This window comes from Spermophilus citellus, assembly GCF_964194105.1.
Source record: "Spermophilus citellus genome assembly, chromosome: 5".
Taxonomy (NCBI): domain Eukaryota; kingdom Metazoa; phylum Chordata; class Mammalia; order Rodentia; family Sciuridae; genus Spermophilus; species Spermophilus citellus.
In genome coordinates this window covers 96690240-96978597 of record NC_138186.1, presented here as the reverse complement: position 1 = coordinate 96978597, position 288358 = coordinate 96690240, and the positions used below count along the sequence as shown (strand labels likewise).

At 35.9% G+C, this 288358-nt stretch overlaps 5 protein-coding genes and 1 pseudogene across 20 annotated transcripts; 3 read left to right on the top strand and 3 right to left on the bottom strand.

Annotated features, from left to right (window-relative positions):
• Positions 1-62858: 62858 nt before the first annotated feature.
• Positions 62859-80503, top strand: AKIRIN2 (akirin 2; the record flags this gene model as incomplete). The annotated part of the gene is made up of 5 exons (XM_081295529.1): positions 62859-63093; positions 76922-77065; positions 78623-78772; positions 79810-79881; positions 80147-80503. 5 exons carry the CDS (start codon positions 62859-62861, stop codon positions 80155-80157), a joined length of 612 nt encoding a protein of 203 aa, XP_081151655.1. The 3' UTR covers positions 80158-80503.
• ORC3 (origin recognition complex subunit 3) lies at positions 71376-141734 on the bottom strand. 13 transcript variants are annotated; one of them, XM_081295518.1, is made up of 20 exons: positions 141604-141734; positions 138146-138200; positions 131235-131332; positions 128736-128880; positions 125826-125930; positions 124715-124866; positions 123363-123496; positions 120845-121004; positions 119193-119306; positions 115560-115693; positions 115038-115101; positions 104951-105067; positions 104025-104104; positions 96143-96276; positions 93175-93254; positions 91983-92083; positions 87733-87874; positions 86790-86906; positions 85668-85747; positions 71376-74343 (listed from the first exon to the last, which is right to left on the bottom strand). In XM_081295518.1, the coding sequence occupies exons 1-20, from the start codon at positions 141625-141627 to the stop codon at positions 74178-74180; spliced, it is 2202 nt and encodes a 733-aa protein (XP_081151644.1). In that variant the 5' UTR covers positions 141628-141734; the 3' UTR covers positions 71376-74177. The 13 variants fall into 13 exon arrangements, 10 of the variants coding, with proteins under 10 accessions (XP_081151644.1, XP_081151646.1, XP_081151647.1 ...); XM_081295520.1 differs by having other exon boundaries at positions 93175-93251; XM_081295521.1 differs by having other exon boundaries at positions 123363-123493.
• On the top strand, positions 136297-137146 carry LOC308648750 (zinc finger MYND domain-containing protein 19-like; annotated as a pseudogene). The gene has a single exon. The product of its transcript is annotated as a zinc finger MYND domain-containing protein 19-like (transcript).
• A 50-nt stretch (positions 141735-141784) lies between the features above and the next one.
• RARS2 (arginyl-tRNA synthetase 2, mitochondrial) lies at positions 141785-224193 on the top strand. 2 transcript variants are annotated; one of them, XM_081296571.1, is made up of 21 exons: positions 141785-141846; positions 158818-158891; positions 164145-164247; positions 165658-165741; positions 168397-168494; positions 174692-174747; positions 177823-177906; positions 181418-181494; positions 188878-189036; positions 190176-190282; positions 195884-195979; positions 198710-198770; positions 200325-200401; positions 200858-200982; positions 201551-201618; positions 201701-201810; positions 202279-202374; positions 203223-203297; positions 206554-206617; positions 207273-207344; positions 224125-224193. In XM_081296571.1, the coding sequence occupies exons 1-21, from the start codon at positions 141811-141813 to the stop codon at positions 224161-224163; spliced, it is 1761 nt and encodes a 586-aa protein (XP_081152697.1). In that variant the 5' UTR covers positions 141785-141810; the 3' UTR covers positions 224164-224193. The 2 variants fall into 2 exon arrangements, with proteins under 2 accessions (XP_081152697.1, XP_081152698.1); XM_081296572.1 differs by lacking the exon at positions 224125-224193 and adding an exon at positions 208215-208379.
• Positions 208929-241702, bottom strand: SLC35A1 (solute carrier family 35 member A1). Of its 2 annotated transcripts, XM_081296573.1 has the most exons (8): positions 241427-241702; positions 235109-235286; positions 218874-219033; positions 218547-218699; positions 214845-214911; positions 212738-212914; positions 212164-212298; positions 208934-209773 (listed from the first exon to the last, which is right to left on the bottom strand). In XM_081296573.1, the coding sequence occupies exons 1-8, from the start codon at positions 241440-241442 to the stop codon at positions 209646-209648; spliced, it is 1014 nt and encodes a 337-aa protein (XP_081152699.1). In that variant the 5' UTR covers positions 241443-241702; the 3' UTR covers positions 208934-209645. The 2 variants fall into 2 exon arrangements, with proteins under 2 accessions (XP_081152700.1, XP_081152699.1); XM_081296574.1 differs by lacking the exons at positions 235109-235286; positions 241427-241702 and adding an exon at positions 224149-224282 and having other exon boundaries at positions 208929-209773.
• A 6456-nt stretch (positions 241703-248158) lies between these two features.
• Positions 248159-287638, bottom strand: CFAP206 (cilia and flagella associated protein 206). Its single transcript, XM_081296570.1, has 13 exons — positions 287604-287638; positions 285641-285753; positions 284597-284680; positions 278133-278223; positions 275694-275882; positions 274914-275072; positions 273290-273498; positions 267029-267148; positions 265728-265926; positions 264999-265139; positions 261853-262046; positions 252283-252426; positions 248159-248558 (listed from the first exon to the last, which is right to left on the bottom strand). The coding sequence occupies exons 2-13, from the start codon at positions 285746-285748 to the stop codon at positions 248328-248330; spliced, it is 1869 nt and encodes a 622-aa protein (XP_081152696.1). The 5' UTR covers positions 285749-285753; positions 287604-287638; the 3' UTR covers positions 248159-248327.
• Positions 287639-288358: the final 720 nt, after the last annotated feature.

Genomic DNA, 288358 nt, shown 5'->3' with positions numbered 1-288358 from the left:
GAAGTCTTCTCTTTCTGTGGGGTTAAATTTCAATATTAGAACACACAGAGAAAAATATATAAGGAATTCATTTTTGATGGTCCCTTAAGAAGGCTCCATTTGGAGAGCATTGGACTCCCTCAGTAAATTCTACAGGGATTTTTTTTTCTCCATTGTTGAAACAGATTGTTGTCTCTCCAGTTGAGCATCAAATAGAATAACTGACATACATTTTGGGTTGTTAAAAATTAAGTGTCTTCAGCAATAGAGTCACACTCAGTTTGGTGAGATTTTCACTCTATGAGAAGTCCTTGGGTACTGATCAGGGCTGGAGAATGGCTTATCCACATGTCTCAACTCACATTTACTCAGGGACATATGCTCATTGAGTGGAATAGTGGGTGGACTCTCCCACACTCTTCAAAGAATATTTCTTTTTCTTTTTGCAGAGTATTTAATTTGCCCAATTAAATGCATATATGATGCAGAATAAGTGCCATTTTGAATTAAATGAGGAATAATCTAAATAGATACAGTGGGAATACATTTTCACAGTGCAATCGTCCAGATGTGCAAGGATATAATTTTCTTTGTGTATGACTGAAATTAAAAATTTTGCTCCCAGGATCCCATTTTTTCCTCTGATAGAAAATTTAGTTGTGCCAATTCTAGGCACTCAAGTCTCTTTCATCTTAAAGATGTCGTCTCATAAGGAGACTTTTCTTTTCTTTTACTTTTTTCTTTTACTTTTCTTTCTCCTCTTCTTTCCAGAATAATCTAAATTTTAGGGGGACTACATATCATTCTAGTGTCAAGGGAAGTACATTATCCAAGCAAGAGACATGGCTCCATGTATCATATCTGTTCTCACCGGCCTTCCTAAGGCTTGTTTCATCAAATCTCAGGCAGCAGCCTGTCTCCACTGTGGTGGTAGCTGAAGTCAAGCTTAGGTAATCTATCCTGTTAGCTGTTTTGATGCTCCAGGTCTACCTGGAGATTTGGTGCTCTCTCGTGCACTGTCTCTCCAGAGCACTACTGAACCTTCACTACTCAGCCACATCTCTCCTCCTGTTCTTTTCTGGTCTATTCTCTCAAGACCTCTACCCTGGGGTCCTCTTGCTCTACACCATAGTGACCCTCTGACAGAAACATCCATTCTTGCTGAGAGCCATTGACAAGTAGGAATGACGCATCGAAATTTCCTTGCCAGCGTACCCCATGTTGCTTAGAGGAAGGACTGGTGGAAATGGACTTGCCTTGGACATTCGCTGTGACGTTGCATGTATGCTTTAGTAAGGTGACCTTGCTCAAGGACCAGGGCGGATCCGGGTTTAGAGCTGATCAGGTTTTAGGGAGTATCCTGTCCTTGGGTTTAGGGCAGTTCCAGGTTTAAGGTATACCCTGCCGGGGGAATAGGGCGTATCCTGCTGCCTCAGGCACACCCGATCCTTGAGTTCCCGTTGAGTTCTCATGGGATTCAGAAAGTATTTGGGATTCAAAGCCTGGTGGAGTACGTGAATTTTGCGGCAGAACGTGTATTTTTCCCCAGAACGTGTTTGTAGAGGGCCGGTGTGAGTTCGGGAATAAAGAATTGCTGTTTGAATCTACAAAGCTGTGAGTGGCTCGTGATTCTGTGCCCAGCCAGACTGCGGCACATTCTTACTTCTAAACCTCATTCTCTTAGTTATAAGCCTTATTTTGTGCCCACTGATGCATAAAAAAAATAATTCTCATATCTGTTCTAGCCCCACGGAATAAAGGATACTCTATGTGTGGGAGAGGGTGAGAAAGTCAACTTTGTCATATCCTCTTCATCTAAATCAATTGTACTTTCTTTTATTTTCTATTGTGACCTCTTGAAATGGCTCAGGGCAGCCCAGAGCTCCAGATGGATTGAGGAACTTCCACACTTCTCTGAATTTTCTAGTCATGTCCAACCAGAAACTTTATCTTGGGGGAGACAGGGCATAGGGTACAAACACCATACTAACATCTCAACTCTAAATCTCTTCTTCAAATGTTCTGAGCTCCTCCAGCTATTCCAAAGGAGGGTCCTAAATCTTCCTTGTCTGGAAAGGAGCATCTGACATCATTATGCATGTTTCCTTACATCAAGCGTAAATGGTATGCCTTAAATCATAGTGGAGAAGGGGGAATGTTCTTCCCCCAAACCTTGGCTCCTGAAAACTGAAAGCTCTTTGGTTTTCAGGCCGTTGTATCTGTTACAAAATCTTTGTCAAATTTGGGGAATTTTCAGAAATCATTTCATTGAGTATTTTTTCTGCTCTTTTCTCTTTCTCCTTTCCTTCTGGAATTCCCATTATGCTTATATTGACACCACTTGATCCTGTTCCCCAGGTATCTACAGCTGTATTCAGTTTTCTTCATTCTTTTTATTTTTAAATTCTGTTCATCCAACAGGATGACTTCAATTGACCTATCTTAACATTTGCTAATTCTTTTTTCCACCTATTTGAATCTGTGGTTAAACTCCTCTAGCAAATTTTTCATCAGTAATAATAATTTTAAAATTTAAAGAATTTATATTAGGTACTTTTTTATAATGGCTATCTTTATTGATATTTACATGATGAGACATTCTTCTCCTACTTTTCCTTAGTTCTTTGAACATATTTAAAATTAACTGATTTTAAAATAACTGTCTCTAGTAAATTAATTGATGTTTTTTTTAAAAGAGAGAGTGAGAGAGGGAGAGAGAGAGAGAGAGAGAATTTTAATATATTTATTTTTTTAGTTATCGGCAGACACAACATCTTTGTTTTTTTGTATGTGGTGTTGAGGATCGAACCCGGGCTGTGCGCATGCCAGGTGAGCACGCTACCGCTTGAGACACATCCCCAGCCCTAATTGATATTTTTTAAAATAACTATCTAGTAAATCCAACATCTGAGTATCCTCAGGGAGAGTTTCTATTGATTTTTTTTTTCCCTATGTGCAGCCATACTTTCTTCTTTCCTTGAAAGTCTAAAAATTATTGTTGAAAACATATAAAATATAAACAAGGTCCTTCTCCTCTCTGAGAGGACTCCCTCTCTCCCTCAAGAATGTCTCCCTTTCCCCTTTTTCTAATCCTGTTAATAAGCTTTGTCATTTTTTCTGGGACAATTACCCTGCCCTGTTCTCCTCTGTCCTTTTCCCATGTTTCTGCCATAGCAGAGTTGGATCTTAAAAAATTTCTACTTCTCACAAATCTTAATAAAATTGATGTTCCAAAGATGATTACAGAAAATAAATAAATAAATAAAATACAACAAAATAGAAAAGTGTGGCAACTGTGGAAATTAAATTCTTCCCCTAACTCAGGCTTTGTTCCTGCTGTTGGTTATTGCTTGTTTAGTGACTCTTCTGAACAAATTTATAAAAATATGCACTCTTTTTCAAATGTAACTGCTGAAGTTTCTGCTTAATTAGCTTAGTGGTCATCTAGTAATTGGACAGAGATTTCCTATTCTTTGCTGAGAGAGTCTTGGTGCATGTTGGAACATGCCTTCAATATTTAGCCAGATGTGTAACAATTTTGCTTTAGCCTTCCTTCTATGTAGAGCCTCAAGGTCAGCCAGAGGTGAGAGTTTAGGTTTGTTTTTTTTTGTTTTTTGTTTTTTTTGGTCTTTCCTGAGCATACATACTTTGGCACACACAGAACACTACACACATGCATTTGGCCTTATACATTTCCAAGACTATGTCAAAGCTTTTCAAAGTCCCTATAGACTTATCATTCCCAGTTTTTCCTTTTAAGCTTTTGGTTAGCCTACTGTTTGCTCCAACTGTTTGTTATCCACCACCTCAGGCAGCCATAAAGTTAAACAATTACCTCTAAATATTTTCAATAAACACCCGTCTCAGGGAAAAAAGTTCTTTTGCTGTAGCACTGGGTGAGCTCCAAGTTAGATTAAATAAAAACAGTCTTGTAAATAGATCTTCTAGAGAACCACTAGACAGGTCAGATAAATACATTTCTCTGGGAATGAGGCTTTTTTTTTATTGGTTGTTCACAACATTACAAAGCTCTTGACATATCATATTTCATACATTAGATTGAAGTGGGTTATGAACCCCCAATTTTACCCCAAATGCAGATTGCAGAATCACGTCGGTTACACATCCACAATTTTACATAATGCCCTATTAGTAATTGTTGTATTCTGCTACCTTTCCTATCCCCTACTATCCCCCCTCCCTTCCCCTCCCATCTTCTCTCTCTACCCCATCTACTGTAATTCATTTCTCTCCTTGTTTGTGCACTTTCGATTCAACAAGAAGCTCAGCGTTTACTTTGTGCCAAGAACAGGAATATGTGATGATAAATAAAGCAGATTCTGTCATCAGGAGACTCATAGTGTAGGGGGAAGATAGTTACAGAATAATAATAGGTGTGGTTAGGATGACGAAAGTGGAATCACAGAATTATGAGATCATACAACGAAAGACCAGAGCTATTCTGAAAAATTGGAAAATGTATCTCTGAGGATGTGAAATCTATAATGAGATCTAAGGAGTGGGGTATAGCTCAGTGGCAGAGCATTTGCCTACCATGTGGGAAGCCCTAGGTTCAATGCCCAGCACCTCAGAAATAAAATAAAATGAGAGCTAAAGGACAGGGCAGGATGACAGGAAGTCTAGGCACAGGAAACAGACATAGGAATGCTAGAGATCCAGGAAAAACAGAATCTATTCAAGAACTCGTGGCAGTTTAGTGTGGCCATAAAACAGAAACTGGTGGAGAAAGGGAGACAGCAGATAAAAGACATGACAGGAGGGTCTTGTTAGTTCAGAATCGTTTGTTTAGGTAGATCAAATTTCCCAAAGAACACCACTCTATTATATGTAAACATTCTTCTAGCACATCATTCAGAGGTTGACCCATAACAGCACATGAAGGATTCTACTTTCTGGTTGATTCTTTAATGAAGAATTGCGTGCCTTCTTCAATAGAGCCAAAGTCTCTGAGAAGGTGGTGCTAGGATGGCCAGATAAAAGGTTCATGAGCAAACTGGTAAAAACACGCCAAAATATAAAACTTGAAAGAGAGAAAGGGAGACAAGAACAAACCACCCCTGGGGGCAACTAGACATCTGAAGTTATTCCAAGGCTGTTTCTAACCAGACTGTCTTCTCTGGTCAGGTATTTTATAATGTTACATCCATCATCTTCATGACAACCCTTTGAGGTGGTACATTTCCTTCTTTAATATACAAAAAATTAAGGCTCAGAAACACAAATGATGTCATTCATTTAACAAGTACTCACTGAGTTTCTACTAGATGCCAATTTGTCTGTGCATCCAACCTCAGGGAGCTTAATTCAAGAAGGACGTGTTCAGGTTCACACAGCTGATCAACTGAAACCAGGACTCTTCCACCCAAAAATGACTAGACTCTCGTCTTCTATTGCAGCACACGAAATAAGAAAGGGCCATTTATTTTCTTAAATTAATATGAAAGAACCTTAAATGGTTCACTTAAACTGATTTATGTTTTAACATTGATTCAAGTAACCTTTCCATTTTTTTGCTGGTAAAGACAACCAGTCTCTTGATTCTTGCTCTGGTTAAAACCGTGAGAAAGTTGTCTAATGAGGGGCCAGATTACCTCCTTCCTGAGGTAGTTAGAACCATCAGGACCCATGAAGACAGAAGAATGAACTAATGTCAGCTCTGACTCCATTCTCCTTCTTCCATCTCTCTCATCTCCTTGTCTATTTGGAGTCTTCAGAAAGCAGACCTCCAAACCCAACCCCTATCTATCTTGCAGGGACATTAAAGATTCCCTGGAGCCTTGCTCATTATTCAGCTGTGTTTGCGATAGTGTCCTACTTCCAGATGCTTAACTGCAGTCTCAAAAGGACAAGGCAAGGATATTTATCTTTCTTGGTCTTTTGGGATTCCTCTCATTTGCAGTCTGCTGCCACCCCAACACTCCGAATTAGGGAAATGTAAAATGTTACCACATATCATACATCCAAGGAGGGTCCAATCAGAGACTCCCACAGAACTGCTCTTCTGGGTTTTTCATTTGAAGACACTGAGCAAATGAAAGGGGAAGGCTTCAGGAGGAGAAAGAGAGGGTAGGGCTGCCCTACAGCTTTTGCTCTTGAAATATTTTTCTAGATTGTATCTAGGGTGGGGGAGAAGAGACTGAAAGAGAGAAACGCAATACTGGGGGTTTTGTTGCTTTGTACTTTTCTACATTCTCAAAAACACTGCCCCAACACAACACATTTAGAACAGATTTCATCCATGGGACTTATCTGTCCACGTTTAACAAGTTGGAATTCTTTATAGGTCTTTTAAATATCCTCACTTTTAAGATCTTTGAAGCCTAAGATCATCATTCTATTTGTATTATTCTATTATTATTTGTAAAATCTGTAGTAAACTGCTTTGCCAGAAAGAATATTTTCCTGAGGAGGTACTCTCTTAAAACACAAACAGATTCATGCAGCATCCAGCAAGTCCAGAGGGAGCAGCTTCTGTCTACCCTGTGCTGTGTGCATTGTCTTGATTTCAGCTCTCATAACATCCTCACTGTCCCTTTGTGACCCTCTCACCAAGGAGACTCATATCTGGTGAAATTCATCCAGGCTGCAGTCTCATATAGACAACTATAACTGGAGAAAACAAGAGATTAATGGTTGCAACTAAGAGAACATTAGCTTCAAAATTATAAAACGCACAACTTCAGAGTTGTCTACTCATACATAACCCAAAGTGCTGACTTTCTGGGATCATCAAAAGAAGACACATAATTTTTTTTTCCTGGTAGATGTTGGAAAGAATTCAACATTTTATTAAAATTTGGGCATCAAAACAAATTTTACAGTTATGACTCTACAATATATGTAATTTTCAAAAGTTGTTTCACTTTCAGAGGTTATAATATATCATAAAGTCCCCTGGATCTTGCCTTGACCTTGAAAATATGGTACAACCCATTTCTGTCACCTCTCCATCTTCACTGCCACTGCTCCTTCTGGATATAGTCTTCTCTTGCCTTGGATTCCGCTGCAGCTTCTTCATTGGATTTCTCATTTCCCCCTCTCCAACCCATTCTCTATGCACTTGCCAAAGCTAAAACATCCCTTCTGGGTGTCTTTACCTTGATCCACACCCTACTGGCTTCTCTTTGAATACGAGATAAAATGTGAAATCTCTGAGGCCCTACAGAGCCAGGCCTCTGCCTGTTTATCCAGCCCATATCTCCTTTGCTAACTGAATTCCAACATGCTGTTCTTCTGCTCTTGAAATTACACATTTTTTCCTAACTCAAAGATTTTGCATATGCCATCCTTTCACCTAGGAAGGGTCTTCCCCTATGCTTCATCTGATTAACCCTGATTCATTTATCCGTTCTCGGTTTAGATACCTTTCTTCAGAAAGGCCTCCTCACTCACCCTAATCTAAATTATATCCCTCTTCTATCTCTCTCCTAACATTCACTTTCCAAATTTATACGTTTATTTGTGTTTATCTGTCCCCTCCACTACAACAAATGTCCATGCATGCAGGACATTGATGCCTTGGTTCCCACTGTTTCCAGTATCCAGAACAATACCTAGCACAAGGCTATATGCAAAACAGATAATTAGTCAATGAATGGATAGATGAATATTTGTGGAAGGGAATCACAACCCCCAAAATATCCCTCAGCCTGTCTGCAGAAGCCTTCTCATAGACAACCATGAAACTTACCAAAAATATAATACAGCTCCTCTTAGAAAAATTGCACTTTTTGGGGACTGGGAATTCTATTCATCTCTCTGCTGTTTCCAATGAATCAACTCTTCAGAGGCCCTTAACTGATTCTGCCACCAGCCGCTTCCTGCCTCCCCTTCTCCTCCCCTGGTCAACTTATTCTCTCATCAGAAGAAAGAGAGATCTTTTAAAAAATCATTACCTTAAGCTGATGACCTAAGGCCCTTCATTTTCTTTTCTTTCCAATCCTTGGACCTGTAAGCCACACAGGTCCACCCTTGCCCTTTGAAGCTATGTCAAGCAATAGCTATTCACTGGATGCACCCTGGGGCAAGCTCTGTTCCCATATTTACTTACTTTTTTTTTTTTTTTTTTTTTGGTACCAGGTATTGAAGCCAGGGGCACTTAACCACTAAGCCACATCTCCAGCACTTTTTATTTTTTTATTTAGAGACAGTTTTATTTAGAAACTTAGTTTCTTAGGGTCTCAATAAGTTGCTGAGACTGGCTTTGAACTTGCAATCCTCCTGCCTCAGCCTCCTGAGCCACTGAGATTACAGGTATGTGCCACTGTGCCTGACTCCCACACTTACTCTTGATTCTCCATTCCATCCTAGTGTCCTCCCAGTTCTTGATGGTCAGCCTCAAACCTTACAGTTCTTACTTCACTCCCAGGGCTTGAATTCAGAGACTAAAGAAATGGTCCAGTGTGGCCTTCTCCCCTCCTGAGAGCAGAGCTTGCATTCATCCAGTAGATCTCCTCACTTTGCTGTTTGGAATATATCTTACCCCAGCAACGGCCCCTGGCCAGTACTCAGTTCCAGTTTGGTCAAGATTCCCCATAGGAAAGGAGGTCAGAGATATCTGGTCTTTGCCCCCTCTGAAGCCCTATCTCTCTCTGGTCCTCCCGGGATTCCATTTAGCCTCTCGGGTCCTTAGTTCTGAATACTCTGCCCACCCCACCCAACCAATCACTTAGTTAATCTGGTAACTAACCCTAATTCTTCTGTCATGTTCGTTTCTCAGATCTCTCCTACAGTCTTTCCTCCCTCCCTACCAACTCACCATGACTTGTTCACACTCAATAGACAAACTCTCCAGAAAGTTGGAAAAAGGACAGACTCAGATCTAAATCTCATTCCTGTCAGTAACTGTGTGGCCTTGAGCAAGTAACTTTATATCTTAAAGTCTCATTTAAAAAAAAATCTACAAAATGGGAATAATATCACATTATATTTAGCTGCTGGCACAGATGAGCCACATTGTAGGCATTCAAAAAATGTGGAACAAAGGACATAAAGAAAGAATTGTATTTACGACTTGCTGGGACAGGGTACTTTGACTATAACAAAGAAATGAAAGTTGTGTCTTTGTGTACATAATTCCTGAACATGCTGAGAAGAAACCATGAGAGCAGCAGTGGAGGGAGATATGTGGGTAGGAAAGTTTATGCTTAAAGCCTTAAACAATGAGTAAAATTTAACAACAGGATGAGGAAAGGAAGCTTCCCAAGAAGTGCAACATGAGTGAAAGCCTGAGCACAGGACAGCCTTGGGTCCTTGGAGAGACAGAGCTGGAGAGTGAACAGGCCATGAGAAGGACAAGCAGAGAAGAAACTGAAAAGAGGAAGGAGGGCCAGATCAGGACAACATGACCAAAAAGGAACCCCAGTTTCCCCTGATTTCTTGCCTGGTCTCAAGTGCTTTGGGTCTCCCCTTCTGTGTAAGTGATCACCTTGGGATGTGTCATCTCTAAGTATTTGTTTATCTGCAACTCAATTAACCCAGCCCAGGGAGTGACATACCTTATCCAACTAATTAGTGTTTGTAAAATCCAAATGCCAACTAAAATAATTGTTATGAGGATGTTGCTGAAGATCCTGCAGTCACCTCAGCTGAGCCCCACTGGTGACAGAGGGAGGGACCTCCCTGTCTGCTCCCTGACCCTGCGTCACTTGGCTCCTTCCTTAAACGTTTGCTGACATCACATGGAGATAACTGTGAAATGTTTCCACTGAATCCACATCTGTGGAGGAAGTTCTTAAAATCAAGTCTCTTGTATAAAGTGGCCAGGTTACTAAAAAAAAAAAAAAAAAAAAATTAGGGTGGTGAAGATAAATTTCTTTATGCTTATTTCCCTCCCTCTCTGGACTTCAGTATCTCTGACTAGTTATAATAGTAATGCCAATATTAATTCCAGATAAATAATGTAACAATATTACCAATGCTGATTAGTTGCTGTGTGTGTCAGGCATTTTACCTATGTCATCCTATGTATTCATCACAACAATCCTATGGAGTAGATTCTATTATTATCCCCACTTGATAAATGGGGAAACTGAGGCATGGAGATAAAATAAGTAATTTGCCCAAAGTCGCACAATAATAAATGGTAGAGCTAGAATTAAATCAGGTAATCTGCCTCCAAAACCCAGGCTCTTAACTTACCTGCCACGCTAGCTGTGTAATAAATGTCAGGATCCTAATGTAACAAATGGAAAAATTGAGTTCTGAAACACAGTAGACAATTGTCTTCAGGTCACTGAACAAGTGAATCAGTGGCAAAGTCAGAACGTTCTGGAATCCTGGATCTTTCTTGGTTCAATTTTCCATCAACAAATCTGTATAAAGATATTCCTTTCTTTATCATCTCTATTCCATTTTTAATGGTTCTCAAGGCAATGCAATTTGAGCAAGTAGAAAGAAAAATCCATTTCAAAAGTTGCCCCCTGGATAAATTCCATTTCCTAAAGCTCAGAATTTCTAAGGAAAAGAGAAATTAGCCAATGACAACCTTCTGCCATGCCAAAGAGTGATCCTAGGTCTAGATCCAAGGTCATGATCTAAGGTCTAGAGAGATGGACAAATCCACCCTCTTGCTTGGGAGGTCAGGGAGCACTACTATCACGGGTCAAACCACAGGCCCCTGGGCTTTTTTCAGTGCCCAAGATTACAACATACAAAGATATTTTTAAATTGTTACTTTAAACCCTTGAAGCTTCATGGGTTCTACTTAAAGGACTCTTTAACCAGCCTCATTCTTCCTTCTTAAACAGAGGAAAAAGGAGGGTTTGGGGAACAAAAGCAAGCTCTGCATAAAAGAGCTACCTAGAGAGCTGGTAACTGGCTCACAGGGGCTTGTACACATCTCCACGTTGTAATTCTATGGAGTTTTGTCTAGTTTCTGATTTAAGGGCTTGCTGGTAGCTCAGATGTTGACAGTTAATCATGATACTGTTTTAGAAAAAGAAAAAAAAAATACAGGTTGGCTTGATTGCCCTCCAGAAACATACACAGCTGTAAAATTGTAAAGATCTTGCTGTGGTGGTCTCACCTCTAAAAGGTATTGGTCCTCACACAGGCTCTGGGAGAGCCCCCTGAGTACCAGATCTACATTCAAAAATGACACACTGCAGGACAGGGACATAAAGCAGCTGGTTCTAGTGCCTCTAGCACTAGAGGCAGCCAAAATTGAAGTAATAATAGAAATTTCATGTGGCCTGTTAAATCTGTCAAAAATAGTCCAAAAGTTTTCCTACTGCAGCCAACCAGAAGCCCTATTCAGAGCCAAAGCCAACAACTGGAAACAAAGTTGCCAAACCCTTATTTCCCACTCTGTGTTGTATTATTTTGTGTTTTTCATTTTTCCCTTGGCATTTTGAACTTAGATGTCAGCTCTGGTTGATACAAAAGCATGAAGATTTCCTGCTTTGGGGAGTTCAGACGTAATGCCATTGAAGACAGTGGCCATCTGCAGGGAAAGGGGTATGCTGTGCAAAGCAGTTCTTTCCATGTATGAATAAGTGAGAAATTTTCAGGAGTATGAAATAATCATTGTTAGCTAAGTTTTCAGTCCATGTACAATCTGGCTCATAAATTGAACATATACTGATGGCATTCATTTTACTACGTGCTTGGCACTGCAAAGGGGCAGCCTTGTTTTTGTTAAAATCCTTTTCAGCAAAGAACAACTCTGGAAATTCATTAAGTGGAATACCAGGCCTTTAAAAGAACTGTCATAAGAAGTTGGCTAATGGAGAGCCCTTCCTCTAAAAAACTAAGATGTGTCTTTCACAAATAGGAAACTAAAGTTTAGCTTCCCTCAGGTAATTTTTTGTGATAAGAAAAGAAGTATCCAGGGCTCAAGTGGTGGCGCTCTGCGAGGCATGCGTGCGGCCCGGGTTCGATCCTCAGCACCACATACCAACAAAGATGTTGTGTCTGCCGAAAACTTAAATAAATATTTTTAAAAAAAAAAGAAAAGAAGTATCCATTCAAACAAATAAATCATCAGAGTCAATAGTAGCAATGTAAGCATGAATTTGCTTAATTTGGTTTTTTTTTAAGAGAGAGTGAGAGAGAGAGAGAGAGAATTTTTTAATATTTATTTTTTAGTTTTTGGCGGACACAACATCTTTGTTTGTATGTGGTGCTGAGGATCAAACTCGGACCGCTCGCATGCCAGGCGAGCGCGTTACCCCTGGAGCCACATCCCCAGCCCTAATTTTGGTTTTACTTAAGGTTTTCCATTCTAACTCAGAGAGTGTTGGGCCCCTAGAAAGTAGATTTAAAAAAAAAAAAAAAAAACTATTGAAGTGGATGACTTCATCAATGTTAAATCAAGCATATTATTATAGGATATAATTAATAATGGCATGAGTTAAATGAATAAGACAAACAGAAATAGCAAAAAAAAAAAAAAAAAATACCAGCACGGTAAGGATAGCTCATTCCTAAAGAAAAAGATCATCTCTAATTTGAAGAGACTCATGGGCTCACTTTTCTTAGCTCATCATACATACGCAATGTTTGACTGCCCTGTTCATTAATCAGCCCTTATGAGATCCCTATGAGATAAGTGGGTGACGAATATTGTTAGCTCTATGTGGCAGAAAAGGGCAGACCAAATGTGGAAATTAAATGACTCCCCTAAAGTCACCCAGAAGCCATGGAGGAACTGAGATCAGAACCCACACCCTTCTGCTTTCTGTGTAACCACGGGGTGAAGCTGAGCTCCACCCCTACACCCCGTCGCCCCCGCCCCCGTCTTTTAGAATGGTCCTCCCTGGACTCACTGCAGAAAGATCCTCTCCCTGGGAGCCTGGTGGAGAGAGTTTCCCATCCCCTCGGAAAGTAAAAACTTCAAACATCATTAAACTTCAGTTTATTTTTGAAGTGCCTTTCTCAGTAGGCAGATTAATGATAAGCAATTTGAGAAGGAGCTTGATTTTAAGGGGAAAAAAGGGGGGGATTAAAAGGGCAATTGCAATGGGCTTTTCCAGATTAAGAGGATCTGAAACATTTCTGTTCAGCAAGCTTGGAATATAGTTCAAATATAGTTCATGTGCTTATCTCCAAATTTCATTTTTTAAAGTAGCTCAGACATAAATTCCCACTCAACTCGATCAAAATCCTCTCCTGCTTTGAGAGACAGAACAACAATCAGCCCCCTTGTTCATTTTAGCCAAGTCAGTGTTCTTAATCAGCATTAAAAACATCGGGAGCCAAAGGGTGGTTTTTTAATAAAAAGTGGTTTGATGAGAATCCAGGCAAGTGGCCGCATTCTCAGCCCAGAAAAACATGAGTCAACTCTTCAAATATGCAAACAGGCCCAAGAACAGTGGCCAATTCCAACAGTCAGTATTTCTTCAAGCCTCAAGTCCTCTATTGTAGACAATTCCACCTCATCTCCCCACCTCAGCATTCCACATTTCCCACTCTTGTTTGGATCGAATTTTCAGTGCCCTTTTTCCCTCCAAAAAATATGTCACTGGGCTTTACTTTCTCTTCTTTTCCCTCTCTCAATGATTTGACCCTAAAACCATTAGGGGAACAGCAAGGTACCTGGGCCTAGTAGGGTACCTGGGGCTACTGGTGCCAGCTTGGATGTCCTATTCGACAGAATAGGAAGGGAGTCTGTCCACATAGGAGGGCTGCTCATTGTAGGGTTTCAGAACCTGGGCAGGGTTAACAGTGTTCCTGTGGGGACAGCTTGGCCTAGGGTGGCAGAATTAGAGTGGAGTGAGGAGTGTGTCCCCATGGAAGGGAGCCAGATGTAAAGGATCAGAGTTCAAGCAGAGTGGGAGAATGTCCTCCCGTGGGTAAGAGGACAGAAATGGAATTGAAGACTGGCTACATAAAGGAGATTAATCAAACAAGTAACTTACTAAAGATAAGTAAAGGCAGGTTTCTCGCTGTTGGAGAAGGGAGTTGAATATATTGAAATAGAGAGGCCCCGAATGAACCCTATACTTAATGGACTGAAATTGGTGGTATCCAAGCAAATTCATGGCTTTCAATGTACATACAAATATAGAAGTAAATGTGTATATACAAACATACACAATGTGGAAGGTAGAATAATAGATCCTCAAAGATGTCCACGTTCCAATCCCCAAAACCTGTGAATATTTTGCTTTACATGGCAAAGAGGACTTTACAACAGTCATTAAATTAAGGATATTGAGATGGGAAGATTATCCTAGACTATCCCAATGTAGTCATTAGGATCCTCACAGGAGAGAGGCAGGAGGGCCAGAGTCAGAGAAGGTTATATGACAAAGGTATGGGCGGGGGGATGGATGGATAGAAAAATATTGATTCAAAGATGTTATGCTGCAAACTGAAAATGAAGGAAGAGGCCTAATACATTAATTAGTAACGTATGGTTTTCATTAGTATAATGAAATACCCAAGATAGGCTATTTTATAAGGAAAAGAGGTTTATTTAGCTCACAATTCTGAAAGTACAAGGTTCCTGGGGCCTCATCTGGTGATTTAACCTCTGTTCTATCGGTTTAAAGAGATATTACAATTAAAGGTCATTTGTGATTGAAATAGAACTTTTTCCTATGAAAAAAATGTTGTGAAATTTAAATGGGATCTGAGTAGTAGATGATAGTGATTTATCAATGTTCATTTCCTAATTTTGATGGTTGTGTTGTGGATATATAAGAGAGTAACTTTTTAGGGAATTGTGGAACATTGGATTTGCTAATTATCCTCAGGGTTCAAGAAAAAAAAAATTCTTCTACTTATAACTTTTCTATAAATTGGAAATTATTTCAAAAAAAATTTAAGTGCATATCATTTGGTCTTAATTTCCTTTTCTTATACTCTAAGTCTTCTCCTTTCTACTGTTGCTTTGTTTCTCCTTGTAGAATAGGCATTTCTCAGTTTGTCAGGAGTCAGAGCATCTTCAGGCCAGGCGCCTTAATCAGAAGATGACCTGAGTCTGGAGAATAGAGTCTGGCAGGAGTTGTCACAGTGCTGATTGAATCCCAGGTGGTGTGAGATGGTGAGGAGAAGTGTGAGAAAGTGATGTTGAAAAGCATTCAGAATGTTCTTGCCTCGGTTTTTAAAAAATGCCCTCTGATCTGATTAAAATACCCAAGTCCGTTGTGAAGTGTCAAGAAGAAAAGTTGAGTGTCTTCTGCTAGCATGTTTTTTTGTTTTAAGATCATTTTAATCTCTCCAAGGCTGTCAGAAAAAAAAAAAAAAGCAGAACAACCTTTTTGAGATACTCAGCCTGAAAGGATAAGGGTCTTAGACTATTACTCTTTCTAAATCCCAGCCCTTCTTTTCTTTAGCCTTTCTCAGCAGATCAATTCCATTTCACTGTGCATTTATGTGTACTTATCCAAGCCTAAGTGCTATTTCAGGCTTCAGATCAATCTGGTAGGGTGCAAAATACTGTTTGAGTAGAAATTAGACTGGCCCATGTCCAAGAGGTCCAAAAAACTTATGCCACTCATTAAAATACAGAATTGCCTTGTCAAAAAAAAAAAAAAAGCTATCAAAATAATTTAGAGACTGCCAAGAAAATATAAATATGGACTCAATATTAGAAATTAGGAAATTATTTTTTATTGTGTTAGATGTGCTTCTGATTGATTGTACAGGAGAATGCCTTTAATTTGTAGATATGTAGATGGAAGCATTTCAGTATGAATATCATGACATTTGTAACTTCCTTTAAAATGGTTCAAAATACACATACACACACACACACACTTACATATAAATCCAAGAGGCTAAAATGGAAAAATGTTAACAATTGTTGAACCTAGATGGTATATAAATGTGTTAGTTTTCCATTACCATAACAAATATCTGAGATAATTAACTTTTAAAAAGAAAAGGCTTATTTTGGCTCAGACTTTTGGAGGTCTGAGTCCATGATGGGTTGGTGCTGTTGCTTTGGGCCTGTGGTGAGGCAGCATACCTTGGTCGGGGCAGGAGGGGGATGTGCATGGTAAAGCAAAATCTATTCACCTCCTGGCCAGGAAACAAAAAAGAGAGGAAGGGGCTGGGATCCCACCATCCCTTTCAAGGGCATGTTCACAGTGACCTAACAGCCCCCCACTAGGCCCTACCTCTTAAAGGTTCCATTACCTCCCAATAGTACTACTCTGGGAAACAAGCCTTTAACATGAGCCTTTGGAGGTCATATTCAAACCACATTAGGATATGAGTATTCATTGTACCGATTTCAATGGACTTCTAAAATTGTTGGATGCATTTATCTTTTATATTTTGATACCCATTCTTCTTCTCAGAAATCTGCCTTTAAAAAACACTTCTTTGGGCCAGGAACTGTGACACATGCCTGTAATCCCAGCAGCTCAGGAGGCTGAGACAGGAGGATCCTGAGTTCAAAGCCAGCCTCAGCAACAGTGAGACACTAAGCAACTCAGTGATACCCTGTCTCTAAATAAACACAATATAGGGCTGGGGATGTGTCTCAGTGGTCGAATGCCCCTGAGTTCAATCCCTGGTACCCCCACCCCACACACACAAAAACCCACTTCTTTGGGAACTGTGGATGATATCCCATACTACATACATTTGGGGATACATTTAGTGGTTAAAGATACTCAGGTTCTGGAGGTGAGATTCAAAATCATTACACATCTACTTTTAAATTTAAGATGTAACAGCCAAGCACAGTGGCACATGCCAGTAATTCTAGCTCTTTGGGGGGCTGAGGCAGGAAACCAGATGACCTTGTCTCAATATATAAAAAATAAAAAGGGCCATGGGATGTCTCAGTGGTAGAGTCTCCCTGGGTTTAATCCAAGTACAAAAAGAAAAGAAAAGGAAAAAGCTAGATGGGGTTGTTTCCCATCTCTCTCTTGCCCCCTTTATAAAATAAACTTCTCATTTCTAAGCGATATAGATTATGCTACCCAGAAGACCTCAGTTCCTTTCACAGGGGTCTTTGCTCTTTCCCCTGGATGCAATCCTTGAACAGATGAACATGCACAAAGATCCTACTTTCCATTCAAGGCCCACAATTGTCACTTGCTGACTCCTTCAGGCACAATTAGTTGCTTGGTTCTCTGAGTTCACAATATTTAGTTTATACCTCTGTAACAACCATTTTCACTTTGGTAACTAACACATTTGCTCATCTGTCATCTCCGTAGGCTCTGAACTCTTTAAAAGGAGGAGCTATGCACTATTTGTCTTACACAGTGACTAACACATAGCAAGTGCTCAATAAAAGCTTGTGAGTGAAAGAATGAATGTGTGAATTAATAAATACCTTTGAGTTGGGGTCTAGGCAAGACCTAATGACTTACAAAACAATGGGAGCTATCAGCATTTTTAATACCTCCCTTCAGATCCTGATACTTAAGTCTTAAGATTCTGATTTATAGCTGCATGGAGGCATTAAACAGCAGCCACAAGATTAAAACCAAAGAACCTTAGAGGTATTTAAAGCTTAGATCTTTTTCCTAACAAATTTCACCTTTTTTCACAGCTTGAAAATTAGAATTATAATGGCCATGCAGAATATCTATGTAAACACTTCCAAGGGATAATAAAAGCCACAAAATATCCACAGGGCACATATGGACACTCCAGACAGTTGGGGGTGGTGACCAGGAAAAAAAATGCTAAACTCAGAAAAATCCATCTGGAAAGGGAAATGTTTTTTAAAATCAAATGTCAGCCAACATTTATGCCAGTGTCTATTCTAAGAGCTTTAGGTATGTTATCACACTGAGACCTCGCGACAGCATCAGCAAAAGTCTATTATCTTGTCCTTTTTATAGATGTAGAGACTGAGAACTGGGGCAGTGAGCTCACTTCCCCAAGAGTCACTCTGATCCAAGATGGTCTTGGTTGGAGGTAGTGGCACATGCATCCCGGGAGGCAGAGGCAGGAGGATTGCAAGTTCAAAGCCAGCCTCAGCAACTTAGTGAGGCCATAAGCAATTTAGCAAGACCCTGTCTCAAAAGAAAAAATAAAAAGGGCTGGGGATGTGGCTTAGTGGTTAAGTGTCCCTGGGTACAGTCCCAGGTATCCCCCAACCCCCCCCAAAAAAAAGATGGTCTTGCCCCTGAGCCTGGGCCCTGCATTATAGTGAATATCATGATTGCCAAGTACAGACCAGCAAAGCTCATCAGATAGAGCTACATGTTATGAGCCATCCACTCAACCCACTCAAGGTCTAGAAAAGAAAGCTCAAGTGGTTTATACACGATCCCAGCAGGCCCTGGTTGCCATCCCTGCTATTATGCCTTCTCAGCTGCCACAGGGCCTCTTCTCTTACCTTCCTGCAGTTACAGCCTCTGCACATCGTGCTTATTTATCATACAACATCTCCAGTTTGGTTGGGGGCAGTTAGGGAAATTAGTCAGTGTTTCTTAGCATATCAGTGTGCTTGTCCCACCCAGATAATTATATTTAATATGCTCAGGCTAAGTTAATATGCTGATGATAACTATAGTGAATGAGATATAAAGCTAAAGAAAGAATGAGTGAATTATAGAAAGAAAAAAAAGGAAAGGAAGGAAGGGAGGAAGGTAGAGAGAAAGGAAGGGAAGGACAAGAAAAGAAATCGGAGAAATGTTTTAAGGCCATTTCCCTACTCACTAAGGTTCAGTTTTTTCACAACATGAAACAGAAGAGAAGTGCCTGCTGGAGATGTGTGTTATTAAATGTTAATTTTCTAGTGACCAAACCACTGGACGTTCTTGCCTGAGTAAAACATATCTACTCTGTGCTTCTCTGTGGACACAGAGCTTTAATCAAAGACACATAATGAAACACATTTTTAGTTGACTTAGAAAAGCGAACCAGAGGGGAGGGAGCAGATGAACTGAAATGATTTTAAAAAAAAACTCTTAATCTTTCTGATTTTATTATCAAATTCATTTATCATTTAAATCATTGTCACAAGATTTTAGGTGATTCAGACTTATCATTCAATTTGAAATTAAATAGAACATAAGCATGAATTCCAGATTTGTCCAGACTGGAATACGGGATAACTAACCAGCAATTTACAGTTTTATTCTTTACCCTCCATTCTTTCAGGCAACAGTCAGGCAGGGTACTAACATGTCTCACCAATCCGTTTAACAAAGAAAACAGTAATTTGTACTGTCAGCTGCTCTGTGAAACAAATACCCTTCTGTCTTCTCTCCTCTCCTAGGGTGGAGGTGATCTCCTCCCTCAAGAGGCCTCCTGCATGCTCCCCAGAGAGAAGAGGTTTCTGAGGACACACCTCTTTCAAACATCTTTAAAATCCCAGTTCTTCCTTTTGAGTTTGATGGGCTATTTAAATGAGACATGTAAAATGTTCATGTGTCCAAGCCAAATAAATCCAGATTCTCGGTCTCTTTCTTCAGAACCCATTTGCTTTTCCTGATGGAGAGGTCTGCCAGGATTTTATCTCAGCTTTGTTGCTGCAGTGCCAGGCAACCCAATCAACATTAGCAATAGAACCATCATCATTTGAGGGCCTCGAGGCTGACCATATTACCTGAGTTAGCACGCATGGATCACCTTCTTAGAAACAGTAAAACAGAGCAAGGAGAGCGGGGGAAAGGGAAGGTACTGGGGAATTAGATTGAGCAAACTGTTATGTGCATGTATGAATGTGGCATAATGAACCCCACTATTATGTATAATTATAATGCACAAATTTAAAAAAAAAAAACAGTAAAAACTGGAATTTTTGTCTGATTAGGGCAATTCTGTCTTTACAGGTTGGAGAGAGAAAGGAGAGGAGTTGATATGTATTTGATTTTTCCTTTGGGGCAGAAAGTAGCCCTCTAATATGCTGCCTAGGCTATTTTGCTGGGAGTGTTTCTGCTGTTTTCCTTTAATTTTAATGTGCAGTTATTTTGATTCTTTATGAGAAACCATCAGAAAGAACTTCCTTGTCCAGGAGAAGGGGACAGAGGGGCAGGTCCTGTTCCAACCTCTACTTATTTCTCTCACTTCTCCTACCCTGGGCCTGTCATGGATTCAGCACTGATCATACTCCTTCTTCCACACCCAAAGAAATCTGTAACAGAAGACTTCTGAGAATATCAAAAGCCTTCTGGGCATAAGAATCAAGGTCTATCTAGGGCTTTCACTCACCCTGAAAAAGCTACCTAAATTGAGAACATTCTAGAAACTAAGACCAAGGACAAGATGATACTTTGTAATATGAAAGGAAATATGGCTTCTCATTTTTAGTGGAAAAATTAAAGCAAGATTTGCTCAAGTTCTGCCGGTGAATGCTAAAGGGAGCCTCACATTGTGAGCTCCATCATTCCCCAAAGAATAAGAAAGTGAAGTTAGTCAATCCCAAAAAAACAAATGCCAAATGTTTTCTCTGATATAAGGAGGCTGATTCAGCTAATCCCAAAAAAACAAATGCCAAATGTTTTTCTCTGATATAAGGAGGCTGATTCATAGTGGGGTAGGGAGGGGGCATGGGAGGAGTAAAGGAACTCTAGATAGGGCAGAGGAGTGGGAGGGGAAGGGAGGGAACATGGGATTAGAAATGATGGTGGAATGTGATGGACATCATTATCCAAAGTACATGTATGAAGAAATGAATTGGTGAGAGTATACTTTGTATACAACCAAAGATATGAAAAATTGTGCTTTATATGTGTAATAAAATTTGCAATGCATTCCACTGTCATATATAAATTTTAAAAAATTAATTTAAAAAAAGAAAGCAGAAGCAGAACAAAACAAAAGATTCCTATGCTTCAGAGGCCTTTCTCAACATAGAATGTCTGATGCATAGTGAACTGAGGTTATCTTCATTAGAGTTGCACAGAACTGGGGTAGCCAGCAAATGTTCTGACTACCAAAGAATCTGGAGATAGTTTTGAACTCCAAAGTGCCCTCCCTTGTTTAATTCTTAGGAAAAGATATTGACACTATAGCACAGAGTATTGTCTTTGTTGCTATGAGGACTTTAGAAAGAGAGATGAGTAATATAGTCTTGTTTTTGGAGTTTATCTTCTAGTTGGAAGGTGTGTGTGTGTGTGTGTGTGTGTGTGTGTGTGTAAAATGCAAAGAATAAATCAAGAAAATGTTGGGGCTCTCAAAAACCTGTTATGGGAGTAGTGTCTGTGGTATTTTGAAAATTTTATTTAATACTTATTTTTTTAGTTTTCAGCAGACACAACATCTTTGTTTGTATGTGGTGCTGAGGATCGAACCTGGGCTGCACGCATGCCAAGCGAGCGTACTACCGCTTGAGCCACATCCCCAGCCCTGAAAATTTTATTAATGAATAGACTAAAGATACAAATGATTATAAGACATACTCTCTTGATCTGAAGGAGCTTCCAGTCTAGTGAGAAAGCTAGATAAACTGAACACAGTGAACAAGACAGGAGTCATAAGAGATGGAACACTGAGAAAACAGAATAACTAGCTCTGCTCAGGAAATTCCAGGACACTTCCACATTTGAACTGGGTCACCAAATGTGGTAGTTTTCAAATATATCACAAATTCTGGACACTCCTGCTTTCAACTTCCGTCCCTTCAAGTGTGGGCTGGGCTTAGTCACTTATCTCCTAATGACACTAATAGAATATTGTAGAAGTAACAACAGTGTGTGTTAGTTCCAAGACTTATCAATAGCATTGTGGCTTCCTCCTTACTCTCTTCCTTGATTATTCATTCTAAGGGAAGCCAGCTGCCCTGTTCTGTGAACTCTCAAGAAGCTCCTTGAAGAGAACCATGTGGCAGTTATTGAGGAACCCAGGTCTCCTGCCAACAGCCATGTGTGTAGCCATCTTGGAAGTGACTCCTCTAGTTTCATCTTCTGATGTCTGCAAGCCAGCCAACATCTTGACTGCAACTGCATGAGAGACCTTGAACCAGAACCACACAGCATAGCCACTCCAGACTCCCTGACTATGAGATGATAAAGGTTTATTGTTGGTTTTGGTCATTTTTTCGAACAATTTGTTATGCGGCAGTAGATTTCTGATACACAAACTGATGAGTATCAGTTTGCCATTTTGGCAGGAGGGAAGGATCTAACTAAAGAACTTTTAGTTAGAACTAAAAGTGAATGGTTAAGTGTAACTGGAGTGCAAGATATGTAGTTGTGGTGCCTAAGCTTTTACTGTATTGGTGATTGCCCTCAGGCTTCTTAAAAGTGGAATATTTTTAAATAAATAAATATTATTGAATCTGGTTTCCCATGGCATTCAGAAAAAAAAAAAAAATTCCTTGACATGGCCTAAAAGCTAATTCTCTAACTTGCCTTGAGCCACAGTGCCCCTAGGATGCTACACCTAAATCAAACTGGTTTTCTTCTGATCCTTTGTTCCCACCAGGAATTTTGTGCACAGTGTCTTCTGCCTAAAGTGATCTTCTCTTCACCTTTCTTCCAACTGTTTCCTTCTCTTGCAGGGTTCAGCCTGACTGTACTTCCAAGGAGACCCCCTCCAGGAAGACCCCTTTCCTGGCTGGCACATGTATTTGTTGTTGTTTTGCAGCCTTTGTGTGTTTCCTCCACAGGAGGAATTACTCTGCAAAGTTATATTAGGTGCCTGTTTGCATGTTGTTGTCTGTCTTCCCCTCCAAAGAGTACCTTCCATTATGGCAGGGGCCACATTGGACTTGTTTATGGTAGCATCTCCTATTCTTGGCATGGTGCCTGGCATACAGTAGGTACTCAATAAATATTTATTGTGACTCTTTGCTCTTTCCTCCTCTGTAGTAAAACGGTTATAGTATTCCCATTTTAAGTCTATTTGCCTTTGTTATCCCCATCTCAGAGAGAAGAAAATGAGGTGAAATTCTACAACAAGTACTGAAAATCTGGTCTGTTCAGTCTTGTGGAACTTTATATTTTATATTATTTGATGATCGCCTCTTTCATGTTTGAATAATAATTTGTTTATAGGATAGAGAAAGCATTAGGAAACACCCTGTCCAGCTCATAGAACACATCTCCCTTCCCTGCCTCCACTCTCAGAAAACTTTTTAATGAAAAAATATTTAAAATATACTGAACAATAGAAAGAAGAGTACAGTGAACATCCATTTCCAATAAATCAGGATATTATCTTAGGTAACACAATACCGTTATCACATCTAACAAAATTTCAGTCATTCCTATTAGCATCTAATATCCAGTTTCCTCTTTGAATTTATTTTATATCTGGTTTGTTAAAATCAGGAACCAAACAAGAAATACACATTGCATCTTGGTATAAGGATCTCATGTCTCTTCAAATATAAAACAGTCTCTTTCTTTCTCCTTCCTTTTTATATGACTTTGATTGGTTGAGAAGTATGGATCAGATGCCTTATAGAATGTCCCAACTGCTAGATTTGTGTGATTGTTTCCTTCTGGAACTGCTTCATGTGTTCTTTGATTCTCTATATTTTTTATAAACTAAAATGTGGATATAAAAGTTTGATTAGATGTAGATAAAACATTTTGGCAGCAATACTTCACAGATAAAGGCCTATACTTCATATTACTTCATATCAAGTGATATATAATTTATTCTAGTGTCTCATTATTAATGATACCCAAACTGGTCACTGGGCTTGGGTGGTGACCCCCAGATTTCACCATTGTAAAATTCTGCTTTTCCCCTTGTGAATGGCAAGGCACCTAAGGAGTGATCTTTTGGTGTCATGCAAATATACAATGGACTTTGTCCCCATTTTGCAGGATACCCAAAGTCTGGAAGCATGTCAAGTGTGGGAATGCAGGTAGGGCGAGGGACAGCAGAGCCCAGGCTTCCTTGTGGTACTGTTCACTTCTTTGTCCATTCCAGCTGTGCCATGCTGGCCATGAGGCCTACATGTGCTCAGCAAGTGATCACTTGGACTTGACCTATATCAATAGATTCACAGTAGGAAGAGGCATGGGATACAAGAAACTTTATTAAAAACAACTTTCCTTTTAATACCACTGGAAGGTTATATGTTAGGAAATTTAAAGGGACCCAAGACTTAAAGATACAATGCTCAGGGAAAAACACAGTAGACTAAATTGTACATAAACTATGATTAAAATAAAACACAATATAATTCAGGGGGAAAAAACAGAAAATACATCTGTTAATGACATTTGTGATGGGAAAATGAGAATTTTTCAATTTTCTGTAATACAGTATTGTTGTGTTACTTTACAATAAAATAATACATTTGTAAATAAAGAAGTAAAAGACAAGTAAGATGATATGTGAAGAAAAACAATCATGAATAACAATGTGAACCAAAAGCATGAGAGATGAAACGAATTCAAATTTTGTAACTCAATACTTTTTACATTGATGTTTGTAAGGCAAATTAAAAATGTCATCACATTCCATCCATGAGTCCTTCGGCATACATCACTGAAATGTGAAAAAAGATCATTTTTCTACAGAGCTAAAATAAGATTGTCTAACTGAACAAAATTATGGTGAACTTTTCACTATCACCTATTTTTTTTTCCTTCCTTCCTTCCTTCCTTCCTTCCTTCCTTTCTTTCTTTCTTTCTTTCTTTTTGGCACTGGGGATTAAACCCTGGGGAGCTTTACCACTGAGCCACATTCCCAGCCCTATTTTTATATTTTATTTAGAAACAGTGTCCCATGGAGTTGCTTAGAGCCTCGGTAAATTGCTGAGACTGGCTTTAAACTCATGAGCCTCTGCCTCACAAGCTTCTGGGATTATAGGCACACACCACTATGCTGGACTATCACCTAATATTTAGCCCACATTCAAAGTTTCTTCCAATTATTCCTCTAATGTCTTTTATACCTGGTTTTCTAAAATGAGATCTAAACCAGAGAAATGGGTTTTCAAATGATCAAACAAAAAACTTGAAAATAGTATATTACTTTAGATACAGACTGGTTTTTTTTAAATTTCTATCTTACCCAAAAAGATATATTGAAAAAGAAATAATTGTTTGCTGTCATTGCAGTAAATGGATGTCTCATGAATTTGCAAGCTCTCTCAGTTCTAAAATTTACAATCACTGCTAACATTTACACCCTCACAGTTCTCAAATCCTCTTTAGCAAGAAATAAATCTTAAAATCTTAATAAGTTTTAACGTACTTATTCATCAATTGAACGCCAGGGGTGAATCTTGCCAGTGACCCAGAAGCAAAAGCAGAATCAGGTCCTCAGAAGCCAGTATCGTCTCAGCAGAAGAAGCAAAGCTAAGCAGGTGCAGTGGAACATACCTGTAATCCCAACTACACCTGAGACAGAGGCAGAATAGTCACAAGTTTGAGGCAAGCCTCTGCAATTTAGCAAGACCCTGCCAAAATAAAAAATAGTAAAGGCTGGGGATGTGGCTCAGTGGTGCAACATCACTAGGTAGATGGCAATAGGATGTTATAATGACACTTTAAAGTTTCCACTTGGAGTCTGTTAATTTTTCCAAAAGCACAAAGAAGTATACATTTTTTTAACTGTTCCCTATCCAGATATGGAAATTTACAAGTAAAAGAGGATAAACCAAGACATGAAATCATATATCTTTCATCCTTCTGTACCCCACAGATTCAGGTTTTTTTTTTTAAATAATAAGCAGCTATTTTATTTTTCTTCTAAATACTTCATATGAGTGGCAAAAATAAGAAATTTATGTTTTTTTGTTTTCATTTATTATTTTTATTTGGACAACATATATACATATGTACAAGATACCTACTGTCAGAATCCTCTTTTATAATTTCATTTGGTTTACAAAAACAGGATAGCAAAATAATTTAGGTAGAAATTCATGTTTTAAATTAAACTTTCATTAAATACTAGAACATGTGTTATTTGAAAGAAGCAAGGAAATTTGTTCATAATTTCTTGTTTGTTTTGGTCTAAATATTGATCATTTGCTTGATCAATAAAATTGAAATATGTCATAATAATAGCTCCCCTTTATACTGAATCTTAAATCTAAGACCATAAAAATTTTTATAAGTATTATCTACTTGCAAATAATAATGATCATTTTAAGAGCAGAAAAACTAAGAGGAGAAAATCACCTGCATACCCAAAATTACATGTGTCAAGAATAAAATCAATGGGGCTGGGGATGTGGCTCAAGCCGTAGCGCTCGCCTGGCACGTGTGCGGCCCGGGTTCGATCCTCAGCACCACATACAAACAAAGATGTTGTGTCCGCCGAAAACTAAAAAATAAATATTAAAAATTCTCTCTCTCTCTCTCTCTCTAAAAAAAAAGAATAAAATCAAGAGTAAAATTTGGCCTAATCAAATTTTACTCTTTGACTTGATCAAAGTTCAAATATTGACAAATGGTCTTATTCTGAGACCCACAGTATTGCCCAAGAACATTTTGGATCCTCTAACACAAAAGCAATGAGTTCTGACTAGATATGTAGATTATTATTTTTTCTGTAACTTTATCACTCAGATATGAATCAATGGCATGGTTTATATGTGTGTTTATTATATCTTTTACTTTTTAGTAATTAGGCACACTTAAGGGACAGAAGAGTCTGGGTAATCAGTAACCCAGGAGAAATAGATATTGATAATTTATTATTCTTTTTTCATAAAGGTTATACATATTTGTTGTTGAAATTCTGAAAACCCAGAAAAACCACACACACATACACACACAAAAGCAAATACAAATTACCTGTCCTTCCCTCTTCTAAATCTAGTTACCAGTATCAATTTTTATTTGCCTTACTAAACTTCTTGTCATGCACATGCTGCCCAGCTGTCATCTGGAATCTCCCTGGCCCTAAAGATGAAGACAAATTTGGCTCAAATCTATTTCCTGCATGTGAAAAGTCCTATAACTTTTTAAACCTTTCTGCAATTTCCTTTGAGCCTGGAAGCAGGTAGGAAGGAGGGAAATTTGAAGAGAACTATCACATGACCCCTCTAACTCTGAATTCTAGTTTTTTGTCTCTGCTAATTCCTGTTCTCTGCTCAGGCAGCCCCTCTGTGGTTTATAAACACACACACACTAAATGGGAGGCCCTTCTGGGCCAGACTTTACTGAAATTTTGAGATCTAAGAAGATGAGAGAGTGGTAGGGGTTTACTTCACTGCAATACACAGGACTTTCAATTATTTAATGTTTCTATTCTTAAACTCTATTAGCTTTTAACAATGTGAAGGTCAGCCACATGCCATTTTCCCGGGCTGTTTCTGCATCTTTACTGACCTGCCCTGAATCCACTCTACAGCTCTATTCCAAAAAACAACTCTTTCCATTTTATAATACTATTCAGTTTTATCTATATATCTAATCTAGAGTCTCAGGACAGAGAGCCTAGATTAAGATCCTGTGTTATGTCTTTAGGCAAATAAACTCTCAAAGCCTCAGCTTTCTCATTTGTAAAGTATTGATAGACCCTCTTTGTAGGCAAGTATTTAGTCATCAACTGGCACATTTAACAAACACAAACTACTTTCACTCTTGAAAGACTATTTCCTCTGGCTGTATGAAGCCTGGAGAACCTATACTGACCTCTCCAGCTCCCCTTCCCAGTGCCCAGAAGACTTACCTAAAGGAAGGATAAGACTTGGAGATAAAGAATACTTCTGATACTGGCACACCCCTCAGCAGCAATGTAATCAGGGACGGTCATGGGGCAGGCTGTGTAGATGATTTCTCAAGAAGCTAACACTGAGATGGAGTTTGTGGTGAAAAGGTTTCTTAAAAATCAATAACTGGGGGCTGGGGATGTGGCTCAATTGGTAGCGCACTCGCCTAGAGTGTGTGAGGCACTGGGTTCGGTTCTCAGCACCACATAAATGTGAAATAAAGATACTGTGTCCACCTAAAAACTAAAGAAATAAATATTTAAATTAAAAAAAAATAAATCAATATATGTGGAAGGAAGCAAAATAGGGCTGAAACAATCAGTCATCCTGGTTTGCATGGAAGGGTTTCCTGGGTTGGAAACATTCAGTGCTAAAATTGGGAAAGTCCTGGGTAAACACAGACAGTGGTCACCCCAGCTGAGGCAGATGGTGAAATGTGATATAGCCTCCTCAAAGCTCCAGCTAAGGGGCTGGGATTGTGGCTCAGCGGTAGAACACTCGCCTAGCACAGTGGGACCCGAGTTCGATCTTCAGCAACACATAAAAATAAAGGCATTGTGTTGTGTCCATCTACAAAAAAGATTCTCTCTCTCTCTCTCTCTCTCTCTCTCTCTCTCTCTCTCTCTCAAAACAAAATAAAATAAAAAGCTCCAGCTAACCAGGCAGGGAGCTCTACTAAGGCTGTTACCCACCTGAACTATCCTATGTTGAGCTGAGATGACTGGGCCTTTATACCTTGCCTATGTCACCCAATGCAGGCTGCCCTGGAAAGACCATAACCGTGAATCAAACAGCTGAGGCAGACCCTAAAGGAGTTGACAGATGGAGGCATGGAGGCAGCTGAGCAGAAGGGTTTTTGAAGGAGGAATGTGGACAGTTCATCTCTGTGTCTATTGCAAACACAATCTTGTGCCTCAGTTTCCTTATCTGCAAAATGAGGGCAATGGTAAATGCATAGTATGGTTTTGAGGATTAAATGAGTCAATATTTATAAAACAATTAGAGTAAGCAGTAAACCCTAATAATTAATATTTTACCAGATCAAGTGAACTGCTGGTATTTACTGTCAGATCTGAAATTCTTGGTCTTTGGTCTCCTTCATCAAATCACCACAGTAGTGTTCACTGTCACCTCAATCTGGTTGTAATGCACATGACTAGTCTGAAGACTAGTTTAAACTAACAGTATTTGACCACATATTTGTTAATTGGTTATAGCCCAGAAACTGGGCTGGTGGGGGCCATTTTCCATTAACTTTTTACTCTGATTTTTTAATGAGCTAGGAGACCTTCTCAACTTCCCATGCTACAATGTTTCTACTAGTAGACAATGGAAAAGATGAAGTGTCAAGAAAAGTGACATAAAAATCAGTACAGAAGGAAGAAATTCTAAGTTAAAAGTAGCTTTCCTGTGCATATGCACGCGCGCACACACAAATTTAAGTATGAGAATTTGGAAGCAAGAGAGGAAACCATAAATGGAAGAATGACTAAGGATCAGTTTTAGCCTGGGTAGCTTTGGGATTATGAAGCTGATGATATAAAAGATCTTCACCCTGACTTCCCTTTCCTCCAAAATAAACGCTGACGTATAATCCCATCAGTTGACCACTGGCTTGCTTGTTCCTCCATTCTGAAGAAGCTAAAGCTGCTAAAAGTCATATGAATCACTTTATGAGCAAGAGCAGGAAATAGCACTCAGTTAAATTTTGGAGTATGGGATATTGTTAGTATGCAAATACTTCCCTGCCCCATGAGCTGGACACAAATTACTTTTTATAGTAGCCCTTGGCTTTTCATTTACCTAGGAGGGAGTATGACGTAGCAGGGTTCCACACCCTCTTTTACCTGCATGATGTCCCTATGTGTCATCCAAACAGATGCTACTTAGAACAAGAGAATGGGTTATTTACTACCTCATCTCATCCAAAGAACTCAAACAAGTAAACAAACCAAAAAAAAAAAAAAGCCAATTTTAGATACCATTTTAAAAAAACATCTAGATCTCTTTCAGCTTGTTCTGTTGAATTCCAAGCATTATCTGTCTAGGTTCCTTTGCCCAAACTATTGGCACAAAAGGTGCAATTTTATCCTCGAAGCAGGGTGTTCCTCGGGCACTGAGCCAGTATAGTTGGCTCATTCACTTCCTTTGCTGCTGAGTTTCTTCAGGGCTTTCTGCACATCAGAGGCTGATTACACAATAATTCAAGAGGCGAATATAAGCATTGCTTCTACTCTGACATTGGCTGCTCACCTCTTTCTGACCAAAACTGGTTTACTTCACCAAGGAAGCCACAGAATTTCCTTTATCTGAGTTCCTTTCTAATTTTGTAATTACCACATTGGAGGTCTAAAGTACAAAGAAAGACTTCCTGCCCCCTCTGCAGGAAAAAATAACTGGGACTTTTGCAGTTTCTACTGGGGAACCAGGGCTGTCATGCATTGCTGCTTTTATAGTTTGTTTTTGGGTTTGTTTGATTTTTGTTTGTTTGTTTTGCAGTGCTGGGAATGAAACCCAGGGTCTTGCACATGTTAAGTATGTGCTCTACTACTGAGCTACACCCCAGCCTTTATTTTTTGTTTGATTTCTACTATTCATGCTGCTGAGCTTTTTTTGGCTCAGGTGGCCCAACTGAGCTCTGTCCCCTGGACAGGCATATACATGTATTTCTTTAGTGAAGGTGTTGGTGTATATGACTGACACTTTCTCATCTGCCTGGTTCTTCTCAAGGACCACAGCATGCATTTCCTCTTCTAAAATTTTTGATCTGAGGCTCCTGGCCCAGGCCTGGGATGCCCACTCTGCCTCCTTCTCCAGGAATCACACAGAGGACCTTGATCTCAGATCCTAGCCATCTACACAAACCATTCCCAGGTATCCTGAAGGTCACATTCTTTTGTACCATGAAGAGACGCTAAGCTAGACTGCCTGTCCTTACAGGCATCTCCACAGAGACTTGGGTCTCTAACCCCAACAGTAATGGGCCAAGGGGGAACAGTTACATGCGGAATTTACATGCAGAATTATAGTACAGAAAGGCTTCCAGAAACCAGAGAGAGGAGAGTCAGGTTCAGCCCTCCCCTTTCCATCATGTGACCTGGAGATCCTCTTACCTACTGGAGGGGGACCTGGCCTAGGTTTCTCATTCAAGGACACAGGAAATAAAATGAGTAGGCTGGTGTTTGAGCAATTGATTCACTCACCTTTTTAGAATGCAAAGGACTCAAGATTAAGTTTTAGTCTTTCCATACACTTTGTACTCTATCCTTCCACTCTGCTGATAAAAATGGGGAAAATGAAAAAGAAAGCACAATATCTGGGGGAAATCTTTTATGTGCTCAGACTCAAATTTTATTTTGTGCACAGTAACCAAAATTGAATCTTATCTCAGAACTACTTGAGCTTTATAATTAATGCATGTTTAAAGTTTGATTATACAAGTAACAATGGAGTTTTTATATCCCCCAAAAATAATTGGATAGATTTAGTATCTTTTCTCCTCACTATCTCTTTCATTCAGTTTCCATTTTCAATATAACCACCACTACCATGATCCTGCAATCTATTTCATATACATAAAAATGTGTTGGTTTATTTCATACACAGTTAAATATTTCAAATTAGTATATATATCCCTTTGGATGTTTTGAACAATTGTTTGTCAGAAGATGAAAAGGGGGTATACCCTGCGTCACAGTGCTGGAAGCAGATACTGATGGAGGGACCACCTTCTCCCTAAAAGCCCAATTATCCCTTGCATCCATTCTGAGTCATATGTCTCCTCTGTATCTCTTGCTATCTATCCTCACATAGCTTCCTTTCCTACCCCAGCCTCAAATTATCTCTCCTTTCTCCTCTAGGATTCCATTAGAGATAGGAGGAGCAAACTGAGAATCCCAAGATGCTTCTTCAACAACCTAATCTCCCCAGAATGCATCTTTGACTTGAAATCCAACTTAAGTGCTTACTGCTCCCTTGAAATGTCTCTTCCCTGTAAATCCTTTTGGGCCACTTTGGCAGCTTGTGAAATTTCTCCCTCAGAACATTCCTAGATGTCCCTGTCATTTCCACCAGTCATCCCTTTCTTTGTCCTTTGATGAATTTTGAAAAAGATATAGAAGTTTTGCTACTCAGGAGCAAACTGTGTTTCCCAAAGGAACCATAATACAGATCCAAAAACAATGGAAATCTTGTCTCTAAAGACCTCTGAGGCATATCTGGTAATATTTTCTAGAGGAGAGATGTTTGAATGCTATTTGCAGAACTCAATCTGCGGGAATAATATTGCTTTATGATCTTTTATGAACCATAAGCTAGAATTGTTAAAATAACTACAGGTGGACAGATGCCAAATGGCAAAGCAGGGTGGAAAGTAGTGGTAAGAAGGGATTTTTACTGCTCCATTTACTCACAGAAAAACTCCACCCAATAATCTCTGCAAAGCAAGACTATAATATATTGAATCCTCTGTTGATCTCTAAAATCTTGGGCTTCTGAGTTAGGGTGAGTAAAATGTCCTGATTAAAGTCATTAAAATAAACACTGGTACAAGTGCCTAGGGAAAACTGGCAATGGTACCGCTGAGAAAGTCCCTAATTGTTCCATTTTCCTAAGACTCCATGCTTATGCTGACATTCTGGATCTTCTTGCTATAGAAGTTACCTGTATGAATACCCTGGGGTGTAGAGGAAGAAGATATGTGTAAGGAAACATTTTGGCAAAGACAGGCTGCATCAGCATAGATTTCACAGGACAAACTGACTGTGTTAAGCTATACTTCTCTACTTGTTGAAAAAATTAAGCTATACTTCTCTACTTGTTGAAAAATACCATATGACAACAACTGTGGAATCTTGAAAATAAAAATAAGGCTTCAAAAGTCTATTAGCTTGATTCTAAACTGTTCCCACCCCGAGGACACAGATAGGACAAGACTTGAATGATGAACTGGTTGAGTGAAGTCTATTTGCAGATATCTATTTGCATGAGTTGATTTGCATCAGGGGAGAAGGGAGGAGAGCCTCCTCCCTTGGAGAAAGAATCAGGAAATGGAAAAGGCAGACAGCATCCTATTTGATCCCTCAGCTCTGTCCAATGTCTGAGACCTAAAAAGAGATGGGCTTTATGCAATCACTAAAGGAAGCCTAGGCCCATTTGTCCTACAGGTATCTTTATAAAGATACCTGTAGGACAAATGGGCCTAGGCTGAGGCACTGTGGGCCCAGGGGTGAGAGAGGATTTAAACACTGGGAGGCAATGGTGTCAATCTCATCATGCTTGGCACTGACCTAGGTACTGAGCCAACACCCAGCAAATGGATTCTTAGGTCACAGCCAATAGCACAGGAAGCAATAGAGAGGAACATGAGAACTGTTTCTGAGCACATAAGAGACAACTCTGGGGATTCTGGGAGAGACTTTGGCATTATGTAGACAGGAGAAAGAGCCAGTAAAACTTAGGATTTGTTATTAATGTGACCCTACTTACAACATTAGGCTGGTGAACAAGAAAAATAAATCAATTCTAAGTCCTTCAACCGAATATTAAATCATGAAAATAGGCATATTACTCAAGATTTTTAGTTGTAGACAACATAATCCATTCTCACTAGTTTAAAAATAAATGAATGTATTAAAGGGTGCTAGTATGTAGACTGTCTACAATTGATAGAGATTCATGCTCTAAGGCTATTTGGCAAGATGTTATATCCAAACCTTGCTGTTGGAAGGTTGGAGCTTCACCTGCACCAGCCCTGTGGCTATACCAATAACTACCCACCCCAACCCCTGCAAAGGATACCAACATTGCCAATTATGTGCCTGTGGCAAGTTTCACAGCTTCACCAGAAAACAGACTCTGCTTGACACCTGCTTTATTTTCCATGTCGCAGTCCTGCATGGCTGCATCTGAGCGGAAACTAGGTCACACGTTTGTACCCTGGTTGCAAAAAAGACCCAAACAAAGTTCTCGTTTTACCCTGAGAAGGCAGGACTCACAGGTTCCCTTCATTTGGGAAGGACTTCCAAGAGATGATGAGTGACTATGAATATAACAAATATCTACTGGGATGGCTATGAAATAATCAGGCAACCCAACACTTGCACTACAAGAGACAAGTGTTTTAACTCCTTGCTGGTCAAGGAGACTTATAATTGGGACAGAAAATAGACCAAAAAAGGACTCCTCTGTAATAAAATAAAGTCTTCAGGTAGCACTCAATATATAAATTGCTTTTCCCCATCCTGAACACAAAGAGAGATATTCTTTGTGTCTCTCTAACCTCAGTCTTCCAGGGTGTACCCAGGATCCTGGCAACAGTTATTAGCACTGGGGAAAGACACATCCCCACCTTGTCATGGATTTGGGAAAATGTAGACAGAAAAAAAAATAAGGAAAACAACCTATTTGTTAAAGTGTGTGTACCACAAAACAAAAGATCTTCATACCAGACTTTAAATAAATGCAGATAGACAGAATGAGAACTCTCCCTAATCAGGAGGTCACATCAGTTGGGAGTGCCCGGGACCAGCAAAAAAGTAGATCTGCACAGAGCACAGAATCAAAGCTAAGAGGGGGAAAACGTGGATCTGAATGAGGACAGCAACTTTTCCCTAGCCAAAATCATCAAAAACAGACATGCCCAATAGATTTTATCCTAGATACCAGATCTATGGATTAGTTGTGGCTACTTTCATTACCTTGCTGAGGACTACCAAGAAAACAAGTCCTTATGTAAACCCTTTTTCACATGATTGATACTTATAATTCTATGTTCCATTTTTCCCCTTATTTATTGAATCATAAACATCTTTTCATGTTGTTTAATCTTTTCATCTTGTGTGTGTGTTGTAGTGAGGTGGTTTGGGTTTTTAATCCACAGGGGGGCCTACCACTGAGCTATGAATGCTCCCAGTTTTTTTTTGTTGTTTTTTTTTTTTTTAAATTTTAAGATATGGTCTCACTAATTTGCTGAGGCTGACCTTGAACTTGTGATCCTCCTGTCTCAGCCTTTCAAGGCAGTGGAGTTACAGGTGTGAGCTGGATAATTAGTGGAGAGAATGCAGAAAGTCATTCATCCTGTTTTGGGTTTTGAGATAAGACTTCAGTTTCCAAAAACATCATAAGAGTAGAAAGTTTTTCCACCCCGGAATATATTCAGTATGGATTGGGAAGTGTCTCAGGAAGAACAGGGAAGTTTGGAATGGAATTCCACTTAGGTTGAATAAGAAGAGGGTTAGTTGAAAGGCGGAGGTTATTATGGGGTTACAGTAAGCCAGTGCAGGAGATAAAGCTGCTAGACATTATGGAACAAAGAAGTCCGCCCCTCCACTTTCTCCCCCTCTTTTTTTTCTCCTCTTTCCTCTGTTTTTTTAAGGTGCATGGTTCTCTCTGTCTCTGGCATCTGTCTGCTCCATCCTTGTGCTTTTGTTCACAGACTGACTTTTTCTGCTGATTCATGGTTTCTCAGCTTCCCCTCTCCTGGGCTAGCAAGAGGTTTTGGCCTGCTGTGACAAGCCAGCTGGGCATGACCTTGCAGCTTGGCTGCTCACATTTAAATGACTCAGCCTCTTTGTCCCTATTCCAAATTCCTGGGAGAAAATGTGATCAACTGAGCTAAGGTCAGATGCCTACCCTTAGGTCAGTCACTGAGACTGTTAGGGCACAGTCACACAGTATGAAATACTGTTCCTCCTGGGGTTGGGAGGGTCTCTGAGGTGGAATGTGGCTAGAGAAGATGGAATGTTTGGCATCTTTGAGGCAGATATAAGGCTGAGAGAAGCTTGCCAATTGTGATAAAAAAGAGCATGGGGTTTGGAGTAAAAAAAAAAAAAAAAACTGCCATTTTTTTGACATGATACTGTAGACATCATTCCTAATCTCTCAAAGACTCATTTCCTCATATATAACCAGAGAGAGTTGAACAAGATGATCTCCCAATTCTCAGAGTCTATGATTGTTTTCATCTTGAGAATCTCATAATATAAGGAATGACCAACTTTAATATCAACAATTTGGCAGTTTTTATATAAACAATCATTCAAAAAATGATCTTTGCAATAAGTCCAGTGGAGTATTATCCCCAACCTTATCATTACTGTAAGCATTTTTGGAAGGCTTGTTAGATGAGCTAGCAATGCTTGAGTCCCCAGTTAGGCATTCAGCAAATATTTCTTGCTTTGGGGGGAATCCTAACAGAAAAGGAAAATAGACCAAGTACTGAAAGACTTTGCCTGTCCAGGTATTAGAGGCTTGACAAAGTAAGATGGTGAATAACTGCTTCAGTTTTTTGTTTTTTTTTTTTAAGAGAGAGTGAGAGAGGAGAGAGAGAGAGAGAATTTTTAATATTTATTTTTTTTAGTTCTCGACGGACACAACATCTTTGTTGGTATGTGGTGCTGAGGATCGAACCCGGGCCACACGCATGCCAGGCGAGCGCGCTACCGCCTGAGCCACATCCCCAGCCACTGCTTCAGTTCTAGTAGAAAATTCACTCAATGATCATGTTGCTGGTGAACAATATTCCAAAATCACTGTTGGTAAACTGCCTGCTGCAAATGAAGATAAAAGACTATGTTAATTGGAATTGCTTTCTGCTTGTGCCAAATTAATACAGCTATCCTGTAGTATGTGAAATTGAGGAAATCTTGTAAAGTTGCCTACGTAGCAAGATTAATATTGCCCCTATTGAAATCCATTGAACATTTAGCATGATCCTATCAAGAAAAGAAGTATTCAAAGGAAAACACTTAAAAATAATAATAATTCCAGTGGGAATTTCAATTCCCCCAACCAATTTGAGTTTCTTAAAAAGAAAAAAAAAAGCCGTGAGGATCCACACAAACATGATTAACAGCAAATGTGTTTTGGAATTAAACCAGCCACCTCCAATTTTCCCAGTTTTGCCTCCAATTCTTCCCATATCAACCCCTCACTGGACTATACTCCTCAACTCCTATCATTTACCTGCCTCCTCTTTTCATATTTATATATAAACATGTATTATTTCTATATTTGAGCAGAAGTGTTCAACTCAAGTTAATAGATTTTTCTATAGTAGAAGGGGAGGGTGCTTGGAGTTGTGAGAGCCAAATTCTTCAAGTAGGTTAGTTCTAATGTATTCTGTAGTGGAGCTGGTTTTTCTCTTGTCCACCCCTCAAGAACTCCTAATAACCCCAGGCCCTGGGCAGGGCAGCCTGTGTTGCCACCTTCTATGCTTGTGTGCCACTGGGAAAATGCTGGAAATTTTTTTAAAAAATATTTATTTATTCTTTTAGTTTTTGGCGGACACAACATCTTTGTTTGTATGTGGTGCTGAGGATCGAACCCAGGCCGCACGCATGCCAGGCGAGCGCGCTACCGCTTGAGCCACATCCCCAGCCCAATGCTGGAATTTTTGTTGACCCTCTTTAATTTTAAAATATCAAATATTTCCCTTTAATATATGAAATCTATATTCTTTCTCACCCTCCAAAATAGAATGCCTTGTTACTTTTTTTCTGATTATGAAAACAATCCATACTTTTTAAAAAAATTTCAAACAATCCCTAGAAGAAAACTAAATGCTCAATGAATACCTGAAAAGATTCTGATCTTCACTAATAGTCAAATAAATGCAAATTAACACAAAAAATGTGAAGTGGTAATTTGTGGGGGGAGAGGGAATTAGATTGGCAATTATAAAAAAAAATAAAGATCATTGCAAGAAATGGAAATGGATACAGTAGGAAGTGAAAACTTTTCATAATTCCCAGAAACCACAGTTATCAGTTTGATATCTTCCAGATATATATCTACACAAAGGCAAATATATATATATATGTATGTATAATACTGCAAATATTGTGTGTATAGTATATAACAATTTGGTCATACTATCCACTATTTTTTTTAACTGTATGGATCTTAGGTACATCTTACATATGGATCCTTCTCATCCCTTTTAATATTCCCTCTGCATTCTTTGCACCAAAATCTCCACCCTCCACCAAAGGACATTTATGATATTAAAAGTTTTTCTTAAATACTAAAAATATTGCAATAAACACTCATGTACATATATGCTTTATGTGTTCTAATGTTTCCTTAGGATAAATTCTTATAAGTAAAATTGTTAGGTTAAAGTTTATGCACATTTAAAATATCAAAACATGATGCCTAATAATGCACCAGAGAAGTCATATCATTTTATATTCTCAGAGTTTCTTGCAATTATCTTTATTTTTTTATGATTGCCAATCTAGTTCCCTCTCCCCCCACAAATTAACACTTCACATTTTTGTGTTAATTTGCATTTCTTTGACTATTAGTGAAGATCAGAATCTTTTCAGGTATTCATTGGGCATTTGGTTTTCTTCTAGGAATTGTTTGAACCTGTGTGTCTCTACTGCTCCTCTCTGTTTCAGGCCCCAACCCCTGTACATACACACCTTTGATCCTGAGAGTATCTGGGCCAAGTACAGGACAGGAACCTGGTAAGTAAATTCCCTCTCCTGGGACTTTGGATTTCAGAACAAGGTCTGTGCTCTGTTGCATTTAAATTAGAAAATCATGCAGAACCCTGCTGGGTCAGCCATTTTTGGGCACCCACATCATAAAGAAGAGAAAGTAGGGATTCCACCTCTTGGGTCCTCTTCTTCCTCCTGGGAGAAGTCTTTTCTACTGTCCTTTAATAAAGCTTCTACTTTCCACTCTAAACTTGTCTCATCGTGCTTCTCTGGTGTTATACTTCAGCATTGGGGAAGCAAGGACTCGTCACTGATCAATAGCGGTAACAGATTGTAGGTTCACCATCTTGGAGGTTCCCCACCGAGATCTACACCCAGACTACCTGTCACTCAAATGGCTCTCCAGCCTGTTACTTCTCAATTGGACTTCTATCATGGGTCACTTGATAGACCCGATTTTTAAAAAGGGGGACTCCAAAACTGCTTGCTCAACACTGTCCCCTTTTGTTATGCTCGAATTTGGGACCCCCAAAAGACCACCAGAGACCAAGATTGATGTAAGCAGCAAAGAGGTGTTTATTGAGAGCTAGCTTGGTCCTCTGCGCGCACACAGAAACTGGTGATGCTGAGAGGTCCTGAGCCCAGGGTTTGCAGCAGTTTTATACACTCTTTGGGGAAGGCAGGGACTTCACATACATCATAGCATCTCTTAGCAAATCATCACACACTGTGGGAAAATCATAAAACAATTCTTTTTTTTATTGGTTGTTCAAAACATTACATAGTTCTTGATATATCATATTTCACACTTTGATTTAAGTGGGTTATGAACTCCCATTTTTACCCCGTATACAGATTGCAGAGTCACATCAGTTACACTTCCACTGATTTACATATTGACATACTCATGTCTGTTGTATTCTGCTGCCATTCCTATCCTCTACTATCCGCCCTCCCCACCCCTCCCCTCCCCTCCCCTCTTCTCTCTCTACCCCCTCTACTGTAATTCATTTCTCCCCCTTGTATTATTTTTCCCTTTCCCCTCACTTCCTCTTGTATGTAATTTTGTATAACCCTAAGGGTCTCCTTCCATTTCCAAGCAATTTCCTTTCTCTCTCCCTGTCCCTCCCACCTCTCATCCCTGTTTAATGTTAGTCATCTTCTCATGCTCTTCTTCCCTACTCTGTTCTTAGTTATTCTCCTTATATCAAAGAAGACATTTGGCATTTGTTTTTTAGGGATTGGCTAGCTTCACTTAGCATAATCTGCTCTAATGCCATCCATTTCCCTCCAAATTCTATAATTTTGTCATTTTTTAATGCAGAGTAATACTCCATTGTGTATAAATGCCACATTTTTTTTATCCATTCATCTATTGAAGGGCATCTAGGTTGCTTCCACAGTCTTGCTATTGTGAATTGTACTGCTATGAACACCGATGTAGCAGTGTCCTTGTAGCATGCTGTTTTTAGGTCTTTAGGGAATAGACACAGAAGGGGAATAGCTGGATCAAATGGTGTTTCCATTCCCAGCTTTCCAAGAAATCTCCATACTGCTTTCCAAATTGGTTGCACCAATTTGCAGTCCCACCAACAATGTACAAGTGTACCCTTTTCCCCACATCCTCGCCAGCACTTGTTGTTGTTGGACTTCATAATGGCTGCCAATCTTACTGGAGTGAGATGATATCTTAGGGTGGTTTTGATTTGCATTTCTCTGACTGCTAGAGATGGTGAGCATTTTTTCATGTACTTGTTGATTGATTGTATGTCCTCCTCTGAGAAGTGTCTGTTTAGGTCCTTGGCCCATTTGTTGATTGGGTTATTTGTTATCTTATTGTCTAATTTTTTGAGTTCTTTATATACTCTGGATATTAGGGCTGTATCTGAAGTGTGAGGAGTAAAGATTGGTTCCCATGATGTAGTCTCCCTATTTACCTCTCTTATTGTTTCTTTTGCTGAGAAAAAACTTTTTAGTTTGAGCAAGTCCCATTTGTTGATTCTAGATATTAATTCTTGTGCTATGAGTGTCCTATTGAGGAATTTGGAGCCCGACCCCACAGTATGTAGGTCGTAGCCAACTTTTTCTTCTATCAGATGCCTTGTCTCTGATTTGATATCAAGCTCCTTGATCCATTTTGAGTTAACTTTTGTGCATGGCGAGAGAAAGGGATTCAGTTTCATTTTGTTGCATATGGATTTCCAGTTTTCCCAGCACCATTTGTTGAAGATGCTATCCTTCCTCCATTGCATGCTTTTAGCCCCTTTATCAAATATAAGAAAGTTGTAGTTTTGTGGGTTGGTTTCTGTGTCCTCTATTCTGTACCATTGGTCCACCCGCCTGTTTTGGTACCAATACCATGCTGTTTTTGTTACTATTGCTCTGTAGTATAGTTTGAAGTCTGGTATCGCTATACCACCTGATTCACACTTCCTGCTTAGCATTGTTTTTGCTATTCTGGGTCTTTTATTTTTCCATATGAATTTCATGATTGCTTTCTCTATTTCTACAAGAAATGCCATTGGGATTTTGATTGGCATTGCATTAAACCTATAGAGAACTTTTGGTAATATCGCCATTTTGATGATGTTAGTTCTGCCTATCCATGAACAGGGTATATTTTTCCATCTTCTAAGATCTGTTTCTACTTCTCTCTTTAGGGTTCTGTACTTTTCATTGTATAAGTCTTTCACCTCTTTTGTTAGGTTGATTCCCAAGTATTTTATTATTTTTGAGGATATTGTGAATGGAGTGGTTGTCCTCATTTCCATTTCAGAGGGTTTGTCGCTGATATACAGGAATGCCTTTGATTTATGCGTGTTGATTTTATATCCTGCCACTTTGCTGAATTCATTTATTAGCTCTAATAGTTTCTTTGTAGACCCTTTTGGGTCTGCTAGGTATAGAATCATGTCATCTGCAAATAGTGATAATTTAAGTTCTTCTTTTCCTATTTTTATGCCTTTAATTTCTTTCGTCTGTCTAATTGCTCTGGCCAGTGTTTCGAGAACTATGTTGAACAGAAGTGGTGAGAGAGGGCATCCCTGTCTTGTTCCAGATTTTAGAGGGAATGCCTTCAATTTTTCTCCATTCAGAATGATGCTAGCCTGAGGCTTAGCGTAGATTGCTTTTACAATGTTGAGGTATGTTCCTGTTATCCCTATTTTTTCAAGAGTTTTGAACAAAAAGGGATGCTGTACTTTGTCGAATGTTTTTTCCGCATCTATCGAGATGATCATATGGTTCTTATTTTTAAGTCTATTGATGTGGTGAATAACATTTATTGATTTCCGTATATTGAACCAGCCTTGCATCCCAGGGATGAATCCTACTTGATCATGGTGTACAATTTTTTTGATATGATTTTGTATCCGATTCGCCAGAATTTTATTGAGGATTTTTGCGTCTAGGTTCATTAGAGATATAGGTCTGTAGTTTTCTTTCTTTGAAGTGTCTTTGTCTGGTTTAGGAATCAGGGTGATGTTGGCCTCGTAGAATGAATTTGGAAGTTCTCCCTCTTTTTCTATTTCCTGAAATAGCTTGAAAAGTATTGGTATTAGTTCCTCTTTAAAGGTTTTGTAAAACTCTGCTGTATACCCATCCGTTCCTGGGCTTTTCTTAGTTGGTAATCTTTTGATGGTTTCTTCTATTTCCTCAATTGATATTGGTCTGTTTAGGTTGTCTATATCCTCCTGTCTCAATGTGGGCAGATCATATGACTTAAGAAATTTATCGATGCCTTCACTATCTTCTATTTTATTGGAGTATAAGGATTCAAAATAATTTCTGATTATCTTCTGTATTTCTGAAGTGTCTGTTGTGATATTGCCTTTTTCATCCTGTATGCTAGTAATTTGAGTTCTCTCTCTTCTTCTCTTCTTTAGCATGGCTAAGGGTCTGTCGATCTTATTTATTTTTTCAAAGAAACAACTTTTAGTTTTGTCAATTTTTTCAATTGTTTCTTTTGTTTCGATTTCATTAATTTCCGCTCTGATTTTAATTATTTCTTGCCTTCTACTTCTTTTGCTGTTGTTTTGCTCTTCTTTTTCTAGGATTTTGAGATGAAGTATGAGATCATTTATTTGTTGGTTTTTTCTTTTTTTAAGGAATGAACTCCATGCAATGAATTTTCCTCTTAGAACTGCTTTCAATGTGTCCCATAGATTCCGATATGTTGTGTCTGTGTTTTCATTTATCTCTAAGAATTTTTTAATTTCCTCCTTAATGTCTTCTATAACCCATTGATCATTCAGTAACCTATTGTTCATTCTCCAAGTGATGCATGATTTTTCCTTCCTTCTTTTATCGTTGATTTTCAGTTTCATTCCATTATGGTCAGATAAGATGCATGGTATTATCTCTACTCCTTTATATTGTCTAAGAGTTGCCCTGTGACATAATATATGATCTATTTTTGAGAAGGATCCATGTGCTGCTGAGAAAAAAGTGTAACTGCTTGATGTTGGGTGGTATATTCTATATATGTCAATTAAGTCTAGGTTGTTAATTGTGTTATTGAGTTCTATAGTTTTCTGATTCAACTTTTGTTTGGAAGATCTGTCTAGTGGTGAGAGAGGTGTGTTGAAGTCTCCCATGATGATTGTATGGTGGTCTATTAGACTCTTGAACTTAAGAAGAGTTTGTTTGATGAACATAGCTGCACCATTGTTTGGGGCATATATATTTATGATTGTTATGTCTTGTTGGTGTATGGTTCCCTTGAGCAGTATGTAGTGTCCCTCTTTATCCCTTTTGATTAACTTTGGCTTGAAATCTATTTTATTTGATATGAGTATGGACACTCCTGCTTGTTTCTGAAGTCCATATGAGTGATATGATTTTTCCCAACCTTTCACCTTCAGTCTATGTATGTCTTTTCCTATCAAATGTGTCTCCTGTAGGCAGCATATTGTTTGGTCATGTTTTGTGATCCATTCTACTAGCCTGTGTCTCTTAATTGGTGAGTTTAAGCCATTAATATTTAGGGTTATTATTGAGATATGGGTTATCCTTCCAGCCATATTTGTTTATTTATGTTACTGAATATGGTTTGTTTTCCTCTTTGATTATTTCCCCCCCTTTACTGTCCTACCTCCCACTGTTGGTTTTCATTGTTATTTTCCATTTCCTCTTCCTGTAATGTTTTGCTGAGGATTTTTTGGAGAGATGGTTTTCTAGCTTCAAATTCTTTTAACTTTTGTTTATTGTGGAAGGTTTTAATTTCATCTTCCATCTTGAAGCTTAATTTTGCTGGATACACAATTCTTGGTTGGAACCCATTTTCTTTCAGTGTTTGAAATATGTTATTCCAGGATCTTCTAGCTTTCAAAGTCTGTGTTGAGAGATCAGCTGTTATCCTGATTGGTTTACCCCTAAATGTAATCTGCTTCCTTTCTCTTGTAGCTTTTAAAATTCTCTCCTTATTCTGTATGTTGGGCATCTTCATTATAATGTGTCTAGGTGTGGATCTCTTATGATTATGCACATTCGGCGTCCTGTAGGCTTCTAGGATTTGGGATTCTGTCTCGTTCTTCAAGTCTGGGAAGTTTTCTCGAATTATTTCATTGAATAGATTGCTCATTCCTTTGGTTTGGAGCTCTGTGCCTTCCTGTATCCCAATGACTCTTAAGTTTGGTCTTTTAATGTTATCCCATATTTCTTGGATGTTCTGCTCATGGTTTCTTAACAGTCTTGCTGAGCTGTCTATGTTCTTTTCAAGTTGAAATACTTTATCTTCATTGTCTGATGTTCTATCTTCTAAGTGTTCTACTCTTAGTATTCTGAATTGAGTTTTTAAGTTGGTTTATTGATTCCTGCCTTTCTAGGATGTCTGTTTGTTTGTTTTTTATAACCTCTATCTCCCTGTATACTTGATCTCTTGCTTTCTGGATTTGTTTATGTATTTCATTGTTGAAGAGATCTTTCATTGTCTGATTTTGCTGTCTAATGTCTTCCTTGAGACTCCAGATCATCTGAAGCATGTATCTCCTGAATTCTTTATCTGACATTCCATCTGCTGCAGATATTACCTCTTCTAACGTTGAGTTGACCTGCATTGCTTGTGGTCCTTTCTTTCCTTGTCTCTTCATACTGTTCGCGTTTCTTTCTGCTTACTGAGACTGTTGTGTTATTGAATTTTCCCCCTATATATTTGTATTACTCTTGTATAGTTGCAAAGTCTCCCGTGCAGGTGCAGGCAGGGGCTCTGCTCCTCCTCCAATTGGGGCACTGTGCCTACCACATCAGCAGGCCGCTGGGCCTGTTCTGCTGGTTGGTAGCAGGTGCGCCTACCTTGCAGGCGCATGGGGCAGCTCTGCCACTCCCAGGTTGCTGGGCCTGACCTGCTGGTGGCTTGCAGGTCCGCCTACCTTGCAGGCACGGGGGGAGGGCACACACCTATTTGTATTTAGACAGTTACGCGAAATGGAGGACGTAATGCTTGGGATGAAAGTTGGGGGGAAGGGGAAGGTAGGTGCTCTTGAAAAGAAAGAAGGAGAGGGAGATAGATAGCATAGAGGAGAATGGAAAGAGCAGTAAAACTTGGAAGGGGAGAGAGAGAGGGAAAAGGGAGAGAAAAATTAAAATGAAATAGGAAATAAAATTAGGTCTTAGAGATCCATTTTGTTCTCTTCCCGTAGGCAAAGCTGTGCCCTCCGGGCTGAGTTTTGCCCTCAATGTGTCAACAGCAATCCCTGTAAGGCAGTTACTGGGAGTCTCTCAATCCTGTTGGTCCAGAGCCGTTTCACTTCTACGGCCCCTCCTCCCCTTCCTCCTGCCAGCCAGCCAGGTCCTGCTCACCGGAGGCAGTTCCCCAAGGATTTGGTTACACTTTCAGCCCCACCGAGTGCTCTATTTCCCTAACTACTGAGCACTCTCGCTGTCATTCATCTAAGCCCCAGTGCTGTGGAGCTGTGGTCTGGGAGTCAATTGTTTAATTTTTCCGGACCCCTTTGGTGGGCACACCTTCGGAATCTGGCAGCTAAGACCATTGGTGTCGCTGCTGGTGGTAATAGGAGTTGGGGGTCGAGGATCCCCTCTACTTCCCTCAGCCCCTACAGTCACAACCACACTACTGGCGGTAGGAGGAGTTGGGGGTCTGGAGTGTCCTCTGTTTCCCTCCGCCCCTACCGTCACACCTCTCAGTTCGCGGTTGGGGGATTTGGGGGTGGGGAGTCTTCTCTGCTTCCCTCTGCCCCTACAGTCACGCCCTCGTCACTGGCAGTAGGGGAATTGGGGGTAGAGAGTCCTTTGGCCCTTACGGTCACGCCCACGGAGAGATTTTGAAGTTTCCCGGTTGTTTGTATCTGGTGTGGGTGGGAGTCACACACCTGCTAAAGTAGATTCCGCTGGGAAGGAATCTCTTTGGCCGAACTTTGGTGACTTCCCCTCTCTGCTATGGCGGGCCCCTGGCTCCTTGCCGGAGTGTCCGAAGGGAGGGGTGGAACTGGCTTGTCTCTGGTCTGACACAATCTCTGGTTTTAGTTCCCAGTTCGCTATTTTGTAAGGGGTTGGTTAGATTCTCGGGGGGGGGGGGGAGCCGTTCGCCGGGTGGGCGGGGCTGTTAGTAGAGCCGGGAGGGCACGGGGTATCTGCTGGGCCAGGCGGCGACACTTCTCGCTGCGCCGGGCCGCCGGGGGCTGCCTGTAGAGCCGGGCAGCTGCGGCCACGTGGCTAAGATCCGGGTGGGCGGGGTGGCCGTTCGCTGAGCGAGAACGGGGCCTCCCGGGACGGCTGGATGGCAGGTGCCATCTCCCGTTTCGGGCGGGCCGCGCCGCTTGGGGCCACCGGCCGTTTTCTGAAGCGGCTGGTGGCCGTGGGATTGTACCTCTGCACCCGCCGGGGGGCCGCCTGTAGAGCCAGGCAGCTGCGGCCGCGTGGCTACAAGCTTGGCAGGCACGGTGGCCGTTCGCAGAGCGAGAGCAGGGCCTCCCCGGGACGGCGGGATGGCGGGTGCCGTCTGCGGGTTCGGGCAGGCTGCACCGCTCTGGGCCGCCGGCCGCTTGCAGAAGCGGCTGGTGGCTGCGGGACTGGACCTCCGCGCCCGCGTTGCCGGCCAAGATCCACTTGTCTGGGACAAACTGACACTTCTAATAAACCTACCAATTCCCAGCAGGTCCCCTCTTAACGGAATTTTGCTAGAAGTTCCTCAGTAGGTAGACTGCTGCTGTTCCAATGGGTCTTTCTGATCCCGTTAATGTGGAGACATTGGAATCGCTGCTTCCTCGCCGGCGGCCATGTTGGATCCACCCCCATAAAACAATTCTAAAACATGATTAGCACATTCACTGGCAGGAACAAGTTGGGTAGGGGTGATTGGTTAGTACAAGAGAGGGATTCATTTGAACAGAGTGGTTTAAGCCATGAGGGGTGTTCGTGCTGAACTACATGGTTTCCCAACATGTTATCAAACACCATAAACTACTGGGAGGGTCATCTGGCATCCCAGGTATTTTCCCTGTCTCATGCTGATTGGTGGCTGCTAGGGGGTTGCTATGGGTCCCCACCTAGCCTGACTGAGTCAGGGACACCTGGCCCAGCAGATCTCTCCTGTTATTTGTAGATAAACAACTCAGCAGGGTGGGTATGTGCCTAGGAGTGTTCTGTGGGTCTTTCCAAGGACAAGGGTCACGCCCCCTTCCTTGGACAGGCTTTGCTCTGAGGTAGAGGCTGGTTTTTCACTTTCAGCTGGAAAAAGCCAGAATGGTCATTGCCCCCTTTCCTTACAGAAGTAAGGAGTTCCCAAAATTAGAGGGGGGAATTAAGCCAGATTTACAGATAGGTAGTTAGTGTAGTTAGGTAAATCGGGTCTAATATCCAGTAAAATCAAGAATGAAGGCCATTGTTGGGAATGGAGTCCCGGAAAGAAGAGGAAAGAGGGAATTGAAAATGTCCCCAAGGCCCCGGAGCCCATCCCAAGGAAATGTTAATGAAGCAGTTTTCAGCAAACAAGGAGATGCTAATCCTAAAGCCCAACCAGCCCAGATTACTCCTTTGCCCCACCTGTCCCCCACCCTTTGGGCCTTCCCACCTACATTCCACCACTGCAAGATAACTTTCAGCTGGGAAAGCTGAAAGTAGACCTTAGCTACAAAAGAGGGAAGACCTCGGATTCCACCTCTTGAGTCTCCTTCTTCCTCCGGGGAGAAGTCTTTTCTACTGTCCTTTAATAAAGCTTCTACTTTCCACTCTAAAAGAAGAAGAAGAAGAAGAAGAAGAAGAAGAAGAAGAAGAAGAAGAAGAAGAAGAAGAAGAAGAAGAAGAAGAAGAAGAAGAAGAAGAGGAAGTAGATGTATAGAGAGGAAAGAAGTAGACATACCTTGGAAGCAGAAGAGATGAATCCCTGTGGCCTTGATCACTGAAGAGAAACCAGCCTCTACCTCAGAGCAAAGCCTGTCCAAGGAAGGGGGTGTGACCCTTGTCCTTGGAAAGACTCACAGAGCACTCCTAGGCACATACCCACCCTGCTGAGTTGTTTATCTACAAATAACCTGAGAGAACTGCAGCACCAGGTGCCCTTGACTCAGGCTAGGTGAGGACCCCTGGCAACCCCCTAGCAGCCACCAATCAGCATGAGTCAGGGAAAATACCTGGGATGCCAGATGACCCTCCCAGTAGTTTATGGTGTTTGATAACATGTTGGGAAACCATGTAGTTCAGCACAAACACCCCTCATGGCTTAAACCACTCGGTTCAAATGAATCCCCCTCTTGTACTAACCGATCACCCCTACCCAACTTGTTCCTGCCAGTGAATGTGCTAATCATGTTTTAGAATTGTTTTATGATTTTCCTGCAGTGTGTGATGATTTGCTAAGAGAGCTATGATATATGTGAAGTCCCTGCCTTCCCCAAAGAGTGTAAAAAACTGCTGCAAACAGAGGACCTAGCTAGCTCACAATAAACACCTCTTTGCTGCTTACATCGATTTTGGTCTCTGGTGGTCTTTTGGGGGTCCCGAAATCAAGCATAACACTGACTATCCGCCAGACCTGTGAGAAAGCTCTGTATCTTGAAATTAGTTTGATTGAATTTCTGTTAAGATAAAGTAACATCACAAATTATTCTCCATGAGAATATTGACATGTGTGTTGGTGAGAGCAGGGGACAGGGGGATAGATTTGAAAGAATACTGGGATCTTAATTTTCTTCTGTCCTGGTTCCTAAACCCAAAGGAGTTATAAGAAATCTATGGGGCTGGGGTTGTGGCTCAGTGGTATAGCGTTTGCCTAGCATATATGAGACCCTGGGTTCGATTCTCAGCACCACATGAAAATAAATAAAAATAAAGTCCATCAACAACTAAAAAAAAGAAAGGAAGGAAGGAAGGAAGGAAGGAAGGAAGGAAGGAAGGAAGGAAGGAAGGAAAGGAAGGAAGGAAGGAAGAAATCCATGGCTCCCAAGCTTGGAAGGAATCTGAACAAAAGGTGCACAATGGGCCAAGTGTGACTTTGCTCCACTAGTCCTTTGGTTTATTTTTTGAGGATTCCTCATCCAGGCAGACACTCACCCCTGCCACACAATCTCTGCAAGTCCTATCTCAGTATTGACCACTTTACCATAGTAACTGTTCCCTTTATTGAGCACTTACTGTGTACCTGCTAAGTGCTTTGCATACAAGAAATTATTGAACCAAATGTATATCATTGCTTAACTTAGCAAAAGAGGAAATGATAGCTTACGGAGGTTTAGTAAATTTCCCCCAAAACACTTAGCTAAGAAAGTGGTGGAACAGGATTTTGATTTCCACTGTCTAAATCTGCTGTACCTTCTGCTCCCCTGGCTGGCCTGGCTTAGCTGTTACAACACAGAACTAAGGATTCTGTGATTTCTGGAGAAGATCTGTGGTCTCCAAGATCATGATTCCAGGCCTCTTCTGACTGCCACCTTCAAATCTTTGTCCTTCTCAGAACAACAGACCATTCATAGCCCCAAAGCTGGCAGCCTTTTGGCTAAGTACAAGGAGTCCTCACTGCCCTTCCCCACATGAGGTGTATGCTGAGAACTTTTGCTGAATAAGTGAACTCTGAGGGCTACACAGGCTGCATCCTGAAGATGGGTTGGGGTCAGTCACCAAAGTTGTCCTCAGTCACCTCCCAACACTAGGCTGGTCCCTGAGACACAGGCTTCCCACTCCTTCCAGGTCTGTCTCTTTTATAAAAATGGGACAAAGGGCACTCATTTGCTCTTTCTATTAGCCCTAATAGTTAGATACTGTAAACATCTCCATTTCACACATAAGAGAAATGGAGACCTAGATTAGCTGATATACTCAAGGTCTCATAGTGAGAAGTACCCCAGATTCCAATCCAAATGTCAGAGATGGCTTTGAATAGTTAATGAAAGCTGAGATTTGCTCCTCACAAAAAGTCACACATTTACAATTTTATATAGTTTCAGGGTTTCATCCTAAGGAATCCCTCTAGCACAGGTCAAGGGCTTTGTATTACAGGGATCTGAAAAGTCTGTTGTTCACAGGGACAAAGCAAGGAATGTTGAAGTGTGATGGAGCAGTAAGCCATGGAGAGTGCTTTTCTTTCCCAAAAGCATGCTGATGAAAACAACCAACCAAAGCAAATCCCCTCTGCAGGGCCAAGAAAACTCACTTGGGGCTGAACTGGATCTCAATACAATCCATAGCAACATCTGCTAGATGGTAGCACTGCTCCTTATTTGCTGTAGATGACATTCCCCATGCTCCTAATATTTAAGAAAAGGTGTGTTGAACTGCTCTCCCAGTTCAGGGTGGATCTAGAGCTGATTCCATTCCAACTCTCCTCTTATAGGGTCTAGAGAAGCTGCCTGCTAGCCTCCTGCCACCCCTCCATCCAGGACCAGGACCCCAGCCTCCCATCTTTGGATTAAAACTGTCTGGAGATGTTCTGAAGGTGCAGCTGTTCAGATTGGATGAATCAATGGCACACCTCATGAGGATGGAGAGGGACTAGCTGACTCTCAGGGAGTTGATGCAGTTTCCAGTTCCTGCCTGGCTCCAAGGCATTGGAAGTTGCCCTGCTATGACTGAGAAGGGCCTAGTTTCTGTCTTCCTGGCCCCTTCAGCCCAGCTGTCTCTTTTCTGATTCCCTCTTATCTTTGTTCTTGCCCATGCCCACCCTTAGATGATAGGAATATGTTTCTAGTCCTTAGACAGCTTCCCCATCCCAGTACTGCCGATATTTTTTTTTCTCAGTGGCACTTGCTTTATTTTCTTATTACTGCTTCAAAACAACTAGCATTATTTCCTTAATAGGTTTAGGCTTTCGGGAAATACAAAAGCTAAACACCCGTTTCTCATTTCCACTAACATCTCTCCCCTGAAGCAATGAAGCTCCAGGATTACTCAGTGGAATAGAAGAAGATAAGGAGGAGAAGGGTGAAATGTGGGGAGAAAAAAGTTGCCACTAATAAATACTTTTTTACCACATATTTTCCATCTTAAGATCCCTTTAAACTTTTTTTAAAAAAGTAGAAAGTAGCTTTTATTATTTTTTGACACATTATAATTGTATATAGTCACAAATACACAGTGATGTCACAATACATGTAATCAGTGTGGAATGATGGAATAAAGCTAATATACCCACCTTCTCAAACAGTTCTCATTTATTTCTCCATATAACTTAAACTTTGTTTACAACAAAGATAATCCCAAAGAGCTTGTTTATGTGGATTTTATATATATATATATATGTGTGTGTGTGTGTGTGTGTGTGTTTATTGTTTTAGAAATTAAAATGGGCAAATGTTTAAAATGTTTATTAATTCATTAAAAATAATAAAGACATCGTGTGCTAATATAAATCATGTAGTTTTTTATTTTGAAAAGCTGTATTTCCCAAAACAAACAAAAAAGGAGTCAGTGAAAATAATGGCATTTTTTGTGTTTCTGTAAATCTTTTTAATATTTGACACAAGAGAAGGCAGCTGGATTCTCATAATTACTTCTGTAATCAGTATGTTGTGACATCACGTGCCATGTAACTTCTGGAGACTTCCCTGTATAGTTGGGAGTAAACAAGAGTGAAGGAAACAACATCTTAGTGTTTGATGAAACTACCTTTCCTGGAGGACTGCCTGAAAGGACCACACTTTAGAGAACTGTTGTTTTAGATTATGAAGTACAGTCAGTGTTAATCCTGGGAGGAAATATACATGGCCATCATCTAAAAGAGACAGAAGACACAGGGCTTAAGGGCACTAGTTTTTGTTTTTGTTTTTTCCTAAGTTTAAATCCCCGCTCCTCAACTTTCCAGAGTTGGGAAGGTTACTGAAACTTTCTAAAATTCAGATCTTGTACCAACAAGCAGAGAATAGTAGCTATTTTACTGTGTTACTCAGAATATAATGAAATACTTTCTGAACTTCATTAGTTTTAACTTTTGCCAAGTCCATGTTAGATCCAATCCTATCCTATCCTACTATTTTCTTTGCATCTCCCCAGATCTTTCTTTTTTTGGGGGGGGGGTGATGAGGGGATTGAACCCAGGGGTGCTTAACTTCTGAACTATATCGAACTATATCCCCAGTTCTTTTTATTTATTTTGAGACAAGATCTTGCTAAGTCACTGAGGTTGCACTCAAAACTTACCATCCTTCTGTCTCAGCCTCCTGAGTCAATGGGATCACAGGTGTGTACCACCACATCCAGTGCTCTTTTTAAAGTTAAATGTTTCAAAAGGAAACTTTATCTATTATAAATGGAAAATTACTTGTCCTAATTAAGGTACAATAAAAAATTTAAAAGAAAACTTAAAAGAACAAAACCCTGTTGCAAAGAGAAGTAAATCAATGTTAGAAAACCATTCAAGAACTGCACCTAAGGGAGACTGTCTACCAGATATAATCAGAAGGGGTCACGAGACTGGAAGAAGGAATAACTTTCTCACTATGTTATGCCCAGGCACCACTAACCCATTTCCTGTATTACTGCACACTTAGGAGACACTGAGATTATGCATGCACTTAGCTCAATGCCTGATACATGATGAGGACTCTACAATGTAGCTTTTGTCATCTTTTCTAATTTTTCCTTTTCTTTTCCCACAGGGGAAAATTACTCACCTAAATTACTCACCTAAGCCCATAGTCATTTGGTGGAGAACTATGACTGCATTGAATGTTTTATGTCCCCAGCAGGACCTCTGAACTGGGCTCTGCCACTTAGAACTACATGATCTCTCTGTGCCTCAGTGTTCTCATCAGTAATATGGTGATACAATAGTAGCTAATTCACAAGGTAAGAATAAATGGCTTAGAACCTAGTTTGTATTAGCTTAATAGTATTCTTTCTTTTTCACCATGCTGGGTATGACAACAGTAGTCAACAACAAGTAGGTTAGCGAGAAAAGTTTTTAATCAAACTATCGAGGTCAAGAAACAGTTCCTTTCACCCCATCCAGTGATTAACCTGGATCTTTGTAAATAAAACAAAGATGAATTACTAATAAAAAGGGAAAATACAGAATACAAGATGACATTTAAAAATTGTTAAATTCAATAGACATATATTTCAATAGATCTAATCAGAAGGGAAAACATAAATTATAAAATTGTATACTCATTGCTTATTTTTTTTAATTGGTTGTTCACAACATTACAAAGCTTACTCATTGCTTATTGAAAGCCTGAGTGCAGGGAATTAATAAAGTCTTGCTTCACTACTTTTTTGTTGTTCTGCATTTATGACGAAACAAAAAGGAATGAAATAGCAATTCTCCATATTAAATGCAAGTGTGCACACTTGAAACGTATTTTAATATCTCAAATTTTTCATGTTACAACTGAGCTTGCTTTTTACTTGTTAATTTATCCAATCTAGATTGGATAGGTGACAGAATTACTAACAGGAGATCATGCACATCTAAACAGCTGTTATGTTTTACTAACATTCTAATAGAGAAACCAGTAACAACAGAGGTAGGAGGATAAGAAAGGAAGAAAAGAAATTAATTTCTGCAAGATTCAGATATTCATTTTCAACTTTTATCTAAAACACAGCATGTGATATTATACATTCCACATTCATTTTCAATCCTTTAACAGTAGCCAGTACCAAAATTGATCTATAGCTAAATTTGAATTATCTTTGATAAGCAAATTAACAAGTGGAATTCTGGATTTTACAGGGTTCCAGTTGACAAATTTGACCTTAAAAATTTGTACATTATTTTTTTTTAAAGAGAGAGTGAGAGAGGAGAGAGAGAGAGAGAATTTTTAATATTTATTTTTTAGTTCTCGGCGGACACAACATCTTTGTTGGTATGTGGTGCTGAGGATCGAACCCAGGCCGCACGCATGCCAGGCGAGCGCGCTACCGCTTGAGCCACATCCCCAGCCCAAAAAATTGTACATTATTCTACTGCTACTGTGAAGTTCATTTCACATGTGACTTACCCATTCTAGTTCAACACCTGAACCATATCTGTTCAACAGGACTAGTCTGCTGGTGATGCCCTTTCATGTATGACTGTCAAATTTCTATTAAGTGTCTAAACTATCATTGTGGATTTATCTGTGTATTTGGGAACAAATCCACACAGATTACATTTTGAATACCATTAATACAGAGCACAGTACTGGAATGATGAGCTGCATAATTTTAGCTGGGTGGCAAGTGACACTTCAGGTTTTATCAAGACTATTTCCAATTCTGAAGAAAGTAGCTGTCTGCCATTCAAACATTTGCATCTTAGGTGAGAAATTTTTGAAAGGAAAACATCCTTTGCAATAAAGGTAATATTACAAGGCTTATCGAAAATGAGGGAAAATACAGAATACAAAGGAAACTGGTTCAGAATTAGTTCTTTCCTCTCAACCTGCAAAGCCATGGCCTTCTGTTCATGCCTACCGACTTGTACAATATTTTTTTTTTTCACTCACCTGTGAGTGCCTGCCAGAAGGGGTAGGCCCAGGTAGAGTTTATCTGTAACTGGAGCACCTACCACAGAGGTGTCCAGAGAAGTGGGTATATAATAAATACTCAACATATATTTATTAGGTGAGCCATTTCTAAGAAGCTTAGCTTTCTTAAATCTTTGTTTGAGCACTGTGGAAAGATAGCCATGAGGGAAAGAAGGAACTGTTCAGCAGTTACTACTTCCCTGAGTTATAATTTCTTAAGACGTAAACACAACATTCAGTTGTATTGTCTCCTTTGAAACCCATTCTGAACTCTACTCTTGCAGGGTAGAATATTTATAGACAGAAATTCACTGGGCACAGTACACACACCTGCAATTCCAGCTCAGGAGGCTGAGGCAGGAGAATCTTAAATTCAAGGCCAGCTTCAGCAACTTAGTGAGAGACTCTGTCTCAAATAAAAAATAAAAAGGGCTGAGGATATAGCTCAGTGGTAACATGCCTTTGGGTTAAATCCTCAGTAGCCCCCCACCAAAACAAAATCCACCAGATATTGTCATTGACCCAGGTAAACATTTTTAGATTTTTCTGGACTCCTTTCCTTTATTCTACTTTCTTTCTAACACAGGGGGCATCTTAGTATCACTGAGACCTCAGGGAGGACTTGGCATACACACCTGAGGACCATGGCAGAGTGTCATTAGCACATCTACCAAGGAAATGCTACCTAAGGAAACTAGAATATAACTTCTTAAATTAAATATAGTATGAATCACCTGGGGGATCTAGTTAAACTACAGCTTTGGATTCAGCAGCTCCACATGCCACTACCAGGTGGTGCCAATGCTTATGTTCCATGGGCCACATTTTGAAGAACAAGAAATAAAGAGGAATGAAAAGAACCTGAATTTCTGTCTATTTAAATACTTGTTAGCAAAACAAGTAAAGGATGTGGTTAATATAATTTAGCAATTGTTCTTGTATTGACTTGTAAATAAGTGCTAGCTGTCTGTAGACACAGTAAAAAACTATTTAGGAAACTAATAAAGGTCATATGGACTATATGTCATCCCACAAAACTCGATAGGAACTCATAATTGACTAAGACAGAAACATGTCTTTTAAAGCATGGTACTCAAATACCAGGTTCCATGGAGGAACAAAACACAGCGAAGCAGTCATAGGTGACATTCTTTTGTGGTGTCTGGAACATATATTGAGATTTTCCTTTATGGACTACTTGTTCCCTTATGCTTTGTGAAATTTAAATTTATCCATCTCTTTTCTTTCAAGTTTCTTTGTTGTCCAAATCAATAGTGTGGAACACACATTTGGAATTTTATAAACTTAGGTAATAGTCACAACTCTGACCCATTTTAGACTATGTGACCTCAAGCATGACCCACAAGTTCAGTAGTAAAATGGGATTGACACTACTATCTTATAGGATTTTTATTAGGATATACTAAGAACGTAACTGGGTCATGGATGAATCTCTATAATTAATGATTTTAATTCCCCCCAAATATTACCACCTTGGTTCTAACCCACCTATGTAAGTGAAATGTAAAGAGACACACTCTATAACCCAACTTGACTGATTTGGAACCTAGGTGTTCTCTGAGTTTGTACTCTAAAGTTATTTGTGTGCATATCTCCTCCACCAGACCATAAGCTTCCTTGAAATGGAAAAGTGTCTTTTTTCCTCCTGCTAGGCTTTGTGTTGCAAAACAGGATTTTAGACATAGTAGAGTACTCCATACATAGTTGTTCTAACAAGGAAGACCACCCTAAGAGTTTAAAATGGTTTTTGTGTGTACCACAACCTCATCTTTCATGTTACTATTCATATACCAAAATAAGCTGCCAACACACTAGCTTAACTAACCTGACTACTTTTGTAATTTAAAGGTAGAGTGTATTTTAGGAGTCAGAAATCAAACTGTAATCCTGATGTTAAGAGAAAATTCAAACAAAATTCACTTTTGTTCCAAAAGTGTCCTGTTTGTGTCAAAAGCATCCTGATCTTTGGATTAACCATGATCAAAATAATAAAGAAGAATTTCTAATTAGAATTGGAATGACAGCTGGTGAATGGCTGGGAGTACCATTTTTGACAGTTTCAGTCTGAACCCTCATTCCTCTTTGTGAAGACATTTATGGGAAGAAGTCTTTGAAACAATGCAATAGAAGATAATGAGGAACCACCCTAGAAATGCAATCAGAAGTGAGAGTTAAGTTTATTACCCAGGAGTAAGACAAGTAGATGTCACAGTAGCAATCTACTTGGGAGTATAGGCACAGAGGGATGTGTGTGGAAGGGGACAGATGGCTCAGAAAATAGACCACAGCAGCCAAAATTGGCCACTGGCAGTCTGATGGACAAGAAAGTCCTCCTGAGATTCTTCCACTACTTCAGGCTTGGGATAATTTTGGAGTTCTTAGCATGAAAAATGACAGCATCATTTACTACAGGTTTGCTATACTAGGCACTATGGTGAGATGTACTGGTTTTGATGGTAATTGGTATGGCTTCTTTTCCCCCACAAAAAAAAATCCACATTATTATGATAAATGGAATTTTGAAAAAGAACCTTCAGGCAAATGTAAGGTAGAAAGTAAGCTTCTTTGAAGGTCAGAAGTATATCTTGTTCCCACAGACCCACTCCATGTCCCACTGCTCAAAGACAAATGCTGTAAGTATTTGCAGTAAGTATCTCCTTTAAGTCTAAGATGGGCACAAGTTCTTGGACTTAACTGGCCACCAAGAATAATTGCAGGAAACAAGTTTCAGATGAAATCAAGCAGTTTCTTGGGCACCCAGTGAAGTCCTACCTAGTCTTACACAGGCCTGGAGGGTTGCAAGTGACCAACAATTGGTCCCAGGGTAATGCTTGTTATCAGTTGGTAGGGTTGGAAAGCTCCTGGGGCTTCTTCCTCCATTTCCTTCACTCTGCACACCTGCTGGCCCTTATAACAATGTAGGAAGAAGCCCCACACTGGGGAAGTGTAGGCATCATCTCTCTCCAAAAGTCTCATCAGAGAAGGTTCAAGGTGACATCATGGAAGCACAGGATCAAAGGCACAAGAGGGAACGAGAGCCTGACACAGACAGTGACACCAACTCTGAGTCGGGCCTGGACATAATCAGGACAATGGAACTGACACCTGCAGCAGAAGGTGTGAAGGCATTCTAGAACTAAATGATTGAATGGGGGCTAGGGGCAACCTTCAGGGCTTAAGATGCCACCAATGGCAAGATGGTGTGTTAAACTTTTCATCAAATTTTTGCTGTTTATTTTATGCCTGGCACTTTGCAGTGAATAGAAAATGAATGGTCCAAACTATTTCATATAAATTAACTTTCCAAACACCTAAAACTTTTGATTCCCTTGATCTTATATATGATCAATGTGATAATTTCCAATATATTTGTTAGATACTTGATGTGCTGCACTCCAAACCTAGTCTGTACTTTTCTCGATACACCATCTTGGGGTCACCATCTTGTGTTCCTTATTTGAAATTGACAGATAAAATGCAAGACACTGAGTAAACTTTGAATTTCAGCCCAACACAGTATGTGTGACATACTATACTATCAAATTATTCCTTGTTTATCTGAAATTCAAATTTAACTGGGCATCTTATTTTTACTTGTTAAATCTGGCAACCCTACCATTATTAAACAGTGATAATTGAGTTGCAGTTGAGATATGGTAGCAATATTTGTCCTGACAGATGTCTCAAGGCTGTTGTGCTTCTGGAATCCTGTAGTTATTTTTTAGTCACTTTCCTTGGTATCCAAAAATTGTATTGCTTGTTGAAGCTAGTGTGTTTTCAATTACTGTTTCCTTTTCCTTCTATTTGATACTTCTAATGGATTTGGGCTGGGAAATAAGATCCTTAAACACTACTGATTTTCTGTAAAGAGTAGTTTCTGAGCAAGGCTTCAGGTACTTGAGGGTACACACTTAAGTATGCAAATTTTAAAGCAAGAACTTCTTAAAAATCTTGGTGTGTCCAGAGACTAATCAGTGGCTTCTTTCAAAGTCCCCTAAATTAAGTGAATCTCAGCTTATTTGCTGGAGTGCATTGTTCTCTTATATAAGGAGAAATCAGTCTCTGATGTAGAAGAGATTAAAACTATACAGGAGAATTTTCACTTATGTTTTTTACCCTTGTATAGGATTCTAGATGTTGTTCCTGAAAATTTTTAGAAAGAATGAGGCAGATTCTGATCCAGCTTGATCATAGGTAACCTTGCCTTGAGTCTCGGGACTGCACAAACAAGGTGACCTCTTGAAATCACTAGCAGAACACAGATGGTCTTTGACTTATGATGGTTCAAGTCACAAGTTTTAAACTTTAAAAAGGTGGTGTAAAAATTATATGCATTCAGTACAAATTGTTCTCTGAATTTTGATTGTTGACTTTCCCCCCAACTAGTGATATGCAATAGAATACTAGCCAGCCACACATCAGGAGGGAAAACAAATGATACTCTACAGTGTACTGTATGGCAAGCTATGATGTTAGGTAGGTTAGAATGTATTAAATACATGTTCTACTTAAGATATTTTTACCTTATGGTGAGTTTATTATGATGTAGTCCCACCGTAAATCAAGGAACATCTGTATACAGTTCTGATTACTCTATGATCTAACAATCAACTCAAAACAATGAATACATCCAAAATGATGAAAACAAAAATTAACCAGCATCACATCTATAACATAAAATTCTGTATATTCCAAATATGATGCTTAGAAGAAATTTAGGCCAGACGGCAAATCATATGCAGAAGGATTTACAATGTCTATTCTTCTCTAACTGTACTCATTTACACAATCATTAAACAAAATTTTCTGTCCTAGGCAATCTTGTTTTGAATATAGATTTTTAAGTGGTTCCTGAATTAGATTGCTGTTCCTATTACTGAACCTATAATTACTCAAACTCAGCATGAAAAGTCAGCAAACACCTCTCTGTATCTTATGTATTTCGTTAATCCTTGTCATCATAAAAATTGTTTAAAAATGATTTATGGTGGGAAGAGGATCTTTAGGCTTAGGATGATAATACTTGGTGCTACTCAGCTATGTTTACTTTTATAGGCTTTAGTCAAAGAAGAATTAATCAGAATCAGATACTGGGGAATATCTTGGGAGATTTAAGAAAAGTCTAATACCAAGCAAAGATCAGTGTCTAGGTAAAACAGTTTGATTTTCTTTGGAGACTTTTGATAGTGTATGAAACAGAAAAATACCCGATGGTGGCAAAACTCTTCTAAATATTTCAAGTCTTTAAAACTTTCCTTTTACTCACAACAAGAGCAATTCTGATCTGTGTAGGTCACCAATAACTGCACTATATATTTAGATTCATGTGACCTGATTTAATTTACTAATGTGTGAAATGTAGTTTTCTTTTCCCCCTTCATCCACAAATAAAAATCCACTTATAAGTTGTTAAAAACTAGTTTTCAAATATTTTTATTTTCAATTTTAACCTAAGAAATATTTTTGTAGGTTTTATTTATCCTCTAACAGCTTTCTTATACTCCTAAAAGCGTAGCTATAATGTTTTAGTAGACACACACACACACACACACACACACACACACACACAAATATTTTTGGTACTGGGGATTGAACCCAGGGTGCTCTAGCACTGAGCTGCGTCCCCAATTCTGCTATATCCCCTATTCTTTTTTTTTTTTTTTTTTTTTTTTTAATATTGAGAAGGGTCTAGCTAAGTTGCCCAGGCTGGTCTCAAATTTGTAATCCTCCTGCCTCAGCCTCCCACCTCACTGGTATTACAGGCATACACCACCAGGCCTGATATAGTAGATACCTACCTTAAATGATAAGGATAATGGGGGCTAGCTATTAAGAGGAAGATGTAGCCAAAAAAAAATGCTGAAGAAATATTTAGTGGATATTTACTGAAGTTTACAAAGTTTTATGCTATTGGTAGGAGCAAACAGTGGTGGGAGAGGCAGATCCATCAACAGAGAATAATTTGGCAATGTGGTGAGGATAATAATGAAGATATTGAGATAAGTGTGTCTTTATGAATCTATAAAACCAACTCTGGAGGAGTTAATGCCTAGGCTGGATGTAAAGGCTAAGCAGTCAGGCAGTAAGTGTGGAACAGATAGTCTGAGCAAAGAGAAAGAAGTCAGGGAAGGGTCCATCTTGTACTCTTATTTTGTGAAGTAGCCTGTATAGTTCTTGGTAGAAGGAGAGGTGCCCCAGCCCTGTCAGTGTTAAATCTTGACAGCCTTTTGCAGATCTGCTGTGCAGTAGTGATCCCACAAACAGCTATTATGACTAAACTGTCAAGTTTTCCAGATATCCCCATCAGCATTAAATGCACTTTTTCTTCATTTCCTAGGCAGTCTAGTGTATTTCAAATGATAATCACAGTCCCCCTAAATTAGCTTCCACAGCTGCCATAACAAAGAACTACAAACTGGTTGAGTTAAACTACAGAAATTTACTGGCTCCCAGTTCTGGAGAATAGAATTCTAAAACCATGGTATCATCAGGGTTGGTTCCTCCTGAGGGCTGTGAGGAAGAATCCATTCCATGTCTCTCTCTTGGTTCTAATGGCTTGCTGACAGCCTTTGGCTTTTGGTTGTAAATGTATCACTCTGATCTCTGCCTTCATGTTCATATGGCATTCTGCCTGTCTTTTCCCACATTTCCCCTTTGTCCACATTTAAAAGGATAACAGTCATATGGACTAAGGATCCATTCAACTCCAGTATGACCTCATCTTAAGTAACTACTTTTGAAATAATCCTGTTTCCAAAGTTACATTCAACACAGTTCAATTTATAACACCCACCCCCAATCTATTTTTTTTTTTTTTGATACTGGGGATTGAACCAAGTTTGATACTGGGGATTGATACTGGGGATTGAACTCAATTTTCCATTGAGCTACATCCCTCATTCATTTAATTATTTTATATTGAGACACAGTGTTGTGTGTCTCACTATGTTGCTCAGGCTGACCTCAAACTTCTGATCCTCCTGTCTCAGCCTCTGGAGTTGTTGAAATTACAAGTCTGTGCCACTACACTTGGCTTTTCTAATGTAAATTCTATCATGTAAAGTCAAATCCTAATTTCAGAAAATACTTAGATAAACAAATATTTTCTACTCATCTTTAAAATATGTATATTCTATTAATTTCACAGTATCATGGGTTTTATGAGTGTTTAGTAAAAGTTTACTTAATAGATGTCTTAGTTATTATTTCATTAAATGCTGGTCTTTGTAAAGACTTTTTTTTCAAACAGTATTATATCCTAAATTAAAATTATCGTGGCTTAGTTGTTGACACAGTGTGATCAAAACTTCTCATGGCTGAGATATTTATTGGACAATTCTATAAAATGAGAATATATTCAATTACTGTTCAAAACTGGTTACAAAGTGTACAAAATGGCTACAAAACATCTGTTGATTACTGAACAAAGGACAAGAGTAAATGAGCATTGGAAGTCAGTATTTGTTATTTATAATCATTTGATAATATGGCATTCACATAGTTTCGTATAGACTGCTGACAGAGACCATGGTAGAGGTCAATACAGTTTCTACATAAACCACTTTTTAAATTAATGCTGAACTCAATTCTTAGTTTAGGTACTTGATTAAAAATACAATTTTAAGAAATATCTTTCCCCTCTGCTTACACAATAGGTCCAATATCAATTACCTAGGCATATCCTTATGTATTCGGATATATATTATTTACTGTGCACAAGATATACACCAAATTTAACAGAGTTAATGCATTTACGGGTATCCCTTGCTTTTTACCCAGAGGAAATAATTTGGCTCTGTACTTTGTTCAAATTCTATTCATTTACAGAAACAAAGCTGGCTTTGCAGAATTAAATGTGTCGGCAAGCAGCTACCTGAGAAGGGCAAAGCACAGAGTTCAGTCAAGGATAATGTAATCTGACACTAACTTGTTCTGTCTCATAATTTCAAATAGATGTTATAATCTGCATCATTTTCTGTCACTTCGATGTGACAAGTTTTGTTTTGGGCACTTTTGATACTGAAAGTAATCTCTCTTGAACTACTAGGTTGGCTGTTTTGTATGTCTCCCTTGTTAAATCACTGTGGGAGCAACTATGCCCGGAGTCTTACAGGTATCTTAAGTGACTTAACTAGATTTCCTACTGGTTAGCTTCCCTTTCCCTCTCGCCGTCTCAGAGCCTTTTCTTTTTTCTCTTTAGCTCAGTTCCTTTTACTCTTTGGCTGTGTAGGGGATTTAAATTCCAACCCGGAACTCGGAATCGCTCTTCTTGCCCGACGGGAGTCGTAGTTTCTGTGACTCCTCCCTTACCATCTTTCACGCCGATTCCTCCCCATAGAGTAAAACCACAACTCCCAGAATGCATCGTCGAGTGGACCCGCCTCTATGCGCAGGCGCCCTGAGGCCGCAGGATTTGAATCGGCGGCGTTGTTATTGACGCCATATTGGGGCCGGCGGCGGGTGGAAGAGTCGTACGGTGGAGGGGGAAGCGGTTGGACGTGTTCGTTTGAGCTCCTGCTGCCGCAGCCACCTCGCAATCCCTCCCCATCGGCCGCCGTTCGGAAGCTTCAGAACGTAGTAGGGTCGACTGGAAACCGCGTTCCAGCCTCACACCCCTCTGGGCTGGTATCTACTTCTGAAGGGAGCCGGTCTCGGCGCAGGAGCGCCTCTGGCGCGGCGCAAAGCTCGAACGGACGGCTGGGGCAGCCGGAGCCTCTTCCCGGGGAGCGGTGCCTGAGGAGGCGGAAGAGCCCCCCTGACGCGGCTGGCGTGCGTGCCGCCACCGCCCCTCGCGTTCTCGCCCGGACCGGCCCTGGCCACTGCCCCTGCCGCGGAGGCAGCGGCGGCGGCGGCGGCACCTCTTTACTCGGCCGGCGCTCCAACACCCACCTGGCTCCTCCCGATCGCGTCGGCTAGGCTCTCTTAGAGTCCCCGGTCTTCCCCCCCTTCCCTCACCCTCCCCCTTCCCGACCCCACCCGAGCCGGGCGCCTCCGCTGCCTCCGGCCATGGCGTGCGGAGCCACTCTGAAAAGGACTCTGGATTTCGACCCGCTGCTGAGCCCGGCTTCCCCGAAGCGGAGGCGATGTACGCCATTGTCGGCGCCCACCTCGGCCGCTGCTTCCCCGTCGTCCGCGGCTGCAGCCACCGCCGCCTCTTTCTCGGCTGCGGCCGCCTCGCCGCAGAAGTATCTCCGAATGGAACCGTCCCCCTTCGGCGATGTCTCCTCCCGCCTCACCACAGGTGGGACTGGGCCGGGTGGCTGCCAGGGTGGGCTTGGGGGCGCATGATGAAGCGGGTGGGGTGGGTGCTGGACTGTGGCCCTCGTTCTTAACTAAGTCGGGCGACCACATAGATTTCTTTTAATTAGCCCCCAGAGGTATGGAGGCACAATAGACATGGCCTGATGTTAAGGGAGGGTAGTCGGGAGGTTGAGTGGGTAGGGGCCGTGTCGTGCCGGTATTGTGGAGAAGAGGAAGATCCTTTTCTTTGGGCGGAATCACTGGAATTGAGTGTTTCCGTAGAAAGTAGCTACCCAGCGGAAACGATCAGAGAGGTCGATATTACTCATAAGTCAGGCGAGAGAAAGGTCACATTTCACCCGAATCTCGATGTCTGTTGGCCTGAATCAATTGGTTGCAGCTATTAACTCTGGGACTGGGTGGTTTGAGGCGAGACGGCAGCCCCTCCTCCAGTTCAGACATGGCTGATTTTAGTATAGAGGGGGTGGGGGGTGGGGATGGATGTCACTGGGGCGAGATCTAGGCCTGTCATTAATCACCCACAAGAACGCCACTTTGGCTGAGTCAAGACCTGTTTCCCTAGCAGGGTCAACAACAAAGAAAATGCTCTTCCCGAGTACTGTAATGTGATCATACTGGGTCTAGACCTTGGGAAATCTTGAACTTTTAGTGAAATACAAATTGTATTGAAAATTGGGGCTGAGTAGTTGCTTTTCCTTAGAAATGCCTTAATTTCTACTCAAAAAGTATGTTTAGAAAATAACTTAGCCTTAAAAATGAAAATAAAAACCTAAGATTCCAGGGACTCCAGATTTATTTGCTTTTCATCTTGAAACATTTCCTGAAAGTGACTAGGAGGAATGCCTTTGGCTGCTTTTTACAGCAAGTGTATGACCAGGGTTTTTTTTTTTTTTTTTTTTTTTTTTTTTTGTACTTTGAATTCTTGTGTGCCCCTGGCACAGTCGTAGGATAGGCTTTTGTGGACTTGAAGTGTAAATCCGTTTCCTTTGTGTGTAGCATTCAAAGGTTTTGTGTGTGAGCCTGTGGTAATATCACCCTTAGACAAAGCCTTTTCTTGGCTTGATTTTAAATGTCTTGTTATCATTAGCTTTAAAAAAAAAAGATGGAAATTATATTATCTCTATATTTTGCAACTTGTATTTGGAATTGACTCTGCTAAGTGGGTTTTCTTAATGTCACTTTTTAAGATACCCTTTCCCAAATCCATGGAGAAACCTCAAATACCTAGATTACAATTTTTGCAATTAAATATTTGATCTGACTTTATGCTCTTTTAGAGTTGTAGCCAGTTTTAAAAGGAATTCACAGAATTTTATTTAATGAGGATACCTAAACTGTCTTTTATGTGAAGGCATTCACATAGGCATTGTTAGGCATTACTTAAAAACAAGAGAACCACCGTTGACAAGAATGAGTTCCTTGTTGACATTTTGATTGTCTTTAGTGAAATATCTTGAAAATTGAAACATCATGGTATCTATACTTAACTACTAATAAAGCCATTTCAAAGTAGCTGGAATAAACCAGCAATAAATTTAACTGGAGGTAGTGGATTAATACAGCCTTAGGTTTGTGAGTTAAAAAATAACTAAATGCTGTTTAGTCCAGCGTATAAACACCAGGGAGCTATATAACATGTTCCCTCACTTTAATGGGAACTTAGAATTGTGATCCTTTTGCAAATTAGTCATTTCAGTGATATATTTGTAGCATTGATTAATACATTGGGCTCCTCATTATCTCAAATTTCAAATGAGTGAGCTGCAATAGTAAAAATCAGAATAATTGCCATTGTTAAAGCCAGCTGATTCAAATTCACATTCAATTTCTGAAATGTTCTTATATTTTAATTTTCAAGGTGTTTTTTGACATCAGTGTTGGAAGTTTATTCATACCCTGGAGCCTAAAATCACATCCTAATTGATTTTTATTGAGTTTGCTAAAAATTATTTAGCTATTTCAGCTAATTGGAATATTAACTTAAAATGTTGACTGGAGAAAAAGTTAAATTTGCTGAAGTTCTGATTTGCTAAATGTTAATTTTTTACTGTAATTTACGACACTGAAAAAAGGTGTCTTTTATGACCAGTTTGGGATATGCTTCTGTCTTGTTTTGTAATAATGTCATAATGGGAACTGTAGTATTATTCAGGTGTCCCTGAGCTTTCCCAGTTTTCCTGTTTCCAAACTTGAAAATAATTTTTTTCCAAGCACCCAACTTTTAGATTTTTATTTTAACAGTGGTGATTCCTAAAAAAAAAAAAAAAAAAAAAAAAAAAAAAAAAAAAACAAAAAACTTTATATGAGTGAATGCCCATCTTTAGCTGAAATAAGTAGAACTAGGATTGGAAGTAGACAAGGCTTACTAAATTCAGATTGACAGATTGCTAGAATTGTTTTCTTTTCACTTCAGTTGAGTTCAGTGTAATTTATTTAGAACTAGAGAACACATATATAGTATACAGTTTATCATCGTTCTCCTATGGATACTTCCATACCAGTTATTTCTCATGGTGAAGCTTAAGTTATGATATGGGTTATTAGTAGTTTCAGGAACTGGGACATCTGCTTTAAACCCTAGTTATTATTCTGGTTATTATTTTAGTCATTCCAGGAAGGTGATTCCAAGTTTGACTTAATGACTGTTTTTATTTAAGTCAATATTTTTCAAACTGTTGAAATTTAATAACTGGGAAAAAAGAATAGTGGAGCTGAAGGAAGTCAAGCTTGCTTTCTTATCCTCAAGACTTAGAGCTTTTATTATCTTAATTAACACTGTGGGGTTTTTTAGGAGCCCCTTACAGCATGTCTCAAACCTGTTTTGGGGGACACCTGAGTTTACTAATTCAGAAGTACAGTCTAGGACAGGATCAACAAACTGGCTTTGCTTTTGTATTAGCTTGGGAACTAAGAACATTTTTAATATTTTTTAAATAGTTGGAAAATTATTTTGTGATGCAGAAAGTGATAAAAATCAAATAGTGTCTATAAATAAAAATTTTATTAGACACAGCTATGCTCGTTATTTTATGAAGTTCTGTTCATTGCAGATGATAATGGCAGGATAGAGTAGTGACATTATTTTGCCCTAGAGCTTTGAATTTATTGACCGATCCTTTACAGGAAAAGTTTGTGTACTCTGGTTTAGGGTGTTAGCAGTGAGGCTTATAATACTCCTGAGTGTGTAAAGGAAAAAGAGGATGATGAGTGAAGATGGGTAGGGGGAGAGAAGCATTAAATATGGTTGCAGAAGTGAATGCCTCCCAAAACTTTCACTTCTGTTGAGTTCAGTGTAATTTAAATAAATTTAGAACTAGACAAGTTAGTTGAAAAGAAATTCAAAGTGTTCTATCCTTTTCTATTGGTTTTTGAAACATCTATATTATTATCATTTAGCCAAGATTGTCATGACATTCTCAAGAAGTTATTTTCATAAAACCAAAATATTATGCAACATTACAAGAGACTGTCAGTCAAATCCAACACATTGTTTTCATAATTGTGCAGTGAATTAATGGTCTGGTGAAGAGAGCCTTCTGTAGATGTGTCAACTTCTTTCTCAGTTTGTTAGGCACATTAATACACATTGTTTATGGCTTGGTACCATTGCTCTAGTTTGTCTTAGGAATTGAGTTGGATGAAGAGTTAAATTCTTTTGTGAGAACTCATTGTATTTGCTGGAAACTTGCCATTAAAAATGGAAACTACAGCTTGTGAATGGGGAAGAGTTTACAGGAACATAGATTGTTCACTAGACATTGATTGCTTGCCTGCAAACAGAGACACCAGCTGGTTTAAATGAAATATAAATGGTTCTAGGCAAACAAATGAGATGTCTGTTGGAGGAGACAACATCTCACTTCAGATGTCATTTATTTGAGCCAGAAGTGTTTTTTTTTTTTTTAATGTGGTTATTTAGACAGCAGTTAACTTCTAATTTCTTAGTGGATTTGACAAATAAGTGTTTTTAATGATCTTTGTATTATGGATTTTTAAACCTAATATTTTATTTATGACTATATATGTAACTACAGTTATTTCATAGTTATATAAATTAGGCCTTTAAGAATCCAAGTTGGAATTGGGCTGTAGTGCAGCAGTACAGCAAGCTAGCATGCATGAAAACAATGACATGGTTTTTATCCTCAATACTGCAAAGTAGAAGAAAAAAAGAATCCTTTATGACCATTAAACAGTATAGTTATATTCATTTTGGGGGGGAGATGGAAGGTAGAAAAATGAAGCCAAACTTGAGCACAGAAAGATGTAAGCTACATACAACTAGTTCAGAGGTTAGGTCCCTCTTTAGGTATGGATGCTATCAGCTCAGAACTACAGAAACATAATCTGAGATGTAACGGAGAATAACTTCTTGTTATTGAATGGCTTTATAGGAAAAATAGGCTAAATATACTGAATATTACTCATACGTCTTTCCTACTAAGTGTTGAGATGTAGGGATAAAAACACTTTAGTTTTGAAAGACTGAAAATAAAGAGATTAAGGGGAAGTGTTCAGTTTTGAGTATTTTTGCTATCTAAAAGAGAAGTTTTCTCCTACAAGAATGCAGAGTAATAGCATGAGTTGAGTTTGCACCTTTTGGATAGTTGATTCATGAAAATAGTAATGGCATTGGGGGTGGGTATTTAAAGTCCCTTATAACTGAATTTGGTAATTAGCAATTTGTGATTCTTGGAGCCCTTACCATTAACATTGTGCCTAATACAGATGACTCACAGAATGTTCTCTGTGCATATGTGAATTTCTTGCCTTTGAGAAGATAACCTACTTTTTAAAAAGTATGAATGGGAAACACTTATTTAAATCTGTATGTACCAGCCTGGCATTTGTAGATATAACTAATTATAAATAGTGTAAAAATGGCTTCAGAGTTATTCTTATCTGTCATAATGTTTATCACAAATAAAACTTCAAAATGTTGAATTTTTTGAGTTATTCAGACCTTGGCATTTCCTAAGGCTCTTTGAGGTGCTAAAGTTTGGGGAGGGGGGTTCAGTTTTGCGCATTAGTTCTGTATCACTTTTTTCTTTTTAGAACTTTTTCTTTTTTTTAAGCACTTGAAATATACTTGTCAGTATTTTTTCTAGATGGTAAACATAAGACTGCCTGCATTCCAATATTATAAATAGTTTACAAAAATTTTACTATTATCATAGATTTGCTCATTTAAAGAAACACTTTCAAAACTTTACAGAATTTTGAGGAGAAAACATTTTGTAATGAAGTTCTAAGATATTTTATTTCTAAAACAATTGAAAAAGATGAAATGGTATTGCAACTACATTAAGCAGGGAATCCTTGAGATAATTTAAAATTCTAGTGTATGTTCCTTTGTTAATTTTGATATTTATTTTAGGATTGTTGTCAGATTTTTACAGTAAAATAGACTTTGTAATCTTGGGAAGGTGGAATTTTTAAGAGTGTGGTAGTGGTTGTGCTTTTGACCTTCTAGCCCTAGAAAAGCAGCATAGAATAAATATACTTCTAGTTTTGTAGTATAGCTTACTTCTATCTTTTCCTTTAAAAGTTGAGTAAGTCAGTTTTTTATCTGAGATGTCATGGGCAAATCATACTGAGATATACCAGTGCTTTGGAACATTGTGATTTTATCAAAATTCTTTTCATTAGAATTTGGGATTTGATTTAATTATATTCCTAGGTCTCATGTACTTCATTTTTTTCCCACTGTATTTAAAAATCTAAATTTCTCCTCTAATAAGTCACTTTTTCAAGTTCATCAGAATCCCTTTTGTGATCTAAATTCTGGGTAATCAAAGAACTATGTCTCTTGGGGCTGATAAATTGGCCATTATTGATGAATTCCATCCATAGGCTGGCTAAGCTTGAATAAAAAGTAACAAAGATTTTTTTTTTTTAAAGGTGTTAAAGCTTGTTTATATTCTGACCTTGGCATTCATTTTCATTTTTGTTAAGGTTTATTCTTACAAAACTCCCTCCCAAAAAAGTCAAACGGAAGGGGAGAAAGGGACTTAGAAGAGTTAGTTTTTGTTTTTGTGTTTAAAATAAGATGGTGTTATTAAACTGACTTAGCAACTGAAGAATAGAATATGAAGTGGGATTTGAAGAAAGTCTATTTATCAAACATTACTGTTCCTGAAATTGCTTTTTAATTGTTAATAGGGGATTGTTCTTAATGCTAAGATATAATTTTCTGGAAGAACTTTTATGATTTTTTTAAAAAACTGGTGCATTATGGTGGTACATAATGGTGGGATCTGTTGTTAGTACGTGTGCAAATATAACAATATAATTTTGCCAGTATTATTCCTGAGTATTTCCCCTTTCCTACTCCCTCTCCATGGTCCCTATCCTATACTGATTTCCTTTTGATTTTCATGAAGTCCCCTCTCCCCACCTTTCTTTTCCTTTTTCTTCTCTACCTCTGGAAGTACTTTTCTCAGTGTTAAAATTGGTTTAAAAGTATGGGAGATTTTAGTTGCTATGCCAGGATTGGGGAATCTGATGCTCATTGTAACAGCCTCCAGTGGCCCAAGGTAGATAATAGTACATTATCAGAGGCTGGCATTATAACGCCTTGTACATGTGTGGCAATGCTGACCTCATTTAGAATAATTCTTTTTTTTTTTTTTTTTTTTAATATTCTTTTTTTTTTTTATTGATTATTTATCGCATTACATAGTTCATGATATATCATCTTTCATACATTAGACTCAAATTGTGCTTTGAACTCCCATTTTCACCCCAAATAAACATTTAAAACAATAAGACATTCTCATAGGAGTTAAATACCTGTCGTAAGAGAAGATAGTATAGAGCCACTTTAGCCATCCCTTAATATAAATTTAAATTTCTGGATGTAAAATGAAGATTTCTTACCTGTTTTGCTATAGCCAGTGATCATTGTTTCAGGGCTCTAGATGGAAATTATGCTCTATTATGTTTACTACCTTCTTGATAAGCAAACTCTTTGAAGTTTCAGGGTGTGAAAGAATTACTACTAGTTGTTACCCCTCTGTTCTGATATCTGCTTTTTAAAAATCAGTTTCCTCATTGTAATATATTGTAATTTTAGGTGCTTATGGAATAATGTAGTATTACACTATTATACTGTAGTTTTACAGTACTAGAGAGCAATAGATATTAACAGCTTGTGTCCTGAAGTCAGAACCTTATCGACACTAACTTTTTAGAAACGACATTGAAGCAGAGCCTCATTTTTCTCATAAAAATATACACACCTGCCTCATTGAGTGAGGAAGTAGTCAAAATAGAGCAACCTCAAATGGAACTTTTAACATTGTCCCACAATACCACATTTCAGTTAAATAACCTTGTCCTTAATAGAGGCCATCAAATTTTTAAGTTTCCCAATACCTATACTCTGACATTTGTGCCTATCCTATTTTTATTTTAGTATCATTGAAGGTTAAAGGAAATGATGAAAGCCCTTTACACATTAAGGGAAGGATTCCCCCCTCTCCAAAGGAACTTTATCCTCTTTATTATTATTATTTTTTTCTCAACTGGATCTTTGCTTTTGAAATGAAATTTCTCAGGCCTCCCGTTGGAAAATAAGTAAAACATCATCTTCCTCCTGCTGTCTTCCAGATTCCTCCACTTTAAAACCAAATTAAAAGAGCTTTCAAGTCACCTGCTTCTATTTCTTTGGTAATCAACTCCTAATGTATTTGTGCTTCAGACAGCTCTTGTCAAGTCACCAGTGAATTCCATGGCACTTAGTTCTCTTGTTGGACCTTTCTTTTAATAGTATTCACCCTGTTGACATGCTCCTTTTTTTTCTTCTGTGATCACATTGTTTTCTTCCACCTCTCTGGCTGCTCTTTCTGTCTTCATCTGGCCATTAAATTTAGGAGTTCTTTAGTTTCAGGTTCAGTTCCATGCCTATCTTAATAGCTCCCTTGACACACATGATGCACAATAATTTATACCTTTAGTTCAGAGCATTTCTTTTTAGTTGTAGCCATGGGGAATTTGGACCTTTTATTGTCAGATTTTCCCAGTAGCCCCCCCCCTCCCACCCGAAATCAGAATTTTTGTAAAATCTGTTGACTTTTGTCAATACTAGGGATCAGACCCTGGCCTTATACATGGTAGTTAAGCACTCAACGACTAAGCCACATCCCCAGCCCACAAATCTGTTGACTTTTAAAAGCTTACAAGTAATTTATAAAGTACATGGGATAAACAAAAGATGCCAGTGGGATTCTAATCAATTCCAACACAAGTTATAATAGAAAAGTAAACACGTTTGTTCATCACCAAATGATAGTGATTGAATTTTAGAAAGAAAGTATGTTAGGAGAGATGACAGAAGCAGAATATATAGTGTCGTAGTAAATCTCAGTAGGTCTATTCAATTTAAATTAATTTGCAGATTTTCCTAGGTATGTCTAACTTAGAACTTACAAAACCATTCAGGTGAGGGTGATAAAATGAATTTAGTTCATTGGCTTAGGTATTTTTGTAATTATTCCAGCTGTCAATGCTTTCCTTCCCCTCTCCATTCACTAGTAAGAACTACCTTGTTTTTTTAAAGTCACATTAAAAGAGTTACTTTAAACAAGGACTAGACACTAAAGTACCCATACATAGTTCCAGACAAGTAATATAAATCAGTGATGGAAACTAGGTGGGTATTAGCAAATTCCAGTCTTGCTATGGACCAGCAGCTCTGCCCATCAGAATCTACATTTTAAGAAGATTACCCAATATGGCCATAAATTCACACCTGTTTTTTTTTTTTTATAGTATTCAAGTTAAACAGGGCTTGATTTGGTCTGCAAGTCACCCATTTATAAATTCTGGTCTCCAGGTATACTCAATTTTGGTGGGTGTCAGGGCAGGCTGGATAGTGCCCTAGCAAGTCATGATAGGAAGTGGGTTTGTACTTCAGCTTGATTGTGCTGCTCTAGTCTCAAAGAATTTGTTCTCTGTCTTTTCAGACTGGCTGAGGTTCTAAATTTACATTATATATTTTACTTTACAAGGTGTTCATTTTCTTAGAGTAGGAAGAAAAATTATAATCACTACAAGGTCACGGTATATTATTTCATTGATACTAAATAGCCAGTGATAATTTATTTGACATAAGTGATTGGACTTGTCAGAATCCTATAGATAAATCTGTTACTTTCCTTCATGCCTCAGGTGGGGTAGTAGGGTAAGAGCTGGACCTCTTGCTTCTGAACCAAATGGAACCAAATGTTTTCTGTAGCATGCAAACTTTGGGTTTTGAATTTTGGATGGTTCAATTTCCTTTCTTTTCCCTGTTCACAGACTTAAAATTTCTTAGCTTGTAAGCTATTTGAGAAGATACCTGTAAGTAGTAAGATTCATGCTAATTTAGATAGCGGTTAAAATTTTAGCTGTACATTGACTATGTGATGTTAGAATTTGGTTCCAGATCCAAGAATATAAGAATTGCTTTAGTTTCTAAACAGATGTTCCTGGGAAAATAGCTGGTTTTTGAAGGTGTATCTCCATAGTAACCTCCATTTGTATATGTTTTAATTTACAAAGTGGACACGACAATGTATAATATGCATTTCAAAACTACAGATTTGTTCTATTACTGTATTTGAAACAATTTCTTAGTTTTTGGTCTTAATATGGCTACTGTAGATTTTCTGAACTTAATTGTGTACAGATTTTTCTTATCATTTGTATCCCTATTTAGAAATGACAAACTTTCAGGACCTTTTTTTTAGTTTTTTTTTTTTTTTTTAATGTTCTGTTTTTGAGGAGGGGCCTAGATGCCCATTTTTACCCCAAAGATACTTCCTAGAGAAATAAATGCCAATCAAAGTGATATAAAAGGTTATCTCATACATATAAACTTCAAACTGCTCATGAAACATTAATGTTTGAGCTAGTAATTTCAGTGGGAAATTAAAGCTTTATGGGTCTGGAGCACAATTGAATTTCACATACTTTTTTTTTTTTTTTTTAATTCATGGATCCTAGAAAGGTATTTGTCACTTCTCTCTTTCCCAATTTGTGGTACTCCTTTAAACATATTTTTAGTTGGTTCTCTGTCCAAGTTCCTTGCCTTGAACAGTCCCATCTTGATACTGTTTTTCTTATTCTCATCAATTCAGCTGTTCAATTTTTTTTTTAATCCCATAACTACTTTCTCATGTTTGATTGTCAAATCTTATTCATTGTATCCAGGGATTTTAAGGCATCAGTGGAAACTAAAAAGAGGCTTTTGGGGGGTGAGAGTGTACCAGGGGTTGAACTCAGAGGCACACAACCACTGAGCCACATCCCCAGCCCTGTTTTGTACTTTATATCTAGTTACAGGTCTCACTGAGTTGATTGGGGCCTTGCTGTTGCTGAGGCTGGCTTTTGAACTCCTGCCTCAGCTGCCGAGACTATAGATTTGTGTCACTGTGCCCACCTGAGGCCCCACCTCCATCACCTAAATTAAAATATATATATATTGCAAAGGAATAAGTGCTGACTCATTGATATGACTTACCTATTAAGGAGGGGACTTTTATTAGCAATCTTAGCAGCATTTACTAGATTGATGGATGAAAATCCCAGAGTCAGAATTTGCTGCTCTTTTACTTAATAGTTTATGATAAAAGAGTAAGGTTTTTGAGATTTTAGCAGCTGATAATGCAAATGAAGCTTTGCCTTTTTTAAAATGGACTGTGTGTTGGCAACACAGTGTCAAATGTTGCATATTCTTAGAATATAATACTTAGAGTATGTAAATGTGCATAAACTTGCTAGTTTGATAAGAGATGGCTTGAGAGAACTTTTGGAGTGATGGATCTAAATAGCTTAAGTAGACAAGTATGGAAGGCATTCATCAAGCTGGTCTAGTAGCACCTTATGTCAAATATCTAGGTTTGGCCTATCAATATGAGTTGTAAAATACTGAATCTGGGAACATTTCTTGAGTTAATCATCTTTAAAACAGTTTAAACCTTTGAACTGTGAGCTTGAGGCTTGTAGTTAGCTGTTTGTGACTTGTGCTACTGAGATCTTGGCCAAGTTAAAATGGACAATTTTTCTGCATAACACTGTAGATCACGTTACCAGTATTAGAACATTTGAGGGCACAGTGTGGCTTAGATGACATAGTTGCATCATATTAGATGTGAAAAGCAGTACAGGCAGGCAGTAGCATTCAAAGTTCTTCAGCTCTTTAACTAACAGTATCAAGTGTTGGCAAGGATGTAGAGCAGCTGGAACTCTTAATACAGTTAAGGTGGTAGGAATGCAAAGTGGTAAAATCACTCTGGAAAACATTTTGGTAGTTTCTTACAAACTAAAACTATTTGCTTATGAAGTCAATCCCATTCCTAGGTATTTACCTAAGAAAAATTAAAATATGTTCACCCTAAGACTGGTACGTGAATATTCATAATAGCCCTAAATTGAAAAGAATCCAAATGTCCTTTAATGGAATAAATTAGTACATACGTGTATACACCACAAAATAAAAAGAAATTACTGATTCATTCAACATAAATGAATCTCAAACATATGAACTTAATACAATGTAAAATCTATGTAAATAGTTGTTAGGTTATGTTTTTTATTTTTTATTTTTTTAAAGAGAGTGAGACAGAATTTTTTAATATTTATTTTTTAGTTTTCAGGGGGCACAACATCTTTGTATGTGGTGCTGAGGATCGAACCCGGGCCGCACACATGCCAGGCGAGTGCGCTACCGCTTGAGCTACATCCCCAGCCCCCGGTTATGTTTTTTTAGAGAATAATGACAAGGAAAATGTACTACCTGTACAGCTTTATTTTTTAAAAATACTTTGCTCTCTGGTTGTTTAAATCTACAAATACAGAAGCCATGGTTACAGAGGGCCAGCTATAATAACAAGTTGAGTGTTGGCAAATGGTGGTTGTGTGTGTGTGGGGGGGGGAGGGGGTGAGATTAACTGCAAAGGAGGAGCCTGAGAAAACTTTTGGAGTGATGAAGGTTGTGATGGTTCCAAGACTGTATGTACTTTGTCTGAACTCAATCATACATTTAAATTGGTGAATTCTGTCATTTGTAAATTATACCTTAAAATTCTTGTTAGTGATGTCAGTTAAGTATCAGGTGATGTGGAGGTTTACAAAGCTAAATTTCAAAAAAATTTACTGTATCGTAATCCTGGGTTTGTTGCAGACATTCTTTCCATATTTTTTAGTTGTGCTTTCAGTGATTTGGGTGTGAAGCCAGCAGCAAAGGAAGACTGAAGTAATCTGAGAATGGCTGTGTAATAATCAGTGAATATATTATACATATGTATGTGTCACACAAAAGGTAGATGTTAAAGTCAAGTTATTCTGAGCTAGTAGCTCCTTAAGTCTTTGGTTGTGAATAAAACTTAAGATGCACTGAATGATACATTTGATCAGGATGTTAGTACTAGCTTTGAACAGAAAGTGATAAGTGAGTGAAACTGCTTGTCATTATCAGAGATCAAAATATCACCTTTAAAACCTTTTAGAATATTATTACTGAAAGGAGTTCTGTTGTTTAAAAAAGTATTTATGCTTGCCCTGATTAATAAAGTATGTTGTATTAGTTTTATTGACACCTCTGATGAATATTAGGAAACCCATTTATATCTGGGTAAACTTATCATTCAATAGAGAGTAATTTTAATTCACACTGGTTAACTTCATTTTAAAATTATGAACTATTTCACCTAAATGGAAGACTGAAAGTAACATAACCCCTATTAAACAAAATGTGAACACCTTAAAAAAATGTTAAATACTAAAGCCAACACAACCAAACTGAAGCTAAATCATTCCAATGTGTGCTTTTGTATGTATTTAAACCACAAATTCATGTACAAACATTTTGTTTACAAAGTTAAATTATCTTTTGCAGCTTTTTTTTCCAGTTAAAATAATGCTTTAGGGAAGTTTTCATGTTTTAAAGCTTCAAGGTACAATCAAATGTTAAAAGTTATACTGTACTATGAACTTTTTATTAAGTTGTTGCAATTTCATTTTTGCTTAATCTTGTTTTGGATTAGGATTAGTAAGCATAGATAATTTATTAATTTGGGAGCAGTGTGGGTAGTGGAAACCTTAGGAACTTTTTGGAGAAGCCAAATGGTAACTATTTTGAATTAGAACTCTTTCTGAAATAAATCATACTGACTTAGACACACAGGATAAATTTTACCTATTTTAATGGCTGTGATTAAATATAACTGCATTGTGGTATAGTAGTACTTATTTATTAGGAGAGCCTGTTATACTCTACAAATGTTTTTCCCCAGAGATTGAGAGTGTTTTATTTACTGTTAATGCTGGAATATTCGTAGGTTCTTCCCAGCTTAATATTAATGGCCATAACTATTTTATATATGATGATATTTTAGTACCCACCTACTGTTACTTCTTACCAGTGTGTGTTGAGTATACAGAATCCTCCCTCTTTTATTATTTATGGGCTTGGCAGTATATCTTCATTTAATAGTGGTAAATGTGATGAATAAATGAGCTTGAGTTTGGTACTCTTAAGAATGTTTTTGTACTCCCTGACCATTATTTGGAACAGAAACATTTTTTTTGCTAGTCAGTGTTCAAAGAAGTATTTCTGTTAATAGCTGAATTCCAGGTGATGTGTATATGTGATGTTTTTGAGCAAGTGTCTCAACATGTGCTGAAACGAATACCTCCAAAAATATCAGTTTTCTGTAATATCTGGAATATTTGGATAGATTGGACCTACTAAATAATTGTTAGAAAGCTGACCTTTCTTTAACTTCAAAGTTTTTATCTTGCCAAATTTTAACTCTTTCTTTTAGAACAAATTCTGTACAACATAAAACAAGAGTATAAACGCATGCAGAAGAGAAGACATTTAGAAACTAGTTTCCAACAGACAGATCCAGGTTGTAGTTCTGATGCACAGCCACATGCATTTCTCCTCAGTGGACCAGCTTCACCAGGTAACAGTAAACTTTAATACGTGAAAAGAAATATTATTCACTATGGGGAAAGTTTAATCCAAAATCAAGCTCCTTTCTCCCCCAAGATTAATAATGTGTGTATATGCATGTGTGTAATGAATAATATCTTAAAAAATATGGTACAAAATAAGTAATCACAACCTGGATTCTCACTAACCAAAGACAATCACCTAGCCTCTATTTTAAAGAAAATTTAACAGTATAGCCTATGCTTTATTAGGTAACTTGCATGGCGGATGCTCTGCCCTTTTATGGTTTTCCTTGATTACTTAACTGTCAATTACGAAGTTCTGTTAACAGGATTTAAAGAAATAACCCTGTATACATAATTGTCATACATTTGTTTTATTGGGATGGATTCCTGAAGGTGAATTCTTAACATATCTTCTTAGAGGGACTTATTTATTGCAGATAAACTTTATTTTTTAAAGGCAGAAAAAATAAGGGCTGTTTGAAGTATATAGGGGAAAGCTGAAGCTTTTTGGCTGAAAGGGAGCCATCAAAAGTGGCTCTTCGAACATTCAAAGCCATAAAATAATCAAATAGAATTAGATCAGGAAAGTTGAAATTAAATATGGTAGTAACACCTCCCTGCCCCCCAGTATTGGACAAGATGTGAGTGGGTGAATCCCCAGGGTAAGAGGAGGTGAGGGTGGGACCTAGACTGTATCAACAAGAGACCAAGATCATTATCATTTCATTGTCAATTTACTTCTTAGATGATCAGTTAACAGGCAGCCTTCACAAAGGGGGAATTTGAAAGTAAGATAGTAATTATGAACTAAAGTTGGTGTACTTTACTCTGGTAATAGATATGGGTGTAATAAATACAGTTAACTGGTCCTAGCCATGCAGGTTGTAAGGAGCAAGAGAATTGAGAGGAATAGGAGGCACTGGGGGCACACAAAGCAAGATGAAAACAGTTGACGGCAGATGTGTGTGTGCTTGTGTATTTATAAAGTACTTGCAATGATGTAACAGATGGCCATTGTAAACCTGAGTTCTCAAAAAGATAAATGTCAATACTTTTAAGCTGGGAGTGATGTTTTTGGGAGATCAAAGAGTGCCTTAAGTGATTCTTGAAGAGGAATGCATTTCTGAAGAAATTCTTTATATGAAGTATTTCACTCTGATAATGCATATCTAGATTCCAGAATGTTCTCTAGAGTAAATTTCTATAAAGGGGATCATGCTGTACTTTAAAACCCTTTATGGTAGGATATGTGCTAGAATGGAGTTAAGTTTTATAATGGGACTCACCCGTCACTGTAATGTTTTAAAGCTTTGTCCACTCATTTGAGAATTTTCTCCTTATATTTTATTACCTCATGCTGTTTGTAGAGTCTCAAGCTGATAGAATTATTATTGCTTTTAAACCTGTTGTTAGACTGCTTGGGAAATCCTATGCTAAAAACTGATTTTAAAATAGGATTTAATATCACTATCAAAAATATCTAGATGAAATCTCTTTAGATAGAAGATGCGTACTATCATGGCCCTAAATCATCAGGTATTTTTTGTTCACATTGTATATAGGGACTTCATCTGCAACATCCTCACCATTAAAAAAAGAACAGCCCTTATTTACTCTAAGGCAGGTTGGGATGATCTGCGAACGTTTGTTGAAAGAACGCGAAGAGAAAGTTCGAGAGGAGTATGAAGAAATATTGAACACAAAACTTGCAGGTAACACATGAGTTTTAGAGTATCTCAGAAGCTCATTGTAAGCAGTGCATTATTTCCCGTGTGTACATTGTATCAGTTAAATTACACTGTTCTGTACACTGGTACACAGTGTTTTCTGGGAACAAGGAATTTCATTTTAATAAAGGACATCAACTGCCTTCTAGCTATGTACCACCTTAGTGACCTCAGGAAAGAGTTTTGTAGATTAGCAACAGTATTAGTGATTTTATATTTTTCTTTTCACATACAAATCCTGTGCTATTACTATTTGTTTAGTTGTGGATTTTTGGATTTATATCTTTCACAATAACTTTTATATTTTTTTAAAGAGAGAATTTTTTAATATTTATTTTTTTAGTTTTCTGGTGGACACAACATTTTTATTTTTATGTGGTGCTGAGGATCAAACCCAGCGCCCCGCGCATGCCAGGTGAGCGTGCTACCGCTTGAGCCTCATCCCCAGCCCCAATAACTTTTTTTTTTTTTTAAGACGGAGGGAGAGAGAGAATTTAAATATTTATTTTTTAGTTCTTGGCAGACACAATATCTTTGTATGTGGTGCTGAGGATCGAACCTGGGCCGCACGCATACCGGGCGAGGGCGCTACCACTTGAGCCACATCCCCAGCCCCCCAATAACTTTGTTATCAATGTAAATATTTGAAATATCTAAATCGTGCAGCTTTTTAATGTATGGTAATTTGATCATAATGTTTCTAACTTTAAGCTCCAGATTTTTATTATAGCTATTAATTTGCTCATAATAATTTTTTTCTTGAGATATCTGATTAGAAAACATAGTTTGTTTTTTTTTTTTTGGTTAGGCTTTGTTGACATATTTCCTCTCACTGTAATAAATTGCTGTTCATATAACTTTGGTTATATCCTAAGCTTAATGCTGTCTGATACACTATTACTACTGAGTTTATTATGTGAGTGTCAACTTTGAATTGTTTCAGATATTTTCTACTTGTAGAGTTATCTGATTTTATTAGGCCATTTTCAAGTCATGTGATGGACATGTCCCTTTATTTATAGAACAGTATGATGCATTTGTGAAGTTTACACATGATCAGATAATGCGACGATATGGAGAACAGCCTGCTAGTTGTAAGTACTTGCCTTTGAATTATAAATCGAAAACAAAAACATCTATTAAAGAGAAAATAATTATTTTTGTATTCAAGAATACACTTTTAACAGAAAATGATGGAGAAAAAGCCTGGAAGGAATAAGCACAAAACTTTTGTAAGGCTTACTTAATTACCTAGGGGCAGTATCTGGAACAAATATCTAATGTATTTTAATTTTGTTATGAAAATATTTAAATTTTGACCTGTTCTTTGCACTAATTTTCCTTTTCTCCCCTTTCTAGACGTTTCATGAATCAAGTTTTCTGCAATTGTGGGCTGCCTTATTTCTTGTTGAGTTGTTGCAGGAGGTCCCAATTTCGACATGCAACAATGCCAATATTCCCTGTGAATGCAGGTTATGTCAAGCTTTCGTCAGTGGCAACCACTCTTAGGCAGCAGCAACTGGTTTTGGAAATTTCCCTGATGTCAGTACCACCTGGATGTGGACCTTTGCTACCTGTATTAATACCAGTGGCCTCACTTTGCTGTATCATTACAATTTGGCTTCTCATATTAATATGTTTGAAAAGGATTAAAGCTGGTATTCTAGAACATGCCCTTCATTGGTTGTGTAAATAAAACTGTAGAATGACACTTCAGATGAAGTTAGTGTGATTTTAATTGTGCACTACAACCAAACTGTAACCAGTTATTAATAATTTAGAATGTAATCCCAGGACAATATTGAGCAAATAGCCTACAGTACTTCCTGTCAAATAGTGAAGGAGGAGGGCATTTCTGTATTCCAGGACTTTTTGGGGTTTCAGAATGGGTTTATATGATTTTTCTTTTCCTTTTTTTTTTTTTTTTTGGTAGTTTTATTTATTCTATCAGTCTTTTTAACAAATGTTTATTGCTGCATTTTTTTTTCCAGTGTATCATTGTTTTACTGCCCTTGTAGTACTGGAATTTAGTTGGAAGAATAAAACATTTACTTCTATCCTGCTTGTTTTTTAAATGTACAAATGGGTAGTATTTGAATAAAGCCAGTGTTTTAAATGTAAGCATTTTCCAGGACTCAATTAAGTAAATATTTCTGGTAAGATTTAAAATTTGAGTGCTATTTCAAAAAGTTGCGTTCTGATTCTAAATTACTTCTGTAACTTGTAACATTTTCTGCATAATAATATATTACCTCATAGATAGTTCTAAGAGCTCTAGAATTTTTACCTAAAAGGCATCAATAGAATCCAATTTTTTTTTTTAAGGACTTGATATTTGATGTGCAAGAAAGCATGACTCAGCAAATTTAACTCACTTTCCCTGAGTGGCTTCTAGACACAGCTTTCTTTCAATAAGTGAGCAAAAAAAATGCTTCAAGTGAATTTGTTGAAAACTAACAGCATATTTCCACTGATTACCCAAATCCTAAATATACTGGAACATAAACCTTTGTAAGTGATTCAGTTAGTAGAACAAGGGAAAAGTTTTTTCTTTTTAATTTTAGCAATTGTATTTCACCAATTCTTTGAGAATCTTAAAAGGTAATGGCTTAGTACTACGATTCTCAATCTCAGCATTACTGACAATTTTGGCCAGATCGTTCTTGGGATTATACCTGTGTTCTGCAGGGAGTTTAACAAACAACATCCCCGGCCTTGACCACTGGATGCCAGTTACCCTCCTCAAGTTGTGATGACCATATATCTCATTACTAAGTCCCAGCCAAGAAGTACCAGTTTAGTGGGTAACATTTTTTAGGAGAGTGCAAACAGTAAGTTAAAATATGGAGGCATGGGAATACAGTGAATGTAAACATGCTTTAACAAACCTTTTTAACCTTAGGACAAAACTAGATATTCTTTTGTTAAATAAGCATTTGTGAATTTTCACTGATAAAAATTTGTTAACAGCTGGGTTTTACGTTTGGAAGGCAAAATCAGCTGAAAGGGAAAAAAATGCTGGCAATCTGAAAAGTCATAAGAGTTTCAATTTTAGATATAACTTCATTAAACTTTCCTTCACAGCTAAATTTCTGCATTATTATCTTACCAAAAAGTTCTACCTTACATTTAAAATAAGTAGTAATCTAAGAGAATTCAAGAAAGTTAATGTACAGGATTCTTGGATTTAGTTAAAATTATGTGGACTCAGTAGTTGATTTACTTACTATAGTCCATATACCAATTTATCTCAGTGAAAAGAACTATTAGCTACCTAGGGATTCTTAATTCCCAAAGAGACCCGAAATTCCTCATAATAAGTAGTCACATAATTCAGTGTACAATGTCATTATTTTAGTAAAAGGCAGTTATGATACAGAGCCGTACTTGCCTTACTGTGTTGAGTGAATGTGATTAACAAGGGTACAAATAAGGTAGAATTCTTTGTATTGTTGAGGGAAAATAGGCATTTGAAAAAAATAAATATCGGAGGTTTAAAATATCAAGACTTTGACATGACTAATGAACATGATTTCTAAACAGTGATTGCATTTACAATACTACCTGAAGAGCTTTCTTTTAAAAAAAAAGATCGTAAGGCTCCACCCCTAGAAACTGCATTAGAAGACCTAGGAAAGGAAGACCACTGGAATCGGTAAAATACAGTTTACAGATATGATCCAAGCAGCAAGAGTTGGAAACAGTTGTGAATATTCTGCTAAAGCCGAATTTTGTCCCTGTCTACTCTGTGATGCATTAGTATACTATGTAAGAATTACATACAAACTCACATCTCATTCAAAGACACAGTTCCAGCTATCTTCTCTTCTGCATCCGTTTTCTCTCTCGTAGATCATTCCCAAATAAATAAAATGTTATTAAAAACCTTTTGATCCTATATTCCTCATCCAGCTATTACTCTATTTTACTGTTTCTAAGCTAAACTCAAAATTTTTCTAAACATCTTCCGATTTACTGCCTCTCCCTGCTTTCACCAACTTTTTTTTATTAGGAAAAAGCTCAAACACAGAAAAGTTGAAAGAATAGTCTATTGATGTGTAAAAGTTATTAAAAATGCATCTCATAAAAACATGTACTTCTACACAAATAAACTTGATACCATTACCCTATGTGAAATACTTATAACATATCCACATTGAGGTTCTCCCATATATCGACATAAGTTTTTTTTTATTAGTAAGAGTCTAACTGGGAAGACCCAGGCCCTTTTTGAATATTTGTGCTACCACTGATTTAATCTAGGCATCTGAAATAACTGTAGGCTAGAAGTTGGGCCTAAAAATTTTAATTTTCAGGTTAAAACTTCTGTGTCAGAACAAAAGTTGATACTATACAATATATGGCCTTTCCAGGATTAGTGTCAATTTTGGACACATGCTTATCTGATCTGATAGGTGATGCCTATATTAAGTCACTGAAGATTTTTGAAGTCTAATCATAAACAGCATTCAACCTTTGAAACTCTTCAGTTGGCTTGTAAGATATTACACGTGCCCGATTTTCCTCTATTGGCTGCTGCTGCTCAGTCTTCTTTTGCCCACTCTTAATTTCCCTAAACATTAATAAATTCATAGGCATGCCCCAGAGCTTGACTGGATTTATTACCTCAACATGGTTCAGTGCATGATATACATTTAGATTGCATGAATTCAGTAAGTGCATAGCAAAATTAAAGTAGGGTTACTTTTTCATCTCAGGAAATCTGTGCTTTCAGACAGATGTGAATTTGCTAGTCTTAGACTAGTAATTTTATACTGTAAGATATGAGTGTTTTAAGAGTTTTCTAAATTTCATCTGGTGCTCATCTGTCATCTGAAAGCTGCAGGAAACCATACTGTACATATTAATAGTGTCCTCATTAATACAACATGGGAGTACTGGGAAACCTGCCTCATGGCTGATGGCCTCAAAGAGGCAATAGATGAAAAATCCTTAAAATCATTTGTACATTATTTACCTAGATTTTTACTACCCATTGTTTAAAAACAATAAAAAAAATGTAGTTGAGGGCTCTTTGGAGGAAAATGACTAGAATATCAGAAAAAGCCTGGGTTAGTTATTGCTTAAAGATAAATCATAGAAACTCATGCATTTCACAAACAGAAAGTTGATTATCTTCATCATGTCAATCTGTTGGGGAATCTGCTTCATGCCCTGATTCCAGGATTTTGATAAGTATTTTTTTTTAGTTTACACTTTGTATATCACAAGTTCTTAACTTTCAAGTTGACAGTACTGTTATACCTATGCAAAGTGTTTACATTTTGCTGAATAAGTTTTGGCACCTGAGGTGAAGACAGTAAGATACTATCCTGATCAATGCTACTGTGGTAATGAATGGTCTTTCTAAAGATAAGAAACGAACTTGCAGGATATTTATGTTATGACTTACTGTATAATATACCAGTGAGGAAAGCCAATGCAAGAAATAGAGGAACAAGGTACATTTGTAATGTATACCAATTACAAATACTTTACTGGATAAAGAAATTTATTCTATTTAGACAGCATAAGTCCAAGAATGATTTGGTTTAGTGATTTTGTACAATGATAATTCATGAGAGGTTTTAGTTATAATGCAAGCATGTTTATTTGTTAGATTCTAAAATATTACAAAGATTCTTTGATATAAACCTGCTTGAGATTAAAATTCTACTTTCTGGTTAAACACCAAAAGGGAGGGCTACACATTGTCTTCTCAGCAGTCTCTAATGGCATGTAAATATGACTAGTAGTCTCCTTCTGCTCTTAAGGTACAGGATACAACTGGCTTCATTCATTTGCATTCTAACAGCCTCCCCATGTTAGCCTTGCTACATGGTCAGTCTTCTGTTTGGTAGGTTTTATAAATCCTAAAAGTTCTAGTTCAGAAACAGCTCTAATAAATCGAGCACTGCAGATTCTAGCTAAGGAAATTGGCCATGTTCTATTTATGACAAAAAGGTTAAAATTTCAATGTTAAAATATTAGTTTGCAAACTAATACATAGCTGAAAAACATTCTTCCTAAATTACACTATAAATCTTACTGGAAAACATTACGTGTAATTAGAATTGTCAATAAGACATTAATGGAAAGCACCCAAATCTAATTTTTCACATAGTATAAAAATTGCTACTTACTCCAGGGTGCGGTGGCGCACACCTGTAATCCCAGTGGCTCAGGAGGCTGAGACAGGAGGATCACAAGTTCAAAGTCAGCCTCAGCAACAGCAAGGCACTAAGCGGCTCAGTGAGAACCTGTCTCTAATAAAAATACAAAATAGGGCTGGGGATATGGCTCAGTGGATGAGTGCCCCTGTGTTCAGTCCCTGGTACCCCCCCCCAAAAAAAAAAAAAAAAAACATTGCTACTCCCCACAACTTCTAAAAGTACAAGAGAAAAGTAGAAAATTCATTGGGGCTGGGGATGAGGCTCAAGCGGTAGCATGCTTGCCTAGCATGCGCGGGGCGCTGGGTTCGATCCTCAGCACTACATAAAAATAAAAGATGTTGTGTCCACTAAAAAACTAAAAAATAAATATTAAAAAAATTCTCTCTTAAAATTCAATAATGATGGTTTCTTTTTTTGGTAAACTTTGAAATAACATAAATTTGAGACCAAATAATATGGGTTTGACCTCATTGTAGATTAAATTCAGAATATTTACAAATTTAAGTTATTCTTAGAATGGTATGGTTAATATTAACATGTCCTTATGAATCTACAATATAGACCTGGAGAAACTAAACTTTATTTTTTGAGGCTGGGGATTAAACTCTTGTCCTCTTGCATGCTAAACTCATGTTTTACCTCTAAGCCTGAGAAACTGAACTTACACTCTGTAGCTGGACATTGTGGAATTGATTTTAAAAGGATACTGGATAATTTCATTCATCTCTTCTGTAGTTGCAGAATTTGATTCCATCTTTTCAGCAGCTGTCACAACTGTTGCAAAAGCCTTTTGAGTACATAAGACAGAAGAAAATAAAAATCTCCACAGTTGCCAAATATCTTTTACTACACTTTCTTTGATGGTACTATAATTTAGCCAGGCTTAATAATACTGTTGCTGCTGCTAATAGCTAGCACATTTCTTTTTTCTTTAAACCAAATTTCAGATTTTCAGAATTATACTCCATAATCATTTTAAATCAGTTATACATTAAAAGAGTACAAGGTAATGACTCCTTAATAATTTTGTTTCTGAGAACTAAGAAGTAGGCAAAGAAAAACAAGAAACAAAGCAAATTAATGTTAAAAGGCAGAGTCCTGTATCCTCTACTCCCAAATCTCCCTTAACCCAGGAAAATGGAAAATGCCTATTTTTCTTGGAAGCAGCTAATTGTAATACTATGCTGAGGAGGGAAAAAAAAGAGTTATTTTAAAGAATAACAAGAGTTGTCCATTTCCTTGCCAAGTATTCCTTTTTTTTTTTTTAAAGAGAGAGAAAGAGAGAATTTTAATATTTATTTATTTATTTTTTAGTTTTTGGCGGACACAGCATCTTTGCTTGTATGTGGTGCTGAGGATCGAACCTGGGCCGCACGCATGCCAGGCGAGCGCGCTACTGCTTGAGCCACATCCCCAACCCCGCCAAGTATTCCTTATATTTCCTGATTGCTAAATCTATTGCACAATCATTCCAATTTTTTTTCATGAAAGTAAGGAAATGCTAGTTAATACTATATTTTGTGGAATACCATAGAACTGACCTAACTGCTTAGCTTTGCTTAAATGCTAAGTACTAAGGTTAGATCACATACTTATTTTGACCTGGCATGAATACAGAATTGGCTTCATTTGAAGAATGAAGGATCAGAGAGCAGGAGATTTGGAGTGAGGATTGCTGAGCGGCTATTTCCTAAAGAACTTTTGAAGTATGAGGCAATTTATGCTTTCCAAATAAAACCAAGGCATTAAAAAAGGTAAAAGATGAGCTTGAAAGTATAAAAATATTCTATATATTCTATATACAGCTTTCTCTTTTCTCTCTGACCTACCTCTGACCAGTCCACAAGGTTGATTAGCCTGCTACACTCCAGGTGCAGTTTATAAGCTATACAGATGTCAGGGGCAATATTTGGAATGCAGCCTTCTTCACTTTTCAGTGCTTCATTCTAAAAAATAAGTGAAGTAAGGTAACCGCCTTTAAGAAAGGATAAAGAACAAAATCTGATTACTAGTAAACCCCTCCTAACTTAAATTTAGTAAATTAGTAAGTGGAATCTTGGTTTTCTTTATTTAGTGAAAGAACTCTTCAATAATTGTTAGCTAGTTCTTATTTAGGTTCAGGTCTTGGTCTAATACCTCCAACTCCTAGTTACTAGAGAAACAGCCCCAGGATGAGTACAAGCACATTTTTCACTTTAATCTTAAGTTATTTTCCAAGACCACAGTGCATTTCTAACTGTATAAAGTTTAAAGAACTCTTTGGGAATATTCATTAAAGTGACTCTCAACATTTGCAATTAGCTTAATTCTAGCAATTTTTACATTATATTAATAAATATCAACATTTCACTACTAGGGATATAAGTCATCTCTCAAAAGACAGTTCTCAACAATGCATATCATTCTGTAGAAACCACCTGTTTTTTCAACATATTTGAAATTATGGTTCTTTATTAAGAAACAAAATCTCACATACATGTGCTGCAGAGGATAGCCTACCTTCCCAAATGCTACTGAAATCATACTTTTCTTTTGTGAGCTACTACTAGCAAAGAAGATAAACTTTGTAAGTTTTACATTTGTGATTTATGTATCAAAAATAATTGATCATTATTGTTCTTTAAATATGAAATTATCCAAGCTTTCTACTACCACCAACCCTGAGCTACTTATTCTCTGCTCATTAAAACAGAACTGAAAACTTGCAATATTTTTGTGGCAATGAAGCCTTGGCCTAAGCTAAGCTGTGAGAGATCAGAATCTGCTTCTTACCTTTATATAAAAATAAGGATCGTTCAGTGCAGTGTGGAGGGCGATACGTGGAGCAGCATTTAAGTGCTCACGAAGAGTGTGGGCAGCACTGAAGTACACCACCTCGTGCAGAGGCTGAGTCTCAGGAGGCAGAAGGTATTCTCTGAAACATTCCGAGTCAGGTTATCAGCTTTTAGGTTAGCATAGGTTTATTTTTAATAACAGTTTTGTCAATCCTCTATGAAAGGACTGAACAATTTATTAAAAAGCAAAATCAACAGCAAAAGAAACAAAATTCAAGTATTGGATCCAGGGCAAAAATCCATATAATACTTTTAAACACTACTTCTAGATTGTTTACAGTACAAGAAACTACATATCTCAGTTCTGAATTAAATCTTCAGAAACAAATGAACATATATTACATTTCTTCTCACTTTAAAGTGGAATTTCTTAAAATATTAACAAATTTCTTAAATTAAAAATTATTCAGAAAACTGAGGTATCCATTCTCTAACACAGCAAACATTTGGGTTTTTTGGCAATGTTATACACAGCCTCAAGCCTGGAATTAATTTGAGGAAATTCATTTTGGATCACAAAAAATATTTTAGTTGATATCTTTCAAGGAAAGAGTTACTGTAAATATACTATGATTAGTTTTTACTTTAGCATCAGTAAAGGCTGCTAAAATTTTAGTTTCAGTGTGTTAAAAAACTTCAATAAAATACTAATTGTTAAAAAAGCCACATTATCTCGGAATTCTTTAATTTTTCACTTACAAGCTAGATGGCAAATCAATTTTAATAAAATCTAAACTTTAAAAATAAGGCATTAAAAGGTTTACTTTGAATGTATGAGCCTAGGCCAGACACAATGGTGCAAACCTGTAATCCCAGTGGCTCAGGATGCTGAGGCAAGAGGATCTCAAGTTCAAAGCCAGCCTCAGCAAAAGTGAGGTGCTAAGCAACTCAGTGAGAATCTGTCTCAAAATAAAATACAAAATAGGGCCGGGCATGTGGCTCAGTGATCAAATGCCCCTGAGTTTAATACCCGGCCCTGGTACCTCTCCCCAAAAAAGTATGAGCCTATCAGCTGGTCTGTGACATGACAGTAACATTATTCTTAGGTGGCCTGGAGAGTAGTGAACTGGAATGGAGCTTTGGCATACACAATCGAAAACAGTAATAAGTTACGAACTAGATTAGTTAACTCACATGCCTTCATAAAGAAGATTCCCAGGGCTTAATTCAGTCCTGAGCCTAAAGTCTGTTAGCCACATTACAGACAGTGTCAGCTCTTTTCCAATTAGTGTAGGCAGAACAAATCAAGCAGCTACCTTAGTTCAGCCACAGGAGATGTTATTTCTCCTCTCCTGGAATAATGAAATAATTTCTCTTCTTCCTAACTTTCTGTCCTCCTTTTGGAAAAGTTACCACACTTCCTAGAAAAACCTTCTATACTTGCTCTACTCTGGTTAGGTCAGTGGTTTTGAAAAAAGATAGGAAGCAAAAGGACATTCAACATGCACATCATTCCTCACCATCTCTTTCCTTTATCAAGAGCTCCTGATCTACTCATTCCATTTCTAGGTGCTGTTCCTTCTCCAGAGTCCACTGGAACAAAACCCATTTGCAAAGAGTATGATTTTGACTTGATCCTCACTAAAGACTAACATTTTTACTATCTCAATTACTCAAGACTGAGTTAAATTTGCTGAGAAAATGACTTCTGTGATGCTGACTGCCTCCTTGGATGGCTAGTTACCAATTTGTAATTACTGACCATATAAACTCTTCCTATACCAATTTCATACAGTTACTCCCAAACATTATCATGGCTATCACTAAAAGACCTTGCTGAAGTTCCTGCTAAGTAATAAAGACTGGATATTTAACAAGGCAATTAGATAGAGATGATAATAGAAACTCAAATTACTGTCTTACATTTGTACTTCCGTTCCTTTTCCTGTCTTCAAGTAATGTTTAAAAACTCAGACAAATACCAAGTCAAAACACCTTTTCGAGATTCTCAAAGAATCTCCATCAAAAGGAAAATAAAGTATCTGCTTTATTTTGTTTCCACTAGGTTACATTCATTGAATAATAGTAATACACCAGCACCATACACAGGAATTTTTGTCCAACTGTATACTTGGGGATTGGCATAAAAATGCCATTGCTTGGGCAACTGATTTGCTTTGATAAGAAAGAAGCAATGAATCTGGCACCAGAGTACTTTGTGATGTTCATCTGGATTTAGGTCAGAGTTTACAACAAATGTTAGACCTTTCCTCAAAGAGATACCTCTGAGGGAACTGTTAAGATTTTTATCAACAAGGGCTATAAAGTCAAATCTTGATTTTGGTGAAAATAGCAACTTACAAAGTGGCAGCTTTTTTTTCTTAATTCTTTGCATTTGGCAACTTAATCTCAGATCTGTCAGTATTTTTGCCAAGAGATGTTCCTGATCTACTGTGAACCTACCATCTCCTTAAGTCAATGGCTTATATTCTCCAGAACTCCAAACTCTATTCAAACATCTGTAGTGTTCTCCTTCAAGGCAAAGTGCAGAAATGGGGAGGGCCTTTTGGCAGATGTCAGGAGATTAGGACTATGTGACACAGGTAGCCATACCTTTCTCTGGGCTTTAGCTGATATATGATTCCTCACTTCCTTTTAGTCTACAATCCTAATCTCTTTTTATGATAGAAAATCTTAGTAAAGATAATAAATTCTTATAGAATATTTTATAGTTTCACAACAACACATTTCAATCATGCTCAGCATTATTTCAATAACTGTTCAGAAACATTAAAAAGTCAGGCATATTAGGTCAAAGATCATGAAAGGGGGAATGGATGGTTTTACTTCACAGCCTATGATTTGGAAATTGTAAGAACTCAGGAAACTGACATCTGGCTTACAGATGATTCTAAATCACATGGAAAAATTCTTAGTCACAACTTGGCGAAAGGGAAGAGTCAAGAGCTTGGGGATAGAAACTATAAGAACAGAAAACCTCATAGGGCAGTTACTTCTATCAGTTCTGAAATGAAATTCTTGACCAGTACATCAGTTCAATATTGGAGTGCATCATTTTGTTATGATACATTTCTCTCTCTCTTGTCTTTATATATGACAGCAGAATGAATTACAGTTCATATGACACATTTCTCTTTAACCTTCTGCTTGTCATAATTTTGCCACTTTCATAGCATTAATAAATTCTTCCCAATAAACTAGAAACAATGATTCTGGCCCCATGATCTTAGAAAACGGAGACATCACTTTCTGGAAGAGCATGTTTATCTGTCAGAAAATCACTGTTTTCAATAACTGAGCAGCTGTTTTTCCCAGTACTTTTTTTCTGTTTAGTGAGTAATGTATGAACTGCCATTAAAAAATAATAAACTGATAATTATTTTTTCTTTTTAACTATTAAATCATTTCCTTTTGTATACCTTTTTCTTTCTTTTCTTTTCTTCTTCTTCTTCTTCTTCTTTTTTTTTTTTTTTTTTAAAGCATGAACCATAAAGCTGGCTTCTGGGCAATCCATGATTCAGAATAATCTGGATTTCCCAAGAAGGAATCATTGTAAAATAAATGGTTGATTGGTAGACTTCTGCATTTACTAAGCAGATGCCTCAACATGAATTTAATGCTGATTTGTAGTTGCACTGTCTTTAGAATTAGACAAAATGGAACTGCATGGCTAGTTTGCTCAGCCTGTTTTCTGGGTTTGGCCCAAATCCAACATTCAGTACTAGTAAAGGTACAGCAATGCTGAAGTGTAATATAAACACTTTGTTATTAGAAAGGGGAAAACACGGGCTGGGGATGTGGCTCAAGCAGTAGCGCGCTCGCCTGGCATGTGTGCGGCCCGGGTTCGATTCTCAGCACCACATACCAATAAAGATGTTGTGCCCGCCGAAAACTAAAAAAATAAACATTAAAAATTCTCTCTCTCTCTCTTTAAAAAAAAAAAAAAAAAAAAAAGAAAGGGGAAAACACTTTCTAACTCCCTGACTCTTCCCACCTGGCCTAATAAACTAAAAATTAAACTTAAACTGGTGTTCTTGAACCGACAGTAAAGAATAAGCTAAGTCATTTGATTAGGTATTTTAATAACAAACAAACAAAAAAAAAGGAATTGAAATTAAAATTCTAAGCTGGCCAGGAGAAAAACAATCCTGGATTGGTGATGGACAGCTATTATGCCAATATTATTTAAAAAAATAGCATGACTCATAAAAATAGCTAGAGACTCACCTCACCAGACAGTCAATGAAGTTCACAACTTTTTCTCTGAGTACTTCAAACCTGGTTTGCTTCTTACTTGTTCTTCTCAACTCCTTCATTTCCAATAAGGACTAAAAGGTGAAAGAATACCTTTCATGGTGATTCTGAGATAGAAAATTTTTCAGAGGGATCTCTGCTACTCAGGTGAAGATGGCGGATGCCCTTTGCTTAAGGAGGATGTACAGATCAAAATGGGTGTTACTTTTTTATTTGTAGGGTCTAGCAAGAATCTCTCCTCAGATGTACTGCTTTAAATATACATCAAGTGGGTTTTCAGGGAGAGAGGAAAGGGCAGTTCACTTTATTAGTAAGTTGTGTAGCAGAGTGCTCACTATTCACAACACATTAGTTCAAAGAAGAAAGGGAAAAAGGAGGAAGAGATGAAGAAGAAGAGAACTATCATTACCATCACCTTGCATAAAGCCATACTAACAGAACAGATTCCATGTGTTTTCTTGTGAAGAATGAAACTTCATACTATATTTGTCTAACTTGGTATCATGGTAGAGAAAATTCTTCATTTTGACAATCAAGATCCTAAAGTTAGAACTATCTGAAAAAGAATATATTGCGGCTGGGGTTGTGGCTCAGCAGTAGAATACTCGCCAGCACATGTGAAGCACCACATATAAATAAATAAAATAAAGGTATTATATCTACCTCCAACTAAACAAACAAACAAACAAACAACCTTTTTTTAAAAAAAGAATATTTTGGACATACTGTAGCTCAATTTGTGTTCTATATTATGAATATGCATGAAAAAACTAAAATAAATATCTAAAACTAATGAGTTAGGCTCTTTTGAATCTTTCAGTTTGATCAAACAGAAAAATAAATTCACCAGATAAATAATCAGATTCTTTTTTGTGGGGGGCAACCACGCTTCCACATTTCCCTTGTTGCTAGTTAATTCTGTTTCTCTGAGTGTATTGGAACAGTTTCCACCTAATTGACTAGTAAATTGCAGAGTGTAAGTGCAGTTGAGGATGGCAGTAGGATAAACAGGATGTTTGATTTATAAGTGAGTTACAAAGTCTGCATTGTTCCTGGCTGTGGTTTAAAATGAAAACAAAAACATCCAGACAAATCTAGAGCACAAAGTGAAAAAGGGGAACATGACATGATGCAGCTAAAAGGAAAAAAAAAAAAGAGATCTGACCTTCTGAAGATGATAGAGATCTGTCTTCTGAAGGCCCTTTGGCTGTGACCCAGAAGCATCTTCTTCCTCTTTGGCATCTGCTTTTAATACAAAACAAATATATAGCAATTAGTGCAAATCCAAGACAAGAGAACAGTTGCTACTAATCCAAAGGAAGTAAAATTTTCACCCATTTCTTTTTTTCAAATGTGGCAAGGGATCAAGGTTCCATCATATAAATGATATTTCTGCCAGAAACTGAAGGTCAATAAATGTTTCGTAATTTATGCTGTAGCGAGGTTTTTAAAACCTAGCTACTGAATTTAAAGTGTTACCATAATGAAAACAAAGCAATGAAACCAAACTCCCCTCAAATCAACAGCAGAAAGTCTCAAATATTTGTGCTATTATAAATACCTTTGTTAAAAATCATACAAACTTTAACCATTTTCCTTTGACTATATCAAGATTGTAAACAATATAATCTACAACCTGACAAATCTGGTTTTCAACCACCCGATTCACTATTTTTAATATAACATTGAGTATAAAGAGGGTAGTATGCAAAAGTTGTGAAATAATCCACTAACCAGTAATTGTACAGCTGCTCCTGTAGAGCATGAAGTTCTGATACCTTCTTCCAAGTGCGGGTATATTTTGGGAACCTGACACTTGCATGACACATGACCCAAATCTTACGACAGAAGGATGTAGCTACAAAATATATATGATTCTGAAAGAAATTTCTTTTAGCTATAAATAATTCCTTGCTCAAGGAAGATACTAGGTTAAAACATCTATTAAATTCTTTATTACATTTTATTAACATGTAGCTGTCTTAAAGATAGAGCTGATATAATTTTCTGCCCTACTTAACCCTCCCTAACTGATAAGGAGCCAGAGATAGCATATAGTCAAATATTTCTATTTATTTAATGTGGGGAGCTTGAATTACACTTAGCATATAGTCAAATATTTCTATTTATTTAATGTGGGGAGTTTGAATTACACTTTGTTACTAATGTTAACTTATTACTAAAAAATCAAGCCATTTCTTCAAGAGAGTGGTTTTGCTATAATTTGTAAAATTCTTTATTCTTTTCAAATTATTTTTATTTTGGGGGGTCCTGGGGATTAAACTTGAGCACTTGACAATTGAGCCACAAGTCCAGCCCAATTTTGTATTTTATTTAGAGACAGGGTCTCACTAAGTTGCTTTGTACCTCTCCATTGCTAAGGCTGGCTTTGAACTCGAGATCCTCCTGTCTCAGTTTCCTGAGCCACTGGGATTACAAGTGTGCATCAATGCACCTGGTGCAAATTCTTTATTCTTTAGGGTTCTAATCATCTTAATCTTCAAACTTCCCATTTGAAAAAACTGCATTCCTTTATATAGTGCTAGAATATCACAGAATTTATTCACTAGATTGAAAGTTACCTAATTTATCTTATATTCTTCTAGGTTTTTTGCCCTGTCTGTGTCCTTAAGGGTGGCCTCTCTCTGTGCATTAAATTTATGAATTGGTGAGAAAAAAACAAAACAAAATAAACAATAAGCTGGGCTGTGAAGAGAAATGAGCTATTTAGTCTGGGTGCTGCCACTAGGTAGCTGTGCAGCTCAAACAAGTTATTGTCTTCATGGACTTCAGTTTTGATTGCAATTTGACTAAATTCTCTTAACTTCTTGACCTTAAAATTTCCATGGTTTGAAAAGTGGTTCAGATTACGCTATGGTGGTGAGAGAAATATAGGATGTGGAGGAATCCCTTTAATGCCCATGGAAAACTTCCTCACTCTGTCTATATCTGCCACTCTAGTCAGGGAAATTTTTGCTTTCATCTTCTAGAACTGAGCACCCATCAGGTGCTTTGTACTAGAACTGTAGGGAGACATGGAAAGATTTTCTACAAAAAATGCTTTCTAAACCTAAAAGATTTTTTCTTGCCAGTACTGGGAATTGAACTCATGGTCTCACACATATAAGGCAATCAATCTACCACTGAGCTATATCCTCAGCACCCCCAGCCCTAAATCCAAAAGATTTTCAACACGAAGAAATACTTGGGAAACATATAAAGGATTAAAATGGATATTCCAATTAAGATATTTTCACCATGCCATCTCTATGTGCTTGTAAATACCAAACTACCTCCTTCCCCATATTTCATTAAAAACTTCACCTAAATAGGGGAAAAGTAAAAGTTACATAACCCATATTTTTCCTAGCATCATGTGCTGGTGCTAGAAATAGAGCAAGATAAAGCCCAGGAAAAGTTACTTATCAGTAGTATCAATCTGTGGGTCCTATTAGAACACAGAAGACCTGAAGCACTAGGGAACAGAACATGACTACCTACCTACACATAGTCAGGAACCCCAAGTATTCAGAAAATATAAATGATCATGTCACAGTCACCAAAATAAAAGAAACTCTGAACCTCCAACACTGAGGAGTGCCAGGTTGTCTCAGTTCACTTAGGACTGAAAGATTCAAGGTTCTGTAAATCCGATTAAAGCAAGCCCCATGCATATTTGGTAATCAGCATACTAATGAGCCTCACTGCTGTGAAAGCAGTTCATAGCTATTAATTTTTCAGGCTTACAAATGATTTATGCAGTCTTTTTGAAATCTATAAAGAACTTGATGAAATGTTTAAGAAAAAACATCTAAAAGGAGTCATCAATAGTGATGCCCTGCTACTCTCTAATCTTTTCCATTTCTTTTTGTTGCTTTTTTAAAGACAAGTCCTCCAAACTGTGTGTGTGAAGAAAAATCAAATTTTCCTGCCTGTTTGATACTCTTCATTGATTAAACCAAATCTAGAAGGGAAGCATTTGGTTAAGATGTGACATTCTCAGGCCTGGTATACTGAATGATCAAGAACTATTTTATCTCTTCATCTCTCAGCATATCAGGAGGGGTTTTCCATGTCCTTTTGGTTAAATGACTATCACAGCCAGTAGAGTTGGCAGGATATTATACTCTCACCATCGAGGCTCTGAAACTGGGCCAGGAACTCCTCTATTCTCTTTGCTGTGCTGCCAAGCTGCTTTTCAGAAGAGGATTTAAAAACCTTGAAACATTTCTGAAGTATGGTCATCAGATCATCCTTTGCCAACATCCTAGAAAAGAATCAGTGAAAGAAAATGTAATATAACTGCAAAATTTAAAAAATTCAAAAATATTTTCTATATATTAAATGTTTCTGTTTAGAAGAAAATGGTGTAAGTTCTTCCTTAGTAGCTACTGACGTTTTTGGGGAGAGATTTTCTTCAATGCTTGCTTTTGCAGAGCTGGGGATCCAACCCAAGGCCTTGTGCATGCTACGCAAGCCCTCTACCATTGAGTTATATCTCTTGCTTCAATTTTCTTCAACACATGTGACATTCAGAAGTATTCTTGAAGAGTTCTCATCATAATGCTTGGCTTTGAAAATATACAGAGATCTGGGTTCACAACCTAGCTTTGACACATACTGTTTGTAATGTAGTATGAATTTAGTAATATGGAGTGAATCTACTATACACCTCTGATCCTAGGTTTGTTTTCTTGTCATATTTTGCATGTTAGATGGAGACTTAAATGCATTTCAAGAATCCAGTATGGCAACTACGACACTTAAGGCATTTTATGTTAAGTTTCCTTTTCTTTCTGATGTAAATGTACACAGAATTCAAGAATTTCTACTGAAGATCTGACTTGTTAAATGCAAGCTTGCTTCAAATGACCAAAAATATAAGTATCACTATCATTTTTCTAATTATTACCATTTAACTGTATTTTAATCTCCTAAGGACTTTATGAACATCAGCCAGCAAATCCTCTGAACTTTAAACAAATCTTTGTTAGAAATGGAGAGTGAGGGGTTGGGGTTGTGGCTCAGTGGTAGAGTGCTTGCCTAGCATGGGTGAGGCACTGGGTCCAATTCTTAGCACCACATATGAATAAATGAAATAAAGTCCATAAACAACTATAAAATATTTTAAAAAGAAAGAAAAATAATAATAATAAAAAAAGAAATGGAGGGTAAATAAAGATAATCTAAAATTAGGATCCTGTTCTCAGAGTCATCATTTACAGGATTTGTCCATTAAGACTGTACTCAAATAACATCATCAAATGGAGCCAGGGTCAATACTAGTAATTATTAAGTGGTTGCATTACACAAGTATATAAATGATGTAAGGTTACAATTAGTAAGATTAAGATCTAATATTAACCATAAAGACACAGTCAAATCCAGAATATGGTCATTTTGTAAAATAAACTTAAGTTTATAGAAACTGGTAGGGGTAGACAAAAAATTTTCCACAGTGTTAAGAAACAGCATAAAATATTCTCTTCTTTCTACAACAATTATCTAAAGCATAATCTTTTATCTGTGAATGAAAGACAGCTAATAGGTCAAAGAAAAATAGGCTAAGACACTTCATTCTTGATTACCCTAGAGATTAATTAAAGTTTCTTGCTTTCTATTGGTCAGATGAAATTAAACTGTTAAGAGAGTTAATTCAAAGCATTTGAACAATCCATTATACCTGAGCTTTAGCCTTACTCTAATAGACAAAGTCAGTATTTCCAGTGTCCAAGGATTCAAAGGCACTGGCTTGCTTGGAGGGGAGCAGAAGATGAGGTAATGCTAGAGGTCTAACCTATATCAGTAATACATTGAGGATTAACTTCCCAGCTATACACTGCCACATTTCTCCTCCACTTTGAGATACAAACAAAGGAACATGGAGGAAGGTCAAGTATAGTCTATTATTAATCTTCAGTATGCAAAACCAAAAAAAGGTATTATGTCATATAATTTTGAAAACAGGCAAACTTTTGTAGTCATAACTTCTAATGTGCATTTGACTGAAAGAGGCAGATCTTTTACCTCAGATGTAAACTTTCTGAGATTCAGATATTTGTTATTCCTCTTACTGTTAGCCTAAGATTATGTTCTTTTTTTCTTCCTTCCATGGTAATAAGGATTGAATCCAGTGCTTTGCACATGCTAGACAAGTACTCTACCACTGAACTATATATATCCTAGCCTTTTAAATTTTCAGACAAGGTCTTACTAAGTAAATCAGGCTGGCTTTAAATCTGCCATCTTCTGGCCTCTGTCTCCCAAGTAGCTGGAATTATAGGAGTGCACCACTCTGCCCAACTAAGATTATGTTCTTACTATTTCCAGAGTACTAGAAGATCTTATACCTTTTCAAGTACCTACTGGTTTCACACAAAACAAGATTTAATCTAAAGCTAATTAGAAATAATAATTTAATCAACCCAAAGAGTTATTAGTTAAAATCTTTTCCAGTAAAATTATACACACACAGAATCAACAAAGATATCTATTCTCATTTCTATTATTCAACATAATTCTGGACTCTAGTCACTATAGTAAATTAAAAGAAGCAAGTAGTTCAAACAATAAAAAGGAAGATGAAATTTTTTAGTTGCATATGATGTGACCAACTGTACAGTGATAAAATCTAAGTACGATAAAAATATTAGAGTAAAAGGGTGGATGAAAAAAGATAAACGTGTGTGGGTGTGTAAACATCCATATACACATAAGTAATACCTATATATTAAACTATGTAATGGAAAAAACAACATATTCAAAATGGCCTCAAAAACTGAAATGTACCAGGAAGGTCATATCTTGATTCTTTCTGAAGACTTCATTCCTTCTCACTGAGACTCACCCATGTGAAATATAAGTGAGGAAGTAAGATCATCAACTAAATCTAAAGGAAGATGAGATGAACATGAATCTTCTCAGCCAGTTGAGCCTATGGTTGCTCAGCAGTATGGTGATGAACAACCTCAATAATAGGAACCACAAACTTAAAGTCAGGATATTATACTAGGTAGGAGAGAAAAGATGACGGAAAACCTGAGGTTCAGCAGTCTGACCTGGAAGCTGAACTCCAGGATCGGTCTAAGCCAAAGACTAGAAGTAAACAAAAAAATAATCTTGATGTCAAGAGGAGAGTCTGTATCAGACTTAGAGCCCACTAAAATGCCAGAAGCAGGTAATGAAAAAATCAGACATTTAAATGAAGATGGGCTGAAAAAATGCAAACTGTTCTTATATTGGTTAACCAACTTGGAATTCTTTTAGTTTTACAGTTTTCTTAAAAAAAAAAAAAAGCAACAAAAATTGGAATATTCAGCAATGTACACTATAGCAAAATGTTTTAGACCTATAAAGTTATGAAAGCTCTGAATAAATGATTCACAGTTTAAGTTCTAATATTCAATATTATCAGATACAAATCATTCCAAATCAATCTACATTCTACCATTGTGTGAAACAAAATTCTGGTGGGTATATTTTAAAAGTTCAATAAAATTTATCTGGAAAAAAATCATTTTTGATAAAGAAGAACAATGTGTTGTGTACTTTAGTGCAGGTATTGGGGCTGTTAATACATCAAAAAGTATAAGCTTCTGTGATTAAAATCAGATGGTCCTTACTGAAGAACAGATAGGTCAATAGAAGATATTAAAAATCCACAAAGAGATCAAGATATATATAGGGAAAAAGCACACTGACATACTAGTGTATGGTGATACAATAGTCTTTGTATTTTAGACTCAGAAATCTATATCTATATATTCATTTTGTGGAAATTATACAAATGTGTAAACACATATGCTGTGATTACTGTTTGTAATGGGAATTTAAAACAACCTAAATATATATCCAAAAAAGAAATAATTAAAAGTTACGCTTCTAGGGGCTGGGTATGTGACTCAGTGGTAGAGCACTTGCCTAGCATGTGCAAGGCACTGGGTTTGATCCTCGGCACCATTTAAATATGCATAAATAAAATAAAGGTATAAAAAATGCTGTATCTGTTAAAAAAAGTTATGCTTCTAAAACACAGGATATTATATAAAGATAATAAGTAATGAGGTAGAACAATCTGTGTTACCACTGATGATGGCTAACACTTATATGCACACATATAATATTTACAATTCATTATGAAATAGTATTATTATTCCCACGTTAGAGATGAGAAAACAGAGGCACAAAGAATTTAAGTAACTTGTCCAGAGTCCCAAGGCTAGTAACTGGCAAACTTGGGATTTGAACTCAGACAATTTGGCTTGATATTCACGCTCTTGCTGACCATGTTATATACTGCATTGTCACTGTGTCCACGGTAGAACATTAGGTGCAAAACAAAATAACTACCATGACAAAAACCAAACCTTAACCACTAAATAATGGGGGTGGCTGGCAGATCATGTATTGTTAATGTACAGACTGTGGCTTTTACCCTGAGTGAAATGGGGAGTTAATGAAGGATTTTGACAAATGGAATGACATTACTAGCCATATTTTAAATGGACTATTCTGCCTTCTGTTTTGAGGAAAATCCTATACAGAAGCAAATGGGGAAGCAGGAAAACCAGATAGAAGGCTCCTGTAATAACCCAGGTGAAAGATGATAACAACTTAAAACAAGATGATAACAGTTAAAGAGGAGGAGGTTTGGTTCCTGATAAATTTTTAAGGCAGAGCCCATGTCTTTAGCTTGAAGAACTGGAAGGATGCAGAAAAATGCTAGGTGTCAAGGGGATGATGAGGAATTCAATTTTGAATAAGTCAACTTTGAAATGTGTACTGGATATCCAAATGGTGATATTAAATGGTATATGAACATAACAGTCTGGCGCTCACAAGAGAGCTGTGGGCTTATGACTAAGCTTCAGGTGCTGTAATGTTAGGATATCAGAGAGAAGAGAAAACACTAGAGAGACTGACAAGGAGCCCACACTGAGACAAGAGAAAGACAAAGAGGGTCTGAGTACTAAAAGTCATTAAGAAAGAAGTGATGACCTGTGTCAAATATGAATAATAAGCTAGACTACAGGTGCCCATCACCATTCCAGTCTCCTTATAAATACTCCTATGGCCATCAAATATTCATGAAGTAGATCAGTGGTTATTGAAACATGCCAGTTTCCACAGGGGGAAAAAGGATTTTTTCATGAGAAATACCATCTTCAGTAACTTTTACAAAAAAATTTAAAAATATTTTATAAGATTTTCGTTTCTACGGTACTTTAGCAAAACTTAGCTCACATTTGATTTCCCTTTCTCACTATCCAAGTAATCATTATCTTTTGTGGAAGACTAAAAGTCACCATACATATAAGTAAAGTCAATGATACTGATGAGTATAACTTTTTTCCTCCAATACTGCGGACTGAACCCAGGGAAGCTTTACCACTGAATTACATCCCCAACACTTTTTAATTTTTATATATATATATATATTTTTTTACTTGTAGATGGACACAATACCTAAGTTTTTTTTTTTCCAAAGCAACACTCAGTGATGATTTTAATCTTAGTTCCTCTTATGAATTTAAGTTTGAAGATAGGGAGTAAGAATGCTTGGCTTTCTAAACTCAAATTATTCTTATGTAGAATGTCTAAACTGAAAAATGTCCTTGACTTCTTGTCCACGTCTAATCTGTACAAAAGAGAAAAGACTAATTCCATTCTAGAGGTTCCCAGATTTCTTTCCTCTTCAGTAATGTCCAGATTCTTGTCTGTTCTTCCTATAGCAGCTATTCTGATTCCCAATGCTTTTTTATATCTCTACACTTTTCACCGCCCATGTTTCTGACCTGAGCTTAGGAAAATGACTAAAATCTCATTTTCTATGTACGTTTCTTCTTTTATTCACATTCCCAAACCTATATTTTAGATTTTTTTTTTAAAGAGAGAGTAAGAGAGGAGAGAGAGAGAGAGAGAGAGAGAGAGAGAGAGAGAGAATTTTTAATATTTATTTTTTAGTTCTCGGCGGACACAACATCTTTGTTGGTATGTGGTGCTGAGGATCGAACCCGGGATGCACGCATGCCAGGCGAGCGTGCTACGGCTTGAGCCACATCCCCAGCCCCTATATTTTAGATTTTGATAAAGAACAGCAGCTGGTATAAATAGCTTTAGAGTCAGACCTGTATTAGAATTTTGGTCCCATCAACAGTTAAGTGATCTCAGGCAAGTCAATAAATCCTATCTGTGCTTCAGCTGCATCAGGGGTCAAGTGTGGCTAATTAGACCTACCATAAGAGGAACTATATTAGATGGGAAAATTAACTAAAGTGCCTTAATGCAGTGTCTGGCACATCGAAAGCCTTCAATGAATAGTGGTTACTATTGTTACGTATGTTTGCTTACCCTATTTTTGAATTGTCATTCTTGATCCTTGACTATACCAAGATCAGCAGTGTTACGGAGGTTCAAAAGCAAAGGAACAACTTCCTACTTGACAAATGAATCTATGAGTTTGAGCATATTTATATAAAAAAGGAAGAAAATCACTAATCATGAAATTAGAACAGAAAACCCAGCAAGAACCAATTGGGTATTTAAGATAGACATGTTTACTTGAATATAAAGCAAAATAAATCTCAGAAATATTCTTGTTCAAGTTTATAAGTACACAGAAATCATTTATTGGGATTTTAAAAAATAGAATAAAAAATAGTTTTTCAGTAGCAATCAAGTTTCCATGGGGAGTTATTTTTCCAGATAGCATGAAATTAGTTTCATATCTTAACACTGCACCTGCTAAAGCACTAATATTTGTATTAAGTTTTTGGACTTAATGTGCTTTAAGTGTGAATTTGCCTCCTACTATGCCCATCTGTTTTTTTCTGTGGACCAGAGGAAATGAGGACTTAAAAAATATTCAGTTTTTATATTTTATAATATTTTCATATAGGTATTTATATCCACTGAGGAAAACTACAAGATTGTGTGCAGCAACTTAGTCACATTTGATTTCCCTTTCTCACTATCCAAGTGATCATTCTTTTATGGAAAACTAAAAGTCACCATACATAATACATATAAGAAGTAAAGTCAATGATACTGATGAGTATAATTTTTTCCCTGTAGTATTGTGGACTGAACCCAGGGATGCTTTATCACTGAGTTACAACCCTTTTTAATTTTTTTTAATATATATATTTTTTTACTTGTAGATGAATACAATACCTTTATTTTATTTGTTTATTTTTATTTGGTGCTGGGGATCGAACCCAGTGCCTCATGCATGCTAGACAAGCACTCTACCCTTTATTTTTTATTTTGATACAGGGTCTAAGTTGCCTAACCTGGCCTCAAATTTGTGATCTTCCTGCCTCAGCATCCCAAATTGCTGGGATTATATGCAAGCACCACCATGCCTAGGAAAATATGAGTACAACTTTAAAAGGTTTATTTGTCAGGGATGATAAGTGATCTTTTGATACCTGGTAATAATAATAGGACATCTTATAATATTAGATAAGTAATTATCCAATGTTAAAGTGTATAGGGCCAGTTTAGGTGGGCAAAGGCATCAAAGCCTTACTCCTTGTTACTTCCTAATCAAGGCCAGCCTTTGTGACCTCCTTCACAGGGTATATACAATTCAATGATGCCATTTCTCTACCCAATGAAGTCAGGGCCATGGCTGTCTTCCATGACTTAACTTTCCCTGCCATGATGTTAGGTTGACTGAATTAAAATAATCCCCATTTAAGCTCTTCTTGCATAATGTCAATATATGACTAAACAATCACAGATTTTCCTTTAAAAATCAAAGCTCAAAAACAAGCAAAGAAATGAATGGTTGCTACATTAAAAACACCATCACCTATAAGCATGAATTCAAGAATATATGCCAGAAAAAAAATGGATTGTTACTAGATTAAAAACACCACAGCTATAAGCATAAATTCAAGATATGGCTACTTATGAAACTTTTCGGCAGGCAGAGTTCTGGAGGAAGGTGTTTCTGGCAGGCTTAAAGCAGACAAAAAAAGAAAACAACAACAACAATTAAAAAAAACCTACCTCAGCAGCTGCAAGGCTGATGCATACTCCTCTGAATCCCATATGTTCTTTTCTAAACATGTGCAGTACAACTCTCTGATCTATAAGTGAACAACATTTGTGAGGAACTAAAAGTCATACAAGAAGTTATATTCCGCTAGTTTGCAAAATCATACATATAGAGCCAACACACACACACACACACAAAATTTATGTTATTAAAAGCTAATTTTTTTAGATGAAAAACAACCTTGGCATTTATTATATGGATCAGACTCTTCAGGAATGTAATTTTCATAAAAGTAAAATAAGAACATATAAGGATTGGCTAATACCACTAGTTACCTAGCAGTAAGAAAATGATAAATGTGAGGAAAAAAAGGCCCACTGAGGTTGAAAGCATCTCATAAACAAGTCTTTCTTATATACTTGTATTTGTTTCCCAAAACTTTAAGTTAAGGATCTGAAAGTTAGGAATTATTCCATTCTACTCTATATATGGGTTATAGCTTTAGGGTATAACACAAAAGTTAGCTGAGCATAATTCTGCAAGGTGCAGAACTGTCTCTTAATTCTTGGTGCAATGCAAGGTTAACCATTAAGCATTTTTCAGATTCCTTTTTCCAGTTCACTAAGAGTGGCAAACTAGCTCTCTGTATGTAGAGGTGAAAAAGAAATGCAAAACAAAGAAAATTTAAATGCCTCAGCACAAATACATTGTAGGGGAAACAATACCACTGGGATTCATGTGGCTGTTTCTAGCTGTGGCCATAGAACAAACAACAAACACTGTTTCAATTACTAGTACTATGTACAGCTGGAGTGGATTGTGCTCTTATTTTAAGAATTAGATCCATTTCAAATTCTGAAGCCTGGATGCTACAGGAATCAAAACAAGAAAGCACTGTTATTTCTATTTTATAGATTCCAAATGTGAAAGCCATTACCTGTCGACCCAGTGGGTATTTTGGAAGAGAAGAGGTGAAATTATGAAGACATCTCAAAACCAGAAAATAATTTGTATGGTAAACATGCAGATTTTCTAGTAAGGATTGTGTTTCCTCCTAAAAAATCACAGAGTACATAATTAATATTTAAGGCAGAAAAATAAACTAATAATAAAATCTACTTCATGGATATATGTACATATTTCTATAAATGTTTAATTATTTATTTATTTCTGGAAAATTGACAAGAAGAGTCACAACTACAAATCAGCCTCCTCAACTCATGAAAATTTGAAATACATATTTTTTTCTTTTCTTTTTTTTATTTAAAGAGAGAGTGAGAGAGGAGAGAGAAAGAGAGAGAGAGAGAGAGAGAGAGAGAGAGAGAGAGAGAATTTTTTAATATTTATTTTTTAGTTCTCGGCAGACACAACATCTTTGTTGGTATGTGGTGCTGAGGATCGAACCCGGGCCGCACGCATGCCAGGTAAGCGCGCTACCGCTTGAACCACATCCCCAGCCCTGAAATACATATTAAATTCAGGATAAAGGCTGGGCATTTTTTATTTAGTCTTAAGTCTGGTGATATTTTATACATAGGAGAATTGATAATGGAATGTTATCTCCTGGTGTCTTTATCATTGCCACAATATCTTGGTCCCCCAAATTACAAGTGTGAAAGAGAGTACCTTATCATATTCCTGTCTATATGTCAATCACCTGTTATATATTACAGGGAGGGAAGGTTCATTTGTCTTTCGTCTCACTGGCTTGGAAGGGTGAAGACATTACCAGAGAGTACAGTACCAACATAACGAACAATTGACAAAGGTCTGCTTATAATTTTCTCAAGTACTTCTAGAGTGTGTCTGGAGGTGAAGAAGGAAACCTACAAGAAGCACCAGAGCTGATTCTGATAAATTTCTGATGTGCTAAGAATCTTCAAAACTGGTTTTTCTCAATTTATCACTGAGAAAAGAAAAATGAGAAAGAAATCTAAGGCCAACAACAAGCTTTATAATTTTAGAATCCTGCAAGTGTAATAAGGTGAAAAGTATCTGAAGAAACCTATGGATGATAAATATTGAGGGAGAGAGGAGTGTTGGGATTTCTTATGAAATAGCACAGAAATGATTTTTAAAAACTATATCCTTCCAAGCATTTTTGGGGCTTTAATTACTTTTATAGCATTGTCTTAAGAGGATTATGATCTGTGGCATGCTCTTCAGTTTTTTTTCTTCTCTCAGAAGTCAAAAAAAGAATTGATTGTGCATTGTCTTTCTTTCAGTAATATCTTGCAGATACCCATTATTTTTAGTGATCATCTTTGCAGAAAAAAACACCACATATATCAATAAATTCAAGCAAACTTCCTACATTTTTCTAAACTCTTATTCACTCAGAAATCAATTCCTTGGTCAATAATGTATGAGTCATTACCTAAAAATACAAGTCAAGTGAAAGAAAAACTTTTACTACCCAAATGGTTTTTCCTTCCATTGTTTAATTCGTAATTAAAAAAAAAAGATTTCCTATCATAACAAAAGTAACCATAATCAAAGAGTATTTAAATTTGATTTTTATAGTAGACCAAAACAAAGATCACATAATGCTATTAATTGTTCACCTTAATGTATGCTTAAATAGCTTTTAAGTAGGGGAGGAAGTAGTATATAAAAAAAGAAATCTACCACTGAATAATCACCATATTTCATGCTATTTGTACTACTTAGTTTCTTTTGCTTCATGGAGTAATTTTATGTACAGGAAACTAATCAATAAAAATGAATATTTTCACTGAATTTACTTGGATGACAGCAGAAAATAAATACTTAACACAGTATAAGGCAATGTTGCATTATTTAAGGAACTATGTTCTGGAGCAAGTGCATGCTTTCCTCTTTAGTTCTTTCATATTTCTCACTGTGTGTTATACCTCTGTGCTGAATGAAGTTTTCATATTTTAAAATATTTTGGATTGTTGATTTTTCTATACACAGCAGACTATTTCATCTTATGCTCAATGGAGGAAATGGAGGTCTAGTTCCAACACTGGGAAAAAAGCTACCTATGTTGAACCTTTCTAATGGATTTTTCAAAAGTAATTATGACCATTCTAGATCTTTGCCTTCTGCACTGACTTTAAGAAAGATTTTGTTATTCATACGTGTTTATTTATCAACTATAACAGAAAATATTACAAATGATTAACTTTTTCATGTAACTTGTCTTCCAAGTTCTCTGTCTTACTGAGATAACATTAATCTGCCAATGCCTTTACTTAACGAGAACAATTTCTAATATACTTTATGGGTACTATTTTATAAATTCAAACCTGTAAAAGGTTCTCATACATGAGAAAATTTCCTACTTAATATTTGATAGCAGCCTCGCACTACACATATGCAAACACAAAGCCTATTGAAATGTTAATCCTGGGGCTGGGGTTGTGGCTCAGGGGGGAGAGAGCTTGCCTGGAATGTGTGAAGCTCTGGGTTTGATCCTCAGCACCACATAAAAATAAATAAACAAAATAAAGATATTGTGTCCATTTACAACTGAAAAATAAGTTAAAAATGTTAATCCTACTTTCTACTCATTACATTTTTCCTAAAGTATCTTTTCTATACACTAGTCAAAGTTGGTACCATTTTATTTCATAATTCTGTTTAGGATGATTTTTTTTTTAACAAAGATATGCTTTGTCTACAAATATTAATTATTTCCCACAAATATGCTTTCTCTATTATTAAAACATGAAGACCATTTTATCTTTACTGAATTTTGAGACAGGTATAGCAACAGAAATATTTCTGTTATAAGAAAAAGAGAATAAGTACATAGCAGCCTCATTAACCTCAGGTCCTTCCATTTGCTCTTAGAATTCTCTTCCTCCAGATTCCTGTATGGCAGGCTCTGTAACTTCCTTTAGGTCTTTATTCAAAATTCACCTTTTTTACAGTGAGGCTCTTATCTAAAATTTCAACTCCACATCCTATGCACATCAAACTTCATTTTCCCCCATTCGGTTTCACTGTTTCATTTTTAGTATTTATCACTACCATAATATTTGACTTATCTTGTTTGTCTCCCTGATAGAGTGTAAGCTCCATGAGGTAGGGGTTTCATCTATTTTGATCATTTCTATATTCTCAGTGCCTAAATGAATAACTAGCACAGTAGGATCTCAAAAATTATTTGTTGAATGAAGAAGTTTATTAATGAATGAGGGCCACCATTTGTCTCCTTTCTAAGTAAGAGCCACCACTCATTTTGCTGGATGTGGCCTAAATTTCTTAATTTTTTTTGGGGGGGAGGGATCCCAGGCATTGAACCTAGGGGTACTTAACCACTGAGCCACATCCCCACCCCTTTTTAAAATATTTTATTTAGAGAGAGGATCTCTCTAAGTTGCTAAGGGCCTCAAAAAGTTGACGAGGCTAGCTTTGCACCTGTGATACTCCTACCTCAGCCTCCAGAGCCACTGGGATAATTTTTTAAAGTTTTTTAAGCAGAAGTCTGAATTTATAACATAAAATTTCTCAACCTGTAAATGTTGGCTCTGATTTTTAAAAATAATGATCTGAACCTAAAAAATCCATTTACATTGGGCTGTGAATTGCCACTCAGTGTGTAATACATCCTCTTAAATCTGTCATCTTAAATCTCATAAATCCTATCATTCATTCAAAAACCATTCTTACATGAGGTTGTTATCAGGGCTCCTATTATCACTTTGGAAAAGCCAGTGTGTATATAAAAATATATATAAACAAAGAAAAAACAATCAGGCAAATTACATTTGCCATGATACTTTTGCTTTTTAAAAAAAATTTCTCATCTAATTTCAGTCATATTTATCAATTTTGTATCTAGAATTGTATGGACGGGGATAAACAATGACCTCAGGAAAACTTCAGAAAGTATGTGAAAAGGACTATAAATATTTGTTCTTTTTAGTCAATTCACTAATTATTAAAAACTGGTTAAACAACAGATTATACTGAATTTTAGAACTAAGAGTTATTAACTAAGAATACACTTCTTATTAATCATCTTGCTATATAACAAAGCCTTATTTTTCTCATCTGTGAGAAATGTTGGCTGGCAATATTTGCCAGACTTGACTCATCACCATATTACAGATATCTATGAGAGTGCCAAACCATGGCTTTCTCCTAGCACTTATATGTATGAGTGCTAGTCTTATCCCTCTCTGTCTTTTGTTCCTTGTACTCTTCCATGGCAGTGTGGATCAGGGAAGCACCTGATGAAGGCCTTGGATTTAAAGTGCTGATTCCTGATACTCTAATCTAATACCTAAGTCATTGTATCATGTGTGACAGACTGTCGTTATTTCCTTTATTCTTCTCTTTTCTAATTATTTTTTTCCTAATAGATTTATTATTTTTTTCTAATAGATTTTCCTCTTCTTTATGCCTTTAGGTCTGTCAAAAGAAATAAAAGAGGTGGAGCAAAAGATGACAGGCAAGTCTCCACCAAACTTATGAACTAATTTTGTTCCTTTTGTTTACAAATCACCATTATAAGCATACTAAATGGTGAAAAAAAAATCCTTGCTCTACCATTAACTTGTTCTATAACTCAGATATTTCACTTCCTTTCTCCTGGTTATAGTTTTTCATTTGTAAAATGAAGGTGCTGACTTAGGTTACCTTTCTAGTAGTAATCTTTTTTTCTTTATAATTCTAATAATAATCTATTACAATTCTAAGAAGTTTAAGACTCATTTTCCATTCTCAATGGATTTAAATCTGGTTGGCCTAATAGGCAGAGAGACACTACAACATTAACTGGTCAGAATAATAAAACTTCAAATGTCACCTGCAAAGGCGGAAGTTTTCTATACAGCACAAAGTTTAATTCTCAACACTCCACCCTTATCCTGCCCCAACTCAGTGCTGGGGACAGAACACAGGGCCTTGTGCATGTGAGGCAACCACTTTACTACTGACATATTCCCAGGCCTACAGTTTCTTTATCAGATGAAACTATGTCAAACAACTTTGATTTGAATTTAAGTACATAAATTGATTTCCTTAAATGAAGCATATGAAATTGGTCATTCATTAAATATGCTAAACATAATGTAACTTTTTCTTGACAGTATAGGATTAACATGAAGAGTAAATCATTACTAGTAATATACAGTATAGCTGACACAAAGAGCACATCATTAAAACAGACCTAACCTTAGGTAAGATATTGGGACTTGATTTTTTTCCCCCTGAAAATCACTTCAAAATAAGGTGTGTATATATGTGTGTGTATACATAGTATACAGTGACAAAATTATATACATAATTTTATTATATTTATATATAATTTTATTATATTTATATATAATTTTATTTGATGGGAAGAAGAGGACTGTTTCCCTTTCTTTAATTGAACCAGTAGAATATAGTAGGGCTCATACTTGGGCTGCTGGACATGGCAACCTAAATGCAAAGGCTAAAGTTGCCTCATACCATTTTCTTAAGACTTTTACAAATTACATTTATTATTTTTTTGCCATGATATTTGAAAACCCCACTTCAGATTTCTCAAACACTAATAAAGTGTTACCTTGCACTAATTCTCAGTGAAGTATTTTACAAAGTATAGGGGATTTTGATGTAAGGCCAGGACATTAATGCCCCATCTTACTTTTACTACTTGTGACATTTTAGACAAGCAAGTTGATATAATCATTTGTGATTCTTCTCATCTACACAAAAGGATTTTTAAAAAATCTGTCTTATGTGGTGGCTGCACTGCACAAGATATGATGTATAAAAACTACCTACTAACTGGGACATTCCCACATGTCCCCCACCAACCCAAACATTTGCACAAAAGATACAAAAGGAAAAGAGTTTTTCACTTATTTAAAAACCTTAGTGTTTAGTCAGGCATGGTGACACCTGTAATCCCAGCCGCTTGGGGCAGGAAGAGTCCAAGTTCAAAGCCAGTCTTAGCAACTTAATTAGGCCCTAGGCAACTTAAAAGACCCTGTCTCAAAATAAAAAGGACTGGGGAAGCAACTCCATGGTTAAGTGCCCCTGGATTCACACCCTAGTACCAAAACAACAACAACAACAAAAAACACCTTAGTATTTAAAAGCTGAGTGTTTTTGTATCAGCAGATAATGATGGCAATTATGCAAATATGATATGAGATCCCAATCTTCTTCAAAGCTCTCCTCAGATGACTTGAAGCAAGTTAAAGCACAAATAATAAAAATAATTTCTGTAATTATAGTGAATTTCAAAGTTCTGTTCACTTTAATTTTTCATGAAATATATTTTTATAAATTAAGGGTTTTTGTTTTGTTTTGTTTTGTTTTGGAGAGAGGTCTCGCTAAGTTTCTTAGGGCCTTGCTACACTGCTAATACTGGCCTCAAATATGCTATCCTCCTTCCTCAGCCTCTCAAGTCATTAGGATTATAGGCATGTGTCAACATGCCCAGCTTCACAAATTAACGTTTTAAAAGTTGAAAGGTCAAAAAAAATCTGATTGCCAAAGCTCTATGGTGCAAAATATGTGAAAATATACCCAGTCCTTTATCTTGCCATTTCACCTACAACTTATAGTTGTCTAACATAATAACTAATGTATATTCAATTAAATCGATTTAGTACCAAACCTAATTTAGCACTAAAAATTTTAACAAGGAATCTGAATAATTTAACCCAGTCAAAAAATTATTACTAATACATTAAATAAAAAGTAAATAAAATCATAGAATCCTAGCACCAAAAGGAACCTTAAAGATTATGTGGTGAAATTTCTATTAAAGGCTTTGAAAGCTAGAGAGTCATCGTAAGTTTGAAGGATGGAAGATTGTGCAAATTTATTCTGAATTATTGTTTTCACCACTATACTCAGCTGCACTGTACAATTATTTGAGGGACATACTACTTAGAAATGCAAAGCTGCAAAGAATCTTTAGTATTTCATCAGTTAATTTTCTGGCATTCTAATGACCCATTTTGGTGTAAAATTCCTAGTGAATCTTCCATAAATGTTCAAGATTCAGTCAGCTGAATTTTTTCATTCTAAAAAAGTTTATTAAATACAAAGCTGGCATACTGTTCAGAAATAGTATCTACAATTTGGGGTCCATTATTTGTGAGGGAGTTGTAGGGGTTTTTCAGTCAGAGGATAAAAAGAGATCAATCATTTGTTTACATTAGGACTTAATGGCTTAGTTCTATAATTAAGAAAATGAGGCACAGGGAAACAATCTATGCCTTCTACATAATCTAGTTCATTGGTTCTCAAAAGAGTGGTCTCCATATCAGCATAACCTATATAACCCAGAACCTTACAGAAATGCAAATTCTTGGGCCCCATCCCAAGATTATGAAAATAGGTATTCTGGGAAGGAGTCCAGAAATCTGTATTCTCGCTAGCCCTATAGGTGATTCTGATGCACACTAAAGTTTGGGAGCCATTGGTTTAATTCAACAGGGCAGAAAGCAAGGCATATTTTTAGGGCAAAAATAGTCAAGATAAAAAGAGTGGGAATTTCTGTGGAGTGTATTTAGAGGTCTAGCTCTTAGAAATCTGAATGCAGAAAACTGATACAAAATGGATAACTCTAATGGTAGGCATATCTACATAATAGTTATTATATATGCTATATATAGTATGTACATTGTAATATGTAAAACTATCACATTGATAGCTTAATTTTTATAACAAAAATGCATAATAGTAACTATTATTTGCACATGTAAAAGTTCTATTGTTATATTTGTTTTCAAATCATTTTCACTTGCTGAATAAGCTTTGATTATTAAATCTATGAGGAAATCATACTAGGAATTATTATTATTCCATTCTATTGATAAGGAAATTAAGCTTTAAATAAGGTTAAGTGATTTTTTTAAAGTACACATAGTATAAGGTTTCTAAGGTCAAGATCAGGATTTTGCTATGTATCATGCAATACCATATTACTGAATATTATGCATTTCTATAAAACTATAAAACAGAAACATTACGCTGAGGATAAAATATTCAAAGATATTTTTATTCTAAACTAAAAAAATCATACTCATTTTCTTTTCTTTTTTTTTAACAGAGGTATTTTCTGTTCTTTGAATTAACCAGGTAGCCTATAGAAGACATTTTTAAAGTAAGGGTACAATCATTGTGTTTCTTCATATTTCTCACTGCTCAAGTTTCAAAAAAGTATATTCTTAAATGATAAAAAATGCACTCCTAAAATCAACACAACAAAGATAATAACAAGCAAAGCTGATAGTGCAACAAGTATGGTATAAATGAAATGCATAGAAAATATTTTAAAAATCACTTAAAAAAATAATCATCAAGCCATTTTTATAATAGATTAAACATCCCCCCCATTATCTCAAAATTAAAGGATACTCTAAAAAATCTATGCATTTACTAATGCACTTGACAACTAGCTGACGCAACAAAGAGCTAAACTAGCTAATCTTAAAAGATTCCGTAACCACACATATATCCTTTCCCACTGCTTCTTAAATTTCCTTTTGACCAGATTTACCTGATTGTGATTTAAGGACTTCCTGTACTGCTCTTGAAAATGTTACAGGGATTAAAAATGATTACTGAACCTGAACCCAACCTAGAAGTGCTTATATATTATAGCTCATTGTGGATTCTGCAATAGAAAATAATGTTTAATCCAAGCCATTCTCAATATTTATTAAGATTTTTATATCGTAGGTAAATTAGTATTTAAAACTATACAGAGCCATATGTGGTGGCGCATGCCTGTAATCCCAGTGGCTTGGGAGGCTGAGGCAGGAGGATCAAAGCCAGCTTCAGCAAAAGTTAGGCACTAAGCAACTCAGTGAGACCTTGTTTCTAAATAAAATAGGGCTGGGATGTGGCTCAGTGCTGGAGTGCCCCCGAGTTCTACACCCTCCGCCCCCTCCAAAAAACAAACTATACAGAATATGGGTCCTCTCAGATAAAAATTTGTTCAAAATTTAGAAAAAGAGCTATAGATATAGCTCAGTGGTTAAGCCAAGCATGTATAAAGCCCTAGGTTCAACACCTGACACTGGAAAAATGAATAAAGAAAAATTAAAAATAAAAATTTGAAAACAGTATGTATCAGCAAAAGTTACACTTAGCACTACGGCTTATCTTCAAGTTCATCTTAATTTTATTATAATTTTCTAGCAAGTTTTTCTTAGAAAAGCATGAGGAGTATGAATGAGACATTATGTTTCTGAATGTCCATCACCAAGGGACTTGTTAAATAAAATATACATTCATTCAACAGAATACTGTACCTACTACTTTTTCCAAGATTAAGTATAAACCAAAACAAGGCTACAAAATAAGTGTTGTCCTATACTTATCTTCTTGTAAGAAGGAAGGAGTCCCAAAATATATATAATTACTTGTATACATGGACACTAACTCTAGAATGATATAAGAGAGTAGTAACACTGGACATATCTAGTGAAGGGAAATGAGTAGTTAGCAGATGTGATAAAAGGCTTTTCCCTATTCCTTCGCCTTCTGAATCACATATCATGTCCAAGTATTATTTATTCAAGAATGAAAAAAAAATCTCCTACTTTTGATAGTCCCTCTCTTAGATGGCTAACTCATAACTTTTAAAGATCATTACCTCTTTCCTGGTACTATATTATCAATATATAATATACTTTCCAATCAAATCAATACCCACTCAGCAGTATGTGACTGAGCCATCTGGCTTCTACATGCTTTTATTAGAGCCTTTAAAAATGAATATTAAAAAGAGATTGCCTACTGCTATGTCAAAAGAAATCCACACAGTATCTCTACATAGTAGATCTAAAAGTGCTTCCAAAATAGAACAGAAGAGAAATCAAATGTTCTTAATATTTTATCTTAATAGGAAAAATCTTCTTTCAGAGTTGAGATTTTACATTATCTTTAATATTCACATTCCTAACTACCAATATTTAGAACATCATACAAACATAGGATATACAAATATATTTAATAAAATTAAACATCAATAAATATTTATGTGCATATTCTTTTTCATGAAGGAGAATGAAACTGAAACACATTCACATTCCTACCTTCAAAAATCTCTCATTGGTCAACAGTGCAACTTGCTTTTCTGAAACTTGCTTTTCCACATACCTAAAAATGTTTCCATCCAATACACAAAAAGAGAAAATTGAACATTTTACATATTTTAATAACATTGGGAAAAATAATAGCTACCTAGATTGGTAGCCATATTTGTTTCATTTCTTCTCAAAGATAATTTAAGGTGATAGTGATGATTTAATGATAAAAACTTCTCGTATCAGCTACATTTAAGAATCTAATCATAAGGTCACATAACCCAGAAATAAGAAATATTATTTCTACAAAGTAACTGAAAATTATGTTCCTTTGAAAAAATATTTTGATTTATGCTAAATTTTCTAATCTAACAAACAAACCTCATCACTAAAAACAAAATGGTTTTAAATTGTGCTCAACAAAATAAAGATTATTTTTCCATTCTTTACTTCAAAAACAACTGTATCCAAGGTCCCTTTTATTTCCAAAATCTAATATAAGATGTGCTAAACATGTACTTCTCTTTTTACCTTCTGAATGATGGAAGACGACGGATATTTTCACATTGATGAGCTGATAAAAAATTTATTCTTCTCTTGGCTTCTGGGAGACTGCAGCACAGAACACTTAGGGGCTGGGAATAAAAATGCTCTAGTAGAGAAAGCTGAAAGAAATGTTAAGATTAAATATACTTATTATATTTTGGCAGTAAATCTTTTGCCCTATATCTGTTTAATTTTAAGTTTCCTTTAAAAAAGTATTTATGGCACAAATATTTTTAATAACAACACAACACTATAAACAGCACATAAATGACTATATACTTCTATTATTTTTAAGGCTCCAATTTTGTGGACAAGATCAGAAAATAATAATCTCAGAAATATAAACTAAAAAAAAACCTAATATAAATGGATAATTAGCTATCTGCAGAAACAATTCACAATGACTATAAATGTGATATGGATGGGACTGGGGTGTGACCTTGATCTAACAGATGCCTCAATACTCATAAGAATTATGATACCAAGCTAAAATTAGTATAAAATCTGGTCTGTTAAAATAAATAAAAATGCCACATGGTAAAACTGTACCTACTGATAAAAAAGAATAATGAAAATTTATCTCTGAAAATTCAGTTTTATTCCATGGAGAAAAATACAGCACAGTGTCTGTTAGATATAAGTATTCTAATAGAATGTTGTGGTTTCCCCAGAAGGAAGATAATTTTCCAAATTCTAACATTTCTTGCAAGACAAATTTAAAAAACTACCCAAATATTCATTACTCTGATTCTAAACAATTTTCTCAGGACAAGTATTATTTTTCCAGATAATCTTATTACTAGGAATACAGTTCCTTAAATAGTGGAGAGAACAATTTTTTTTTGGGGGGGGGGTTCCTTAAGAGTAAATCTTTCTGATTACTGGAAAAAATAGCATTACCCACAACAAATTAACATGTTAGTTTAGTTATATATCAGTCTTAAAGTACTTGGTTGGTATGGATCAGCAATCTTGGACCTGATCCTTTTTAGGTAAACTGATGAATTTCTGAGCCAAGAGAGTCAAGGAAGAAATAGTCACGCCTAAAACAAATCTTTCAAAATAGCCTATTCTCTAAAGGCTGTCAGGAGGCAAAGGGCCAGCCTAACATAGAAACAAGTTCAAAACAGAAAGTAACTGTTCATGCCAAGTGATAAATTATTTTTTAACATATTAATTTAATCATCTTTTTTACTAATTTATCTTTTCCAATTATACTAATGTGACAGTGTTTGTTTCAATGTTAACACTACTTTTTAAACATTAGAAAAATAAAAACCAAACAAGATAAGGAACATGCTTGGGAAGAAGAATGGGAGGACAGCACATATATCATAATACAGCTATAAATAGGAAAAGACCCCAAATATCACTTAACTGTTTTGTCCAAGAGTATTTTCAATACCTGTTCAATTACCAAGGTAGTTAATATATCAGCCCAATGGGGAGAGAGCTTAAACACATACAGAATGATTACACGCTCTATTGCACCTACTCACAGGACTTACAAATATTTTCCACTGATGATTAGGAAATGGACAAATACTCTGGAACCTAAACACTGCCACTTATTACCTACTGGACTTTGGCGAAGCTGCTTAACCTAAACCTCAATTGCTTCATGTACAAAACTGAAGATAATCTTCATTATTAAGTGTTTGATACAAAGGAAGTGCTTAGGAAATCATCAGGAACCTATAAAAGCATCTGACTGCCTTATTTACAGGTGAGAAAACAGAGACCCAGAGATTAAGTAACCTGGTTAAAATCCTTTTCTGTATTCACTTTCTAAAGGTATTGGAGACTCCAGTTTACATTTTCTGAAACTTTTTTTTCTTTTGACTTCACTGGTACGCTACTTTGTATTGGCTTTTCTTGTTTTTAGTCTCCTTTTCTGTTGCTCTTACATGTCAGCTTGCCTTAGGGTTCTACCCTTACTCTTTTCTCACACCAAGTAACACTACATCCTTACCACATGACCCTAACCATCACTTTTTAATGTTAAGTACTAAATACCAATTCTTACTCCTAATCTTTCTCCCAAGCACCAAATCTTTATATCCAATACTCCTAAATTAATCACATGCAATAAAACAAAACAAAACAAACAGAAAAATCCCAGCCTTTTCTCACAACAAACCTACTATTCACCCTGGATTGACATGTACAACTAATGGTACCAACCTCCAATCCACCTGCCAAGCTACAGCCTGTGTGTCACCTTGTTCCTCTTACACATCCTACCATCAGCTTAGTGACAAGATTCTATTGATTCTCTCATCCTCCCATATTTCTTTCTCTCTAGTTCCATTGTCATCACATTAGTGTAGATTGTCATATTTTGTCAGATTTCTGCAATAGTTTTCTAATATAACAGCTTCTTCTCCTGTTGCCTTTGCATGACATAGTCTTCCAATTTTGACCTGGCCAGCTCCTACCAAGAGCTTTTATTCTCCTATGGAACCCCCAAGGCAGGTTTCTTTCATAATACTTTTTATACAAAACTATAATTGTGGCTTTACTCCTCCCTCACTTTAGAAAATGTGCAATTTGAAGGCAGAGACTGCTTTTTCTTCTGTTTATCTAGGGATCAGCACAGTGCTTAGCTTACCAAAGGCTCTTGATATATATTTATGAGTAAATGAATGAAATGAAATATAGAAGAAATCTAGGAGGTTATTATATCAATATCATTTAATTTCATATATTGCTAAGGTAATAATGATTTCTTGATTTAAAATAATCTTTAAATAGTTAATGTTGAAAAAAAGAACATGTATTAACCATAAGAAACCACTATAGTATTTCATGTAATGCAAGAACACATAAAAGAAATAATTTATGATCTTCAAAGCACTACACAAAGATGAGTATTATCATATGGCACTTTTGCACTGAAGGTTACCAACATCTATGTCTTAATAAACTTGACCATGATCACATTTGCTAAGATAATTTAGTTATTTGCCAAAATCAGGAAATAATATTAACTTTTAAACAACTGGAGAATAGGGTCTTTTTTATGTTGAGTAAATATGATGTTACATTAAAAAATTAACTTCTAGTAATTCATGAAAACCAAAAGAAAATGCATTCACAGTAAACAAGAATACACACATAAACACATAACTATATGTGCAAAGGATATCAAACTATAGTGTACAATCTATGTTTGAATAGCATAGGAACTACAAATATGCAGAAGCAGGAGCAGTGACCATATGAGATATGCAAAGCTGAAAATGTTTACTCTCTGGCCTATTACAAAAGTTAGTTGATCCCTTCCATATGGCATTTCTTGGGCAGAAAATCTATAAGCTTTGAGAACATTCAGCAAGTTCTAAAAAAAAGTCCTTTCCTCTCTACCCACTAAATGTTTAAGAATCACTAGAATGAGGAGTGTTTTTTTGCATTACTGATATCCTAACTAATGTATCCTCTACATTTTATTTCAAGGTGACAAAGGAATGGTAGAACCTAGAATAAAATAACTTAAATTTATGTATTCTAGATTTTTGACATTTATTTAGCCATACCACACTAAATAAAGTGAGTCTGAAATAACATTCCACTTATTAAAAAACAGATTGTGAGTTACTAACTCATTTACTGTCTTACCTGAAGTCCTTTTACAAAGTTCTGAATTGAGAAATCATGATACAAAAAAATGTTTGTTAGAATCTGTAACACTTTTTCACTTATTTTAAAGGGAAACTGAGCTGTAAGAAGTAGCTGAAAGAGATAAAGGGCATGGAAGAGTCCTTATTAGTCTTTACTCTTAAAACATAAAATGTAAATAATAAGACAATGACACAGTAAATATGAAAACGACAATAGCTAGTTTTTTCAGGTTGAATATCAATCAAAATTTTAATTTATACAACAGTAACAACGACGAGAGGAAGCAATTTATACTATGTCCTCACATCCAAAGATATCCACCATCCTCCATCTAATTCCTAATTTTTAGAAATACTGCCTATTATCTACATAATTCTTTTTCTCATACCAGAAACCACTGAAGAAGTTGCAGGTTTTGGCAATTCTTGTTACCAGATAAGATTTCTTTTTTATCCCTGATTCAAATTAATGAAGAGTAACAGATTAGGTACTGTTGAATAAGAAACAAAATTAATACATTTTTATTTTAAAGATATGGAAATCTGAATTTGTATTAAGTGGTTAATTTTCTTTTCTTTTCTTTATTTCCTTCCTTTCTTAAAAAAAATATTTTCTTAAACAAAAACTCAGTTGTAGAAGACCAACTGAATTTAGCTACAGCCAAGCTGTATTAAATATTTCACCTGGAAAATTTTCCCCAAAAGTGTCAATAAATCAGATGGACATCACTTTTATGAAAAAATGTATAGAAGTAATTAGTAAATAAGTGGATTGGTGGTCACAAGCATCATAAAACAAATTTTAAAGGAGTCTAGAAAAAAATCTGTGGAAGGTCAACACTAAAGAATCATATTTCTGTGGTGCAAGCCTGTAATCCCAACAGCTCAGGAGGCCGAGGCAGGAGGATGGGGAGTTCAAAGCCAGCCTCAGCAACTTGGTGAGGCGCTAAGCAACTCAATGAGAACCTATCTCTAAATAAAATACAAAAATAGGCTGGGGGTGCTGGGGATGTGGCTCAAGCGGTAGCGCGCTTGCCTGGCAAGCGTGCGGCCCGGGTTCGATCCTCAGCACCACATACCAACAAAGATGTTGTGTCCACCGAAAAACTAAAAAACAAATATTAAAAAAAAAAAATAGGCTGGGGATATGGCTCAGTGGTTGACTGCCTCTGGACTCAATCCTTAGTACAAAAAAAAAGTCATACTAGAAATTAATGCCTGAGAAAGTTCTAGCATTTATCTATTCTCAAGAGTAACATGACAATCAGAAAAGAGTCCACTAACCACTTCAAATCATTTTTCAAAAAGGTAAAATCAAAACATACTGGTATTGTTAGTAGGAAGTCTACACGGTCTGTAAACATTTATTTTTAAAAGCCTACAATTTTCCAGAGTAATAATAGGTAAGAGATATAAATGCACAGATAGATATGATCACTCATTTCATAAAGCTTGTATTTTATCTGAACAGGCAATTCTATTCAAATATCAGTATAAAATTATAAAATCATTAAATAAAATATTAAAATACATAAAGATATATGCTGTATAAAGTATATAAAGAGATTTAGAGATTTATCATTTACATACACAATTATTCCTGAGGTTTTCCTTTTACCCTATGTCACTGGTAAAACTTTTTCTTTTTACCTTATCAAGTACTGTCGTCAGGTGCTCTTTGCAGGGCAAAGACTGGAATAGTTCTATACATAATAGAGATGATACTGCGTGAGGAAGCAATCGGTGGATGATAATAGGAGATGTGGCGATTCCAAAAATGAGTATTAGTGGAAATTCATGCAGATGTTGACTAATTTTCAAAATATAAAAATGAAATTTCTTTAGCAAATATATTTAACACATTGCAAGATAAGACTAGCTTTATTTTAATGCCTACTTTAAAGACATTTCTAATGAGTATCATTCTAAATATTAAAATTTTCTATGTCATTCATTCTCTTGTTAAAAGTAATACAAAAGGTTCTTTTCTAGACAGTATAACTCTGAATCAATCTATTAATGAATGCTTTCATTTTATAAATAAGGTCACCAAGATCTGGAAAGATCAAGTACTTCCCACTAAGGTTATAAAATGTAAATTAATTGAAAATGTACTAGGGACTATTCAATTTATCTTTTCACGTGAAGTTTCAGCTTCACCTACAGTCTTTCTCACTGTTGGCCACACAGTCTGTTTTCAGAGTTCACTCACATGAAGCTCAGTAATTTCCAGGTAGCTTATTCTATATTTGGACACTTAAAAAAGACAGTTACCCAGCCATTATAGCTAATAGTTAAAAGATGTTTCTTACACACTTTTTAATGGACATTACTAAAAAATGTTCCATTCCTTCCTCTCATTCTTAAATTCTCAAGCAAACCAAATATAATATATTCTTAGCATTACCGGAATGAACACAAATGACTTCTCCAGAGTAAAAAAGGCACTATTTTTGAGGGCTACTACAAGTCAAAGCCCTGTGTATCGTGGCTGATGATTCTGCCCACTCTTCCTGTTAGTCCTGCTTTATAGTATTCTAGATGCATGCAGTTCTATTTTCATAGGAGTAAAGTACCTCAACTCTTATTATCATAAATTTTCTTTATTTTTGATGGCTAATGTGGTTCCAGGTGTAAGCTATAAAAACTAGTATTTTTTTTTTTTTTTTTTGGTCACTATGCTGTACTGTGTACTTGCCCAGCATGGTAAACACAGTGTTAGCATTAAGAAAAGTCCTAGGTCAAGGGCCAAAGAATGCATGCAGCTCAGTGATAGAACACTTGCCTAGCATGCATGAGGCCTTGAGTTCAAACCCCAGCAATGCAAAAAAATAAAATGCACTAAAGAAAAGTCGTGGACTGTAAACTCTTAGGATCAATGGGGGACGAACATACTATCAAAATAAGAATCCTTAATATGTTAGTAAATTATAATTCAATATAGCTTTAGACAATTATAGGTATAACTATGAAGAAAAGTTGACATATAGAAAACACCAAAGTAATTATATCCTAAAAAGGATACTATGAGAAATACATGTCAAATGGTTTTAAGTTATATTAGTTACCTTAATTCTTGGTCTCACAGGATTACCTTGAAGATTCAATGACACTACTTTTATAGTTTGGATATTTAATGTCCCCTAAAAACCTCATTAGTTAAGCAACAAAATAATGTTCAGAGGTGAAATGATTAGATTATTAGAGCTATAACCTCATTAGTGGATTAATCCATCTGATTGATGACTAACTTAAAAGAACTACTGGGTTTGGTAAAAGTAGGCAGGGGTGGGGTGCCAAATCAGGTGGATCAATGGGGGCATGAACTAAATCTTGTTCCTAGCCCCTCTCTCTGTATTTCCTGGCAGCTTTCTTCCACCATGCCCTTTCCCATTCTGTTCTGCCTTACATTGGACCCAGAGGAATGGAGTCAGCCAATCATGAACTGAATGTATGAACCTCTTAAACCATGAGCCCAAAATAAATTTCCTTCTCTAAGTTGTTCATGACAGGTATTTTGGTCACAGTGATGAAAACCTGATTAATCCAATCACAAAAGTGGTTTCTTACTAGAAATATTACATAAATATATGATGACTTAGAAAACAAGTCTTGGTCAGTAAAGCTATATGTAACTCAGAGCCTCTAAAGATAGGTAACAGAAAATAAAGCCCGATAAAATATCAGTCTGCAATAGTTTATCCATTTAATGGACAAATAAGAGACAGACAACCTTGATAAGACAAACTACACTTTAAACTACCTTATCATGATAATTAATAACAGACTAAATTTGTCTTTGATTCTCACTGGGGTAAAAAAGCAAATGACAAATCTGGTATGAGGTCTTTGAACATTCAATTATACAAACTTGAAATCACTATGAATTTCATTAAATTGGTCTTTTTAAATGGAGATTATGTTAAAAGTATTGCTTTTTTTAAAAAAAAGAGAGTGAGAGAGGAGAGAGAGAGAGAGAGAGAGAATTTTTAATATTTATTTTTTAGTTCTCGGCGGACACAACATCTTTGTTGGTATGTGGTGCTGAGGATCGAACTCGGGCCGCACGCATGCCAGGCGAGCACGCTACCGCTTGAGCCACATCCCCAGCCCCCTATTGCTTTCTTAAAGAGAAATTTACCCCAAAGCTAAGTGATATACCATCTACCTGCTGATAATTATGAAGTCTTGGAGTATTTTTGTGGTGAAGCTTTCCATGTCCTTTAAGATAAGCACAACAGGAGGAGACTGCCACTTGCTAGAAGTTGTCCTCTTTTTGCCTGATATTTTTGGGTGTGTCTTCTTTCAAGCCATTATGGAAAGAAGTAATTAAAAGTAAGCCTTACCACCCAAACAATGCTATAATGCCACATGTTGATAAATCTCTCTTCATATTTCACAGACAGTGTTCCCACCCCCTGCTCCGTAGGTAAATAGCAATTCCTTTCAATAGTTACTAGCAGAATCTTTGTCTGACATGGGAATAATAACCAAGAAGAAAAAGGCTTGGTAAGATCTATAACTCATATGAAATATCTATAACTCATATGAAATATAAATATTTCATATGAGTTATAGATATTTATATTTGCTGCTAGGAAAATGACAGAAAAATCATGGGAAGAGAAAATTTTCTACAAAATTGACTTTTTTGTGGGTATAGTTATATTTTGCTTTGCTTAAGGTAAGAATTAGTGTCTTTTAATTAAAAAGCATAATGAAAAGCACTATTTGCTACTCTGTTACTATGAAATGTCAAGCTTGAAAAGGATCCTAAATATCTGGTTCAATCCCAATCTTTTGAGTATATCAGACATAATTTATGTTTGTTTATCAAAAATCCAAAATTGAGGAACCAATTAATTGTATAACCAATTAATACAATTAAGGTATTATATAGTAAGCATAAGAACTAGTCCCTATATAAGTTAAAATGAAGCTTGTAATGATTTCTGTAAAAACGTTGACTAGAAAATGTCACCACAATACTTTTTTGTCCATATCTGGTAAAAAGCATTAGAAATTAAGGCTGTGGTTTTATAGCACAGTTGCCAAGGAATCACCTATATTGTTAAGACCTCTGAGCATGGAACAAATTACATTCTTAGAAAAATAATATATGATCATTCCTTATAGGATCACGTTGACAGTGGCAACTGGCAGCATGGTTCTACTGCGCAGAAGTAAATGCAAGGATCTTAAGAGGTAATATATTAAAGTTACAGCCACTGTTAGAGATACAAAGAATCAACTCCTGATGCTATCTTTTTGCCACTAGAATATATTTTTCCACAAATACAAGGTCCTTGTAAAAACTTAACCACTTATCAAGAATTAGGCTACACATTAATAAAAGAACACTTTTAATTAAATTCTAGTAGCCTTAGGAAAAATAAAAAGCTTCTACTAAATTGGCACCTTGTGCTGTTTATTAGAACAAAAAATTGTATGTTTAATATAATTCCAGGCTCCATCAATCATGTGTCAACACTGTGGAAGAGAATCATTGGTGTATGTTACCTGTGTGACAGTCATATACCAGCTAGAAAGTGAATCCATTGAACAATGTGTCATTTTCTGGGTGACCTGAATACTTTCCTTCTCTTTGGGTTTTGCATCTACACAGCAGGCCATCAATTGTGAGATCAACTTTTGCAAAAAATGTTTCATATCTGTAAAACACAAAAAGAAAGCTTATTTCCTTTTAAAATGAAAGCCCTTGAGACTTCTTCTTCCACTTATTATTTCAGTAGAATGCATTTTTCTATACTTAGCATCAATACAGATAACATTTAACATATTAACTATTAATGCTCTTTAGCACTAATACTTAAATTACATTAGTTCATACTAAGAGCATACCAAAGTTTATATGAATCATCTATGATAAAAATGTTACCTAAGTAAAATGAATAAACATGGAAACTACAAATTATTTTAGAAATAGTATACATTTAAGGTACAATGGACAAAAAAAGGATTTCAAAGTCTCTAAAAATAGATCAAAAGTATTATTTACATGAATTATCCTACTCATTACAAATCTTCCTTTATAATAATTTTAAAATATATTTTTAGGGCTTTTACTTAATTCTAATCAATTTATGATTATGAAAGTAATACACACACAAAAGTATTGTATCAATCCAAATCCAAACAGAATTTACTGTATTAGTGTACATAACCTTTATGGTTTGATGGCTCTGCCAATAAACTTTTTTTTTTTTAAACTAATGTTGGCCTTTTAAAGTGCGAAAAATAAGATAATTTATGACTGTAAATATGAGCTTATGGAATCTACTCTCTATTGGTCTAAGAGCTTCCCATTTTCTAACTTCTAGTTTCCTGTTTCACACCTTTCCATTTATTAAAACTTTCACTGGGTTAAGGAACACATCTTGCAAAATGCATTGGCAGTGAAGCTGATATGGCAGGAATGGAGCCAGAAAAAAGGAAGCAAATTTGGCAAAGAATACTGCATTAGTCAAGATTACTTTGAGAGCCACTAAAACTCAGCCTGACTATGCTCTTTCCACAAATAAAAATGGATTAAGAAAGCCAAAAAGAGAAAGAGAAGAACAGAAGAATTCTGTTAACACTTCCCCAGGGTATCATGGCATTTACATTTTACCTGGACAATCTTTAGCTTGCAATGAGACTACATATGGTGTGACATTATTCTGGAGGGCCTCTGTTAAGCTTCTGAATATTAAATCATGATCTGTAACATTCACACCTGTGGAGTAATACATCAATATTATACCATCATTTTTAGTAATGCTTTTTTTTTGAGAGAATTTTTTAATATTTATTTTTTAGTAATGCTTTTACAACAAAAGTTATTTCATGCATCAAGCAAACTGCTAAGTGAAACATTTTAAAAACAGGATTCATAATAGAAACCAAGAAAATATACCACATAAATGAAGAAATAGCCATTAATAGATTACCTAAATGTTCATACCACAATGAAGCTTTACAGATCCTGAAAGTCCTCCAAAGGCTCATCTCTGTATTAAAAGCTTAGTCTCTAGCTGTGGCAATTACTGAGAGGTCATGGAACCTTTAGAAGGTGGGGGTCTAATGGAAGGATGTTAGATCACTGGGGTGATACCCTTGAAAGGAAGGTTGGGACCCTGGCCCCATTTCTGTCTGCTTCAAGCCAACATGAAGTTAGCTTTGTGCCACTACGTGCTCCCCATCAAAATGTACTGCCTCAGCATGAGCCCAGCAACAAGCCAAGTGACCACAGACTGAAACCTCTGAAACCACGAGCCAAAATAAACTTTTCTTCCTTATAAATTATCTCAATATTGTCACAGTATTAGGAAGCTACACAGCTTTGTAACAGATGTTTTTTGTTCAAAAAATATTTATCACAATTCCTCTTTTAAAAAATCACTACAGATATGTAGTCAACCTTTGAAAATATCTTTAGGAATAATTTCATTACTTAGTCAAATTCATAAAGATCTCTTTAATCAAACTCAAGGGGCTACGGAATCCAGCCTTATTATGTCCCTGATTTAACAACTAAGGAGAATCTAACTATAATTCTATTAGCAATCATAGTACTAGATAAATAGAAAAAGTCTGTGCTAAGCTAATTCTTGGGGGTCGAGCCTAAAAATAAATTAAAACTATATGATTTTGATATTTACCAAACTCTCCGTTCTCATTCCTGCTAGTCAATTTTAGTGCATAGTAAAGAACTGGGTGGAAATTTCCCTACCACTTTGGAAAATAATTCTATTAATTGACATCTTGCCTAACAATCTGATTTCTAGAAAGTCCCTTCTACTTGGGCAGACATCAGCAGCACACATTTTCGAACTGTGGTAGTACTTCCACTGCTTAGAAAGAAAAATTTCAGAATCATTCATGCCAGCAATAAGCACTACCCCTGCCAAAAGTCAAAACATAAGAATATTATTTTTTAACTTTTTTGAATTTTTTTCCAGACTATTTTTTTTAAATCGCTATATGTACCTTTTTGAAAACAGAGTATGTGCAACTGTACCTAACCACTCTTTGAGTGCAGAATTATTTTATGGTATCATAATGTTTCTAGCATTCATCATAGTCTTTGATTGTAATACTGCATGTCTGGACATATTTGGGAGTTCAGTTAAACACTGGCTCATCCTGTCTTTCACTAACTAACTTTATGAGCTCTATATAACATTATGTTTCTTAAAACAATGAACCTGTCTATTGCAAATAGGATAATTAACAATGTCTTTAACTGGAAAAATGTTCTCCTCAAACCATGATTTTGAAAAATGCAATTTCCATTAGCTTTTCTCTTTTTTGGCAGGGCTTTAAATCTCTCACAGCAAGCTTTCAGGCTATCCCTCTTGACTGTGCCTCCTTTCTCCATCTCTAATTGTTGTAACATCTCTAATGCTGTAACCTGGCAGTAGAAAAACAAAGCATTTAATAGAACAAGTAGTCATCACTAGTCAAAGTTTCTCATCCATAAATGAAAGGTGTTTAAAATTAGACAGCAGGCTGTTCTGGAATGCTGGTCCACAGCATTATAAAAATCACTCCATTAAGTCTTATTACTCAGGGTGGTCTTGAGATCAGCAGTATGGCATCATCTGGAAACCTGTTAGAAATGCAGGATTTCAGGCCTCATCCCAGATCTAAAAGAACAAAAATCTGGATCCTCTTATGGTTATTTGTAATGACATCACCATGTAAGAAATACTGTCCTCAATATCAGGAATAAGATTTGAGTAATGAAGAGTATTAGAAGAAGTATTAAACAAGAGAATTAACTTCTTTTATTAAAGCCTATTAGTATAACAAACCTTAAATAAACAAATTGGAAGTGAAATGAAAAGCATATTTAAAACCCAAATAAATTCTACTTTATTTTCAAAAGGAGAGAGAAATTTGCAGGGATATGGGTGTAGATCAGTGGTAAAACATGCACTCAGCATACATGAGGTCCCAGGTTCAACCTCCAGCATCGAAAAAAAGGGGAAATGTTCAAAAAGATGTTTAACAGAGATGAGATATAGTGATAAATATTTAAGAAATTTACAGCAGGCAATTTGTAAGCAGTTTATACACAAGCCATCCAAATCTCTTCCTAGGCAATTAATATAAAAATAATTCAACAATCTGACATTGAAAAACTAAGAACATGGAATGTTATAATCTCACTCCAGATATGGTTTTTAAAAAAGGTACAATAATCTTATCTACTAATACACTGGTCGTTTATTACCAAATCCAAATCTCATATGCTCCCATAACATGTATAAGAAAAAAAGAATAAAACAAATAGTTTCCCTTGTGACAAAAAGTTGAAAAGAGCACTAGCTGAATCAATTTCTTTTAATTTTCAGTGCTATGATCAGTATTATGAAGTTTTATTGGTTTTAAAAGTATGCAAACTATAGTATGTTTAATTTTATAAAGAAAAGACATAAAAGGTCTTTATTAGAACAAGTTAGTCCCCATTATTCTCAACAATACAACCAATTAAAAAAATACATACATGTATGAACAAACAGAGGAACATACATACCAAGAACAAGAGCAGCAACTGGAATTTCTCTATGTTTTATTTGATGTCCCCAGTCTCCTGAATTCTTCTTAAATCCAGTATGAGATTTTTGCAGAAATTCAATTAGACTGTCAAACAGATTTTTATTTAATTCTTCCTGTAGTCGCTACAAAGAAAATAAAGAAATTTTATGAATCATTATTCTGAGTAGTAATCTGAGGTGTCTTTCCTGGTGTTGGGATATTCTAATTTTCTTTTCCCTTTGAATGTTCAAAAATTTTAGTCTATGAAATAAACTAACAATAGATTAAGAGGAAGAATAAAGCATATAAAGGTATTAACATACCATGAGTCACACAAAGTATGAGACTAAAAGGCAAGATGGTTGAAGCTTAAATTTCATTTTGAGATACAGAAAGAAATAGGGGCTTGGGCCTGCTGAGGGTATGAGTATGGGGGCAGTGGCAACATGTTATAAAAGGTGGGAAGAAAATGCACCAAAGAAAGATTATATAGGTAACCTTATTTTATCATTACACAGATAACAGTCATTAGAAGGCCACCTGTGGTAATTTCTGGCTGGGCTAGGTGTCAGATTCCAAATCTCTCCTTCCAGAGAAAAGATCTTTCCTAGGGAGATGGGAGGTGTCAGAGAGAAAAGCATCTGCCTGAATTCATAGTTTACTTCACTAATGTAGACAGATATAAATTTATTTTTACAAAGCAGATTTTCAGAGCCATTCCCATGTCTGAACCTCTTGGAATAACCATCAGAAAATATGATAAAGAAGAATATTTTGGGGTGCCCTATTTTGATCTTCCTCACTGATTTTAGAAGGAAAATTATCAATGATTCAATTCAAATATTACATAAAAAATGACCAAAATGATTGAAATATAGATAAATAAAAGTTAAATCGCTAGTGATTAGTGCTTTGAATTCCCCATTTTTAAAATTCCTCTAATTTATTCATTAAATATTTATTTATCACCTTATGAATGAAAGCATTCTTTATCCTAAAAAAAAAAAAGAAGAAATTAGACAAGAAAACTTGCAACTAAAACACACAACAATTGATAAGAGCAGAAGCATCTAATGTAAGCTGAGAAGGTAATAAATTTGAATTAAGCCATTAGCAGATGACAGAGGAGAGACAGGAGACAAAGGAGACAAAGGAAAGTTAGAAGGAATGAGTACTTAGGGATGCAAGGAAGGAAGAAAGCACTCAACATCTGGAGAACCACAGATATAGCTAAGCATAAAAAACATAAGAAGTGCTAAAAAAAGGAAAATGGACAAAATGTAAGAGTCTAGACCAATAACAAATCTATATGATGTTTAAAGATTTGGATTTTATGGGCTGAGTTGTGGCTCAGAGGTAGAGTGCTTGCCTAGCATGCAGGAGGCACTGGGTTCGATCCTCAGCACCAAATAAAAACAAAATATTGTGCCTACCTATAACTAAAAAATAAATATTAAAAAAAGATTTTAATTTTATCCTGTATGCTACTGAAGGAATGCTCAGAGGGTTAATCTGGTAGCACTGTGAATGCCAGATGAAGAATCAGGGAAGGGGATTGGAATAGGAAAGACACTGGAATGAATCTAATGTAACTTTCCTATGTACACAAATGAATATACCACAGTGAATCTCAACATCATGTACATCCATAAGACTGGAATACTAATTAGATAATTAGAATAAGATATATTCAATGTTTGTATAATAAATACTTCAAAGTAGACTACTGTCATGCATTAATTAAAAAGGAAAAAAAAAGAATCAGGGAGGCTGTACTGGCAAAGGTGCTGTATGAAAAACTCCAGTAGACTGGCATAGGATTGTTTGAGGGCCAAAAGAACTTACAACAAATCTGAAAGATTTGACATCAGTTAGGGACACCAATGGGGGAAGTTTTGACAATCCAGTTTAAAAAGGAAAAAGGCTTAAACTGTAAACCACAAAGTCAAATATCTTTAAGGATTACATGGAACATACAAACAAGCAAAGCTACTAGGTGAAAAGCAATAAAGATTGGTAGAAAGCAGTAACAAGATGGAAGTTCATAGCTCTCTCCAAAGCATTCAACTGTTTGTGTAACAACATGTTGGTCAAACAGAACAAGTCATTAGCTTAAGATGTTGGCCCTAGAGCTACCAACTTGCTACACTGGAGAAATGCTTTGTTCGGAGCTGTAATATAAAGAGCTTGGTAATGATATAAAAATAAAGGAGTGATGGAGTTTAGAAACAGCTTAATTTAACACCTGTGTAACTTGCTAAATGAATGGATAAGAGTGCCACCACCTGAAAGCTCCTTGCCTTACCAGCTATCATGCTCCAATACCTAAAGCTATGCCTGATATTTGGAACATGAGGAGGTTTTTTTTCCTAGTTTATGAAGATTATTGACCAATATTTCCTGTATTTCATTAATACTCATAAATTGGTGGAAGGATGGGAAGCAACAAACATGGGATTTACAGTACTAAGAGAAATGTTAACAAAAAAGCATTCACCTCAGTTTCACATTTCATCTGTTCCCACATCAAGTGATAAGTTTCGAATCGAAGCTTGCTGTCCTCAGACTCATTTTTGCCTTTATTAAAATAGTCCTCTAAAAACACAGAAAGAAGTAAGTTGGTTTCTTTTCTAATACAGTAAAGTTAGAAACTGTGTGCAAAGCCACAGTAAGTGACTGAGGTGGAATTTTTTTGCTTTATGCACCAGTGTAAATCTACATCTATGAGATATATATCTGTATATCTATATATAGACACATATATTTGAAATAAGAAATATTCCCTATTCATTGTATTTAATTTTGTTTATATATCTTATTTTTGTGTTAATATATCTTTAAGATTAACAATATCTTTATTTTGGGGGAGGGGGGTTTATACCTGGGATTGAACTCAGGGGCACTCAATCACTGAGTTACATCCCCAGTCCTATTCTGTATTTTGTTTAGACAGGTTCTCACTGAATTGCTTAGTGCCTCACTTTTGCTGAGGATAGCTTTGAACTAGTCCTCCCGACTCAGCCTCCAGAGCCATTGGGATTACAGGCATATGTCATGACACCCAGCAACAATATCTTTAATTTTAAATTGTATTTCTCCATTACTTTTGAATTTCTAACAGTTTTATTTAATGGTTTTTGGCCTGAGGTATATACAATTAATATTAATTTTTGTTTTTATCCTACAATCTCATATATTTTACTTTCACATGTTTGCTTTGAAATATCTATTAAATGACTCTTCCTATTAATATTCTTATTTTTTATTCTATTGACAGTTTAGTCCAGCCTTTCTTTTAGTCTTTCTGTATTATTTTATATACTTTCCTCCAATGTCAAAATACCTTTTATTGCAATGGCTTTCAAACTCTCTAAAACCACTATCCACATTAAGGAATACATTTTATATTATAATCTGATACACATATGCATAATAGAAACAAAAGAAAAGTTCCACAGAACAATTTTATTCTTATGTAATAGCAAACATTTTCTTTTCTGTTTCACGGCCCACTAAATCAATTTCATAACTAACCTGTGCATTATGACCAGTTTGAAAAAAAAAAACAGATTTATTCACTCCATGAATCATCCTTTCTCTCACTGATGTGAGATACCCTTTTAGTCTAAATATTTCTATATACTTTAAACTACTTTTGAACTTCATCTTTGGTTCTACTGAATGCAATTCTATTTCTATACCAATTCTGAACTGTTTAAATTACTGCCACTATTTGTATGTTAGGACATTTTAGTACTGACTACATCTAGGTCTTTCTCACATTGCCACCAAACAATGTTATTCTTCAAAAAAATTTAAAAGCTTAGGCTGCCCCATCAAATTAATTTATAGCAATTTTACCACTTCTCAAAAACAATTACACTGAATTTTGACTAAATAATATCAAATTTATAGACTGATTTGAGAAATAACATGTTTAAGATGTTTTTAAAAATTCACACCCAAAAGCATCATATATCTCTTCCTTATTCAAATATTTTACAATCTTTATAGTTTTCTATATTCCTTCATATTTCTTGTTGCTTAAGGGTAGATATTTTATCACAAAAGTGAAAGTTTTAATGGTATTAAATTTCTACCACTCGGGCTGGGGTGTGGCTCAGCGATAGAGGACTTGCCTAGCTCATTCGAGGCCCTGGGTTTGATCCTCAGCACCACATAAAATAAATAAATAAAACAAAGGTATTTTGTCCAATCAGAACTAAAAAATAAATATTAACTAACTAAATAAATAAATTCCTATCACTCATATTCTAACATCAAGTTCCAAAGTTAATTGATAGTTGATTGAAAGTTCCTTTCATATTAAGGAACTTTCCTTCTAATTGTAGCAGATTCAGTTCTTAACAAATATTGAGTTGTGATTTTATCAAACATCTTAGAAAACATTCAAGTCATCACCTTTAAAATGACAGTTATAGTACTGAAATGCAAACAAACAAAATAACCAATACTATTAAGAGAGAAAACCGCATAACAAGATAGCCTTAGAAAGTCCATCATTATTACCTTACATTGTTTCAGAGGAGGAGGGAAAAAAACTGAGAAAGCATAGTTTCTTTGGAACTACGTTTATAAGGGTGTCAAGCTCTTGATCACAGTTTGTTCATCTATTAACGAGAAACTATAAGTCATATTCTCTACCTACCATTACCCCCCAGATTAGACCATTATTTCAATATTTTTATTCCTGAGTACAGATTTCAGCTAGTCTCAGATTAAAGGATTAACATCTTATCACATGATGGTTTAGTAAAGTCCCATTTTACACATTCAAGCTGTTCAATTCCTTAAACAATGGTATTCAAAACTAATACATGGGTATGCTTGCATTTACATCATCATTTTTCCACTGGGATTAATTTCCACAGTGCTGAATAATGAATATAAACACTCCATATGCTTTTGAGAAACTTTTGAAAAATTCTAATACCTGGGCCCCAATCCAAGACCTTCTAATTCAGTTGATCTAGGCTGAGATCTGGCATGGGTATTTTCAATCCAATTAGGTTCCATCCTACCATTTATAGGATAGTTATAAAAACTTATTGAGTAGGTATCTTTAAAATTAATATTTATGTTTTTATTTATTTTTTTTTAAAGAGAGAGAGTGAGAGAGAGAGCATTTTAATATTTATTTATTTTTTTTTTTAAGTTATGTGGTGCTGAGGATTGAGCCCGGGCCACACGCATGCCAGGCGAGCGCGCTACCTCTTGAGCCACATCCCCAGCCCCAGTATTTATGTTTTTAGAGTTCTCTTCTTTTGAGAAAATAGGTGAATCATTGGTGATAATATTAATGATATCATTATTTTTAATTATAGTAAGTTTAATTTATAGTAAATTATATAATAAGCTCTAGGTTATAGTTTTCAGTTGACATTGAAAATTATCAATTTCACTGAAATATCTGCAGAATTGAAAACTTGGAACTTAATGGGTTAAATTTTTTTCCAAATTGAAATCTGAATAAGGACTGTGGATTATATCCATATCAGTTTTCTGGTTGTGAAAATGTACTATAGTTATATAAGATATGATCACTGGCAACAAACAGATAAAGGGTACAAGAGAATTATCACTACTAGTTCTTACAATCACATGTGAATTTATAATTTAATTATAAATTAATTAAATTTAAAAAGCTCCCCAAGTAATTCTAATGTGCAGCTACGAAAGAGAACCAGTGCAATGAACACTCTGTATTTAACACTAACATTCTGATTCATTTGAAGATGTCCTATTATCTTGATCATTAAATAGGTATCTAGAAATAAATGAAAAAAGTGAAGATGGCATCTTTTTTCAATAATTTTTAAGGTATAATTTGCAAATACACCCATTTTAACAACTTGGTAAGTTCTGGCTCAATATATACTCATATAACTACTCCTAAATATAGAACTCAAAATAGAGAACATTTTCATAACTGCAAATAGTTTCCTTTTGTCCTCTTTTTTAAAAAAAAAAATTTTTTAGTTGTAAATGGACACAATATCTTTGTTGTTGTTGTTGTTGCTGGGGATTGAACCTAAAGACTTGTGCATATCAAGCAAGCACTCTACTGACTGAGCTATACCCCTAGCACTCCACAATATTTTTTTATGTAGTGCTGAGGATCGAACCTAGTGCCTCACACCTGTGCAGCAAGTGCTTCTACCAATGAGCTACAGCCCCAGCCCCTCCTTTTATACTTTTCTAATCAACTCCTCCTACCTTATGAAGCCACCAAGACTTTTAAGAAAAATCTGGGTTTTGTTTCTTAGGTACTAGGGATTGAAGTCAGGGGCATTTAATCACTGAGCCATATCACCAGCCCTTTTCATATTTTATTTAGAGACAGGGTCTCACTAAGTTGCTTAGGGCCCTGTTAAGTTGCTGAGGCCACCTCTGAACACCGATCCTCCTACCTCCTGAGCCACAGGGATCACGGGCATGTGCCACAGTGTTCAGCTGGTTTTTTTTTTTTTTTCTTAATGTCTTTTCTCTTTTTACCCACATGTGTTTCTAAGTGATTAAAATCTACTGCTTTAATAATATGATTATGTGAATCTGCGATTTAAACCCATCTGCTAAATAATTTATTAAATTCTAGTTGGAATAAAGAGTAACAACAACAGTGCAAGACCCCCTGTGCATATGAGATAGAAAGCACAAACTGGTAGAAAGGGTAAAAAACAAAAAACAAACAAAAAACATAAGAGGCAGCAACTCTGGGCCACCTAAAAATATGTAACAGATATGTTTGCAGTTTATTCCCCTCCTTCAGGCTACTGAGGTCTGGGAGTCTCAGAACATGACTATAAGGATGAGTTGGTGACACTTCCTGATAATACAGATATTATTGTCTCACAAACTTCTGCATGTCAGTTTTTACAGGCATGAAAAGCGAAGAGAAAAACTTCTTAACAAGCCAGTCTAGTCTTTCATTCTATAGACAAGAGACCTGGGGAAAGCCAAAAGAGCCATGAAAAGGTCATACAACTAGTTAGGGTCAGGACCATTCTCCAAGTTTCTTTAATTCTAGTCCCAGTTATTCCAAACCTTGTGCTTCCATAATCTGGCAGAATTATTGTAACAAATCCAGACCATGTTTTTTTTTTTTTCCCCTCAACATGTATTGGTGTGCACAACCCTTATCCCTGAATTAGAACATACATCATTCTTTTTAATACCCATGTAGTTACTAAGCCCTTTACTATGTGTTCCATACATGTGACTTTTCTTTCATCTTATCAAGTTTATTTATAAAATGAATCATGTCAAATTTTTAAGAATGTTCAAATTTAATTCAGAAATATATTTAAATTATATTTAATTCATATATTTAATTCAGAAATACTTTAATTCAGGAATAATTCCTATATAATTTTCACTAGAAAATAAATGTGCGGCGGCGGCGCATGGCAGGTCCGGCGGGCGCGAGGCGGCGGCGGCCCGAGCGCGGCCCAGCCTGGTCCACCCTGGGCCCGCCGGCCCGACCCCGACCCACCCGGAGCGCCCCACCCGGAGCGCCGCGGCCTCGCCTCGGCCCGGCCATGACCGACTTCAAATTGGGCATCGTGCGGCCGGGAAGACCAAATACACATCGATAGATGAACAAGACATCCCATTGGTGGAGAGCTACTCCTTTGAGGCCGGAATGGAAGTAGATGCAGATGGAAATGGTGCTAAGATATTTGCATATGCCTTTGACAAAAACCGAGGAAGGGGATCAGGCAGGCTCCTTCATGCACTGTTGTGGGAGAGGCACAGGGGCAGCGTCACTCCCGGTTTCCAGGTAGTGCACCTCAATGCTGTGACTGTGGACAACCTCCTGGACAACCTGCAGCTGGTGCCTCGGGGCTGGCGGCCCAAAGCTGAAGAGACCTCCAGCAAACAGAGGGAGCAGAGCTTGTACTGGCTTGCAATCCAGCAGCTTCCCACGGATCCTATAGAAGAACAGTTCCCTGTCCTGAATGTGACCCGGTACTACAATGCCAATGGGGATGTGGTAGAAGAAGAGGAGAACTCCTGTACCTACTATGAGTGTCATTACCCTCCCTGCACAGTGACTGAGAAGCAGCTCCGGGAGTTCAACATCTGTGGGCGCTGCCAGGTGGCCCGGTACTGTGGCTCCCAGTGCCAGCAGAAGGACTGGCCTGCCCACAAGAAGCACTGTCGGGAGAGGAAGCGTCCCTTCCAGCACGAGCTTGAGCTGGAGCGTTGACGGGCAGCGGAGCTGCCACTGACGTGGGCCTGTGGCTTCGGGCTCTTCCGTGGGCACAGCAGAGACAGACAGGCGCTTGAACCTGGAGGTGCCGAAGAATCCAGTGGCAAGCCCAGAACAGCCACCATGAGTCTCTCCATGACACATGCTGTCTGTGGGGACAGTGCTCCTCCAGTGTTAAATGTCCAGCAGAGACAACGGGGGAGGCTCCCCGGGACCTTTCTCATTATTTATGTGTTAATATGTTTTTAAACTCATGTACAGTTTTTTTGGGGGGGAGGCAAGGGGAGGGTTAGAAACTACAAATAGGATCATTTGCTGTAAGCCTCAAATGGCAAATGGTCGGCCACAAGTCTAGAAACTCATTAGTGGAGCTTCTCTCCTGGGCAGTGGGGTCCCCACTGAGGGTGGCCTGCACGAAGTTGTGTCCAAAAGGACAGAGTAAAGGGTGGAATCATCTTCAAAAAATAAAAAATAAATAAATAAATAAATGTAAATTTGGACTTTTTCTTTTGTTTGGTTTCCACATCATTTTATTTTCTATTATTTCTACTATCATTAGACATCTATTCCTAATCAGCATTTATAATTGATTTGATTATTTAATTATTTAATCAAAGTCCAAAATATTTTCCTAGGATAAACTGATGCTCATTTTTCTTTCTTTTTTTTTTTTTTTTTGGTACCAGGGATTTTAACCAAAGGGTACTTGAACACTAAGCCACATCCCCAGCCCTTTTTATTTTTTGAGATAGGGTCTTGCTAAATTGCTTATGGCCTCACTAAATTGCTGAGGCTGGTTTTGAGCTTGTGATCTTTCTCTCTCAGCCTCCTGAACTGCTGGGATTTCAGGCAAGCAGCTGGGATTATAGGCGTGGTAGCCTGGCTAATTTTCATTTCTGAAGTTGTGCATGAACAAACAATGGCAGAGAAGTCATCAAGAGAAATGTATTTCACAGTTTGCCCCGTGAAGATATATTTACATTCCCTTTTAGATTAGAACGCTAGGGTGCATATTTATCTTTTGACAAATGCCTAGGAAAAATAACCTTTAATTAATAGGCTAAGTCAGTCAAGCTTAGAAAAGAGAATTACTAAATTCAATTAGATTTAGTTCTTAAAGTTTAAAAAGACATGGAGGAAGAAAAACTAAGAGATTTGATGTTAAGACACCTTACCTATTGGCACAGAGATCTTCCTTTTCTTGAAGTTTGGTTTAAACACAAAACAGCCCTTAAAAAAGAAAAAAGCATAAAGTCAATGTAGCCACAGAACTGACAAATCTGATTAACCAAATATTTTATGGCTTTTTTATAAAAGATGTTTATTTCAGGTTCTAAGAAATCACATCACGTCATTCTGAATTACAGAAGGAAAATCTTAAAACAACCATCCATTCCTTTATCCTTCTTCCTATGGAATGCTCTGGTAGATCTTTAGGTTTACTCTTTGGGACCTACTCTGATAGACAAAGGAAATAAAAGCTGATGAAACTGATTTCCAGAAAGTTTCCATTTTAATAAAATTTAAGACTATGTTGCTGGTGTCCTAAGTCACAGGGGCCTTATCTCAGGGAGTCCCAATATGTGAGATCTGGTCACTTGCCCAAAAAATCAAATGGAAAAAGCAATAAAGAAGGAAAGGAATTTTATTTATTACAGCCATACTGGGAAGACAAGGGGAAGCAAGTATCCTCTGCCAGGTCTTCTGGGGTACTAACATGAGCTTCAGGTTTAAACAGTAGACCATATAAAAGAGTAAGTATGCACAGTTAAGCAGTATTGGTTAAACTGTGATCTGGTTTGTCATTATCTCAGGTTCTGTGAAGTTCTGCTGATTCCAGGGGAGTCATTATTACTTGGGGAAGCAATTTGGTTTCCATTAAAAAATGACTGCTTCTATTCTGTAGGCAGACTTAGTTGCTGTTACAGGATAACTGGTTCTGCTTAGGGGGTGCAGTCACATTGTGGGACAATCTTCCTGAAATGTCCAACAATCATAAAAATATCTTAGTCACTATTATCTTGGTGTCTTTAGTCTTGAAGAGGGCCAAGAGATTTTAGGCAAATTTAGGACTAACTGACCTTGTACTACCAGTTTTCAGATGGACACTCCTTAAGTGATTAACACATCTATACAGAGTTGAGTAGGAATATGACCAAAAGTTCAAGATTATAAAGGTGGCAGGCAGAAAAACAAAAGCAGTAATTCCTAACAATTCATCCTTTTAGTTACCCATCAGACACCTTCAGGCCCAACTGAAGAGTCAATGCTTTTAAGTAAAAGCATCTTCTAAGACCTTATTACAAGAGGAGAAATAACATTAAGATGAAGATCAAGAAAATTGAAAGTAGGGCTAGGGATGTAGCTCAGTGGCACAGTGCTTGCCTAGCATGTACACAAGACCCTGTGTACAACAGTAGCACTTTACCATTACAAAAGAAGTTCTTATTATTTAACTAAACTCTAAGTACTTAGAACTTTGACAAGCAAATAGAAAACTCTGACTACCATTTTATCCTACAACTTTCTTCAACCAATAAGTCTTATTAATTTATCCACTAAAGTTTGACTCAAAACTAACCTTGTCTGTGAAACCTTTCCCAAGTCCCTAGTGAGAAATGTTCCTTTCCTTAAATCTCACTGTACTTTAACATCTTCATTTGGCTTTGTTTTGAATTACTTTCACTGTAAATCAATTATTTTGGGGTGTGTCTCTCCAAGTAAACAGTGAGCATCTTCAGAATAAAGACTGTATTTTATTTATAATTATTTCCTCAATATTTAGAATAGTGCTAACATGTACATTAGGCAGTCAGTATTTAGAAGGAATGAATGTTTGCAAATTAATGTTCTTGCCAATTTCATAACTATATTCATTGGAATTATGTACCACTGGTTTAATGTAATAATATACTGATCCTAGTGTATCCTACCAATCCTAAAGTCACACTTTATAAATACCTTCTTAAAGATTTCATTTATATGGAAAATTTAAAAAAGAATAAAAGAAATTTACCTACAAAGTCATCTCAGGATAGTGTAAGAGATAACTGTGCAAAATATAAAGTGGCCATTTGGATTCCAGGTTCAAATTTAAAACTGTGCCGTATGTTCTTATTTTTGCAACTAGTGGAGCTATGTGAAATACACATTTTTAGGGCTGGGGAATGTGGCTCAAGCGGTAGCACGCTCGCCTGGCATGCGTGCGGCCCGGGTTCGATCCTCAGCACCACATACAAAGATGTTGTGTCCGCCGAAAACTAAAAAATAAATATTAAAATTCTCTCTCTCTCTCTAAAAAAAGAAAAAAAATGTCTTGGTGTTTGGAACAAAAATAGTGCCTACTGTTATATGGCATTGTGAACTCTTAAAAAAAAAGAAATACACATATTTAGAAAAATCATATGGTATAATGACAAGCTTGTCATTTCATCCTTTCCATATGGAACAATACAGTAAAGGAAAGGTGCTCTTAACGAAGCAAGATAGGAAGAGTACTTAGAATGGATTCTAATATCAGGCAATGGTAGTAATATGGTTAATCACTTTGAACTGCTAGTAAAGTGATGGTGTTAGATACCAAGGAAGAAATCTAGGAGGAGGGCAACAGCCACAAAACATCATAAGGACAGAGAAGTGAAAGTACTTAGAGGTTAAAAAACAAAATGACAGAAACTTCATATATCTGTTCTGACATGGTAGTCATGGTCACATGCAGTTATTAAGTGCTTGAAATGTGGCTAGTACAAATGAGAAACTGAATTTTTAAATTAAATATTATTTTAAATTTAAATTTAGCCACACGTGGCTAGTGAATACTTCATAGGACAATACAACTCCAGGATTTATCTTCTTGCCCACTACATTTTGACTTGCAAACCCTTACCACCTAGGTTTACCTTATGAAGGAGGTCTATATGATCCCGCCCTCACACCTGCATTACTTTTCCAATCTCATTTTCCCTAATGTTCCTACTTTCTCCAATTTTGATGACACTGACTTTGCAATTTCTTTACAATACTTTATTTTTTGCTGTCTAGTCCCTGCCCTCCCTTCCCCCCACCGCCAAAGAAACATGTTCTCTTTGCTCTCCTTCCTCAAAACCCATGCCTGACAAACTTCTAGTCATTTTTTTGTAGGTCTCAGCCAAAGTGTCAGTTTCTCCAAAAAGTCTTCGCCAACCCTTAACAATCTATATTAGGTTCTACTCTCTCGTCCATCTCACTCAGAACTTTTTTCTTTCACAAGTGATCATCAGCCTGTTAGTGTCTCTCTTAAGTGCAGGAACAAGTCTAATTTGTTTACCTCTGTATCTTGGTACCTATCGGAGTGCTTTGGCGCAACAGTAAACATGAAGGAAAAAAGTAGGGGAGAACGGGGCACATTCTCTGGGCATCCGACCTCCACGAATCAGGACTTAAAAGCCCACCCTGGCTGCATTGCAAGGCAGATCAGCGACCTCGTTCCCCAAAGTTGGCCTCAACTAAACCTGAGGCAAAGACGCCTGAACTGTCTGCCTCTCCCTCCCATGGAGCCAGGGAACAGAGAGGCCTGCATAACCTCCACTAAATCCCTTCTCCAAAGAGGAATGAGGCGGCGGTGAGGCCTGGGTGAGCACCCGCCCAGACGTACCTTGGACACGGAGGACGTGGCCATGGTCCTACCGCCCGGTAGGTTGCGGATACACTCAGGATTTCCCGCGCGCCCTCGCGGCAGCAGGGCAAAGGTTAAAGGCGGGCCGTTCGGCTCCTGGATTAGCTGGCGCGGCCGTCCGGGGCTGGCTTCCGGCGTGCAGAGGCGGGGCGATCAGAAAAGGGAGGAGCGAGGCCAGAGCCAGACATGGCGTGTGGCTTCCGCAGATCCATTGCCAGCCAGGTACGGATCCCCGAGCGGGCGGAACAGGGACTCCGCGAGGCGGGGGACCCCAAGCCCATTAGCAGCTGCGGCCAGTCACTCAGTGGGAGGGTCGGTTCCGCGAAACTCTGTTTGTTTCTGCAGCTTCATCCCTTTTCTCTCGAGGTGCAGAGGAGAGTCATGTGGAGGGTCAGGAATAAGGCAGAGATCGTTTTCTCAGGGTGAAAAGTAGACTTTGAAAGGTACTTGTTGCTTCCCTCGCTCCTTTTCTTTTTATTTTTTAAATGTATTTTTTAGTTGTTGATGAACCTTTATTTTATTTTTATATGGTGCTGAGGATTGAACCCAGTTCCTGACATATGCTAGGCAAGTGCTCTACTACTGAGCTACACCCCCAGCCGCCTCCCTCCCCCCTTTACAATCCACGTTTTTCCTTGTTTTACTTGGGTGATGCACTACCTGGATAGAATGTCTTTGGGCCATGATTAGACTCCCAAAGAAATGAATGCTCCACACACTTAGTGAAGTTGATAATGGATCTGAATTGCTATCAAAAGGATCTAGCATAAAAGAAATGAATGCTCCACACACTTAGTGAAGTTGATAATGGATCTGAATTGCTATCAAAAGGATCTAGCATAAAAGCTTGTTGTTTCTCTTGCAGTCTTAGGACAATTTACCCTAGAAATATTTTGGTAAATCCCAAAAGTAAATGAGTCTGTGCCTTTTTGATTTGGAGGCATTGATGAGTAAAAACTGCAGAATAAATCTGGAATTTATTAAAAAGAAATTTTAAAATTCACTGAATATCTTTGTAATTTTGTTGCAAGGAAAGTTTCCATTGTGGCCTTGACAAATTCATTTCCTTTTTATTAATGACATATTTTGCCTGGTATATAATTTACTTTAGCTCATTTTCGCTGTTTGTAGGCATTTTGGGGAAATCCTTCTGTCTTTGTCTTCAAGCTTATAGATGTACTGCTGTGTCCCCTGCTAGCTCCTCTAATACCACCTTTTAATAAGTCAAAGCTGAGTTTATTGCTTGCCAGGGTAAGGCAAAACACCACCTCATCAGACTTCTCCTAGTGCCTAAATTGGGAAAGCAAGATCAGATTTATTGAGAATCTTATGTATGGGATAAGGCTGATCTTTCAGCAGCAGAGTATGGGAGGGGATTGGGTCTGAAGGCTCAATTAGAACTGGATACTGATCTTGATAAAACAGTTTGTCATTGGTGGAAAGAGCAGGGCAAAGGTTCTTAAAACATAAAGATGCTTTCTATTAAAGAACTGAGATTTTCCATAAAGCTCCTGTGAAAATCAAGTTATTTAGGCAGTAGTCTCCAGAACTGTTACATTATGCTGATGAAGATAAAAAAAAGTCATGTTAATATAGAGAGTAAACTATCTCTGAGGTAGGTAGTTTGGGTCCTCAGTATTCAGTAGATGCTTTGTATTCTCAACCCACAGGTCAAAATAGTGCTATGATCAGAAACATAATTGTTTTTAGTTTTGCAAAGGTTGTATTCTTCCTCATAAAGAAGGTAAGATGGAGGAACAGGAACAAATAGTTATTAAGCTACTTTGACTTTTTTAAGCCCATGGTAACCCTTTGGTGTAGTTTACATAATATTATTATGCAATTGAACACATGGAGATCTAGAGATATTAAGTAACCTACCCAAGGCCACATGGATAGTAAATTAAAGTGATTTTATGAATTGAAATCTGTCTAATTTAAAAACCATTTTTTTCTATAAATTGCTGTTTAGTTTGTGAAATCAAGAAGCACAATCTAGTCACTAAAAAGAATTTGTGCGGACTGGGGTTGTAGCTCAGTGGTAGAGCACTTGCCTACCATGTGTAAAGCACTGGGTTCAAGTCTCAGCACCATATATAACTAATAAAATAAAAGTCCATGGGCAATGAAAAAAATATTTTTAAAAAGAATTTATGGATATATATGGCAACATAAATTAACCAAATATGTATTTATCTGATTATGGAGTGTTTGAGGGATTGAGTAAAAGTTGAGGATAAATAAAAATGTGTGGGGGCTGGGGATGTGGCTCAAGCGGTAGTGCGCTCGCCTGGCATGCATTTGGCCCAGGTTCGATCCTCAACACCACATACAAAGATGTTGTGTCCACCGAAAACTAAAAAATAAATATTAAAAAATTCGCTCTCTCTCTCCCTCTCTCTCTCTTAAAAAAAAAAATGTGTGTACTTGTACAAATGAGGAGCTCTTTGCTAGTTTAGGAATGAAGGAAATATTATATGATATGACACAACTATTCAGCAGACTTTGAATAATGAGTCTAGAGTTTTCTAACAACTATCCCAAAGTTGAAATTGAATGTTTTCTGCCCTGGATGGCTCCAGACCAGCTTGGGGAACAGATGTGAACAGATAATTGTAGTGCACTCTGTAACCACTATATTAGAAACTTATGCAAAAGAGAACTTAAAGAAGAAGGCTTTATGTCATGGGAGGCTTTGTGGAAAACAAGATGCTGGGCTCCATCTTGAAGGGGGAATGAGTAGCAGTGTGCCAAGTGAATACGAGGTTGGCAAGGTGTAGGTGTTCTAAGAAGAGAGGGTGCAGACATACTGACATATGGAAAGCATGGTATATTCATGTAACCAGAGTATTTGGATATGACTAAAATTTAGATTATACTTCACCTCAGCAAGTTCTATTAGTTTTAACTTCGGAAATACATCTTGGAGCCAAACAGTCTTTCCCATTACTGCTTCTTCCTCTCCCTATCCCAAACCAAGCTACCATTATCTACACTGACTTCTTATGGGTTTATTTCTATTTATTCCTCCCTTTCATCCATTTTACATATATCAAAAAAGTGACTTTTAAAATGTAAATCAAATCATATTACTTATCCTTCTACATTTCACAAACTCTATACCAGAACTTAAACATCTTTTTAAATTCATGCCTCTCTATTCTTTCTGTAAGGTCTAACCAAAATGTTATTTTCTATCTCTTTAACCCACCAAGGTCTTTTCATTCTCATTGCATAGATTATTCCCTGTGTCTAAAAGAAATGCACTTTGCATATGCCATAACCCATTATGCAAGATAAAGGTTTAACAAATAGTACTTATAATGTGTATGTGTTCACTTTTTTTTACTTTATACTACTTCATTTTTCAAAAATGGTAGTTGGAACTCATTGGATTTATTCCCAGCTGATAACATATAGTTTAAGAGTATATCCTCCAGTTCTCCATCTCAGTCCCTTGTTTGCTTCTATAATAACATTATAAGTGAGTAATTATTTTGTTTTGATGTATATTTCCTCTATAATATTTTTTGAAGACAGAGAACACTTCTTTTTTTTTTTTAAGAGAGAGTGAGAGAGGAGAGAGAGAGAGAGAGAGAATTTTTAATATTTATTTTTTAGTTCTCGGCGGACACAACATCTTTGTTGGTATGTGGTGCTGAGGATCGAACCTGGGCCGCACGCATGCCAGGCGAGCGCGCTACAGCTTGAGCCACATCCCCAGCCCCATAGAGAACACTTCTTAATCATTGTTATTTCCCCCACCTCAGCAAAGTGCCTGGAAAATAGAAGATATACATACCTGAAGAATGAATATGAGAATATATATGGAGATATAATTTAAAAACTATAATTTCACTGTATGAGTTTATGATTTTAAAGTGAGATGACATGGTAATAGTGAAAAGAACTAAAATTCCAGCCCTATCACTTGCGTGACAAACTCTTGGCAAATTAACCTGATGGCTGTAAGATGATGGTGTTGATTCGAGTTTATGGATTGTTACATAAAATTAATAGTTGTGGTGATATAAGTATTAGCTACTATTTATGGAATGCTTGAAACATGGAGTTTATGGATTGTTACATAAAATTAATAGTTGTGGTGATATAAGTATTAGCTACTATTTATGGAATGCTTGTAACATGGAGTGTTTTGCATAACTTTAGGGCTATTGATAAGATTTAATGAAGTAGGGCAAGGTGGCACCTGGACATAAAGCCAGCAACTCAGGAAACAGCAGTAGGAGGCTTGCAAGTTCAAGGCCAACTTGGGCAATTTAGCAAGACCCTGTCAAAAAATAAAAAAAAAAAAAGGAGGGGAAACTGGAGATTTCAGCTCAGTTTCAGAGCATCTTTGAGTTCAATTCTTAGTGTACACAGGGGTGAAAAAAAGATAAAAGTTCTATTAAGATAATATTACAGAAAGTGCTTCGTGTCAAGAACTGAAGGGTCTGTGATTTTAATTTACATGTTAACCTACCATAGTTCAGAGATGGTGGCAGAAAACATGAGACTTTATTATTCATAGCAATAGCAATAGCTGGAGTATGAACATTACTAAAGCTTTGGCATTAGTAAGTTTAAGTTCAGCTTGTTCTTTTATTAACCTTTAATTTTGAAGTAATTTCAAACTTACAGATAATAGTACTGAGATTTCCATATCCTCTAGATTAACTAGGTTGGCTGATTATTGACATTTCACATTTGCTTCATCATTCTGTCTAGATTATTTTTTCCTGTTTCATTTGAGAGTGGGATTCATATACATGCTCCTTTACCTCTTGATACATTATCATTTTTAAGAACAAATCTCATCTGACATATCATTAGTACAGTTATTAGATTCAGTGACATTGATATAAAACTTTAATCTTCAGTCTACATTGCAGTTTTGTTGATTTTTCAAGTGTAGTATCGCAAATTGCATTTAGTTGTCATGTAACTGGTACATTTTAAGTAGCCTTAAGGTCTCTTTATTAACTTTTATCTCCATAATTTAATAAAGAAGATACACTGCTAACAAGCAAATGGGAATACAAACCTCTTTGACTCATACTGACAGGTTTTATTATCAGCTTTTAGGTGTGGCCTCAAGAAGCAATTAAATTTGATGATCAATTATTGTCACCTAGTTCTGAGGTGAAATTTTGGGAAGATATTCATCCACATTCAGGTCAGCAACAGAATTGACTGAATTATCTAGGTATATGATTTGAGTTGCTATGATTTCAATGAGCACCTCCCTCCCAAAGACCTATATGGAAAGGTTTGATTCCCCAGAGTCACAGTATTGGGAGATGCTGTGAACCTTTAGGAGGTACGGTGTGGTAGGAGGTTGTTAGGTTGTTAGGTTATTGGAGGCTTATTCTCATAAGGGACTGTGGGACTGTAGGCAGTCCTCCCTCTCTTCCCATCCCTCAACCCCTTTCCTGGTGTGAGATATAAGCTTTTGTTCCATCCTCTGCTCCTACCACGATGTGCCCTCATCAGAGGCTTAAGTCAGTGAGCCACCCATCTTAGACTCAAACCTCCAGAACCATGATCCAAAATAATCTTTCTTACCCAAGTAACCTGTGTCAGATATTTTATTATCCTGATGTGAACCTAATACACTTACTCTCTTATAGCCCACTAGCATTCAGTTCTGCTTAAAATCACAAGTATGAAAGTGATGCTGTTTTTTTCATTTTAAGTAATTGGTGATAATTTGCCCTCCAAGTCCTTTGGGAAGTTCCCTTCTGAACCCTAAAGTTTGCTTGATTCTTGTTTGTGTCTTGGAACTATTCTAGGCCTTTTCCTAAGGAAAATTTTCTTCAAATTGGAAAACAGATGTGCTGTTGGTGGCAAATGTACAGAAACCTCATTGTATAAGAGTCAGGGGTGAAGAATAACCAGGGGTAATGGACAATTTAAGTATTTTACAATATGGAAGCGATGTCAGCTCTACCACTTTTAGCAATGTCTAATTGCTAATGAATATGGATCTCTTTTTTTATTAACACTATTAAAGTTTGTGTGCAATTGCCATAGATTTTGATTGTAAACTCAGGAAGCTTAGCTCCTAACTCAATTTACACCTGTCTTGATCGAGACTGATTATTTGTTTGACTTCATCATCAGTATCTAGGTACTAAAGATAGGAATTATGTTTGCTTGTGTGTTGAGGGCCACAGCTGACTCAGGATGACGCATGGCATTTTTGCCAGAAGTAGTGGTTGAGAGGTGACACCAGCGAGTTCTCGCGGAGTTCCCATTGAGTTCCAGTTGAGCTCTCTCTGGGATTCCCAGAGAGTTCCCATTGGTTGGGGAAGTGCTAGAGGAGGGATATTTCCGGTGGCTGGGTCCTGGACAAGCCTCATGGCGTTAGGGGAGAATTCCTGGGGAGCATGTGTGGAGTGTGCTGGTGGAGTTCAGAAATAAAGTTTATTCCTGCTTCAGTGGCTCGTGATTTGTGCCCAGCCAGACTGCGGCACTTGTGTGCCAGAGAAACAAGTAGTTTAGAACTGCCCCTAAGCTCATTAATGCTTTCATACTGGATGCCCCTGGGAGCTAAAGATTCTATTGGAATCTCTGTTCTTAGGTTTCCAAATTTAAGGCTTAGAATTGTGCTTGGTATATTGCAAGCACTGAATACATATTAGTCATTATTATATTGTGTATTAGAATCTATGGTTTGAGGTTCTGAAACCAGATTAGCAGTTGTGAGTTTTCACTTTTAACATGCATTTAAGAAGTGCTCCCAGCTTTCAGCCTCAGGTTTGCTCCTCATTCAATCATGTTGTTAAGTTTACTTCTCAAGGATTATGTCTAATATTTTGTATACTTTATTCTGTTAAATTTTTCAGCTTTACTGTTATAGTCTTCTTTTATTATTTTGCTTTCATTGAGTAACCTTTTGGCATATTCTTCTCTGTGAAACTTTTTTCTTTCATCAGTTTGAAGCACCAAGTAGTTAATGATGGGTAGATTCTTATACCTGGACTAAAGCCCAACGCCGGAAGAAACAGCTTTACCTGAAGAGGGGGAAAAAAACTCTGCAGCTAAGGAAACCCATAGGCCACATTCCCATCAGAGAAAGCTCTGAATGCAATTTGAGAGACAGTTAAAGTTAAATTCTGAACATATGAGAATATAAGTAAATTAAAAGCCATTCTCTCTGGCATTTGAGAACTTGATTGTGGTTCTCAATTTCTTCCTCACCCCCCATTTGAGAGATACACCTCTAATTAAAAATATTTGCAGGGTCTGGGCATTGTTAAAATGAGAGTGTTATAGTTTGAATATGAGGTGTTCCCCCCCCCCCCAAACTCCTGTGTTGATGCAGGAATGTTTAGAGATGAAATGATTATATTTTGAGAGCTATAATTTACTTGGTGGATTAATCCATTTGATGGCTTAATAATTTGAACAAATTATTACTGGGTGGTAGTGGTAGGCAGGTGGGGCATGGCTAGGGGAAGTAATTCACTGGGGGGCATGCCCTTGGGGATTATATCTTCTCTCCTTTGCTGCTACTCTCATCTCCTTTCTGGCAGTTAGGAGCTAAGCAGCTTTCCTCTGCCATTCTCTTCCACCATATTTCTGTGTCACCTCAGGCCCAGAGTAATGGAGTCAACCAGCCATGAACTGAACCTCTGAAACTGTGAGCTCAAAATAAGCTTTTTCTCCTCTAACTTCTTTTTGTCAGATATTTTGGTCACAGCACTGTAAAGCAGACTAATAAAAGAGAACTGGTATCTCTCTAAGCAATGATTCTCAAGCTTTGAATTCAGACTAGAATCACCTGAGATGCATTTAAAACTACCTAAACTCAGGCCAATTGACTGGGGTGGGATGGTGTTTTCATATTATCAGGTGATTCTGATATTCATCTAGGCTTGATAATGTCTACCCACAGGTGACCCAGAGGCAAAAAAGGGTAGTACAGAAATCCCCATATGTTACTACACATGAGAATCAGCTGAGGAACTTTTTTTCAGTCTTCTGCCCAGATCACATCTCAAACTTATTAAATCAGAATATTTGCATGTGGGAGGAAGGCATTAGTGTTTTCTAAAGATCCCCAAGTCATTCCAAATTGCAGCAAAGTGTTGTAACCAATGTGTAGTGATTAAGAATATGATCATGGAGCTGGGTATGGTGCCACAAGCCTGTAATCACATTGCCTTGAGAGGCTGAAGCAAGGGGTTCGCAAGTTCAAAGCCAGCCTCAGCAATTTAGCAAGGTCCTAGGTAACTCAATGAGACCTTGTTGCTAAATAAAATATTAAAAAAGGACTGGGGATGTGGCTCAGAGGTTAAGTGTCCCTGGGTTCAAATGCCGCAGTCTGGCTGGGCACAAAATCACGAGCCACTCAAGCAGGAACAAACTTTATTTCAAAAATTCCCGCAAATGCCACACACGTGGCCTTCTACGGGGACACGCTACACCAACAGGAAACCCCTCCTCCGGAATTCCCTCCTACCGCACTTCCCCAACCAATGGGAACTCTCCGGGAGTCCCGCAAGAGCTCCAAAGTAGCAGGCCAAGGCAAACAGCAGGGGTCTAATCTCCAATTGAATGCAGATCTTAACATAATCATTATCATCTCAATGGCTTGCTGGGGTTACCTTTCAACCAAAAATGCCAAGTGTAGTTCCTACTTGGCTATGGCTCTCAGCAAATCCCCAGTACCAGTGTGTATGTATGTATGTATATATGTGTATGTATGTGTGTATATATATATGACCATGGAAGACTCCATTGTATGATCCTTTTTTGATTTGTAAGTTCTCTGTATCTCATCTGTGAAATCTAGAAAATTATCTAGCTAACTTATAAGCTTGTCACAAGGATACGGCTAAATTATGCATATAGAATGCTTAGAATTGTATTTAGCCTTTTGTATATATTCAGTAAATATTAGCCCTTCTTATATTAGAATCTGTGAGAACAGGGTGTTTTGAATCCCCCCTTCAGACTTTCTGGGGTATGGGATCTAACTTATCCATTACCCTAGATGACTGCAATTGCCCCACGTAAACTTAAGCAAAAGCAGCATTTCTGCTTAATTTTCAATAGGAATTCTTAAAAGTGCTTTTTTAGTTGTGGCTTCTTAGAGAAAAACTTATTGCTCATTTTTGCAAAAATGATGATTACTCATTGTAAAGAATTAAACAATGCAAAGAATTAAAACAACAACAAAAAACTACAGCCATGTTCTTGTGAATGCTAATGGTCTCACAAGGCATAGGGATCATATAAGCCCAGGAGTTCAAGCCAGCCTGGGCAACTTAGTGAGAACCTGTTTCAAAAAAAGAAACAAAACAACAACAAAAATATCCCAGTTATAAGTAATCATCATCATGAATGTTGACGGGTTTTTTTAGATATATTTCTATGCAGATATACAGCCAGAAAAAAAGGAAGATAGAAAGGAAGACTTGATGGACATACCTTTTATAAAAACTGAGTTATGTTGTAATGAGTTTTTATTTTTAGGGTTTCTTAAATTTTACAACAGAAAATGTCTAGCATTAAAGTATAATGTTATGATTCCTCATGTACTCGTTACTGAAATGCCATTTTAAATAACAATTATTAGTTTTGCTTTAAATAAAAAAGAAGCCAAAGTGCTATTTTTAAAATTTCAATATATTTGCTAAATGAGGTCTCTACAGATAAGGGATTGTGAAAGACATTTTAATTTGGAGTGTGTTTTTAAAGGGTCTTGATTCAAATTTAGTATTAATCCCTGCCATGGGTGATGGGGCCATTAGCACTCACAATTGGTTTAATAACTTTCCTCTACCTCTCTAATTTGCATTGGGTAACTTTCTTGCTCAAAATTTATAATATAGAGAGTCTATTTTTTAACTGTATCTCTCCTACTTGTCTCTTGGTCATTTTATATTGAATTGAGTGAGATATTTACTGCCAGTCTTTTCCCCAGCATGTGGCCTACTTGAATTCTTTGCAAGCAGGCTTTTCAAACAGGACCTGTGCTGCCTTTTCTTTAAAAAGAAATCTTGAGAGCTCAGACAAAATAATACTACGAGTATCAAAGGGAGGGTTTACCTTTAGAAATTACTTATTAGATATAACATTAAAATAGATTATTAAATTATGTCAAAATCTTTTTAGGAAAACAACAAAAGAATAATACCAGATTATTTAGCTCTGAATTTGAATTTTCTCTCCTGATACTGTAGAGGCAAATGCACAGAACCTCCCAGTCTTGTTAGCTTTCTAATTTTTATATGTCAGCTAATTCATATTAAATGACATAATATAACTGAGCAGATGAAAATATCATTAATAAATTATTTGCTTTAACCAATCAGGATCTTTGTGATTAGGTAACATGACTACAGAATATATTTATTTTATTTACCATGGAGTTTTCTTGATAGGGTGCTTTATTTTTTAAGTTTAGTAACTTAACCAGCATACATTTCAGTATTGAGTTTTCTCTATTATCTTTTCTTCGTGGTAATTTATTTTGATCTATAATTTGTTTTTTTAATAAAATATTTAATCATGGAGAAAAATATAATTAATTTCTATCTGCTCACCACCCAACTTGAAAAATAAAATATTAAAAATACTATTTAAGTTATCTGATACCCATCCCTAGTTGCAAACACTTTCCTCACATTAGAGGTAAGGTCTGTCCTGAAATTTGTGTTTATAGGCTTGTGAGTAACACTCACTACCTATGAATATTTCCCTAAGTAGTATTATTTTGCAAGTTACTACTATTATATAAATGATATCAAACTAATCTTTCTGAAGCTTGAAGTTTTTGGGTTGTTTGGATCAATTTTAAAAGATTCATCTGTAATAATGCAACCAAATCTACTTTAATTTTACTGCTAAATGGTATGTAATTGCAGTAATATACCAAGATTTAGATTTGGTTCTTTATTTCAGGGAAGTTTTCCTTTTTATTGAATATTGTGCCTCATTGCCCATCACCTTGGTCATACCTCTGATTGCAGCTGCCATTTGTGTAAAGAGGTTCCATGTATGCTTACACATTCACTTATTGCTAACAGTACTTCATTCTGCCCGAAGTTTGCTGGGCCTAGCATAGGCTTATCTCCAATATGACACAGTTATTTTGGATAGCAATTCAAAAGGTGTTGTGTATAAAAATTTAGCCCCAATTGTCTATAGCAGTGACCTTGATGACACAATCTTACACTTTTTCTCTTCCCTCTTCTCAGTCTATCCCTTCTTTCTTCAGGAAGCAAGATATATATATCTCTGTGAATATGTTTTGTTTTTCTTGGGTTTTTCTAATTTCATCTCTGTGACTGCTGAGATCAAGTGGGAAGTCCCACCAAATGAGGTTGCTGTATTTGACTTCAGAATCTTTTTTTTTTAAAACTAGAGATTAAAGGGGGGGGGGGCTTCCCCACTGAGAGCCACATAAATTTATTTTTATTATTTTGAGTCTTGCTAAGTTGCCAAGGCTAGCCTCGGACTTGCCATCCTCCTGCCTCAGCCTCCCAAGTGGCTAGAATTACAGGCATATGCTTCCACCATGTGTGGCCCCTCAGAATATTTTTTTGTTTTTTCTTCTTCCCTTAACTATCACTTTCAAAACTTGTGACTTTGGCCTTTGTCTCTCTGTCTTTAGGTTTGCTGCTAGAGAATCGATCTGCCTGCCTTTCTGTCAGCTTGCCTGCCAGTCTTTGTTCTTTTCTGTGGTTTAGAACAACAATTTTCTTAATTTTGAATTGTGTTGTCCCAAATTTTATTTTTCTGACCCCTTTAATGGCTACTCATTAAAACCTGAATTCTCTGATTATGTTAGTTCTTCTGTGTAATATTTTTTGTTTTTAATTATAAATATTCTCTTTGTGATTATGGTTATTAGTTTTATGGTGAAGGTTTGATAATTTAAATTTTATCTTCCCATTTAATCTTTTTTCATTTTGTCTTTTAGTTCTCTTTTACCCTATTCATAATCTTGAGTAAGTTCCAAATCCTGGAGCATTTGTAAAGAATGTCTTTTGTTGGATTATATTTTTCTTCTGGACAGAGTTATTTGATCTCTTGTATGATGCATTCTTTGCATTTTGTCTTTCAGTTTGCCCTCCCTCCTCCTCCCTTTCTCTCCCTTAGTTTGTTTGCCTGTTTGTAATGCTTGATCTTTTTCTGTTGGTCATGCTTGACAGCTCTGCCCAACTTTGTATTTGTTTGCCTATTGCATGAGTGACTTCTTCATTCCTTATACATTTGTTCTTTGCTCTCCTCACTTTTGTGGTTGCAAAAATATAAACTATAATTTTCTACTCTATCTTCTTTTGTCTCTCTCTTCAGTAGGTCATAGTGACCTACATAGCATTCCTGAATTCTGACTGGGCATATTTAGTTTTTACTAACTAGCCCTGATGTTTTTCTTTTTTTTTTTTCTTTTTTAAAGAGAGAGTGAGAGAGGGGGAGAGGGAGAGGGAGGGAGAGAGAGAGAGAGAGAGAATTTTTAATATTTATTTTTTAGTTCTCGGCGGACACAACATCTTTGTTTGTATGTGGTGCTGAGGATCGAACCCGGGCCGCACGCATGCCAGGCGAGCGCACTACAGCTTGAGCCACATCCCCAGCCCCTAGCCCTGATGTTTTTCAGTGCTCCTTAAAAAAAAAAAAAAAAAAAAAAATCCCTCCTCTGATTCTTACTGCGTACACAGCATCATCTCAAAGTTTGCTCCCATAATTGGGAAGGCCTCTGTGTGTTACCCTAGAATCTTTTTTCTGGAAAGTGCCAGAATTCCCTTCCCTGTTTTATTCATTCTCTTCTGTAGCTTGGCAGCATCTCCCAGTCATAAGACGAATGGAATTCATTCTATTTGTTTCTCTCCAGATTTGAGTTATTAATGAAAATTATTATTTAATTTCTCTGACTTCTGATACATGAGGCCTAAGATAGGTAGCTCATCAAATAGTATTGCCCCATTCTGTGTCAAAATTGCAGAATCTTTCCTTGGCTTGCTAGCCCTTTTGAAGTTTTATGAATTTGGGCTGTTTATATTTTGTGTATTTGCTGCTGGAGAACCAAGCTACCTACTTATTCACTTTCTATCTTATTTCCTTTGTTCCTTTTATTTTTAATTTGATATTGGGCGAGAGACAATTACGTGAGTCACTACTTAATTTCAGAAGTCTTTCTTTGAATTTTTTTTAAATGTGGGCAAATATATATAACATAAAATATACCATTGTAAGCATTTAGGGTGGTTTTGATTTGCATTTCTCTGACTGTTAGAGATGGTGAGCATTTTTTCCATGTACTTGTTGATTGATTGTATGTCCTCCTCTGAGAAGTGTCTGTTCAGGTCCTTGGCCCATTTGTTCATTGGGTTATTTGTTTCCTTATTGTTTAATTTTTTGAGTTCTTTCTATACTCTGGATATTAGGGTTCTATCTGAAGTGTGAGGAGTAAAAATTTGTTCTCAGGATGTAGGCTCCCTATTTACCTCTCTTATTGTTTCTCTTGCTGAGAAAAAACTTTTTAGTTTGAGTAAATCCCATTTGTTGATTCTTGTTTTTAACTCTTGTGCTATGGGTCATCTATTAAGGAATTTGGAGCCCGACCCCACAATATGTAGATTAGAGCCAACTTTTTCTTCTATCAAACACAGAGTCTCTGTTTTGATATCAAGCTCCTTGATCCATTTTGAGTTAACTTTTGTGCATGGCGAGAGAAAGGGATTCAGATTCATTTTGTTGCATATGAATTTCCAGTTTTCCTAGCACCATTTGTTGAAGATGCTGTCCTTTCTCCATTGCATGTTTTTAGCTATCCTTTCTCCATTGCATGCTTTTAGCACCTTTGTCAAATATAAGATTCTTGTAATTTTCTGTATTGGTCTCTGTGTCCTCTATTCTGTACCATTGGTCCACCTGTCTGTTTTGGTACCAATACCATGCTGTTTTTGTTACTATTGCTCTGTAGTATAGTTTGAAGTCTGGTATTGCTATACCGCCTGTTTCATTCTTCCTGCTTAGAATTGCTTTTGCTATTCTGGGTCTTTTATTTTTACAAATGAATTTCATGATTTCTTCTTTTTTTTAATGTCTTTCTAAGTCATCAGTGAACCTTTATTTTATTTATTATTTATATATGGTGCTGAGAATTAATTCTAGTGCCTCACACATTCTAAGCAAGTGCTCTACCACTGAGCCATAACCCAACCCTGAAGTTTCTTTTTAAATAGAGGCTTTTTTTTCTGTGATTTTAATTTTAGACTCTCCCATCTGAGAATCACCCTTCATTCTTATCTGCTCTGCAGACTGACTGAGTGGCCACCCTGAATTCCTCCCTAGCCTGTGGTACAGTCTCACTTATATGCTCAGACTGCCCCATGGTGTGGGCACTTACTGATCCGGTGAAAAGTAGAGTTTAAGAAACTGGTGTTGGGTATTCAAAAAGCCTATACCAAGAACAAGACGAAAAAAGAAATTGTGAAACATGAAAATACAAAGTTAAGGGACTGGGGTTGTAACTCAGTGATAGAGCGCTTGCCTTCCATGCGTGAGGCACTGGGTTCAATCCTCAGCATCACATAGAAATAAATAAATATAATAAAGTTATTGTGTTCATCTACAACCAAAAAAATTAAAAAAAAAAAAGAAAGAAAAAATACGAAGTAAACTTCCAGGATTCCTAGTCTATCACTTAGGAAGTCCAGAATAGTCTTTTTTTAAGCTGTCACTTATTCCCTACTTCAACTGTTTCTTCTGGGGAGCAGTGGAGCATCCTCCCTGTGCCAGATTAGCTTGCCATTTCTGATGTTTTCTACTCAGATTGCAAACTTGTTGAACAGCAGCATGGTTTTTCTTTAAACCTAGTGGGAAAATGTCTTTTGGCTCTGACAGGTGCTTCCCTTCCCCCACTGAGCCATAGCACACCTGACACTGCCACCATCTGTTGCTTTTATTGTCTTTCTATTGTAGAAGCTAATATTTTTGGTTTTAACCTAATTGCTAGGTCACTGAGTTGCCTACCAGTGTTTTCCCACAATCTTTCTGCCATAGTTTGCTACTGCAAAACTGCTATTTTAATTCATTCTTACGGAGCTGCTATGATATTGTGGGTTTCTCTGATTCACATTTTCCCTCTGATAGCTAAACAAAAATCTTTTAAGAAGAAAAAATTTGTGTGTGTTTATTTCCTAGGTATTTTTCTTAATATTCATAAGAGCCCTAGTTTATTATTTAATAAACTTATTATTGCCATATTTCAGTTATGAAAAGTAAAGCACATTTTTATAAAATGACTGTCCCACAACCTCATAGCTAATGAATGTGGAATTGGATTTGCATCTTTTGTTTTTTTCTAAAAGATTTTATTAGAACCTTTGTTACGGATACATCTTTATTGGCAGGAACATTTTTATAGTATTAACATGAACTTACAGCCTTTATTCTACAAATAAGAAATATTTGCTTTAGGAATATTTCCACTTTGGGGAATATATCATATGGAATTAACTCTTTGAGGCAATAAAGTAATGAATGCCCAAAAGACTAGAAATTAAAAAATAAAAACTTCACCTGGAGATTTAATTTTAAAAATCAGTAGTAGATCATGATCTATCAATACATAGTAGATCAAAGCAGAAATATACAGATCATCATAAAGATAAATGATAGCTCCAGGAATGAAGGTTTTGATTTTAAAATATATTTGTGAAATTCAACAAATTGTTAAATATTATTACTTATCAGGAGACAATGGTTTAATTTTATTCTTCTGAATAGTTACAGGCCCCTCTGAAGGTTTCTTTTTAAGAACTTCACATTCTTTTCCTATTTTTCTCATCACTCTTTTCCTTCTCCCAACTCTATAACCATTATTGGACTGTTGAAGACACAAGAGGAGCTGGAGGAGATGGAGAAGAAAGATGATGACAGTTATAAATTCATTATAAATTCCTTTTGGCTGTGCTTCTATTCTACTATTTTGTTTTTATGCATTTTTTTACCGAAAATGTAAATATACTGCTGGGACCTACACAGCTGAACCTGAGAAACTGGTGAGGGGTGATAGGGGATTAAGAAAAACACACACAGAGATATTAAGATAAAAGGCTGGGATCAGATGTAGCACTGCTCTCTGATGGAAAAGCAGTGACTGAAGAGTTGGCCCAGCAAGTTTATTTATATAGGATCTCATAATCAAGAAGTAATGGACTATACAGGCATGGTTCTTTGTAGGCTAGAAAGTTACAGGGCTAAAAACATTCTTGTAGCTATTTCACAGTTGCAGTATTTGGTGGAGCTTCCCGCAGGACTCAGGAAGCCCATTGTCTAAAGTTACTGTTAAGTGGGCAGGCTCAGAAGTAGCATTGCAGGTGAAACATAGGAGTTGTCTTGTCATGCTCAGAATTCCTCTTTCCCTGGGAGTTAGGTACCTGTGATCAAGGTTGAGACTGATAAGACTCTTGAACAGAGCCTCTTTTGGGCCAAGCATCACCATAGCAACTGGGCATCCTGAAACCTTGCATAGAAACATTTCCAGGCAATAGACTCACCACAGCCACGAAGCAATCAGGTATCCCCAATCTCAAGTCACTGCACTCCACAATATACATTATGAATGTGTATGGCATAGGGGTTGAGTTGGAGTTGAATGTAAGTCTGGTTTTAGATGTCCTATGTTAACATCCTAGCTTTTTCAATTAGGTAAGTTACATTAATGCTCTGTACTTCAGTTTCATCATTCATGAAGTGAAGGCTATAATAGCATGAAAGTTCACTGCTATATCCCCAACACCTAGAACAGTGCCTGGCATTTAGTAGCCACTCAATAAATAATCTTTTAAATGAGAATAAGAAGTACTTCTGGGTCCTCAGTGGTTCATCTATACTTTTTCCTAAACTTTGTTTTAAATTTATTTTTAAATTTATAAAGACAAAATTCATCCTGAAATGAATTTGTTTACTACTTTATGGTCAAACCATCCCTTCACCCTCAACTCCTGGCAAACACAAATCTATTCTACAACCTTATAGTTTGAGTTTTCTAGAATGTCAAGTAAATAGAATTATAAACTATATAATCTTTGGAATCTGGCTTCTTTTACTTAGTATAATGTCCATTTATGTTGGCATGTCAGTTGTTCTTTTTATTTTTAAGTAGTAGTATGAATATGGAACAAATATTATCTACAGTCTTACCCTATTTTGTTCTTTTTGACTTAGCTTTCCAGAGTGTTGGATCTTCCACCAGAAAACTTGATCAAATCAATATCTGCAGTTCCAATTTCCAGAAAAGAGTTAAGTATAATTAATACATCTATAGCAATCTATAATGTTCTCAAATTTGTTGAATAAAAAAATTGTTACTCTTCAATTTATGGAATAGTCTTTGAAGTGAATTATAAGATGTGATTCATTATATTCAACTTATTAGTGTAATCAACAATAAAATTAAAATCTGTATTGGATACTCTGATGTGACAGGTAATATTCTTACATTAATTATTTTTATGCTTGCTTATGCTTGTAGTGATAGTCGTGTCAAAGTCTTTGGGAATGAGGTTTAAATTTGAACATCTACAGATTGTTTTATCTATGGGGTGTCTGGAACCTCAGGCACCAAGGGACCACTGTATTGTCAGTTAATAATGACATATTTGCCACATAGTAGGCATTGAGCCCCAAGGTTTTGAAAGAGGTAACCATGTAATTACTGGTAGCAATATGTCCTTGTATTTCATTCCCTTAATTATGTCAAGACTTTTAGCATAAGATGAATATTCCTGTTCTCAGGATAGAACAAAGAAATAAATGAAAAGGGAAGAGAGAGGCTACATTTGACCTTGTAGTAAAAGAGAACACCTATAAAATGGCCTACTGCATCTTCCTTTATGTGAATTCCAAGAATAGAGGCAACAAGGGACCAAGGGGCTCTCATAATTATATGTAAATTTATGTAGTTTTCCACATCAGTTACTTATTTCATAAAATCTGTAATTTGCATTCTGCATAATAAGGGTAATCTCTCAATTTTAATGTCTTTTCAAAGACTTCTAATAAACTAAACTATTTTGACCCATCTTTTGAATAGGATTGCCTTTGCTTGCCTTTGCTTTAATAATCCAAAGTACTAAGATTTTGGTTTATAAATAATAAATATTGAGAAACACTTCAAAAATTTTCTGAGCCACAAGTCTAAAATTCTCCATATTGAGGAAACCTTTACTGTTTTGCTATAATAAATCCAGATTATCCCTTACAGTTGAAAACCAAGTCTCATTGTTCCATATTTCTGACTTTATATTAGAATGCTATTAAGTGCTAGGAGAATTAAGAAATATTATTTTTTGCTGGCATAGATTAGGTAATATAAAATGAACCAATTTGCTCAGGTCTGCTAGTTCTCCATGTATTTTCAGCTATGGTGAACTTCCTATATAATAACATTGATTTTATTAGAATTGAGAGCATTGTCATAAGTCAGTAGTACTCAAAGCCTGTGGCTTTCACATTAACCAACACAACAACCTTCAGAAGTTAGTGGAAAAGTAGCTATTGCTTTTTAAACTTACTGGTTTTAATTTTTAAAAAATGAAAGTAAGAGCCGGAGCAGTGACACTCACCTGTAATTCCAGTGGCTCAGGAGGCTGAGGCAGGAGGATCATGAGTTCAAAGCCAGCCTCAACAACAGTGAGGAGCTAAGCAACTCAGTGAGACCCTGTTTCTAAAAAAAAAAAAAAAACAAAAACAAAATAGAGCTGGGGATGTGGCTCAGTGGGAGTGTCCCTGAATTCAATCCCCAGTATCCCCACCCCCCAAAAAAATAAAAGTAAGAGGGATTAATTTCATAAAACTATAGAGTGCAAAGCAATCTCTTTAAGGAAATTCAGGAAAATACAGAAGAATAAGAAAAATAAAGTCCCAATAATCTTACTATAGTAGGTAACTGATTTTAGGAAGTTAGTGTATTTTTCATTTCTTTGTCTTTGAATATGTTTTTCAGATTAAAAAAAAAAGCTACAAAACTATATAAGATTTTTAACCTTTTTCCTTGACATCACTTTTTTTGTAATATTCTGTTATTCTACTGTTGATAGACATTTACGTTGTTTTCAGTTTTAAAATTTTTATACATAATTCACATGCAAGAATTATCTCTTCAAATAGACAAAGCAAAACCAAAAGTTCTTTTTGGGTGTATGATTAAAAGTTTCCCAAAGGGAACCAACCCAGATGTCCTTCAATAGATGAATGGATAAAAAAAAATGTGGCATTTATACACAATGGAGTATTACGCAGCACTAAAAAATGACAAAATCATGGAATTTGCAGGGAAATGGATGGCATTGGAGCAGATTATGCTAAGTGAAGCTGGCCAATCCCTAAAAAACAAATGCCAAATGTCTTCTTTGATATAATGACAGCAACTAAGAACAGAGCAGGGAGGAAGAGCAGGAGGAAAAGATTAACATTAAACAGAGACATGAGGTGGGAGGGAAAGGGAGAGAAAAGGAAAATTGCATGGAAATGGAAGGAGACCCTCATTGTTATACAAAATTACATATAAGAGGTTGTGAGGGGAATGGGAAAAAAAAACAAGGAGAGAAATGAATTACAGTAGATGGGGTAGAGAGAGAAGATGGGAGGGGAGGGGAGAGGGGATAGTAGAGGATAGGAAAGGTAGCAGAATACAACAGTTACTAATATGGCATTATGTAAAAATGTGGATGTGATTCTGCAATCTGTATACGGGGTAAAATGGGAGTTCATAACCCACTTGAATCTAATGTATGAAATATGATATGTCAAGAGCTTTGTAATGTTTTGAACAACCAATAAAAAAAAAAATGTTCCCCACAGGGGCAACTGGGAAGTAGATGGAAATCTGGTTGATCTCCCTCACTTCCTTCTCTTTTGCACCTTTGGTAGTGGTAGGTAACCCTTCACATAATTTCAGAATTTATGTTTTAAATATTCTTAGTTTAATAAGTTGGTATTAATCATTGTTAACAAACTAAAAGGATCAGTTTTTTTGTCCTTCTGCCACTGAACTAATTAGAAATATTTATGATTCCATGGAGATTATACAATTTTTAAATTATTAGTGTGTTATACCTTACAAATGCTTGTTACTCTTCATAATTTTACACTATTTTTTAAAAATCGTATGATTTCTTTGTGTTTCCTGGATTTTGAGAGTCTGAGTCATATTAAATCTTCTCTAAAACATCCAAGGTATGTATCAACATTCAATAATTTAATCTTTGATGTATTCAAATCTGTATTTCAGTTAATATTATTATCAGGGCTCTAACTACTTTTTATTTACATTATTTTCTATAATTTGTAAATATCTTTGAATTTGTTATTCTGCTTTTTATGTTATTCCCATGTTGTTAACTAGTTTAGTTCCCCATGATTGGCATAAATACTTGACTGAACTATGAAGAGTTCTTTGGTAAGAATAAATACATTCAAACCTTAAAAGAATTTCACGATTAATTTTTAGAAAATTGAATTATCATGTACTATAAAGTAGAAAAAGACTTTCCCAGAGGTCAGTGCTGATACTATTTAACATTTTCATTTAACATCATAACTAGGATTAATATAATTCATAACCAATACTTGATTTCTAAACAACACTGTGAAGTAGATTCCATTGTCATCACCATTTTACTGAGTACTGAGAGATTAAGCAACTTCTCCAACATCACACAGGCACGGATTTGTAGATGAACTTGGGTCTGTGGTGACAGCTCAGATGTCAGTAGATGAGTTGGGTTGGTCTGTGTTAGCCACTCTGAATAATGGATTAAGGCCCCCGGGAAAATTCTTTTTAATTTTTTCTTGGTATTGGGGATTGAACCCAGGGGCGCTTAACCTGAGCCACATCCCCAGCCTTTTAACTTTTTTGAGACAGGGTCTTGCTGATTTGCTGAGGCTAGTCTCAGACTTCAGATCCTTCTGCCTTAGCCTCCCAAGTCAGTAGCATTTCAAGCGTGCACCACTGTATCTCGCAAGGCCCAGGAAAATTCTTAATGATTATCATAGACTTTTAAAATCTGATGTTAACCAGAAGTCACACAGGAATTTTTAGATATTTCCCTGATAATCATAAGTGATAAGGAAGTCACTTGTGCCCCTCTAAAGTATGCCCTTCTCATGTGAGTGACATATGTGCTAGACAGAAAATGGACAAACCACGTACTATACTCATGAAGTCCTATTCTCTATTCTCTTATTAAACATCAAAAGATGTTAGTGTAATTACACAGATGTATGTTGATTTAAAAACTATTTTGTAGATCTTGAACTTTTGTACATTTTAAATCTACAGAAAAATTTGTAGAGAATAATAAAACACTCATGTGGTCACTTTCTGAATTAAGTTTTTTTCCATATTTTTTCATTTTTATTTATTTATTTTTTGAGAGGAGAAGGATGGCTCTTGATTTTTAGTAATAAAATGTTACAAATACTGTTCAAGTCACTGAAATGTACTTCTTTGATTCCATTCCCTACTTTCTTTCCTTAGAACTGCTCTCATCAAGCAAATGATGATTTTCACTCATTGCTGGTGTTGTATTTGTTTTTGCATTGTTTCATCATCAACCAAATGAAAAGGATAAGTGGCAGTGTCTGTTTTATGAACTACTGAGTATTCAGAACGAATTTTTTTCCCTCGTGTTGAAACTCAAGTTCCATATATATATATATATATATATATTTTTTTTTTTTTTTTTTTTTTTTTTTTTTTGGTCATTTGGAAGTCAGTGGAGGAGCAAGAGTTAGAAGCAAGCAAGCATTTGGAGTAGTATAGGAAGCATCATAGGAAGAGGCCAAAAGACCTGAACTTTTGTCTGCATCTGCTTAGTTGCATTAGAATTTGACAGGAGGGCTGGGGATGTGGCTCAAGTGGTAGCTTGCTTGCCTAGCATGGGTGCAGCCCAGGTTCGATCCTCAACACCACATACAAAATCAAAGATGTTGTGTCCACCGATAATTGAAAAATCAATGTTAAAAAATTCTCTCTCTCTCTCTCTCTCTCTCTCTCTCTCTCTCTCTAAAAAAAAAAAAAGAATTTGACAGGAGACATTTAATTTCCCAGACACAGAGATAACATAAAGTTACAATTACATAACAGAAAAGGAAATATTTTATAAAATGTTGAAAGAAAAAAGTTTTTAAATAAATACAAGGTGATTTCTAATTTCCTTGCTTTTAATTTTGAAAACAAAATGCCTTTTCATTTTGTTCATTTTCATATGAAAAATACACAATGATTAACCTTTTTTTTTTTTTTCTTTTTTAAAGAGAGAGTGAGAGAGGAGGGAGAGTGAGAGAGAACTTTCAATATTTATTCCTTAGTTCTCAGCGGACACAACATCTTTGTTGGTATGTGGTGCTGAGGATCGAACCCGGGCCTCACGCATGTGAGGCGAGCGCGCTACTGCTTGAGCCACATCCCCAGCCCGGTTAACCTTTGTTAAACTTGTAATGCTTCTAAGATAACAACAGCTCTTTCTCATTTCAATTTCTGTCTTTAGAGAAGTAGCTGACTTTCAGCTATCTGTGGATTCTTTACTGGAAAATAGCAATGACCACATAAGACCAGATATTCAAGTTCAAGCCAAGAAACTGGCAGAGAAGGTATTTTAGCACTATTATCTCTATTTAACATTATAATAAATTTAGCATTTTAAAGGAAAAAAAGTGCTCTGCAGGGTTTCTCATCTGTAATAATGAATTTAATAGTGTTTCTTTTTTATCTTGGAAAATATCATTTAAATTCATTTTAGCCCTGTACTACTATAAGGTTACAATGATTTTTCAAGTTATTTATAAAGCATTCCTCTTGAGCTGACAATGTTCAATTTTTTGATTAAGTACTTCAAAGTAGGACTGAAGTGTTAATTAAATTTACAGATTGAAGCTGGGTGGACTTTTGAATTTTGGAGAACAAGCTTGATAAATTAGAGCTGTGGGTTGCAATTTTTAAAATGAGTTTCTGAGAAGAACATTAAAATATGAGAAGAAATGATTAAATGTAAATGGAATCATGATTACAGGGAAGAAGTGGTTAGATGATTTCATAAAACTTAAGTATTTCTAAGTTCCCTGGTGAGTTTTATTTATTTTAAAAGATTGTAGAGAATGACCAAATCTAAATTTTTTAAAATATTTATTTATTTAGTAGTTGGACACAATATCTTTATTTTATTTATTTTTATGTGGTGCTGAGGATCCAACCCAGGGCCTTGCACATGCTAGGTGAGTGCTCTACCGCTGAGCCACGATCCCAGCCCGACCAAATCTAAATTGTTAGTGTAATATCCTCAGCAAAAACAGATATTAGATAAGTTTTGTTGCTTTGTTAATGGGGTTATTATTTGTGACACAAGAGGTATCTGGGATCTCTGAAGAATTGGAACAATGAAAGTCACTGTCAAGGAAAAAGATTTGTGAGGAATGAGTATGATAAAGTAACTTTGATAACTTGGTAGATATTTATTTGATAATAAAAATCACCTAAGATTTTTACTAGGAAGTACACCAGGAGTAGAATTAATCTAATTAGGATATTTAATCCCTTTCTTCCTATTTCTTGTCTCAAAAATATAGACTAGAAGTTCTTCAGTAAACACTGGCACATCTTTAGTTCTATAGGTTTATCAAGGAGTTTGAACATCTAGGTGGTTAAGAAGGGTGGGCATGAGCAGAGAAGACAGACTAAATTATTTACATGCTTTGTGTTGGTTCAAAAGCTTTAGTTAAGATCTGACCCAATGTCGTGTTCTATGGCTCTTGAGTAAGGGTAAGTGCTTATTGTAAGACAAATGGAGAATTTGAGGTGAAGGAAAGACAAAGGGGAAAGAAGATACTCTGAATACAAAATAGCATTTCTAATAAGGAAAAAAAGAAAATGAACTGAAGATTGGCTAAGGCCCAGGTCCACCTGTTATGACTGAAAGAGGTAACTCAGCTTGACTTTGTCAGCCAGTTGTAGTATTAGAACTGTATGTCTCATTGGGCCTATTTCATAATATGCTTACTTTCTAGCTGAAATGTGATACAGTAGTGAGTGAAATCAGCACTGGTCCAGGAACTGTGAATTTCAAAATAAACAGAGAACTACTAACAAAGGTAAGAATGAGTTATTGTCCATCCATTGTACATTCATTCTCTTCTTTAATGGCACTGATCTTCCTCCTGCTCTGAAACTCATTGTACACACAACCTTTGCATATACTGATCCCTTTGCATGGAGTGCCACCTGAGTTTAACAGCCTGTTGGATCTTGAGATTTTTCTTGGCAGTAGATTTCTGATCTTTTTATATTCTCCTATAGCACTCTATATCTCCTTTATAGAACCTACCATAGTTGATATTTAAATTCCTTTTATTTGTTTAATACCACTTGCCCTTTAAACTCTTATCCCCTTAGGGTTAATAGCATCTGTTTTTTTCACTGTTGGATCTCCATAGTTTTTTACCAGTGTCTAGCACATAGTAGACACTTGATCGATATTTGTTGAATGAATACATCAGTTTTGTATTGAATCCAAGAAAGGGATGCTAGTTTCTACTCTCTGGTATTCTATAGTCTTGTTAGAAACATGAGATGTATACAGAAGAAATCATAAGACAGCTTTTTCTTTTAATAAGACAATAAATATTAGGCCCGAAAAAGGGCAGTTAATACAGTAACATAAGAAAATTCAGAGATAAAATTCAGAATAAACTTACAATAATCTGAATATGGACTCCTTCTCACTAATGTTTACCTCTCTACTTGCAGTCTTCTTATCCACATGTTCTTAAAGTATTAATGTTTATTGGGCCCCTAGTATATGATAGGCACTATTCAATTTGACATCTGTATATTAATCCTTTCTCTATTTCCTACTGATTGTATAGAGTATTATTTTCTCTGTCATTGTACAAATGAATACTATTTCTGAACCTTAGTTTTGCATTAAATGGAAAATGTTGCCCATCTTCAAGATTATGAGACTACAAAGATAATATAAAAACTCCTAGTCTTGAACCAACTAGCACTCTGGGGATGTGTCTTCTTGTGGGATTTTTGGTCTTGGTGGTTTGTTTTGCAGTGCTGGGAATCAGACCCAGGACTTCACTCCACACATGCTAGGCAAGTGCTCTACCACTAAGCTACAATCCGCAGCCACCTGTGGATGCAAATTAAATGTTTGTTGTATGTGTTGTTTTACTTCCTGCTGCTCCCATCTCTGCCTATTCTGTCTTATAACCATCTTAACCAGTTCTTTAATAATAAAATTTTTCACATTATGAACTACATTTTTAGGACTCAAAATGCAGTTGATGGATCAAAACCAATTTAAGAGTGAATAAAAGCTTAGCAACAGTAATTTCACAACCTAATTTTGGGAGGTTTTGTTGTGGTGATGGTTTGGGGTACCAGGGATTGATCCCAGGGGCACTTAACAGCTGAGCCACATCCTCAGCTCTTTTGAGACAGTGTCTCACTAAGTTACTTATGGTATCACTAAATTGCGGAGTGCGGCAGGCTTTGTATTTGCAATCCTCCTGCCTTATCCTCCAAGTCACTGGGATTATAGGCATGAGACACCGTGTTCAGCTTACATCCTACTTTATTTATTTATGTATCATAGTTGGACACAATACCTTTATTTTATTTATTTATATGTGGTGCTACGGATTGAACCCAGCACCTCACACATGCTAGGCAAGCGCTCTACCACTGAGCCACAACCCCAGCCCAACATCCTACTTTTTGAAAGACACATCATCACCATTAGCAAAAAACAAAGTATAAGTTCGTGAACTATACAACAGTTCTGTTAGTAGCTAAAAATTAACCTAGAAGGTTTTATAAGTTTCTGCAGGATTTCCTTATTTTATACTGTGTAGCCAATAGCCATTTAACTATGTGTTCTTATATTGTTTTCCTACCATTGCTGGTGAACTTTAGTACCATAAAAGCTGCAACACTGTGTGCAGCACTTAACACATTCACTGGGGAGTGGGAAAAGTTTTTGCTACATGACTTAATAGCAGTACCTTGGGAAAGTTACGTAACCTGTCTTTATTTTTCTTTCCTCATTTCTAGAAGTAGGACTTATCTCTGAAGCTATTATAAGAATTAAATAAATTGATACATGGGGCTGGGGATGTGGCTCAAGCGGTAGCGCGCTCGCCTGGCATGCATGCGGCCCGGGTTCGACCCTCAGCACCACATACAAACAAAGATGTTGTGTCCGCCGAGAACTAAAAAATAAATATTAAAAATTCTCTCTCTCTCTCCTCTCTCACTCTCTCTTTAAAAAAAAAAAAAAAGAAATTTTATAAAAAAAAATAAAAATAAATAAATTGATATATGATTATATATAAGAATTAAATAATTATCCCATACATAGCATAGTCCTTGGCACTTAATAAACACTAGATGCTGCTTTTGATTTTGTTATTATTTACTGTGGGACTTCTGTAGTTACCTAACCTCATTAAGCCTCGGTTTCCTCATCTTTGTCTACATCATTGGCTACTATAAGGATGAATAGATGTGATTTGTGAACATAGAAAGCCCCATCAGAGTTAATTCCTGTAAAGACTGCTGTGACTAGCATTAGCAACAGGGAGGTTTGTGCTGGAAATGGTGCTGATGACAGTGCTATGAAATTTTCAGTTTCTTCAATTAGAATGGACAAATTAGCAACATTTAATTCTTAGTTACAAAGTAATTAAGAACATTGCAATTTTATTCTATTGTTAAATCCCACTCCTTTTATATTTCAGGCTGTGTTACATCAAGTAATTGAAGATGGCTCAAAATATGGACTAAAAAGTGAACTTTTCTCTGGTCTTCCTCCAAGGAAGGTTGTGGTTGAATTCAGGTGAGTGACCATCCATCTTTGGGTAGATTAATCAAGTTGACTAGACAGGAAGTGTTCCACCCCCTTCTTTTGGAGTCTCACTAAATTACATGTGGAAAAGTTGCAAAATAGTGACATTATATTATCTTCTTAAGATCATGGTGAATCAATCATTATACCATTAATAAAATGAATAAAAATGGATTTGGGGTCTCCAGTTTAAAAAATATCTAGAATTATTTATTCATTTTTTAAAGAATTTTAAAGTAAGCTGATTACCAGAGAATACAGCCTTGCAGTTTTTGTGATATATATATATATATATATATTTTTTTTTTTAGTTGTAGTTGGACTCAGTACCTTTTGTGTGTTGCTGAGGATCAAACCCAGCGCCTCACACGTGCTAGGCGAGAGCTCTGCTGCTGAGCCACAACCCCAGCCTCTGTAATATATTCTTTTGATTAACAGAAAATAGCTAGAAGTTTTAATACGCCTCTAAATAGTCTTCATTTTACTTTCTAATTTACTGTCAGTACAACTCTCAAATATTTGCACTGTTCTGAAATAACCAAAAATATAAAGGGAACACTAAGAACTAACAACTTCGTAGTATAGCTGACAGGTTGACAGCTCAAGAAAACTATGAGATAGTATTTTTTTTTTTCCTAAACAATGAAAAGTCTTTTTCACTTAGAAAGATGAAACTTGCTAGGGCCTTTTGTCTTCTTGTGTATTTATTCTTTTTTTTTTTTTTTTTTTTTAAAGAGAGAGTGAGAGAGGAGAGAGAGTGAGAGAGAGAGAGAGAGAATTTTTAATATTTATTTTTTAGTTCTCGGCGGACACAACATCTTTGTTTGTATGTGGTGCTGAGGATCGAACCCGGGCCGCACGCATGCGAGGCGAGCGCGCTACCGCTTGAGCCATATCCCCAGCCCTTGTGTATTTATTCTTGTGGAGAATTTTTAAGAAACAATATGGGAAATATTTTATGTTTACTACCTCATTGTAATTTATAATAATAACTTTTAAACTTAGTTATGATCACCAACTGGATAAGCAGAGAAAGTGGGTTTTTTCAGATTCCACATGTGTATTATCTGCCACTCATTATTGTTCTTAGAAAGGGTAAGTCCTATAAGAATCAGATTCGACAGTTTATGTTTCAGTCAGCTTTTTTGCTGCTATGACTGAAGACCTGACAAGAACAATTTTAGAGGAGGAAAAGTTTATTTGGAGCTTATGGTTACAGAGGTCTCAGTCCATAGACAGCCAGCTCCATTCCTTGGGCTCATGGTGAGGCAGAACATCATGGCAAAAGAGTGTAGCAGAGGGAAGTGGCTCACATGATGATCAGGAAGAGAGAGAGAGAGAGAGAGAGAGACTCCACTTGCCAGATACAGATATATATACACTCCAGAGGTACGCCCCCAAGTATCTACCTCCTCTAGCCATACTCTATCCACCTTTAGTTACTACTCAGTTAATCCCATCAGGTGATAAATTTACTGATTGGGTTAAGACTCTCATACCCCAATCATTTTTCCTCTGAACCTCCTTGCATAGTCTCACACATGAGGTTTTGAGGGACACCTCACATCCAAACCATAACAGTTTATGATGGGACTAATTGAGTGAACTGCTCCATGGAGCAGATGGTTATGGATGAATCTTACACTCTCAGTGTAGCACCATCATATTTAAATTTGAATTTAAATGTTTGTTGCATGACAAAGAGGAAAGGGACTTCCTATATCCATCCTCATACCAGAGAAGAGCTACACTAAATCCATCTCTCTAAGAAAGTGGCCTGTCCTTTCAGGCCTCTCTTCTTGAATAAGAAAGCACTACAGCATTAAAAGGAGATTTGCAAACTTTAGTCCATGGACAAAATTCAGCCTGCCACCTGTTTGTTTCTTGTTGTTTATTAATTTTTTTATTTATATATGACAGCAGAATGCACTACAATTCTTATTACAGATATGGAGCATAATTTTTCATATATCTGGTTGTAAACAAAATATATTCACACCAATTTGTGTCTTCATACATGTACTTTGGATAATGATGTCCAAGATATTCCACCACCGTTTCCATCCCTGCATTCTAATCCCCAGCACCACACACACATACACACACAAAAATACACTGCCGCCTGTTTTTGTAAATAGTTTAATCAAGACACAGTCATGCACATTTCTTTGTATTTCATCTACAATGTTCCTTTCATATTACAGAGGCAGGTGAGCAGAGTAGAACTATTTGAATTTAGTAGTTGAGACAGAGATCACATGGCCCAAAAGCCTATTAAAAATAGTTTCTGTTTAAGAAAATGTTTGCCAGATATTGATTAGTGCCAACAACCACTTTAGTGGATGAACTATTAAAATGAACCATATGAACTAGATGTATGCAGTGATTCTTCTACTTGTCTGAGGTCACTTATATAACTAACTACTGGTCATTTGGAAATTTTAGTGAGGCTATAAATCTAAGGTTGATTTAACTTATCTGTCCAGGCTTCTCTCTCTGTCCACATTCTCTCCGGCAATATGCCAGGCCTCTTTACAAAGGTGTTCAGGACTCTAAGTGAAAGCATCTAGAACATCACTTCTCTGAGTCTTCTGATTGAAGCAAGTCACAAGATCACCTCCAGGTTCAGAGGGAAGAAAGTATGCTATATCTCTTAATGGTGAAAATGGCAAAGAATTTGTGGCAATGTATAATTATTTTTCATTCATGTCTTTTAAATTGAGGAAGGACACAGTTTTCTTCTCTGGGGAGGTACTTAGTACCATATTATTGTTAACCTCCTTTGGATTACCTAACCAACAGGTAAAAGAAAACTAGGAGGGCTGCAGTATAGAATCTACTACCATGCTTTTATCCTTCAAATAATAGCATTGTAAATTTCTTGCAACTTGCCACTGGTCCTCACTTTTAACATCTTCTGCATTTTTATTTCACCTTCCCCATCCCTTCTCCCCAACTGAGTTCTCAAAATACCTTTCCTCACTGATTTCTTGGCTTTTTTCCTAAGTTTATGTTTCCCATACAGTACTTTTTTTCTTTTTCTTTTTAAAAAACATCTAAAGATAACCTGTTCTTGTTGAGTTATGTATTTATAGGCTTTTGTATGGCAGTTTGTTTATGGATTTACTTCTCTCTGCTTTTTTCCTAAAGCAATTAAAGAAGGATGAATTTTGTTCAAGTGAACATTTGAATGTGGTGAAGGCAGAGCCTATCTTATCAGCTAGCATTTCTCTCTGATAGTTTTTATCTTTCATTGTTGGGAGTCATTGCTCCTCCCTCCCTTAGAAGTTTTCCATATGTTCCAGCAGTCACCATTATGATTTCAAAGTAGAGAGAGCAGGTGGGGAATAGGTTCAAAATTTACTATTTTAAAAAAATGTTCTTGAATTTCTTTTGAAAATGAGAGATGTGGGATAATTTCTTTTTTTAATATATAGTATCTTGAATACAGAGCAGGGAATTTTTCTCTAAAAAACCAAAAATTGTAATCTTGGTTTTCAAGAGACTTTCCCCTAAACTAAGATGATAATACTAGATTAAGTAAATTGCCCAGGTTCGTAGAGCTAACTCTGATTGTATATATTTTTACTGCCTCCCTAACAGAGTGTAGGTTGTCATGTTATTTTTGTCAGATCTAGGAGCAGTATGATAAAGTGCCTGGGTACATGGCTGTCTTTCATAGACTTGGTATAAGACTTGAAGCTAACTACTGTTGCTTCTCTTCTAAGTTAGTCTTCCCCGTTCAGTACAGATCATATCTGCTAGAGTACAGTTAGCTGGGGCAGCATTTTCTCTTCTTTCTTCCTTTTTTCTCAGGTCCCTTTCCAGCCTGCTGTTTCAAAATGTGAGCTGTTATTCTTAAAAAACAGATTAGGCATGTCTAATTAGTAAAATGGGAATCTGGGAAGTCGGAGTAGCAGTTCTATTAGTAATTGATGCAGTGATCTTAAATGGAACAATTTATTTCTTTCATCTCTTATTTGTTCTTTCTTATAAAATTAAAATAATTACATGAAATAATTTAACAAAAGTAAGTAAATTATTTGTGAAAATGATTTAGCAAATTATATCTCATAATGGTTATTTTGTTGCCTGAGGAATTGAATTTATCTTTTCCATTTTATTGTATTCCTTTCTCAGGAGGAATGTGATGTAAGAAAATGACGAATTGATGATTTCAGTGGACATTCTGTCAAAGCTTGAAGATGTAGATAGATTCAATTTTTCTATTTAATCTTAGGAAAAAACCACAAAGATCTGTGAAAGTTTTTTTTTTTTTTTTAGATATTATAAGTATCCTAATACAATTCACCATATTTAAGCATATAATTTGATGAATTTGGGCAAAGGTGTATGGGTTATGCTATTATGAATTACCTAACCAACAGGTAAAAGAAAACTAGGAGGGCTGCAGTATAGAATCTACTACCATAATCCACAATTATGCTATAGAACTGTGTTTCTATTGTTTCTTCCATGATATTGACTTTTGCCTTTATCTATATTACTTCCATTTATCCTGCTTACTTTGGATTTAGTTTTTTCCACTTTTGGTAGTTTCTTAACAAGCATTATTTTTTTTATGAGAAAAAAAAATAAAAACCTTTATTGGACTTTGTTACATTATTTTACAGTTTAGTATTGCTTTTATATTGAATTACATAATGCGGAAGAGGGGGGCACTGTAATGTTTTTGAAGTTTAGAACCTATAGAATTCTTTCTGGCTCCCCTGCTATTAAGGAACAGGAATCTGCTTTACTCTGGCAAGACCGAGGGCCAAACTCATTCACCCTCAAATCCTTTGCACTTTACTTCCACATACAAGCCTGACATACACGGCTGGTTTGAAGGATAGCGGTTCCAACCATTTAACAAGCATTATTGATTTAAAATCTTTTTGTCTAATATAAACATTTCATGCTACAGATTTTTCTGCTTTTGCTGTGTCCTACAAATTTACTGGGAAGACATTAATGTGATACAATCCAGTGACTGATCTTATTTGCTCTCATTCTCTGATTACAGTTCTTAATTGCCTGTTGTCCAGTTTGGAAACCAGTGTTTCAATTTTTTTGTTTGTTTTCTGACTGCTTTAAGGCAAGAATAAATGCAATCTTATTCTGGGAGGTTTCATTAAAAAATATTTTTACATTTAAAAATTTTTTTTCTGATACAGTGAATATTAGCATATATAACTCATGAACAAAATTTCTTTGGGTTCCTTAATACTTTTATCCATAGTTATTATTGGTGCCTTATCGTTGTACATAGTGGTGAGATTCATTGTTACATATTCATTCATGCATACAGTATAACAATATAATTTGGCCAGTATTATTCTCTAGTATTTTCTCTTACCTTCTCCATCTCCCTCCCCACTTCCCCTGGTCACTGTTCTCTACTCTTCTGATCTCCCTTTAATTTTCATGAGATTTCCTACTACCACCTTTTCCTTTTTCCTCTGCTAGCTTCCACATGTGAGAGAAAACATTTAACCCATAACTTTTTGAGTCTGGCTTATTTCACCTAACATAGTGTTCTCAAGTTCCATCCATTTTCCTGCAAATGACATAATTTCATTTTTCTTTATGCTGAATAAAACTTTACTGTGTATATATACCAGATTTTCTTTACCCATTCATCTGTTGATAGACATTTAGACTGGTTCCATAGTATGGGTATTGTGAATTGTGTTACTATAAATATAGGCATGCATGTATTGCTATAGTATAATGGCTTTAATTCTTTAAGATAAATACTGAGGAGTAGTATAACTGGGTCATATGATGGTTCCATTCTTAGCTTTTGAGGATCCTCAGCACTTTTTAAGAGAATAAAAATTTGAAAACTTGTACACTAAACTCAATTCCCAGTGCTCTGTATTGTTTGTTAATCAAAACTATCTCTGAACTTAGTCTTTTAAATCAATCCCTAAATGTATCTGCTTCATAGGTGAGCTATTTCTGTGTGTTCTATTAATTCATGAACCCTAGGATCAATGTCACTAAGATGATTCTTTCTGAATACTAATTTATCTTTACATGTCTAATTTTTACCTTTTCTCTGCCCTAAATTGCCAGAGTCCCTAGTACCTAATTATGTCAATTTATGGAAACATGACCTAATTAATTCATAGAACTCTTTTTCTTAGAATAAAAAAAATAATAATTTTTGCAATTATTTGCAGTTCACCTAATGTTGCCAAAAAATTTCATGTTGGACATTTGCGTTCCACCATCATAGGTAAGTGCTTACTTTCACATAAAATACCAAACATGCCTTTGGGAAAATATATGTAAATACATAGTAATGGTTTAATGATAAATGAAAAGGGGGGACAGAAAAATTTAAATCAGTATGAGCCTAATGCAACTTAAATATTACATGAAATGGGAAGAATTGGTTTAGAAATTTTAAAAATAATTTCAAAACGAAAGATTAACTTAGAAATTGTTTTTAACTGGCATCTATGTTATGATTTTAACTTTTAAAAAATGTGTGTGCATATGGAGAACTGAAAAATGCAAAATAAAAATAGTTATGTGGGAATGATAGTAATCCTCCAGATTTTTCTCTTCATATATTTAAGAAAGAAAATCTCAGTAAAGTGAGCACTAACTGAAATATGCAAGACAGGAAGTTAAAACAAGACTATTCTAAACAGAGATTACCATAATACTGCATAGCGTAATGCTTCAGTGTATAATATGGTTTTATTTATTTAAAGCATTACATTTTACAGAAGTCCAATTTAAAACTTAGAGTTTTATATTATATTAGAAATGGAAAGCACTTTAAAGTCTATCTCATCTAATCTCTCTTCCAGAGTAGAAATCTATTGCATGCTCAAGAGAGTCACTTAACTCATACTTGAATACTTTTAAAAATTGGTGGAATTAATACGTATGTCATAGAGTATCATTGATATAGGGTCAACTCTCATTGAGGTTTTGAGCAGCATTTTAAGAGAGGAATACAGTAAAGTTGTTTTAATAGTTAAAGAAAATATTTGAACCAAGAAGAGGTATTACTTATTGAGAACTTACCATTCCAAGTGTTTTCATATATTACCTCACTTAATGTCACAGCAACCCTGGTGTGAAAGTACTGTTAATCTGGTTTATGGATCAAGAAACTCAAATACCAAAAGTAACTTTTCCAAGATCACATGGCTAGTAAGTATTGTAGCCAGGACTTAAAATTTGTCTAATTCCAAAAGCCTAGGTGTAGACATTTAATTGAATATAGAATATAACATATAGATAAGATAGTAGCAAAATAGACATTATCTGAGTTGTAGCTGAAGAAGTGGGTTCTTGTTGCTGGGACTATGTAGATTTGGATGGTCTAGAAATAGAGAAGTTGCCAAAGACAATAGCCTGTAGTAATTTAAGTCAGGTACATGTATCAGTGAAGGTTTATTTGCAGAAAACAAAATTGACTCTTAACTTAAATCAGGAAAGGATTTATTATGTGATATTGAATGGTTTACAAAGTTGTTAGGAAAGCTGAAGAAGCTTTTGATTGAGCCCACAAAAATGGAGCTCATAATTACATCATTGGGGTTGATTATTAAGTGGGCTCCTAGCTCTTCTGCTGTCACTTCTACTGCTCTAGACTCGCCAGAGTGGTGGCACACACTTGTAAACCCAGTGACTTGGGAGGCTGAGGCAGAAGGATGCAAGTATGAAGCCAGCCTCAGCAGTATAGTGAGACCCTATCCCAAAAAATTAAACAGTGTTTGCAGAGGATGGGGAGATGCATGCTGGGGTGTATGTTGATGTTAGAACAACCCCAGGATTGGAGAGAGTAGAAAATAGAAGTATACTGACATGGCCACAATTGAAAGACTGCTACTGCTCGTGTCATGTTTTCTAAAATACATAGAGGCAAAAGAAACAACCCTATAGCCTTTCTTTCAACTCCCTTAAATGTCACGAGAGTACACTAGCACTTCTGTTAGTGGTGCCACAAAAAACCAAACCTACAACTGTGCTTGTCAGAAAAAAATGGAAGTAATTCATTCCCCTTCTAAATCTCATGCAAAGTCTGTTTGATTACCCAAACCTAGAGGATTTCTGGAACCCTACCACAAGAAAATCTGGGAAATACACTTTAAAAAAAAAAAAAAAAAAGGTTTCTAGCCTCTTCAGTACATAGGGCATACCAAAGGGAAAGTTAAACAGATGTTGAGTCTCATCAAACCACATCAGCAGTACATGAAGGTAAAAGTCTTGGACTACTGCATACTGTTAAGGATGCAGAGGATGGACTTTAGTGATTGAAAGATATTGAAAAAGCTATTTAGAAAAAAAGAACATTTATTCCCCATGTTCTTAGGGTATAATCAAATAATATATTTCTTTTTCTTTTGTCAATATTGAACCCACAGGCACTTTACCACTGAGCTACATCCCCAGCCCTTTTTATTATTTTGAGACAGGGTCTTGCTAAGTTTTTTAGGGCCTTGCTAACTTGCTGAGGCTGGCCTCAAACTTCGGATCCTCCTGTCTCAGCCTTCCCAGTCACTGGTATTATGGGCTAGCACCACTGTGCCTGGCCAAATTATTTATTTCTTGTTAATCACTAAAATTCTGTTATTTTTCTATTCTTGGAATTGACTAGGAATAGCAGTTATTCTAATATGTGTCCCAATCTACATTAGTAACATTGTTGAAAAGTCTGTTCTTAGCTGGACATAGTGGGGCATGCCTGTAATCCCACTAACTCAGGAGGCTAAGGCAGTTCATGGCCAGCCTCAAACAACTTCATAAGACCCTTTCTCAAAATAAAATGTAAAGCTGGGCACAATGGAGCATGCCTATAATCCTATTGGCTTGAGAAGCTGAGGCAGGAGGATTGAGAGTTCAAAGCCAGCAAAAGTGTGGCAATAAACAACTCAGACCCTGTCTCTAAATTAAAAAAAATACAAAATAGAGCTGGGGATGTGGCTCAGTAGTCGAGTGCCCCTGAATTTCATCCCCAGTACCTAAAAAGAGGAAAAAAAAAAAAAAAAAACAGTAAAAAGGGGTGGGTATGCAGGTCAACAGTAAAGCGCCTCTGGGTTCAAAGAAGAAGAAGGAAAAAAGTCTGTTCTTGTAAAAATGGTGAGATTCTTTGAAAAATTACTTTCCTAAAAGTAATTCATTACTTCCTTTCATAGCATAGATGAAAACAATATTTTTTTTAATGAAAAAGATTGAGTTGGCAAATTTTATGAAAAGAATTTTTTGTTATACTTTGATAATAGAGAAGATATAGTTCTTAAGCCAAAATTAGTAACAAAAATAAGAAACTATATTTTTTACTGATTACTAGGAAATTTTATAGCAAATCTCAAAGAAGCTTTAGGACATCAAGTAACAAGAATAAATTACCTTGGAGACTGGGGTATGCAATTCGGTAAGTGCATTTGAGATTTTTTTTCATTTCATTTTAAAGTTTAATTTTTAAAATATCTCATCATTTTTTCATCTGAACAGATTATTGGCACAATCTCACTGCATGAAATAGTGTGCACTATGTGGTTTCTTACATTGTTTTTGTGGTGCTAAGTATCAATCCCAGGGCCTCAGATATGTGTAGCACATGTTCTACCATTAAGTTATATCCCCAGCCCATAATCTTATTTTATTTATTAAGACTTAATTCTCACCACACATGTTTTGGGAAGGAAACTTCACAATTAGAGCGAGACCTGAGGTAGGGAAGTAGATAGGAGTTTTTGTTTGTTTTGTTTTGTTTATATATGACAGCAGAATGTATTATAATTCTTATTACACATATAGAGCACAATTTTTCATATCTCTGGTTGTATCCAAAGTATATTCATACCACATGTCTTCATACATGTACTTTGGATAATAATGATCATCACATTCCACCATCAGTGTTTTAATAAAGAAAAATAGCATACATTTATTGGTGAGGGCAGAAATAAATCTAGCTATATACACTCTTCTCAACCACATTCCTGTTTTTTTAATAAATCTAGTGAGGTCTAGCCCACATGAAATGGGATCTGTTATTACCATGGACAAATGACCTAGAAGAAAAAGTGTGATACTTTGGCTTCCCCAAAACTAAACTAATAAATAAACAAATAAGGCTGGTTGTAGTAACTATACAGTGATAGTGGATGGAAGTCAAAAGGAAAAAAGAAGCCCAAACAGTTAAGCACCACAAATTATCTTTCTTCTTGCCAGTTAACTAGGAACTATTCCTAGTTCATATAAACCAGTCATCCTGGGGGAGGGCAAGATTAGTGAAGATGTATGGTAGCAGTAGTGAGGGGCTGGTAGCATGTGAATACAAACTTTTCATGTTTTTAAGATGCAGCCATATTGTCCACATCTGTAAAGCATTCTCTGTTGTGCAGACACACCCTTGCCTGCCAGCACCACTCATATAGTCTTTTGTTTTATTGCATTCTTTTGTGGGCCTCTCTCCCCTGCTAGATAAGTTCTGTGAAAGTGTGGACTGTGTCTTAATTACTTTTGAATCTGTAATGTTTGGCAAATAAGAGGCGCTCAGAATGATGAACAAAACTCCTGGGAAGTGTTTTACAATACTAATAAAAAAAAAAAAACTAGGTAATATTTTAACACTTCTATGAAAGTATGCAATGCATGTTGCCAGTTCTGAAATTCACTGATACTCTTATGTTCCACATCCAGTGAAATAAATTCATAATTTCTAAAAGTCTAGTTCATTTGAAGAAATATTTTCATAGATTTATCATGATCTTCTCTTATGAATATTATCCTTTAGGTAATAAAAATCTTTTTCAGATACTAGAAGGGGTTGACTCTGTTAATGATACCCCTAATATCACTATGAAGGAATCAGGAAAAATGCCCTGGATTTTGAAAATGCACCTGCAGTTCACAACAGCTGGTAGTAAAAGGTTTAGGCCTGAGGCTCAACAGTCAGACTAATAGATGGTATCCGCATTATATTAGTTTCTCTGATTTAGGCATTTCACAGTCATTAGCAAATATGTGATTATGGTTTTCATTAAATTTTAGCTGCAGGATTTTATTATAGTGGTTTTTCTCTGAAGGACTACTGTGGTTAATGATCTGTCAACATTTCCATTATAACCATCATTGTTCAGGAGTTAAAATTTTGCTGTTTCAGCTATCCCCATTTGAAAGTTGGCAGATGGCTCCTGAGAACAGAATTAGTTTTTAAACATGATTAGATTGAATGTTAAATGGAATGGCCTTTACTTATTCCCATTTCTGCTTTTGTAGAACACTACTCATTGTTCCATGCCATGCCCCCCCACCTTTTTTTTTGGCTTGTAAATGAATAGATCTTTAGTTATTATTTCTAAGTTCCAAAGGCATTATATATAACCATGTTTAGTAGCATTACACATTCTTCTGAGCCTGAAAAATGTACTTCAGCAAGGCCCTTTATCTCTGAAGTTTTGTAATTGACATGGTTGTAGAAACAGATTGACTTTCAAAATAATAAACTATATATTTCTCTTAGCTCAGGCTACATATGTCCTTTCAAACTGAAATTATTTTATATTAAAACCTCTTAAGAATCTCTTTTTGTTTGTTTGTTTCTTTCTTTGTTTTGGTAGTAGGGATTGAACTCAGGGGTACTGAACCACTCAGCCACATCCCCAGCCCTATTTTGTATTTTATTTAGAGATAGGGTCTCCCTGAGTTGTTTAGGGCCTCGCCTAAATTCCTGAGGCTGACTTTGAACTTGTGATCCTCCTGCCTCAGCCTCCTGAGCCTCTGGGATTACAGGCATTCACCACCACACCTAGCTGAATCTCTTTTAAATATCTTTAGTTGTAGATGGACACAATACTTTTATTTGATTTATTTCTTTTTATGTGGTGCTGAATTTTGAACCCAGTGCCTCATGCATGTGAGGCAATCACTCCACCACTTAGCTACAACCCTAGCCCAAAAATCTCTTAAAAATATATATATTCACAGTCCACAATGGGAATTTCCATTCCTAGTTTGCAAACCTTATTTAGTATTTAAAAAAAAAATCAGAATAGCACTATTCCTGAACCCTTAACTTATCATCAAAGACTGAAAAAAAAAAATGTGTGTTTAAATAAAAGAATTTGTCATTTAGCTACTATGAATGGAAGAAGTAATCAGGTATGTTTTGAATTTTATCTTTTTTGGTTTTCTTCAATTTAAAAACTAATATTAAGGGAGGCAGAGGCAGGAAGATTGCAAGTTTGAGGCCTCAGCAACTTAGTGAGGCCCTAAGTTTAGCGAGATCCTGTCTTAAAATAAAAAGGGTTGGGAATGTACTTCAGTGATAAAGCACTCCTGGGTTAAATTACCTGTATATGTATGTGTATGTATGTATAAATAAATAAACAAATAAGGCGGGGGGGGGGGATATAGCTTAACGGCAGAATGCAACTAAGTTTAATGTCTATTACCTGGGCTGGGGGACTAATATTATAACACCAAGCCCGTTACTACTTTTGTGTGTTACTTTCACACCTACAAGTTCAAAAAAAGTTTTAAATCATTTCCCATCTGTTTGTTTTCACAAATTTTGAGTGTCTAGCATCTCAGAGTAACTGCTCAATAAATGTTTCTTATTGTCTGCTAGGGACTTGTTGAACACTGTTAATACAAAGATGAAAATAGTTATAGACCCTGCCTTTGAGTTCATAGTCTTGGTTTCTGTTTAGTAATATCAGTGATCTATTTATTATACAGTATTGCCTATGTCATTCAATATATTGAATTTAACTTGTATCCATTTACAGGATAACAGAAGGTTGAAAATGTATTTTGCAATATTTCTCAGGGTACATAAATATGAGATGTTGATCTTATACAACAGCCCTTTTCCTGCCACAACTATTCTCTACTGTTCCATTTTATAATTTTTCATTTATGGATTATCATGGTAGGTCTTCTGGGAACAGGCTTCCAACTGTTTGGCTATGAAGAAAAACTCCAGTCCAATCCTTTGCAGCATCTCTTTGAAGTAAGTTGGCAAGAAGCCATTTTAAAAAATGCTTCAAAGTTCTGTGCAATTTGGTAGCCAGTTTGATCCTAGAGGTTTAGAAATATGTTCCTTAAAATAAGGAACAAAAAATCAAAAGTATTGCTTTCATATTTCTAGCTTGTTCATTTCATTTCCAAATCCAAGTGTTTCTGTTATTACTTTTTTAGTTGATCAGAGACATTATTTCCCAGATATAGAATCTTCTTAGAATAAACACATAGGATATAGCAGATTAGACACTGAGAAATTTCTCTGTTTTCTGTCAGTTGATGTATTGCAGCTTTCTAATAGTAGTAATAAGTGTCATTCATTTAGACTTGTAACACATGAATGTTTCTGGTTTTGTTGTTTTGTGGGGTTTTTTTGTTTGTTTGTTTTTTTAGTGTAGGGAAAGGCACATGTGTTTCCCTCTGAATTTGTGTATACTTTTTTCCTTTGTCATCCAGTTCATTTTCCTGACTCTTTAACCCAATGTAAACTCCTTTCTATTCTTCATTTAGTCCTCTCAATACTTTATTTCTCTGTCTTCTAGCTTCCATCTTTCCTGGAGTTCATTAGTAAACCTCTTCCTCTCTGAGTAATGTCCATGGATGAGTTTCTTTTGCATTGTCCCAGTTGCTCTCTCTGCTGTTTCTGGACCTCACAAAGAAAACACAGATACAGTGCCAGCCAATGTGACATACCAGGGAATCAGATCAAAAGATGTTCTGCCTGTGCATCAGGAAGAGCATTTGCCAAAATAATACTATACTTCCCAGACAGAGCCATCAAGAGCAGTTTTTCATTTTCCTTTTCATTATATGATTTTCTTTTGCAGCTGGCTTTGCCATTATAATTGAACAAATTCTACTTCTAAAAGACCTTTAAAGGTCTGTCATTTTCTCCTGAGTCCATGCCCTCACTATACTTTAAATGTATACATTTTGATTTATATTAACTAGATTTCTCTTTCCCTTTAAAAATTTTGTTGATAGACAAGAATTTAAAAATTAATAATTCTTGGGCTTGGGGTTGTGGCTCAGTGGCAGAGTGCTTGCCTAGCATGTGTGAGGCACTGGGTTCAAGTCTCAGCACCACATAAAAATAAATAAATAAAAAAGGTCCATTGACAACTAAAAATTTTTTTAAAAAATTAATGATTCTTGGTTATCTATAAATAAAGTGCCTGGAATTTTTACTACTTTATGTTTTTAGCGTTTGAATAATGGTATTTTTTACCATAAGTTTAGCAAACCTTTATCAAGTCCAGGCCCATAGAGATACTGCATGGCACAAAAATATACAAATATTTGCTTGGAGACCTTGTATTATAGATTTGTAGTAGAGTCTGACACCTGAAAGTTACTCCTCATATCTCTTTCCTAACCCAATTTAAAGTTTGTATTTAATCCTGCAAATAGTAAGCCTTTTTTTCCTGTAATATTTTATTTTATTTTATTTATTTTTTCCCTGAAGAATCTCAAAACTTTTATTATAAACATTAGTGGCAAAAAAAAAAAAAATTGGTGTTTTGGTTCAGCATAGTGAGGAGGAATTTTAAGCTTGAGAAAAAAATATTCTGCACTCAATTGCCTTGGAATCTATATGTTATAATCACCAACTTCAATCTATAAATTAACAACCAGACTTGCATTTCCTAGAATTAACTAATGGTCTCCATCTCCCAGTAGACTTAGTTAACTACTACTGGGTTGTCCAAATTGTTCCCTTTCCTGATTAGTCTTGGAAGAATAATTTTGGCCCATCTGGTGTTGTAACCTGAAAATCCATGATTCAGAACATCACATCTTCTGAGTGATGGAGTCCCCGAAAAGCAACACTCGAAGCCAAGGCAGAGAGCTCCCACCAGACATCCCCGCACAGGCCGCCATACTACTGCGCGCTGAATGCCGAGTCCAGCCTGTAATATTTTAAATATTTTAGTCATATCTATTCTCAAACTCCAAAGAAGCATAAGCATGTTTCTTTCTATGCTGCTTAGTATGTTTTCTGCCTTTTGAGATTCATAAAAATAGTGGGAGATTAGCCGGGCACAGTGGCACATGCCTGTAATCCCAGTGGCTTGGGAAGCCGAGGAAGAAGGATCACAAGTTCAAAGCCAGCCTCAGCAAAAACGAGGTGCCAAGCAACTTAGTGAGACCCTGTCTCTAAATAAAATACAAAATAGGGCTGAGGATGTGGCTCAGTGGTCAAGTGCCCTTGAGTTCAATCCCTAGTACCCAAACAATAAAAATAGTGGGAGATTGGCACCTGTGTTAGAGGTTATTAGTTGATCTATACTCTTGTAAGGAAGAAGTAAGGGCAGGACTTTTCCTGTGAACAACTAAAAGCTCAAGGAACATTGATGTTGCTTTCATTATTCGTCTTGTGCCTAATAGAATCAGGGATCAGTGTTTTACAGATGATAAAAGGCAATTGAGGGGGCTGGGGATGTGGCTCAAGCGGTAGCACGCTCGCCTGGCATGCATGCGGCCCAGGTTCGATCCTCAGCACCACATACCAACAAAGATGTTGTGTCCGCCGAGAACTAAAATAAATAAATTCATTCTCTCTCTCTCTCTCTCTCTCTCTCTCTCTCTCTCTCTCTCTCTCTCTCTCTCTCTCTCTCCCCCTCCCCCTTTCCTCTCTTAAAAAAAAAAAAGGCAATTGAGGTAGACACCATCTTGCTATTGGGAATTAAGCAAATACACTTATGAGAACACTCAAACACTCACCTGTTCTCCTCCAGCACAGAGAACATGCAGAGCCTATAATAGCACTTCCAGGCTATTACATCTATGCTAATTTTTGCAGATCCAGTTTTCATTTACGAATTAGTTGTCAACTGTGGAAATCTTTCATTATTGACTTTCAGAGTAATAAGGACATTTTTCTTTTTCTTTATGGTGGTTTTTTTTTTAAGCTTTAAGCAAATATTAAAGAATATTATTCTGTTCCTAAAGGAAAATCTGAAAGTCATATAACAACTGTGTTTATTTGCTAATTGAAAGACCCCCTTCAGTGTCTCTTGTGGCATAGATACTAACACAAAGTATCCCCATCTGCATCTCAGATGATCAGAGTCAGGGATAGTGATTCTAACCTTGGTTTCTAGTCTGTTGGTAAATTATATCAGTAGTAGCTTATGGGAAGTAAACTTTTAGGTCAGTCTACATTTACCCTTTCTTATTTGTGAATATCTGCTTTCTCAAAGCTTTAGTTGAACCACTTTTTCATCCTTGTCAAATTGTAGTTAGTCGTGAACTCTTTGAGAGGAATATCCATGTCTTCCTGATCTTTTTTTTTTAAATTTTGTTTATTTATTTTTATATGGTATTGAGGATCAAACCCAGTGCCTCAAACAAGCGAGGCAAGTGCTCTGCCGCTGAGCCACAATCTCAGCTCTTCCTGATATTTTACCCCCAGCCCCAGACACAATGCCTTGCAATAAATGTTTGAATGGATTTTATCTCATAGTTCTTTTTCTCCTTTCCTTGTTTTTATTTCTGTTGTGCAATACAAAACCTAATTGTTAATCCAGAGATTAACAATTATTATTATTATAGGATACACTAATTACTATGTATTAGAATCTAGCATACTTTGTTAATTTTTTTCAGTTCACTAATGAACTGAAGGACCAGACTCAGATCTTTTCTTTGGTTGCACTACAAAAATAGAATTTTCCTTTCTTTCATCCTCTAGTAGTGTTCCAGGGACACAGTTAGCACTTCAGTTTTGGTAGTTTAAACCTTCTGGTTTATTTGTGCTGAATTTGGCTTAACTACTACTGACATAATTTACCAGTACACTAGAAACCAAGGTTAGAATCACTATCCCTGACTCTGATCATCTAAGATGTAGATGGGGATACTATGCCACAGGAGACACTGAAGGGGGCCTTTCAATTAGCAAATATTTTCTACCTAATAAAGTTCCCTAGACTCTAATGTTGTTATATACCTTTCAGATTTTCCTTTAGGAACAGAATAACACTAGCAGATTTTGTAGACTAACTTCCTCTAAATTGTGCCATGATCAGTATCCCCCAGTTTCAGGTTCTCTCCTAGATTAGACATAATATTATACAATAGATTTAGCATTTCTTTCTGTGGTGAGTATTTTTAATACTCAGTCATTTCTTTACTGTATTTCCATTTTGGTACCAATGTTTCACTGCTGGTTTTCTCTTTACTTATACTGCATTATTTTCACCAGACATCTGTGTTGTATAGAGAATCAGGGCTTTTGTTGATCAGCATTTGAAACATTGTCTTTAATTTGTTTATTTTTGTTATGAAACAGGAAAGTAAATTTGTAACAGTTCCCATATCCACCTTGAATTGGCTGATGTTAAATAACTTATTTGCTACTTACTAGTCATAAAGTTTGGAACACTTGTCAAAAAGCCTTTTTATTTTTATCATAGAGTAATTTCTTATGGTGAAAAGTTAACTTGTATTAAATCTGGGTCATTGATATGTCATTTTATGTTTTAATAATACTTCTTTAAATTCATTTCTCATTTTCTTTTTAGATAGAATCTATTTGATAACTCCCAACATGGTACCTTTAAGAATATGTAATCTGCCTGTCGTGGTGGTACTTGTAGTGCCAGCAACTCGGGAGGCTGAGGCAGGAAGATCACAAGTTCAAGGCCTGCCTCCGCAACTTAGAGAGACTCTGTCTAAAAATTTAAAAAAAAAAAAAAATTAAAAGGACTGGGAGAAAGAAGGGCTGGGGTTGTGGCTCAGTGGCATAGTGCTTGCCTAGCATGTGTGAAGCACTGGGTTCAATTCTCAGTACCACATATAAATAATTGAATAAAACAAGGGCCCCTCAACAACTAAAAAATTTTTTAAAAAGGACTGGAAACTTAGCTCTGTGGTTAAGCACCCCAGGGTTCAATCCCCAGTGCAAAAAAAAAAAAAAAAAACCATAGATAGATCGATCTTTTTAAGAAGGTTTGAGAATTTAGCTTGTTGTTTATTCATATGGATTTTGATGATCATAGAAAAATTCCTCTGAAATAAGTACAACCTCTTGTAAGTGATAAATATCATACCAATAAAGTGTGTTCAGTATTCTAGTATGCACAAATAGTATAAATTTTTCCTAAGTTCAAATTGATCCCCACAGATTCTGTATCATTATGTCTCCCCTGCCCTTTTCTAAAAGGATTTGAGGTAATTGCAGTGATATGCATTTAGTAAAGAAAACTAGAACATTGGAGGATAATGCATCACTAATAATATTGTATTAACTGATCTGATCCTGAGTTTCCTATATGATTAGCCAAGAAAAAATAGTGGTAAGTAGAAAGATTGTGCAAGATCAAAGCACTAATTTGATTAATTAGAATGTTTACTTGCTCTTGCTTTTAAAAACATGGAAGTAGAATCTATTCCTCAAGAGACAATATTTTCTACGTAATATTAGACTTTCAAAATGATTTTCAAGCTCAGGTAAAGAAAATTATTTATTTAAGACTAAGTTGATTTTTGTCATGGGAATATTTATGCAGTTAGAAGTTCTTATTCTGTAAAATATATATGTTCAAAAGTTCAAAGTTTCTTTTTTGTTGTTAGGGTTAGCATGGATGTTACCCCTTAGTAACATTCATATAATCTGAGCCTAGTTATCACTTTTAAGAGTAGCTTGAGTCAATTTAAGTCATTATTAGGGACTCCCAGCCTCCTAGATCACACAAAGTTCCCTAGACTCTAATGTGCATCCTAGGACAGTCATAGAGGACTATTTTTGCATTCAGTCCGCACTGATCTCTGATAAGCTTAGCATCCCCAGTCTGTGTGATGCCTTGGAGGCACACAGCTTTATTGGTGTGGCAGAGTTCATCTGGGAGATCACTGCTCTGCTCCTAAAGGCCAGCCTCTCTGTGTAGGCAAACTGGGAACCATTTTCCTCTGAGGGCCTGCCATCACCCAGGGACTTCCCAGCTTTGGCTACTCCTGGAAGTGTTCTCCATCCTCTGCCCAGTCTAGGTAATTCTTTTTTCCTCTTTCCCGGCTTTCTCCCCAGAGCCACACCTTTCTACTCTACCCCTGCTTCTTCAGACTATCTCAGTGTCCTGAGTCCTCTACATAGAATAAGGTTGGAAACACCTAGCAAGAACAAAATATACATTAGTAGCTTAGTAAATACCTCTACCCACTGAAGTATTAAAAAAAAAAAAAAAAGACTTTTTCAACATAAAAAGTATGTTTATTAGGCACTAGTTTATATTGATCTATAAGGAGTTAATAATTATCACTCTTGAATAAAGATAAAAGACATACTAGATGTGAATTTTATATATATATATGTACACCAAATAAAGAGATTCCAAACGTTAAAAGAGGATAAATAGAGTTAAAATACTATTCATACACTACTAAAAATGTATTAAGGAGAAGAAATTTGATGACTGATGAATTAATTAGTTCATGTGAATTTTTTTTACCTAGCAAGTTTTGACTTTATTGATAAGTTTTAGTTAATAAATTTCTTTAATATTTCTCTGAACATTCAGAATTTGACTCAACTTGCAGTTCTCTAAGAAAACAATTTGTCTCCCTTTTTTGCAATACTGGGAATTGTGTTGAGGCAATTTAGCACCCTAGATCAAAATAAAATAAATAACTTAGTGGTAAAGCACCCCAGGGTTCAATTCCGGGTACCAAATAAATAAATAAATCAGCATTTTGCAGGTAGGAGACAGGAAATGACTTACTCTAAACCAGGGTTGTAGTGGTAGTGGTGCATAATTACACATAATAGTGAGCTTCATTGTAAACCAGACTTTCTTCACCCAGGGGCCTGTGAATATGGGTGGGAAGAAAAAGTTTCACTTTGGCCTTTTCACTATCTATAAGAAATGGGCATTTTCTTCCATTACTGTATCACAAATTTTTAAAAATTATTTTGTTAAGTGCATTTTAATGTAATTTTTCCTTTGTAACTCCATGAATTTTTTGCATTTAGAAACTTTTTTTGTTCATTTTTGTTTTGTCTATCCAGGATTGAATCTAGGGATACTTAACCACTAAGCCACATTGACAGCCCTTTTTATTTTTATTTTGAGAAAGAGCCTTACTAAGTTGCTGAGGCTAGCCTTGAACTTGCAATCCTCCTGTCTCAGTCTCCTGAGTTTCTGGGATTATATGTGTGTACCTCCATATCTGGCCAACATTTAGAAACATTTTGAGAAGAGGTTTATAGGCTTTATTAAGGGCCTATGGCTAAAAGAAGAAAAAAAAATGTTACCCTCTATTATGAGGACAGTAAGAATTGAGAAGTCTCTGAATTGTGCTTTGCTTTCTTCTTTTCACTGGAGATAATAATATCTGGTAATGAATTTCACTTAACATACTGTTATACTTTTAGATTTATGTACAAGTTAATAAAGAAGCAGCAGACAATAAAAATATAGCAAAATTGGCCCATGAATTCTTCCAACGATTAGAACTGGGTGACATCCAAGCACTTTCACTGTGGCAAAGATTTCGGGACTTGAGCATTGAAGAGTACATTCGGATTTACCAGGTACCTGTTCGCCCCCTGAACCCTTCTGTGATATGGTGCAACTCACTGGCACTATTGCTTAATGAAGCTGCTACTTAAGCTCATATTTAAGAATAGATTTCTGGTTGAGTTGGAAATGAGGACTCTAATGTTGTTCTTTGGGCTGGGAGTTCAAGCTACAAAAAATCCTGAGGTGATGTCAGATGACTTTCTGATACTTCTTTTCAGTCTGGTTTTCCTATCCTCTCTCTTATCATGCCTTCACTTAATTTTTTTTTTCTTTTACCTCCTTAGGCCTGTATATGATGGTTATAAATTCATTCATTTAAAAAACATTTGCTAGGGAAGGTATTCAACAATGAATAAAAGAGAAAAATTTTTGCTGTCATGGACCTTACATTGTAGCATGGAGCAAAACAAGTTAAAGGTAGAGTGAAGTAAACAAGAAATATATATAGTCTGTTAGATGGTGTTAGGTGGTAAGATCAATCATATATGTTCTGTGACTAGTGTGAGGAAAGATTTTGTAAGAAGTCTACTTATTTGAAGTAAATAAGCAAGATAAACAGTAGGAAAGGAAATCAAAGAGGATGAAGGGTGGGATGTGATGTGGGCCATTCTCCAGGGCTATATAGTATGGCTTTCTGCTATGATAGAAATATTCTGTATCTATGATGTCCATTATGGTAACTGCTAACCACATGTCACGTTTCAGCCCTTGAAGGATGAGTAGTACAACTAAGGAAGTAAATTCTATTTTACTTAATTCTAATTTAATTAGTCATATATATATTGAATAGCACAGTATCATTGTGAGGAGTTGACCTGTGTAGTAGCGCAGGCCTGTAATCCCAGCAGCTTGGGGGGCTAAGGCAGGAAAATTGCAAGTTTAAGGCCAGCCTCAGTAACTTAGGGAGGCCTTAAGCAACTTATTGAGACCCTGTCTCAAAGTAAAATATAAAAAGGACCAGGGAATTGGGGGTTAAGTGCCGTGGGACCAAAAAAAAAAAAAATTGTTTTTTTTAATAGGAGTAACTTGAGCTAATTTTTATTTTCCCCATCTACATTACAGATTGTAAAACCTCCTTAATTTTGTTTTACTGTAAGATAATTGGAGATTTAACTAACATTTTGTTTGTTTTCTTTCTGAACCCTTTTAGCGTTTAGGAATATACTTTGATGAATATTCAGGAGAATCATTTTATCGTGAAAAATCTCAAGAAGTCTTAAAGTTGCTGGAAAGTAAAGGACTCCTACAGAAAACGATGTATGATCAGGTTATGATTTTTTTAGTTACGCATTTTTTGAAATTGGTGTTGCTGTATTCTTTCAATAAGGATAACAAAATGCATGGTGCAGCCGTTCTGGCTTTTTCTCATAGTGCTTTTTTTTTTTTTTTTTTTTTCTGTTTCTGTTTAAAGTACTTTGCCACATGCTTTTGCTGTCATAGCAAAAGCCTGGTAAGGGTGGGAGAAAACGTATTATCTGTTCTTTATATGAGAGGGAACTGAAACACAGAAAATGTAAGTGAACTGCCTTGAGTCACACAAACTGATAAGATGTAACTTTAAAAGGAAGTAGAACTACTTCTTTTTTTTTATTTTTTTATTTTTTGCACCAATAAAAATTATTCTTTTTTATTGTTGGTTGTTCAAAACATTACATAGTTCTTGACATATCATATTTCACACTTTGATTCAAGTGGGTTATGAACTCCCATTTTTACCCCCTATACAGATTGCTGTATCACATCAGTTACACTTCCATTGATTTACATATTGCCATACTAGTGTCTGTTGTATTCTGCTGCCTTTCCTATCCTCTACTATCCCCCTCCCCTCCCCTCCCCTCCCCTCTTCTCTCTCTACCCCCTCTACTGTAATTCATTTCTCCCCCTTGTATTATTTTTCCTTTTCCCCTCACTTCCTCTTGTATGTAATTTTGTATAACCCTGAGGGTCTCCTTCCATTTCCATGCAATTTCCCCTCTCTCTCGCTTTCCCTCCCACCTCTCATCCCTGTTTAATGTTAATCTTCTTCTCATGCTCTTAGTCCCTACTCTGTTCTTAGTTACTCTCCTTATATCAAAGAAGACATTTGGCATTTGTTTTTTAGGGATTGGCTGGCTTCACTTAGCATAATCTGCTCTAATGCCATCCATTTCCCTCCAAATTCTATGATTTTGTCATTTTTTAATGCAGAGTAATACTCCATTGTGTATAAATGCCACATTTTTTTTATCCATTCATCTATTGAAGGGCATCTAGGTTGGTTCCACAGTCTTGCTATTGTGAATTGTGCTGCTATGAACATCGATGTAGCAGTGTCCCTGTAGCATGCTCTTTTTAGGTCTTTAGGGAATAGACCAAGAAGGGGAATAGCTGGGTCAAATGGTGGTTCCATTCCCAGCTTTCCAAGAAATCTCCATACTGCTTTCCAAATTGGTTGCACCAATTTGCAGTCCCACCAACAATGAACAAGTGTACCCTTTTCCCTCGCCAGCACTTGTTGTTGTTTGACTTCGTAATGGCTGCCAATCTTACTGGAGTGAGATGGTATCTTAGGGTGGTTTTGATTTGCATTTCTCTGACTGCTATCGATGTTGAGCATTTTTTCATGTACTTGTTGATTGATTGTATGTCCTCCTCTGAGAAGTGTCTGTTCAGGTCCTTGGCCCATTTGTTGATTGGGTTATTTGTCATCTTACTGTCTAATTTTTGAGTTCTTTGTATACTCTGGATATTAGGGCTCTATCTGAAGTGTGTGGAGTAAAGATTTGTTCCAGGATGTAGGCTCCCTATCTACCTCTCTTATTGTTTCTTTTGCTGAGAAAAAACTTTTTAGTTTGAGTAAGTCCCATTTGTTGATTCTAGTTATTAACTCTTGTGCTATGGGTGTCCTATTGAGGAATTTGGAGCCCAACCCCACAGTATGTAGATCGTAGCCAACTTTTTCTTCTATCAGACGCTGTGTCTCTGATTTGATATCAAGATCCTTGATCCATTTCTACTTCTTAAGACTCTTTATCTTTTTGAAAAAAACTCTATTCTTTTCAAAAAAGGTTTAAGGAAGCTTGGATTTAAGGAGTAAAAGTGAGCAAATCAGGAAGTAGGGTAGGAAATAAAGTCAGAGGTGTTGTTAGTGCATCCCTACTGGTATTGTTTTCTTGTATATATTTAATATATATGTAGAATCATTTTATTTTTAAAAAATCATTTTTAATTGACAAAAGAGAAATTGCATGTACTTATGGTATGTGTATGTCTTAATGTATGTATACATTGTTGAGTGTCTAATTTTAAGCTAGTTAACATACTTGACTGTGATGAGAATGAACTCTCTGAAAATCATCTCTCACAGCTGTGATGACATTTAAAATCTATTCTCTTAGCAATTTCCAGTTTATTATACATTATTATTAATTATAGTTACCATATAATAGATCTCCAGATCCTTCTTCCTGTCTGACTGCAACTTTGTACCCTTTAGCATCTCATTCCCTATCCCTGGTATATATTCTGCTTCTGAGTTAGATTCTTTTAGATTTCACATATAGGTGAGATCATATAAGTTTGTTTTTCTGTGTTTGGCTTATTTCTCTGAGCATGATTTTCTTCAGACTTATCCATGTTGTCAAAATGACAAGGTTTTCTTTTAAGGCTGGATAGTTTTCCATGGGGGATATATATATATATATGCCACATTTCTTATATCCATCTCCTGTTAGCAAACAACTTGGGTTGATTACATATCTTGGCTATCATGGATAAAGCTGCAGCGAATGTGACAGTGCAGATATCCCTTCAACATACTGATTTCATTTCCTTTGGATGTGTACCCAAAAATAAGATCATAGTGGATCATAATGGATCATAGTGTAATTCTGCCTCTAAAATTTTTTTAAAGAACCACCATATTGTTTTCCATAGTAACGTACTAATTTATAATCCTACCAGCATTATATAAGGATTTCTTTTGTCCACATCCTTACCAACACTGTTTTTTGTTTTGATAAAAACTGCTCTGAGAGGTCGATGAGCACTCACTGTGGTTTTCATTTGCATTTCCCTTATGGTTAGTGATGTCAAGCACCTTTTCATATACCTGTTAGCCTTTCGTGTCTTCTTTTGAGAGCTGTCTCTACAAGTCCTTTGTACATTTTTAATCATATTATTTGTTTTCTTTCTGTTGACATTTGAGTTTTCCTTATATATTCCTGATATTAACCCCTCATCAGATACATGATTTGCAAATACTTTCTCCCATTCTGTAGATTATCTCTTTACTCTGTTGATTGTTTTCCTTAGCTCTGTTGATTGAAGCTTTTTAGTTTGATGTTTCATTTGTCTATTTTTACTTTTTTTGCCTGGGCTTTTAGGATCACGAGCAAGAAATCTAATAATTTTATAATTTCAGGTCTTTTGTTTGTCTTTAAATCATTTTGTACATGGGTTGAGATAAGGTTCCAGCTCCATTATTCGGCTTGTAAATATCCAGTTTTCCCAATAATATTTATTTATGAGATGAACCTTTCCCCATTGTGTAATCCTGGCACCTCCGTTGAAGGTCAATTGATTATAAATGTGTGGTTTTTGGGCTGGGGATGTGGCTCAAGCGGTAGCGCGCTCGCCTGGCATGCGTACGGCCCAGGTTCCATCCTCAGCACCACATACAAACAAAGATGTTGTGTCTGCCGAGAACTAAAAAATAAATATTAAAAATTCTCTCTTTCTCTCTCTCTGTCTCTCTCTTTCTCTCTCTCTCTCTCTCTCTCTCTCTCTCTCTCTCTCTCTCTCTCTCTCCTCTCTCTCTCTTTAAAAAAATAAAATAAAGGGCTGCGGATGTGGCTCAAGCGGTAGCGCGCTCACCTGGCATGCCTGCGGCCCGGGTTCTATCCTCAGCACCACATACCAACAAAGATGTTGTGTCTGCCGAGAACTAAAAAATAAATATTAAAAAATAATAATAATAAAAAAATAAAATAAAAAATAAATGTGTGGTTTTTATCTAGGCTTTCTGTTTTGTTCCATTGGTCTATATGTCTCTTTTGAAACAGTATAATCCTGTTTGGGTTACTATAATTTTTAGTAGATTTTAAGATCACTGGTGTAATTTCTCTAGCTTTTTTCTCTTTTGCTTAAGAGTTTTGTGGCTATTTGGTATCTTTTGTTTTTCCTTAGGAATTTTAGGATTTTTTTTCTATGAAAAATGTTAGGATTTTGATAAGGAATGTACTGAATCTGTAGATCTGTAGTTTGAACATTTAAAAAATATTGTTCCAATCAGTGAACATAGATTATCTTTTCAGGTATTTGTCTTAATTTCTTGCATCATTTTATAATTTTCACTGTACAAATCTTTCACCTTATTTAAATTTATTCCAAAGTATTTTAAATTTGTTGATGCTACTGCAAATGGAATTATTTTTCTTTATTTCACTTTCAGCTAGATCATTATTAGTGTACAGAAATTCTTTTGGGTTTTGTTAGTTTTGTATTATGCAGCTTTACTAAATTTGTTTATTCTAGCAGTTTCTTGGTGAACAGTTTAGGATTTTCTATATAGAAGATCTTGTTTCCTATGAAGAAAGACTGTTTAACTTCTTTTCCAATTCAGATGGCTTATATTTCATTTGCTTGCCTAATTGCTCTCTAGTTTAGCTTTTAGCTTCCTGTCAGCTGAGCAGAGAAATAGTGCAAATCACAGGAGCCCAGGCAACTGTAATACAGAAGCATACCAGTTGCTTACAATTGTCATTTTTCATAGTCCCAAAGCAAAATTTCTCCTGTCATCTTTATAAAGAAGACATGAAAATGTAGTTAATAGCGTCATCAGTAATGCTCTTAAGGAAAAGTTTTAAATTGTCATATATAAATTCCAGTTTTTCAGCTGGGTGTGGTGGCACACACATAATTAACCTGCTCAGGAGGCTGAGGAAGGAGTATTCCAAGCTAGAGACCAGCCAGGGTAACTTAGTGATATCCTTTCTGAAAAAAAAAAAAAAAAAAAGTGGGAGGCCAGGGCAGAGGATGTAACAAGGTGTTTGCCTAGCCCATGTGAGATCCTGTGTTCAATCCCCAGTACAGCCAAAAGAAAAAATCAGTTTCAATTTTTGGTCAAGCAAAAATACAATAAAATTCTATGGTCTTTAATGCTGAGGAATACTTTCTAGCATGTTAAAAGTTCGTCTAATATTAATGTATAACATCCAATTAGAAAAAGAGTTTATGATATTTCATAGTTAAAACTCAGTTGTAATCTCATTTTTAAACTAGCCATATTAAAATTTTTACCTGAGTAACTTAGTCAGTGTTACAGATTTTAAAAATATAGGATGGGCTGGGGTTATAGCTCAGTGGTAGAGCACTTGCCTAGCTTGTATGAGGCACTGGGTTCAATTCTTGGCACCACATATAAATAAATAAAATAAAGGTCCATTGAAAACTGAAAGAAAACAATTTTAAAAATATATATGTGTGTATGTGTGTATCATGACCAAACATTAATTATGTCATACCCACTTTTTTTTTTTAATACCAGGAATTGAACCCAGGGGTGCTTAACCACTGAGCCACATCCCAGCTCTTTTTACATTTTATTTAAAGATAGGGTCTCACTAAGTTGCTGAGGCTGGCTATGAACTTGTGATCCTCCTGCCTCAGCATCCAGAGCCTCTAAGATTACAGGGATGTGCCACCATGCCCACTTTTAATAGATTCTCAGAGTTCTTACTTCTTGGTTTTTTGTCCATTGCTTGTTATAGGTTGAATTGAAAAGGCTTATTGCTATTTGATTTGCCAGACGTGATGTTATAGATGTACTTTTTGAAGTTATAATTTGTTTCAGAGTTGCCTTTTTTGCATTTCTAGAAAAGGAACAGCTGTAGTAGATCTCTCTGGGAATGGTGACCCCTCTTCAATTTGTACTGTAATGCGAAGTGATGGGACTTCTCTCTATGCAACCAGGTTTGTTGCGTCTGCAGGGGGAAACATTGGAACGTATGTATGACTTGGTGTTCTTTTCCTAGGATCAATGCCAAAATAATCATTTCATCCTCAAAAATCTATAGGCTTTCCACACTAGAATACATTGTTTTACGAACTATAAAACTGAATTTCTTCATAATCAACTACTATGTATTTTTACAATTGTACATGGTGGGCAATTGTACTAAAAGGTGACCGAGTTAGCTTAATTCTGTCCTCATACATTAAAGACCATTTTATATGGACATTAATACCAGAACTCATTATGATTATGGTAAAGTAGATCAAGAGAGATGTAGGCCTGTTGCTTTTATGTGTGTGTGTGTGGGTGTATTTTTTTTTTTTTTTCACCCATCTCCATGATTCATCTCAGGGAAGGGAACATTCTCTGATGATCAGTAAGAACTGGGTTTAAACCCAACATTATTTTGGGGATAAATCTAGTAGGAAAAAGAGTCAGAACAATAAATAGTCATACAAGCAAGCATGACCATACCCAAGCACTACTGGCAAATGGCTCCAGTGTCTCCCAGGCAAGAATTTTATATTCTAAGTCACAAACCACTTTTGTTGTTGTTGTTTTACGGTCCTGGGGATGAACGTAGAACTTCATGCATACTAGTTAAGCTACATCCCCAGCTTCTACACAAACTACTTTTGTAGCATAAAGTCATATTATTATTGGCAGTAACTATAATCATTTATTGCAAACAACTTTAAACAACCAGTCTTTTAATTATCCCTAGAACATTCATCTGTTTCTATTACTTGTGGACATTTCCCTTTATCATCATGTAATTGGACTTGGGAAGTGAGAAGAACCTATGTCTTAAAAGGCACATACTTTTTCTAGACACAAAATACATATATGGTAGAAATTTTTTTGTGCCAGCAAATTATCCCTTGACCAGTGGTTAAAAGAAATGTCCATTCAGAATGAAAATTCATATCTGAAAGACTACAACTATCTTGATCTGTTTTTGTGGACTATCATTAGGTCTAGAATTTCAATATTACTACTTTGAGGAAAAAGAAAAAGTTTCCTTGGAACAGAGGATGTATGACAGAGTCCCCACTGCTACCCTGATCTGGAATCTTTTTCACCCTTTCATTATGTCTAGATATTTCTATATATTTACTTTAACACCTGTACTTTCTCTTTTTTTCTTTGGGGAAATAATTCTCCCTTTGCTATACTGGGTTCCTTATAGAATACCTCTATATGTGAGGATGTGAATTAAAGGAGTTGTTGGAGCAGAAAAGAAAAGTGCAGGAGAATACTGCAAAAAGCACAGAGCATGGGTCTGAGACATGGATTATTTGTTCTGGCACCACAACTATCACTTCCCTATCCAGGCTATGGTTCCCTGCTTTATATATATATATATATATATATATATTTTTTTTTTTTTTTTTTTAAAGAGAGAGGGAGAGAGAGAAAGAGAGAGAATTTTTAATATTTATTTTTTAGTTCTCGGCGGACACAACATCTTTGTTGGTATATGGTGCTGAGGATGGAACCCGGGCCGCACGCATGCCAGGCGAGCGCGCTACCGCTTGAGCCACATCCCCAGCCCCTGGTTCCCTGCTTTATGAAGTGGCAGACCTGGACTAAAATCACCTGGCATTTCTTCCAGCTTTCAAATTCAGTTTCTATAAACTCAACCTAGAACTGTTTCTTACATTTTCTTTTGTTCTTTGTTTCAAGAGGTTTCTTTTATTTTGTCCTTGGCTAAAACCAAAAGTATAATGGGACTATGTAGTTGTGACATCATTTTTGTAATAATCTTCTTCACTAGTATTTCTCAACCTTTTATTATCATAATCCCTCTCAAGAATCTTGTTAGCTATAGTTTACCTAACGGCAACCCTCATGAATTTTTAATGCCACAGCTCTGCTGTATATTTGTGTATACTGTAGCATATTTGAGCTGTATAAAGAACAAGATTCTCTTGCCCCTCAGAAACCAGTTTTTGCCTTTAGTGAGAATGCATATTCTGTGCATGAGGTGGGTACTGATGATAATCTTCCAACATTTCAAAAGATTTAAGAATTTTTTTCAATCCTTCCAGTATTATGTATTAACCAAAACAGTTTTAATATTCAGCTTTAGTATTTTGATAATCTTGGACTTATACTTTTATAGTTTATGATTTACTTTTTATTATTTTACACTATGTTCAAAGTAAATACTTCGTATTTAATTAGAGATAAAAGAGGTAGGTGTAATTTTTATCAAAGGACTTATGGACTTTTAATATACACTATAAGGTATGGCTTCTGAGTAGTCCAAGATTTTGAAGATCCTTAATAGTACTAGTAGAAGAGTGCTTAGATGATACCTCTTTAGCTACTATATCATCTATATTTAAATTATTTAATTGTCATAAACGTGACACTTAGGGGGTTTTTTTTGTAAACATTTACCTAGAAGATACTTTGCCTGTAGCTATTAGTTTTTATTATTACTTGTTTTAGAGCTTTGCTTATTTATTTATTAGTTTCTCCAGAGCTTTTCTTATTACTACTTTTCCTAAACCTGTTTTGTATCAAAAGTATGTATGTATTAGGACTATACAAGCATGTATCCTATATTTTGGGCTATTGGATAATATAGTAGTTCTTAAATAGAAAAGTTTTGTTATTAAATAGGTAAAATTAGTTATTATTAAATCTATATAACTCTTAATTTATGGCCATTTTTTCAGAGATATAGCAGCTGCTATAGATCGAATGGACAAGTATAATTTTGATACAATGATTTATGTGGTAAGTAATCACAATAGATATCAAAAGGTTATGACCCCTACTACATCATGAAAATAGCAGAGATAGAAATTATATACCATGTTGAAAAATACAGAAAAATAATTTTGTCAAACTCAAAATTCAACATTAAATATAGTTAAGGTAGCAACCTTTTTTATATGTGGTGCTGAGAATCAAACCCAGTGCTTCATACATGCTAGGCAAAGCTCTATCACTGAGCTACAACCCCAGCCTGGCAACCTCTATTTTAGAACGACTTTGTGTGTGTGTGTGTGTGTGTGTGTGTGTGTGTGTGTGTGTGGTGCTGGGGATTGAATCCAGGGTCTTGTACATGCAAGGCAAACACTCTCCAATTGAACTATATCCTCAGTCCCTAGAAAAAAATTTTTTTAACTTAAAAATGAAAAAGTTCACATTGCTTTATAGTAAAAACATTGCATAAATCAGGAAAATTGTTATGTGAAATTAATAAATTGCACTGTAATGCAGTTGTTTTTAAAGAATTTTTTTGTTTTCTAATAGTTTATCTCACAAAAAGTTTTAAAACAGTACTTTTCATCCACCTATCCCCAAAGGTAATATCTTACCATAGTACTTTTCGATATCAGGACATTGACATTTGTAAAGACCTTGTTCAGATTTCACCAATTTTTACACCTCTCATCTGTGAGTTGGGTTTCATTAAATTTTATCATGTGCATAGATTTATGTAACCATCACCACATTTACAACATGAAATTTTTCTTTCACAAAGCGTACTTTCTGGTGATCAGCCACCAAAAAGTTAGTTTTCCTCCAACCCTAACCCTGTAATATAAATGGAATCATACAGTATGTAACCTTTTGAGATCAGCTTTATTCGCCCACTATAATGAATGTTCTTGAGATTTATCCAAGCTGTTTTGTCAGTAATGTTTTTTTGTTTTGTTTTAATGACTGAGTTATCTAGTTTGTTCTCCCCTTTCCTTCCATTTCATGTGCAATCTCTCTTTTTATTAATAAAAAGTTGCCATCAAACATCTTTTTATTTATTTATTTTTCATTACTGGGGACTAAACCCAAGGCCCTATACATGCCGTGGCAAGCCCTCTACCACTGAGCTACACCCCCAGACTTTTTAAAATTTTATTTTGAGACAGGATCTTGCTATGTTGCCCAGATGTCAAACTTGAGATCTTCCTGTCTGAGCCCCTAAAGTAGCTGGGATTACAGTATGCACCACCATGCCTGACTCAAACATCTTTTTAAAGTTTGTCTTTGGTCTTCTTGAAAATAAACATCATAATAGCTGAGAGAGAGAGAGATTTAAATAGAAATCACAGAAAATTAAAGTTCATATTTCCTCTTGACTTGATGGAGTACTATGGCCCTTATTTCCCTCTCTTAGAGCACTCAGTTTAGATACTTTTTTATAGGCATCCCCTTTTCATATTTATATTAAACATACTGATTGACAATGACTTTAGTCTGTCAAAACTGTTAATTTGATTCAGGTCCAACCTAGTTTTGTATAATTATTACTGTATTTTTATTTTAAATATTTTTTTTCCCAAGACAGATAAAGGGCAAAAAAAGCATTTTCAGCAAGTATTCCAAATGCTGAAGATCATGGGATATGATTGGGCAGAAAGGTAATGTCTGCATGGTTCTTAATTGCTGCCCAGGGTCACTAAGTATTAGGTCCGCTAAGCCTGAAAATGTACCTAGAGAGATTTTTATTCAGACTTCAGATCTTTGTTTTAAGTTTTAGGGTGGAGAAGCGGAGTTGATTTTTATATTAATTTATGTTCTGATAGTATGTTTTTGTTAGATATTTGCCATCACTGTCTAGATTTTCAGAATTCTGAATCCCCCCCTTTAAAAGCAACTAGTAGTTTAATCACCTGCTAGTGGTTATCTTATAAAATAAAGCTCTCTGTTTAGTATGTTTGGGGCTTCAACAAGTCACATCTTGTTTTATTTTATTAATTTTTAAAACTTCACCATGAGGGGTAGTTTGTGTTCCTCTCTGGGAAGAATATTTTGGTATACTCAGGATTACCAGTTCTTTTTTAGCTTTCTGTTGACTAAATGCCTGTGCATTTCAGGTGCCACCACGTGCCCTTTGGAGTAGTCCAAGGAATGAAGACAAGAAGGGGAGATGTCACTTTTCTGGAAGATGTCTTAAATGAGATTCGACTAAGGATGCTACAGAATATGGCTTCCATTAAAAGTAAATTCACATTTTGTTGTTGAAGTCATACCTTACATGCTACTTTTATGTTTTACTAGACTTTCAGGCAATGTGATATAATTGTCTGCTGAACTTTCCCTGGCCATGTCAAAAGTAGCTTTCACTGATTTTTAGATGCCCAAGGTAACAGACCTGCTGCTCATGAATTGTTTATTTTAATAATCTGAATAGAATCTTAATCTTCTTTTCATGGACAGTTCATGCATCGTCATTCTGTTGTCTGGGTTATTGTGTGAGGTTCCTATGTTACAAATTAGATACAGGTCACAAGCTCATATGGATTTATTTAATCTCCCTTAGAAAAATAAGTGTCAGCTATTCTAATATTTTACAAGGCATATCTGTAGGAAAAATAAATTCTTATTTCTTCCCTTTAATGAGGCAGGAAAAGTAAAAATTAGCCTAAACTAGGAAGGTAAAGTGCCCACTCTGAACTTGTTTGGTTTTAATTGTCAGCATGCATTTTTGGCAGATTTTTTTCTCCACCTCTATCTGTGATCTTGGCAGTGTCAGGCAGGTTAAAGAGAGCTGCCTTTGTCTATTTCAGCAACTAAAGAACTCGAGAACCCACAAGAGACTGCAGAGAGGGTTGGGCTCGCAGCGCTCATTATTCAGGTCTGTTTAGATGTCTTCTTATGAGACCTTTTTGTCTGGTATTAGAACAAATCCTAGGGCTAAAGATTCACTGTCATTGTAGGACTTCAGAGGTTTACTCTTATCGGATTATCAGTTCAGCTGGGATCGTGTTTTCCAGAGTCGTGGGGATACAGGAGTCTTCCTTCAGTACACGCACGCCCGCCTCCACAGGTGAAGAGAGACCACAGGGAAACCACTGCCCTCCCCTAGGTTGGGACCTGGGTGTTGTAGTTCCAAGACCAATAGCAGGCCCTGTTTGTTGGGTTTTTCTAGCATCTCCTATTCAAAACCAGTTAAAGCACAACAGACCTCCTGTTGTTGTTGTTTTTAAACATTTATTAAGCACCTACAAGAAATGCCTTTATGTATATTAACCTTAATTAGTTCAAAATCATGCTGCCAAAGAATGTATTATTGCCTACATTTTACAGATATAGAAACAAATCGAGAATTTGAGGATTCAAATTGAGATTCAATTTTAATTTCTCAATTGAGAAAATGGAGGATTCAGGTCAAATATGTCAGCACTGAAGTTTAGGGCTATGTTAAGGAGATCAAGACGGTATATTTGAGGTAATGTTCATCACCTACAGTTGTGTGTCCTTGGATGAAGTCTATGATGTTTTTAACTTATAATAGTTTGGAAGAGACTTTTGGATCTGGTTATCTGAATGACCTCAACACTGCTTGCTTACAAGAGCCACAGTCTGTTTCAATTCTCCAGCATCTTCTCAGGTATGATGGTTTTTTAGTATTACCAAGTCTGCTTCTGCTAATTGAATTAACTGTTGGTTGGTATTTTTGCTGACCACTAAAAAGTATGCCCCAAAAGTGTTTTTTCTGCCTTTTGAGAGAAGATGAAGGGCATTACTCAAGATCAGTCTTTGAGTCTTAAAAAGGCTATCACCTCTGAATTAGCAGAAATGCCTGGCATCCACTAGCCCATTGTTTGGGCAGGTAAAGCCTGATAAAAGCATAAACTTATGGTTTTAGAAAAGAGCACCTTCTCACCCTGATAAGGAAAAATCCTCCTTTTGTGCAGCTTCTAAAAGGCCATACATCCTTCACTTGCTTGCTGGCTTCAGCTCGCAGTCTCTAATAAATCTGCCTGTCTGATGCCCCCACACTGGGCAGGAGGCCATACCTGTTAGACTTGTTAACATAGATCAGTCCCAAGAAGAATGTGGGTAGCTGAAAATAAGGCAGTTTTATTTGATTGCCAAACAGTAAGATTTACTCATGGGCAGCTAATTTGTGAAGGAAAATAAAACAACCTGATTTTCTTAGCCTTGAAGGCAGATTTTATAGATTATGTTCCTCAAATTGGCTGAAGGCTTTGTACATTCATTTTAACAGCCATGATTTAAGTCTGCTCTGGACTAGGCCTAAGGGGTAGCAAGATGATTTAGAAAGTCCCTGCATCAGGAATTTGTAAGAAAAATATGGATTTACCTTCAGATGTACACAAGTCTTTTTCCATATGCCCTCTACACTTAATGATATCAAGTAAGTCTTTTCATCCAAGGTCTCTTAATGTGTGCATAGTCTGTCTCTGCCAGCTCTCCCTATCATCTTTCTTTTAGGTTCGACGAGGTGCTTTTTAAATCATCTCAGGACCTTCAACCCAGGCACATTGTTGGTTACCTTCTAACTCTAAGGTATTTGATAATTTTCCTATTTTCAAGCATTAATGACATTTGAGACCTGATCCAACAAAGAACATTTCTTTCATTTAAAGATTTCCTATAAATAGACAGATCCCTTGCCCTAAAAAATTGATGGTTTTGCTGCAAGTTACAGGAATTTTTGCCAATTAGCAATTCAGTTTCATTTATTCATCAGTGACATAAAGTATAGTCACTATAGTCAAATGAATAGGGACAACTACCCACGATGATCTTGGTAGTTATAGCACAGTGCATATTTGTTGTGATAGAGTGAACATAAAAGACAATTTTAGCTCAGACCTGGAGGATCAGAAGGGACTTCTCAGGAGAAACATGTATCTAGGAAGAAGGAAAAAACAGAGTTGAGCAAGAACTACAAGGATATTCCTGGAAGGGATGACAGATGATGTCTGTACAGGCCTCTTTGCCATGTACTTTTTTTTTTTTTAATTTTATTTTTTTTTATTGGTTGTTCACAACATTACAAAGCTCTTGACATATCATATTTTATACATTAGATTGAAGTGGGTTATGAACTCCCAATTTTACCCCAAATGCAGATTGCAGAATCACGTCGGTTACACATCCACATTTTTACATACTGCCATATTAGTGACTGTTGTATTCTGCTACCTTTCCTATCCCCTACTATCCCCCCTCCCCTTCCCTCACATCTTCTCTCTCTACCCCATCTACTGTAATTCATTTCTCTCCTTGTTAATTTTCCCATTCCCCTCACAACCTCTTATATGTAATTTTGTATAGCAATGAGGGTCTCCCTTCATTTCCATGCAATTTCCCTTTTCTCTCTCTTTCCCTCCCATCTCATGTCTCTGTTTAAAGTTAATCTTTTCTTCCTGCTCTTCCTCCAAGCTCCGTTCATAGTTGCTCTCATTATATCAAAGAAGACATTTGGTATTTGTTTTTTAGGGATTGGCTAGTTTCACTAAGCATAATCTGCTCTAGTGCCATCCATTTCCCTGCAAATTCTATGATTTTGTCATTTTTTTATTGCTGCATAGTACTCCATTGTGTATAGATGCCACATTTTTTTTTATCCATTCATCTATTGAAGGGCATCTGGGTTGGTTCCACAGTCTAGCTATTGTGAAGGGCAATAGCAGGGTCAAATGGTGGTTCCATTCCCAGCTTTCCCAGGAATCTCCATACTGCTTTCCAAATTGGCCGCACCAATTTGCAGTCCCACCAACAATGTACAAGTGTACCCTTTTCTCCACATCCTCGCCAGCACTTGTTGTTTGACTTCATAGTGGCTGCCAATCTTACTGGAGTGAGATGGTATCTTAGGGTGGTTTTGATTTGCATTTCTCTGACTGCTAGAGATGGTGAGCATTTTTTCATGTACTTGCTGATTGATTGTATATCCTCCTCTGAGAAGTGTCTGTTCAGGTCCTTGGCCCATTTGTTGATTGGGTTATTTGTTATCTTATTGTCTAATTTTTTGAGTTCTTTTGTATACTCTGGATATTAGGGCTCTATCTGAAGTGTGAGGAGTAAAAATTTGTTCCCAGGATGTAGGCTCCCTATTTACCTCTCTTATTGTTTCTCTTGCTGAGAAAAAACTTTTTAGTTTGAGTAAGTCCCATTTGTTGATTCTTGTTATTAACTCTTGTGCTATGGGTGTCCTATTAAGGAATTTGGAGCCCGACCCCACAATATGTAGATCGGAGCCAACTTTTTCTTCTATCAGACGCAGAGTCTCTGATTTGATATCAAGCTCCTTGATCCATTTTGAGTTAACTTTTGTGCATGGCGAGAGAAAGGGATTCAGTTTCATTTTGTTGCATATGGATTTCCAGTTTTCCCAACACCATTTGTTGAAGATGCTATCCTTCCTCCATTGCATGCTTTTAGCCCCTTTATCAAATATAAGAAAGTTGTAACTTTGTGGATTAGTCTCTATGTCCTCTATTCTATACCATTGGTCCACCCGCCTGTTTTGGTACCAGTACCATGCTGTTTTTGTCACTATTGCTCTGTAATATAGTTTGAAATCTTGCCATGTACTTTTTGCTATTTAGATTTTCAGGGCAGTGGGTCCATAAAAGTATTTTAAGCAGAGGCACAGAAACATCAAGTCAGCTAGAGAGAGGGTAGAGATTGAATTGGGAGGCAAATCAGTGAAACTCTGATAGAAATTTTGTGGTTATTTTAAAACCTTTGAATAGAAGTTGAGTCTACTTTTACATAGCAACAGTATTAACTTCCTATAAGCAATTTTTTAATTTTTTTTTTAGTTGTAGATGAACATGATACATTTATTTTATTTATTTGTATGTGGTGCTAAAAATCAAACCCAGTGCCTCACACATGCTAGGCAAGCACTTTACCACTGAGCCACTGCCACAGCCCCTCCCATAAGCTATTTAAGAAAGGAAATTTTGCTTTTACTCAATATCTACTAAATTGGAGACTTAAACTATTTTTTTTTCAGTTATAGACAATAGACACAATTATTTATTTTAATGTGATTCTGAGGATCAAACCCAGTGCCTCACATATGCTAGGCAAGTGTTCTATTGCTGAGCTCCAAACCCAGCCTTAGGACTATTTTCTTGACTAAATTTTTTTTTCCTTAATATACAGAGGAAATAAAGCCAGAAAATCTTAGGAAATATCAGTCATTAAATGAATATCCTAAGCATCATTTCTCTGGGACATTGTTCTACTTGCTGCCATACCTGAATAGAAAAGGTGTTTTAAAGAAGAGTAGCTTGTGTGTGTGAAATGGATTGATAACTAGTCTCTAGCCCACCTCCTTACTCTACACAGGGAAAGGCCATGGCATATTATACTTTTTAATTTTAAAGATTGTCCAAGTAAATAAAAAGTTGTTAGAAAGGAATAACCTATATTTGTAAAACTAGCAATGAGGGCTGGGGATGTAGCTCAGTTGGTAAAGTACTTGCCTCGCATGCACAAGGCTCTGGGTTCAATCCCCAGCCCCACACACACACAAAATAAATAAATGGAGAAACTAGCAATGAAATTATAATATCAAGAACTTGGTAATAGAACCAAGACCAAAATTTAAAACTTGAGTTGTGTTTTAGTTTGTTTTAGAAAAGCAGTGAACTTCAGTCTCAGCTTTACAACTTTGGATACCTCCTTTAGTGCTTCTAAATTTTGACTTATTCCAATTTGAGGGAAAAGAATTAGATATAACATGAACTTGATAACAGGAAATTTCTTCTTGTTCCAATGATGATTTCTCTTTCTGTTTTAGTCATCTTGCAGCTGTGGCACACAAAACACTCCAAATAAAAGACAGTCCTCCTGATGTGGCTGGGGTAGGTTATAATGAATGTCTTTCCTGGAATCCTTAGCAGCCTCAGACCAAGATTCCAAAATATTAGTAGAATTTTATCAAATAACATTTTATTATTATACTATAGAAATATATTTTCTGATTCAGGTAATAATTAAGAATTGGAGTCTAACAACAAACGTTCATAAACTAAGAAACACATTTTCCTACATCCGTTATAGTTAAAAAGTTCAACCATTCTCACTCCATAAATGCCTTCTGTACTAGTCTTGCTGTAAGGGATTCAAGAATTTGTTCCCTTACCTATAGTAAACTCTAGGGCACTTGAAATATTATTCCTACTTTAAATCAGAAGTTAGAATTGCTTCTAAAACTTGCTGGTGCAGTGGCACATGTCTGTAATCCCAGCAGCTCTGGAGGCTGAGGCAGGAGGATCAAGAATTGAAAGCCAGCCTTAGCAAAAGCAAGGCACTAAGCTACTCAGTGGGACCCTGTTTCTATATAAAATTCAGAAAAGTTAGGGCTAGGGATGTGGTTCAGTGGTTGAATGCCTCTGAGTTCAATCCCCAGTATCTCTACTCCCCCCAAAATTATTTCTCTCCTAAAACCATTCTTATTTATTTACTTACAGGTAGCATGTTATTGAACATCTAATCATTCTTTGGTTTATTTTGTAGGCCAGACTTCATCTTTTCAAAGCTGTCCGTTCTGTCTTGGCCAATGGAATGAAACTTCTTGGAATAATTCCTGTATGTAGAATGTAATTTGTAATTAAAATGGTGTTTTAAAATGCTAAGTGAATTTCAGTTATTTGTTTTTAGATGAAATACGTATGACTTACCAACTTATTTAATCCTTATCCTTAACAAAGTAATGTGAGTTCCCTCATGGTCAATAGGTACTTAGAATTTGTAAAACTGTTGTGTCATTTTAAACTCAAAATATCGTGGTCTAATGGGGATAAAGAATTTAAACTATGACTTGATGTTTCTTATAGTGTCATTCTTCCAGAAATTAATTTTGGGCAGGCAGGGGGGAATCAAGGATTGAACTCAGGGGCCCTCGACCACTAAGCCACATCCCCAGCCGTATTTTATATTTTATTTAGAGACAGCAAGAGCACCTCACTCTTGCTGAGGCTGACTTTGAACTCGTAATCCTCTTGCCTCAGCCTCCCAAGCCATTGGTAGTCATGGCTAGTTCTGAAAAATAAGATTAAAAAAAAATTAAGCATCTTTTTGGCAGTATAGCTGACAACTACTCCCAGAGAGAACCTACCTCACACTTACCTTTTAGTTGATACATACTGGCAGCTTCCTATGTTAACTTCAGGCTGAATATATTTGAATAGCAAGAAAATTAATTGTACAGACATTCACAAAATGCATTTGATGAGGAATTTTTAAAAAAAAAAACTTTCTGTATCTACATATTTGTTATGTAGATTTTGTGTGACTTGATGCAATAACATGAGCTTGATTTAGATGAGTAGGATGTGATTTGTTTGATCAGCATGGCCATCCTCTGCCAGCATTTTCATTCACATCTTTTGTAAGTCATTCTAAGTGTTGCTAGTAGAAGTTTTCTGAATATGAAAATTTTCATCTCTTTTTATGAAGAAAAACAATGAGTCAAAGTTTTTCCAGTTGGAATAACCGTTGTTTTATATTGGCAAGTATGATTTACCTTCATCTAGAAGACTCATCCATACAGTCTCAATTTTAAGTGAGTTAGCTTCCATACTACTTTCTGCTTAAAATTCCCTTAGCACAAACATCCATAGAATAAAAATGTATAATAAGTACAACCAGAGATATGAAAAATTGTGCTGTCTGTGTAATAAGAATTGCAATGCATTCCACTGTCATTTATTTTTTAAAAATTAATTTAAAAATTAAAATAAAATGTACAATAGGAACATGTTTTATATGTGCATGCAGTATCATCCCTCTACACTTCCGAGACATTTTCTCCTTCCCAGATCAATTTGAATCTTAAGTGATATGACACATGGACAGTAATGGTTAGAGCAAAGTCTTCACAAAAGCAGGTCCCTGAAAAAAGACTCATTAATTTCTACAACCAAGAACCCTATAACTCTGATTGCTATTATTTAGATTTATTTGGTTTTGTTTCACTTAAACCACGTTTATAGATATTATTTGCGAACAAAGAACCTTGATATGATTCTACATGCTGAAAGAAATTGGTTTGGTTTTCTATGTTTTTGCATTCTTAATGGTCATATCTACATTACAAAAAAAGTGATTAAACAGAATTCATATAAATAAGTTTATTGCTGAATTTCCCAATTAACATTATAGAAACTTTTTTAAAAACACTGAAATTTAACAAATTATTGAGAGCCCAACATTTAACCATACTTTATAAAAAAAAAGTATAAAAGTGACATTAGAAATGTTTTTGAAAAAAAGTATACCTTCTAAGAGGAAAGAAATATGAACCAGACAATGAATGGCACAAATACAGCACTAAGTACTCAGTCAGTCACCACCCAGAATCATCATCTGAGTTATGAAATAGATTCCATTACACATTCAAGTTTGTTTCTGAACTAGCTTGTCTCGTTTCTGACTCTTTAAAGAGCTAGGTCTTTACTGCTGCTGGGACACAATATTGTATGTGAACCGGAGAACAAGGAAGGGCCATCCTTCTCCCCTGGTACCTGAACAAGAGAACAGTTAGTACAGAAATGGCTTTGGCACTTTAACCCTTGAACATTGTCCCACACCTTGTTACTTGAATATTGTAGCTTCACATGATTTTAATACCATATCATCTCCATACTTTTTATATACATTATTTATATATACAGTAATAAAATTCCTTCATTCTAAACAGTACAGCTTGAACCCAAACAGGCTCACGTTAAATCTCTGTATTAACAGTTCATTCATATAGCTTTCTTCTTGATTCTTATATCATACCGTTAATTGGTTCTCAGTTTAATCTACCTTCCAAGATTGACTTAAGGCTCTAGTTTAATGCAAATAGTTTAGTGATAGTAGAAATCTCTCCTGAGGCTCAAATCACACTCCAATGATTCTCTCTTTTGAAGCTGTTTCACCCTGATGGATGGATGTAGTGTCTTGTCTAGGTAATCCATAGAGATATATGGAAACACATACAAGAAGAGTACCTAGAGCAAAGGTAAGTGCTGAGAAGGAGGCAAAAAAAGAAAAAGAAAAGTTTAATTTGTGTTTGTGCTTTTAAGCTCTATAACAATAAATTTCTGAAAATTTTAAATTAAGTATTTATACTGTCATAAGAAATAAAGCTAAAGATTCTGTTTTTATGATGGTAATATTTAGAAAGTTTGTCCATTCTAGCACAAAGGAAAAAGGGGTGACATTCACTGATCACTGAGAAAGAATAGCTTCTATAATTTGAATATAAAATATAAATACATTGAATGCAAAAAAAAAAAAGCAGTGTGTGGGGCTGAAGTTGTGGCTCAGTTGTAGAGCGCTTGCCTAGCATGTGTGGGGCACTGGGTTTGATTCTCAGCACTGCATATAAATAAATTAAATAAAGGTCCATTGACAATTTAAAAATATTCTTAAAAAATACAGTGTGATGTGGCTTTTCCATGATATCAGAAATATGGAAAAGTTTAGAGTAAAATACACTTGAACAAAATTCAGAGTTAGGTGACCAATTACTCAAACCACTGAAAATTTCTGAATGGGAAGAGATAAAGTGGTGATTTAGTGTATAAAATTACATGTCCTGCAATACTTTTTAAATCTTTATTCTGAAAATCAGAATACAAAAAATGGAATTACCACTTGTCAAAACTTGGCATGTAAGCATTATATAAATAAATGCTTATAATGAAATTCCATCAAAAATAGAACCATATTCTATATGGAGTACAATGGCAGCGTCTTAATAGCTTTTAAAAAAATGGCATGCAGAGAAATGACATCAAGCTATGATTTTAATTCACCCCTAAAGAGAAAAGACCAGCTTTGCCTTCAAAAAAGAGGGGCAGTTTTTATCTTACATCTAAATAGTTAACTGAAAGCATTTTACACTGTTACCAGATTTTCTTCAGGAGCAAGGACATAAGAACAAATCAGAACTACAATTAAAAGTTCACCTAACAAAAAAATCACCCAAATCAGGTAAGAAAAACATCTATGGAATGTCTGGAGATACCTAACACTGAAGTTTTAAGTGGTTAGCTTTATATAGGCTACTTACTATGAGTCAGGCAGATTCCCTGCAAAACAACCCCAGGAGATAGTGATGTTATTCCCATTTTACAGATGACGAAACAAACATAGGTTATGTAACTTCTCCAAGGTTATACAACTAATAAATGGTACAGGCTAGATTTGAATCATACTATTAAATGGTTTTCTGCAGCATTACTGTTTATCTACCTGCATTTGTAAAAGGAATAAATTCTAAAATTAAATGTAAATACAGGCCAGGCCTATACTTAACAGACATTTGATAGATTTTCCTTGTGTGTTAGTTTTATAACATAGAACTGGTAAATAGTGAAAATGATTATATAGCATAAAGTACCCTAAAAATATTTACTGCTTAAGTAATTCAGAAGCCAACTGAATGGCAGGAAACTTATATTAGAAGGACTAACATAGCAGTGGTGTCAGAAAGCTAGCTATAATATTTAACTTAATTACATGAGAACAAAAATGTTTAAATGAAAAAAATAAATCTTTATAAAATAGAAAATAAAAATCTAGACTTGGATTATTTTCAAAACCAATTCACACCTAACCAAGTCCAAAACAGGAAAATATAAGCTAAAGAAGGAGATGAAAATGTTTTCTGTTTTCTTCAAAATAATCCTAACTAATTTAATCCAAGTATCATTTTCTTGAGTACCATTCATATTAGTTGTCCCCAAGAATCTATGGGGCTTTGAATCATACTATAAAATGGTTTTCTGCAAAATTACTGTTTATCTACCTATTCCTATTGTAAGAGGAATATCAAAATTTGTACATGTTCTAGTCCCATATATTAAGTGGCATATTTGCATGCAACCTACAGACATCCTTCTGTATACTTAATTTATAGGTTACTTACCATACCTAATAAGTGGTTATATAAATAGCTGCTCTACTAGATATAGTTCAGAGGATAATGACAAGAAAAAGTCTGTACAGATGCATTTTTCCCCCAAATTTTTTCTAATGGCTGATTGAATTCATGGATGCAGAACCCACAGATAGGGAGGGCCTACTGTTCACCCTGATCATTCAGGTCATCATGTATCTAACATCTCTGAAACAGAGAAGCCATGATTGAAAAAAAAAAAAAAAAAAGCTCTTTTTAATACCTAAGCAGTCCCCTCACTTTCACATAAAACCCAGCATCCCTCAGCTTCAGCTCTAGGACCATTTAAAAAGCCTAACTATTGCCTCCTTACATTCCACACAATTGTGATTTGTAGTAAGAAAACTAGGAATTTCTACAAACAGCACAGCCAACTGCCATTTTTAATGAGATGAGTGAATCAGTAGGTGAAAGGTTCTTCCATGTTAACAACTAATATAAACTAAGACATACTTATCTGTAATCCAAACAGCATCACTGAAGCAATGGTAGAAAGGACAATGGCTGCTGCTGCAGAAAAGCCTTTCATAATGTTGTCTGTGTACTTGACCACAACAGAAGTATAGAGGCCTCCAACACTTGCAAGAACTTGAGATAGAGAAAGAGAAAAATCTTAACACTCAAATAAATAAAACATTCCATAATGATGAGCTAATTTCATTCCCAGAGATGCTACACTAATTTACCTAGAAAAAATACTATTTTCCTTAGAAGCAGTCAACTGAGAGTTTGTACTAAAAGTATAGTAGTTCCTTCATAAATGTTTCTTGGATGCCTAATAATCTATTACTAAATTGTAAACATTTATTGCTATCACATTTGACACTTTTGATTATGAAAGAAAATTGTTTTGGGGTAGAGTGCCACAAAAGAAAGTCAATAAAACCAAAATTATATTTTTGAACTGATATTCACAGTATCAAAAGAATAATGTCAAAATGCTATAAAGGTTTAAAGCAGATATCTAACCTTAAAAAAAAAAAAGTAAAAAGGATCTACTCGTAACCTTTAATTCCTGGATACTTACAGATAACAAACCAGACATAATATGTGTAACCATAGAAAAATCCTTTTTCTTTAATTTCAGCTCCATCTGACAAGTAGGCGCCAACTAATGTCACAACAATTCCTGACAGATACATTTGAATGTTTCTCACCCAAAGGGAAGTGTCGGAACTCTTTAAGACTTTTTCAAAATACACTCCTGAAATAAGAAAATTAGACAAGAATATATTAAAGATTATTATGAATTAATTTAAAACATTCATTTAGAACATACCCCAGAGATATATAAAGTATATGATTTGAGGCACAAACATTTATTATGTAGGTTATGACACATGATATACTGAATATTACGAATGTGCACTTTTACACTGAACATGAGGTTTAATAACTAAGAGTAACTTTAAAAGCTATATTTGACAGGAGACTATTAAATTATTGTTAAGAACAGTTTCTGCCTTTATTGTAGCAGTAAGATAGATCACAAAAGCTTATTAATGCACTAAAAGACTCGAATTGGTCAGCCAAAATAACTATACTATTAAATTATCTTAATCACACCCTTGTTGCAAAATAACCATAAAATCACCAGTTAAGAGTTTTTCCAGTGACATATCCAAAATAAAATTTGAATAGGACTTGCTGAGTAAAGACATCTTCCTATATAAGTTCATATAATGTCAGAAGGACCATAAACTAGATAATAAACTTTGTGTATATGTGCATTTTTCCCCAAGTTGTGGGTCCATCATTTTTTTGTTTTGAGATACTCAAAGTTAGTATGATTCCCCAGACTAGAAGTCGCACACCAGTATTAAGTTTTTTATTTAAATGAATGCATGTTTGACAAGGAATTTAAGATGTTTAGATATAAATACCATGTTAGACTTAGGAACTAGTTCTCAAGTACTCATCAACCAAAATGTTTAATGAAAAATGATTTTTTTTATGAAAATATGTTAGAAAGAGCCAAAGAATGGGGGGAAAACTGCAAAATAGATATACTTATTTCTACTTTTGATTTTATTTCTGCAAAAACTACTTAATTATTCAGTGCTTAGTTTTTCTGATTATAATATTCTAATTATTAAGTTAGTTATTCAAATAATAATTCTTCCCACCATAGAAGAATATTCTCAATTGTGTATTGATGCACTGATCTAAATACAACGGTGGACACAAAATATTTAATTGCTCAAAAAGTTTGCTAAAAATCAAAAGTATATTATTTGGGGAAGGGTGACTATTTCTGTTTCTGATTTGTTGGCTCCTAAGAAAAAAAGTTTAGCATGATACTGGTTAATTAAGTATAGTCTGCTTCTAAAACACCTATTTCAAGTAGTATATTTCCATATCCTACCTGTCTTCCTAGTCAAAAATAAAAAGTCCTAACACTTGAAATAGGTACAAATAACAAAAAAAAATATAGGTATAACTAATATATTCTTAAAGAGGTTCAAGTTTTATTTCTGTTGAAAATATTTCTAAAACACATTTCATTTCTCACATTGCACTTTAGCATTCATTATCTTTTCTTTATTCATTGGAGTTGTCCCTACACATATGTCCCCAGACTTTCTGTTTTCTTGATGGTAGTGATTTTATGTTCTCTTCTCTCCCTTTTTAGATACTATGATTTTGTATGTTTTCTGAGTTATACTCCATCCACCTCCTCTTTCTGTTCTGTAACTCCTAGTCTGTTGAAGCAGAGGACAACTTGAGGCTATAGGCAAAAAAGACACCAAGCTGGTCAACATTAACATCCTACTGGAGCTAGCATATACAGGAAAATTAGAAAATGTATTTTGAGCTCTCTGAAGGCCAATTTCTTCCATTTTTCAGGAGTCTGTTTTCATTTACTTCTGGATTGTTGGCTATAGTGAGATAGTCAAAGATGAAAAAAGTATGTTCTTAGAAAGCTAACTGCAAGTCTGAATAATAACTGAGGTCTGAACTGAGTCAAACAAGGCCACAAATTTACTAGAAATAACAGCTGACACAAAACTATAAGATGATAAAGCTTTAATGAGAATAAAATTGTTATGACAAAGCAAGATAAATTAGGTCCATTTTTACAAGTTTTGACTTCAAAAAAATGTAACAGGTAAAATGATATTTCCATAACTTACCTGCAAACCCTGAGCACAATACAGCAATTGCTATAGCACCAAACCCTAATAATGGATTCTGTTCCACCTGAAATATTAATTTAAAAGTTACTTTCAGTCGCTAACAAATAGAATTTATCCAACAGTCCACACAAATGAATTAAAAAATCAGTGGTACAGTTCTACCAAAAGTATATTCATATCAGGTATTCTATAGAATAAGACAGGACCGAACAAAACATAAAGACCGTTCCAGAAATTAACCAGAACACTTAAGTTAAAATGTATCCCTAAAATCAGACATAAGATATGCATAATATGACATGAATATCTTCTGTTTCGTAACACCAATAACTCTAGCATAGAATTTTGCATAGTTAGCCTGAATCTTAATTTTCATTTGTCACCACCCTAATTCATACACTTTATAGCATCAATCCTAGAACTTGTTTATTCCCTAACAGCTTGAGGATGAAGTGCTGGTTTTGAGACTCCCCTCTTTATCAAATATAGTATAACTTCTGTACCAAAATCAGTGCTGTATATTGAATTAATAAATATGATGATGATACACAGCTCTGGCTGTTAAATAATTTCATGTATAAGAAAACTGACAAATATACACTGTGAGACATGTGCCAATAGATATATGTAAATGGGGCCCCAATCTACTGTTTCAACTTTATTTTCTCTTTCTTCCCTAAATTAATCTCCAGGAGTTTTCATCTGTCTCTCCTGAAAGATACTGTTTCAATGTTGCTGAAATTAGAGGGCTGACACTTGACTATAATGTAACAAGAATACACCTTGTTCAAAATAAATAAGCCTAATGTAAGGAGAGTAAGTACCTGAGAGAGAAAGCTTGGTCTAAAATGTTTGTATGATGATAAAAGGAGAAACAGAAGACACTGTAGACCAGTGGTTCTCAAAGTATGGTCCCTGGACCAGCAGCAGCAGCATCACCTGGGAATTTATTAGAAATGAAAGTTGTCAGGCCCTACCCCAGACCTACTGAACCATAAGCTATGGGAATGGGCCCAGCAATCTGTTTTAAATAACCTTCCAGTTGCTTCTGATAAATGCTAAAATTTAAGAGCCACTGCTATACTATAAACTGATTAACATAGATGCTTTCCTAGTAAGATCACAAGACTGGCATAAATACTAGGAAAAAAATCTTACTGTGAGATTATCACTAAATCTGCTGGGAAGTTCAGACTAGTAAAAATCAGTGTCTAATAACTTCTTGACTTGCTTTCCTGCCAATTTAGTCTCTACAGTTAGGAAAAACAGTGATAAAAACAGCTTCTCTGGACTTAAATTCTGATAAGAACTGATAGATGATGAGGTAGACATAACAGAAACTTTGGAAGAAAGCAACCTTTTTATCCTAGCATGAGTGATAGCCAGACACAACAAGTTAAAGGACATGCACACTGTTCTTGAATAAACAGAATTTAATAAACTTCCAGTTAATTCCATGGCTAGTGGGATGATGGTTCGAGACATTATGAGTTTCTGAAGAATGAGGTACTGATGAAGAGTTTAAAAGAACACATAAAGAAATCAACATGACCGCTGGGGTTGGTGGCATACACCTGTAATCTCAGTGACTTGGGAGACTGAGGCAGGAGGATCATAGACTTGAGGCCAGCCATGGCAACTTGAGACTCTGTCTCAAAAAATAAAAAGGGATAGGGAGTATAGCTCAGTTATAGAAGGCCCCTGGGTTCAATCCCCAGTATCACCAAAAACACAACAAAAAAAGCAACATGACTGCTTGAGGGCAACTTCACTGAATTCTGATAATAGAACAAAAGAACTGAGGTGCAGATCACCAAGAAGAATATATAATAAGGAATTTCAAAACAGTATCAAGAAACTAAAAACTCAGAATAAGTAGGGCCTTATAAAAAATACCTTAAAACATTAAAGAGAAGTGATGTCCAAGACTTCTGATTTGCTATTATAAGAATACCTTGCTAAGTAAGTTCAGAAGTCTCTTTACCAAGAAATTTAGAAATAGAATAATGCTAGTACTAAGTGATCAGCTGATATTGTTGTATAGAGTACTAGCCAAATGTTAAAGCAGACTTAGATAACTTGAATTTATGTCTAATGGTCATCATTGGAAAACAGTGTGGTTTCCTATTACTGTTAGATATGAGGTATCCCCAAAAGCTCATGTGTGAGACAATGCAAGAATTTTCAGAGGTGAAATGATTAGGTTATGTTTTAGCTGGGTGGTAGCTGTAGTCAGTTAGGGTGTGGCTGGAGGAGTTGGGTCACTGAGGGTTTGACTTTGTGGTTTATATTTTGTTCTCTCTTGCTTAAAATATTACAGAATTTTCTAGAGTGGCCCAAAGTAGGGTAACCTGCCCTATAACTTGCTTTAGCTAACACCTTTTTAATATACATTACCTATGTGAGGTGAACCTAACACCTTTTCTATTGGTGTGAGGTATCAAAGTTAATATTTAACATTTAAAGGTTTGCTCTCAAATTATTCCTCTACAGTTTTATAACTGAATTAAATGTGTAGTGCATATCTGATAAATGTTTTGAAATGTCACCAAGAACATGAGCATGCTTCCACATCATCTAAAGGTAATAAATATTAATCTAAAACACATTTTCTGAAAATGGACAGTTGTCTACCAATTTAAAGAGGAACAAACTTGCTACTTTTATAAGTTCTCTTCACATTCCTGGCTGCCTGCTCTTATGCCTAAGAGAACCACAGTCCATTTGTTAAAAGTTGAAGCAAGGTATTCAGTTGTAGAGAGAAACCCCTTACTTTTAGAAAATCATTCACTTGAGTTTCTCTTCCTACTTCTTCTTGGGGAAGAGTTATCAGTTATTAATGATAGAGGCATAGAGTGTTTTCTTAAAAATCAGGTATGTAGGGCTGGGGATGTGGCTCAAACGGTAGCGCGGATCACCTGGCATGCGTGTGGCCTGGGTTCGATCCCGAATACCACATACAAAGATGTTGTGTCCGCCAAAAACTAAAACAAATATTTAAAAAATTCTCTCTCTCTCTCTCTCCTCTATCTTAAAAAAAAAAAAAAAAAAACAACTCTTAAACGAGTTGTCTATACACATGGTTTCCATGTCTCATTTCCTATTCACTCTTTAAAAAAAAAAAAAATCAGGTATGTATCTTAACATTCACTCTTAACTTTTTAAAGGGCTTTTTTTTTTTTTTTTTTTGCCTATTATCGTCAGCGAACAGAATACTCATCCCCTGTCATCCATATCATTGACAGAATATGTGCCAAAATATGAGAGACTGAGTTGAGAAAGAATGCAAACTAGATGGGCAAAATTTTCCTTAATATATATAGTCTAAAAAAGTCTACAAGTTCTTAATATATTCACCATATGGAAGTTGGCACAGTTGTAATCACAAATTAGCTACTAACTATCTTCAGACAAGTTACTTCACCTCTTTGAAAATATTATATTTTGTCATCCATAAAAGAAAGGGGATATTGTCTAAGGCACCTTCTGAATATAAAATGCACTTTAATACTTTTCTCTAAGAATAAAAGACAATAAGTATTACTATCCTTTATAATAGTATAATGCGAAGGGGGTAAAAGTCTATCAATTAGGCAAAGTTTATTTAAAATCATAGAAATTTAATCATACAATTTGATGTCTGAGTATATAAGATAGGAAGCTTCCTATTTTAGTTATGGTATGCATTTTATTTCTTACCACCACTTTTGTAGCTTGAGCTGGTTTCCACTGTACAAGGGTGACTCCGCCACACAGCATAAAAACTGAAATCCATTGTAATTTGCTGAGTGTCCGGTTTAACATTAAAACAGTACATAAAGCAGTGCAGGGAATCTTCAATTGGTAGGTCACCTGGAAACAAAAACAATTAATAAATTCAGCAAAAATTAGCCTCTAACACAAATATATTATTTCTGATGCCATTAACAGAAGTATTGAGAAAAATTATTTCATAACATGAAGCCTTCCTACTCTAAAAGTATTTTTTAAAATTCAGAGCCTTTGATTATCATTAATGCCGCTTACCTGGTATACTGCTGCATCCAGATTGCTAAGAGCTAGGAAAGCCATGTTGTTCTGAACGGCATACACTAACGATGGCACACTTAACTTCATCAGTTCCTTGGGGCTCCCCAAGACGTTTTCACTTAAAGATGTCTTGAATCTACCCAGACTACCAGTTTCTCTTTGAAAAGAAAAGTAGGAGATGAAAGGGTGGTAAGGTAGAAAAATTTAAAACATGGTTTAATAAGATTCCTATCACATAGGATAATAATACTGTGTTAGGTCTACTAATATAATGTAGCACACTTTAAAAAATAATTTCCAACTAAATTTATATTTATTCAAAGAAGTATACTAATGATACATTCCCATTTTAAAAATTAAAATTTCCCAAGCACATGCTGTAATTGTAATTCCAGCTACTCAAGAAACTGAGGCAGGAGGATTCCAAGTTTCAGGCCAGCCTAGGCAATTTAGCAAGGCCCTTTATGAAAATAAAAAATTTAAAGAGCTGCAATGTAGCTCAATGCTACATAGAGGACCCCTGGGGTTGAATTCTTAGTACCATAAAAAATACTTTTTAAAATTCTACTTTTGTTATTAATTTTTTTTTTTACTTCCCCTCCCTCAATCCTCCCTCTTCCATGAGGGATCCAATTCTTACCCAGGGCCTACCAGGCTATTTCCAAAAACTGGGAAGTAAAGACTGACATGGGAGCTCTATCATTATTAATTTCTATGTGATGATAACTAGGTTCATGACCATCAACTTCTGGTCAACTATCTAGGAGTTTCTAAGAATATTAGGTAATAAGATATCAGGAAACAGAATTGCTAATAGAGATTACCTACTTAAACAATCCTCTGCCACTTTACCATATTGCATTAAGTTCACTCTTTTAATTGATCAGACCATATTTTTAATAGTCTTTTTTTTTTCCAAATTACACTTTAAGAGCAAAAAAAGAAAAAGGCTTCAATAGAATGGAAGTTACTTAGATTAGTGATCAAGTCAACAGTATTTGTAAATTAACTTTGCTTATAAAATAGACATAAATATATATGCATAGTCTCACAAAATTTAAGTCAAACCTGTATAATTCTATAAGAAATCTGAATAATTTACTAATAACAACAGTAACCTATATCTGTAATGTACAAAAAGTTTACTACCCGACTGCACATTGATTATGCGTGCTCTTAACTATCCTTATTTTTGCTTAGGTGGATTGGCTAATCTGGCTCATATTTCCTGTACTGTAAATCAGTTTATTTCCTGAAAATAAAAATAAAGCAATATTTCATAATAAGCATCAATATCTCCCAAAAAGTGCTTTATCAAAATGGTTCTGAATGTAACATACAGTACCCTTATTGAGGGCCAAAATATTGTTTTGGTAAGATAGCTCTATTTTATGGTAATCAGAATGTGCCTCTGTATTTTGGGTTAACAAATTAAAATCAACAGCTGCAAACTCAATTTTTCATATTTAAATAATGGAAACATAATTAAGTTCTGAGGGTAAGCAAAACTTCATTATGTCAAATTTATACCTGTAGCATTAGTCTATCCCCCAAGAAAATGATTAAGACAGTACATCTGGCCTAGACCACAGAAACAAAACTTATCCTTCTTAATTACACATCATTTTTTACTGCCAAATTCAACAACCTCCACACCACAATGTTAATCTATATGCTGAAAAGTAATACACGTATAACTTGTTAGTGAACTACAACCTATAGCAGAAGTGGGAAGGGGAATACCAAAAGGATTGTTCTACTGAAAAGATTTGGCTTTTGTTTTTGTTTTGTGGTACTGGGGATAGAACCCAGGACCTTGTCCAAGCAAGCACCCCACCATTGTGCTATACCCCAACCCTTTGTTGCTTCTTTAAAAAATTTCAGATGTCCTACTTACTTTCTTGACATGTTAAAGGGAATATAGGGAATAATTTTTTTAAAGAATGTTTTCTCAATTATAAATTTGTAGGAAAAAAAGATTAAATTAAAAAAAAGTGCCACAGAGGTCTAACCCAAGAAACCATCTTTAATGATGATGAGTTAGGAAACGTAAGTAAACATAATTAACTAACCAGAATCACATGAAATCATACAGGCTATGTGAAGTACAGGAAACTACTTTTAGAAGGGTAAAATCTGAGTAACACACCCTAAAGGAACTACTGAGGTATCATTTGTACAAATACCTCCATACTCCACCTCCTCGTGTATCCATTTATCTCTAACAAAAAGTTCTTCTAGCTGACTTCATAGGTTACAACATAGTGGCTATTCCTTTCCTTAATCACCAGCTACAGGCAATGCCATTTTACCTCCACCCCTCAGAGATGGAAACCTTCATGGTACTAGTGGCTTTTTTGGCTGTCCAGAGAACAGAGTTGGCCTCTGTACTGTCAGAATATGGGTCACTTAAGGATCAAATTGCTAGTCTGTAGAACCACAAGACCTGGATGAATAAAGGTTGTGTGATCCCTTTCCTCCCTGTCAATTTTTCTATATCTTACCTCCCACTTTTTCAGTTTTTACATAAGAAGGGCTTTGCAGACAATCTGGTAACTCTTTTTCCTTCCATGTAACAAACCAGTAAAGTGCTGTGTAAGGATTGACCACCATTTCTTCATCTTTTTTGGCCATACATAATCTACTTATTGGATGCTTAAAAGCTATTTTTCTTCAGAATCAGGAAGGTTTAGGTATCTTTTTATGGCACCTTCTCTAATACAGATAGTAGAGAAGTCAAAGTATACCAGAATTCTAAATACCAGAAAGCTCCAATTTTGCTGCAGTACCTCAGAATTATAGCAACATTACATAATTATACATAAGATAGTTTTGAAATAAGTTACAGAAGCTTAAGACCAAAAGCTCAAGAACAACAACAACAACCAAAAAAGTAGAAAGACTTACGAGGTATATGAAAGAATAAGTGGAAATCTTACCACACAAAGTTTCAAAGAAGGGGTATTATTAAGTATTAATCAGATGAAATCCCGCTAATTTATTAAGAGTACAGACTTACAGCTACTTAGCTTTACTCACTAAAGTTTATTAAAAAAAATAAATAAAAGTAACAGGAACAAATACCTACCAGAAAATACTAGTAAATCACCTTTCCTTTTGTTTTACTATTAAGAAACAACTGATGCTAAATATACTACAGCCTAATATACTATAGAAATAATAAATAAAACCTAAAGGTTGTTTATCCTGGCTTTTTTTGGGGGGGGAGTCAAATCAAAAAATACCTTTTAATAAATACCTTTTGTTAAAAACGAATTTATTAAATTTAATAGGAAGAAAAAAAAGCCATCCTGGAGGCATCACAATACCTGAATTTAAATTATATTACAGGGCTATAGTAACAAAAACTGCATGGTAGTGGCATAAAAATAGACACATAAACCAGTGGTACAGAATAGAAGACAGACACATAGATAAACCTACACAGATAATAGTTATCTATCTGATCCTGGACAAAGGTGCCAAAAACATACATTGGAGAAAAGACAGCCTTTTTAACAAATGGTGCTGGGAAAAATGGTTATCCATCTGTAGAAGACTGAAACTAGACCCTTATCTCTCACCCTGCACAAAAATCAACTCAAAATGGATCAAAGACCTCAGAATTAGACCAGAAACTATGCAGCTCAGAAGAAAACAAAGAGTCAACACTCTAGTACACTCTAAATGACTTTCTCAAAAGGACCTCTAAAGCTCAGGAAATAATGCTTAGAGTTAATAAATGGGATAGCATGAAATTAACAAGCTGTATAGCAGAGGAAATAATTAGGAATGTGAAGAGAGAACCTACAGAATGGGAGAATATCTTCACTAGCTACTTTTCTGACAGGATTCATATCTAGAATATATAAAGAACTTAAAAACACTCAACAAATCAAATAACACAATAGACAAATGAATTAAAGATGTTTCTCAAAAGAAGAAATATAAGTGGCCAACAATTAGGGAAATGCAAATCAAACTACACCAAGATTTCATCTGGCACCAGTCATAGTAGCAGTCATCAAGAATGCAAATAATAATAAATGGTGGAGAGGATGTAGAGAAAAAAAAGAACAATTTTTTACACTGTTGGGATTATAAATTAGTACAACCACTTAAAGAAAATCAGGGTGGAGTTTCCTTTAAAAACTAGGCATAGAAAGACCATATAACCACTATACCACTCATTGGTATTTATTGAATTAAAGTCATCATACTGCAATGATAAATGCACACCTATGTTTATAGCAGCAGAACTCCGCAGTCTGGCTGCAGCAAACTAACCGGGGGGATGACGAGGAACTTGTGAAGGTTGATACAGTAGGAGTGGGAACCATTTATTGTAGGACAGTAGGGGTATATATACATAACTAATTACACACAGCTTATCTTAATTAACATAAACTAGATACAGCAGTCAACCAATAAGGAATCATCATCTTAATGATTACACACAGCTTAACTCAATTAACATAAACCAGATACAGCAGTCAACCAATAAGGAATCCTCATCATAATGATTACACACAGCTTAACTTAATTGACATAATCTAAACACAGCAGTTAGTCATTAAGGAATCTATCATCTTAATGGCTGGTGTTACTTCAGAAACCATTGCCTCTGGCAAAGTGCTAGGTTCCATCTTGACTTGTTTAGGGACCCTAACAGCAGAATCCACAATAACCAAACTATGGAACCAGTCTAGGTTCCATCCATGGATAAATGGATAAAGAAAATGTGGTATAAATGCACAATGGACTTTTATTCAGCCATAAAGAAAAAAGAAATTATGTCATTTGCAGGACAAAGAATGGGACTAGAGACCATTATGTTAAGTGAAATAAGCCAAACTCAAAAAAGATCAAGGGTCATATGTTTTCTCTCATATGTGGAAGCTAAAAGAGGGAGGAAAAGGAAAAAAAAAGGTGGGGGCAGAGATCTCATGAAAATCAAAGGGAGATCATTAAAGGAAAAGGACCAGGAACAGGGATAAAAAGTGGGGAGGGGAGGAGGAAGTGCTAGGAAGTGATATTGGCCAAATTGTATATTGTGTGCATGTATGAATATGCAACAAATCCCATCACTATGTACAACTACAATACATCAATTTAAAAATGTGGAAAGAGGGGAAAAAAACAAATGACTTTGCTAGAATCATTTATCATGAAAAAGCTTTTTAGATATAGTCTTTCCCTATTAAATTTCCTACTTGAACTATTTATTTGTTTCTTATCATTGGAATAGAATTCATGTGCAACCTTTTGTTACCTGAAGAAGTCCTGAAGCTCCATGTTGAATGCAGAGAGATTCCACTGATGCCTCCCCACCTAAATTTACTATCAACTGACTGAAACCAATTCTTTCTGACCTATTTTTGGGTCAAAAACAGGCCTCATTCTTCCAACTCTTGATCTGATGAGAACTACTAGAAGGCATAAAATCCTGGGCTAATTTACCGAGGCACTGTAAAAAATGAAGGCAGCACAAGTTACTTGAGGGTAAGAAATTTTAATTTTGTTTACAAATTTCTTATCATCTGCAAAGTTTAATATATTTAACTCACATAAAAGATTTTGAGTGGCTACCTATAAAAATCAATAATGTGGTTAATTAAAATCAATAAAGTGGTCAATTTGAGGACAATAGTACCCACCATATGATACATATGACTCTTATTTCCCATGACCCTGAACCCATTATAGCATTTGTACAAAGAGTCAGTGAAACATAATCCCACGAGAAAAATAAATAGATCTAGAAAACCTGTAACATAGGTATTTGACAGCTCCATTAATTTATTCTAGATAATATTGTAAAAGAGTAAAAGAATCTTCTCTGATCTTAATATAGGTAAGTAGTTCAAAGATTTAAGATACATTTGGTTTATTACTAAGACACACCCAAAGTGTACATACGTTAACATTTACACATCTGCTAGGTTTAGTCTTCATAGACTGTGGTGAGTAGCAAACAATAAAAAGTTGACTTTGTCCTAAGGTGGTTTCACTTCCTTTTCTGTCCACCAACAGAGACTGGCGTATATGGTACACCCATATATGGAATACCATGCAGCTTTAAAGAACGAGGCAGATTTCTAATGGATTGACATGACACAAATGCGTGAAAAAGTGTAAAAAAGATAAAATATTTAATTATAAAAAAAGAAAATACAGTGTATCTCACACACATTATCCAGCAATCTCTGCCACATAACTAGTATTCATCAATTAGACCATATAAACCTTATCTATCCAAGTAGCTATCCATTAATTCTTCCCCACATCCTCTTTTTATATTTGCAGTTCTAACTTAACTTCTGATTGAAATAAGTATAATTCCATATTCCAAAAGTTATAAGTAACTGCAATAGCTCTAAGTAAAACCAATAAGAATGCAAGAATCCTAAATTAAGTAGAAACAGAAACCAAAAATACCTGTCATTATTTCAAATGAATAATGAAATTATACTGAAGAGGGAAAAAGAATTAACCAAAATATCCTAAAACAACATTTTTACTATATGCTCTAAAACTAGAAACAAAAACCACTTATACAAACACTGAACTTTAGTTAGTAGGTGTATTTTTCAAAAGTATGTATTAGAAATTCTGAAACTATTATGTATTCTAGGATTGAAAAATAAATATCTTGAAGATAATGGAAACTAGATTCATAACCATTATGAGTAAAGGGAAGGTTAGAAAACTCTGTAGTGCTGAATCATAAATTGTAGGTATCAATCAATATGTAACTCATTGTTATACAGAGATATAGATAGGCGTGTGTGTATACACACATGCATATATTCCCTAACTATTTGCTGAAAGGTCTAGAAGCAAGGATAATACAGTAGCAATATGACCACCTAGTGTCTAGATTCTGGTTTCTAAATACCATTCTGGAGGGAAAAAAAGAAAGAAAGGAACAAGAAATCCTTGAAGAAATGTATGATTCAGGGTTGAAGCACCAAAAATACAAAATAAACCTTCAAAACTTGCTATGCTAAAAAGTTCAGAGACTAATGGGGCGGGAGGGGGGGGTATACTAAGCATCAAAATAATAATAATAATGAATTCTAACCCATACAATAAAATAATCCATTAGCATTATTTTATTATACTGGGGCTGGTAGGGAGCTCTTCAGAGTAGAAAAACAATGAATAAATGCACAAGGAATATTGAGATATTAGGAAATGATGGCATATTAGGAATTCTTTTTATGGAGGGAGGGGTTACTGGGGATTGAACTCATGGGCACTCAACCATTGAGCCACATCCCCAGCCCTATTTGGTCTTTTATTTAGAGACAGGTCTCACTGAGTTGCTTAACACCTTGCATTTGCTGAGGCTGGCCTTGAACACGCAATCCTGCCTCAGCCTCCTAAACCGCTGGGATTACAGGCATGCACCACCATAACTGGCATCAGGAATTCATTTGACAGTATCAATGGACAATAAGACTAATGGATAAAAGCATAATGATAAAGAGAATATTTAGCTAGTCTCAAACTATCTCACCATAAGATACTTGTTAATTACAACAAGTAAATTGGTAACGTCAGAGAAACCCAACAGATAACTACCTTAATCAAGAAATCAAAGTTAAATCAATAGAAACAGGACTAATAGATGCCATGTACATCATAATATGTTGCACTGAGAAGGACGCATCTTTCTGTGATATTCCTAACCCCCGCCAAAAAAAAAAAAAACCCTAAATGTAATCTTAAGAGGCAGTCAACAAATTAATTTGAAAGATATTATACAAAATAAATGGCCCATGCCATTTAACAGTGTTAAGGACACATGAAAAAGAAAGAAGGAACTGTGTGAGATTAATGGAAGCTAGATATATGACAACTAAATGCAGAGTGGGATCCTGGAGTGGACTGCAATTCAGGAAAAATTATCTTACTAGAAAGGACATTAGCAGGGCAACTGACAGAATTTATCTAAAGTCTGCAAACTACATAATGGTATTGTATCAGTATTGATGTCTCAAATTTGATAATTATAAGCAAATGACCTTATTCTAAAAGTATGTTTTATCGTTATGTGTCATGTGCTATAGACCAGATATTTGTTTATGTATCCCCTGCCCCCATATTTATATATTGATGCCCTAATCCCCAAATTTAGAGGTGGGGGCCTTAGGTTTAGATGAAGTCTCCAAGATGGGATTAGTGTCTTCTAAGAAGAGGAAGCTGTAGGTAAATCAGGAAAAGGGCCTTCACAGAAGCCTGAACTGCCTGCACCTTACACTTAGACCGCTCCCTCTCCCTCTCCCCAAGCCTCTGAATCATGGGAAATAAATGTTTACTGTTTAAGCTACCCAGTCTATGGTATTTGTTATAGCAATCTGAGAACATATGGTAAAAATGTTAACATTTGTAAATAACAATCTGAATTAAGACACAGGATAAACTGTTAATATTTGGAAATAAAGTTAAAATTTAAAAAAATAAATTATTGGAAACTACTTAAATGTCTAACACTTTCAAATGCTTTTCTTTGTCCTAACTAACCAACAGACTTTTCAATTATTTCATTGTTCTGAAAAATTCATAATTTGAAAATTAGAGATCAGACATCTTGTCTTCTACTCCTGTCACTGCCAGTTACTTTCTAGGCACTTTTGGCAAATTAAAACTTTTCCCTTAGCCTAAGATTTCTAATAAGAGCAATTAATAGCAACAGCTGACATGGACAATCAGGAATGAAATGAAAATCAGCTGTATTTACCTGCATGTTTCCTTCATCTTTCTCTAAGGGAGGACATGAAACATTGTTTCCTTAACCCAGTCTCAAATGCAATGATTCTGAATGTCTGAAGGCAATAAATTTAGTTGCTACAGTCTTAAAAAAAAAGATGTTTGGCACTTCTCATAACTGTTTGATGGTGATTAACAGCAGTATCCTACAATGTGTAGTTACTTGCTTTCTAAAGAAATGAAATCATGAGGTTAAATGCATTTTTCACAGTAGTCATTTTTCTAGAGCAATTTTAGCTTATAGCAATAAAATATTTTAAGTGGCTCCTCATATTTATCACAATTTTCTTAGCATTCACATCAAAGTACGCACCTCTGCCTTTTGTTCTTTTCCCATGGCCTGAGAAAATGTGATTTGACTTTTTCCCTAAAGAAATAAAAATAAAATGCATAGTCTCTATTGCCCCAATATATATCAGTCACTGTTCATTAAAACCAATTTCTTTCTTACATGAAGTTAAATATCCCCAAAGTTTCAAGTGAATTGCATTCATAATTTTTAGTTTACTCTCTTTTAAATATTATGAATGTGTAGGGCAAAGAAGAGATGTAGGATCAGAATTAAGCTATTATCTTCCAGCATTTCATCGGGCCAGCTATACTTTTCAGCCTACAAAGGTTTTGCCTACTAATTTGAATGTTAGGACACCCATGCCTTAGGGATTACAACCCTTCTACATCTGCCTTAATGAAAAGATAAAGGGAAGAAAAAGAATCAAGGAGAATTAGTGTCTCAGCCATCTGACCTAGATTGCCATCATAGGTTCTGTCTAAATAGTATTTCCTAATTATAGAAACCCTCTTCCACCTCAGATTCTGACAGATTGACCTTTCATTTAAAACATGGACACTATAGTTGATTGTCCCCCAGATACCCTGTGTTAAAAGCCTGATCTCCAGCTTGGTGTTATTGGTGGTAGAATCTTAAAAGATGTGTGGCCTGGTGGGAAGCCCTTAAATCATTGAGGGCATGCCTTTGAAGGGGACAATGGGACTCCAGCCCTTCATTGCTCTCTATCGCTTCCTGGCCATGAGGTGAGTAGCTTTATTCCACCGTGTATTCCTGCTAGGATTTGCTGCCTTATTACAGAAGCAAAAGCAAAGGGCCAACCTATCATGGACTGCAAAGTAAATATGAACCAGACTAAACCTTTCTTTTTATAAGTTGATTATCTCAGGTATTTTGTTATAGTGACAGAAAGTTAAGAAACACTGGCTCTGGAACCTAAATAATTTGGGCAGGTCAATTTGCTAGAGATTATATTATCCCTTTTCAGGCTCAAAGTTCTCACTCTTCAGATCTCTAAAGGTTCACCAGGAATTATCACTGAAGCTTCAACTACCTATGCTTAAATTATTGGCACCCAAAGAGTCTAATCTATTCTCTTTGATTGACCTTATATTTACCCTAGTATGCTCAAATTACTTCTTCACAAAGTTCTAAAGCACTAACCTCAGATCAGACTTACTCTCCAGATTATTCTTAATGAAACTAACTTCCACTTGTTGAAATAGACTGCATCTGTGTTGTTTTTTTTTTTTTTAGAGAGAGAGAGAGAATTTTTTAATATTTATTTTTAGTTTTCTGTGGACACAACATCTTTATTTTATTTTTATGTGGTGCTGAGGATCAAACCCAGCACCCTGCACATGCCAGGCAAGCGCGTTACCACTTGAACCACATCCCCAGCCCATGATGTATTTTTTATATTTCTTCTGGGGTTTCTAGCTATCCTGTCCAGAAAAGAGAATGCTTTAACGTGTATGAAGTCAAATGACATAAGTATGAAAACTTTTTACAAAACCACTCTTTTTAACAATCTATTTTAATCCTATGTTATTAAATACTTTTTATGTGATAAGGACTCTCAGATTTATTTATTCAATCCAGACCTGTCTTCTGAGTTCCAGACCCATTAAATCAAACTGCCTGTTCTCCATGCCCACTTAGATGTCCAATGTCCTTAAAAACTTTATATTATATCTACTCAAAATTAAATTGTTAGTATTTTCTTTTCCCCAAATCTGTTTTTCTTCCTGTCTCAGAAAAAAAGCAACTAACCAGGTATAATAGTAGGAAATATGGATATGATTTTGGATACTTCCCTTTCTCTTACCTTATAGTCGATCCTCCTTATTCATAGACTGTGTATGTGTGAATTCTCCTACTCTCTAAAATTTATTTGCAACCCCCTAATCAATAATTGCAGTGCTCTTTCAGAGGTGCCAAAAAATCACATCACCCAACATGCACATTATTGCCACATTTTTCATAATTTTAATGCTTTCTGTTAGTCATTTTGCTGTTTAAAATGGCCCCCAAGCACAGGGCTAAAGTGCTACTTAGTGTTCTAAGTGTAAGAAGGCTACAATATGGCATTATGGGAAAAATATATAATGGATAAGCTTCTTCAGACATGAATGATAGTGCTTTTGGCCATGAGTTTAATGATTATTAATCAACAATGTGTATTAAATGTGTTAGATTTCTGTTACTATATAGCAAAATACCTGAGCTAATCATAGAGAGGGTTTATTATGGCTCATATTTATGGAGGTTTCAGTCTATGATTGGTTTGCTCCATTGCTTTTAGCTAGGTCAGCATATCATGGTTAGAGTGCATGGCAGAGCAAAACCACCCATCTAATGGTCAGGAAAAAAAGAGAAAAAGAGGAAACCAGCATCCCATAGTCCCCTTCAAGGTCATGTCCTCGGGCTGGGGATGTGGCTTAAGCAGTAGCACGCTCGCCTGGCATGCACGCGGCCCGGGTTCGATTCTCAGCACCACATACAAACAAAAATGTTGTGTCTGCCAAATACTAAAAAATAAATATTATAATTCTCTCTCTCTCTCTCTCTCTCTCTCATTCTCTCTTTAAAAAAAAAAAAAAGATTAAAAAAAAAAAAAAAGGTCATGTCCTCAGTGTCCTAAAGACTTCTCTTAAAGAGTTCCTCTGTCTCCCAAGAGTGCCAGGCTGAGGACCAAGTCTTTAACGCATGGGCCTTTAGGAGATAGTTAAGATCCAAATTAGAGTGCTAAAGTGTCTTTAATGAAACACACATAAAGCAAGGTTATATATAGATCAGTTGACAAAAAACGTGACCAAAGGCTCATAGGAACCAAAACCTGTATTTCCCCTAGTAGCAACAGTTTCACACTCACTAATTCAATGCTGATGATGACTTCATAAAATATAACTCCTATAGATAATGAGAACTGACTACACAAACCTAACTCTAGGTCCTATAGATTATATGTCCAGAGCAGAACTCAAATCCATTAACTTCTCTTCAATACTGTGCTGTCATCATAGGCCATTATAATAAGTTTCCCTCCTTCCCACTCAGACATTTCACTGCGCTTCCAAACTGTCCAATCCATACCTTTAAAAGGGTCAATATGACTCTCAAAGCAAAATGGGCTACCATGTTAGTCCCCAATTTAAACTGCTCAATGATTATGCTGAAGATCAAACCCCTAAATCTTTTAACAGGTCCACAAGATTACCATTTTATACCCTGATGAATTTTTCTGCCTTAAGAATCTCTGTTCTCTTTGCACCCTCTCTACTTAATTTGTAATTCAATCTTCAGGTCTACCGCTAATTGTAACTTCCTCAAAGAGGAAACCCCCCAATCCAATAAAGTCCCTCTGTTATACTTGTTTACAGTACTTTCTACTTTTCCTTCATAATACCACCAACTTTTTTCTTATTATTATATTTGGTCTCCAATACACCATAAATTCTATGAGGGCAGAACTATGCCTTTTTAGTTTGCAACTTTATTTCTTGCATCTAGAACAGTGTTAAGCTTATAATTTTGGCTTGATAAATATCTGCTAAATAAATGAATGAACCTAACTACCCCATTACCTTTTTTTTTTCCCCCAGTCCTAAAAATTGAACTCAGAGCCTCACACATACTAGGCAAGCACTTCACCACTGAGCTACATTCCCAACCCTTATTTTTATTGTGAGATGGCCTCACTAAGTTGCTCAGCCTGCCCTCAAACAGGATTCTCCTTCCACATCCTCCCAAGTAGCTGAGATTTCAGACATACACCAATGCACAGGATCCACTACATTTTATTAACAATATCTTGAAACAATCTTAGCATGATTATATGTTTAAAATGTTTGGAGGAATAAAGCACTGATTATTTGGATGTGGCAGTGATATTTCTCTGTACGTGAAATTTAATTATAAAATGCTAAGAATTGCTGGTGCCACTTCAATGAGTCTCTGTCCTCCAACCCTGTCTAAAATTATATATAATATAAAATGATACAGATTTTAATAATTAACCAAGACTAAACATATTATTAAGTAAAAAAGCATTACTTAAAGACCATGCTAAATAAACAGCCAAGCTGAAGGATTCTATGAGATTAAACTTTGCATAGTTCAGATAAAATTGAAGTTCTAGGATAATAGTTGTGTCAATGCCACAAAATTGTTGTAGTTCATAATAGGGTAAGAGCAAAAAGCTTTTACTTCGTTTAAAAGTTTTTTCCACTTAAATAGTAACCCAAGACCTTTAGTTATTTCTAATGTAATCCTTCTACATTCTCCCATAATATCTCAACACTGTCATCCTTACCATCAAATCATAACAGTATTACTTCCACTTTAAATACAAAGAAAAAACTAATTTCACCATTTAGCTCTAGAAAATTATTTTAGCATTATATAAGAAACAGTTTTCAAATATAACAATTTTTATTACTTGTATATAACAGATCATCTCATAAATTTTTCAAGTAACAAATATTTTCTATGATAGAAGTCTCACCATCACAGCAAAGTACTGACATCCAAACTGTGTTTTTTAACAAACTATTTAACACCTTGTCTGCCTTTGAACTACTTATTTTTTTAAATGACCTGCTTTTACATGTACACAAAGAAATGTTGGTGTTGAAGTGTCTGTTTTGACTTTCTTGCACACTTCAAACCACTAAACCTAGAAGTTTTCCATTTGTAGCAACTCTTAACTGTCCAATACATTCTTAGTGGCCCAAAGAGTCTTATTATTTTATTCATCTTTCTCATAATCTAAATACTTCAGGTGAATTATTACAAGCTAGTTGTCCTTTCAAATACACAACCAATTTTCAGCATTTTTACTATGTATCTTTCCCAAACTGATAGTTGTACTTTAGTTTCATTATCCATTCTTATCATATATTGCTGAAGAAGCAATCACAATGTTCTATAACATTTCATTTTGCAGCCACAAATCTGTGACCTCATAATTTGAAATAATTCTTTATCTTTCACTCTTTTACCATTTCTGTAAGTTAATATTTTCAGATATCCTCATAAAAGTAAACCCAAAAATGTTCCCCCAAAAAACATTTTTTCTTGTATGAATATTTGGTATTCAGTTTTTACCAATGTATTTTGAATAAATAGTATTTTTTCAGTAAATTTCTCCAAGAAAATTAATAGTCAGCCTAAAATTCACTAGTTTCAAATGCATTTCACTTCTTTCACACTTTCTAAGTTTTTTTTTAATGTATGTGCTTGCTTTTCTAATAAATTCCTTGTGTTTTAAATTATTCTTCTCCATGACCAAATTCTTGATAGTTACATAAAATCAAATGTCAAAACCAAAACTCTATCTCATAATTCTTTACTTTTTTACTGACTGTGCCTGGTCTTTGTGTACAAGTTGCTGGCAACAGACACTGCAACTATTGATTGATAATGATGATGAATTATAGTATTTGGTTTTTCCACACCGTTGTTATTTCAGCACCATCATTTGACTAGCCTGATCAATTTTAAGAAATTTTTGTGATTTTGTTTTGACATAATTACCAAAAAAATTTTCCACAAAACAACTTAACCATACTCATAATGCTGATAACTAATCAAAACTAAGAAATACTAAACACCAAGCGATGCAAACCTGGAAAAGAATCAAAATAAAACAGAAAATCAATGTAGGTAGATTGGCAGAAAACTAGCACAACTGTTGTTGGAGTTGTGGCTCAGTGGTACAGTGCTTGCCTAGCATGTGTGAGGCACTGGGTTCAATTCTCAGTACCACATATAAATAAATGAATAAAATAAAGGTCCATCAACATCTTAAAAAATTTTTTTAAAAAAGAGCTAAGCCTTAAGATTCTATTAATTTATGAATTCAAAGGTTGTTAAATGGAACTTGTTCTGGAATTTTAAACATGGAGATATTTGCATGTGAAACGCTGCCTTTTAAAGGTATGATTAGACCTCTCATTTAAAATCTTCATGTGAAAGAATTTTACATAACGCAGGATTTTACTGTACTTGCAAACCTAATAAATTAGGCTTCCTCAGTATCTCTGCCTACTAGATAAGTTTTACACTCAAATACATTAAAGTCTTCTATCATCCAACTTTAAGTAATTTTTTTCTTTTTTCCCTCCCCAAATCATTCTTTTTCACGTGATCATTTGAAACCATGTGTTTACTTTTTTTGTCTCTTCCACTAAAACTATATTCCAGGAAGGGAGAGACCTTATCTAGCTCATTTATAGCTATATACCAGCATTCAATATAAAAACTATCACATAGAAACTACTCAATAAAAATTTAAGAATCTAGAAATGAATCTGGAACTATTTAAATGTAACTTGTCTATTTCTTTAAAGCCTACATACATGCTATTCCTTACCACTTCCCCACTCTCACCAATACACATTTTGAGCCTGTATGAACTATGACCTGTTCTAATGATTCAAAGAGGTCCCCATCAGCTGGGCACAGTGGCACATGTCTGTAATCCCAGCGCTTGGGAGGCTGAGGCAAGAGTATTGCAAGTTCAAAGCCAGCCTCAGCATCTTGGCGAGGCCCTAAGCAACTCAGCAAGAGCCTATCTCTAAACAACATATTAAAAGGGGCTGAGGATATGGCTCAGTGGTTAAGTGCTCCTGGGTTCAATCTCAAATACAAAAAAGATGTCATGAAAATCAATTAGCACAGTGCCTAGCACTTCATACAGGAAACACTTAAGAAATGTTTATTAGTATCCTTATATCCTCTATAACAGAGGTCAGCAATGTTTTCTGTAAGGGTCAAACAGTAAATATTTTAGGCTATCTGAGACATACAGTCTCTATTGCAACAAAAATAGGAAGCAAGCTGCATTTGGCCCATGGACCAGAGTTTGCCAACCCCTGGTGTAGAGCAGGGTTCTTCGACCTCAGCATTACTGATATTTGGGGCTGGATAACTATTTACTGTAGAGAGCTGCTGTGGATTATAGGATATTTAGCAGCATTCTTGCAGACTTCATAAGATGCCAACAGCATCCCCCAATCTATCCTGGAGGACAAAATCACCCCTATTTGAGAAACACTGCTCTAAAACAATCAAACATGAAATGATGTAGCTTGAATTTTCAAATAAAGATAATACCTTAACTAAGAAAATAATAATTTATCACACTGAAAGTGTTTATACTTACTTAGCTAGAAGTCCCACACTTAGCAATAACTTTATAACTTCTGTAATACACACAGCTGTGGTTGAAAAGTAGAGTTCTTTTTCTGTTGTCCTCGTGTATCTTAAAGCTATAGTATAAGCTGCAGCCACCAAGGTCATCACTGTCAAACAGTATAACTTGAATAGTAAACTGACATTTTCTGGAAAATATGTGAAACAAAAATATTATTTAGCAGACAATATTATGTATATAAAAGCTAATCAATTAGTTATAGCCCAAAATGCTTTCCAATTTCTGGCACAAAATACATTTTAAACATATACATACATACATATATATTTAATTCCAGATACTGTCCCAATGTCAGTAAACATTTCATTTCTTGTACCAGGCCCAGGCAGACCTACATATAATTTAAATGAGTACAATACATGTAGTATGTGAAACACTTCAAATGTCAAAAAACACTAACTTATCTCTGGCATACCATACTTTTTAAGGCAGAAGTACTTTGTATAATCATTATTACAGAGTATTTGCCAGTTAATCTTTTTTTTTTTCAGTTGTAAATGGACACAATACCTTTATTTTATTTACTTATTATTTTTTTAAAGTAGTGCTGAGGAATGAACCCAGTGCCTTACACATGCCAAGCAAGTACTCTACCTCTGAACCACAATCCCAGCCCGCCAGTTAACTTTCGTTAACCAGAAACACACATTACGTTCCATAGGTATTCCAGTTAAATGAGGTTTTTATCTAAAAGGACATGGTACCAAAGTTGGAAAATTTCCCTTTTTTTCAGCAATTTTGAGACATCAGCCACCAACACACCTCACTACCTTCTTGAAAATATAACATGAAATATTACTTTTGACAAAAAAAATATATGTCCTAATTATTTAGGGAAAATTATTAAGTTGTCAAAAATCCTATTTTGAAATAATACCTTCCATTAACTGAACATGAAACACAGATGAATTTACATATTAATACCACTTAGGTATAGATTTTGTTCAGTGTTCCAATCGATTGCAAGGTTCTGTGGCATACTAACTAGTTTATTATAAATTATAATTGTAATTATCTTTATGATTACAAACTTTGAAAGCAAAGCATGAAAGCAACTGCAATATATATTTCAAATTTAAATATAGCAGAAAATAAAAAGGGATAATTGAATGACAAAATAGAACTTTTTCAAAATCAAAAAATTATATCTAGCCTCTCATTTCACTGTATTAAACAAAAAATAATTCATAACAAAAAAGAGGATTAAGAACAAAGCTCTACAAAACTTGAAATGCAGGAAATACACAACTTATAGACATTCAATTTAAAAACTGCCTGCAAGAAAACTGGAAATCCATATGCAACAAAATGAAACTGAATCCCTTTCTCTCGCCATGCACAAAAGTTAACTCAAAATGGATCAAGGAGCTTGATATCAAATCAGAGACTCTGCATCTGACAGAAGAAAAAGTTGGCTCCGATCTACATATTGTGGGGTCGGGCTCCAAATTCCTTAATAGGACACCCATAGCACAAGAGTTAATAAGAATCAACAAATGGGACTTACTCAAACTAAAAAGTTTTTTCTCAGCAAGAGAAACAATAAGAGAGGTAAATAGGGAGCCTACATCCTGGGAACAAATTTTTACTCCTCACACTTCAGATAGAGCCCTAATATCCAGAGTATACAAAGAACTCAAAAAATTAGACAATAAGATAACAAATAACCCAATCAACAAATGGGCCAAGGACCTGAACAGACACTTCTCAGAGGAGGATATACAATCAATCAACAAGTACATGAAAAAATGCTCACCATCTCTAGCAGTCAAGGAAATGCAAATCAAAACCACCCTAAGATACCACCTCACCCCAGTAAGATTGGCAGCCATTATGAAGTCAAACAACAATGAGTGCTGGCGAGGATGTGGGGAAAAGGGTACTCTTGTACACTGCTGGTGGGACTGCAAACGGGTGCGGCCAATTTGGAAAGCAGTATGGAGATTCCTGGGAAAGCTGGGAATGGAACCACCATTTGACCCAGCTATTGCCCTTCTCGGACTATTTCCTGAAGACCTTAAAAGAGCACACTACAGGGATACTGCCACATCGATGTTCATAGCAGCACAATTCACAATTGCTAGACTGTGGAATGAACCCAGATGCCCTTCAATAGATGAATGGATAAAAAAAATGTGGCATTTATACACCATGGAGTATTACGCAGCTAAAAAATGACAAAATCACGGAATTTGCAGGGAAATAAATGGCACTAGAGTAGATTATGCTTAGTGAAGCTAGCCAATCCCTAAAAAACAAATACCAAATGTCTTCTTTGATATAATGAGAGCAACTAAGAAGAGAACAGTGAGGAAGAGCAGGAAGAAAAGATTAACATTAAACAGAGACATGAGGTGGGAGGGAAAGGGAGAAAAAAAGGGAAATCACATGGAAATGGAGGGAGACCCTCATTGTTATACAAAATTACATATAAGAGGTTGTGAGGGGAATGGGATAACAAACATGGAGGGAAATGAATTACAGTAGATGGGGTAGAGAGAGAAGATGGGAGGGGAGGGGAGGGGAGGGGGGATAGTAGAGGATAGGAAAGGTAGCAGAATACAACAGTCACTAATATGGCAGTATGTAAAAATGTGATGAGTAACCGATGTGATTCTGCAATCTGTATTTGGGGTAAAAATGGGAGTTCATAACCCACTTGATTCTAATGTATGAAATATGATATGTCAAGACCTTTGTAATGTTGTGAACAACCAATAAAAAAAAAAAAACTGCCTGCAAGTATATCTTAGCAGCTGCTATTATTCAAGCACCGCAGTCAATTCTACCATTTTAATAAAATCACAAGCTGGGTACCAGGTTTTTCTCATACTTCCTACTCTCACACTGCCAACACCCAAGGCTCAAATTATTTCTTTCAAGAAAAAATTTGGGATTTCATGTAATATAAATTATAATTTAGTATAGTGTGATCCAGTCATGAGAATGGAATTATTTGGGAGAGGTTCTATTTTGTTTACTTAGTGTTCAAACTCGAGTATTCTGTCATGAGATCAACTGCAAAAATAAACAGGAGGCTGATTTGGCCAGTGGGTCAATGCTTTGCCAACTCTAGGTTAAGAATCAGAGAGACATGGATAGGGTGACTCCAGGCTGTTTTTGTAACTAACCTTTGTGCTAAATGTGCTGTTGTTCACTGCTTTGGAAGCCTAACCACAATTCAGAAATGACTTTTGTTGGAAAATAAAATAGGTATTTCAAAGAGATTACCTTTAAATATGTTAACATAGAATAACCTACCAAGGAAACAGTTTCTTTGATTTACATATTTTCCCGAGAGTAAATTAAAAATTTGTAAGTAGCAGGCAAATTTTTAAAATTACAGGTCTTAACTAAAAAGTATTATGGTAGAACAGAAGAAATGGATCTTATAACTGTTTAAGCTTTCTTTCCAAAAGATCTAAGAAGCCAAAAAGCAATATGTAAAAGGAAGTAAAGGAGACTACTACAATACTTGCTTTGTTCTAAAACTTTCCAACAGCAGGGAAAAATGTATTACTTCAAAAACAAACAGCAACAGGGCTGGAGGTATAGCTCAGTGGCGAGCACTTGCCTAGCATAGGTGAGGGCCAGTTTCAATCCCGAAGACCTCAAAAAAAAAATTAATCAAAAACAAAATGTTGAATTAATCAATACAGGAGAAAGCACTTCTCTAGATTGGGGAGAGCAAACAACACTGTTGCTCATTTTTATTTGCCCTGTGAGCTCAGAATAGTTTTACATTCTTAAAAAATAGTTAAAAAAAATTTTTAGGGCTGGGGATGTGGCTCAAGCGGTAGCGCGCTCGCCTGGCATGCGTGAGGCCCGGGTTGGATCCTCAGCATCACATACCAACAAAGATGTTGTGTCCGCCGAGAACTAAAAAAATAAATAAATAAAAAATAAAATAATAAATAAATAAATATTAAAAATTCTCTCTCTGGCTGGGGATGTGGCTCAAGCTGTAGCGCGCTCGCCTGGCATGCGTGCGGCCCGGGTTCGATTCTCAGCACACATGCCAACAAAGATGTTGTGTCTGACGATAACTAAAAAATAAATGTTAAAATTCTCTCTCTCTCTCTCCCTCTCTCTCTCTCTTTAAAAAAAAAAATTCTCTCTCTCCTCTCTCTCTCTCCTCTCTCACTCTCTCTTTAAAAAAAAAAGAAAAAAATTTTTAAAACATTTTATAACATAAAAATTATATGACTCAAATTTCAGCATCCATTCATGAAGTTTTATTGGAACACAGCCACACTTACTCCTTACAATTAGTTTTCGCTACATTTTGTCCTACAATTTCAGGGTTGAGTAGTTAGACAAAGATCATCAGCCCTTTACAGAAAGTTTGCCTACCTGTGTCCTAGATTATCAATACTTTCACAAAGAGAGGTTAGAACTGCCAAATTCAAATCTACTTTATTTTAGCTTTTATATATATAGTGTCCTGATTCTGAAAATAAGAGTGAATGTTTAAATACTAAACCTAATATCTGTAGCCTAGAAACATATTCTGACCTAGAACATTATTTTGTCATCAACTTAAAAAAAAAAAATAACTATTTGCATAGTGGTTATATAAGTAGGAAAGTAATAGTAAGTTTAGATACTTGTAAAACATGTAGAATTTGGGTATGTAGTGCCATTTTAGAAACATTTCAACTTTTTAAAACTAAGATTTTAAGTATGATTGCCTCTGACATTCCATTCACAAATTGTCCGGAATGAAATTTCAGTTATAAGGAATGTTAACCTTTTTGGGATTCACTTTAAACTTTCCTATGAATTCAATCATGCCCAAGGCCAGTAACTACAAACCACATCCACAACTCAACTGGCAGCCACATTTTAATCCTACTTTGTGCCCTGATTCTCACAAAGCTCCCATTAGCTCCTACACAAAATTTTTTTCTGTGTTAGAAATGTCCCAGAAAGAAACTTACACTCTGGAATTAGATGGTTTTTTCCCATCATGTTTTAGGGGTGACATTATTTGTAATACCTGATCTCAGATAAGTCCTTTGTGAATATCAGGAAGCTATGAAAACTAATTTTTGTTAGGATTATACATTTCCACAGGTATATCAGACTCAGGCACATGTACAGGCAATAAGCCTGAATCTGTCAATTGTTATTATTTCAGGTAATGATTTGACTTCTGTAATTTTTAAGTGTTAATCTATCATTAATCTTGCTATCCCCATTCCATGCTTGTTATCAAAACAGTTCTTTTTTCCTTTATGTCCTGTATTGCTACACAAAAGACTCAAGGGGGAGGGGGGAAAAACACTCAAGATTTATTTGAAATGGAATAATACATAAGAGAAGAATATGCAACTACAGACAACACCCCTGGGCAGGGCCTGATGATAAATGTAGACTTCCCAACAAGGTAAATAACTTGGCACTCTTGCAAAAAGGTATTCTTTAAATATTTGCTCGTTTATTTTGTGGTGAAGCTCAATGCTCCATGAAGAAAGGGTGGAGAAGGTATAAGGGTGGAGAAGGTACAAGGGTGTCATTTAGCCTCTCCTAGCTACTAATCTATAGTACAAAAATTCAGCTCTGGTCCCAACTTATATAAACCTCTAGCAAAACCCAAGTGCTGCGAGTTAATTAGACTCACCTTCTTTAAATGGCAATTAGTGACCAAATATTATTGCTCTAATGTGCCATCCCTTGGGGGAGGGAGGTGGACCTCATTTTTCACCCAAAATACCAGTGTTCCTTCTAACTACGTACAACATTTTCCTTGGGAAGAACTCCTAATGACAGCTTTTTCCATTTCAATATGGATAAAGTGCTGTTTTAATGTCTCCATAATGTTTAGGTCTCTGAACGTCCGTCCGTCCGTAGGGCAGAAGGCACAGACGAGACCTCGGCGCCCGCCGACCAGGACAGGGAACTGTCCAGTCTCATGATGGGTGATGCAGATCCAGCCCGGGGCCGTCGCCTCGGCCCTTCTCCGGGTCTTCTGCAGCCCTGGCCAGACAGAATCCTATTCCCACCCACTACCAGCTCCTGGAGATTGGCGCAGTCTAGCCCGCAGAGCCCGTCGCACAGAAGGTAGCCACAGCGGGAATCTGGCAGTACTGACCGCCAGCGAGCGAGTCAACACCAACTCCTGACACCGACGCCTACGCCGTGCAAGGGCCCACCGACGCGGAGGGTACCGCCGCCCGACAGGTGCGGAGCAGCCCTGGCAGTATCCTGCCGCCCAATGTTGCCCGCACTACCACACCACCACCACTCCCCGCAGCCCGGCCTCACCTCTGGGAGCAGCCATGGCGCTCCGACAGCCCGGCGCGGAACTGACGCGCGCTCCCTCCGCGCACCCAGCGCAAGACGCGAGGGACCGCCCCCACGACCATAGAGACGGCACCGCTCGGCCTAGAGCGCCCCGCCGCCGCCAGCCAGCCGGCTTCCCTCCCTGCAGAGCACCGAGATCAGGCTCAAGGATCCGCGCTGCTCCTGAAAAAGATGGAGGCTTCTACGGTTGAGTACTTCGTGACAAGTGTTGAAACTCTGTCCAACGTGCAGTTCTCTAAACCTCAACTCCCAGTGGGCTAAGGAAGCGAAGTCAAGGGAACTGAGCATTGCCTTCTGGGAATTGGAGTCCTCACATAGATGGCAAATAAAAATTTGGAGTTGCCTTGGTGATTCTTTTCTGTCAGAGCTATTAGAGAAGCTACCAGACTTCCTAAAGCACAGAAGCTACTTTCAACAACTTTTATAAATTCGACTTCTCTCGTTGCTTTCCATTGTTACCTCCTGCGTAAATCTAGTACAATTGGTATTACATATACCTCAAAAGTCTTGAGTTTGAGTCCTTATCGTCAACATTTGCCACTGATTGTACCTAACCAGACATTCTCTCTGATCCTGGGAAAACAGACCTCAAAAACATTAAGCAGGCATTTCAACCACTATAATCTCTGCTTTCACTAGAGGATGTTAATTAGTGTGAGCTAATTCTTACATATTTTTATTGCTACAAAAGACATTCTACTTCATGGATATGAAACTTGGCTAGGTTTTGTTAAACCCCTATCCTAACAAAATCATCCCAAGACCATCAGGGGCAAACTTGTCAAACTTCAGACAAGGTCAAGTTCATTGATCCATTCTGATGACGAAAATAGAACACCAGAGGAACCATAAGATATCTCAGGAAATGAAGGAAATAAGATTTATAGAATTGGGGGGGGGGGGAAGGATGGACTTAAGTGAAATTTAAGAGTATATGACAATCAAAGCTAGGCTGTGTGTAAAGAGGTCAACATCATACCTGGACTATAATGTCAGGGTCCTGTTTCTTGGAAATTACAAAGTTACTATATATGTAGAATGTTGTATTCAGGTGCCCCTTTCATGAAGCAAGCCTTTACCAGTTAAGTTGGACATTGAGACTGCTACTCTGTGTCAAAGTAACTTAGATCCTCCAAGCAAGAGTAGAATGTTTCATTCTTACAGATATAATTTCAAGCAACATGTTTCCTTATATTGTACAATTTTAAAGAACAAATTTTTCAGTGATAAAGAAAATGAACAAAGACGATTGTTACACTTTATAGCTTCACCATATTCTTGGCAGAAATATTATCTCCTGTTAACTTTGCAGCTGACTTTATTTGTGTTTGTTATACTAGCCCAATTAGTAAACAAGCAGATATTTACAATCTTAAGTCTGGGCTATTTTTTTACTTTCTCATTAAATTATTATTCTAAGTCTCATGAAAAACATTGGTTTCATGTCTCTCTTATATATGCCTAGTTTTCTTTACAACCCTGGTTAGAGCAAGAAACAGCAGTCTTCAAGATATGAGGCACAAGTTTACATTTGTCCGATATGCTAAGCTTAACAGTACTTCAAGCATCTGTTGCTATTGCCACTTGAGACACTAATGATATTCCTGATTGTCACTAGCAAACTACAGTATCTTCTATGTCTGCTCTTAATGAATTGTATAAAAGGAAGCCCAATAGTACATCCATTGGTAATAAAAGAATGAACGTAAACAAAGAGCAATAAGTAACACCTTAAGGCTTAAGGTAACTAATGCTAAATTCAAATAGAGTATATATTTAATAGGTTATTAAGTATGATAATGTTTGAAGTGTAGTAAGCAGTTAATCATAAACAATACATAGACAAATATAGATACCTAAATATAATTGTTTCCATAAGTTTAAGCATGTTACTCTTGTTCTACTATTAAGAAAATCACCCAAAAATTAATTTGCTAGATTATTGTTATTTAAAACAATTCTTTCTGTGGCTTAATATTATTAGAAACAAGTCAAAAGAAATGTTGTATTTTATAGTTGATAAAAATTAAAAGATACAGGAGGTAATGTAAAATCCAGTGACGAGAATATGGGAGTTAAACATGAATAATAATTACTGATATTCAAACATTTCTTATTTGAGTTTAACTCACTCTTGCTTCTGCTTCCTCTTTTATCATTAATCTTATTTTTCTTTTCCTGCTCAACAGTCACTGATATGTAATCTGTACCTACTTCTACCATTTTCTGTTTAACTTGCTGAAATCTTACTTTTACTCTAGCCAGCTCTTAAAAGGGATCTCATCAGTTGCCTACCCTATCAAGCTTTTCTAATTCTTCATTCTCTTTTGGTTATTGAAATTCATTTATTGAAATTCATAATGTGCCAAGCATAATGTGCCAGGTACTAATTGAGAGCTATAAAACAAAAAGTGAAAGAAGAAGGGGGTATGATGGTTAATTTTTTACTGTCAACCTGATTGGATTGAAAAATGACTAGGAAATGAGTAAAGCACATTTTGGGGTGCATCTGTGAGAGTTTCCAGAGCTGAGTGTCATGTGGAACAACAAACTAGGGGAATGGCTACCACCCTTGAAATGTGGGTAGCACTGTCCAGTAGGCTGAGGGAATGGATAGAACAAAACACGAAGAAGGAGGAAGCCCACCAGCACATGTAGGTGGTTTTTCTATTGCTGCTGTCATCACACATGGATATCAGACTTCAGTTTCTTCAGTCTTTCCATGTGGACGCTCACCAGCAATTCTTCAGAGAATTTCCAGGCCTTCGACCTTGAACTGTGGCTACATTAATGGTCCCTCTTGTTCTGGGGCTTCCAGTTTATTGGACTGAGCAGCTACTGGTTTCTCTGGCTCTCCAACATGCAATCATTGTGGGACTATTCAGCCTCCAATAGTGTAAACCAATCATACACACACACACACACACACACACACACACACACACACACGCATTCATTCTATTATTCATTCTATATAAACATATTCATTTTATTGGTTCTGTTCCTTTGGAGAACCCTGACTCAGACCGGGGGTACAGTAGAAATTAATGCTGGAGATTCTCTTCTCCCTTGACTAAGTTGACAAAGCACTTACCTCTTAAGTGCTTCACATGTATTAACTCATTTATTAATTCTCCTGACAACGGAATGAGTTAGATACTATTACTATCCTCATTTATACCGAAGAAACTAGAAACTGTGGCAAAGAGACATTAAGTAACACATCTAGTAAATAGAGCTAGACCCTTTTTTGTGACCACAGAGATTCCTAATATATATTTCTTACTCTCTTGGTTGGTACACATCGTATTCTGTCTCCTCTTCCACCTCATTCCCTCCCATTCCTATGAGGATATATTCCAAAATTATCTTTGTATGCCCCAAATATCTTTAATTATATACTATTCCCATGATCCTTTAAACTCAAATGTTTAAGTGTTGAATATTTTTATCTTTTTTGATCAAGTGCCTCTCTCAATTATCGTTGGTACCCAAGGGCAGAAACCTTGAGATAATTGATTTTTTTTCCTTCCCTTTCTTGAGATGTTATGTCCCCTTAATTAAATGTAACATTTGTCCCTTCACATCATATATTACTGCATGTCCCAATTCTTACAATAGCTTCCAAGCAACCCTCACCAATTCCAGTATCACTCTCCCACAATTAGACTGCTGTTCAAGAATCTACAGTGGTTTCCTAATGTCCTACTACAAGAAGGCAAATATAACTTTCTCGAAGTCCTGCAAAAAGTATACCAATTCTATCCCTTTTGATTTCCCAAAGTTTCCCCCCAAAATAATCTCCTCTTCCTCTCTTTTACTCCCTTTTGTAATATTTACTTTATTACCGTACTCCTTATCAACTCCTGCTTTTGAATATTAAAATAATTAATCAAAACCCTGTTCTAGTTTGTCCCTTTATTCATTATTTTTAAAAATCATTCATTCAACAAGATACTATACAAATGCCAAAGACATAAAGATGACTAAAATAGTTCAAATCTCAAGAAATTCACAATCTAACAGAAACAATATAGATGAACACCAAATTATACACTAATTTATTTTAAGGGCTACGGTAATAATAGGAATAAACCAATGAAAATCCAAAGAAGGAAGCAATTAATTTTTTCACAGTATATGGGGAAAAACCTAACTATGAAAGGAAAAATCTTATCAGGCTATTGATGGCAAACAAAATTTCATGGTGACTATGGAGTACATTCCAGGTGACAGAGTGAAGAGGAAGTGTAAGAGTGGTGGCATTAAAGACTATGACCTATTTGAAGAGTTTTAGATCAACTTGGCATGTGTATAAAGTATGAGAGGAGCAGAAGATGAAACTAGAAGATAATGGAAAGCATATTTTGAAAGGTTTTATAAAATATGGGAAGCAGTTTATACTTTATCTCCTAGGTAATGGACAAGAGTATTAATAGGTTTTTAAGAAAATGAGGTGAAGGTTGAGGGGAAGAGGCCAGGTGTCATCATCAGATTTAAATATATGTATTACCCTAATGAATCATATAAGCAATAGAGGCAGCAGTGACCTAGAAAATAGGAAAATGTCCTGAACTATAGCAGTGGTTATAATACATGAAATTTAAAGACATCTCAAGCCAAATTAACATGGCTTAATGACTAAGTTAAACATAGGGAATGTGAGAGAAAGAGAATCAAGAAGTTTTTAATGTATGCTAGTGAGTAGAGAGTGATGCCTTTGTTCACAGAAGTAAATAAAGAGGAAGAAAGAAATTTGGCAAAGAGAATCATTTCAGTCTGTGACATGCTGATATGACGGTAACAGTCTGACATTGTCCAACATAGGGCCGGAAATCTTTAGAGTGAATAGACAGTGGAGGTCCTGGGAGAGGATGCATTTACAATCTGATCTAGCTCCCTTTATTCTGGTTCTTGCATATACGAAGTGACTTTCTGATACTAAGGCTGGCTTTTCAAATAGGATTTGTTAATTTTGTTAATTTGACCATTCTAATTCCAGTCCTAAAATAACCCCAACCATTCTATGTTTATTTATTTATTTTTTCTCCTGGTACCAGGGATTCAACCCAGGGGCAGTCAACCACTGAGCCACATTCCCAGCCCTATTTTGTATTTTATTTAAGAGACAGGGTCTTGCTGAATTGCTTAGGGCCTCACTAAATTACTGAGGCTGGCTTTGAACTCACGATCCTCCTATCTCAGCCTCCTGAACCACTGGGATTAGGAGCATGTGCCACTGTGCCTGGCTGTGTTTTAGAATCTTGAAGAACCAAATAAGGGCAAACTGAACAGATAAGAATCAAATTTTTAATTTTTAAGATTAATAATAGCTACAATCACCCTATCTTTCCCTCCGCTCAAGGATTTGCCTTAACAGTTAGCAAGCCAACCTACTTTAACATTATTTTTAATGTTATGAAAATCATGACAGTTTACAAGTAGGTATGTTTGAAGTTCTTTGTTATAATCTCTGTTGAAAGTGGATTTCAAAGAATATCCATGTTATAAATAACTTTAACCTAAATAGAAAACAATTATACAAATGCCTTAGTAAAATCACTTATGCAAAAAAATATGCTATTAACCTATTAAAGCAACTTTAACAGGCCCTCCATCTAGAACCTTTCTTATCCATGAGTTGGAATTAGAATTATGTAAGGCAGTAGTAAAATTACAGATCTTAAATTTAGCTATCAGAGCCAAAAGTGTGGCATACACCTGCAATTCCAGTCACACGGGAGGCTGAGGCAGGAGGATCATAAATTTAAGTCTAGCCTCTGCAACTTAGCAAGACCCTTTCTCAAAATGGAAAAAAAAAAGGTTGGGGGTATAGCTAAGTGGTAAAGCCCCTCTAGGTTAAATCCCCAGTACCACAAAATAAATAAATATTTTTATATATGCATATACATAACTTGTTATATACATATAATTATGTTAATATATTCATATATATAAATTTGATCATCAGTAATTCACTGGGGCCCTCAACATACCTGCCTACAGGAATGGGCAAAAAAACAGAGGAATGAAATAGGCCTGTAAGGCTCCGGGAATTGAATTAGACAGTGGAGAATTACAAGTGGCGTGCTCAGTGAAAAGTCAAAGCTACTATTTAGAGAAATGCTAGTCAAGTGTTCTCAGACATTCTATTTTTTTTTTCAAAGATCCAGAAATCCAGATTTCAGGTAAAATTTCCAGGTTTTAAGAGTGATTATGTTACCCAGGTGGTGGCACAGGCCTATAATTTCAGGAAGCTGAGGCAAAAACAAGTTGCAGGTCAGCCTTGGCAACTTGGGAGACCCTCATCAACTTAGCAAGACCCCATCTCAAATAAAAAATAAATAAAAAGGACAGGAGATTTAGCTCAGTGGTAAACTGTCTCTGGATTCAATCCCCAGTACCAAAAACCAAAGAGTCATCTTGCAGACCTTTGCTCTAATTGTTCCAAACAGTAAGATTTTATTATACAGCAATTTAATCTATGCTATCATTACACAGCTAGTAAAACTGAAAATATTGATTGGGTTTTAAAATTTTAATGTTTTACATTAAATGCAACTTTAGAAATAAATAGTCTCCACTTCTAGTGACATTATCTTATATTATTATTATCTAAATGGCATAATTTCAATCTTTGCGCTGCCAAACTTTTTCTAAAAGATAAAACAAAGACAAAAGGATAGAATTTGACTTCCCAACTTTAATGCAATGAAAAGATGTTACAGAAAATAACTTCTAGTTTGTTGTAGCAATAGCATGTTCCACCTTCTACAAAATTAATTTTCATGGAGGTAAAAATACTTTTAGGTATTTGTCATTGTTCATAATTGGGTAACATTTTTAAAAATGTGGTCTTCCTCTAGGTTTCATCAACAGCTCTTGTTAGGTTCACCTTGACTGCATGGGTAGTTTTGCTTCGTCCCCCTCGAAGACCAGCTATGTAAATCTGGGGCTTGGGTACTCCAGTGCTGCCCTCCCTATTCGACTGGGTGCTAGCATCTTTGAGAGGGTACACCTGTGAGCAATTTTCTCTTCTCATGTGACTAAGATCAGTTTGTACTGAGTGAGTAATTTTCTGACGCAAATTGGCCTAAGTAGAAAAAGAAAACAGGAATTAACATTTCTCTGAAGAACAGAATATGAAATATCATCACGTACAATTAATTACCTGCCTATCTTTTTTTCAACTGACAAAAATTTAATCCTGTAATAGCATTTTTATTTAAGAGTTATTTAAGAGAAATCAGAATATGAGTTTAATTTTTTAAATTTTTTATTGGTACATTATAATTACATATAATAGTAGAACTTGGGCTGGGGATGTGGCTCAAGCGGTAGCGCGCTTGCCTGGGATGCGTGCGGCCCGGGTTCGATCCTCACTCAGCACCACATACCAACAAAGATGTTGTGTCCGCCGAGAACTAAAAAATAAATATTAAAAAAATTCTCTCTCTCTCTCTCTCTCTCTCTCCCCTCTGTCACTCTCTCTTTAAAAAAATGTTTAAAAAAATAGTAGAACTCACTGTTACATATTTGTACATTCATATAACAATATAACTCAGTTTCATTCCCCAGTACCTCCTCATCTCTCCCCCATTCCCTCTTTCTCTATTCTACTGATTAACATAGCATTTTTCTCTTTTTCGTTTTTGTCATTGTTTTTTTCTGTTTGTTTTTTTTGTGTGTGTGTGTGTGTGTGTATGTGTGTGCGCTTTGGGTTTTTTTTTTTTTTAGCAAGCAAGAAGTAGGTTTATTGTACAAGCAACAAAGATACAAAGTTAGACTTCTCTGGAGAGAAGGGGCCCCAGAGCTGGAAATCCAACATAGCATTTTTCTATAAAATATCAGAATGTTAGAAAATTTAAAACATAATATAAAATTAAATGTCCTTTACTAAGAAGTAGAAAAATATATAAAATGTGGAAAATGGACCCCAAAAAGAACATACAGATCCAGAGTTACAATGAGCTCAATTAATTTTTAAAATATTTCTAATTCCTTTATTATTATATTTTGAGACTCATATGACCTGGATTTTTTCCACCATACTTGTTTTATTTTTTTAAAGATAAAAGTTTCAGATTTATATTGTCTATAAAATAGTCTTCACCCTGTTTTAGTATTAAAAAACTGTTGTTTTCAGATTATATTTTACATTATTCTTCATTTTGCTTACTCCCTTGATTAATAAACATGAGGTTGAACATATTACACAAGTTGGGAAGCAAAGAGAAGATAATTAAAAGGAAGATAAGGGTAGGGGTGTAGCTCAGAGGTAGAGCACTTGCCCACCTTGTGTGAAGCCCTGGGTTCAATCCCTAGTGCTGAAAAGAAAAAATAAGGAGGCTAATGATTGATCAGATTATGCAAAAGGCCAAGGAAAACCTCAGAAGGCATTAGAGCGTGTAAATGAAGAAGGTGACTAAAGGAAACACTTGAGATTAAAGGAAACACATCAGAGTTTGGGAGACTGAAAATCCAAACTACTTCCTCTACACACACAGTTTACATTAATGTGATTTTATTATTTCATTGTCTTCACTAGAATAATTTAACAATTCCAAGAGCCTCTTGCCCAAGTAAATCACTTGACTGTTTATTAAAGAACATCCTAAAAGACAGTCAACTCTTCAGTAGTAAGCATCAATACACAGTTTAAGCTCAAAGATTCTTTTTATCTTTTGTCTCAAAAATCTCCATTTCGTAATTCCCACCAATGCTGGACTGCTTTTTCTTTTTCTTTTTTTTTTTAAAGGTAATGGATCCAGAAAACAGCTAAAGGCAAGAACCCATTTAGACATTATCTTTTTTTTTTAATTTTTTTTTAAAGAGAGAGAATTTTTAATATTTATTTTTCAGTTTTCGGCGGACACAACATCTTTGTTTTGTATGTGGTGCTGAGGATCGCACGCATGCCAGGCGAGCATGCTACCGCTTGAGCCACATCCCCAGCCCTGGACTGCTTTTTCTTGATCCCTACCCAAAACTATTCAGACCCCCATCCAACCCTCTAACCCACCTAAGGCATCAAAAGACCTGCCTTAACAAACTTAAGATTCTCAATAAATTCTGAATTTGCTACTCCTCCTCTGAGACACTGCCAATGTTCTGTTGAGGTGGTATCTCCCTGGCAGCTATAAAACAGTAAACTTAGCTTTGTCTAATCAATGGGATGGATTGGTAATACTCAGGAAGCATGACATTCAACATGACGCAATTCTAGGGGATAATTAGGTCTAAGATGGAAATAAGAATTAAGTGGTGATTTAGGGATAGGAATGTGAAGTTTAGCCCTCTGAATATATTGCCTTAACATTTCCATACTTATCCTGCCCCCTCTTCCTCTCAAAATCATGTTCTGCCATTGCTCCCTACATTTGACTCTTTGTATTTCAAGACCAACTTAAGGTGTTACCTAATTTAGCAGAATTTTTATTTCACTTCTCTTACCACTTTCCAAGGTTTTTAGTGTAACAGTATCACTTGCTAGACAATTAGCCCCTGAAGAACAAGGTAGTGTTACCCAGTAAGTGTTTGCTGAACTCAAGTGAGTTTAGTAAATAACAGAAAAGAATATGGGAAAGTGGGCATTTCTACAGAAGAGTAACTGACAGGAATGCTAATGGAACACTGATTTGAAATATATATATGAGGAAGCTGATCCTTCCTCATCCCAGGAAATTGGGTAACTTAAAAGCTACCACCAGAGAGGGTGGCAACAGAAATTATGTTAATTAGTGGGAAGGATGTTAGAGGTTGAATATGTAAGAGGAACAAAGGCTAGATCATATATGACAATTGAACTCTCTGACTCAACACCTCTACATCAACCAGTCTGGGAACCCAAAAGACAACCTCTGTAGCCATAGCAACTGGTCCAGAATGGGCAGGACTTGGCCAGCTTCCCCCCCCCCTTTTTTTTTGGCCCCAACTCTTAACTAACCAAAGAAAGTCAAATATATTCACCAAACCAGATCTCATAAGATGCCCTGCTTCTTGTTAGACTGCCTCCAGTTTCCCCATATCATCAACCTCATCCAAGAAAACTAAAACTTTTCCCCTTTTCTCACTATAGTTTTTCCATTCCCTGACTGCTTTTTGAGTTTGCCAAACTCAAGTAATGATGCTGACTCCCTTGCCCCAGCTATCTCTGAGTAAACAGCCTCCATGGATTCACATTTGAGACAGCTTCATTTATTTCCACACCTGATTTCAGTTAAAGAAATGGGTAAAACATACTAAAAAAATGCTACAAATATTTTAAAAAATTATTTCATTCATACTGCAACTATTTGATGTTTAAAATTATAAGATACTATAAATGGATACAAGTTGGGGGGATTTCACTGAGTTGGATAGGGATGACAGTTTCAAAGACAGGCTTTAAGAATAAGGCACTTGTTGTGATTAGGGTGACTGAGAATCAAAAGGATGATAGTCCAGCGTCTCGACAAAAAAGGTTGACAGTAAGAGGAGAAAATAGATGATTTAACCTAAAAAGTTCCCAAACTGAAGGCTATGCTTTAAATGATTAGAATAAGTTAAGAGAGCTTTACAAACTAGCTCCAAGTTTTAAAACTATTAAGACACTTTGTAGTTACTGGTAGATGTCATTTGAGAGTAGTTTCATGCTTCTGTATCTTTATATATGCTTAAAGTTAGAAGACAATCTTACCAAGTAAAGCTGGCTAACATAATTTTTTATGTTAGCAAAGAACTGTATAGGACTCATTTTATATAAATAACTTATCAAATCTATGAACACATTAAAATTACTCAAGTTGTGAATAATTTTAAAAAATATTGTCACAAACCAATTTTATAGCTTTTCTTCTTAATTCCCATTCATTCCATTCATATGCTCTCACAATTGTTGGTGGCAGTATATGTGTATCTGTCTGTGTACTACTTTCACACTTCGTAATTGGTTTTATATAATGTTTGTCAACATCTCTCACCTAAAGAAAGAGTTTTGTAATTAGTACTTATAAAAAATAAACATTATTTATAGATAACTAGACAAATGTAGCTAAAACTGAAGATAAATTAAAAATCAAGAATTTTTGAAGATGAAATCTACTTGTTAATACCAGCAGAGAAAATAAAACTCAAAATTGATGAGATAAACATAATTATTCTTCTGAACATTATAGCTTTGTGCATGATTTGTAAACTTAATGTAGGAGTTGTATTTTGGAGGAGGAAAACATCCTTCCTTTCCTTGAGAAATTCAATTGCTCCTCCCCATGTTCCATAATCAGTGGATTAAGTGGAAATGTGTTAGAAATGGATAGAAATTAAAAATAGCTATTAAATGTTAGGTATAAATCACCTTTGTTTAAATCTTGAACTTTATACATAGAAGATTACTGAAGGCTTTTCAGAGAGAGGGTTGGGTTTTATTTTTAGTGGAACGTACTGTTTTTGGGCTGGGGTGCCCAATATTCAGTATTCAATAATTCCAGACTAAGGAAGATATGGTTATGCTGCATGTGACAGTGTTGGAGGGAGTGGCAGAGAGTTAAGGAACTTGAATCATAATAAAGATGAGAGAGAATACATTAAGTTTAAGCACCAAATAATCACAAAGTACCTACCATTTGATGCACTGTTGGCCTTAAAAATTATCTTATGGTGTGTTGATAAAAATATACTAAAACATAATGATTAAAAGTACTATATAATACAAGGAAATAGTAAATAAATAAGACAATAAACTCTCTATGAACTATACAAAGAGAAAATGAGCTTCCATAAGTATTGAAGGTCACTAGAGAACAGCTGGAGATTAAATAGGCTTAAAGAAAGGGAAAAACAAAACCAGGTGTGAAGGTAAAATTTACCTTATGGAAACTGCAGGATCTACAGACAACATATGGTTATCTGATTCTAGGCTTTGTTTGAGCTATTTTACAACTCTGTACATTGTAAATAAGTGATAACAAGGCCAAATAATTTTTGACTATAGACATGTAAAATTTGTCCTAACTTTTTTTGTATGTGTGGTACTGAGGATTGAACCCAGGGCCTCATTCATACTACACAAGTGCTTTACCACTAAGCTACATCCCTGGCCCTGTCTGTACTTCAAATGACTTCCTTTTATCCATGTAGGAAAAAAAAAATCAATGTTGCCTTTATTTTCACATTAATTTGAATATTTCTGGTCTAAAAATGTGTGTGTTTTTAGGATTCTCTTTTAAACCAATCAAAACATCTGTCTGAGCAGGGTGTTAGGGACACACACCTGTAATCCTAATGGCTTGGGGACTGAGGCAGGAAGATTGCAAGTTCAAAGCCAGCCTCAACAATTTAACAAGGCCCTTAGCAACTTGGCAAGACCCTGTCTCAAAATAGAATAAAAAAAAAAAAAAGGACTGGAGATGTGGCTCAGTGTTTAAGTGCCCCTGGGGGTTCCATTCCTGGTACTTTAAAAAAAAAGTCTGACTGATTCTCTCACTGACCAACAAATAGGTTATACTGTTTAAAACATGTTCATTTTTATATCTCCAAGAGAATCATAATTTTATACATTCTTTTAATTTTTTTTTTTAACAAATAGAAGACCAGGTTAGTTTGAATAAGTCTGAGACCAGTATACAACTCATTGTTTTTCTGACACTGAGAGGTCATGGTGAGAATTAAAGAAAAATAAATAAGGACATGTAGGCCTTGAATGCCAAGCCAAGGAGTTTGGATTCCATCTTATAAATTAAAGTCCTAAATAATTTTAAATTCAGAGTAGAATGATAAATGAAATTGTTCCAATCTGCAGAAAAATTACTTATTAAAAATTTGTTTATATATATATATATATATATATATATATATATATATATATATATATATAGTTCTTCCATAAATTTTAAAGTATTGGTCCTTTTTTTAAATATTTTTTCTAAATTAGAATTTTATATAACATAGTATCTAATGAGGCACAAAATGACACGTATTAAACATAAGATAGTGACACTTATAATGCTCATCAAAAAGAATTATCGCTTCTCGGCCTTTTGGCTAAGATCAAGTGTAAAAAGAATTATGATCTTCAGGGACTATAACTTGTACAAATTTAAGAACCACTAACTTAAGGAAACTGATTTGGTCTTAATTGGAAAAAAAGAAACATACTAGTTAGGGGCCAGAAATAACTTTGAGGCTTTTTGTGATAAGAAGTCATATTATACCTCCAAAATAATATATAAAATGTAAATAACATACATATAACATATTTTCATGTATTTTTATTCAAAAGAAATATATACGTGGCATTTATAAAATAATAAGTTAATAAATGTAAATAACCTATAAACTAAAGAAGAAATCCTTTAAAAAGGAAATACTTAGAACTAAACAATGGTGAAAATAACTGTTTAGGGCTGGGGTTGTGGCTCAGTGGTAAAGCGCTTGCCTAGCATGTGTGAGACACTGGGTTCAATTCTCAGCACCACATATAAATAATATTTTTTTCTTAAAAAAAAGGGTCCATCAACAACTAAAAAAAAAATTTTAAAAATTAAAGGACAAAATTCCTTTAAAAAATAACTGTTTAGAAGTATAAGTAGTAGAGTGAAAATAAAATTTATTTTATTGCATAAAAAGGCTAAAAATTAATGAGCTTAGTATCTATTTGAGGAATTAGAAAATAAACAGAATGAAATAAAGGAATTAGATAAAGAGAAATAAAAAATATCAGAGCAGAAAATAGGAAATGAAAGCAAAGATAAAATGAGATCAACAAAGCCAAAAGCTAATTCTTTAAAAAAAACTGAGAAAATAGTTCTTTGGCAAGATTAACCAAAACTAAAATCAAAATGAACAATCATTGAAATAAAATGACATACTAAAAAACTGTAAAAATCCTCTAGCAAGATTAATTGAAAGAAAAAGAGAGAAGACTAAAAATGAACTATATTTAGACCTAAAACAGACATAAGATAATGTGAAGAATAAAAAAAGAATATTGTGAAATCTTCATAAGAATAAGTAAAGAACTTAAATGTGAATAATTTCCTAGAAAAATTAAACTCTCTAATACAAAAAGAAATAGAACTATACTTGAAAAATCCTATAATCATAAAAGTATTTAAAATTGGTAGTCAAATGAGTAGTTATAATTTTTATAATCAAAGAAGTCCAGTGGAGACAGGGATATAGTTCAGTTGGAAAAGTGCTTGCCTCGCATGCACAGACCCTGAGTTCAATCCTAGCACCAGAGAAGGGTGGCGGGGTAGGAAGGGACCCAGAAAGGTTTATAAACATACTTTACCAGATAATTCCAATACTAAGTAAACATAGAAAAGAAAATATAATTATTTACACTCAATACTAAGACATGTATATCAACCTTGATATCAAAACAAGAAAAGCAAGTAAGGAGAAAGAAATGCATAGGTCAGTCTCACACAGAAATACAGATGTAAAATTTTAAATTTCTAAAGAAAAATAAAAAATATGACCAATGAATACATTTTTAAAAATAAAATGAACCAGGACCAGGTTATATTGATCCAAGGAAAAAAATTTTGGCTTCATCTTAGAAATAAATTAATATACAGAGCCAGGGTTATGACTCAGTGGAAGAGTGCTTGCCTAGCACACGTGAGGAACTGGTTTCAATCCTGGCACCACATAAAAATAAACAAAATAAAGATATTGTGTCCATCTACAACTTAAAAAAAAGTTTTAAAAATAATATACAGGAATTCATCACTTTTACCCACATTAAAGGGTAAAAGTCACACCATAATCTCAAAAAAAACATAGAAACTGTTGATATAATTCAATAACCATTCATATAAAAAAGTTTCAGCAACTAAGATTAAAAGAGAAATCCTAACCTGATAAAACAAAATCCATGAAAAATGAAATACAATCATGAAATATCAAAAATATCTTTCTGAGATAAGAAAGAAGACAGTGGTACCCACTTTAACCATTTCTATTTAATATTGAACTAAGGTTGCTTTTCAGTGAAGTAAGGTAAGAAAAAAGTATAAAATATATACTACACTGTATGTGTGTGTGTCCAGCAGAATATATATGTTATATATGATGTGGTAGGGTTGATAAAAACACACTAAAAATAATTAGAAGTGTTGTACAATATAAGGAAATTGTAAATAATGAGACAATAAGCTCTCTATGGATAATACAAAGAGAAAACTAACTTCCATAGGTACTGAAGATCCCTGGAGAATAGCTGGGACATTAAATTGCTGCCAGAATTTTATATCCAATTAAATCCATTTTCTAGAATGTATTCTCACTGGTATATTTATATTTATATATATGGGGGAATATATATATAAATATACACCATATAGGGCTCACAGTATGGCCCTTGATTTACATTAGCTAGTACTTCTAACTGGGAAATAATAAAGACTACAGAGATTAACTATATCTGCCTCTATTCTCCAAGTCCAAAAAGAGCTGGGAAATTTTTATTAATCTTTTATTTTAAAAAACAACATAAAATAACAGTAAAAATTAAAGGACACTGGAACTTCAGTAACATACCTAAAACAATCTGTAGCAGTGGTAGAAGAGATTTCATTTAGCTGTTGATTGTTCTCTGCACATTTTTCAAAGGGACAGAGAAGCTGCTGGAGGTCTGAGCTCTCCTGGCAGCAATCCAATGCAAACTAAGTATCTGGAGGTCTTTGCCATCCCAGGATCTGAGTGTGACATATTTTTGAAGGATGTGTGATGTTCAGTCATAAGTGTGACAAAAACTGACAAGTAGGAAGCTTATGTACTCAGAGTCAAATGCTTGCATCCAAGTGATGTTTAATTTTGAAGATGTGATATTATCATTTGCTGAAAATATTGGTTCCCATGTTGAAGCTTTCTAGGAATTATAGTGGGTTTGACTCATTTAACTCTTCTCTTACACTTCCAAGAATTTCATGATGCCTTGTCACCACAGCTACCCACACCAGGCTTTCCAGGAACAAAGAGAGTTTCTTAATGCAATCTTCCTAAGTAGAACAAGTGTAGCAGGGTACATGAATTCTGACTGTTGTTGGCATTTGTATACTCTGGATTTCCCAGATAGGTGGATAATCAGACAGATTAAACCTGAAAACTCTGATGCCTGACACAGCAGTTATGGATCCGTTCTACATGAAAGATGGTGTTTTAGCAGAGGATGTCACTTAGGAGAGTATAATTAGTGGCATAATACCTGGTTTTTATGGTTTCGATATGATGTATTCCCCAAAAGCTCATATGTAAGACAATGCAAGAAAGTTTAGAGATGAGATGACTGGATTTTAAGAATCTTAATCTAATCAGTATATTAATCCCCTGATAGGGATTAACTGGGTGGTAACTATAGATTAATTGTGTATGGCTAGAGGAGGTGGATTACTAAGGATATGCCTTTGGGGTTTATATTTTGTCGTTGTAAGGGAAAGCTCTTTTTTCTGCTTCCTGGTGCAATGTCCTGAGCTGCTTTCCTGTGTCACATCCTTCTGCCCTGATGTTCTGCTCCACTTCTAGCCCAGAGCGATGGAGTTTGCCCTCTACAAACTTAGACCTCTGAAACCAAGAGCCAAATAAACTTTTCCTCCTCTAAAATTGTTCTTGTCAGGTTTTTGGTCACAGCAGCAAGAAAGCTGACCAAAATACTGATTCTGTGATTAATGCTCATTGTTCAATCACTGAGGGAATTCAGTGAATAGAATAAAATTGAATGGAACTTGACTACTGACTTCACTACAGAACCAGAATTTCTTTTTTAGCTTTGAAACAAACTTAAGTCAGACATCCTATGATGACTTGATTAGGAAAGTCATGGAAGTCTTCAAATAGGAAAATTTGTGAATACCATTTGTAATCAGAGTTCTAAATGTTACACAGTACTTTCTTCACTCCAAAAGACTAAAGGTTGAAGGACTGAAAACTGAAGAAACAACAACAGTGAAGTTGATTAGCAAAAAATGCAAAAAGAGAATAAACATAGGCAGTGGTAGCTGCTTTCTAGAGATTGATACCCTGGGGCTGTGATTTCCATAACCATCATGTTTTAGTTACACAAGCCCTAGATGGACTGATAGTGCAATCATTTTGAATTGTATGTATTATTATATCAAGGAGCTAGATATCTTGCATGAAAGCTTTCTCCTGTGTTTAAGTATTCTATGCTATTCTTGCTATGAAATTGAAATGTTTATAGAAAAAAAACCCTGCTATATGAAACTTTACAATGCTTGAGAAAACAATTCAGTTTGGTTTATACACAGTGTAATATTTCTCCAGGTATCACCCAGAATTCCCCACAGGGCTTTCTTCTTCATTAAATACTGGTCTCAGAATAACCATCTGGGACAGTAAATTGCTACCAGAATTTAATATCCAGTTAAATCCATTTTCTAGAATGTATTCTCACTGATGTTACTGAAATCAATTTCTTCTTCATATAGACACTTTTTGCAATAGCAACTGAAGTTTTTCTTCAAAGAGTAGCATCTTCTTTTAGAAAATTATTATAGTTATTCATTTTGTGTTACTATTTTAAAATTATTTATCCCCACATTTGAAGTTTTCTAATTGACTTCTTTTTCTCACCATGATGTCCCCTCATTTTATTTTCCCCCTGAAATAAAGTAATACACTATTTTTAAAAATATACAAAATCTGGGAAAAACAACTATTACTGTTTGCTGATATTATGACTGCTCATATTGAAAAAACTAACAGACTCAAAATATCAACAGACTCTCAAATTAATAAGACTCTTGAAACTAATAAAGGAGTTTAATAAGGTTGCTAAATATGAAGTCAATATGCAGAATTAACCTCATTTTCATAATATAAGCAATAATCAATTAAAATTGAATTCTAAAAATCAACAGCATTTAAAATAGCAACCAATAACAAAGTCTCTACAAATAAATCTAACAAAATATGTATAGCCGTTTCTAGGAAAAATTATAAAACTACACTGAAATTTTAGGATAGGGAGACAAAGTTGTAAAAATGTCAGAACTTTTTTTACTTATCTACATATACAAGGCAATTTCAACCACAATTCCTTCAAGGTTTCTTTATGAAACTTGACAATGTACTTCTCAAATATATATGAAATGTAAGAGTTAAGTAAAGCCAAGACTTTTTAGAGAATACAAGGTGAGAGAACTTACTCTATTCAGATATCAAGACACATTATAAAGCTGTAAGATATCAGTACAGAAATTGTTTTAAAATTGTGCAATTATGCCCAGAGCAGTGGCAAACATCTGTAATTCCAGTGTCTTAGGAGGCCGAGGCAGGAGGATCACAAGTTCAAAGCCAGCCCCAGCAACTTGGCAAGGCTCTGTCTCAAAATAAAGAAAACGGTTGGGGATGCAGCTCGGTGGTAAAGCACCCCTGGGTTAAATCTCCAGTACAAAAACCAAACAAAACAAAACCCTTTAAAATATCCAAATACATTAAAGTCCTAAACATGAAAAATAAAACAGAAGAAAATATAAAACAATCACCTTAGGAAAGACAAGGATTTCTAAAACAAGACTTCAAAAACAATACAGACTTTAAAGAGAAAAATTAATAGATATGACTATATTAAAATTAAAAAGGTGTTTTCTTTTTTTAAAAGAGAGAGAGAGAGAGAGAGAGAATATTGATATTTATTTTTTAGTTTTCGGCAGACACAACATCTTTGTTTGTATGTGGTACTGAGGATCGAACCCGGGCCGCACGCATGCCAGGCAAGCACGCTACCGCTTGAGCCATATCCCCAGCCCAAAAAAGGTGTTTTCAATAAAGAACTTCATTGACAAAGTTAATAGAGAAATTACAGACTTAGAAAAATGTGTATAGCTTATAAATGATTAATATTTAGAATAGATAAAGAATTGCTAATCAACAAATTAAAAACAGAAAATATATGAAAAAAATGGCCAGAATTGATATGCAGAATACTTAATATACCGAAGGGGAAACCTGAATGACTAAATACATGTACAAAGAGATGCTGAACTTTATTTTACTTTCAGAAAAATACACAATGAAACAAGACCACTTTAATCAAATTGTCAAAACTTATAAACTAAGTAATAGCAATTGCTGGCAGGATTATGTGTGACAAATTTCATATGCTCAAGTTAAATTGGTGCAATCATTTTCAGAGTAACCTCTCTGTTGAGCCAAATATTGTAAGTCTACCATTTGGTCCCCATATAGAAGGACACTAAACAGACAAGGCCAATATCTTGCCACAATAGGAGGAAGCTAGATATCTCAGCAGAATTGTTTGATTCAAAAATAAACTGAAATGTCACAAAACAGAGTGACACACAATCTCTCAGAACAATGAAAACTGAGCTGTCCAGAGTCCTGACCCCCACCCACATCTCCATCCCACCCCCACCCCAAATGACACTCAGCCCTCACTTTCTTTCAGATCTTCCCACCAATGTATTCAGACTACCTCTTTGCTTCACTGTCACCAGACCAACAGTTGCTTGGATCCCTCCTGGCCAGATGAGTGGTACCAAAATTCATCTGCTTCATAGTTAAATGTGGATAAAAATAGCAAACACTAAACATTTGAAATCATGTTATTTCAAAATGGTTTTTATTTTAGTGTGTTTAAAAGCCAATGAAAGAAAGGAGAGACAGAATAAAGAATTAAAAGGTATACAATGATGATGAGAGCAAACGAGAAAAAAACAAGAAAATTATATGGTTTTAGAATGTGATTTCCACAAAGGCAGGAATTTTTATCTGTTTTGTTCACAGCTAATTTCCTTTGTGCCATGATTAGGGGCTCGCTAAATATCTGATGAATGAATGAAAGAACAGGCATAGGCATACAAGAAATATATATTTTTTAAATATTTTTTTAGTTGTAGTTGGATACAATACCTTTATTTTATTTATTTATTTCTGTGTGGTACTGAGGATTGAACCGAGCAGCTTGCTCGTGGTAGGCGAGCACTCTACTGCTGAGCCACAACCCCAGTCCCAAGAAATATCTTTGATCCATTTTGTGGTCTTTCAGCCTACTAGGAATTAAACCCATTAAATTGTTTTGCAGCTCTGAATATAAGTACGTTGTCATCTATGTTATCTGTGCTGAACTCTATTCATTTTTAGATGTGGAACTATAGTCTCAACTATTCAATTAAATGCTCTTTTTCTTTCAGAGTTTTCAAATCTATTAATTCATCAGTTTGACTCTATATTTTATTTCATTATTCTTTGCATATTCCATTATTTTCCATCCTCAGATGTGAATCCCTTTCAGATAACCTATAAAGACCCTAATCTGAACTTGTCACTGCCTGAACTTGGGAACTATTCTAAAGTAAAGTATAACTTATATAAAATACACTTCTAAATTTCATAAATTCTTAAATGTTATTCTTGCTTACCTGAGAATATGGAACAAGTGTTTCAAACTGTTGATGAAGTTCCAGTAGCTGAATTAACTCTGCATTTTTTTTGGCCTTTTCTTTAATTAAACCAATATAATATTCAGGATTTTCTGCAAATGAATATGCAGCTTCTCTAGTATTGAATGTGTAATACTTCTCTTTATATTTCAAAATTCCAATTGTTGGATTTCCTAAAATTGAGGAAAAGAATTGAATTAGGTATGAAATATTAAATGATTCATGTTGGCCATATACCTATAGAACCATTCTTAGTACATTTTATTTTAACAAAGTTTTGTTAAAATGTTATAGTTCACAACTTTAAACTACATACTTCATTAAGCGATGTTTTATGTGAAATTCATATTAAATTATTTTTTAGTTTTTATTTAAAGTATGGTTTTAACTTATTTTAGTTAGAAGTACTATCCACTATCTGGATGAAAGATATTTAGGAATCCCTTAAGAAAAGCTAGTCCTTTAGCAGATTTTTCAAATCTATTTTAACTATTAAAGGTATGTTTTTAAAATGACTGTGAAAACTACAAAAATGGGACATCTTTTGCAAAATACAAATTTGCATGCTGTGAAATATTTCCACTGTGAAAAGACTCTATACAGAATATAGTATAATATCCACATAATTTGTAAAATTTATATAGAAAGCAGTAATACTGTCTTATTCATTTATTCTTTCATTTATTCAACAAATATTTATTGACTCAGTTTTTGGCATTAAGTATATGGAGGAAAACAAAATCCCTGCTCTAAACAAATCAGAAATATATAATAGGCCAAAGTGTGATCAGCATTATAGTGGGGGCATTAAACACGTAATAAAAAAAGGAGATGAGATGGATATTTAAACTGGGTAATTAGGGAACACTTGGTAAAGTGAAGGAGGAAGATGTACAGCTATGAGGGGATGGGGTGAGGAGATAAAACTTTACAAGTCTTAGGGAATCCCAACTGAAAGGCTGTAAAGTGAAAGTGAATTTAGAATTTTCAAGAACAGTCTGGGTGTGGATCCCTAGTCCCAGCAACTCAGCTGACAGGAAGATTACTTAAGCCCATTAGTTTAAGATCAACCTGAAAGATTACTTAAACCCACTAGTTTAAGATCAGCCTGAATGACATAGCAGGATCCTATTAATAAAAGAAAGAAAGTAAGTTCAAGAACAGCAAGGAGTCCATTGCAGCTGTAGTAGTATGAATGAGGGACAGATAGGCAGTGAAGTCACCTAAAAAGGATCATAACTGGTAAGCCAGTGCCACTTTGGCATTCAAGCCATGTGGTCTGCACTCCCAAATGCAAGGAAGGAAGTCCTATCGAATGCCTCTGAGGTAATGCAGGTGGATGCTGCCCCCAAAATAACATAGTAAATAGAAATAATTCAATAAACAGAAGTGAAGTAGTCAGGACCAGCTTATCCAGAGGGGTGTCTGAATTTCACAGTCCTGCAAGCCCTTATATTTTCCTATTTCTCCCTCTTTCTTAGAATCATAGTTGTTAGGAGCTGGATGAGACCCCCCAGACCTCCTGCTTGATACTTTCTGTTTTCCTAAGGGGAAACTGAGTTCACAGGAGGCATGAAATTTGCTAAAGGTTACCTGTTCATAAATGGTACAATTAGGACAAGAAACCTGAATCATCCTGAATCCTAGCTCATAGCATTTCAACTGCATCATGCTACCTCTTCATTACCACCCACATCCATGTTTCTGTGTGTGCGTCTCTTATGCCCCATTCTCTTCCTTCCAAAACAAAGGAAGGAAGGGATAGAGCAAGGGAGAGAGATATGAATAGAAGAAGGAAGGAAAAGAAACCACCTGTATTCCACTGCTTTTTATTTCTGCATGGTTCTTGATTATTTTATCCCCAGTATCACTGATTGTCACAGGGCCTCAGAATACTATTATCTCATGTCCCCATGGTAAACCCTTTTCACTCCCACTATGAAAAAAAATGCCATAAAAAATGAGCCAACTTGTATGTCCTTTCTAGCATGTATGCACACAATTCCAATAATTCTTCATAAAGAAAAGAGCAATACCCAATTATGAAACATAACAAATGTAGTATGGAAAAGAAATAGAGGATAAAAGGAAGAGGTTAACAGTGTAGATGAGTAACAATGCTGTCAAACTGTTTTCATTGTAGCCCTACCAGGCTTCTTATTGTCAATTTATACAGTATTTTTTGGATAATAATTTATTTCATCTCAATGTCTCATTTACTCTATTTTGGAGAAGCTCTAATAATCTACATAATAGATTAGCCATTTCCTTAGTAGGATCTTAGAGGGAAATAGTGATCTATGTTAATGAAATATAACTATAAAATGACAAAGACTATTTTTAAATAAATTCATGAGTCATTAAGTTTTGCTCTGTCAGTAATTCTTTAGAAGATGATATATTTTTAGTAATTTTGTATGACTTTCTGTAATCTTTCAGTGGGGCATTGAATTATTCCCTTTCTATGGTACCATAGCATCTACTTTTTATAATACAAGTTGAGCATTCCTAATCTGAAAATCTAAAATATGAAATGCTCCAAAATCTGAAACTTTTTGAATGCCAACATGATGCCACGAGTATAAAATTCCATACCTAACTTCATATGACAGGTCATAATTAAAACTCAGGCCCACTAAGATTATATTAGACTGTGTACATGATGTATAGGAAACACAAATGAATTCTGTATTTTGCTGGGTCTCATCCTCAAGATATCTCATTATATATATGCAAATGTTCCAAAATCCAAGCATTTCAGGCAAGAAATACTCATTCTGTATACATATTCTATCACTTTCATTTAAAGTCTCTCGTTCGTGTCAATGTACCAAATTATACTCTAAGCACCTCCAAGACAAAGATATTGTCTAGATCATTTTTGCAGCTCCTTTCCTAGAGTTCACCATCTGATTCCATCACGTTTTAAAATATGAATATATCAGTGACAATGTCAGGTGACTGGTTAACCTACTGAGGACACTAATCAAAATAGTTTATTCTGAAAGCTAGTCCACAAACTGGCCAGTACAATGAAGATGGGCTGGGAGAAGGGAGGCAAAAAAGTTTTCATACAGAGAAAAAAATTGGGGAAGAGGAAAACAATATTATTTCTAATAATATACCTGGAAGGAGAAGACCATCTGTTGTAGCAAATGTGTAACCACAAAATCCCCGATACTGAATTAATAACTTTTCAAAATTTGCTGTTGTTTCTGGGAAAAGCCATTCCAGTTTTTTGAAGTCTGTCAAACGTACTCTATCTTCTAAAATGAAAAACAAATACAGGAAAAGTTTTCATCCAGTGAGAAGACTAAAATTTCCAAATAAATCATTATTAACTCATTTTAAACATTAACTTATTGTTCTTTTCCTGACAAAAACTTGATACTCACAAAGTCAATGCATCTCTTGAAGGGCTTAAGCTCAATTAACTTTAAAGGACTAAAATTTATCGATTTATAAATTCTCAACATGAATCTAAAGTAGATATAGAGCAAATAATGTTTTAAAAAATAAAACTTTATTTACAACAAATACAGTAAGGATTAATATCTTTTTCTACTCCATATCAATAACAAAACTACTAATTCTGTGATAGAAACACATTCACACAAAAAATCATTGTTAACCAAAACATGAAGAATAATTACATAAGAAGTGGTTATTGCCAACTAGTAAGCTATCCAGTTGACATATTCTGTTTGCCACACTGTCTATAATAAACATTAGTATTTTATAATTAAGAAAGATGTCTAATGCTTTATCAGGAAGATGTAACATGAAAAATTTAAAACAAAAGAGTGACTTCATTATAGAGATAATTTTAGAAAAAAAATAATGTTTTCCATTACCCATATGTTCTTTTATTCTACACACATCTGTTTTCACTGTCACATCATCAAGAAGACCTTGCATTATTCTGTCAGGAAAAAGAAGTTCATGAGCACCCAGAAATGGCTCCAGGTGACTGGTTAAACTACTGAGGACGCTAATCAAAACAGTTTCATCCTGAAAGCTAGTCCACAGACTGGCCAGTGAAATGAAGATGGGCTAGAAGAAGAAGAAAAAAAGTTCAAAATAGAACTATATGATAAAATTATAAAGCATTGTACTCTTAAAAATAAATACAATGTTATTTGTAAAGAAATTAATTCTTCCTTAAGTCAACCAAAAATCTCAGGGAACTAGACAATAGACTAAAAAGAAACCTGACTTACAAATTACGAGAAAATAAATTCATTTTATTTCAAAGCATTTTATTTTGGTATGATGGTTATAAAGTTAATTTAGTCAAAAAGAGTCACACACATTTGATGACCTAAGAAAGTTTTATGAACATTTCATCTAAAAAGGTCAAGGGAAAAATAAATATACTTTTTTTAAAAAAAGTTAAATGACTCATTATGGTAGATTTATCTGGCCTAATCATAATTCAAAAGAATCTGGAAAGTATAGAGAGATATCTTAGGACACATTTGTAAGCTACAAATTAAAGATTTTGATTTTAAACTAAAATGTCTTTTATTTAAAGTAAAGATTACTGATTTACAGAACAAATGAAAAATCAATCAGGCCCTGCATATAAGCTGAACAACTTAGCCTTTTGTTTCTCTGTTTTTAAAACCAAACATTGAAAAGGACTGCAGAAAGTAGAAGAGTCTCAAATGGTCTATATAATATACATGAACCTTTTTTTTACCTGCTTGTTCAGATAAGGGCTGTTGAGTTCATTCAAGAAATAGTGCAGAGAATCAGAAAGTCAATAGAACAGCATTCATGGTAAACAAAGAGATTATTATCTGTCTCTTTAGAAAGGTCACAAGTTACATCATCTCTGTGCTAGAGGCAACTTCTGACCTACTACTATGAATAGATTTCCAACACAGTACTACAGATTATTTCTGTTATCATAGTCAATACTAATATTATCTCACTGTAGATCTGAATTTCCTTTAGCAGCAATTGCTCATAGAGAATGCTCTCATCCAATATACTTCAGATACTACTATAAAATAATTATAAAGAACAGGATCAACTTATATAAAACTGTGATGTTAAATAACTGAATATAATTATAAGGATTTCTGATCCAATTTTATAGTACTCAAGAAATTTACCCTTAATACGGTCAAAGTTGATGACAAGTACTTACAAAGACTTGTGATGTTGGGATAGCTGTTCTTGATTTTACAGTGGATTTTAAAAGTTCCAATTGGGCTCCTAACTGTTTTATCATAATTTCCACTTCTTGGGCACAAGTAATTATATCTGACTATGAAGACAACATAATTTACATTAATATTTTTATAATTTCACTAAAAAAATCACATGTTTTAACTCCACCTGTTCCCCACATCCTCTGAGGGTAAGCTAAGTGACAGGGGCTCTATTCTCTATGGTAATCCTCAACAACTAGAATAGCACCGGCATATGGATGATGCCCCAGAAATATTTGTGGGATTTGTGAGTCTTTTGACATACTATGAATATAACTTTTCTTAAATGTACACAGGTATACTAAAATATTAAATCTAATTCCTGAGAAAAGTGGATCCCCATGAATCTACTTTATATAGTTATACTGCTATTATTTTCCCATTACCCAGTGATAACATTAATGAAGTATTTTTCTGAAAACTATTTTGATATCAAGAACTAATAAATTACAGAAATTCTTAAACGTCACAGCATTAAAAGAAAAATTTTTATAGAAATTGAGGGTCTGAAAATAAGTTGCTAAATTTGAAATAACTATAAAACACTTGTTTTATTTGCAAGCACCATATAAAATATATATAAATACCAAAAAGAGGTAGATATGAATAAGGAAAAACAAAGAATAGAAAGGTAAGTAAGGCGGGGCTGGGGATGTGGCTCAAGCGGTAGCACGCTCGCCTGGCATGCGTGCGGCCCGGGTTCGATCCTCAGCACCACATACCAACAAAGATGTTGTGTCCGCCGAGAACTAAAAAATAAATATTAAAAATTCTCTCTCTCTCTCTCACTCTCTCTCCTCTCTCACTCTCTCTTTAAAAAAAAAAAAAAAGAAAGGTAAGTAAGGCTGGACAGAGTGGGGCACAAAGAATAGAAAGGTAAGTAAGGCTGGGCACAGCGTGGGTGTCTGAGACAGGAGGATCCTGAGTTCAGAACCAGCCTCAGCAACTTAACAAGACCCTAAGCAACTTGGCAAGACCCTGTGTCTAAATAAAATACAATAAAAAGGCTGGGGATGTAACTCAGTGGTTAAGCAGCCCTGGTTCAATTCCCAGTACCCAAAAAACAAAAACAAAAATGGGGGAAAAAAAGGTAAGTAAATTTCTTAAGTATATATAACTAATAAGGGGTAGAATTACATTTCTACCCTAAACCATCTGAGAGCCCAGCTTTTACCCATTATATTGCATTGTCTAAGATGGGACCAGAAATAGCAATGGTTTGGGTTTATCAGTACAGTATAAAAGAATGGCACTTATTTGAAAAGAAAAAAGTATATTGAATCCTTGGACATCTGTAGTTTAAATTCTACACAGATAATTTTAAATTACAAAAATGAAATGTCAAATATTATTATCAAATATTACTACTGTTCTTAAATAGAACATGCATCTTGCTTTAATTTTACCCACACTGCTATTTAAGCACTGTCTGGGTTCAGTCTCCCATATAACATTTTCTATCATATCTAACAAGTCTCTTATCTGCCCCAGAGTTTTTTCCCACCTTGCTTGTTATTGTTGTTTTTGGAATCAAATGTAAAAATGCAATCTTTAAAGGCTTTTTAGATTTGTGCAACAAGCCAACAACACACATATACAGAAATAAATCTGCATATGTTCTCCAAAGTAAAAGTTGCATCTGACACATAACACTTATAAAACCTACAATGAAAGATGCTCTAGATTCCCTATACTCAAGCTATGTTTTCAGGGTCTATTCACAGAGTAGGCAGGCACAAATAACTTTTTGATTTTTTTTTTTCCAGTAATGTCCTAGGACAAACACTCTATTTATATTTTACCAAAAAGAACTTATTTACAAAAGTAGAGTTTTAGTTGTAATGTTAGTCCTCTAGGGATACCATTGCTTAAGTTTTTTGCTTTTGTTTGTTTGTTTGTTCATTTTTGTTATAACACACTCAAATGTTTAAGGAAAGCATATGATCCCACCACCATATTTCTGTATCTCCTCTCTTCCTTCTTCTTCTTCTTCTTCTTTTTTTTTTTTTTTTTTTTTTTGATTGTAAGTCCTCATACTTTCTTCCATGGGCAATTTTCCTACAAGTCTCATCAAACTCATAAAAGACAGAAAAATGATGGTTTCCAGTGGACAGAGAGAAGGGGACATATGGAGTCAATAATCAACAGGTATGAAGTTTCAGTTCTGCAAGATGAATAAACTTTAGGGATCTGCTTCCACCATAGTGCCTATAGTTAGTAATATTGTTCTGAACTCTTAAAATGTGTTAACAGCATAAATCTCATGTTAAATGTAGAATAAAATAAATTAAGCACACATTCCATCTGATTTTTTACTTACATTATTGGAAAAAAATCAAGATGCTGGGTGTTACCTAATCCCTGCATGTACTTTGCATGCAAGGCAAACACTACCAACTGAACTATATCCCCAGCCCTTCTACAAAAATCTTGACTTGCAGGTTTTCAGAAATGTTCTGTCAGACACAATTTTTCCTTGCATAATAACAATAAGCAGCTTTCTTTCTTTGGTAACTGCCTTGCACTTAAAAACCCCACAGAATATGGAATTCTGTTCTCTCAGCTAAGACAGTCAGCAAGACTGTGATTGCTGCCCATCCTGCCACCGCCCCTTTTCTTTTCCAGAATACATGAATTTATTCACTGCAACAGATAAAAAACTAAATCAGAACAAAATAAAATAACTCACTACCCAAGTTACACTTGGATTTTTTAAATGTTTATGTAAACGGAATGCAGCTTTGGCAAGAAATAATTTTTTTAAATCAAAATCAATACTTCAAAAAATTTTACAAATATCCTTTTAGATAATGTGACTTTTGAAAAAGGATATTTATAGGTTTCAAGACATGAAAAAATCTCAGCTAAATACAAAATGGCATATTTTGTAGCCTAGAGATAATGCTGATTAAACCAATATTCATTCTATATTAACTAAAACTAAGAAAGATTGATGGGGAAGGACTGATAGTTCAAAAACAAAACAACAGACATGGGCTGGGGATGTGGCTCAAGCAGTAGCGTGCTCGCCTGGCATGCGTGCGGCCCGGGTTTGATCCTCAGCACCACATACCAACAAAGATGTTGTGTCCGCCGAGAACTAAAAAATAAATATTAAAATTTTTCTCTCTCTCTCTCTCACTCTCTCTCCTCTCTCACTCTCTCTTTAAAAAAAAAAAAAAAACAGCAGACATTTTGAGCACCAAATGGTCAGAAAGTTTAAGAAAATTTGTCCTAACCCTAATTTAAAGTAGTACTAAACAGCCATGAAGAGTGCTAAAATAAGGAAACTAAACCTTCTCAATAACATGAGCAGCAAGAAGCTTGGAAATGAGATAGTGTCTGGAAAAATAACATCTCCTCAGCTTGTTCCCCCACCAAAATGGAATCAGAGCTCTTCTGCTAGGGCCCCGACAGTGATGATGATGGAAATAATCATCATGATCATAAATGTATGGAATTATTACTATGTAAATACACTGTCCTACATTATTTACATAGTGGAGAATATTCTACAGATATGCAAACCAAGACACTGGGAAGTTAAGCAACTTCTTTAGGACGCAGATCTAGCGAGTAGCACGTCAGGACTGGAGCCCATGCAATCTGCTTGCAGAGCCAACACTTGTCACTTATACACTCCATTCATTGTCCCTCTAAGCTGCAAGAGGTGGAACTCCAATGAGAATTTAAGACCAAGTTAGTAGGTTGAACATGATTCCTGATCAAAAGCTGGGAGAAAACACTCCACAATGAACAAGATTCTCTGAAACATCTTCACAATATTTATTCCCAAGGATCTCCCCTCCAAATATAGACAACAAAAGTGAATGTGAATTTTGACTCCTATGAACCTACATTTCACTTCAAGACAAATTGATTTAAAAACCCTGTTGGTATCTGACTAGTTACATAAGGCTGAAATCAATGTTAAGGGAATATCTGTGCATCAGGATGATTTGATTTTTTTAAATCTTTATTTTATTTACTTATTTATTTATTTTTATGTGATGCTGAGGCTTGAACCCAGCGCCTCACACATGTTAGGCAAGCGCTCTATCACTGAGCCACAACCCCAGCCCCAGGATGATTTGATTTTGAATAACTGATTTATAGTCCTTCTTTCCAAAGGCAATTAATAGGCCAGTTGTGAGGACCCCTAGTTTCTTGCAACGAAGTCTTGTCATCAGGATGCTTCTCTTTGTACTGTATAGCTAGGTAATGAGAGATGACAGACCAAGAACATCCAAAAGTGTACTAAGCCATTAAGAATCAAGTTAGGAAGAGGGGGCCAAAACACATACTATTCTATCCCTCAAGAAATTAGTATTCACTCATATGAAAGACAGTTCCATTAACCCTGAGTGTCAGAGTTATTAGAAAGCAGAAGATGTGTAAAGTGGGAATATAGCTTGCTGTCATACAGTTGTGACATTATGATATATATTTTTTGGCTTACATCCACAGTCCCTGGCTTATAACTCCCTCCCCCAAAGCAGGCCATAGAAATCAGAATTTCTCTTCCCCAAGGAAGATCAGAGACAGTCTAATCTTCCCTTGCCTTTTTGTCTTAGAACTGGCTATAAAGAAATTCTCTGACTAACTTGTCTGACAGCTGTTACTAAGACCTTCCTCATTCCAGGAGTTTTGTCACATACCCTAGGGAAAGGAACACTGCACAGAGAGGCTAAGAAGAATCTAAATATACAGGCCTCACTGAGTTTCCCCACCCAATCTATTAGCAATCACGCCTACATAATGAAATCTCTATAAAAACCCAAGAGAACTGGATTCAAAGAGCTCCCAGATAGCTAAACACATGAAGGTTCCTAGAGGGTGGCACACCAAGACAGAGATGGCCTGGAAGCTCTGTGCCCCTTCTCCCATGCCTTACCATAGGTATCTGTGTCACTTATAATAGCTTTTATTAAAAAAAAAAACAACTAATAAATGAGTTTTCCTGAGTGCTGTGAGCCACTTGAACAAATTAATCAAACCCAAGGAAGAAGTTGTAGGAACCCCAATTTATAGCTGGTGGGTCAGAAGAATGGGTAAGACAATTTGGGACTTACACTGTCATCTAAATTGCAGGGGAAGGGGGCAGTCTTGGGGACTGAGCCCTCAACTTGTGGGATCTGATGCTGTCTCCAGGTACATAGTCTCAGAATCGAAATGAATTGGAAGGTACCTAGTTGGTATTCACTGCAGAATTGCTTGCTTGCTAGTAGGGATAAAGTCCCACAACTTTTGAGGACAGAGAAGTCTTTGATTAATTATGGTATGAGAGCAAAGGGAAAACAGGCACTTTGCTTTTCCTGGTGACACACAGGGGTAGTTAATAAACTGTGTTTCCTGGAAGGCCAGGATGGCCTGGCATATCCCTCTGTGAAAGGGTCTTCCAATTCATTCATATAAATATGTTTTATATTTTTAAGATTTTGAGTTAGTTTCTATCCAAAAAAAAGTACACTGCTGTTTTTAAAAAGATTCTAACTATCACAAAGATTATAACTATCACATGTTTTAAAAAATGGTAGACTTTGACAGTATGTGTTATTGACATGTAGTCTCTAGAAAAGTCACTAATCAATCCTTCTATATATTTTCATTTCTATTTGTAAAAACAAATTTCAAAAGCATCCTTCTTAAGAAACTCGTTTGGATGCTGAAAAGTAACAGAACAGTCTAGCAAGGGAAAAAACTTTATAAAAATCAGAACAAAACTTTTTAAAATAGCTTTTAAAATGGAAAAAATTAGAGTCCTCTCTGAGGGGATCCATTCTATTCCTTGAGAGTATTCCCTTTTTCTATCTCTTCTAATAAACTTTGCTATTCTTTTACTAAAAAAAAAAAATTCTACCAGTTTTTATAAGAACAGCAAATTATTATACAAAAATTGAGTGTTAACTATCTGCCAAACAATGTTAGACACTTCTTCTGAATAAAACAACATGGTATTGCTCTCCTACACATACATATATTATTGCTTAAACATACCATGTTAACAATCATACTATCAAGTACCAAAGAGAATCAACAACTATAAAAATCAAAATCCAACTTTCCCATTTCTATTTTAATTTCTGGCTCTACCTATGCAATATAAACTGAGAAGCAACTGAGTTTGCTTCCTTTCATTAGTGACTTGGTTCTAAAGAGGTTATGTATAAAGACCAGAACTTGTAAAATTAACTCACCAAAATGATCTGAAGGAAGATCTCATATTGTCGAACGTTATACAATGCCTCCTTTAACATATATGGCTCGAGTTCTTTACTCATGAGTGGGTTCTTTGTTACCTTCTCAAGGATGGCTGTGTAGCGATATACCTGGTCCTGGGCAATCTGAAGTTGGGAATCAATATGCTGAGTGGTGGCTGGGATTGCTTCATGTAGAATAGCTGGCACTGTTTGTAAGTATATAAAAGACAGGTATGAGGGTGGTTAAGAACAAGAGAGAGCCAGGCATGGTGGCTCAGCCTGTAATCCCAGGAGTTAGGGAGCCTGAGGCAAGAGGATTTCAAATTCAAGGCCAAGCTCAGCAATTTAGTGAGGCCCTCAGCAACTTAGTAAGACCTGTCTCACATTAAAATTAAAAGAGTTTAGGGATTAACTCAGTGGTAAAGTGTTTCTGGGTTCAATCCCCAGTAAAAATAATAATAATAGTTAAGAAAAAAAAAGGCCCAGAAAGTAGTCATATTTTAAGCACTGAGTGGAGTTAGTTTTTAATAACAGTAAGCCATGTGTTTCATGGGTCCCACAGCATGAAGAATACAAAAAGAACCTATCCAAACAAAAGATATTATCAGAGTGATAACCAAAAGTCACAGCAGATCAGCTTTTGCCACTAAAAACAGACTAGTTTAAAGAAAAGGTAGGCTTCAACAGTATGTGTTGTTGACCATGTGGTCCCTAGAAAAGCCACTGTGTGATCAATCCTTCTATATACCTTCTTTTCTATTTGTAAAAACAAATTTCAAAAGCATTTTTTGTAAGAAATTCATTTGGATGCTGAAAAGAAACAGAATAGTCTATCAAGGGAGGGAAGTTTATAAAGAATGGAAACTGAACTTTTTAACACAGCTTAAAAATAAAATTTTTAAAATGGAAAAACTTAGAGAATGTGGCTCAGAGGTACAACACTTGCCTAGTATGCACAAGACCTTTGGTTCAATCCCCAGCTCTGCAAATAAATAAATAAATAAATAATACTCTGCTGCTAGTACTGATATCTAGTGACCAGTGGTCTGGTAAAAGACACCAACACCTTATCACCTGCAGGAATACAAAATTCATAAGAAATCACTTCTACTGGTAGGTCCTTAATTAACTATTTCAAAAGCACATTCAAATTTATAAAGAATTCTTTTTGTAATAACAATACAGTAGATGTTCCTCAATTTAAAGATTTGCCTAAATATCTCTTTTTGGACCTTCTCATTCCATTAACAGCACCAACAACTGTTTTCTTTCCAGAATGATGTTTGGTTTTATATCACTGAGTTTTACTTTCTTCAGTTGATTTGGAGTAAACACAAATCTCCACTGAATTGGAGAGGCTAGCCTTTGGGCAGGAACCACATTCCTTTACTGATTCACTTTCCCACACTAACTTCATGGTACATAAAATTCAAAGTCTTGCCTCAGCAAAAGTAAAAAAAATTACTACACACTATGGACACTAGTTTTTCCTAAGGAACTGTCAAAACTACAAATCTTAAATCTCAGCATGCCAGTCATGTATTGTGTATTATATTCCTCACTGTGCAGGCTGAATTTTAAACATCCATAACCCCTAGAATTAACCTAATGATACACTTACAATCATCAATGCCTTCTCCTCCTTTTCCACAGTCTCTGTTAAATAAGCGAATTCCAGTAACAATCATAGTGAGTTCTTTCAGCTGGCGTTCTTTGTCCTTTTTAGTAAGAGTCAGAAATGTCCCCAGTTCAGAATGAGGAAAAACACTCTGTAATGCAGCTAAAATAAACCACAGAATATGAAAACAAACTGATAGAATAAAGATATCAGAACTTAGATTATAAATTTCTTTCCTTCAGCAGAAAGTTAAGAGACTTGGCTTTGTACTGTTCCCTATACAATGCTTCACATTTCTGATACCAGATTACAGAATGAATGCATGGCAAAATTTATCATACATCAGAGCTGGACTACTAAAACTAATGATATTGTCTCATATCCTTTTTAATAAGTAAGCATCCAAATTACTGCTAGAATTTTTTGGCACTAGGTCTTAAAACAAACTTTCTAAATAGGGCTTGGAGTAGAAAAATCTATGCTGTTAGATAATTATGGAGGAAAGCCATAGGAGGTCTAGACATCTTGTCTATTCCTCATTTTTAAGTATAAAAGGGGACAATAGGCTCATGATATGTACAGCCCTAAGAAAATGAACAGTACTTCCCTTCAGGTGCCACGTCGTATAAAAAGAGTCTGGGTAAGTTTTAACTTCTTATTTGTCTTTATTTTTTTTTTCCAGATAAAAAGGGAACTTCAATCTTTTAACACTTAAACACATTTTATAAAATATAATGATCATGTATGCTCACGTATACAATGGAAATCATTTATATTTTTTACCTGTTGCCTCTCTGACAATCTTGATGTCTGTAGGGGATCCAAGCCCAGAGCGTAGCAACACATAGCTGACAATCTTCCTGTAAAGGCTTTCCAATTCTTCTCTAGCACATGCTCTATTATCTGTAATTTCTCTGCTAACAGAGCCTAATCTAGACTCCAGGACCCGGTGATGTTCTTCAAGAAATTCTTCTAAAATTGGCAAATGATAACATTGCATACATTTGATATTTAGGATTCTCATTTGAGGATGAGAGAAAAACTGCTTAAGTATGGCAACTGTACTGTATAAAAACAAATACTGGGGCTGGGGATGTGGCTCAAGCGGTAGCACGCTCGCCTCGCATGCGTGCGGCCCGGGTTCGATCCTCAGCACCACATACCAACAAAGATGTTGTGTCTGCCGAGAACTAAAAAAATAAATAAATACTAAAAATTCTCTCTCTCTCTCTCCTCTCTCACTCTCTCTTTAAAAAAAAAAAAAAACAAATACTTTCTTAAGATGTAAAAATGAAATTAAAAACAGTGAATAAGTAACCTCAAGACAAAAATCCAGTGGGAAACGTGTATACAGTGATTTAAATAGAGTACTTTATCAAAACACACAAAAGGGCTGGGGTTGTAGCTCAGTGGTAGAGTGCTCGCCTAGCATGTGTGAGGCAATGGGTTTGATCCACATAAAAATGAACAAATAAAATAAAGGTATTGTGTCCATCTCCAACTAAAAAATTATTTTAAAAAGCCACAAGACCCAAAATAAATAATCAAAACAGTGAACATCAGAGAAGACTAAAGTCTGCCAATTAAGCAGAAAGTAGACACTTTCTTTAATACAAGTATGCTTATATTTATAAAATACTATATGTAAACATTATAAATATATATGTACTGTACATTTATACCATATGTAAACATATGTAGTATGCTACATGTAAGTATATGTAGTACAATCATATATGGGGTGTATATATTCCTTTTTTATTATGTGTATTTCTATTTTAGTTCCAGATAAATTTTTCTCTGAATAATATTACTGATAATATGATATTACATCAAAAACTGTGTCTTTCCTCTTTCTTCCTTTGCTGTGCTAAGGTAAAAGCATAATTGTGGCAAAAGACCATCTTTACCAGCAATACAATTCTTGCCACTGACTCAATAAGACATCCTGTATTACTATTACAAGGGCAATGATTCACATTTCAATCATGCACACTTCATACCAAATCTTACCACAAAAGAAACTGAAAGCTTTTTTTGCAAATAAAAAATACATATATTAAATTTCCTCAATTCCATGACTATTTTATTGCTTTAAATTTCATTATTATTTTTAAATTGTTTTTGTATGTGTAGATGAACAGAATGCCTTTATTTATGTTTACATGGTGCTAAAGATCAAACCCATTACCTCAGACCTGCTAGGCAAGCGCTCTGCCACTAAGCTACAGCCCCAGCCCAAAATTCATTATTATTAAGCAAAAAAGCAAGATATATAATTAGTTATGTAGGATAACTAAAGCACTAATGCCTAGAGACAAAAAAATAGTTAATAATAAATTCATTATAGCAAGAACAAAAACAGAGAAATTTATTTTCCTTTTTCTCGTTCCCAACTTGTCTTTGATGCATGCACTTTCATTTATATTATGATAAAATTCTGAATTTAAATTTCCCACAATTTCTTTCATTTTCAGGTAGTTACATAATTTAGGAATTATGAGATGATAAACTAGGAATAAGAAAATATACAAATTTTAAAAACTTAACTTCAATGAGTTGGATTTTTCATTTCTAATTATAATGTATCAGTGCTATGAAGGTTAAAAATCAATAGACTGAGAAATAATTTTTAGGAGCATAAAATTTAAATTGACTTTTAACACTTACAAAAGCCACTGATATTTTTTTCATTTAGCATGTTCATCATTATTATCCTTCAAAGATTATAGTTTGTATACAAAAGTCCTTAGTTTTGAAGGCTTTGTCTCTAGACCATGGTATTATTGGAAGGTGGTACAACCTTTAAAAGGATTAGTGAAAGGTCTTTGGGCTCAAAGAAAGCATGCCCTGGAGGGCACTGTGGGACCCCACTCTTTTCCACTCTTTCACTGGCCAACCAATGAGGTGAATGGTTTTGTTCTAGAGTCACATGTTCCCACCATGATAGGCCACCAAAGGCCTAAAGAAACTGGATCAACCAATCATGGACTGAAACCTTAAATCTGTGAGTCAAAGGAAATCTTTTCTTTGTATAAGTTATCTCAGATAATTTTAATAGTGACAGAAAACTTCTTAATACATCAAAGTTGGAAAACATTTCAAAAGACTGACAAGGAAAATAATTTCATAAACATTTAAATTTATTGTCAACCAATGAAACTTTCTCACCTGAAATACAACATAACTTTTAAAAGCATTGAAGTAGATAGATAATGTTACCTCGACTTGTGTAATTCATATCAAAGTAGACTTGCATCTTAATGGTGTCCAGAGATGGATTTTTATTATCCAGTAGTCGAGCCACACAAAGCTAGAAAATAATAGCAATGTTTCTATTACATTTTCTAAAACACTAAAGTATCTTCTAAGATAGCTCCAAAATTAAAGGGAAAAGTCAAGAGCTCCTTTTATTATTTTTTTCTCCTTGAGGATTTCAGGCTCTATATTTTATCCAACTAGCAACAATGTATTATGTGATAAGTTATTTCCCTTGAGTTAACTTAAATCACCTCAGGTGGCTAATAGTCTAGTTGAAGGCAAGAAGCTTGACTTTGGTGGTTAGCCCAAGCAGTTAAAACATGGATAAATGGTCCATGAAGCTTATACTCCAGTCTAGAACTCTCTTGGAGTTCCTCATTACTATTTATTTTACTAATATTCCTTTGGCAATGCTGGAGGTCACATGCATTTTACTAAAAAAAAAAAAAAAAAAAAAAAAAAAACTATTGCAACTACCTTCTTCTCTTCACCCAATTTTAATGGCTCTACTTTCCTGTTTCAAAATTTTTTCTTCTGATTTGTGTTCTCCCATCCTCTGATCCCAAATAGATGGCTCATTCCCCCTTCTGTCACACTTCTTTAGACTGGATGATCAAATTAAATTTTCTTCTCTCCACTACTAACCTCCCTCCCCCACTCTCTTCCCTTCTCACCTCTTAGGAGCAGGGAGAATGCTCCAGGTAAGAGAAGTACTGTTCTAAAATTAGACTTTATAAAAAAAATTAGCTCATCCATGTGACTTTGGGAAAAAGGGAAACAATTTCCATCATTTGAATTTTTTATTTTTGTTCTAATTAGTTATATATGACAATAGAATGCGTTTTGACACATCATACATAAATATATAACTTTTCATTCTTCTGGTTGTACATGATGTAGAGTTACACAGGTCATGTAATTACATATGCACATAGGGTAATAATGTCCAATTCATTCTACTATCATTCCTACATCTATACCCCTTCCCCTTCCTTCATTTCCCTCTTGTCTAATCCAAAGTACCTCTATTCTTCCTGAGCCCCCCCCCACACACACATACTTATTGTGAATTAGCATCTGCGTATCAGAGAAAACATTTGGCCTTTCTTTGGGATTGGCTTATTTCACTTAGCATGATAGCCTCCAGTTCCATCCATTTACTGGCTAATGCCATAATTCCATTCTTCTTTAAGATTGAGTAGTATTCTATTATGTATATATACCACATTTTCTTTATCCATTCATCTGTTGCCCTTCAACAGATGAATGGAACTAGCACCTAGGTTGATTCTAATTAAGCTATTGTGGATTGAGCTGCTATAAACATTGATATGGCTGTGTCACTACAGTACACTGATTTTAAGTCCTTTGAGTATAAACCGAGGAGTGGGATAACTGGTCAAATGGTGGTTCCACTCCAAGTTTTCTGAGGAATCTCCATATTGCTTTCCATAGTGGTTGCAACAATTTGCAATTTTACCAGCAATGTATGAATGTATCTTTTACCCCACATCCTCACCAACATTTATTGTTGCCTGTATTCTTGATGATTGCCATTCTGACTGGAATGAGATAGAATCTCAGTGTAGTTTTGATTTGCATTTCTCTAATTGCTAGAGATGTTGAACATTTTTTCATATATTTGTTGATCTATTGTATTTCTTCTTCTATGAAGTGTCTGTTCAGTTCCTTAGCCCATTTATTGATTGGGTTATTTGTTTTTTGGGGTGTTAAGTTTTTTGAGTTCTTTATATATCCTGGGAGATTAATACTCTATCTGAGGTGCAGGTGGAAAAGATTTTCTCCCATTCTGTAGGCTCTCTCTTCATGTTCTTGAATGTTTCCTTTGCTCTGTAGAAGCTTTTTAGTTTGATTCCATCACATTCATTGATTCCTTTTTTCTAATTTGTTCTAATTAGTTATACATGACAGTAGAACGCACCTCAACACATTATACATAAATGGAGTATAACTTCCCCTTCTTCTGGTTGTATATGATGTAGAATCACATCGGTTGTGTAGTCATATATGCACATAGGGTAATAATGTCTGATTCATTTTACTGTGCTTCATACCCCCATACCAATTAACACCAATTCCTATCTTTACCTCCCTTCATTCCCTTCACTCCCCTCTGCCTGATCCAAAGTAATTCTATTGTTCAGTAACTCTCCTCACCCCCTTATTGTGAATTAGCATCTTCATATCACAGAAAACATTGGGCTTTTGGTTTGAGGGAACTGCCTTATTTTGCTTAGCATGATAGTCTCCAGTTCCATCCGTTCACTGACAAATGCCATGATTTCATTATTTAAGGTTGAGTTATATTCCATTGTATATATACCACATATTCTTTATCCATTCATCTGGTGAAAGACACCTAGGTTGGTATATTTTTTTTAATGTTATGGTATTTATTCTTTATTTTTATGTGGTGTTGAGGATGGAACCCAGTGACTCTACCGCTGAGCCACGGCCCCAGCCCAGGTTGATCCATTTATTGATTCTTGATTTTACTTCCTGCATTTTAGGAGTCTTGTTAAGGAAGTCAGTTCCTAAGTGACATGGTGGCGGTTTGGGCCTACTTTTTCTATTACATGCAGGGTCTCTGTACTAGTGCCTAAATCCTTGATAATAGACAGGGTTTAATTACATTTTGCTACATATGAATTTCCAGTTTCATCATTTGAATTTTGATATTCATTGAGTTTTTATTACCTGACACTAAAGGTACATTGAGCTCAATTCATTCCAACTTAGTTGAGTTGGGGAAATGAAAAACAATTCTTCTTGAGCCATAAAAAGAAGAAAAACTTATTTTCTGCTCCTTCTTAATTCTCCTCGATGTCTTCCCAATAAAATTTCTGACAAACCATTACAGCCATTTCTCCTATTGCCAAGAACAAGCTTTCTATCACATTTTAAATCAGCTGAGAAAAGAGCTAGCTCTAGGTAGTTTCGTGAAATCATGGAATCTCTCCTACATAATCATCCTGACAAAATATTCCCCAGCTCCAGGCTTACAAACGTATTCCTGACCCCTACAGTTTCTGCAGATAGACCTGTCCTCCACTAAGTGAACTGCCGGTTGAAATAAAAAATGGGGATGGTGACATTTTCCCCTGCCATTTTCTTTTCTTTTGTTTTTTATTTTTTGTACTTGTAGCAACTGTTCACTTTTTTCTTTTTTTAATTAATTTTTTTATTTATATGTGACAGTGGAATGCATTACAATTCTTATTACACATATAGAGCACAATGTTTCATATCTCTGGTTGTATATAAAGTGTATTCACACCAATTCCTATCTTCATACACGTACTTTCAATAATAATGTCCATCACATTCCACTATCATTTCTAACCCCATGCCCCCTCCCTTCCCCTCCAACCCCTCTGCCCTATCTAGAGTTCATCTATTCCTCCCATGCTCCCTCTCCCTACCCCACTATGAATCACACTCCTTGTATCAGAGAAGGCATTTGGTTTTTTGGGATTGGCTAACTCCATCCATTTACCTGCAAATGCCATGATTTTATTTTCTCTTTTATTATTGAGTAATATTCCATTGCCACATTTTTTTAATCCATTCATCTACTGAAGGGCATCTAGGTTGGTTCCACAGTTTAGCTACTGTGAATTGTGCTGCTATAAACATTGATGTGTCTATGTCCCTATAATATGCTGTTTTTAAGTCCTTTGGGTATAGACAGATATCTGGGTCAAATAGCGGTTCCATTCCCAGTTTTCCAAGGATTCACCATAACTACTTTCCATATTGGCTGCACCAATTTGCAGTCCTACCAGCAATGTATGAGATAACTGTATTTGTGTAGATTTGTCTCTGTGTCCTCTATTCTGTACCTTTGGTCTACCATTCTATTTTGGTGTCAACACCATGCTGTTTTTATTACTATTGCTCTATAGTATAGTGTAAGTTCTGGTATAGTGATGCCTCCTGCTTCACTCTTCCTGCTAAGGATTGTTTTAGCTATTCTGGGTCTCTTCTTTTTCCAGATGAATTTCTTGACTGCTTTTTCTATTTCTATGAGGAATATCATTGGGATTTGGATTGCAATTGCATTAAATCTGTATAGTGCTTTTGGTAGTATGGTCATTTTGATAATATTAATTCTGCCTATCCAAGAGCAAGGTAGATCTTTCCATCCTCTAAGGTCTTTTTTGATTTCTTTCTTTAGGGTTCTATAATTGTCATTATATAGATCTTTCACCTCTTTCATTAAGTGGTTTCCCAAGTATTTAAAAAGCATTTGACAAAATGCAGCACCCCTTCATGCTCAAAACACTAGAAAAATTAGGGATATCAGCAACATATCTCAACATCAAAAAGGCTATCTATGCCAAACCCCAGGTCAACATCATTCTAATGGAGAAAAATTGAAGACATTCCCTCTAAAAACTGGAACAAGACAGGAATGCCCTCTTTCTTTCTTTTTTTGCTTTAGTATATTGAACATCTTTCTAAAATAAACTATGAGAAAGCCATTCTAATTCAATGGAAGAGATGCTGAAGGATTCAAGATTAACATCCATTATTAGCAATGTAAAACGAAGGGAAAGATCCGTGAATTGTGCTCGTAGAATTCTGCCCCCATGGGAGATGGAAGGGTCAAGCCGAAAGCCATCAATGGGAAAGATGAAGAAAGATGGGCTCTCAGAGCAGGGGTTTCTGGCTAGAAGCTGTTCCTTGCTCACTGGGTCAATTTTTTCACCCAGCCCCCTCAGGCTGATTCTCTAGGCTAAGATGGTTGAGATGGAGTTTGCTGTAGTGGAGAAAGAAAGTGGCTGGCTGAACCCAGGGATAGTGCTGAAAAGCTTCCAGGGAAGTCTCCAGGGAAGATGGACAGAGGGAAGGGAGGTGCTGGCACCAAGCGAGGGCTAGGCACAGGAGGAATGCCCTCTCTCACTACTTCTATTTAACATAGTTCTTGAAACACTGGCCAGAGAAATTAGATAGACAAAAGAAATTAATGGGATACACATAGGAAAAGAAGAACTCAAGTTGGCACTATTTACTGATGATGATTCTATATCTAAAAGACCCTAAAAGCTCCACCAGAAAACTTCTAGAACTAGTAAATGAATTCAGCAAAGTAGCAGGATATAAAATCAACACCCATAAATCAAAGGCATTTCTGTGAATGGGTGACAAATCCTCAGAAATGGAAACGAGGAAAACCTACCCCATTTATAATGGCCTCTAAAAAATAAAATATAATACTTGGGACTCAACTTAATGAGAGAGGTTAAGGATCTATATATTGAAAAGTATAGAACCCTAAAGAAAGAAGTCAAAGAAGACCTTAGAAGATGGAAAGATCTACCTTGCTCTTGCATAGGCAGAATTAATATTATCAAAATGACCATACTACCAAAAGCACTATAAAGATTTAATGCAATTCCAATCCAAATCCCAATGACATTCCTCATAGAAATAGAAAAAGCAATCATGAAATTTATCCCATGTCATTTTCAAGAGCCCAGGAAAACATCCATATACAAGTCTGGGAACATTTGTTTCAAGTCAACTGCATGAAGGAATTAAGTTCATTAAGCCCAGGAGAAAAATAAAAAAGTTGAATTTTTAGGAAATTCAGATTAAGGAATTCAATTCAGTGAGTCAAATGTAAAATATATGAACAATATTAAACGTCTAAAGTTCTTGCCTTTTAAAAACTGGTTTTCAGACACATCTATTTGATTTATAACTATGGATTATTTTGCTTTGGCTTTAATTTATTCTTTAGGATTGAAAAACATAAGTTACACTGAATCATTATAAATCTTAATTTATTACTATTTAACTTTACCAGTATAGGTAGAAGACAAACCAGTTAATAATGCTCTCAATGTAACTAATTAGTAAGGTAACACTCAGATATTGTGGCAGACACTATTACCTGCTCAGTGATCATGCCCCTCCTTCCTAATAGAGTCCCAATTTGGGTTGAGGCAAAGATTTCTTTGAGAATGAAAAAAGAAAATCAGTGTCCCAGGGTCATATAAAGTATCTTTTTGGCCAATAAATGTAAGCATATGGAAGGGATTCTGAGAAAACTATTATTCTCTGGAAAGAAAGTAACAGATCCAATTGGCACACATATTATATTTGCCCTTTTCCTTTTCCTCTTCTTTCTCCCCACAAGTAGAATAGCTATCTTATGACCAAAAAATGGGAAGAAAAATTGGATGAAAAGTATCTGTCAAGGGGATGGGTAGACCAGGAAGACAGAAAGAATAGCCTATGCATCTCGAGACATTATTTTATGAGAAAAATAAATCCTTCATTTGTACCTCTATTGTGTGAAGTTTTTTCTTTTTCATGCAGCTAAGGGCAATAATGGTAACACAAATATTATATTTAAAATTGAAAATAACTCCAGTTTTGAGGAGTATGATAATTACCTTAACAAGTTTCTGCACATCACTTTTCATGAGGGTTCTATCCATGTTAAAGCCATTACTTGGATCCAGGACAACAGCTTTCACCTGAGAGTAGGAAGAGTTCATCAAGCAATTTTATTTTATATTATCATGAAATTAACTTACTGTGCTTCCTTCTTTTAAACAACTACCTCTTGATTACTCAAAAATGATTTTTTAGGTGTTTGTCCTATGATCCAACTCATCAACCCCTTCAATACAGGGTAAAGAAAGGGAGTAGTAAACATCAAATCTGAAAATGGTGCTAGAAAAATTAGATGGGGAGGGGTTGGGGTTGTAGCTCAGTGGCAGAGCGCTTGCCTAGCATGTGTGAGGCACTAGGTTCTCAGTACTGTATGCAAATAAATAAAATAAGGGTCCATTAACACTTAAAAATATATATTTAAAAGGGTATATGGGGAAATGAGTTAAAAGCAATGGTAAGATTTTAGATTGGAAAACTACGGTAAATTTAATCATATTTTCATTGTGTATTAGTAGTTAACCAAACAATAACAGATACACCCAGAAACTCAAGTTGAGGCAGTAAGATCACAAGTTCCAGGCCAGTCTGGGTGACTTAATAAGGCCCTGTCCAGAAAAGAAGGAAGGAAAGAAGGAAAGAAAGGGAAAAAAGATAAGTATGTAGGTATGGAAGGAAGGGAATGGCAGCAGGGAGGCTGGGGATGTAGCTTAGTGGTAAAGCACTTGGCAAGCAACAGGTCCTGGGTTCCATTCCCAGCACCACAAAGAGAGAGAGAGAGAGAGAGGAGAGAGAGAGAGAGAGAGAGAGAGAGAGAGAGAGAGAGAGACACTAAAAATTTTTTAAAATCTTACAAATTAAAAAAAAATTTGACATGCTTTCCAGACATTTAAAAGTTATTTTTCACTAACTTGTCTGAAGAGGTCAGTTTGTTTTCAACCAAAAAACATCTAGGAAAGTTTCACAGAATTTTAAGGGAAAAAATGGACACCACACTAAAAAATGTTAATAAAGAAATAATTTGCAACAACAGTCATTCTTACCATAAAAGCAACCAGAGTTTCAGAAACAATCTCCCCATGAGATGCACATTCTTGTCCTATTTCTCGTATGATATTCTTTATAACACTTTCTGCTTGAGTGAGAGGCATTCTGGCTAAATAAAACAATGATTTGTTTTTTTAATAATTGCATTTATATATTAATTTTTCTCTTCAGGTTTCTCCACTATTTATAAGGAGACATAACACTATTTGTTAACTTGTTGCTATTTAATTATTAGCATCTAGGCCCCTCCTGTTTATCTTTTTAAATGAAGGGCTTTAGAGGTTTAGCACTATTTGAAAGAAAAAAATGAAGAAACTTAACCCCCTGGTCCCCTATGAAGGCAGCAGAGTACAGCCTAAAAAAGGAAATGCTTATAAATGCTATTCCAGCATATCCAGTTAATGACCTTTCAAATCTAAGGGAATTTTGGGAAAAACAATTTGTTCAGGTCATTGAAATTCTCTTTTCTGCACATCCAAGTTGGAGTATTAACTCTATTTAAGAAAAAACATTAAAGGAAAAAAAATTCAGTTAATTATCATAGAAAAAATGAATTCCTGGTTATTAATTTCACTTATTGGAACAGCGGTCCACTTTACCATTTGAATATAGCCTTTGCTGCTCTGCCACTGCAAATTATTTTTAAAATGGACATGTTTCTTTCTCTTCCTTTCTCCCAGCTCTCCTCTAATCTCACTCTGTCCCTAATCTCAGGGGAAACAGGATTACCTTTCTTGCCCATTTTAGGCAGATTTATTTGTCCTTGAGTACACACCCATCATAGGAAAGCAGTAACCCAGATTTGGGAGATGGTAGAAGATTTCAGAAATTCCCAAATTAACAAGTGAATTAAACTCCAGCAGAGTGGAACCTAGTCTTTGAATCACCTCTTTAAAAGCCCAGCATTCTGGCTGATGGGCAGAATCACTGCCTCTGGGACAGGAGTCCCGCGTGTTTCTCATTTGCTAACAAAGCAATAAAACATCTTTTTCCTTTTACTCAAAAACTGTCCTTGGGCTGGGGTTGTAGCTCAGTGGTGAAGCGCTTACCTCGCGTGAGTGAGGCACTGGATTTGATCCTCAGCACCACATAAAAACAAAACAAAGGTATTGTGTCTATCTACAACTAAAAATAAATAAATAAATAAATAAATAAATAAATAGATAGATAGATAGATAGATAGATAAATAGATAAATAAATAACTCAACAACAACAACCCAACCACGTCTTCATTGTTGTATTGGCATCAGGGACAAGGACCAAGCTTTCGACGACATTATAAACCAGGAAAGAGTGGTAGGTTTTAATCAAGCTTCCTCATTTTCCTGATTATCAGTTTGAGGAACTTAGCTTGTAGAGAATAACAAAAGATACTCTAGGTAAAATTGACGCTCAGCATCAGCACGGGGAGGATAGGTAAGTGGCATTTGGCGTTTTGTCTAGGAACACACGGCTTTCAAAGTGACCTGGCCATAACTGAGGTCTGGGCACTTGCTTCACCCTTTGGGAGACAGTTCCCTCACCTGGGGGAAAAAAAAAAAAAAGGAAACTATTAGTCCCTCTAACGGAGTTATTGAGGACTAAGTGAATTCATATATTTAGTAGCTAAAAATGTGCATAGCATAAGGTAAGCGGTTAAAACAGTCGTTTTGAAATAAGAAGCCAAAGAACGTGGCCGCTCAAGTGTGGCATGGGTGTGAGACTGTGAAGGACGCCCCTCACAGGTTGGGTGTGAGACCTGCGCCTGCAAGGCTCAGGCGCCCCTGCAGCGCGGCTGAGAGGTCTGACCTGGGCGCCTCCGGCCGGAAGCGGCCCCCGTTCCCTCCGGCAGCCCCGGCTCTGCCCGCATCACCACGCTCGCTCCTCACAGGGTGCCCCGGCAGTTCAGGGCGCGGAGCCCCGAGTGGCCTGATCTTGGCTGGAGCGGAAAGCAGAAGCCGTGGCTGCGCCGACCCTACCTCCAAGCTTTCGCTGAGGCCTCCGCGGCCGCAGGGAGATCTTCGCTACTGCCGCGTTACCATGGAGATCTAACGCTGTGGGCGGGGCCTGTGGGCGAGGCGCGCTCCTCTGGGAGGACCTTTCCCCAGAGAGGGCGGGAGAGTTAAAACCAAAGAAACCGGAGGACTGAAATCTCAGACGGAGAAAGGCACGTTCGCTCGAGCCACTCCTCAAAGGTTAAGATGTGGACACGAAGGTTTTAAACCAGAATATGAACTTGCTAGCGCGGGAACCTAGAGGATGACTTAAAAGCGGAGGGATGGAGGGGTGAGGGAAGAGATTGGGATCCTTAATAGGCTTCTTATAAAAGTATCTAGTTTTAAAAAACAATGCAGTTTTATTTAATGCACTGTTACTGAAAGGGGGTCTGTAACGGGGTGCTCCAAAATTCCCAAGGTTTACAAATGAAACTGCATATTTAAACAAATTAAACTGCACATTTTAGAAGCACAGGATAAGGACCCCCTGTGTAGGAGTAGGGATAATGTCGTTTTCTCACTTAAAAATAATGTTCGTTATGCTCACCTTCAAATATGAAAGTGTGGAACAAGGTTGAACAGACTTTAACACCAGAGTCTCAAATAACTAAGGCTTATTTTTAAACAGTAATTTTCTCAAATTGTGAACGCAATTCGCATAGTATACTTAAGGGTGTTCGGAGATTAGTAGGACATAACACAAAACTCAAGAATACACAGGTCAATGTGCAGTAAAT

Coding starts and splice junctions, on each gene's coding strand:
- ORC3 (XM_081295518.1), bottom strand. CDS start 141,627: ATGGCCACGTCCTCCGTGTCCAAG. Junction 119,307..120,844: donor TGACGACAGTACTTGATAAG/GTAAAAAGAAAA, acceptor TATCTCTTTCAG/CTACTTCTTACAGCTCAGTT. Junction 115,694..119,192: donor ACTTTGTAAAAGGACTTCAG/GTAAGACAGTAA, acceptor CATTTCTTTCAG/CTTTCTCTACTAGAGCATTT.
- RARS2 (XM_081296571.1), top strand. CDS start 141,811: ATGGCGTGTGGCTTCCGCAGATCCATTGCCAGCCAG. Junction 168,495..174,691: donor AAGGTTGTGGTTGAATTCAG/GTGAGTGACCAT, acceptor AATTATTTGCAG/TTCACCTAATGTTGCCAAAA. Junction 177,907..181,417: donor AGACTGGGGTATGCAATTCG/GTAAGTGCATTT, acceptor TTATCATGGTAG/GTCTTCTGGGAACAGGCTTC.
- SLC35A1 (XM_081296573.1), bottom strand. Junction 219,034..235,108: donor AGTGTGGGACTTCTAGCTAA/GTAAGTATAAAC, acceptor TTCTTTTCAAAG/AGAAACTGGTAGTCTGGGTA. Junction 214,912..218,546: donor CTCAAGCTACAAAAGTGGTG/GTAAGAAATAAA, acceptor TTAATATTTCAG/GTGGAACAGAATCCATTATT.
- CFAP206 (XM_081296570.1), bottom strand. CDS start 285,748: ATGCCTCTCACTCAAGCAGAAAGTGTTATAAAGAATATCATACGAGAA. Junction 273,499..274,913: donor AGGAGAAGGCATTGATGATT/GTAAGTGTATCA, acceptor ACTTACAAACAG/TGCCAGCTATTCTACATGAA. Junction 252,427..261,852: donor CACTTGTTCCATATTCTCAG/GTAAGCAAGAAT, acceptor CTCTTTCTTTAG/GTGAGAGATGTTGACAAACA.